The 288,358-nt window shown below is 35.8% G+C and overlaps 1 pseudogene; it reads right to left on the reverse strand.

Moving 5' to 3' along the window:
• Positions 1–143,903: 143,903 nt before the first annotated feature.
• On the reverse strand, positions 143,904–144,844 carry LOC142861948 (small ribosomal subunit protein uS5 pseudogene; annotated as a pseudogene).
• Between the last annotated feature and the right edge of the window lie 143,514 nt (positions 144,845–288,358).

A 288,358-nucleotide genomic window follows, 5' to 3' on the forward strand; every position in this document is an offset into this window, starting at 1 on the left:
GTGGTACCCATCTATCCAGCTTCTTTACTTTGTCCATTTGTTTCAAATGGTCCAATAATGTTGGAATAGTAATGTCAAACCTTGCTGCTAATTCATGCGTAGATTGAGATGGATTTGCTTCCACTACCTTGTCCACCTTGGTCTCAAGTCACCCACATGGCTCATTTTCAAGATTAAAATCACCAGAATGAGGCCAGGCGCGGTGGCTCACGCCTGTAATCCTAGCACTTTGGGAGGCCGAGGCAGGCGGATTGCTCAAGGTCAGGAGTTCGAAACCAGCCTGAGCGAGACCCCGTCTCTACCAAAAATAGAAAGAAATTAATTGACCAACTAAAACTATATATACAAAAAATTAGCCGGGCATGGTGGCGCATGCCTGTAGTCCCAGCTACTCGGGAGGCTGAGACAGTAGGATCGCTGAGCCCAGGAGATTGAGGTTGCTGTGAGCCAGGCTGACACCACGGCACTCACTCTAGCCTGGGCAACAAAGTGAGACTCTGTCTCAAAAAAAAAAAAAAAAAAATCACCAGAATGGAACTTCTCAAACCATCAATGGTTTGAGAAACCATAGTTGGTTCTCAAACCAACTATGTGTTCATTAGCCACATCCTTCCCAAACATTTCGTTGGTATTCTGAGATGTCTGGGCAGCATTGGTTCCAAAATGGGACTCATATTAAAAAATAACATAAATTTTAGACTTATCCATAGTTTCACAAAAATTGCTCTTAAAAAAATTGGAAAGTAATCACAAGCCAAACTGTGCATTTGAAAGAATGAGGAGGTACCTTCATGATAAAAATAAAACAGTTTCAGTCTCAATTATCTCCTAAAAAAAAACCCAAAAAACCAACAACAAAAAAAAACCAACAGTAATTGTCAATGTGAAATGTCAGAGATATCAACTGTCAAACTTAGTACTTAAGGAAATCGAACATTTCATACTTAATAGCCTAATAGAAGCAAAGGAACAAATAAAAGATTCTTTTCTAGATGTGAGATCATAAATGTAACCAGGACATTTACTGGCATTTGGTGATGATGTACTCCAAATGACTCTTAAACTGTTTTACTAATGAAAGATCGAATAATATGGCCTAGAGTTTAAAAAATATTTTCTACATATATTACCATTCAAACATTTTCTTTCATTCTATAAGACAGACACTGTTATTTTCCCCATTGTACAGTCAAGAAACCTGAAGTTAAGAGAAACATAATAACTTGTCTAATACCCCTACAGTTAAGAGGTGTTAGGATTTAGGAGTTGGACTCAGGTTCACTGACTTGAATCCTCTTCTACCTCTCAAACATGAACAGTTCGAAGAGCCTCACAGCAACCACAACTACACTAAATTGACTGACTGACTTTAAAAATGTATTTATGTGGTCATTAGTAGCAGTAGTATTCTTCAAACATAAAACCTTCATCTCAGACATCATTTTCTGTAATCCATACTGTCAGTACTTGTGCTTGCAGAAACATCAATATTAATTCCAGCTTTAAAGTAGGTGCTGGATAGGAACCTTCATTTCATACTCATTTGCTATAACTTTTTGACTTTGAAGTTGATGTAATTACCAAATACTCAGTTCCTCTTTTACTAGATTCTGTCATTATGGAAATCTGAAATTATAGGTAATATTATCCTGCCTTGAACTATACTGAAGGACCTGGGAGGGAAAAAAGCCTAAGCAATAATGTTTGCATCACCCTGGGTCACTAAAAGATGATGTTTTCACTATGAATATATTTTTTATAGCCTCTTCACTCACGGGAAAAAAATGTATTCAGGTTCAAGCACATTTTGAGGGGAGAGGGGGAATTGCCAAGGGTCCAAGTTGATATGACTTTGAAAAAAGTGACAGATTTTAGAAATAACATAACTTTCTTGGGGCAGACCCAATAGATAAAAACTTATATTTGTGCATCAAAAATTCTGCATAATGACTTTGCTATATTAAAAGATTGCCCTTTGGAAGAGATTACATTAAAATATCTTGATATCTTAAGTTTGTAAGATAATTAAAAATGTGATTAATCAGGATTTAGTTTATTCCCAAATTCTCAACAACTTGAGAACACTACCCAAACAATCCACACCTGTGCAGACCTAGTTTTTCTTTTTTTTTTTAAGTTTGAATTTTCTGTAACATTTTGGGCAAATCTAATATTTCTAAGAACCCACTGCTTTATACTCTTTCTGCCAAGTCATAGCCGTTGGCTCTCCCATCCCTACACCGTTCATATCACAGCAAACCAGAGCAGTGTTCATTAATTATACTAGGAGGGGCCGGGCGCTGTGGCTCACGCCTGTAATCCTAGCTCTTGGGAGGCCGAGGCGGGCGGATTGCTCAAGGTCAGGAGTTCAAAACCAGCCTGAGCAAGAGTGAGACCCCGTCTCTACTATAAATAGAAAGAAATTAATTGGCCAACTGATATATATATAAAAAAAAAATTATACTAGGAGGAAGGCTAGTTGCAATTTGTGAAAATTTGAATTGTGGAATATAGTGTTGCATTGTTTCATTTGCTTGCATAATCTACCCCCTTATTTTTCTCTATATTTGCCTTAAGATTCAAGATTAAGATGGAGCAAGAATATAGTTTGGGATTCTACTTTACCAGTCTCCTCTCTTCAATGACGGCTTTGTATAAATGGCTTTATCCTGAAGAGGATCTGTAGATTCTGATGTGAAAAATAGAACCAATTTGTTTAACAGATTTTAAAACCTAATTAACACCTTAGTTGATTATGCTTTCTCAGTGCTTTTTCTTCTAAAATATGAGACCATAACAAGTGCTTCCAAGTTCTCCAACAAAGGGGTTTATAACGAGAAAGTAGGGGAAAAAATGTTCTTTAATCTCCCTAATGTCCTACATGCACTATTGTTTCTAGGATGCAGAAAACAGAGGCCACTGAATAAACAAGATGCTGAGGTGGAAATAACAAAAGCACATTCCAGCCCAATTGGAATAGAGGGTCCAGAGGAAGTAAGGGTGATGAAAAACTCAGGACCAGATAATGAGGAAAATTGAATGTCAGAATATAGACTCTGTGTTGTCCAGAATGGAAAGCCATTAAAGAGTTTTTATTTCATTCAAGATAAGGATAATAATTGAAAGGAAGAAATGAATATGAAAGAAATTTTAAAGATTTATATGTTCAACAGAACTTGGCAACTAATTAGATACATGAATTGTAGGATATTAAGAGCACTAACATTGGTGAAATGGCTATGTCCCAAGTCCCTTTTTACCCAACAAGTACTTTAAAAAAATATTACCTGATTGAATTCTGCTTTTTAAATTTTTAATTGAAAATAATAATTATACATATATATTTTTTATGTGGTACAATGTGATGTCTGGTATATGTTTACATTGTGGAATGACTAAATCAAGCTTTTAAAGATATTCACAAAGGTGGAATAATTAGTGACAATTCATAGGTAATGAATCTGAAGTTTAGGGACTTGCTTGCCTGTGATTACACAGCATGAAAATGATGGAGGTAGATTTTAATTCATGTTGAGCCAGATAGTCCGACCCACATGATCTTTTCAGTAAGTACATTAAGCAATCTTCCACAGGTGACTTGCAGTTTTGAGAGACCATATATGGAATGGTCAAGAGGAGCCTGTGTGCGGAGTAAGACTGGCTAGGTCCATATCTCAGCTCCACCATTTAACACACGTTATTTTGCACATATTGTTTCACATTAAATGTCATTTGTAAAGTGGGGATAATAATAAATAATCCCTATTTCCAAGGGTTATGGTGAGAATTACACACAACAGTTTCTGGAAAAGCACATGCCATTTATTAAATACTTATTGTTCTCATTATTATTCATTGCTTTAGTTAAGGAAAGAATGGTGGTGCATAACCATGAAAAAGTGATGCAAAGGCATGATTTTGGGGAGAAAAATGGATAAATTGGACTTTGGATATGATGAGACTATAATATTAGCAATGTGTCTAGATTGGAAGGTTGCATACTACCTTTTCTAGTGTGTTGGACAAAATTCACATCCTTTTAGTTGCACTGGGAAAAAAAAGTTACAGATTTTTAACCTTTTAGATTGGCATGCCTTTTTATTCCTCATTAAGTACAGTGCAAAAACTGTATCATTCATTATTAAACACAATGTAAAAATATATTTTGCATTGCATTGACCTCCTGGCTGAAGTTGAAAATATCTATAGTCCTGGAGTACCTGTGTTCCAAGCTGGTAGAATATCAAAGAGATACCTCTGGCCCCTGTATCTGAGACTGTGCAGTAACTTCCAGGCCAGGACTCCAAGCAGTTGTCATAAACCTCTTTATAATTTTTCCAGGGGCCAAAAATGTGCATTTTAGATAAAGCTTCACCATATTAGACCCTAGATAAACCAATATATGAGCACCAGGGTCTCCAAATAAAATAATTTCAACCAGGTAATCTATGTTATCTTTATCCCTTGCAGTATAAACATGCAAACATGTAAACATCATACAGGAAAAGGGCCATACAATCTTTTTTACTATTTGGTTTAGGAATGATGTACATAATTTCAGTATCTGCCATTACTGTATAGCAAGAAGGAGGAAAAAATGTCATCTAGCTTATATTTGGTACCATGGAGGGACTTTAACAAAAAAAGTCCTCCCTAACAACAATCATGGAAATTTCCAGGAAATACAAATGAAGGAAGGTAGTGTATGCAAGCGAATAGTACTATAAATTAATACAGAAGGTTTGAAGTCCTTGAGATTTCCAAGGACAAGAGTAAAAGAGAATCAAGACTGACAGCCAAGGATAGAAACTTGAAGAATACTTAGCTAGTCTGTAAGAGAAAGAATAGAATCAACAAAAGCAGATATTGGAATGATAAAAGAATAGCAGCAACATGTTGGTTCCAACAGGTTAATATGGCAAAAACTTCAAGGACCCAGCGGAGAGATCCAGGAAAATAAGAATTGACAAAAAATTAATAAATGTGTAAATAAAGCAGCTGAGTGGTGGGAATAAAAACTACTTTTCAGGAGACTAAGAGGGAAATTGGTGGAGAAAAATTTAAGGCAGCAAAAATGTGTCTCTTGTTCAAAGAGACTGGCAATGCAACCAAGGTAAATGCCACAAAATTGCCAACACAATTAAAGAGAAATGTACTTAGATGTGTAAATACACAAGCATTTCCTGCCAAGTCATTTTCATCCATAGCCAAATACTGATTTCATCCCAGCTGTTCTCAGAATTTTCAAAAGGGTGAATTAGTGAAGTGTGAATTAATGAGTTTAAAAAATTTACATTTTTACTTCTAAAATCCAGAAGATTTCTATTTATTTAGGCAGATTTCAAAGAATCCTATAATGTGTTTTATGGAATCAAAGAGTATAATAATGTATTATTATTATTTTGGTTATGATGATTGGAACAAGTTTGATCCCTTTTTAAATTCTTAAATTTCAATACATTTTCTGATAATATTTAGTGTTGCTCTGGGTCTTAAATTTGTTGTTGGAAAAGCCAGTGCAAACTGAAGTTTCATAAATCTAATATTTATGTACCAAAAAGTTTTCCATTTAAGGTAGTTCTATTTTTCTAGCTTCAAAATTTAACATTAATTTTAAATAAATATATATTTTCCATGCATATTTAGAAGCAAGCAACTAGCTGCTAATATGTATACAGCATTTACAAATCCCAGTTGACTATTCCTCAAACAGCTGATTTTCCAAGTCAGCAATGTGTAAATACAAGCTAACCCATTTTGACCTCCTGTGCTTACCTTTCTCTCAAGTCATTAGGAACAGTAGCTTTCCTTGTGTTATGACTTTTACGAATGAGCAGTCCCATAATAAATTGGCTTCAAACCCTCCTGATACAGCTTATTAATTTTACGTTGCAGCCCTTTTCTCTTCAGAATCCATAGGCACCTCTATGAAGGTAGATCAGGATTGAGTCAATCATAAACAGTGGTTTCAAACTCAAATGCCAGCCATGGCAGGCATATTACGCAGGTCAGGGGTCACAAATTATAGCCTTCAGGCCTGTTTTTGAAAATAATTTTTTTTTAATACAGCAACACTCATTCATTTATGGATTGTCTATTGCTATTTTCATGCTACAACAGCAGAGTTGAGTAGTTGGGACAGTGACCTTATGGTTCTCAAAGCCGAAATATTAATATTTATTATTTGATCCCTGCTGTAAACGCACAGGCCAGATGGAAACAGCAGTGAACCGCAAGAACTGTGGTGAACCAATAAAGGTACACTGTATCTGAAGCACCTAACAATTATTACTGTGTAGAAAAGCAGGCTCTCTTTTACCAAATTCAATATTTGAAAAAAAAGCCAGAAATTCAGATTTTATATGAACTCTTCAATTTTTTAGTGTCCATTTTTTTTTTTTTAAGAATGAGTTGACACCATAAGCTCAACAAAATTGCTCTACTGCCTGGATTTACCAGTTTACAACCTCTGAAATAGCACTTAACAGCTCTGTGGCATTCAGTAAGTAAGTAAGTTTCTCAGTGTCTGTTTCTCATTTGCAAGCTATTGAGTGTCAACTCTCTGAAAATACCAACAAAATAAAACCTGTGGATTAAGCAAAGCTGGGTGTTTTGCTTACCCTCAGTAAAGGAAACAAAGATAGTCTTATTCATGTCTAGAAGGGAGAAGATCCAAGGCAAAATATTTATAAGATTTTGGATGGAAGGGTCTGCTTTAAGGTGGATCTTTCAGTGTGGGACCCTGATTGGAATTGAGCAAATTAATGACACAGCAGTTTGGGATTGGTAAACACAGCACAGACAGGCTTTGGAAGCAAGTCTTACAGGGTAAACAGTTGTTTGATGAGCCTAGTTGAACAAGCTGTTGTCCCCAAGAGGGGCTACATACTCTATGAGGGCTGGCTGAATAGTTTATTATTTGGATAAATGAATTTGCAGTAAGTTCCTGAAACAAAGTTATTCTCAACTTCATCTTCCCAGAGAAAAATTTTCTGGGTATTAAAGTCATATTACTCATATTTGTACAGTTAGCTCTATCGTTGTATGCAGTTTCAGTTCTTAGACCCCTCTTTTCCATAAATTGGATAATACACAATTAAATATCAGAATATGATTGATTCAAATTGTCACCACTACATGAGGTGTAGTGATTGTGCATGAAGCTTTAGGGAATGGCCATTTTAACTTCTAATAAATATCAGTTTTTCCTGCACTCATTTGGTTGGGGCAGTGGCCAGGGGATAGCTGACAGACATGAGCATTTAAGACTATGGAGATCCCGGAGCTGAGCACAGCAAACAAATACCATGAGAAGGATTATGAGCAGAGTTTATATGTAGCACAGTTCTCAGTCAGGAGCCAAGATTGTCCAAAGTAAGCCAAGATATCAGATCCCAGCCCCAATCTGAAGAAACCACAGAACCAGAAATGGGGTTATTAGCCATAGAGTATATAGCTTCTTGGGTCATTTTCAAAATATGGGCATACTTTGGAGATAGTGAGGGTTCAGTTCCAGACTATCACCATAAAGTGAATATCTCAATAAAGCAAGTCACATAAATATTTTGGTTTCCCAGTGCATATAAAAGTTTTGTTTATGTTATACTTCCATCTAGTCAGTGTGCAATAGCATTATGTCTAAAAAAAACCCCAATGTATACACCTTAATTAAAAATACTTTATTACTAAAACATGCTAAGAATCATCTGAGCCTTCAGCAAGTTGTAATCTTTTCTGATGGTTGAGGATCTTTCCTCGATTTTGATGGTTGCTGACTGATCACAGTGGTGGTTGCTGAAAATTAAGGTGGCTGTGGCAATTTTTGTAAAATAAGACAATGAAGTTTGCCAAATCAGTTGACTCTACCAATTTCTCAGTAGCATGTTATGCTGTTTGATAGCATTTTGTCCACAAAACTTCTTTCAAAATTAAATCAGTCATCTCAGACTTTGCCACTGCTTTATCAGTTTGATGTAATATTCTAAGTCCCTTGTTGTCATTTCAACAATGCTCATAGCATCTTCAACAGGAGTAGCTTCCATCTCAAGAAACCACTTTCTTTGCTCATCCATAAGAAGCAACTCCTCATCAGTTCAAGTTTTATCATGACATTGCGGCAATTCAGTCACATCTTCAGGCTCTACTTTTAATTCTAGTTCTCTTGCTGTTTTCACTACATCTTCAGTTACTTTCTCCATTGAAGTCTTGAGCCCCTCAAAGTCATCCAGGAGGGTTTGAATCACCTTCTTCCAAACTCATATTAATGTTTACATTTTGACCACTTCCCATCAATCAAGAATGTTCTTAATGGCATCTAAAATGGCAAATCCTTTCCAGAAAGTTTTTAATTTACTTTGACCAGATCCATGAAAGGAATCACTATCTATGGCAACTACAGCCTTAAAAAATGCATTTCTTAAGTAATATGACTTGAAAGTCAAAATCACTTTTTGATCCATGTGCTGCAGGATGGATGTTGTGTCAGAAGGCATGAAAACAACATTAATTTCCTTGTACATCTCCATCGGAGCTCTTGCTCCGGATCAGTTGCACTGTCAATAATATTTTGAAAGAAATATTTTCTGATCATTAAGTCTCAATGTTGCGCTTAAAATATTCAGTAAACCATGTTGTAAACAGACATGCTGCCATCCAGGCTTTGTTGTTCAATTTATAGAGCACAGACATAGTGGATTTAGCATAATTCTTTAGGGCCCTACATTATTTGGAATGCTAAGTGAGCACTGACTTCAGCTTAAAGTCACCAGCTGCATTTGCCCCTAACAAGGGAATCGGCCTGTCCTTTGAGGCTTTGGATCCAGGGATTTGCTTTTCTTCTCTAGCTATGAACGTCCCAGATGGCATCTTCTTCCAATAGACAGCTGTTTTTCTCCATTGAAAGTCTGTTGTTCAGTGTAGCCGCCTTTATCAATGATTTTAGTTAGATCTTCTGAATAACTCTCTGTAGCTTCTACATCAGCACTTGCTGCTTCACCTTGCACTTTTATGTTATGGAGATGTCTTCTTTCCTTAAAGCTCATGAACCAATCTCTGCTAGCTTCAGACTTTTTCCTAGCAGTTTCCTCTCCTCTCTCAGCCTTCATCGAATTGAAGAAATTTGGGGCCTTACTCTGGATTAAGCTTTGGCTTAAGAGAATGTTGTGGTTGGTCTGATCTTCCATCTAGACCACTCAAACTTTCTCCATATCAGCAATAAGTCTGTTTCACTTTCTCATCATTTATGTGTTCGCTGCAGTGGCACTTTTAATTTCCTTCAACAACCTTTCCTTTGCATTCAAACCCTGGCTAACTATTTGGCATGAGAGGCCTGGCTTTCAGCCTATCTCAACTTGGAACATGCCTTCCTCGCTAAGCTTGACCATTTCTATCTTTTGATTTAAAGTGAGAGATGTGCAACGCTTTCTTTCACTTGAGTACCTAGTGGCCTTTGGAGGCTTATTAATTGCCCTAATTTCAATATTATTATGTCTCAAGGAATAGGGAGACCCGAGGAGAGGGAGAGAGACAGGGGATTGGGCAGTTGATGGAGCAATCAGAACACACTCACTTATTGATTAAGTTTGGTGTCTTGTATGGGTGCAGTTTGTGGTGCCCCATAACAATTACAACAATATCATCAAAGTTCACTGGTCACAGATGACCATAACAGATATAATGATAATGAAGTTGTTCGAAATATTTCAAGAATTTCCAAAATGTGACACAGAAACAGGAAGTGAGCACACAGTGTTGGAAAAATGGCACTGATGGACTTGCTTGTCACAAGGTTGCATGAACCTCAAATTTGTAAAACACATAATATGTGTGAAGCACAATAAAGCAAGGTATGTCTGTATATTTTAACTCAATCTATCCAAAATGTTAAAATTATTATTTTAATGTGATCAACATACAAATATTAGTAATATATTTTACATTCTTTTGTATATTAAGTCTTTGAAATATGGCATATATTTTATACATAATAGCACATCTCAATTTGGACTAGTCACGTTTCAGTTGCTCAATAGGCACACGTCATTATGGATTATTGTATTGGGTAACACAGGTTTAGAGACTGGGAAAGAAGAGGTGTAGGGAGAACAGGGGAGATAGGAAAATAGACATTAGCATGAAAATTCCTGGATGCATTCTAGTCGAATGCTGAGGAAAGTCATCTAACCTTTCTTTTCTTTTTTTTTTTTTTTTTTTTTTTTTTTTTTTGAGACAGAGTCTCGCTTTCTTGCCTAGGCTAGAGTGAGTGCCGTGGCATCAGCCTAGCTCACAGCAACCTCAAACTCCTGGGCTCAAGTGATCCTCCTGCCTCAGCCTCCCGAGTAGCTGGGACTACAGGCACGAGCCACCATGCCCGGCTGATTTTTATATTATATATATTAGTTGGCCAATTAATTTCTTTCTATTTTTATGGTAGAGACGGGGTCTCGCTCAGGCTGGTTTTGAACTCCTGACCTTGAGCAATCCGCCCGCCTCGGCCTCCCAGAGTGCTAGGATTACAGGCGTGAGCCACCGTGCCCGGCCATCATCTAACCTTTCTGAACCTGAGTTTCCTCATCTATAAAATGAGGAGGACACATCATCGATGTATTTTAAGGATCATACAAAATTGGGTACATGGAAGTACCTAGTAAGGTACTTGAAATGTGTTCTCAGCGAATGAAATGTACATTCATTCTTTTATCAAGCAAGCATTTATTTAAAATCTAATACTGTGTGCCACTGTTGAGGGGACAGCGAGATGAGTGCCTGACTTGAGTGGGCTCTCTGCATTACAAGATAAAGTTGAACAGATAGAAAGGATATTGGGCAATTCAATTAGCTAATAAAGGAGATAAATATGGTTTGGGGACATGGATTCATGACCCTGGGTTTCAAGCATCAACTTTGCCATTTACAGGCTGTGTGGCATTCAGCAGGTCCCTTACACCATATACCTTTGCTTCCTAATCTATAAAATTTGAGATAGCAAGTAGCAATTTTAAAGGATTGTTCTAAGGTCTAAATGAGATCATATAGGGGAAAGCACTTTATAAACTGTGAAGAGTTGACATTCTAAGAGCTTTAGCATAAGGATTTAGATTTTGTTGGTTTTATTGCTTATCTGCAGTCCCAGCTAAATAGAAAAAATATTAGAGTTCCTGAATCATGGGGTTATCTTTTATCCTATGACTTGCCACGTGTGGTTTCTCTGAGGTCTGTTTTCTCCAGGCAATTAAAATGATGTTTGGGATAAGAAATAGTAACATTTGGATTGAGCTTAAATATTTTTTTTTTTTTTTTTTAGTTCTGGGGAGGGAATTAATTATATGGAAGCAATGTTAAATCTACCTTTGTAAAGGATGGTTCAATATATTTTTGTCCCCATTAAGACAAGTAAAGTACACGCTTCTCACTTGAAGCATATTCCCGAACTGAAAAGAAGTTCATCAAGGCTCTCTTTCTCTTCTTTGTCTGAATTGCACCTGTCGTTGCTCTCAGACTCAGCACCTTGCCAAAACTCCTTTAGAAAATTTTTTCTGATGAACTCAATTGTCCTCAACCCTCAATTTTCAACTTTTCTTTTATCAAAATTAAGAAGTAAAGTTGGTGCCTGTGATGACAACTCAAAAGCTCTAGGGGAAAAAAAGTATATTTTTTATGCTAGGTAACTTTTCTTCATCGTTCATCCTGAAAGCGATCCTTTCCTTTGTTCCCTAATTAAACAGTTAGGACAGCAGTGATTATTCAACTAAAAGAAGCACAGACCTGTCAAATTCTCCTCCCTTACTTTCCTTCAATATGGACTCTTGTGATTTCTGAGAACTAGTGTCAGTAGCAGATGTTTGCAGGGCTTGGGGATGGAGTTGGTTCTTCTGGATGGCTTCTTGGGGAGCCCTTCTACTTTGGTCGGCACCTCTGCTTGTTCAACAACTCTGTTGGGTCTAGATTGGAGCTGAGTTATTGCTGAATCAGAGGGAGGATTGTATTATTAAATCTGCCAAAAAGAGGACAGGATTAGTTCTTTTTTATGATTAACTCAGTTTAATGGAAGAAATGTTAATGTGACTTTGCCTCTTTTCTCTGAATGGAAACAGGGATCTAAAACTTGGGATGAAGAGGAATTAAGTACCCAACATTCGAAGGAGAGACCTAAGAAGGAGCCATACGACTGGGGCCACACATCCCTCAGGCTTTATTAAAAACCAGCTGAACTTGTTCTCTTCCCTTCCTGCCCTGAGCTCATGTAACAGAGAAGGAAAGAGCAAGAATGAGAGATATGTGTTGAGTAGGGATCTTGTGGGTGTGTACCTGGGTCTTCCTTTCTTTAAAATCAAATGATGGGAGAAACTTAACAAAGAGTCATTTATAGAGATTGGGTGGCACCTGTAATAAGCGAACGTTAGCATTACATTGGGGTGAGAGGAAGAAGGGAGGAACAGTAGAGCCTCCTCCTGCATGCCCACTGTTTGGATGGCAAAGGTGCATGAGCTTCTGAGGGCCAGACAAAGGTCAGGTAGCAGCACTGCACCTCTCTTGGTGAGGACCCACCTAAGAAGGCAGCGTCATTGGCCAAGATCGTCCAACCAGCAAAAGGTGTTGGGAGTAGTCTTGGTGGTAGAAACTGAGGCAGAGTAAAAAAGACTGAGCCAGAGTCATAGCTCTTAGGTCAAGGAGGATCGGAGACATAGAAACAGCAAAACAAATGGGATCATAATCATGGACTTGGTTAGGTGAAAATAACTTTGACTTTTTCCTCTATCCCTTCCATCCTGCTCCAACCCTGGAGGAGCTGGACCAACTGTGAGTCCTTGCACCACATGTCTAGCCTGAATGTGGAGATCGAAGTTTTAAATTGGATAGGAGTAGGTTGTTTTCATTGCAAATGACTGGGAAGCTATGGTATCCATCTGAGACGTCATGGTGGAACAGGAGAGGGAAGTTAGACAGAGCATGGTTGAAGGCAGTGATTAGAAAAAACAATATCACTGTTTATGTTTGTATGTACAGAATTCAGACTATTATACCAATTGCATTCAGTTTATATTCAGGGCCACTCTTCTTAGCCTTTTTATTTATTTATTTATTTATTTATTTCGGCATATTATGGGGGTACAGATTTTAAGGTTTCAATAAATGCCCATTTCCCCCACTCCCCCCAAAAGTCTGAGTCTCCATCATGACCATCCCCCAGATGGTGCACATCTCACTCATTATGTATGTATATACCTGCCCCCTCCCCCTCCCACCTGCCCAATACCCTATTACTGTAGTACCTATGTGTCCACTTAGGTGCTACTCAGTTAATACCAGTTTGCTGGAGAATATATCTGGTGCTTGTTTTTCCATTCTTGGGATACTTCACTTAGTAGTATGGGTTCCAGCTCTAACCAGGAAAATATAAGATGTGCTATATCACCATTGTTTCTTAGAGCTGAATAATACTCCATGGTATACATATACCACATTTTATTAATCCATTCTTGGATTGATGGGCACTTGGGCTGTTTCCACAGCCTTGCAATTATGAATTGTGCTGCTATAAACATTCGAGTGCAGGTGTCTTTTTTGTAGAGTGTCATTGGATCATTTGGGTAGATGCCCTTGCTGGATCAAATAGTAGATTCACTTGTATCGCTTTAAGGTATCTCCATATTGCTTTCCACAGAGGTTGAACTAGTTTGCAGTCCCACCAGCAGTGTAGGAGTGTTCCTCTCTCTCCACAACCATGCCAGCATTTAGTTTGGAGATTTTTTGATAAAGGCCATTCTCACTGGGGTTAAGTGATATCTCATTGTGGTTTTGATTTGCATTTCCCTGATGATTAGAGATGTTGAGCATTTTTTCATATGTTTGTTGGCCATTCTTCTGTCTTCTTTAGAAAAATTTCTGTTCAAGTCCTTTGCCCACTTTTTAATGGGGTTATTTGATTTTTTCTTCCTGATTTTCGTGAGTTCTAAGTATATTCTAGTTATCAGTCCCTTATCGGATGCATAGGATGCAAAAATTTTCTCCCATTCTGTAGGTTGTCTGTTTACTTTCATGACTATTTCTTTGGCTGTGCAGAAGCTTTGTAGTTTGATCATGTCCCATTTATTTATTTTTGTTGCTGCTGTGATTGCCTTTGGGGACTTCTTCATAAACTCTTTGCCCAGGCCAATGTCTAGGAGAGTGTTTCCAACTTTTTCCTCTAGAGTTCTAATAGTTTCATACCTTAGGTTTAAGTCTGTTATCCAGCGTGAGTTGGTTTTTGTGAGAGGTGAAAGGTGTGGGTCCTGTTTTAGCCTTCTACAGGTGGCTATCCAGTTTTCCCAGCACCATTTATTGAAGAGGGATTCTTTTCCCCAGCGTATGTTTTTGTCTGCTTTGTCAAAGATTAGATGTTCTTAGCCTTTTGATAGATAAAAAGGAAAGTTCTATAAATCGTAATATCCTTTTTATATGCCAAGTACTGTACCTATATACTTTTACAAACTCTACTTCATTGATTCTAAAACTCACTTATCCTCATACTTTAAAGTTTCTGAAAACATGATGATTTCTTACAACCAATGGTGTTTTACAATTGTAATTAGTAACCTTTTTCTTTCTTAGCTTTATGTAAAATAATTGTGCATCATGTTTTCAATAGTTTTTAGGATTGATAAAATAAGGTACAATATTTCTGAGGTAGCTTCCATTATCTCCAGTTTATAGATGTGAAACTGAAAAGTTCATGCACATTTCACCTGCCTCCATTTTGGGAGTAAATTTTCTGTGTTCAGTGGTTTCAAGCTTTCTTTCAGCCTTTTGAGGGACGCCTGTGAGGGCAAACCATGTTGGACTGATCTTCCACTGTTGTGGTCTGAGTGTTTGTCTCCTCCCAGAATTCACATGTTGAAATCCTCACCCCAAGGCAATGGTATTAGCATATTAGCAGGTGAGGCCTTTGAGAGGTGATTAAGTCATGAGGATAAAGCCCTCATGAATGAGATTAGTGCCCGTATAGAAAAAGTCCCAGAGAGACCATCATCATTTCACTATGTGAAGACACAGGAAGGAGGCACCATCTATGAACCAGAAAGTGAGCCTCACTGGACTACTGAGTCTGTTGGCACCTTGGTCTTTGACTTCTTGGTCTCTAGAACTGTGAGAAATACATTTCCGTTGTTTATAAGCTTCCTCATTGATAGTATTTTGTTATAGCAGTCTGAACAATCTATGATACCAGCTACAGTTCTGTGTACTCTAAACTTTTTGGTTTTAGGAACACTTTACATTTTAAGATTTATTGAAACCTCATGAGCTTTCTTTATATGTGGGATATCTATTAATATTTTCTGTATACTAAACTAAAGCTGAGGCATTTGAAAATGACAAGAATATCCAAGCATTTTAGCTGTTGAAACAATGATGCCATGGCCCTCCTGTACCTTCTGGAAAGCTCCACTGTACCCCTGTGAGAAAATGATACCTGGAAAAGGCAAATAACAACTTTGTTGTATTAACAAAATCATTTTCTCCTCAGAAAACTTGAATGAGTCTTGGGGACCCACCAGGGTCACTGGAGCACACTTTGGGAACTGCTGCTCTAGAACTTGCCTTCTCTATTCTTTAGTTGTGAAGAGGCTAGAGCTGAGTTTCTTTGGAAATGATCCCATGAGCAGAATGAGTATGTGTCACAACATGCTCATTGTACATTCCAGAACATTCTCTGTCAGTCAAAAACACAACCCCAATTAGCCTTTCATGGCTCAAACTTTTGGCCTGAAATTTCCAATAAGGTCATTCTCAAGGCTTAGAAAGAAAAACACCCAGTGTGTTATCTCTAAGATGCCATGATTAAAAATACACATACATACCCAGAATGGAACCATGGGGTTATCTCTCCACAAAGAGTCGCAGTCATGGTTATAAAGGATTTAAAAGTGAGAGAGACATTAGAATTCACTTAGTTTGACTCCTTCTACTTATGGAAAAGGGGCCCTGGAGGGGTGAAATATTTTGCCAATCATCACATGGCCAATAAGGGGCTGGGCTATTTTCTAACTTGCAGATGAATACCCCTGGTATTTTCCGTCAGTCATGGTATTTTAATAAATATTATAGTTACATTTTAGGAAGCAGAGAAGGATACTTAATCCTGCATGGTTGAGACATAAGAACCTTCTTCTCTGGGAGGAAAAATTGTGAGAATGATGGAGGAGGAGAAGAGAGTAGGGGAAGGATGGTTCCCCAGAGAGGTTTGCCTTGGAAGCTATTTCCCAGGCCTGACAGAGTTAGCGCTGACTGGTTCCATTGTGATAGATACACCAGATCAATAGGTCTAGAGATTCGTTACTTGAAGCAGAGCCTCCAGGAAAGCAAGGGAAGGGGCCAGTCTTTGAAAGGGAGATGGAAAGGCTGGCTCCGGGCAAACTGTGGCCTGGGCCAGGTTTTTCTTTGTATTATAGATCGCAGTTCTCCTTTTTCATTCTTTCATCTCATTCTCCCTGGTAGTTTCACATTTTACAACTGCTACTAATAGTTGCCATTTCTCCTGAATTTATGAGAAATGTCTGGTACTGTGCTAAGCAGTTTGCATACTTCATCTGATTTAATTCTCACAGCAACCCTATATGATAGGCACTTTCACTATCCTCATATTACAGACAGGGAAAATAACTTGAGAGGAATTGAGTAACTTGCCCTGAGTCACATGGCTAAAAAACTGTGGTGCCGGGACTTAAATTAAGGCTGGCATTCCCACCCCAGTACCCAGGCTTCTCACACCACGTTGCTTCTCCTGCCACACACTGACTGCCACTCCTGCCATCAATGTGGGCACATACTCTCTCATCCATTATATCTTTCAATTCCAGTAGCCGATTTTTAAAATAAATATTTTAACCTTCACGTTGCTAATGAGACTACTTGGTATCTGAGAAATTAAGTAAATTTGCACAAGGTCATAAAAGTAGCAGGACTGATGTTTAAAATCAAACAGATTTTGACATCAATATCCCAAAGTCCTCAAAAGGCCCTATCCTTTTCTGTGTAGAGAAGATTTTCTGAGAACATGCCAACATGAGAACCTATAAAATAAAGTCTTTCCAACAGGGAGCCCTCTCGGAAATCACAGTTCTTATGTCCACAGGGATGCTTGCAGAAACTACATTTGTTGCAGTGTGTGGAGGTGAAGAAAGACATAGGATTAAGGGAGATCAGAGGAGTAGGTAAACTTCACTTCAAGTGACTTGCTAACTCTGCCAAGACTTTCCCTGTATTTTCTTACATATATAGTGCATTTAGGAAACAGCAACTGCTTACCTTTGATGCTTGTCCATTTCAGAAGAACAATAGCATAAGCCAATGGCTTAAATGTAGGAAACATGAGAAAAGATTTGCTTACCCACTTTAGTAATCTGTATTAACCAGATTTCTTCCCCAAACTTGTTAAAACAAAATGTGTAAGGTTAGTTAATTGCAAAATCAATAAAGAGAAATTAAGTCAGAATAAAATAAAAATATTCTATTCAATGAGTCCACAAATAAAAGTCTAACTTTTTTTTAGGAAGGTTAAAAAACAGTTGCATTACAATACACAATGAACTCATCAGCTATTCACATTTTGTCCTAAGTACAAAAGTGTTATTGTCCTCTGAGTGGAGGTTCTTTCAGGTTCTTGGTGATTGTTAGGAAAAGAATCTCAGGAGGCACCATGTAAGCCAAGGAGGCAGCTTTTTATTGAAAGATTGAAAGTGAAAGTATATTTTCTCAAGAGAAAGGGGGCAGGCTCAAAAAGAGGAGCTGCATTGGGAGGATGTGATTTTTGGTCTTTCAAGGTCTTACTAATGGAGGGGAGGAATAGTCAAGGCTAAGGGGTTGACTTTTACTAAAAATTTGGGTAGTAATTCCTACAATTGGGTTCCCTCCTATTTTTATAGTTTATATGGTTGTTTTGGAACTGCCATGGTGATTTCAAGGGTGTAGAAATTTTCACATTGCAATATAAATTATATTGTAATTAGCCAAAGTTCATGTAAGGTGACCTAGATAGCTGGCAAGCAGCTGAAGCAGGTCCTTGTCTGTAGTTATCAATCCTCCTTAGTTACACTTTAACACTTGCACTGATTCTGCAAGCATCTGCATCTGATCTCAGACTTGTCTCCTCCTCTAACAAAAGCATATCAATGCTTATTGGTTGCTCCTCGCCACCTCCTCGTTTCCAAATCTGAAGGTCTGACAAGACTGGTCTACACATTTTGGCATATTGTTTTACACAATGTAAGAGCACTTTAAATCTCCCTTGCTCACTTCCTGATTCGTTGATTCATTGAGTACACAACTGACTGTCTCAGGAACATACTCAAGAGTTCATTCAGTTTCACCTTTGAGTATATTTAACATAATCACCAAAACTTCACCATCTTCTGAATGACAACATCTTTTAGAGCCAAAATAACAGAATCTCACCACTTTCTAGATGTGCCTTCTTGGAGAAGTTAATGACATTATCTGAGCCTCAGTTCCTCAACCATAAAATGTTGATCAAAATTCCTACCACAAGAATTGTTGTAAAGATAAATACATGAACAAAACAAATCATGGTTACTGGTACATGGATGAATTTCATAAAAATAATTCACTTCTCTTCTTTCACAAATTCCAACTCTGGTATATCCCAGAAGAATTAACTTGAATTGTATTTTCAGTAGGATGTCTTCAACCAGTTCCCCTTCTATCACTTTACTTATACAGGGTATTCAGATATTGCAAGAATCCTCATGTGCTAATATTCTTCTTATTTAAATGGATCGGGAATCTAAAGATTTGATTCTAGTCCCAGTTCTGCCACTACCTATATAGAGAATTGGACTAGCTGAGTCTGACTCTTTCTATGATACCCAGTATGTGTGTTTTATGTGTTGCATTTTCTTTGTGCTTAATTGTGCATATCATAGTTCCATTAAAAAATCAAAAAACAAACCAAACTAAAACAAAAACACCACCGTGATCGTATTATCTTCCAACTCTACTCCTCACACAAAAAGAGAAATAGAGAAGAGCAAAAAAATCTCCCCACGCTGCTGAGGATTCTTGAAGCAAACCATGCTAAATGTAAGAAGGCATTGCTAATCATCACACTCGGTAGTTTCTAATCAACAGCAAGTTTTTGACCTTGCCCCTCTTAGAGTGAAAAAAAATATCCCTGAAGCAATTCAAGACCATGTCACTTCAGTCTTGTCACAGAACTAATTCTGATTCTGGGATCAGACTCCTAAAGTGTTCAAGATCGTTGGCATTAAAAGCTTCAAGACTTGGAACTCTGGGATGCGTTTGTGCTTTCCAGTTGTGGACCTGCACTCCCTCTAATCATTCAGCTGGCTAATGATCCCCTTCCAGCAGGTGTAAATGAGTTTTCACACTCCAACCTGGCTTTTGTCAAGCCTTTAATGTAAGTAGCTAATGAGTGCTATTGCTCTGAGTTTTCTCCTGCGGAAGAAGGGTATGTCTAACTAGTGATATAATGACAAGTGCACGCTAATGTTATTCTGTTCCGTGGTGCTGAAGAGCACTGAGAATTTAAGAAAGATGAATCTCTCAAACAAAGGCAGACTAAAAACATATTAAGCAGAGCCGTGCTGACAGCCTAATTCCATTACTTCTACACGATCCTGAATCCACTCAAGCATAGCGAAGATACCTCGGAGGTAAGAGGGAAGGAGGCAATATCCTCATTAAAAATGCGAGCAGAGCCTGCAGGCAGGCCCAGCATGGTAAATTGGCCCGGCTGGCAAGAAGGAGAAAATTGATCAGACCAAACATTGTGACTTCAGCATTTCAGGGCATGGAAAAGCTCACAGATTTGACATCCTGCCAAATAGGACTGCAAATGAGTAATCTTCTCCAGGACTCTTGATGTTCTTGCTATTCACCTCTCCCTGAACAATGGGTTTTTATTTTGATGATAAACTCCCAGAGCTTTGGAAAGTGCTAAGCCCAACAAAACAGTTTTATTCTCTTTGCAGTTAGCGTGTGATAGACGTGTTTCAAATGCGATGGCATGCATTTTAAACAATACAGGTAATACTTTTGAAAAGAAACAGAAAAAGAGGCTCTGTTACAATTTCCTGTGATTGTTATAAATAACTTGCAGCACAAATTGTTCCCATCATTCAGTAATGGGTGGCAGGGATGGGATGCTATGGTATTTCGCTTTTTTTTTTGTTTGTTTGAAAGTAAAGTTCCCCATCTGACTTAGAGTTTTCCCTGTGTTTTTTAAAACTTCTCTAGCATTGGTTTTCTGTGTCCCCCAGACAAAGAATAAGCTTTGCTTATCCATGTAGACCCTGCACTGGCTGGCACAGAATAATTACTCACTGTTGTTAGTTTAATAAATGGTTGAATACATAATGAATGAATGAAATGTTTGGTTAATCCAAAAGTGAGTTAAAGCAGAGAATCTCATAAAATTATACATAGGTGCCGTAATTGTTTTATTTTAAACACAAGGATAGGTTTTCGTTCATTTATGAGTCCTTTGATATAAGGTCAAGGGCTTTTCTTTGAATATGTTCCACCCAATAGAGTTCTTTCTTTTCTTTCTTGCATAAACCACACCAATAATACATCTTTCACAATTTACAGTTTTTGTATCTTTAAAAGGGAGCAAGAACAATTAAAGACAAATGCAAAGCAATTTGAAGGAAGAATTATTTTAGATTTTCCTAATTTCCCCCCAAAACATTAAACAGCTTCCTTGGTATGCTAATTCAACAATAGTTTTTAAAGCTGTTTTATTAGTTTCCTATTGTTGTTGTAACAAATTATCACAAATTCAGTGGCTTATAGAAACATAAATCTATATCTTGTAGTTCTGGAGGCCAGAAATCTGAAACAGGTCTCGCTGGGCTGAAATCAAAGTGTTGGCAGGGATGTGTTCCTTTCCAGAAGCTCCAAGGGAGAATCCGTTTTTCTTTTTTTTTTTTTTTCCAGTTTCTAGAGGTGTCCTGCATTCTTTGGCTTGTTGCCCTTTTCATCATCAGTGCCAAAATGATCAGTTGAGTTTTTCTCACCTTATACCACTCTCACTGATGCTAAGCCCTTTCTCTTTCATTTTAAAGACTGGTTGTTATATTTCCACTACCCAGATAATCCAGGGTAACACCCCCATCATCAGGCCAACTGATTAGTAACTTTAATTCCACCTGTAATCTTATTACAAATTGGCATGTAATGTAACATATTCACAGGTTCTGGGGATTAGAGTGTGAACATCAACAGGGGAGCCTTTTTCTGCCTACTACAGCTATTTTAAGCTATTTTCAAACATATCATTTGTTTTTAATAAATAAAACAACTTTCTTTTCATAATCGTATTTTATTCATTTATATAAATTTAATTAAATATAACTACCACTACAAATACAGCTTTCATATATATATTTAGAAACCTAAATAAAAAATTTAGGAAAGCAAAATTTCCTCTGGTGGATGGGGTGTTCATAATTGGTTGCCTTACCCAATATCCTGTCTTACTAACAGAATCCCAAATTTGTTTGGGGTTACAATGTATTCTACTGTGGGCAATTAATTTTTAAGTTAAATTCTAATCCTGTTCTATAGCTTCCTTTGATGCTAAAGTTGGCCAAACAAAGATTCAGTTTTGGCCAATGAAACTAAGGGGAAATCTCTTGCAAAGGGTTTTGGAGAAGCTTTTGTTTTTCTGAGTTAAAAAAGAATCATTGTAATTGGCAATATTTTTACTCCTTTTTTTCTCTTGCTTTTTTCCTTCCATAATGCAAAGGACATGGAAATGATATTTGGAGCTTCAGCTGCTGTTTTGTGACATGAGGGAGAGGTCAGTGCAATCTTATGTTTTTGACCATGGCTTATTGAGTTACTGAACTGAAACTGCCTAATTCTGATTTCTTATAAAGTGAGAAAAAATAATTCCCTAGAGTTTTCGTTTCCTGGTAGCCAAATATATGACTAATTGATCTAATGGATATAGAAGGGCATGGACACACTAGAAAATCAACTACTAGCTATGAGTATTCAATGCAATATGAGCTTCAGTCAATAAACCTTACTTACAAAGGGAATGGAATGCAGGAATTAATCAGGAGAGTTGGTTAGGTGGAAGTCACTTAAGGGACAACCTACTGTTCACTGTAAATATGCTTACAAAGTGATATATAGCCCATTTGTCTTCAACATCAAGATTATACACATATGACGGGAAAATGTCATTTACTCTAGGAAACCCCAATATTCAAAACAGAATAGGTTGCATGTTTTGGTTAAATACAGCCTTGCTGAAACTTCTGGATGTCCTGAATTCTGCTTCAGGTCTACCTCTCTAATTTTATCTCCTGCCACTTCCCCACATCTCCCAATGGCCTGGCAATGCTGAACTGTGTGTTGTCTATAAAATACTTCACGCTGATTCATAATTATACAGCTTTGGAAACATTATAACCTTCTTCCCTTGACTACATGGAAAACACCTATTTTTCCTTTCAAACACTTTTCAAGTTTTAACTTTTCTGCGAAGCCCTTCTTTTTTCCTAAGACCCAGCACTCTCAGCCCTCCTCCCAATAGAGTGAATCTCTTAATCACTGCTAAGCTACCTTTGAATCTATTCCATACTTTTACCATGCACCTTGTACAAACCTCTTTACATGCCTGTTTGTTCTACTTCCCAAAAGTTGACATATCTAGTCCATTGATATTTGTAACTCTAGGATCTAACACAGATCCTCACATGTAATAGCCCCTTAATAATTTCTTGACCAAATTAAATTCTGATTAATCAAACATATTATTTGTAAAGTTAGATTTACAAATAAAATAAATTAAGTGGCAATCGCTAATTTAAAAATAGTTACTGTTTTACAGAAACATTTTCTTCCTTCTTTTATTTCTTCCTTTTTTCCTTTTCTAGTAGCACAGTATTACAGTATATCAGGGCTTGCTCTGAAGTTAATATACTTGATTTGAACCCTGCCTGGGCTACTCACAAGTTTAGCAAGCCTGGGGAAGTTATTTAAACTTTCCAACTTTAATTTCCTCTCCTACATAATGGAGATTAAAGTGATTCACTCCACAGAGTTATTAGGAGGTTATAAATGCTAATCCATGTGTAAATGTATATACATAGCACATTGACGGTCACACAATATAAACAGACTCAGTCTACTAATGTTAAATTCTCCTAAGCCCCTCCCAATAAACTTGTCCATTGAGAAGCCTCCCACATTACCCTACCTAGGTATGATCTCCCTCTTATCTCAGGCCTTATAATTTATCTCTGTTCTGACTGTTACGTTGTCTTAAAAGATTATTTACCTGTGCATATGTATTGTCTCCCTTAGCAATATAGAATGGTCAGCAAGAGCACGGACTCTGGGCCCAGACCACATGACTCCTAACTAGCCTTTTCTGCCACTCAACAGTTACACATGTTGGGAAAGTTGATTCACTTTTTTGTACCTTAGAGTTTTCATTTGTAAAATAACAATAATAATAATAATGCCTATTCATGATGCCCATTAAATGCCTATTCAGTAAGGATGTTGAGATTATGAAATGTGTTAATATATGTGTAGAGCATAGAGCATTATCTGGCATATCACAAGCACTCAATAAATGTTAACATTAATATGATTAATTATAATTATATATTATTAATAATAATGTAAATTATAACCTCCTTGATGGCATAACCCCTATGTAGTAGACATTTGTGTCTTCTGAAATTTCTATTGGTTGTTCAATAAATATTTGAATGTTAACACATAGATGAATGAATGAATGCACTGGCTGTTTCAGTAGAGGTCTACTTGCTTCAGTATCTGGGTAAGAGCTTTGGGCTCAGGAGCTTGTTCTTCTTAGATTTGGTTTCTTGCATTATGTGATATGGAAGATGCTGAACTATAAGAGAGGGTGAAATGATCACTGTAATTAAGAAGGAGATGTATTTTCAAGATTCATTTTTTTCCTCTGTGTTATTAATGCAGTAAGATTACATTTAAGTGGAATTCATAGGACTTAGAAAAGGAGACTAGCATGTGATTTCCCTGTGACAAATCTTTAGCAGGTACAATTCATTTATTAACTAAAAAGGGGGATAAGAAAGTTAAAGAGCTTAATTCCAGGTTCTTGGAATCTGGGGGTCAAGATGCTTAGTATTATAGCTGCACAGTATTTCCCTGCATGGCAGACGGAGTCTTTTTGACTCAACAGGCCTTTTTAGGTGGATATTCAGCTGCTCATCAATTGCCCATGCTCTGGTCATATTGATCCCTGACAATGTCATGTCCTTTCAACCTTTTTCTCTGCCTAATGACCCTCTACTCTTCTTTCAATAATAGACTCAGTATGCATCTCTTCTATCACTCCCCCCACACCCCTCACTCTCCAATCCAGGTATTCTCTCTCTTCCCTCCATGCAGTATATTAATGATCTACTAATGTATTGTCTTCCTCTAAGTGCTGAATTGTACTTGCCTTCTTTCCCTAGGACCTCTCCCTCATTCTCTGTTGGTCTCTGAGGGAGATATCAGTGTTTTCTCAAATTCACATAGCAAATGAATGTAAAAATAGTATTGGCAATTAGTGAGAATTTTCTATGACTCAGGGACATTGCTAAGAAATTTGTGTGGATTATTTCATTTAATTATTCTTCAGAAATAAAGGAAATGGGCTCAGAGCACTGTGCCAATTTCCCTGGTGTTGGTTACAGGGCACTGGGTGGTGTAGCTGGGATGGGAACCCAGAACTCAGGGCCCAGTCAGTTATAACTTCTCAGCACCACAGTGCTGCCCCCTCAATTCCCACTCACATCTCCTTCTCCTATTTCTGAATTTCTGTAGTACATCACTCTTTATGGCTCCTTGTTCATCATGAAATATATCAAAGATGCTAAATATGCACATGTTAACTGATTGAACAGCTAATGCCTCCATATCACTTAAAAGCCTTTATTAATACCTCATTTAACACTATATTTCTCCTAGGAGCTATGAAATTTGTGGTCTATTTGGAAACAACATAAATATCAGTAAGTGGACGTTACATGAAATAGATGATGGCATTTAAAATGATGTCAACAAAAGCCCTATGTTAACATGGGGAAAATATTAAGTAACATGGGAAAAATATATTTTCAGCAAAAACCCCCAAAACAGCAACAACAAAACACCTAGGATTTAAAGCTGTCTGTATAGTATGATCTGAATAATGTAAAATTATACTGTGAAATTAAAAGTTATTGATTATCAGTGGAGGAATTATAATGATAAACTCATATATATAATCTTATTATATATATATACATATATAATTTTATAACCAGTAGAAAACTTTATTTTAAAGAAGTATGTAGGAAGCAAATGTCCATATAAAATTCTAATGATGTCTTAAAAAGTGGAATGGATGACAGTCTTTTATCAATGCCTAATTGCACAGGAAAAATCTGATTAATTTTATTGATCTCTGGCTAAGTCAGAAAGATTTAAAACACTTTAAAGCTTTTATAATAGCATAACAACTGCAGCTTTTTAGGACACCTAGAATTAGGTCACATGGAAATGCATGATTCACAAATATGGTTTGTGACTATGCAAGATTAAAGTCTTCATTTACACTCTTAATAACTGATTTCTCTGACCAGTTTTTCAAAGAGTTGCTCACCCTTTTGCAGAGGAAAGATTACAGTTCTTGTTGATAGAGGAATAAACAAATATAGAGAATATTTTAGGATGTTGCCTGTATTTATGCAATTTTTAAGCCTCCGGGTTGGAATACGTACATAAAAGTGTTATGCCCATTTAGCAGATATGAGCTCTACTTATCTTTTCAAAGGAATTTAAATAATTTATACCAAAGCAGCATTTGTATCTTATTGATTTTCCTCCACGTTTTTAAGTACTGCTATACATATCAGAAAGAGCTTAGTTTCAGTTAGAACCAAACTGTCATACTACACTCTTCATGAAGCCCAGGCATTAAATGATGTCTACAGAACAAAACCCAAGCCCACGTTGCTTCAAATATCAGCAAGATGTGGTATCTTGTTTACCTTAGTTTCTAAAAATACTTACCTACTTTAATTAAGGTTCCAGATGTCTGAGGCAATCTTAACTCCTCAGGTACTGAAATTATTATTTTTTTTAATTTAAACAATTATGATTCCAAGTATTATCAACCTCCTTGCCTTACTGAATAAAAAAATATTGAATATAATTTATTCTTTCCCAATAATGTACAGTCAACATTATAGTCATTGAATACTATATGGTGTACTAACAGACTCAATCCCTCAGGGACTTCTGAAGTATCTACACCCCTTTGGTAAAATGGCCCCAACTGCTGCAGTTTTCATTTTATTTGTGTTTGATTTTGAGCATTCTCCTGCCTTATCACTCACCATCACTTACTGCTGACATTTTATCTCACAATAGCAGCCTCTACACATGTTAATCTGCTGTTGGCTGAGGAAGACAAAGTGAGAGTAATTGAGTTCTGAATGAGGAACTTGGCATTCTCTAGTAAACTGCTGGAGTTGAATGTATGATGGGCTTTAGGATGTCTGCACATGTGTGCATGTGTGTGGATGTGTATGTGCATATACCTAATATTTGGTTCTTGGTCATATCCCACTTAGATGAGATTATTCAGTAATGTGAGCTTCTGATAAATGATTACTAAGCATATATTTTCATGATAATAATAAGTTGAGGTCATTTAAAATTTTTGAAAGATGGTTTTGAAGGTAGTAAGATGCATTCCTAACACAATATCCCATATTTTGACTCTGGTGGAAGCAAGAACCTGTTTGTATTAATATATGTAAACACACACATGCACACACATGTGTATATGAGATTGTTATACATAAAATAGGACGGAGTAAAAATGCACTCATTTATTCACTTACTTATAGCTGGGGTGGAAATGTAATGAGGGACATGAGGACATTCCAAGACTAAGCAACCAAGAAAATCAAAGCTGAAAACATGGGTATTATTGATTCCATTTTTTAGGAAAGCTAATAATTTAAGAAGATTTGGGTTCAAAGTCTCTTCTTGCTGATAGATGTCACCTATGTGTTCAAGTGTGTTTTTGAAGTAAGCAGTTTCAATTAAACTTTCCAAATTAAACTTTCAAAAACATTTTTTCCCTAAACCTAAGTTTCTTTTGATAACTTAGAATTCAGACAATAGCCACTCTTGATATGGTTTGCAACATGTCTTAAAGAACAAAATTATCTTCAAGAAAGGTTTGCTATCCCTCATCATCCTCTGTTAGAGAGAGGCAGGCTCACTCAGTCAAAGTATTTAAGGTCACATGTTTGAACTTTCATTTCTTCCTAAGCAGCTGAGTGACTCCAGAGAACTCAGCCCTATCAGAGAGCATTGGCTACTCAGGAAACCAGTAGGACACATTCCTCAAAATGTAGATACTTCTTCCTCATGAGGACACACTACAGAGCAATATCATTCTTAAAAAGTCTTCAGCTGATTTAATGGTTCAAGATATTATCTATATCCTGCTCCCTTGAAATGGGAAAGAGCTTTCTAGTAATGAAAGTTCATCTATCTGTATTATGCCTTGTGCTCATTTTATTACTGCAAGACCCCACATAGTATTATGATATATATGTGCACCTGTTTATCTCATTATAGACTAAATGTTCGTGTTTCTCCCTCAATATAATTTTTAAATTTTTTGTTTAATTTTAAAATTTTAATTTCTATGGATATATAATAGGTACACATACTTCTGGGATACATGTGATATTTTGATATCATATAAGGCACAATGATTACATCAGGGAAATTAGAATATCCATCATCTTAAATATTTACCATTTCTTTGTGTTAGAAACATTCTAATTTCACTCTTCTAGTTATTTTTAAATATATGATAAATTACTGTTAGCTATAGTCACTCCATTGTGCTACTGAACACTAAACTTATCCAAAATTTAAATTTGAAACCCTAACCCCTAATGTGATGGTATTTAGAGATGGGGCTTTGGGGAGGTAATTATGGTTAGAAGGGGTCATGAGTGTGGGGTCTTCAGGATGGAATTAGTGCCCTTCTAAGAAGAGACACCAGGGAGCCTGTTCTCTTCCTTTCTGATTGCACACACAAAGAAGAGGTCACGTGAGCGAACAGTACAATGGTGGCACACTTACCAGCCAAAATATGTCTCAGAATTAAACCTACCTTGCCAGCACCTTGATCTTGGACTATCAGCATTCAGAAATGTAAGAAATCAATTTTTGTTGTTTAAGTCACCCAGTCTTAATGGTACTTTGTTACTTATGGTACTTTGTTATGGCAGCCCCAAGATGACTAAGAAAGCTCCCTTTTTAGATGGCCAGGTTCTTGAAAAGAGTAATTGGATCTTATTCCTTTCTTTATCTCTAGTGTGGTGGTCTAGAACTTTGGCTACATTCAGAGTGTATTTAAAATACAGCAACATCTTGATCCTACTCCAGACAAATCAAATCTGATTCATTCTCTGAGGTAGGGGTGTACCTCAAAGTATCAGATTTAATTTTATTTTAAATTCTATTCTACTTTTATATTCAATTACATTTACATTCAATTACATATGTTTTATTAGATTTATATTTTATTGAATATTAATTGCATTTATATTCAGTTATATTTTAATCAAACAAATCAGCAAGAAAAAAGCAACCCCATTAAAAAATGGGCAAAAGACATGAACAGAAGTTTTTCAAAAGAATATAGACAAATGGCCAACAAACATGAAAAAATGTTCAACATCACTAATCAGCAGGGAAATTCAAATTAAAATCACAACTAGATACCATTGTTGGGATGGTCATTATTAAAAAGTTAAAGAACAACAGATGATAGCATGGATGCAAAGAGAAAGGAATGCTTATACACTGTTGATGGAATGCAAATTCGTACAACCTCTATGGAAAATAGTATGGAAATTCCTCAAAGAACAACCCCAACCTACCATGTGATCCAGCAATCCCACTACAGGGTATCTACCCAGAGGATAACAAGTCATTTTATCAACAAGACATCTGCATTCAAATGTTTATTGCAGCACAATGCACAATTGCAAAGATGTGGAATCAACCTAAGTGCCCATAAATTCATGAGGGCATAAAGAAAATGTGGTACATATGTATACCAAGGAGTACTACTCAGCCATAAAAAGTAATATAATAATGTCCTTTATAGTAACTTGGATGGAACTGGAGAATATTATCCTAAGTGACGTATCTTAGGAATGGAAAACCAAACACCATATGTTCTCACTAATAAGTGACAGCTAAATGATGTGCACACATGGGAACAACAAGATGTAAAGTACATTGGAAAGAAGTGGGGAGGGTGGGAGGGCATGAAAAGTAAAAACTTACCTATGAGATACAGTGAACACTATTATGGTGACAGGTATGCTACAAGCCCCGACTTAACCATTATACTAGGTATCCACATAACAAAAACATTTGTACCCCCTTAATACTTTGAAATTTTTTACAAATTACCTATGAAATATTTTATATACTATAATTTAAAATTATAATATACATTGTAAAATTATATATTATAGTAAAATATATTCAATCATATTCTATTAATTGTATTTATATTCAATTCTATTTTAAAAATACTACCCTATTTATTCTGATGTGCGAAGATGAAAATAACTGCTCTAGCAACTGATGTACTACCCATCACACAGTTCATGCTTTGGGAATAAACTATTATTCACAAAAGAACAATATATAAAAGAGAATGGAGTACTACTCAGCTTTAAGAAACAATGGTGATATAGCACCTCTTGTATATTCCTGGATAGAGCTGGAACCCATTTTACTAAGTGAAGTATCTCAAGAATGGAAAAACAAGCACCACATGTACTCACCAGCAAATTGGTATTAACGGATCAACACCTAAGTGGTCATATAGAAGTAACATTTATCGGGGTGTCGGGAGGGGGTAGGGGGTAGAAGGGGATGGGTCTATACAACCACAACGAGTAAGAGGCGCAACGTTTGGGGGATGGACACACTTGAAGCTCTTACTCGAGGAAGGGGGGTATGGACAATATATGTAACCTTAACACTTGTACGCTCATAATACACTAAAATAAAAAAAATAAAAAAATAAAATCATTAAGTACTCAGATTTTTTTCAAAATAATGTACATTTTTAAGTATATCTAGTTGAAGTTTCTTGAATGCAGTCTTACTGTATTACAGTTAAATTAATGCAGCCTTCCAACATGAAAATATTCCCCACCTCTGAGTTAGGTAAGAAGAGGATGAATGAAGAGTATTGTTATATGATGATCTACTTATTTATTAATTCAGTCAACTAGTATTTATTAAATTTCTAGTTAGTACCAAATATTTCCCTAGGCTCTGGGATTAAAAAATATATAAATATATTTTATATAGTTGCTATAGTTTAAATGCCCCCTGCAAAACTCATTTTGCAACTTAATTAGCAATGTGGCAATATTGAGAGATGGAACCCTGAAGAGGTGACTGAATCATGAAGTCTCTGCCCTTAACAATAGGATTAATCCATTAATGGATTAATGGGTTATCATGGGAGGGGAACTAATGGCTTTATAAAAAGAGATGGAGAGCTGGTAAGTGTTTAACAACCAGCTCTCCAGAAAAAAAAAAAAATAAACGAACAAAACTTAAAAGAAAAAAAGAATGTAAAACAAAATATTTAATTGCTTTAGTTATAACTACTTTTCATCTTGAGAGCAAATGGCAAACTTTATTTTTATTACATTTATTTTATGTGGCATCTTATAATACTCATAAATCAGTTCTGCACATATGATCAAAATCAATATGATCAGAGAGTTCAGAAAGTCGAGATTTGTTTCTAATTAAAGAAGTCAAGATATAGAGGCTAGCAAGCACAGCAGGGCTACATACAGGGAATCTTTGTTATTAGGAAGCAAATCGTGTGCATATCTTTGGATGGGCTCAGATTCAAACTCCTTGAGAACACAGAACTTTTTTATTGCAAATAAAAATATCAGTCTCTGTGGTCCTGATCACATTTTACTTTATAATTCCCATAAAACTTGCAAATCTGCCATTCTGCCAATGTACCCCTTGGAATTTGCAGTTCCCATGATTTGAATGATTTGTGCCCTGAGCAATTAAAGTCAGGGAACAGATTCAACAAATTTTCACTGAGTGCCTCCTATTTCTCAGTTTTCTTAACGTATAATATTATATTTCTCACAACAATCCTCCAAGCTAAATGCCATTGTCTTCATTTTACAGTTGAGGAAAACTGGACACAGGAAGGTGTGCCAATGTGCTGAAAGTCTCACTGCAAGTAAGGAGGCAAGTATGATTTTAACTCGTGGTTTTGGCTTCTACCTCAGTCCTCTTGCTGCTGCCTGACAGCCTTCTTAGGCCAGAAGTCTGACAACAAAGAATCAAAGATGTATTAAGCCTCCATCCAGGCAACCCGTGTCACTGTATGTGGCAGTACCTGTGACATCTTTGATTAAAGACCCTCTGGGGAAAGTCACTGTTGGCTTATTTTTGGGAGGTTGGAAAGATGGTGGACAGCAAGTATAGGACAGTCCTGGAGTGGCTGCCTTAGGGACAGTTTATTGTAGACAACATGGTGTAGACAATGTAGGGTAGGCAATGCGGTGTAGGCAATGTAGTGTAGACATTTTAGAGAAGTCCAGGCCTGTCTGTGGTCGAGAATGTGGTGCTGAGGAGGGTTTTGTGGGGAACCTGCAGCCTCAAGGCCACATATGGCCCTCTGGATCCCCAAGTGTGGCCCCTCAATGGAATCCAAACTCAATCTTCACAGAACAAATCCCTTTATTAAAAGGATTTGTTCTGTAAAATTTGGATTTAGTGAAAAGGCCAAACTCAAGAATCCAGAAGGCCACATGTGGCCCCAAGGTCACAGGTTCCCCACTCCTGGTTGAAAGTCACTAAGTTCTACAAAGAATTGTGCTTCCTAGCTGTTTCTCACACTTCCATATGTGTAAGAATCATCTGGGTGGATAATGATGAACTTCCCCAAGTAATAAGACACAAAGGATACTAGAGGCCACATGGTGCAAAACATTGCTCTCTAGGATGGCCACCGTGACACTCATAATTTCAGTAAATTGCCATTGGCCCACTGAGATGCTGCTTATGAGTTCCTTATGTATTTAAATTATATGATTCATGGCACAGATGTAGAAAAGAGCTTGACACGTAGAAAGTTCTCCATGCATTTTAGCTATAAATTTAAAAGATGTGGAAACTAAACCCCACATATGAGAGCTGCATTAGCCAAGGTCACACTCCAAAGTCAAAGAGCTGGTATTAAAAAATGCTAATGAGCTTATATTTCACTCCTCTCAACTTCTCACAATTTTGTGCTCCCAAATTTGAATGTTGAAGTTTGTCCTGATGTTACTAATTACTAGAGAATGAATGAGAAATCTTTCATAGAGAATAATAATAAAATGCACCCTTTTTGAAATTCGTGTGTGCTATATTCTTTCTCTCAGACTCAATTATTTCATTGTTTTTATAGGCACCACAAGAAATACTGCCATATCAAATAATAATTTAAACTTAAGCTCTTTGACACACAAGTCAGCCACTGAGATAATGGTAAGCTATATGTAGATACTGAGTGCATCACCTGAATCTTCAAACCCAGGCAGAAGAAACTGTCTAGGAACCTGGAAAGATGGCTTTGAATATGTTCTCTGACAAGTTGTCTCTGAGCTGAAATAGGACAATTTACTGCTTACATGTAAAGCATCTTAGGAAGGAAACAGAACAGGGGCATAATCTTCCATAAAGAAGGAAGGCAATTTATTTCTTGAAGAATAGGCAGAGGGACAAACTACCTGGCTACTTCCAGGGCTTTTTTGCAATTCAGAGGATGTCTGTAGCTTGGTTTATAATGAGTTTTTCAGGGAAGCAGTGTAGAGCTACTCTCTGGAACTTTGTAATATTAGTCTAGCCCTCAACCAGCTTTAAAAATGATAAATCTTTGTCCCTGAAATAGCATCTTTTATGTTTAATTTATTTTCTTCAGCTTGAACAAAGCCTCCCTATTTATTTTTTCTGGCCCCAGGGGTTAATAATTTATTTTCTTCAGCCCTAGGAAGGTCATCTTCATTTTTTTCCCCCAGATCAAGGAGGAAACTTTTTTGATGCAGATCAAATGGTAGCACTGACCATATAAGCTAAGGGACAGAGCAAGTATGAAAGTTTATTCCTCAGTTCTTGTTATGTATTTTTCTATATTTGAGAGTACACATTAGGTTTAATTGTGTATAGTGATTTAGGCAGCTGTAGTTATAGATTTATGTGACAATATAATAAATTGCCACTTGTTTTGGAGATCCCATGGTGGTATGCTAGAACTGGCTAGCTGGCTTACACCGGCTTGTGAAGTTGACTGTGTACATCTCTTCCCACCTCCATATTCAGTGATATCAGGTTGGTACCTTGAAATTAGCCATTAAGGGAGCATTTACACCACAGAAATTGGCAAATGCCATGCATCAGATCTATCTTTCTTTTGTTTAGAAAGGTAACTATTAAACATGTACTAGCACACTGTCTCTACACACACATTTGTGCATATCTAATATAATTAAACACCTTTATTCAGTTTCTATATGCATCAGCGATTAAAGTGATATGTGTCTTCATAGAGATTTTGTTTTTTCCATTTAGTCAGTAACCCAGAAATGTTGAATTGGGAACTGATAGTTCAGTCATGAACTGTCTAGACTTTATTCCTTTAGGTTTTTAACTGGTCATTTTTATATTTGTTTTAGTTGCTGAGACTTAAAGAATTTCTGAATAATAGGCATACAATTTTTATTATTCTGTCTCAATATCCTTATTTGCTAAGTATAAATGTCTCCAAATATCCATTCAACAGAGAATTCCTAAATCAGTCTATTTTTCTGTCCTTTTATCTCCCCATCATGTCTCCCTTCTGACTACCACTCTAGTTTCCCCTGCAACCTCAGACAGGAAGATAAGATCTTCAGAGGCTGATAAACAATATTTGTATTCATTGCTAAAACAGAATAGTTTAAAGTGTATTCTTTATAAAAACCCAGGACAAAACCTTCAAACAATACTATTTGCCTTGAAGATGTATCTAGAATAATTTAAATTTTATTTCCAACTAACGTATTTAGAAGAGAGGGACCACGTTTGATAAGTGACTTATAACCATGCCACATGAGAGAGAGTTGAATGGGGTTGAATGGGTGAAAATACTTTCCCAGATGACATATAGTATCTGCTCAACCAGGGTCTCCACAGCCACAATAAGCTGGACATGAGAAACTTATCCAAAAGTGGTAGAGTGTGCTGAACTTCACTCCTTGACATGCTAACAAATTCTAAAGCAGTGCCCTGGGAGACTGAAAATATAGGTAGAAAGCCAAAGCTAAGAGAATGAGAAGCTAAGCAAGCATTAAACAACCTCATGAGTCTAGGAGGATTAAATAAATAAATAAATAAATAAATAAACAAACAAACAAACAGATTTAGGACCCCCAAGGAGAAGGAGTCAAGGTAAACACATGAAGTCTTCAGCTGATATCCCTAAAAGGCCACTGCTTAAAAGTGGAAATAAATAAATAAATAATAAATGAGGCCAGGCATCACAATGAATGAAACCTGCTCTGAATCCATTCAGTCCACTGCATTAAGGTGATCATTTCCTATCCTATTGCCTCTAGTAGTGAAAGTAAATGCTCACTGGAGAAAGTAGCATTATTCAGAACTTCCAACTGAACACACAGAACATCTAGCACTCTAAAAAAATGGTAGGCATGTAAAAGATAAGAAATAACTGAAAAATAAAGAGAAAAAAAACCCCAGAAAATTATAATCAATCCATAGGAAATTAAGATTTGGGTGGTATCAGACACAAGTTTTAATAGCCATGGTTAATATGGATAAGATATTAATGAAAACTTTGTAATTTCAGCAGAAAACTTGAAACTGTAATAATCAACTATAAATTGGGGAAATGGAAAATAAAATAAATACAATCAAGTATACAAAAGATGGGTTTAATAGCAGAAAAGACATAGACTAAGAGAGAATTAACAGTTTGGAAGAGGGCATAAGAGATGTTATCTAGGCTGAAGATAGGAAAGACCAAAAGACAGAAGATAAGACAAGAATATAAGAGATATTCAGAACATAGTGAAATGATCTAACATATATGTAATTGGAATTACAGAAGGAAAGGAGAGAGAATGGGACAAAACGTATTTTGTAGTAATTGAAAAGATAATGATCTAGAGTTTCCCAAAAATTAGAAAAAAGTATGCCCAATATTCACAAAGCTTTGTGAACCCCAAGCAAGATAAATATAAAGAAAGCCAAATAAAAATTAGAAAACTTCTGAAAACCTAAAAAAAAGATAATTTTTAAGATAGCCAGAATAAAAAAGATTACCTTCAAAGAACAATAAGACAGATGAAGAAGTAAACCAAGAAATAGAAAGACTTGGGATTCAAGAGAAATGTGATCCAACTCTTGAGATTGATAAAGAGTATCCTGAAGTTGTTACTGGAAGGAGAAACTCAGTGTATTGACTTACCTCTGACCTAGAAATTAACTTGCCCAGATTAGGGAGGAAGACAGTGGATATCCAACATGTTGAAAAGTTTCAATGTAGTTGTCTGCTATAGTTAACAGATGACAATAGGATAGGCTTCCACAGAATTGGTCTTTCTCATTTTAATGGAAAATAACATGATCCTTAAATGGTAGAGGTCAAATAAACGACAGTGAAAAACTATCAGAGACATGGTAGAGGCCATAATTACCACAATAAACACTGGGAACGCACTTATGATCAGAGTGTTTCCACCTGCACAGGTCTTAGCAATGGCTAATTGATCACAGAGTCTCTGGAAATTAAATAGATGGGCCTATTAAAGTGCTATTTGCCAAATTAAGCAAAATAAGTTTTAGTTCAAGTAAGCAGAAACCTGGCTTGAATCACTGCAGAGGAAATTAATAGCCTCTTATTCACAGTAAAGGTCCCTTTCTCAAGGAAACTGGTCTCCTTGTCAAATGAGGGGCTATGTTTTAGTGAACTGCTTAGTACTTGTACCATATGTCTTAGTTAGTCCGGCTGCTATAAGAGAATACTATAGAATGAGTGGCTCAACCATAAACATTTCTTTTTCCCAGTTCTGACAGCTACAAGTCCAGGATCAGAGTGCCTGCATGGTCTGGTGCTTAATGAGGGCCCTCTTTCTTGTTATGTTCTCAAGTAGACTTCCTTGGTGAGTGCATACAGACAGAGAGTGAGCTCTAGTCTTTTTCTCTTCTTACAAAGACAATAAGCCTAATGTGAGGGGCTCTATCCTCATAACCTAATTATGTTTTAAAGGCCCCATCTCCTAATGCAATCACATTTGGGATTAGGATTTACTATAGTTTGGTTGTTTGTCCCCTGTAAAGCTCATGTTGAAATTTGATCCCCAACATTGGAAATGGGGCCTAATGGGAGATATTTGGGTGATGGGGGCAGAGTCCTCATAAATCGATTAACACTTTCCCTTGGAGGTGTGTGAATGCTCACCCTATTACTGTGTTTCTCTGAAAATAAGACAGGGTCTTATATTTATTTTTCTTCAAGAAGACACCCTAGGGCTTATTTTCAGGGGATGTGTTATTTTTTTAAGTATGGTACAACAATCTACATTTATTCAAATATAGTTAAGTCGTCTTCTTCTGGAACATCATCATAACACTCCAAACCCCAAATTCCATCCTGAATTTCTTGCTGCTTTGTTTCCTTTAGAACCATTGCCCCCAATCTCTCATGTTGAGCGATAGAGCTCTCATGGGGCAGATGAGAAGGGCTGCTCATCTTCTTTACCGCTCCGTGACAAAATGCATGGGTTGTGCACATAAGCTGTGTAGCTACACCCATCACTAGGTCTTATTTTCAGGGTAGGGCTTACATTATGCAAATGCTTAGAAATCCTGCTAGGGCTTATTTTGTGGGTAGGTCTTATTTTCGGGGAAACACAGTAGTTTCCACAAGAGTTGGTTGTTAAAAAGAGCCTGGCTCCTCCCTCTGTCCCTTGCTTCCTCTCTTGCCATGTGATCTCTGCACACACTGGCTCCCCTTCACCTTCTGCCATGAGTGGAAGCAGCCTGAGGCCCTTACCAGATGCCCAGGCCTGAACATTCCAGCCAACAGAACTGTGAGCTAAATAAACCTCTTTTCTTTATAAATTACCCAGCCTGAGGTATTCTTTTATAGCAACACTAAACTGATTAAGATAGGGTTTCAACACATACATTTTGGAGGGGAAACAAACATGCAACCCATAACACCATATGTCACAGGTATAGATTGCAATTCTCCATCAAAGCCTTCTCTAGAGGAAAGCTCTGGAATGCTAAGAGACTTTGCCATCCAAACTGCCCATAGTGGACTGGGTGTTATCTAATTCACTGAATCATAAAATTAGAAATGCACAGGCGCATTCCATTGCAAAACAGAAACGGTATACAGGCTTGAACAGGTCTAGGCAAAGAATAAGAGGAGATGCTGAGAAGCAAAAGGGGTAGATGTAAATGGATCCCTTCTACTTGCTGCTACAGATCTTCATTCCACCATTATTGACTTCTTCTGTGCCCTGGACTGATCTGACTTTCAGCTGGGTTTGGCCAATAGGAAGCACCAGTAAGAGATCAGAGCACAGGAATAGACTGAGGTTTGGTTGATCCCTGGCTCCTTCCCTGCTGACCTGCTGGTTGGCAATGGCCGTTCTCTTCTGGAGGCCACACTTCCTGTCTGCATGTCCTCTCCTGCAGCTAGCTACCAATTGTATCCCCAGTTTTTATACTCCCTTCCCTTTGACCCTTGAAGCCTAGGGAGGTAAAGGATCTCCCTGTTTCTAGCAAAATGGTGTTTTCTAACCCTACTAATTCCCCTTGAACCTGCTCATACCCTTGAAAATAGTCCCTTTATTAAAATTTTTTCAATTAGCTCATTTGGCAGTGCCATCTGTTTCCTGTCAAGACCTTGCCTGATATAATTTCTAATTTAAAATGCAAACTTTATCATAGTATTTAATTATCATATATATGAGTCTATTTCTGGACTCTATTCTCTTCATTGACATGCTTAAGTGTTCTTGTACCAATAACACATTGTTTTAATCAATCTAGCATATAGTATAGTCTTATATGTGATAGGGCAGCAGTTTTTAAACTTTTTGGCTTCAGGACTCCGTTGAAGAGCTCTTGTCAACAAATATATCAAAATTTTCAATATTAGAATTAAACTGGATACATTTAAAAATATTTGGCGATTTACATAAAAATAATAATAAATCCATTATTTGTTAACATTTTGTGGAAAAAACTACATTTTGTTTTAATTTTTTTCAAATATTTTTAATATTTGGTTTAATATAAAACACTTATAATATGTGCATTTACATTGAATTGATTGCAATATTGCTTTGCTTTAGCTGTATGAACAAATTTTACCTCATACAGATATGTAGTTGGAAAAGGAGGAATATTTTAATAGCCATTACAAATAATTGAGGATTTTCTTTGACCCTATATCCAACTGTGACAAACAGGTTTTTTTATTGATACATGATATTTTACATATTTATGAGGCATATGCGATATTTTGCTACATGCATAGAACGTTCAATGATCAAGTCAGGGTATCTGAGGTTTCTATCACTATTTATCAATTCTATGTGTTGGAATAGTTCAAGTCCTCGCTTCTAGCTACTTTGAAATATATGGTTATTTGTAATGTGGAATCTGAGGCCACATCAATACAATTCTTATATTTTAAATCTATTTGTCTATCTTTCAAGTATGGACCTTAGATACAAACATGATTTTATAGCATCATGCATCGGTCATTCGGAAAATATTGATTTCCTGAAGTATGCAAATCTTTCAATGTCAAGATATTAAACAATGTCAAAAAAATCAGTTAATATCACTATGGATGTCAGTCATCAGAAAGGTCTCAGCTATTGAGAAGCTCTCAAGCTCATGATGGTAGATCCAGGTTTTCCGAAATTTTAATTTTCACTTGAAACTTCAAATTATATCATTGACAACAAATAATGGCAGTTGTTTTCCATGATGTAACAGTCTCACTTCATTTGTTTTTGATAAAATATCTGCCAAATATTCCAGGTCTGAATATTTTAGTTTGTTGGTCACTCTTTCAAGTAAAAGTGGCAGCTTGTTCTGCTTATAACTCAATCTCATAAATCCTGTTCCTTGAGAGTAATATTCTACTTCAACATGCAGTAGAAGTGCTTTAGATGTATTTTGTTTTGTCACACAGGATATTAAAAAACACATACTCAAAGATCAAGATTTAATAAAACTAATAGCATATACTGCTTTACCAAGGACATTCTTAAGTAAAACTGGCGGCTCCTTCTTTTTTTGGGTGTAATGTGAATGTGTGGCAGAATTTTGTTTCCTTGCCTTGCTTGATTCATATGAAGGTACCAGAAGTTTACCCACCACTGCTTCTGTACATCAGTATTACCATTGACAACACAATGAAAACGGCATATAACATCGTTGTATTGTCAGGAAAAGAGGTTTGACTTTATGGACCCCTTAAAAAATTTAAGAGAACCCCAGGGTCTGCAGAGCACAAATTAGAAAAGACTTTGATAGAGTAACTATTCAGTGCCTTACTGGAGGCTATAGATAGCACAATGGTTAGAATTTGGGGATGTTAAAGTGAGATTTTTTTTTTTTTGAACCAAATTCTGACTTGACCACTTATTTTGAACATCCTGGCCACTCCCACTCTATGAGACACAAACTCTGACATCCTGGACGCATATAAGCAGGTGCCCAATAAATTTTCATTGAGCTGACTGCACTAATGAATAAATAAGGGCAAAATGATCTTAGGTCTGTATAGTCAATCAACAGATCCCAGTATTCTTAAGAACAACATGAATTCTTCTTTTTTTTTCCATGTTGCACTTTTTTTTTAAATTTCAGCATATTTGGGGGTACAAATGTTTAGATTACATATATTGCCTTTGCCCCATCCGAGTCAGATCTTGAAGCGTGTCCATCCCCCAGACAGTGTGCACCACACTTATTAGGTGTGAATATACCACTCCCCTTCTGCCCCCCCACCTGCCCAACACCAGATGTTACTACTATATGTGCACATAAGTGTTGATCAATTAATACCAATCTGACGGTGAGGGCATGTGGTACTTATTTTTCCATTCTTGCGATACTTCATTTAGTAGAATGGGCTCCAGCTCCATCCAGGATAATACAAGAGGTGCAACCCAAGTGCCCATCAATACATGAGTGGATTAATAAAATGTGGTACATGTATACCATGGAGCTATTCATCTTATATGAAGGTTTTCTTGAGTCCTTCTCTCAATCTCAAGGTAAAATTATTTTCCAGCATTTCCAAGGTATTTTTTATATCTTTCTATGTAAACAATTTTTTGTTTTTTGTTTTGATTATAGTAATTCTTTCTCCAACTTAAGTTTAAGCTGCTTGTGAGCCAGGAAAGATTTTTTTGTTTTGTTTTGTTTTTGTTTGTTTTACTTTTTCTATTTTCAATTCCAACTCCAACTCTGACAAAGTAGGCATTCAGTAAATGGTGGTTGAATGTATGAATGAATGACAAAAGCAAAATTGACCCTGAAATCCTTTCTGATTCATTTTACGCAAATTGTAGTTAAATTTAGGCCATGAAGAAGATACAGTAGATTTCTTTGTTTCTTAAAGACAGACTTGAATGTGATGAAATAATTATAATAGTTATTTGTTCTCTTGTATGCAGAACCCTATCCATACATTAGTTTTTGGTTTCCTGGGTTTTTTAAATTGTATTTTTAAACTTTTGCCAGAAATAAATTAGACAACAGAGGATAGAGTACACAGCATCTTCCTGGAGACAGAGGGTCAGATATCTAGTGAGGAAATTAAATAACTTCTTCTCATTCTTATTTTTGCAAAAGAATAAAAGATTTTATTTGTTTTTCTCAAAAACACATTGGACATTTTAAGGGAAGAATTTGGAATTCTTCTCTAAGATTAGAAGAATAAGGGATGTCCTTTGTGCTATTTTGATTTCATAAGAAAAAAAAAAGCAATTGAAAACTAGTAATTTAAGGGACATATTTTATTTTTTTTGTATGGCCCATAGTGTCAATTGGATCACAATCGTAACCATTACAGTGATCCAAAAAGAAAAAAAACTTAGATTTTTAAGAGCCCATACAGATTTATGTATGTGTGTGTATATATATATATATATATATATATATATATATATACATACATATATATATATACAGGAAATTATGCTCAGTGGAGGTGGAAGTGAAGAGGTACATCCTCCTTGCTATTCCAGTGAAGGCATGTGGGGAGCTAAGCTCTGTAGTTTAATTCCTTTTTTCTCTTTCTATTCTTTTCTTTTGAGAATAAAATATCTATATGTTTTCAAGGGCAAGTACGTATGTAAGAAAGAAGGTAGTAAATATCACCTTTTTCTTATAAAATTAACACATGATGAGTCAAGCTGGGAAATACATTTCTTCGATTGGCTCCCTGTTTTCTGGGAGGCTTGATACTGCAGAATATAATGTATACCATCACTACTACTCCAGCTCTTTTAAATTTTGTAATCTTCCAGTGTAAGGCCAATGCCTATTGATATTCATTCTTCCAATTTAGAAAAAGCAATTTGAAAACTCCAGTAATTTAAAGGACATATTTCATTTTTTTTTTGCATGGCCCATCTCATTGAATTTATAGTATTCAAATCAAAATATAATAACTTCTCCAGTCTATGTCCCCTAAGTGTTCTTGAAAATCTCATTCAATCAAGAAACAGTCTCATATTTCAATCATACAAATCTACCTTTAAAAAAAATGAAGGCATGCTCTGAATTCTGAATAAAGGGGTAGAGCATGAAGTGTAAACATGAGTTAAACTTTTCAAATGTGAGAAACAGAAGGAATTTAGAGATTGTTAAGTTCAATTCCCTTAATTTGACAGATGAGAAACCTTTCTTAGGTGTATTATAGCAATTACTATTATGGTTTACTTATTGGGAGCTAAAGATTGTGTCAAGCACTGTGCATTCATTATCTGCTTTAATTCTAACAACGCCTTTACAGATAGGTAAACAATGTCTAGAAATAGAATCTAAGGCTCAAAGAAGCTAAACAATTTGCCATGTGTCTCATCTAGTCAGAAAGAGTCAGGGTCAGGATTTGAATCCAGGTCTGTCTGCTTGACGTTCTAGTCCATGTCGGAGCCCTGAGAGGATATGCTTTGAAAATTCAGAAGGAGAAGGTCATAAGCACAGGGGAGTCAGTGCTTTTAAAGTTATCTCTTAGTTGCTGGGAATTGGTAGAGATTTACGATGTCAGCTAGTGAGGTGATAATTGGATTTTTAGCTCAACTCAGAATGACTAGGAGAATGTGATTTATTTTTCAGTACCTGTGGGAATTAAAAAATTTGATATTGAGCTGCAACCCCAGCAGGTTCCTCTGACATAGTATAAACTGCACTTTGGGAGAAAGGAAAGATCATTGCTAGGCATTCCCATCCTAACGTGGGCATTGGGGATCACGTGTGCTCCCCAGATGCATTGGTTCCCTCACTGTTAGCTGTATGATTTTGGTATATAATTTCACCTTAATATCAGTTCTCTCATCCTTACATTAGAGACAATAAGAAGCACTTAACGACTTAGTGGGATTGTTTTGAAGACTTAGCAAAAATAATATATATATATATATAAGAGATTTTGCAAAGGCAGTACAGATTGACATATTATTACACTAAAAATTACCAGGTGTTTGTTAAGTGGGAGTGACTAGTGAAGTCAGCTCATGAATAAATCTATAGTAGTTGCTATAGCATGACACTTTTCACTTCTTTTTCTTTTAGTTCTTATTGTTATTATTTTATTTCAAAATATTAATTAAGGGGGATATAAGTGTTTTAGTTACATGGATACCTTCTATAACACTTAAGTCAGGGCTTTTAGTGTGTCTGTCACCAGAATAACATTCATTGTACGCAACAGGTAAGTTTTTATCCCACATCCTCCCTCTCCCCGTCTCCCCCTTCTTGGTTTTTCATGTCCTTTATATAGCTTTGTGCCCATGTGTGCCCATGTGCTCATAGCTGCAGGGTTTCAAATTCCCAGATCAAGCACCACACAAATAACCTGAATACTTTTATGTGTGCCCTAAAGGAGATCTTTATTTCTTGTAGCTGTAGGGTTGATATTGATAAATATCAAACCCAGAATCTCATTTTGTGACTGAACTATGATGCAAGTTGAACTTCCAGCCCCTCAATGTATCTACTGATAAAATGAGGGCATTAATTAGGAAGGAACAGGATCCTAAAAGTTGGAATAGGAACATGTAATGAAGTCTAGGACCCCTAAATTCTGATGAGTCAGTGGAAGCCTTTGCATCCAGGTGGAAGAGGCCTCTCCATTCCCGTCTGAGGGGATTAACACCTGCATTGCCTGAGAAAACTCTAGTGGCCTCTCCTGAGACAGTTGCTGCCAGACAGTAACGATTCTCCCCAGGGCCCATGCCCACCACCTCTCTTTGCTTCTAGACCTGTAACTGGACTCAACTCCCAACAGGCCCTAAAAGTGAGCTACAAAGTGTGAAGCATGAGAAGCTGTTCTCCACCCCAAAAAATCTACTTGAGTTTTCTAAATTATGTAGACTGAAACCTGAACACATGTGGGATACATATTATGGGTGTGGGATGATAGTGGAAGGAACATAACATTGGATCAGACATAATTTATTGCCATGGGTTCACTAAGCAGAAATTCTGCACTTAATAATATATTGTAGGGAATTAGAAAGGGCTCAAGCAGTTTATTTGTTTGGTTGGATGAAAATAGATGAGAAAGTGGCTCACAGTGAGGTGATTAGAAATGCTAGACATGCCTTGGTTTAATGTAGAGGTAGGGATTCAAAGGCTTGAGGAGACTGGAATGCCAGAGTAGATTTATCATTTAAGACCTAGTCGCCAACCCTGGGATGGTCCAGGAGACACACCTTTCACCATGACTGTGAGACATGAATTTGTGAGGGGTGTTCCAGTATCCTTGAAGAGAGATCTGTGCCTGCTCTTCTCTGTAGTAACTATGAACCTGAAATGTGAAACCTAAATGCAATGGGAGTAATTAGATTCCAGGGTAGTAGGGGCCAAGTGGCAGCACTCAAATGCCAAAGGCAAGGAGGATGTGATTACTGTAATGGACAGCAGGGTCTATGTCATGCAGACCTCATGCAGCTCTGTGCAGAACTCATGCAGATCTACGGCATTGGCTTGTTAATCACGGTGTTCCTAGAAGAGATTAACTAGGAAGCCTACTAAATTCTTTACTCGATCTATACAAGGAGAAAAGTTCTGTAAGATAAAAGGCAAACCTGAGTCATAAAAACCGACAGTGACATCCCTTCAATCAATTCCTAACCTTGAGCCAGTTTATAGACCTAGATCCCTTAAATGAAAGAGTTGCTGTGTTTTTGGTTATATGTAGGGTAGTTGTAACATATTAGGTGGAATTATGACCTTGTTCTAATCAATTGTCTTTATTTGGAGGTTAAGTATGGGTTAAGGAGATTTGTATGGGTGAAAAGTTAACAAGGGATAAACTTGTGATGGCGAATTTTATGTGACAGCTTGACTGGGCAATGAGGTACGCAGATATTTGGTCAAACATTATTCTGGGTGTTTCGGTGAAGGGTGAAGGTATTTCTGAAGGAGATTAACATTTAAATTAGTAGACTAGCTAATTGCCCTGATTGCCCTCCAAAATGTGGATGGGCCTCATCCAATCAGTTGAAGGCCTGAATATAATAAACAAACAGACTCTTTCCTGAATAAAAGAGAATTCTTCCTACCTGGCCACCTTTGAACTGGGATATCAGTTGGATATGAAGTTGTTTTTTGTTTTTTTTTTCCCCTGCCCTTGAACTGAAACATTAGCTCAAGCCCAGGGCTTGAGCCTGTTGGCCTTTAGACAGCAACTACTTCTCACTTCTTCATCTCCACCTTGCCCCTCCTTTCTGTCTTCACTCTCATAATCTCTCTTTTTTTTTTACTTTTAGATTCCTTGTCTTCATATGTTTTCTAGGCCTGCGGAGAGAAAGTTACACACCCCAAAGCTAGAATGAGACCCAACATAAGACAGTAAATGGGTAGTTTGGGACTGATATTATAGGCTTTTTTTCCTGACTCTTGCCTTTGAGATGGTTCTATATAAAGCTCAAAAATAGAGAGTGTGGGTCTTGAGTAAATATTTTCAAGAAGCCAAGATACCAGTTTTTGCTTTAGGCAAGTTGAACTTGTTTCTATTACAGGCAAATAAAATTTTAAGGAAAAATCTAATACATGGTTATTATGAATAGGAGCTTCCAAAAATGGGCTTAAGCTTTAAGTCAAAGCTGATAATAAAGGAGAAAGTGCATGAATAAAAGAATGAGAATATCATAAGTTGCAAAAGTAGAAAAATGGCAGTAATGTTCAAGAGAATGCCAGAAGCAGTGACACGATGTATTTTCATGAACATTCACTTGGTAAGGCACAATTATTATTAGGGTCAGCCCAATTACATAGTTAGGCCTCAGGCCCATGAGCTCATGCTAATTTGAACAGCTGTTCAAAAGAAGTTCATTGCTATTTGTTTGACAGATGGAGAAAATGATGCTCACTAATGGCCTAAGTTGCTTTGACACAAACTGATTTCTCTATTGTTAAAACTTACTTGCAATATCAATTGCAAATAGCTTTGACAATCTGAACCTATTCTTTAGTGCTGACATCCCAAGGAGGAACTTTTCAAAATCTGAGATCCTCATTTGAAAAGATATTATGGTTATTGTAACCAACTTCCTCTTATTCTCTTCTAAAGGAGAATTGAGAGTGGGAAATGTGGGTCATATACATATTCCCGTTGCTTGAAGGAGATTGTTAGTCACCTTTGTTGCTGATTGCCATTATTTGGAGCTCATCTCCTCTACCTTTGGAAATAAAAGGGATGATTGCATTTTATTCTCAAGAAGGGATTTATAAAACTTATAATGTTGGAAGAAACAGCTGTTTCTCTTTACTATGGCATTTGCTTTCTTTCATTGCATAGAATGTCAGCTGGGAGATGCTACTAAATGTTGGAATGAATGAAACACAAACTTAGTGTTTGTTACTATTTGGAAATAATATTTCCATAATTGTTTTTACAGAAGAGAGTAAAATGTCTTTAAAATAATTTCTCATTGGGACAAAGAAGACAGAAGACACAATTGAAATGAAGCCCATTCAGTTGGAAAATGTAGATAAAATGTATACAAATTAATTACACAATAATTGAAAAACACTTTGCATTTCTACAGTAGCTCTTAGAGAAGCTCAAAGACTCAGGTTTAGGGAGTAAATTTTTTTTACTGTCTTTCAAAATTATAGAGCAGAATACTTAGGATCCTCAGTCTTCTCAGATAACCTTTTCTAATGATCAACATTATTCAGATTAATGGGATTCAACATTCTCCTAAGTGGAGTTTGGGGATAGAATTATTTTGTTGCTGTTGTCATTGTAATTTTAAGAAACTGTTTTCTTTTCTTCTCACTTTCTTTACCTCAGTATTATTGTGTCTATTTTGAACTCAATGTCTCCCTCATTCTCATCAGTCTACTGATATTTCATCTGTTTCTGATATTGCCCCTCTTTCATTTACTTTAAACCCAGCAGCGAGAGTGGTCCTTTTAGAGCAAAAGGCTGATCATGTCACTCCTTTGATCAAAATCTTCCAATGGCTTCTCTCTCATTCGGGATAAAATCCAAAATTCTTACAATGGTCTTCAAAGCCCTACTTCCTCTCACCCCACATTATCTCTCTGACTTCTACAATTCTTTCTCCCTCTTGTCCTGCTCCAGTCACACTGGCCCCTTGCTGTTCTGGAAACACGCTAGGACCTAGTCACTTGCTATTTATTCCCTCTGACCAGAATGCTTTTCTTCCTCCCCTCTTTTAGGTCTCTATTCAAATGTGCCTTTCTACATGAAGACTCCCATAGCACAGTATCTATCAGTTTTGACACGCTGACACTCCCTGTCTCCTTCCTCCCTTATTTTTTTTCTCTAGCATAGATTGCCATCTAGCATACCATGTTACATTTATCCTTTTCATTATTTGTCCCCCTCAATGAGAACTTTGTACCCTGTTGACTGGCATATTCCCATTGCCTAACATGAAGCCTGATGCATGTTAGGTGCTCTCTGAATATTAATATTTGTTAAATGTTGAATGAATTACTATTTCTAAAACACACACACTGAAAACAAACCAAATGCACCAGTTCTGTATCATGTGCTCCCCCTTCAAAATTCTCCTCTGCATCCCTTCCTAGTAGAGTCTGGGTGAGATTTGTCAATAAAAGGCACCCAAGAAAAATTTGGGGAGCATAAGAAAAGCTATCATCCTCTTCCAGCAGCAGTGGACCAACATGTGGGGACATAACATAGCAGATGTGAGGTATGCATCCCTTCCTGGGCATTCTCCTGTGACTCATCTGCTTTAGAACCTATGTAGCCCAATCTCTCTTCTTCCTGAAAGTCAGTGGCTATTTTCTTTGACCCATAAGTAACCCTTCATTCTTTCTGGAGGTTTAGCACGCACCAATCGCCTTTTTGCCTGATTCACTTTTGTCTGCCTCACCAAGCTCTGATTAAAATGCACCAAAATTATGAATATATCAACACACAAACATAAAAAAATACACAAATCTTTTTAAATCTTCAGCTATAAGCATGACTTTCTGTCCCTAAGCTAAACTCCCCTTCTGATCTTTAGTTCTATCAACTAATTTCCCTACAGAAAGATTGCATCAATTATAGCAGTTTAAGGAGAATGCTCAAAACTTTACTAATTTAGGTGCTATAATTCTCTTTTATTTTAACCAATTTGGTAAATCAAAAATAGTATATATACATTTTTAATCTTATTTTATTTATGGTGTGTTTTTATTCAAAATATTAATATTTTCATGACATTTAAGTGTAATTTTTATGGTTTTTGTCCTGAGGATTATGCTGAGAAAGGCCTTTTTCTCTTGGGTTTATATAGAGTTTTTTTCTATATTTTATGCTATCATTTTCTTTCTTACTTGAAATTATTTGAAAACCATTATTTTTCTCTAAATATAGGATTTTTTGTGTTACTTTGGCCTTTCCATTCAATTTCATTGAACGAGGTATAAAATTTGTTGCTAATTCCTGTCTGTTTCAATTACTGTTGCATTATAGTTTATATTTATATCTTAAAATAAAGGATCTGCTTTATAATTCTTATTTTTTAATGTTTTAAAGCTCTTCTATCATGATTACTATTACATGGAGATTTAAGAAGCTTTTTTTTTGAAGTATCTAAAGTTTTTTCTCAAATGTGGATTAGAATATCAATGTTGGGAAATACATTTGGAAGAACTAAAACTATTAATAATTTTAGACTTTCTTAATAATGATTTTATTCCCTTTTGCCTTAATTGGACTAGATAATGTTTAATCTAGGTTATGTTTTTGAAGCACCGTAACTTGCTTTTATCAAATCTAGTTTCTTTTTTTTTTTAATTTACCATTCCTAGATTCAGATTTCCTAATCCATTCATCCTACTTTCTTTGTTTTGTTACTGTATTTTTTCCTAACTTCATTGTTGAATATGTCTAAATATATAATTCTTTTTTAGTAATAAAAGCATGTACCATTATGAATTACTTGGAAATAGCTTTGGATCATCTCTTGTAATTTGATATATAATTTCTACTGTTGCTTTACAAATATTTCATAATCACATCTTTAATATCATCTTCATCTCTAGAGCTATTAAAGAGAATGTTTTAAAATTTTAAATAGATTTTATTTTTTACATTGTGATCAATTTCTGGTTTTATTACAGTATGATCAACTGACTCCCTATATCATGGAAATTCTGGACGTTTGGTTGTGACATAGTATCTAGTCATGTTATTACTGCAAAGGCTTTCATTTTCAGGCATTTGTCTGTTAACTTTGTTCTTGGCATCTTTTGGCATGCAGATTTACTTTTTTGGGGGGAGGGGAGTTAAATCTGTCCAACCTTTTTGGCTTCTGGGTTTAATGACTTCATTAGTTAAGTACTGTTAAAAAAAAAAAAACTCATGAAATTATATAATATGTTTAACTTCTGCCAAACTTGACTATTTTTATTTCCTTAAACCAAAACTACACGTTCACGTCAACCAAATTTCTTCTACTGTTTTATTCTCCCTGAAATGGATTTTCTCTCATCTACATCTGTAGCAATCCTGCCAATTCCTTAATATTTATTTTAAAGCCTACCTCCTCTATAATATTTCCTTATTTGCTTGTATTGTATAATCAGATGTAGCTTTCCCTTTTCTGATTCTCCACTGCACATTATTTGTAACTTTTCCTGTGACATCTCATATCCTTCCTTGCACTGAAATTAATCCAGTGCTTACTTCTTCCTTATATAGATATGTACTTTCTTGAGCACAAGAACTGCTTTTTTTTAATGTTTATTTTCCCCTGACATAAATCTTGCACACAGTAGGTAAGAATACAATAAGAATACTTATTGTTCTTGAATGGTTTTAGTATAAGAGAGAGACTTTCTATGATTTAAATCAAAGCACTCGGTTCAGTTCATTCCAAGTTGCTGAGGATGAAAAGATGGTTACTTTTCCAACTTGAAGTATCCATTCTGATTAACCTGACAAGATGAACTACGGAGACCCAGGACGCTCAGAAATGCTAGACAGACTTTTAACTTAATAGTTCAGGAAATATGGTTGCTATCATTGTTTCTGTTTTATGTTACTGGGCTTGAAGAATAAATTTCTCAACTTCAGTTTCTAAGATATCTGAATAAAAATATATTGTTTGTCTGTAAAATATCACTAGGGAACTGGCTGTTTCAGATGTCAGGTTGATCTAAAACACACTTCCTTTTATCCACAGCTTTCTGTTTCCTTTAGCAATTTATTGGTGGAAAACAATCCTTGGGCTTGATATCATCACAAAAGTTCTCTGATAGGCTCCTTTTTTAAGAACCTGTTTGAGGCTTCCCAACTGAAGTCTTTTAGGTAAGGCCAGTCTGTTCTCAATACCTTACTGCCTCTATTTGGCTGTTAATAATTGTTTTTGAATGGAGTTCTTTTTAAAAATTTTAATTAAATTAATTAATGTATTTGTTTTTAATTTTTTAAAAATGTATTTACTTACTTGTATAAATTTAAGGAGTACAGGTGTAATTTTGTTACATGTGTGTATTGTATAGAGGTCAGGTCAGGGCTTCTAATGTATCCATCATTGGAATAATGTTCATTGTACCCATTAAGTGATTTCTCATCATCTACCCCCTCCCACTTTATCCTTGCCCTTCTGAGTCTCCATTCTCTATCATCCTATACTCTGTGTCCATGTGTACACATTATTTAGCTCCCACTTATAAGTGAGAACATGCAGAATTTGTCTTTCTGTGTCTGAATTGTTTCACTTAAGATAATGGCTTCCAGTTGTATACACATTGCTGCAAAAGACCTGGTTTCATTCTTTTTTGTGCCTGAATAGTATTCCATTGTGTATATGTACACCACATTTTCTTTAACCAATCATCTATTGGTGGTTACTTAAGTTAATTCCAAATCTTTGCTCTTGTGAACAGTGCTTCAACAAACATAGGAGCGCAGATATCTTCTTGATATAATGATTTCTTTTCCTTTGAGTACTTATGCAGTAGTAGGATTGTGGAATCCAATAGTAGTTCTATTTTTAAATCTTTGAGAAACTCTTGAATGAAATTCTTTATTTGAAGTATTTAATGAAAGAGTTGTCTTTTTTGCAAACTCGTTTGAGGATTTATTTCATCATTTACAAGTGGAAAATAGATTTTTCTATAAAAATTTAAGGGAAACTTTCTACTACTCCTGCTCATTCTCTCATTTACACACCATGGTTGCTTTCCATCCTTTATGGTATCTTTTGTTAAAGCTCTTATCTTCCATTTTACATGTTAGAGACCTCTCTAATAAGGTACTGATTTTGATTGGCAATGAATGTGGGCTCCTGTTTGATACCATTTTCATGGATTTAAGCACAGTTATTAGCTCTATATGTTCTAGGTGAATAAAGAAAATCTCTAATCCTATAGCCATTGCCCCAAAGCAGAAGAATCTATAGCACTAGAATTTCATGACTGATTTGTCAATTTCATTGATTTTTCATTTTTCTTGCTTTAAAACAATTCCAGTGGTGCAAGGTATTCTTATTGAAATTTATCATGTCATATATATATATATATATATATGACATATATATATACATATATATATTTTTTTTTTTTTGTGCTAGGGCTACCATAATAAATAGCACTGACAGCATGGCTTAAACAATAGAAATTTATTTTTCACAGTTCTGGAGTCTGGAAGTCAGATCAAGATGTTAGAAGGTTTGGTTTCTCCTGAGGCCTCCCTTCTCCTGTGTCCTTATATGGCCTTTTCTCTGTCCACCCTTATCCTTGGTATCTCTCCCTCTTATAAGAACACTAGTCATATTGGATTAAGACCCACTCATATGACTCCATTTAATCTTAATTATCTCTTTAAAGGCTCTATCTCCAAATTCAGTCATATTCTAAGGTACTTGGGGTTAGGATTTCAACATATGAATTTTGGGGGACACGGTGGTCCATACACCATGGCAAGTGAAATATCACATTGTTCTACTTAAAGGATTATGGAATCCAATAGTAGTTCTATTTTTAATTCTTTGAGAAACTCTTGAATGAAATTCTTTATTTGAAGTATTTAATGAAAGAGTTGTCTTTTTTGCAAACTCCTTTGAGGATTTATTTCATATTCACAAGTGGAAAATAGACTTTTCTATAAAAATTTCAGGGAAAACTTTCTACTACTCCTGCTCATTCTCTCATGTACACACCATGGTTGCTTTCCATCCTTTATGGTATCTTTTGTTAAAGCGCTTATCTTCCATTTTACATGTAACATGTAACACTACATGTAACATGTTCAGTACAGTTCCCAGCACATAATTTGGACTCAGTCATTGGTGATGGGAGTTACTTTTACTGTTAATGTGTGGCAGTTATTATTATTATTATGTATTACTACTATTTAGTGACGCAAGGCCATACTAATACCAGATATTTCTAAGGTAAAAATTATCTTACAACTATAGTGGTATTAATACCCAACCAATGGATCTCTTATTTTAGATGCAACTTGACATTATAAAAATTCCAGGCCAGTAGAGGGATTTGGACAAACAAAATAGAAGAGGTAGTTTAATAAACTGAGAGTAGTAGTAGGGGCTTTGGAATACAAAGACCTTCATTCAAATTCCAGCTCTGCTAAGTATTGGCTGAGTCCTTGAGGCAAGTCCATTAACTTGCCTGGACTCTCAGTTTCTAAATCTAAAAAACAAAATAACAAGTTCATATTTGTATTGTGAAGATCAAGTAAGATAACACATTTGGAAATTTGAAAGGGCAATGCTACATGTTTATGGGCTTTATTTCATGACTTCTTCTGAGGAAAAGGGTAAAGAAGCTCTGTGCTTTAATATTTTTAGAAGACTTAAAAAAGACAATAATTTCCAGTGAAAAAAGAGTTGTAGGGAGAGAGTAACTTTTATTATTTATTATGGCAATCTAGTTTCTTTTATTAAGTAATTCATGCACCTGATAAAAAATTCAAGCAATACAAATGAGTATACAGTGAGTGAAAAGAACAATCTTATTCTCACCTCTAACCTTCCGTTCCTCAGCTCCAATATGGAAACAACCATTGTTATGAGATTCTCATGTTTTGTTCTCTTCATATGGAAATATATGCTCCCCTTTTTCCATGCACCCACTTAAAAAAATCTATGAGATATATATATATATATATATATATATATATATATATATATTTTTTTTTTTTTTTTTTTTTTTTTTTACCTTGATCTTTTCATTCAACATTGTATCTTGGAAATTCCATCACATGATGTCTGTAGGCACTTAGTTCTCTTTTCTGGGCTTTTCCTCTTTATTACTTGGGGCTTGAAGCCTAACATCTGACATATATTTCCTTCCCAGCTGGTTGCTAGTCATAATCTTCCACAGGGAGGCACTGCTGGAGATTAGGAGACTGGAGAAAGAAAGAAGGTGTTTTTCTTCATATGGCTCTAGTACTGGCAGTGGTAATAACAGGTGGCAGCAAGTGGCTGCAGGTGTCTGTAGGCTCAAACACTATTGCTGATTCTAAAGTAACAGCAAGGCTGGCATGGCAATGATTCCAGTAGCCTCTGCAGCAGTCATGCTAATAAGGTTGGTAGCAACAGTAACAAGGGTGACTTTTGCTCACCTGTACTGAAAGTACCTTCAGCAGCTCAGTGGCAAGTAAAGGTATACAAGCTTCTGCCCAAAGCAGTAGCAGACTTTTGATGAGCAGGTAACACTCCCTTGTCCCTTTTTTCACTCCTGCCTTTTCAACCCCTAGCGGCTTTCTAATTTCTGGGAAATACCTCTTTATTCTTTTTGCCATCCCCAACCCTACCCAAGCCTTGTCTGGCTGTACTGTCTAGAGAGGTTTATGTTTTTTCTGACTAGATACCAATTAAAATAGCAATTATATATCTAAATCTATTTAATCTGTATTTTCTTTATCTGCCATTTGTAATGGCTAAATGGTATTCCATAGTATGAGTGCACTATTATTTATTTAATTGCTCCCTAGTGATACATATTTGGACTCTTTCTGGTCTCTTACTGTTACAGTTATCGCTTACCCATGTCAAATATATCTGCAGAGTAAATTCCTAGAAAAGGAATTGCTTCATCACAGGCTTTGTCAATTTTAAATGTTAATACATATTATCAAATTACCCTCCAAAAAGGGTGTACTAATTTATAGTCCCTTAAACAATGAAAGGGAATGACTACTTACCCATAGCCTGGCCAACAAAATGTAGTATCAAACTTTTTATTTTGACAACTTGATGGATTAAATGATATCATATTAATGTTTAAATATATATAGTACTTAAGCTAAAGTAAATGTGAAAATCTTTTCGAATGTCTGAAAGTCATTTGTATTTCCTTTTCTGTATGCTACCTATTTCATGGCTTTTAAAAAATTCTATTGTTATTTCATTTTAACTTATAATATTTCTTTATATACTGAGTATATTAGTTCTTTGTCATATATATTGCATAATTTCCTCTAGTTTGTCATTGTCTTTTGAATTTCTTCTTTGCAGAATTTTTAATATTTATATAGTCAAACTTTACACTATGACTATTTTATTTTATAATTCTGGGTTTTATGTTTATTGTAGGAAAGCCTTCTCAACTGTGAGATTCTAAAATATACTTTTTTCATAATTTTTACTAAGGTTTTCATGATAATTTTTTTCTATATTCATGTCTTTTATCCATCTGGGATTTATTTGGCTCCAGGGAAAGAGGTAGTGATCTGACTTTATTTCTTCCAAGTGGTTAGCAAGTTGTTTCAACATAATTTATTGAGTAATTTATATACTGTTTCACTGATCCGAAATTATATCTTTATCATAATGCTAAATTATTCTGTTCCATGGAATTACTGTCTATTCATGTGCCAGCACCAGGCAATTTCAACTATTATTTATATAGTCTTTTAAAATCTGATAGGATTATCATGCCCCCCTTTTATTATTCTGTTTAAACATTTTCTTTTATCTTTGGATGTTTATTTTTCCATATAACTTTAGAACCACTTTGACTAGTTAAACATCTTTTAATTGGTATGGCCTTCAACTGATAATCAGTTTAGGAATAATAGAACAACCTTTTATATATTTCAAAACAGAGACATTCTATATCTATAAAATAGCATAATGCCTGCTTCATCCTGGCCCATAATCCTAACCATTATGCAGTGCTGAAAACACTGCTGTTGGGCAGCTGAACATATACTTTTTAAAATTAGAAAAAAATATAATTGTGAAGGCATTGCCATTACCATCTTGACCCTTTTGGACATCCAAATTAGCACACGAGAGAGTTTTCTTTTTACTTACAATGTGTGTTTATGGGCACGGGTGTTTATTTTCCTTGAAAGGAAAATATTTTCGTCATAAGGAAGATGAACATAAAAGAGTAAAGCAAATGCCATCAGTGCTTAGAGCTGGAAGAGACTGTAATGTGTAGTTATCTAATTCCAGTGTTTCATTTTACAGACGGAGGAGTGAGGCCTGGAGAAAGGAAGAGACGTATCCAAAGTCACGCCATGCGTTTGTGGCAGAATTGAACGTAAAGTCCATTTCCTCTGGCACTCAATTTACATGTTCTGTAGAGTTCATTGCTTCTCTTTCTGATCCACCAGTTACATGCTTGAATCTTATGGCCAAGAAAATAATACAGCTAGGAGAACTGACTTTATGTGTATACATAAAGTCTGTTATGGCACTTGGTACAATTTGAGGTCTCAGTCATTTGTCATGGTAACAGAAAGCCTACGTTAAAGACTTAGTCCTATAAATTATGGGGTGTTCAAGAATCTCATTTTAAGATACGAATGGTCCTAGAAAGGCGGCATTTGGATACCTTTCCTAAAAGTCAGAGGGAGGGGTGGATGACCTTTAGGAAATTTAGGCATTAGATAGCATGGATCCACTCCCTCTACATAACAACTCATGTGACACTGGCTTTAAGGGACAGGGAAGAAGACCCAACAGAAAGATTTTTAAAAGCCTAAGAAAAAGGTTGATCATTCCCTCCATGGCTTGCTACATTTCTAAGAGTAAGGATGGGGGGCTGAATATATAAGATATCCCTATTTCTAGGTAGCTAGGATTTAATATTGAGACTTTTGACTCATACAGGGAGTTAGGAAGGGATGTAGCAGGGTCTCAGATAGAAGCTTCAAAAAGTTTTAAATTTAACCTGAGCCCACATCCAGTGGTTTCTTACAGGCATCCCTGGGCTCCTTGTTAAAACAGAGAGAGTTAGACTGCTAAGTATCTTTTTGCTTGGGTATTACTGTGAAGGTTCTTTTGATGTTTCTATGCACTAGCTATTCAGAGTTACAGACACTGTGAATATTTCACAAGATAGCCCCAGATATTAATAGCATTTGGAATGCTTACATAACATGACATTTTAGCAAAAAGAATTATTTTCTATGTGACACAATTGTTTGCAGATTTTCTTATTTTTTATATTTATGGAAAACGTGAAAATGAATGGCACCCAACAGAAACTGTCTTACCTGAGGAGCACTGAGACTCTTATACTAATTTCACTTCCTCTTAAGCATAAGCCTTTGAAGTATGAATGGCCAGAGAATCTAAGGCACAAAGGAGTGATGTCAGTAACTAAGGATGGATAATGGCCTGCTAGGTCCAACCATGGCTCCTGATGTTTATTCAAATTGACAAGCACTAAACAGGAAATTCTGAGGCTTGAATGAATATTAGAATTGCCTGGATATTGTTCAAATGCATGTTCTAGGGATCTTCCTTAAGAAAGCTTGAGTAGTATCCCTTGAATTGAGCAAAAATCTGCATTTTAAATAATTGCTTAAGGGGACTCTTATATTGGCAGCCAAGATCATATACTCCTTCTAACAGTGGAGTATCTCTAATTATTTCTCTCCAGCAAGAAATATTATCAAATCACACATCACAGAATCTCAAAAATACAAGATACCTTATGACCATTTCACTAGTCCAACAATTTTGTCTTTTTAAGATCCTTCCAGAACATCCCCAGTGGAAAGTGGCTACATTTTATATAGTCTCCCCTTATACTGAAACAAAATCTTTCTCCCTGTGCCATTCAGTCACTGTCCTACTTTCAGGGCTATGTTTAAAAGGTTAAGTTCCTGTTTCATACATTAAAAGGTAATCTTATAGAACCTCCACCCTCCAACACTTGCATTCTCTGTGGAAAACATCCCTAGTTGCAAAGCATTAAGGGTTTTCCCAATGATAGCAATTTTACAGTCATGAGAAATAGTTTAGCAGATGTTTTTTTCTGACGACTCCAGGTTTGAATGTCCATTTTTCAAATTCACTAGTTACTCAATTGTTGTGCCCATATTAATTGAACTGCCCCCGAACTACCTACCTATAGCCCAAGCCCTTCCCTGTAGTTCACATTGGGAAGTGCAATTACAAGGTGGCTTTTACCAACTTCTATTTTACTCATTTTACTAAAGATCTATTCTCCAGGTATTCCTGACCTATTTGGCTATGAGGTGCCAGGCACTCTGTTTGGTTTGCTGATGTGACGTCAACTATAGTGATAGGACAATTAGGGTGGCTCACTTTCTCATTTCACTGTGGAGTGGTCTCTTTCCTTTTAACTTCTTTCCTTTCCCTTTCTTTTAAGTTGGAAGGAGGGGTAGCAAGGACAGGAAGCATCTTTATCTGCACTAATCCTTCTAAACAGTACTTCTTTTACCTGCCTTTGTTCCAGAGAACTAGCTCTCCCATATTTTAAGAAATTCTGGAATTGTTATGAGATTTTTCTCTAAAGCAGAAGGACATGAAAAGAAGGGTAGAATGCAGATGGGGAGAGAAGAGGGGAGATCATTTTGGATAAAGGATGCAACAGTAGAAAAATCTACAGGGCCAGCCCATGTAATTGTGTGATGGGGAATAGATGTGTGTGTGTGTGTGTGTGTGTGTGTGTGTGTATGGTGGTGGTGGTGGTGGTGGTATCACAATTCAAGGATCTCAAGTGAGACTACAGAGTTCACTTTAGGGACCTATAGAAGGTAAAATTAAGCAAGCATAGTGAGGATAGTCAACTGTGGCTGGCAAAAATGATTAAACTTCATGCTTAGGCAATATGGACTCCATATGTTAATGTTTTGACTTGCCTACCCTACCTTATCTAATGTCCTAAGAATGAGCTCACTGCATTACTTCAAACACTGTAGGAAAAATAATCCAACTAGAAGTTGATTTGGTATTATTCAGTTAATTAGCCTGGTATTAGCCTCTGTCAAAGGAAGGTTAAGGGTTAGCTTCTTTAATAGAGTTCCTGTGGAAGAACACTGACAAGAAGACAAATGTGACTGATTTCCCACCTAAATTAGAATGTTCTATTTGGATGTGGGCATAGAGAGAAACAGAATCTGAGATACTGACATTTATATTAACAGAGCCATATGTAAAAGTATCACAAACATCACCAACAATTATGGTGAAACTAAACTCAGACTCAATATCTGTTATTCAGTCCTTACTGGTAGCATAAGTTCCCATGGCTTAACTTGCACATAAGTGAGTATAAGTATAAAAAACTTTATGTGCATACGTGTCTATTGCTCAAAATAGATTTGCTCCTAGAAAGCAGAATATTTTTATAGACTGATAGAATATTTAAATAGCATTTAAAGCAGTAAGGGAACTTTAATGATATTCTGTGAGCCAGCAAGATTAGTGGTACAAGTAAAAAAGAAAAAAGCTTTCAGAAACTGCATTAATTCAAGCAGAGTTTACAGATCAAGAGAAGAGATAGATGTAGTGAATTCTGCACTTATCTGATCACATACATCATACTGTGTTAAGTTCTAATCACCATCTTTAAAAAGGAAATAGATGAGCATGTGTTCCTATGTAAGACACTTATTATATGTTAAGAAAGATCTGAAAATAACTTTATAAATAGGATATTTAGGCCAAGAAGGTTTGGATGGGAAGGATAATTATTTTTAAATATTTAAGTAGCTGTAACATGAAAGGGAGAGTTTATTTTCATGTTTTCTTATGGCTAGACCTAAGGCTAATAAGTGACATGTATAGGCAGGGAGCTTTTAGCTCAATATAAAAAGAATTTTCTAAAAAATCAAAGCTTTATAGAAATAGAGGTATCTAAAATAATGGTTAGATGATTATATGTCTATGATATTACAGAAAAGATTCCTATGAAAATTTGATGTAAGGTAGAATTAAAAACCTTCTATATTCTTTTCTATCATACATTGTTATTATCCTAAAATATTCAGAGCATGGTAGCTTGAATTTTTTAATAAAAGTGATAAATTTTGTGGGTATAAAATGAATAAAATATATTTCCATTTTTACTAATTAAAGTTGTATGTAAATTTGATATTTATTTGTTTTTTATATGATATATAACCACAGAGAAATATATTTCTAAAACATGGTCATCAAATATTAATAGAGTTCAGTACCTGAGCAATGCTATTATGAAAAGAATATAATTTTACATTGCAAGACTAAACTTAGGCAGTATTTATCTACTTATTTGTGTGATTTAGCACTGATGTCTTTTCTGAGATACAAACAAAAAAAACAAAAAAGTTGAAGATTTAGAACAAAGCTTAAATCTTTAAAAGTTATAGTGCATTTTTTAGTACAATTAATCATAGGAGTTACAAGACAATTTTGGTTGGCTGAACAAGAACCAGATAAAATCTCCTCCCCCTTTGCCCAGTGTTTGTTCCTATCAGTTAATAACATGAGAACCTCAGGGCTCTGGGGAGACCCAGGAGAACAGCATGATATTCATCCTGCAACCAGCTACTCGCACTGTGTTTAAAACAGGAGACTGGTTAAATAGATGGGCCCTGAAGCCAGAATGCCTGACTCAAATGTGAGTTTAGTTTCTTCAAAACTAAGTGAAGTTGGGCCAGTAATTCACACTTTTATTGTCCCAGTTTTCTCATCTATAAAATAGAAAAAAAAATTTACTTTATAGGATTGTTGTGACAGTCATAATTAGAGTAATAGCTAATATTTGTTGAGTGCTCACTATGTACCTGGCACAATTCTAAATTCATTGGCCATATTGCTCATTTAACCCTTATAACACACTATAACATTGATCTTTTTTTTTTCTTTTTCAGTTGGGAAATGGAAGCACAAAAAATGTTGGCAAGTTATTCAAGGCAATGGTATTAACCCAAGCAATCCAGCTTCAGAGATCACATTCTTAATTAATACTCTCTAACATTACCAAGAAGTTCTTAGCACACAGTAAAAAACTCAATAAATTATGGCTAATATTATTAAAGACTTATGTTTTACATTGCTCAGGTACTGAACTTTACTATCTTTGGTTACTATCTTTCAGAAATAAAGGGGGATCTGAACAAAGAGATGATACTAGAAGACTATGGTCTTGCCATCCTGAATGTGCCCAATCTCATCTGGCAAAACAGATTAGATGAGATCCTTTGTGAGACTCTAAACACAAACAGAGCTACTTTGGATTCCAAGTAAAAAGGTAGAAAAGGCCATCCCTCTGTCTCTGTTCAGGACTCGTTTAGGGACAACATGGCAGGCAGGGGCACTAATGAGGCATCACTAAGAGACTTTGCAGTCAATGGGCATGTATGGGGGGCCAGGGTGAATACTGCATAGCAATGGTGCCCAACAGTCTGGCTTGTAAGCATGATTAAGGCTCCACGTTTAGGTCTTCTTATACTAGCCAAAGGATACATTGAAGTGAACAAATTTGTATCACATATGCCAGTGGGTTCTGAAGCTGCCATAATTTGATAATTAAGAATAAATCTGGGTTCCACTTCCGGTGATAGCTCAGAAAGCTCCTATCATACTCACCCTCTCTCAGATAACAAATATGAAATCTGGACCAAATATATGATACTTTATTTTATATTTTAAAAAATCTTCCTGAAGACACTGGAAAGTGAAAGAAAGCAGAAGGATGACGGGGGTCTAATGCGGGTAGAGACAAGAATCAATACTGGGAAGGGAATGGTGCTGGCTGAGTTTTCCACTTTCATTGTTTCCATCCTAAGGAGAGGCCCTAGTGTGCACAGGTGGGGTGGTAAACTAAAAGAAAATCTGCTGTCATCTTGGCTCAAAGAAGCAGTAGACAAAGTTCAGGGCAAACCACAGTTACAGAAAAACAGGGCAGGAATCCTGGGGAGACAGCTCTAGAGGAAAAGTTAAAAAAAAAATTAGTGTATAAATTCTTCCCTCTGAATCATGCTTGCGTGTGGTAGACTTCCAGTAGCACAGCAAGGCATAAAGAACAGATATGAGATCAGGACTGCTTCCCAAGAGACAGTGTGCAGTTTGAATTTAACAAAGCAATTTGCTAAAACAGATACATCAACACTATACAGGACAATGTAAGAGAATCTAGAGTTTCCACCACATTAAATGCATATGTCCAAGGCACAGTATAAAATTACATAGCATAAGAAGAAATGGGAAAATAGGAACTATTCTTTCAAGAGAAAATACCACTAAGACAAAATGTCTTGAAATGACCCAGATGTTGGAACTATGAGATAAAAGTTTTAAAGCAGATGTGATGATCATCTTCAATGACATAGGGAAATATACTTGTAATGAATGAAAAAAATAGAAATGGAAAATTGAGAAATGGAAATATTACAATGGAATTTTTTAGAACTGGGAAATACAATGTCTGAAATAAAAACAAAAACATCACTGGATAGATTTAACAGCAAAATGAAGATGACAAAGAAAAAGGCCAATAAATTTGAGAGAAATAAGATGGAATATTGAATCTGAAGATGGAGAGAAAAAAGATTGAAAAAAATGAAAAAAGCCTCAAAGACATAACATTTGTTTTAATGTATGCGAAATTTGAGTTCAAAGAGGAAGATAGAAAAAAATGGGGGAGAAAAACATTTGAAAAAATAATGTCCCCCAAATTCCTAAATTTGACAAGAGACACAGATTTATAGATTCAAAAAGCTAAAAAGCTCCAACCAGTGTGAATACAAACAAAACTATGTCTAGGCACATTATAATCAAAATTCAGACATCACAAGAGAAACACAAAAGAGTACATACTATAAGTTTTTATATGTGAAGTTTAAAAAGGAATGAAACTAACCAATAGTGATAGCAGATAAGTGATTGCCTAGGGCCAAGGGTGGGAACAACCTCAAAGGGACTTGAGGAACTTTTGTGAATTGCTGGACATATTTTGTATTTTTTTTTTTTTTTCTTTGTAGAGACAGGGTCTCTGTTGCTCAGGCTGCAGTGCAGTGGTGGGATCATAGCTCATTGCAACCTTGAACTCCTGAGCTCTAGCGATCCTCCCACTTGAGCCTCCCAAGCTGCTGGGACTACAGGTGTGTGGCTAATTTTTTGTTTTTTTGAAGAGACAGGATCTCATTTTGTTGCCCAGGCTAGTCTCGAACCTCCTGTTGCCCAGGCTAGTCTCAAACCTCCTGGCCTCAAGGGATCCTCCTGCCTTAGCCTCCCAAAGTGCTGGAATTACAGGTATGAGCTAGTATGCTCAGTCCATATTTTATATTTTGATTGTAGTGCTGTCAAAATTCAGTGAATCATATGCATATAAGGGGTGCATTTTAGCTTTTATATGCTATAGCTCAATAATGTTGATTTAAATAAATGAGAGCAGTGTCTGGAAAAGTATCCTCCTAAAATGCAGCTGCACAACAAAGATCTTGATGGTCAAACTACGCTATTGCTTTCTTAGGGGACATACAAGATAGGATGAGAAAATACACTTATTAGCCATGTTGGCTTAAACTTGGAAGCTCATAAGTCAAATGAAATGTTCATAGACATACAGAAACAGTTTCAGAAATCACAAGTTTGGTAGAGCAGCAAATTTTTTTTATTTGGTTCATATCAACTTGTTCAGATATTTAGAAATGTTTTGTTGTTATTGCTTTTCAGCTGTATACATCTGTATCAATGAAACCTTGAAATCATTTAGTATTGATTTACAAGTCTTTTTGAAACCTAATTTCTATAGCAGAATCTTCCCCCAAATACGAAATTCTGACATTTTATGTGCCAAATACATGGGATAATATTGTAAGTTTTGTAGTTGTTCAGTATCTTGCAGAATTAGTAACCTAAGAACTATAAGTAACACTTTAAATCTAATTTCCATGAGCATACCTATTGGATATTGTTTATTTTTTCTTACTTTTGTTAGGATGGTTATTTTAAGTATGTAATGACAAATTATGATGTGCATTAATGGGTTCAACTCTAAACTTACATGGTTTGGGAATGTGTGGTTATAATTCTGTGGAAGAAAGAATTTAGCAATGTTAAGAAGTTTTTAAAAACTAGTCAGCCTAAACATCTAAACAAGCATTGCAATTAATAAAGAAGAAAAAGTAAATAGATATGATCTTATTTCATGGACATTGTCTGATAATGTCTTGGATACTTTAACTAATGTCTGAGATAGAAAAAAGCATATATATTAATTCAATATAATAAGATATTAATATATATTCATAAATTAATTGTGATATCTGAGAACAGGGACCATTACTTTCTTATCTTTATATTTATAGCAGTAGTTAAGCCATCAGTTCTGTTTTAAAATCTAACTAGATCCATAGAAAATCATGTATCTGAAACTCATTAGCTTGGCTGCCCACACACATGCAAACTCTTCTTTATAAATTTTATTTTAATGCTATTCTCTTAGTTTTTTGGTTTATATTGCTAAAAGAAATGACTATATTTGAAAAGTTCTAACAGTTATTACAGAACAATTGTTGGAGGCATTGCCCATTTTGTTGTTCGGTGTACCTTATATAATGTCTGAGACAATAGATGGCTTCTGGACTTTAGTAGGAAAGTTTGTCCTGAAGAATTACACTTTTCTTTTATTAAAAAGTAAGAAGTAGAAACTAGATTTCCCATTATTTTATGTAAAATTACCTGCATAAAAACACTTATGCCTCCCTCCTACCTCTCATAACTTAAAGACCCTTCAGTGGCACCCCATTACTCGTATAATAAGATAAATCTCCTTAGCATGGCCTCCTCAAGGGCATTGCATGGTCTGGCTCCTGTCCACCTCTCCTGCCACATCTTACTCCTCAAAAGCTCTACATTCTCCTTCACTTCCATGGTCTCCCCCTGCCCCCTTCTGCCCTCTCAATATACACATTATCAATTACCTTAGAGACTTGGTACAATCATCATTTCCTTAGAAAAGCCTTCATAGTCCTTCCTGAATAGATCAGATCTAGTAAATGTTCCCATAGAACCAAATATTTATCCTCCAAAGCCATTATCATAGTTTGTAGCTAAATATATGCTTTGTGAGCATTTGGTTAATGTCCATGTCCCTGTTATCCTGTGAGCTCTATATGGACAGATAGGGACTATGTCCACCTCATCACCCCTCATAAACCAAACAGTAAGCACAATACCTGGGAAGACAAAGTGCTGAAATAAATATTTCTTAAATAATGAATAGCTTCAGGGAACTTTTTTCTGCAGACACCCTACATAATTATTTATATAGGATAAATTCTTAGAAGTGGAAATAAGTACATTTTTTTCAAGCACTCAGTATATGTGAGCCCCTGTAGTAGGTACTATAGTAAGAGGGTGTCTCTGACTTCAAGAGAGAGTTTTATAAGGAGAATAAAGGAAGCACTCAAGTGATCATAGTGCCAAGTAGGGTTTGATAAATGCCACACAGATGGTATTACATCGCTCAATATGCTTCCCAATGCTTACTTAGGTATCTGAATACATAATATGGTAGCAGAGTTTAGGACTTTGATTTCTGATATGAGCATCACTCTTACAGGTATTGTCAACCCAGAATTCTCTCTTAAGCCTTCAGGTTTGTCATAGTGCCCTTCTGTGTAAAACATATACAAAAAAAAGAAAAGAAAACAATAGACAGCTTTCCCATTAAACTTTTGAGTGAAGAAAAAGAAAGTGCTTTAAAATGGATAGCTCTTTAACATGGGCATGACCTAGCTCAAATTAGCTGCTCACCCAGAAATGCTTTATTGCTATTACTGCTGTTTGTTTAAGTTCCATCGAGCCAGCTTTTATAAATTATCCCTTAATACATTCTAGACAGTTTGGTTTGGGGAGGATGTTCACTTTCCCCAAGGAGCTAATGAAAATTCAGTGTTTGCCTATTTCCTGTACCTCATCGCAAAAATCAATGCCTGAAATACAATAGCTGCATAGTGATGATCTGTGGTTGTGGTGCCTTCACAGAGCTGAAAATTATAGCTCAAAAGGCAATCTTTCCCTCTCTCCTCTGAAAACTCTAGATTCACACATCTGCTGCCTTCTTGACCCTGAGCCTTCTATCTTTTTTATCAGACAAGAATGTTTTCTTCTTTCTTTTGTGGGAAGTGCTGACTCTTCCTGGAGGCAAGGCCCAGAAGGTAGCTGCTTACCGCACACCTGTAGCTAGACTTGAAATCTCCGCAGTAGCCCATCCCGAGGAACTGTGCAAAACTGAAAATTACAGAGTAGCTTTCCAGCTTTCTAGCAGTAAATTCTATTTGCTGGTGTGAAAACACAACAGGTGCAATGTTTACTAGGTCAACAAAACCAAAGGGATTTGTTTCTTTTATTGGAGTTTGTGGAGAAATAATCTGCCGAGAAAGAATGGAAAGTGAGATTGGGAGAAAGAGGCTACAATTTGGACCTCATATTGTCAATTCCTTTAAAATAGGAGTTTTAAACTTGAGGTCCAGGTAGGTCTGCTGAGGATCTGAGACCAAGAAAGGCTTTTAAGGGATGTTTAACCTAATGCGCAGGGTTATGAAAATTAGGTGAATTTAGGAAGACTTTGATTTTACCAGATTTCAAAGTGATACTTGCCTCCAGGCATAAGGTAACAGTCCTATTTTGTTTAAAAACATAGAAATAATTGTGTAACCTTGAGCAATCCAGCTATATGAGACTCAGTTTTAACAAACACAAAGATAATATAACAGAAATAATAGAACGAAAAAGGAATAACAGAACAAAATAGGAATAATGGAACAAAAGAAATAATAGAAATACTTCACAAAGTTCTGAAAAATGCTTGCAATACATGAGGACACTTATTGATATTAGTGACTAGGGTTTATTTTTATTTTGTATAGGATGGTCTTAAGGACAGCTAATAATAATTAGCTCAAAGAAAGGAAGATTGAAAAAGAACCCAGTATCTGTCTTCTAATATTTTAAGAACTATATTGATATAAAATTTGAATATCCCCAAGTAGGGGATATTGAACTAATGAATAAAATTGTATTAAGGTGCCCCTATAAAGAACTTCCCAGTACTCGAGTCCAAAGATAGGATAGCCTGTTTCCATTAAAAATGGGTCCTTGACGCAAGAAGTGCAAAAACAGTTATTGAGTAACTCAGAAAAGCTGAAAAACTTTCTCAAGTTCACATAGCTCACAAAAGTCAGAGCTAGGATTTAAACTTTGGTTTGCTCTAAAAGTCCTCGGCAAACTCTTGAGTGGTGCTAATTCTCTCCTGACCCACTTCGCATCACACCATTAAAGGGGCATGTGTTTGCCTACAGGTGGCACTGTTGAACAATTTGTTAAATTACTTAATTGTAAATTACGTAAATATGTGTATTCTCTTGACGTCGTTAAATTTGTCTTAGATTTTAAAAACTCTAAGTATAATTTATTTGAACCTGTTCAGGATAATGTATAATATTCCATAAAGGCAAGAACCAAACACTGTTCTTATTCCATTCATGGTTGTGGCTTGATTGGCTGGTTCAACTCCTGTGTTTTAAACAAATAGAAGCACAAATGACCCACTGCCAATCTCCTCATTAGCCAGTGAAGAAATGCTCCAGGTTCCCCTTGATAAAGGGCATCGTTCCTTTATCACATTCTTCTGTTTCTCCCTGTGGTATTTGAAAACAGATAGCAGAGTATCTAATCAACTGTTGCTTAGACAAAATTACCCTTAAGTCCTGGTTCCCTGCTTATCAGGTGACTGAAGAGAACTCTTTTGTTGTGTAGAGGTGGGTGGATTGCTTTCTTCTGTTTCTCAGGAAATCATTCACATTTGGGATGGTAGGCAATTAGAGCATCTAATTCTAATGTATGTAACAAACCTCCTGTTTCACCTCAGCACAGGCTCATTATGTCTTGCAAGAGTGCTGCATGTTGAATTTGCACCTTCGGTAATTAGTACAGCTTCTCTGCCAGCCCTCCTTCCTGCCTTTGCCAACATTTTCAGTGTTAGCAAACAAGCATCAATCACCAACCCGATGAGCAAAACTAAGGCCTCTCTGCGCAACTCAATTCACAGACTAGACTGAAATTCCAGGTTTAAGAGCTCATCTTTGCCAACATTGCAACTGTATATAACAGAAATAGCAATAGGGAACATAGTAATAGTGAGCAAATTTTATTGAGTACTTACTATGTGCCAGGCATGGTTCTAAATGCTTTACATGCATTATTTCACATAATCCCAACGGGAAGCCTAAGAGGCAATATTAATGTCTATGTACTTTATAAATAAAAAAAAAATTGAGGCACAGAGAAGACAAATAACATGCCCAAGGCCATGGAGCTATAAAATGCTGGAGCCAGAAGGGGATGGCAAGCATCACCTGCCAGTTCAACATGGAAAAATTCAGTGTAACCCTTTGGAATAAGTGCTCAGATTCTCTGACCCAAGGCTGACCAAGTCACCACTGAATCAGAGACTAGCAATTCCGAAAAGGAGTGTGATTATTACATTTGTTAAATAAGCCAAAATGGAATCTGTATTGGAAGACAGGAAAGCATGGGACATTTCCAAGGGTCTTGGAGACATTCTGAAAGTGGGTTCAGGTGAACAAAGAGGCATAGGGGAGTTGGAGAAAAGAAACAGAGATTTATTTTTTCAATTGATGTCATATTTTTTCAATTGATCTCTACACTGGAGCTGGGATAAACCTCTCTGGAGTGTGTGTGTGTGTGTGTGTGTGTGTGTGTGTGTGTGTGTGTGTGTTTTGAGGACTGAACTCTGATCTTTTTCTTTTGCTAAAAACTCCTTCCTAAGGAGGCCAGCTGGGTCAGGCTGTCAAACGGTAAATTCCCACTAAGCAGCTTCTGTTAACCAAATGAAGCGGTGGTTTACTTCCCAACCTGATTCTGGTATGGCATTAACATCACCTAAAAGATAAGAAGCCCCTGTCTTAAGTCAAGCATCCTAGCAGATGCCTATCATAAATTTAAAATATCTTAACTCAAGCATCCTAGTAGATGCCTATTCTTAAATATAAAGCATCTTAAAGCATCCTAGCAGGCGCCTATTGTAAATTTAAAATGTCCTCCTGTCTGGACCTCCCAGAGTGCTCACACCCTTATTTTAAAGTAAGTATATCCTTTCTGGTCTTCTAGATAAAGTCTAACTCTCTCAGCCAATTGCCAGCCAAAGAATCTTTAAACCTACCTATAACTTGTAAGTCCCTTCCACCCACCTACCCACTTCGAGATGTCCCACCTTTTTGGGCCAAACCAATGTATGCCTCTCATGTATTGATTTGTGACTTTGCCTGTAACCCTTGTCTCTCTGAAAATGTATCAAACTGAACTGTAACCCAGCCACAGTGAGCCCACTTGCTCAAGGCTTCTTGAGAGTGGCTCCAGGTCATGGTCCTCAAATTTGGCTCAAAATAAACTTCTTTCAAATATTTCAGGGCTTGGATTTTTCCCGTCCACATTGTGTAAGCACATATCTGTGTGCTATTGTTGCCATTGGGGTGGGGTGAATCTTAAGGAGACAATGTGAATGTTTTTCAGTCAATCTCAAATAAGTTTTGCCACTGAACTGATGCAGGAAGTGTCCTAATGAAGTCAGGGATGCCCCCTGAACACTCCAAATGGGTTCTTGGCTTCGTTCAGGAAAGAATTAAAAAGCGAGCCAACTAGCTACAGGAAGGTTTATTGAGAGAGACAGACAACAGAGTTTACCCTACGGACAGAGTAGAGATCCTATACCAAGCATCAGGGGAGCCCCTTATGGAGCAATGGTAACATTTTTAAATGTTTGAAAACCTGATTGGGAAACAGCTGTCCGTGACCTGCGTTGTCCTGTGGTCAGGCCATAAAGGTTAATTGTAAACTGCGGTCACAGGATAGTAAGTGCATGCAGTTCGTAAGGCCTAGTAATTAATCCATCCTTGGGTGTTTCTGGGCTGGCCAGTGACTCTATGGTGACTTCTTTTTTGGGGGTAGTGAGGATTGGGTTATCGGTCAAAATGGCACTCAGGATCTGCACCTTCCTTTTCTGCCTTATCCATACATCAGAGCTAGTCTCTGATCTCTGGCTCTACTTCTAGTGAAGGGGATTCTCTTCATTCTTGAGACCAAGTGCCACTGCTGTCCTAGTTCCAGTCACTTTGTACCTGACTTGTCATTTTGTGCCAAATTTGCTTTTCTGAACCATCATGACCTGGTTCTTGGAAAAAAAGATAAAAATAAGAACAGTGATTAGAGACATTTTGCTAAGGCTAATTTCATTAAATTAAAAAAAAAAAAAAAAAAAGACCTTCATTGTGAAATTATGTCCTCTTATTTTTTTTCCCTGACACCAAATCCTGACATTCCTGCCAACCTACTTGCTGAATGTTTTTAGATTCCCAATATCCATGTTTCTCGTGCTCATTTATTAAGAAATAGTGTCTTTTTGTTATTGAAGCACTCTAATGCCAATGACAACTACAGTCATTGCTGTTTACTAAGCAATTGTTAAAATTGGCAACGGAAGCCTCATGCCTAGAAAGACAATGTTTCCAGTGGTTAAAACTCTATAGTTGGACTATCTGGATTTAAACCTTTGATCCCAAACATGCTAGCTCTAGAAACTTGGGCAATGCAATTGATTTCTCTAACTCTAAACTTTAACATTTGTAAAATGTGAGTGCCCACTTCATGTGAGTAAAATGTAAAATGTGAGTGCCTATTTCATCAAGTTATCATGAAGATTAAATTAATGCATAATTAATTTAGCACAATATAGGATCATAGTAAACACTCTTAATTAAAAAGCACCTGTATTATTTTAAGATCAATAACATTGTTAACCTAGGACCAAAATAAGTTAAAAGTTTAAATAGTATTTATCACAAGTTTTTGCATGCAGATTTAGAAATCAGTGTGGTATATCTATTAATAAAGAAACAAAATTGGTCTTGCATTCAGTTTATTGGGGCCTGTATGACAATACAACATGTGAAATTCCCAGGATGTTCTGGAATCCAAGCCCTATTTTGTTGTGCTTTCTAAGCTACTTTTAAAGCAAACTGTGGGGAAAAAAATATTCACTACATAAATAATTTTTAAAAATCATTTACCAAAGTTGACTGAGTTTCTTTGTTGGAATTTCTCAGAGTCTCTAAAATTTAAGTGTGCTTTGTGAATAGACAAAGCAGGGGGTTGTATATGCAATATTGCACATGTGTTTTGGACCAGACTTTGTTTTCTCAAAGTAGCCATGGAAGCCAGGTTAGCAGGGCAGCTAGATTCCTGTGAGTCCTCATAGGTGTGTCCATTTCCAAATTCGGCTCTCTTAGCCTGGGCTAATTTATAGCACCTAAATTTATTGTTCCAGGCTATTTCACAAAACATGAATATGTGGACTACATTAAGATCTTAACATTTATTTAACTGATTTGGAAAATGAATGTTAGGAAGTATAGTTCTTTGATCCTTTATGGGCCAGGAGTAATGGTGTGGGTCACTGAATTCATCCATGTGCTGATAGGATTTAAAATAATCCCCCAAAGATCCTTATTTGGAAGGGGTAGACCATGAGAGCCAGAAGATACCATGTCCTGTTCTCTTTTTCCTCCTAATTAAACTTCTGTAAAAAGCATCCATCTACCTGTAGGTTCCCTTGTATATATTCAAAACAATTCATCCCAGACAGTCAGGTAGCAGCATCTCTTAACTCAGTAGCTTGTCTTCCTGTTTGGCCCCGATCTGACTGTGTATCTCAGGAAGCTGGGCTTTCATTACTATGAGGAAAGCTCTATCTTGAACCCAACTTTACCATCACCACATGGGTGATGTTCTCTGCTTCACTCTGTGCCAGAGAACCAGAAATTAGTAATAATAATGTTAACACAAATATTTTAAAGGTCCCTAACTAAGAATCTATTATTAGCCAAAAACATTTTCTAACTTTACCAGGAATCAGAGAAATGAAAAAAATATATATCAATTTGGCAAAAGTTAAAAAAGATTGATTATATCCAATGTTGATCAATTTGTGGTAAAAGGATTAACTTTATATCTTGCTGACAGGAATGTAAATTGCTGTAAAATGATCTGGGGTATAAGTTTTATATGTATTAATATTTACCTTTTGACCAATAATTCAGGAAGCCTTAGTACATAAGAATATTTGTAGTAGGATATTTTTGGCGGTGTTATTTGTACTTGCTGTCGCCCCTGCCTGGAAAGGTCTTGCACAGATGCAGATAGATGCATGGCTGGGGCTCTGTCATATTCTTCAGTTCTTAGCTCACACGGCTTCTCTGGCCACTTGTGGAAAACCACAACTCTCCCTTACTTTTTGTTTTCACAGCATTCAACATGACATGCTGTTAGTTTACTTGTTTTTGTTTTTATTTTCTGTCTTCTGCATTAAAATGTAAATTCCCTGAAAGCAAGAATTCTGTCTGTTCACCTGAGTGCCTAAAGCAGATACCTGGAGACAGTCATAATAAATACAAGTTGAATGAATATATAAATTTCAAAGAATGATTTATGTCTACATGTAATGACCCAGAGGGAAGAATAAGATATACTGTTGAGAGAAAGCAACTTTTAAAGAAAAGTGAATGAGATGACCCAATTTTTGTAACAATATGAACTGCATATGTATCTATATCCCCTCTATCTCTACCTATCTTTCTCTCTATTCATCTCTCTATCAATAGCTCTAAGAGCACAGAAGTAACAGAGGATATTTGCCAAATTGCAAATTAATATGGGTTGCCTCAGGATATTGGAGTTAGACTGCAGAGTTATGGAATATACCTTCATATTGTTTGCCTTGTGACAATAAGCATTGTATTACTTTCCTAATAAAAAAAACCCAATAAAATAAATGCAATCACACCCACAGAAAATGACTCTGGGATGTTTCTTTAAATGTAATATGGCAAAAAATAGTCTTTTACTCTTGCACAGTTGGGCTTCTTCTCATCTTCATAAGACCAATGTCTGCAGGCTTGTAGGAAATAGATAATTAGCTTCATTTGTGGTTTACCAGCGTCTCAGGTTCAGATGAGCATGTAATTGTTTGCTAAGGCTTAGCCAAGAGGACTCCTCTACCTTGAGCCTCAGCTCTTAATTGTCTGAGGCTTTGATAGGAGAGGACGATAGTCATGCAGCAGAATTTTTGCACTTCTCACAAACAGTGGTGTACCTAAGGCAAGACAGTGACAGTGATCAGCGTTCAGTGCAGGCACTAAGGGGCTACATTGTCTGTAGACAATTTAAAATCAATAATAAACCTAACTAAGAGTTTGTCTACTTTTTGTTATCACTATGTGCCAGCAATTCTAAATAATATCCCTCTTAAAATTTACCTCCTAAAAAATGCTGGCCCCAATTTTTAAAATTAAGCTGAGATTACTGACAAGTGAGGGCAATCTGCCCCATCCTTGGTTTGTTACTATTCACTAATTTGATTTTCATAATGAAAGGTAGAATTTTAGTTTTATTAAGCACCTGTCATATATTTAGCACAGTGCTAGGGAATAGAAATAGAGAGATGAATAAGATGTACTTCCCACCTTCAAGTTGCTCACAGTCTAGCGCAGAAGCAGGCACAGATGCAATGGAATAAAATATGGGAGATGTATTTTAATCGAGCAATCTCCAAGTGCTTTGAGGAAACAGAAGAAGAAGTGATTAGTTCTGCCTGGGGAATTCATTCAATACTATTCACAAATGTTTATTGAGTGAGTCGCCTACACCGGGCCAGGTATGTTGGAAAAAACACAAGGTGCCTGTGTCATTGGAGCTTGCTTTCTGGCAGGACAGTGCAGGTCACAGCATGAGTAAGCGAGTAGAGGAAAAGCGCTTCAGGAGAGGTCCTGGGAAGGGTGGTCAGAGATAGCCTTCTGAGGAGGTGATGTTTGGGTTGAATGATGACATGGAGACTGCAAAGATCAGAACTAAGTGCTATGAAACTGAGAGGTGGCACAGGCCTGACCCTGTGGAATGTAGGCTCACACTTGGCGGTGCTGAGAATCACCAGGCAAGGGTGGTGCATCCTGCATAATTGGCCTGGCTTGAGGCCCAGCGTTGCTATGTTGTAAAACCTCTCCAGGAGATTCTCATGTGCAGCCAGGGCTGGGATGTTACAAAATGAATTGAGAGAAGTACGATGAAGACCACGGGAGGGTTTTTAGCAGGAAAGTAGCATGATCTAATTCATGTTTTAAACCTATCCTTGTGCTTACTATATACAGGAGCTACGGCATGGAAGGCAAGGGTTAAAGGAGAGAAAAGAATTAGAAGGCCCTTGCAGCAGTCCATTAGAGAGGTTTGGGCAGCTTGGACCAAGGGGGAGGCAGTGGAGATGGAGAGACATGGAATTGGGAACAGCCCCAAGGCTTTCTGCTGGGCCGTGAAGAAAATGAAATAAGATTTTTACTTTTGATGGAAGAGTAGGAACAAGAGCATGGAAGAGGAATGAAACCAGTGTGGGTTGTGGTAGGCAAAGGAGTGATGGAATTCTGGGAGACACAGGTGTAGACAGACACAGATGGACAGCATAAGGAAGCTTCTAAGCTGATAAACCTCTTTAAAGTTAACCAATGACAGAAAAGGTAAGACTTTGTTATAGGTAAATTGCTAAGTAGCAATTTACAGTAATAAACAGTAATCAATTGATTAAGTCAGTAATTGATTAAATCAAGCAGTAATCAAAGTAATCTTTGATATCTCAAGGTCTTCCCCTTGAGCGGTCTCTATCACTTTTTAGGGTCTTTCTTTCAGTGTCCATATTAGGAGGTTTTCCAACCTGGGGAGCTATTTTCCTTGGGAGGCTTAGAGATTTGCTAAGGTTTTCTCCTGTCTTTGTCATACAGAGTTTTAATGCTTGCTCTTTTTTCCACCCAAAGTACCCACTGCTGTAGAGTAGCAGCGATCAAACACAAATGGGTCATGGAGCCTTTTGAAGGGGGCTCTCACACAAGCCTCATTGTGCTAATACACCATAGAGGCCCTTTGCTGTAGGAGACTCCCAGAGTGGCGCCTAATGCTCAGCCTCTCAATTTCCAGGTTCAGGGCCTAGTTAAATACCTTCCCTGGGCTTTGATCGCCTGCAGTGCAGCTGTGTATCATGGAGAATGTGCTGTGTTGACTCCAAATGATGATTGCATGTGTTATGAAATCTTTCTTTTATTATCTCTCTTCAAGTGGGGCAATGGTGGAACTTTATGAACTGGAGCCATGAAAACAGATACCGTTCTATAAGGCTGAAATTGGCTGATTTCAAGGTTTCTGAGCTTAAGACATCTATTTACCAAAGTGAGTGATCACTAATATGTCAGTTTTCCCCCCTAGGTTAGTGATGCACTGTCTTCATGCTGTTATCTTTCTTCTCAGAGAATGGCCAGTCTGTACCTATCTCTATAGGGCATCATTACATTATTGACCAAGAACACAGCCTGTGGAGTCAGACAGCCTTGCCCTCTAATCATAGTTTTACCACTTACTAAGTGTGGTTCCTGTGCAAGTGACTTAACTACTCTGATGTCCTTGGTACTTAATGGGTTGGCCTTGGATCAACAGTATCAGTACCATGTAGGAAATTGTGAGAAATACAGAATCTCAAGCCCAATTCCAGACCTATAGTATAAGAATCTGCATTTTAGCAATATCCTCTAGTGATCCATATGCATATAAAGGCTTAAGATGCAATTATCTAGAAATAGTCTTGCTTTGTATTCAACTCTACCTGTGGGTAGAAATATCTAATCCGCAAGCATGTGAACAGAGGAAAACATGAGAGTTGCAATTTTCAGTATAGAAGTATTGTTTTTGGTTTTGTTTTTTTAAAAAACCTCATTTGTAAGAAATAGAAATAATGGATAAAGAAGGGTAAAACACTTTGTATTTGAGAAGGCAGATAAGTCTTCAGTTACTCCCTCAAATTACAATATTTAGGTGGCCATTCAATTTGTCTATGCTGCGAGTTAGCATTGGAAAATACGGTGAAGGCAAAACTCTATCATGAAGCTTCAAATCACATTTTTGAGGCTTCTTACTTTATTTAGAAATGCTACCACCCACCTCATCATGGAAAGCTCACTATTCTTAATGGAACTCACAGGAAAAACAGCTTTATAACCAGCCCTGAATTGTGTGCAAATATAGCCAGCTTAGACATTTCACAAACTCCTGATTTCATTGGCTTGGTAACTGTCCCTATTTTTATCAAGTCAGGAGAAGGGGCAAAGAAGGAAGAATACTGAAGTTTCTGGAGTCATCCTTAGTCACACCCACACTTGCCCTATCATCTCCTACTTGTGGCTGTCTTATTAATCTCTCAACTTTTGCTGTTCCATTCCCAGCACAGCTTGGATTTCTAGAGAAAATGTCTTTCTATTTCTTTAATCACCACTATTAATCTTTTCCTCTGCTTTCATTTTTCAGCATTAACACCACATTTCTTTTCTTACTCTTCTCTTGTTCCTTACTGCCCTCACCACTCAGGAAGTGACCTGAAAATGCTTTGGCACCAATTTTGGATATAACTCTCTGCAGTGGTGAATCATAGGTGACCTTCAGTTACCTTGCATTATGTTGTATTTCCCATTGGCAGGTGGTGAACAGAAGTTTGTACTCTTTTGTGTTAGGGAAGAACTAATTACTGTAAATAAAGAGCACTACAATTCTCTGTATTAACTAGAGCTACTAGTAATAGCAAGTGCAACAACATGGAGACACTAGGCCCAGGTCCATCATCCAATTGCTCTCTGACTATTTGTTTCTTTTCTTTTTTTTTTTTTTTTTTTTGAGAAAGAGTCTCACTTGTTGCCCAGGTTATAGTGAGTGCCGTGGCGTCAGCCTAGCTCAGAACAACCTCAAACTCCTGGGCTCAAGCAATCCTTCTGCCTCAGCCTTCCGAGTAGCTGGGACTACAGGCATGCGCCACCATGCCCGGCTAATTTTATATATATATATATATTAGTTGGCCAATTAATTTCTTTCTATTTATAGTAGAGACGGGGTCTCGCTCTTGCTCAGGCTGGTTTTGAACTCCTGACCTCGAGCAATCCACCCGCCTCAGCCTCCCAGAGTGCTAGGATTACAGGCGTGAGCCACCACGCCCGGCCTCTCTGACTATTTGAACACACTGTATGAAGAATCTACGTGAGAAGAAGAAAGAGTGGAAGTCAAAGGCATATAACTCAGGATAGGACTGGTTACGCTGTGGCAACTAGCGGCTCCCACATCACAGTATTTTAACCTCACAAAATGTCATAAAAATTCTAAATTACATGTCCAGTGCTAGTTTACAGTGATGCTCTTCTCACTGTAGACACTCAGGGGTGAGACTAACCAGGGCTCCATTTTGACACATGCTTCCTGCATCCCCATGGCAGATGGAAAGGAAGGAGGAGAATCCATGATGGCTCTCAGAAGTTTCTGCCCAGATGTGATACATCATGTTTACCCATGTTGCATTGGCCAAAGCAAGTCACACAGCTTATCTTCAAATGAGGTGAGAAAGTGCAAGCTGGCGATATTTAGTGATGAGCACTAATCACTATCAGAGACTATCACACCCTGAGACATCATGGGTTTGAGTTTTCCCACTTTACCACATACAAATTTTGTGAACTTAGTAATAAACCTTGAGTTTCTTAATGTGTAAAATAGATATAATACTATCTACCCTACTTAGCTCACTGGGTTATTTTGAGGACTGAATTCCCTAATATGTGTAAAAGTACTCTGAATGTGCGAAGGATTCTCTCCAGCAAAATTTTGAGCTCCTAATATGTGGACTTTATTTCTATCTGTGTTCTATCTCTAGGCTGGGCAGTAGATGATGGGTCATTATTAAATCTGAATGCTCTTATATAAAATCCTAGTATGAGTTAATTAAAACATCAGGAAGAAAGCTTGCATATTATCAAAAGCCAGGCAGAGAACCTGAAAGGGCAAATTTGGTTTTGCTTTCAGCTGTGAGATAAGAAGGTGGAGCACTTTTCTGTTTCTTTGAAGGCCAGAATCAATTCCACCACTGCTGCTATTCCTATGACTTTATATCTCCCCGAAAGATTTGTTTTGTAGGTTAATAATTTAGTTTGGAAAGAAGTCCCCCAGAAACACTAAGTCCCCAAGATCATGATTGCATATCCATGGAAGTGCTTTCTGAGAAGTTTCTGGACAATAGTAGAGATTTGAAAGGCTGTGAGAAGAAGGGAAAAGAGAAAGACGAGAAACTGAATAAATATCTAAAAGCTGGAGAGGAACTTTGGGAGAATAATAAATAAGTTCAATCAGAAATTTTAAGTTTTTTGTATTACTTAACATTAGAATCTTCTTCCATTTCTCTCCTTACCTTGTACAGAATATCTGTAACATTCACTGACGTTTTGTGGAAGTGAAGCTTTTGTTTGTTTTGTTGACTTTTTTTTCCCCCGAGGGGATGGTTTACAAAATACTGAATATGGCCTCAAGTAGGATAGAGGATGAGAACCAGGCTGATCTGTGAGAAGTCTACTAAAATAGGTGATATTAAGCATGACAGGAATGGGTAGAGCAGTCCTTCAGGCAAGACTCAAAAACAACTAACCAAGCAGATAGTTTTATAATCCAAAAAGATAATTCAGTCATTGATGTATGCTGTAGGTTACTCTACTTATTAATTTTTATTGGAGGCCAGGCACGGTGGCTCACACCTGTAATCCTAGCACTTTGGGAGGCCTAGGTGGGCAGATTGCTCGAGGTCAGGAGTTCAAAACGAGCCTGAGCAAGAGCGAGACCCTGTCTCTACTATAAAATAGAAAGAAATTAATTGGCCAACTAATATATATAGAAAAAATTAGCCAGGCATGGCGGCGCATGCCTATAGTCCCAGCTACTTGGGAGGCTGAGGCAGGAGGATCGCCTGAGCCCAGGAGTTTGAGGTTGCTGTGAGCTAGGCTGATGCCACGGCACTCACTCTAGCCTGGGCAACAAAGCAAGACTCTGTCTCAAAAAAAAATTTTTTTATTGGATTCTATGAATAACATCTTTGATGACTCTCCCCTAGAAGAAATTATACTTAGTCATTTAGTTCCCAAGGGTCAGAGCAATGGTCATTGTGCAAGAGGCCAAAGGACCAATGCTAGAATTGAAGAGAGACTCCAAGTTCAAGACCCAAAGTGAGTAGATAATAGATCTTCAGAGGCATTAGAGGAAAGGACAAAGACCAAGCACAGACACAAAGAGTAATCAAATCACCACATAGATTGGAATGGGTAAAATGGGAGCTGGTATAAATTTATTCTGAAAATTCAGGCTCATTGCATCTGTGTTGGCCAACCCAGTCCTCCTAAAGTTTGCTGGAACAGAACAGACACTAGATATATATTGGTCTTTTGGATTTCACTCATCATTAACTTTTCAACAGGTTTTTAATTCACGAAGCATCTGGGTTGTATAATTGCTTACCTAATAGTGTCCATTACATGGTTGGATGGTAATTAGGACAGAGATAAACTAGGGAAACATAGAGTGCTCTTCAAGCCATCTTAAGTACTCCAGTAGAAAATGTGGCTTAGTAAAAGATATTCAGTAAAATAGCAATCTCACTGTCACTTCATACTTGTGTGACCCAAGCTAAGTCACTTAACTTCTTTGAGTAGCAGTTTCCCCATATGAAGGGATAAAAACAATAAACTCTTCACCTTTATCGCATAATTGTTGGATAATGTACCAAATAAAATTATTTAAGTTCTTCTTTGTAAAATACATAAACTATTAGGCACACAGCTTGCTCTTCTCCTTCTATATCGTTGCATAGGTGTTTCCTTTCCACAGCCTTCACCCCAACCCTGTGCTACACGGAGTGCTAAGTCCTACTGGCCTTCATGCCTATACTTCAGTGGTCTTTTCTAGCCATCACCTTCCTCTCCAGTTTGGTAAGATGTCCCTCCTTTATCCATTACAGCACAAATCACATCATATCATCGTTTCCTAATGTCATTTTTCATGATGGCAAATCAGTCTCATCTATTAAAAAGCTAGTCCTATTCTCTAAAAATGTCTTTTAATTATGAATTATTCTTACAAAAGAATATGATGCTTATTATTGCTTTAAAAGTCAACATGAAGACAAAGATGGATATAGACTGATTATTGGCATTTTGACACCAGATATGCCTCCCTAAAATCAGCTAATTGCTTACTAACCCAGTCAAAGCCAAACTAGAGCCCCACCCCTTTAGGTTGATCATAAACACAAAATAAGACATGGATACATAAATTGTGGATCTATATGTGATGATAAATTTATTACATAAACAATCAAGACTATGCTTATATTTAATATTTTAAAAGATAATTATCAAAGTGAACATACTTAATTTTTATAGAGATTTTTCCTAACCCATAGAATATGTCTTTGGTCCCCCAAAGGTCTAAATATCCCACTTTGAGAAACACTGTCCTGGAGATTGGATGAAACAGAAAATAAGAAAAATAAGAGCAGGAAGCTAACTAATTCACCTACAGCATAATACTTTCACAGAATTCTGAACTAACCATATGAAGAAATGATGGCTGACAGATAATTTGCAGAAAACCTCAAAATATACTGGACATAAAAAGATTTATTCTGGATTACAAGTAAATGCCAAGCAGACAATCGAGACAGATGTAATTAACACAAACTGAAGAAGACAGAGAGAGTAAAGCAATTTTTTTGGCAAAGGATTATTGCTTGAAATCTTCTTCCTGCTAGGCAACACTGGACACTGATTTGATTTTTATTGCAATGCAGTGATAACAAAGTCACATATCATTAAGTTTCCACAGAGGACATTGAAAAGAAAAGCCTCATTCTTTTAGATGCTGTTACTTAAACATTGGTCTTTAGCCTGGGTCAAGAGATTTCTCAGCCAGTTGACCGGCTTTCCAGAAGTATTCAGAGTGGGCTCTCTAGGAAGTGCATTTGGAGAAGGGAAAGGCACGGCTTGGCAAAACTAGGCCTGTGTGACTTCGCTAACTATAGAACACTTCCAGTTTCAAGAAATTCACAGAACTGGATTCAGAGAGAGAACAGTGTAGATACATCCAAGCATGGGCATGTTTGTTCCTCTAATCCTTTGCCTTTTGCGTGTTTAATAATTTTTTAATATACCACACATGCAGTACTTTGTAAGTAAAACAAAAACATAAAGGATCTCTGCAGAGCAATTCTAAACCCCCTGATAGCCTTCCACTATTTTCTTCTGGGATGGTAGCAATCATTCAAATGGAAAAAATGACCTTGTTTAATACCTCATTGAACAAGAAGACCCCTTGCCTATAAAAAGCCATAGTTCTATTACCTCAAAATCAGCTACTGCTTGACCACTGGGGCAGATTATTTTGAATACTTTTCCCAAGAGGGCTTCTCATTAAAATGACTTTGCCTCAAGAGCTAATGTAAAAACCTATTTCACTCATTAATTACTTCATGGGTAGAAATTGCTTCCTGAGCTTTACTTGGAACCAATTTTTCCCCTTTAACTTAATTTCCTTTCCTTCACCAGGTTCAATTGCCTGTGATAAATACAAAAAAGAAGAAAAAAAAAGTCAGCCTGTCATCCAATGCTCTCTAGCAACAAAAATTGCATTTCTCAATGAGGTCTGTTATTAACCATCTTTTCTACTCTATCTAAAGATTTGCAGCCCATCTTGAAACTGCAGACCTTTTATTTTCTCTCTGAGCGTGGACTTTGTTGGGCCTATTTTAACACAAGGGATGTTAATGTCTCAGTTTTCAATAAAGCACTGAGCAAAAATAATCTATGAGAGGTGAAATCTAAATGTATTCAGGCTGACCTGCACCTATCAAATCTGATCATCATAAATAGCATGACACTATAGCTCATCATCCCTCGTTTTTACTCTAGAGAAATTTATGTTGAATTGGTAGCTCAATTCTGTTACCTTGCATTAAGAAAAGTCAGTTGGAGCTCAGATAAAGCAACCTAAGTTGGCAGAGTTCCACATCTACCAATTGCCTCCCTCTTTGAGGAGGAATAGATGCTGCCTTTCAGAATAGTGATGGGCATGGATTCTTGACTCAAGATCTCCAAACCTCTTCTCCACCTTTAATTTTGACTTAGCTCCAACAAGATGAAACAAGCTGTATTACTCTGAGTTCTTCAGAAAAACTGAACAAATAGGATGTAATGCACAAATACACACTCACACATACATACGGGCACAACTAGGAGATATTGCAGTTTTGGTTTCAGACCACCACAATAAAGTCAATATTACAATAAAGTGGCACACAAATTTTTTCGTTTCTCAGTGCATATAAAAGTTATGTTTACTCTATACTGTAGTCTATTAAGTGTGCAATAGCATTTTGTCTAAGAAAGCAATATATATGACTTAATTTAAAAGTACTTTATTGATGAACAATGCTAATGGTCATCTGAGCCTTGAGCAAGTTATAAATTTTTTTGCTGGCGGAAGATCTTGCCTTGATATTAATGGCTGCTGAGCTGACTCATCAAGGTGGTGGTTGCTGAGGGTTGGGGGCGGCTGTGGCGATTTCTTAAAATGAAAAACAATAAAGTTTGTCACACTGATTGACTCTTTCCTTCATGAAATATTTCTGTGTAGCATGTGATCCTGTTTGATTGCATTCTGCCCACAGTAGAACTCCTTTCAAAACTGAAGTCAATCCTCTCAAACACTGCCAATGCTTTATCAACTAAGTTGAGGTAATATTCTAAATCCTTTGTTGTCATTTCAACAATGTTCACAGCATCTTCACCAGGAGTAGATTGCATCTCAAAAAACCATTTCTTTGCTCATTCATAAGAAGCAACTCCTGTTCCATTCAAGTTTTATCATGAGATTGCAGCAATTTATTCACATCTTCAGGCTCCACTTCTAATTCTAGCTCTCTTGCTATTTCCACCACATCTGTAGTTACCTCCTCCACTGAAGCCTTGAGCCCCTCAAAGTCATCCATGAGGGTTGGAATCAACTTTTTCCAACTGCTGTTAATGTTTATATTTTGACCTTCTTCCATGAATCACAAATGTTCTTAATGGCATCTAAAATGGAAAATCCTAAAATGGAATATCCAAAAGGTTTTTAATTTGCTTTGCCCATATCCATCAGGGGAATCACTATGTATTGCAGCTATAGCCTTATTAAATGTATTTCTTAAATAATGAGACTTGAAAGTCAAAATTACTCCTTGATCCATGGGCTGCAGAGTGGATGTTGTGTGAGCAGGTATGAAAACAACATTAATCTCCTTGTATGTCTCCATCAGAGCTGTTGGATGACCAGGTACATTGACAATGAGTATTAATATTTTAAAAGGAATCTTATTTTCTAAGCAGTAGGTCTCAAAGTGAGCTTTAAATATTCAGTAAACCATGGTATAAACAGATGTTCTGCCATTCAGGCTTTGTTGTTTAATTTATAGGATGTGGGCAAATTAGATTTAGCATAATTCTTTTTTTTTTTTTTTTTTTTTTAGGTTTGATGATTTTTTTTTTAGCATAATTCTTAAGGGTCCTAGGATTTTCAAAATAGTAAATGAGCATTGGCTTCTACTTAAAGTCACTTAAAGCAACTTAAAATTGTATTAGCCCCAAACAAGAGGGCCTGTCCCTTGAATCTTTGAAGCCAGGCATTGACTTCTCCTCTCCAGCTATGAAAGTCCTAGATGGCATCTTTTTCAAATAGAAGGCTGTTTTGTCAACATTTAAAATTCATTGTTTAATGTAGCCACCTTTATAAATTATCTCAGGTAGATCTTCTGGATAACTTACTGTTGCTTCTACATTAGCATTTGCTGTTTCACCTTGTACTTTTATGTTATAGAAATGGTTTCTTTCTTGAAACCTCATGAACCCTCTGCTAGTTTCAAATTTTTCTTCTGCAGTTTCTTCATCTTTCTTAGCCTTCACACAATTGAAGAGAGTTAGGGCCTTGATCTAGATTACACTTTGTCTTAAGGAAATGTTATGGCTGGTTTGATCTTCCATCCAGACCACTAAAACTTTCTTCATATCAGAAACAAGGCTGTTTCACATTCTTATCATTTACGTGTTCATCGGAGTAGCACTATTAATTTCCTTCAAGGACTTTTTCTTTGTATTCACAACTTTGCTAATTGTCTGGTGCAAGAGGTCTAGCTTTCAGTGTTTCAGCTTTCAACACACCTTCCTCACTAAGCTTAATTATTTCTAGCTTTTGATTTAAAGTGAGAGATGCATGACTCTTCCTTTCACTTGAACACTTAGAGGCCATTGTGGGGTTATTAGTTGGCCTAATTTCAATATTCTTTTGTATCAGGGAAGAGGGAGAACTGAGGAAAGGAAGAGAGATGGGAGACTGGTCCATGGAGCAGTCAGAACACACATGACATTTATCACTTAAATTCTTCATCTTTTGTTTTTGAGACAGAGTCTCACTCTCTTGCCTGTGCTAGAGTGCCATGGCGTCAGCCTAGCTCACAGCAACCTCAAACTCCTGGGCTCAAGTGATCCTCTACCTCAGCCTCCCAGGTAGCTGGGACTCCAGACACATGCCAGCATGCCCAGCTAATTTTTCTATTTTTTTTTTTTTAATAGAGATGAGGTATTGCTCTTGCTCAGGCTGGTCTCAAACTCCTGAGCTCAAGCGATCCTCCTACCTCAGCCTCCCAGAGTGCTAGGATTACAGGCATGAGCCACTGTGTTCAGTCAAGTTCTTCCTCTTATATGGGTGTAGTTTGTGGTGTCCCCAAACTATTACAACAGTAACATCAAAGATCAATGATCACGACTCACCATACATTTATCACAATAAAAAAGTTTGAAATATTGTGAGAATTAAAAAAAAAAATGTGACACAGAGACACAAAGTGAACACACACTATTGGGAAAAAAATGGGGCCAATAGACTTGCTTGACATAAGGTTACCACAGATTTTCAATTTATGAAAAACTCATTATCTGTGAAGTGCAGTAGAGTGAAGCACTATAAAATGAGGTATGCCTGTGTGTATATATAATACATATACAAGAGGACTGTCCGGAGAGTACCAGCCATTGTTAATATAACAATAACATATTACATGGCTGGATACTTCCCAGATAGCTCTCTCTCTCTCTCTCTCTCTCTCTCTCTCTATATATATATATATATATATATATGTGTGTGTATATATATATATATATATACACACACACACACACACAGACACACACACACATATATATAGAGGCGGGGCAGGGGAGAGAATGATTCATCATAAGGAATTGACTTATGCAGTTATGGAAGCTGATAAGTCTCATTCTCTGCAGTCAGCAAGCTGGAGACTCAGGAAAGCTGATAGTTCCAGTATAAATCTAAAGGCCTGAGAACCATGGGAGTTGATAGTGTAAGCTCCAGTCTGAGTTCAAGTCTGAAGGCAGGATAAGACCAATGTCTCAGCTCAAAGAAAGGCAAACAGAGGGAGTTCTAGCTTGCTTAGACCTTTTGTTCTCTTCGGGCCTCCATTAGGTTGGATCAGGGCCATCCACAGTGGGAAGGGCAGTGGGCTTTACTCAAGTCTACCAATACAAATGGTAATATCATCTAGAAACACCTTTATGGGCACTCAGAATAATGCTTAACCAAATATCTGGGCACCCTGGGTCCCAATCAAATTGACACATAAGTTAAACTGTCACAGAAGACTTGATCTCAAAAACTGATCTTACAGGATGAAGAAAGACTAACTTATTAATACAAAAGGAAAGAACCAAGCAATAGAAAGAGTTGGAGGTCTCTTTAAGAAATGTTTCTATTGATGAATAGTGTCCTTTCTAATCAATTTCCTAATATACATTCATATTAATTGAAACAAGCAAAAGCTTATTACCTAAAAACTTTATTAAGTCCAAAATTTATGTACAAATCAGGATACTTACCACATAGTAATACCACTAAATTTGAGTGTATATTTTGGTACAAAACATTAACTTTTGTAAATAGTATGTTGATAACAGTTGAATTATGAATGTTATCTTTCCAATAAATTTTCTGCCTTTGAAGCTCATTAAATTCATTTCATTAGCTTGATGTGTAATATTGCTATGAATTGCTAGATTATAAAATTTCTAATTTTATATCTATAAACAAAATAATAAATTCCTTGGGAAAAATATATGTCTGATACATATATTTAAAATGTTTGACTTCTTTAGTAATCAAAGACATAAGAATTAAATCAACACTAGACATTCTCTACTTTATTGACTCACCTGACTATAACCCCATCTTAAATGATTTGCTAATAGGAAGGACAACTGAAGACTATGGCAAGTTATAGTGCATTTCTGCTCTTACTAGTTAAGTCCCATACTTATGAACCCAATGCTATGAATCAGTATGTGTGTTCTCAAACTATTTAATAATAGCTATACTTGTCATTATAATCACATAATTTAAATACATGCAACTAAAGAAAAAAAGTATTACTTCTGTGAAAGCTAAGTTAAATGTTTAGCAAGTTTCATAAAAACTGAATTAGGAAAAAAAATGATTGTTTGAGTTAGATATAGGTGAGATAAACTGCAGCAGAAAGGGAAACAATAAGAATCTAGAAGGATTGTATATTCAAAGTACTTTATTTCTTTCTCTCCACTTTCAAAGATGGGAAAATGGAAATCATAGAAGATGACTTATAGGAGTGTTTTGTGCAAGAAAATCATCATGTTCCTGAAAAAGAAAAAAAAAGTTCCAATCCTGATAGAAGTCAAAATCATGCCATCTAGCATTTCTAATAACATACTTCAGCAATTTATGTTTAGCTGTTTTGAAGCAGCACTTTGTTGTTTGATGTTTGTATTAATTTGCAGTATATTTCAATAATTGGCCCATCTTTGATGATAGTATTTAATTTTCACAGCTGATAATGAGTGTGAGTGATTATGCTATGTTCAGCAACTATTCACTCACTCCACTTCCCATCTACAGAAGAGTGTATTTCCCCACCCCACTGACAGCGGACTTGCCCATGTGACTTATTTTAGCCACTGGAAAGTGGGTAAAAGTGTGTCCATTCTTAGCTAAGGACTTAAGAGGCTTGGACCATTTTTACAAGCCCTCTTGAGCCTCTGACATCTACCAGGAGAAGATCATGCCCCAGGTTGAAGCTTTTCCTTCATCCTGAGTCTCAAAATGAGAGACACATGGAGGAAACCTGAATCTGACCAGCAATCTGGAATCCAGTGATGGGTCCATCTTAACTAAGCTGGTCCAAGTTGAAGCTGAGTTGCAGCTAACCCACAAACTGTGATGAGTGAAAATTAACTAGGGGTTTTGGAAGCCATTGAGTTTGTTTGTTACATATTATTATTGGTGTTATAGCCATTGGTGTTGTTTGTTACATATTATTATTACAGCAAAAGCTAATCTGGTGTTTAACCAATTTTGTGACTAGCCTTGAACTTTTAAATAGATATTTTTTTAATACTTAATCTAGGACATATATCTCTCTAGTATTCCATTTCCACCCCCTAAGATAACCTTCACTTCTAAATAAATATTTGAACTGATATTATTTGGAGCTACATCTTTTTGTCACAAGTCCAAAATAACACTATGAAATGTGTTTGTAATTCACCTGAGAAGTTTGCAGACACATGCAAACAGCCTTAGAAAAGTCTCTGGCTATACGCAAAGATATTAGAAATAAAGTCACCTTAATATATTTAAATAGATTTAAATGTCTAAGTGACTCATGTGTTATTTTTATGATCTCTTGTTTTATCTCAACTTTTTAAGTTAATCTACAACTACTAGTCACATTAGCATTTCATAAAAATATTATTGTATTAAAATTGCAAAGAATGTATACCCATTAATAGGGAGAGTGTGAGGAAGTGGGCAGTCACCATGTACTCTAACAGCTGAAGTACATATCTTTTGGAAGTGGTAATTTAAGTCGCAGTGTAAAACATTTGGAAGAAGCCATCCTGTCCTCATACACAGAATAGAGCTTGGTACATATTTGGCATTGGTAAATATTTAGTCATTGAAAGAATCTGGATGCCTAAATTCTGGCATGGATACATCTAAGACTGGTTTTATTGATGTTTCTCCCTCCCTCTTGCTTGCTTCCTCATTGGAGTATAATTATAATCTATAAATATGCTAGAGGCAGAAAAAGGTATTAGGAATAATGAAGAGAGCTGAATGATTCACTGATTGACAAGTTTTTTCAGTCTATTGATTAAATATTTAATAATATGTATAAAATTGTAAATGTGCATGCAATTTTCCCTAGTACAATCACAAAACTTCCAAAAATATTGGCATTTCTCTAGTGTGTCTGAACACATCAGCTTTTATCAGATGAGTTGTAGGCTTACAGGGATATTCATTGTAGGCTTGATTATACTACTGAATGATTATAAACAACATAAAATGCCTGACTATAGGGAATTGGTTAAATCTATCACAGGGTATACATGTGATGAAATACAGCATGTCTGGCATTTAGTAAGAACTCAATAAAACTGTTGACTCACTGACTTCAGTCATTAAAAACAAGGTTGTAAATATATAAGTACTGACAATTGAAAAAATCCACAACATATTAAGTAAAACTAACAGGTCATCAAGCAGCATATATTATATGATATAATTCTATTTCTGTGTAAGTTAAAACAACATGCATATCTATATATTTATCTGTATACATAAAGAAAGTTAACAGATTTTTACCTAAATGTTAAGAGTTGTTATTTCAGGGGTAACCATTTGTGTTATTTTCTCTTTTCAAGTTGATGTTCTTCCATTATTTTCTGATTTATTTTACAATGATCATATATAATTTTATAATTATAAAAAAGATAATATATTTTTGGAAAAAAATAGTTATATATTTAATGTATTTAAAGATGGACTATGTGTAAAGCCAAATCAGCTACTAGTGAGTAGCTTACAGATGAGAAAAGAGAATGTTCCCCAGTGTCTGATTTGCCATGGTATATATGGAAAAATTTACAAGTGTCATAGATAGAAAAGGGGCTGGAAAACTTAGGTTTTTCTACCAGATCTACATTCTGTATTGAACTCTACCTGCATACGTAGTAATGTTTGATCACTTATTCTATAGAACATGGCAAATAAAGTACTTTTGTACATTATTCCTTAGGCCACTAACCAGAAAATAAGTATCAGAAAGAGACAGATAAATTTTGATTTAAAACTAAATCAGTTCTCCATTCCCCAAATCCTTGCCCTAGAAGTCTCAAGGCCTGGAGAATGCATAGTATGCCTGGTGTATGGGATGCACTTATAATAAAATGTTATTTGTTGTTTATCTGAAATTCAAATTTAACTGGGCATCCTGTATTTTTATTAGCTAAATCTGGCAACCCTACTGACCAACTATATGTCTGGCCTCATTTTCTCATTTAATAGGAAGTAATAAAATCTGCCTGCAGGGTTACTCTGAGTATCAGAAGTAGTATCTCTCACAATTACTTCCCCTCTCAACCCCTGGCTTTTACCCCAACACTGACTCTGCCGTGGCTCACCCAGCCTTAGCACTGACAGCTTATAGTGACTTTGCTTACCTAAACGACAATGTAAGGGCTATGAGGGCCATTTTCATTTTATACCCAATAGACAAGGATAAATACTGGTACTTTTGCTAGGTGGAACAAAAAAATTTCTCCATTTTTTTTCTCTTTCTCTATACCCTGCCCCCCCAGCCAAGAAGGCACTAATGATGTGGTTCTAATAATCCCCCATTATTATGTCCTAGTATGAAATGGTGCTTATTAGAGCATGATTAAGTTTTCTACTGCCACAACTATATTGCATAACCAACCATCTCAAAACATTGTGACTTAAAACAGTAAGATTTATTTAGCTCACAAGTCTACAGGTGGTGATTAAGACTGACCTTGGTTAGGCCATTCTTTTGGTCTCTGCTGGGATCATGCACATGTCTGGCATTTGGTTGGCTGTTGGCTAGAGCAACAGGGGCCACTGGGCCATACATTTCTCTTCTTACAGCAAGCCATCCTAGTCATATTCTCATGGCAGTGATAAAGGTGCAAAAACATAAATGGAAATATTTGCGTACTTTTTTAAAAGTCTCAGTTTGCATATCATATGCTAGCTTATCTTGATCAGTTCTAGTCATGCGGCCAACTCAAAATCAAGGGGCAGGAAAACTGATTCTACCTATTGGTGGGAGAAAGTGCAACAAACCATGACAAAAGGGCATGATATCAGAAAAGGTTGAAGATATCACTAATGCAATCAATATGCTACACATAATTCATATGATAATTAAAATTAATAATGATAACTAGCCTTTATTAAGTACTTAAACCTACCTTGGTCTCTGGCACTATATTAAATCAGTGAGCTCTCTTTACTAATGCTGAAAGAACCACTTGGCTCAATATAAGATTGTTGGAATTTATATTCTAGGAACAACCTATTCTTCTTGGGCATCCTAGAGGCACCTACTGAGAAGAGTAGCCAGCACCTCCCCAAGGACAGACTAGCAGTAGTTCTGCGTCAAACCGAATGCAGTTGGCATTTTAATACTCGTAAATTGATTTTCAGTCTGACCAGGCAACTGTGGCACTGTTTCTTACTAAGCACATCAAAATTATAAATCTATTTAACCTTTTTTTCTAGACTTCTATTAAATACACAATATGTACTGCATAGATAATGCAACACAGAATGAAATGGAAAATAAGGTCTTCATCCATCCCTAATCTAATTGTAACAACTTGCTGATAACTAATGAAAAGACCAGAAGGTAATCATTTCCTCTTTTGAATGAAGAAGAGCTTTGCAGCTTGACTGTAACTGTCTGTGAATTTCAAGCTCTATTTGTTGAAACTAACATGAAAACAGTGTATTTGACTCTTTTGGAATCACTATGCAAAATTGTTTGGAGACTATTACAGAAATTTATATTCATCTTCACCTTCTCATAATAATTATCTTATATCATGCTTTATAACAAAACAAATATCCTGGATCTTATGAAATTAAAGCAGAATAAAATTGAATTATAAAGGACTTTCCTTCATGTTACTAGCAATTAATATTTAGATGAAGATTTAAATTATCCATAGCACAAAATTGAGGAAAACAATTACATTTAATTAAATTTATAACTCACAGTGATCAAAATAGAAACTTAAAAAGGATTGGCTACTAATTTTATTCTTATAGATCAAAAGAAAATTTTAATATTTTAATTTTTTTCATATATTATATAATATTCTTTGAACACTATAAATATAAATTTTTAAAAATAGGGTAAATTCTCCTTAATATGTTATTCTGGTATGTGAGCATATGTATATCCCATATTACCAAATATATATAAGATGTAGAGTTTTAATGTAGTAAACTGAAGTGCAATGTTTTAAACGGAAAAGTATATTTTTGAAGATTTACCTTGAATTCTGTGAATTACCTGTTTTATACCAACTGAACATTGTAGTATAGTCAGAAAAGCTTTTTTTTCTCCCAGTATGAGCATATAGATTACACTCTAAATACTCGTTGCAAAAAAAAAAGTTAGTTGTGGCAGAGTAAAAAGAATCCTGGACTTAGTGGCAAGCGTCCTGCTTTGTTAGCTGTATGACCTTGAGCAAATCTCACCAGAGCTTTACATTTGTCTCCAAAGTTTCATGAAACAATTTAAATAAAACAATGGCACGCTGCAAGAACTCAATAAGTTCTTATTGAACAACTGAAATAAGAAGTACAAAGAAAGAAAATAAAAGATAAGTTTCCTACCTACGTTTTGCTATGGAAATGCCCTCTGGTTTTCGGTGTCAATTGACTTTTTCTGGATTCAGGCATAAAGAAGGTCGATAATCTCTGTTGTTCAATAATATGAATAAGCAACAAATATTATGAAGGTTAACTGCAAAAATGCAGCTGTGAAACTATGTCTTTAAATATAATGAGATTATACCATTAGTGCTTTCTCTAAGACCTAGATGAGAGATTTTTCTTAAAGCAGTTTATATGAACAGCCTGAATTATTAGAACCAGTCATTGTTACTCGTGAATCTAAACTTTTAGGGGGTTATGGACAATTTCAGAATCTTCCAAAAGCTTTGAGTTTACTTTACAGAAAATAAAAATCTATATATGAAGATTTAGAAATCTTTCCTACAATTTCAGTAGGATTCACTGGACCATCTGAAGCTACCTAGATCTCTGATTTGACAATCTCTGCATTTAAAGCAATTTGCTCATTTGACTTTAGGATTACTTTAAATGTTAATTTTTCTTCCCTCCCCTATTTATGCTATGAGAATGTCGAAAATCAATAAAAAATTCATTCAAAAACAATATTAAGGTTCACAATATTTATATAAAATGGATGAATAAAAATGCACCCTTTAAAAATCAAGAACATTTTTCTAAATCTAATGGAACCGAGACAAGAATGGATCTAATGTCAAATAAATGTAAAATGTACAATGTATAGTTCTCTAAACAAAGACTATTGGTTCATACAAGAAAAAAAAAAGCATGTCCTTTGCTTCTTCCTGTGGCTGATACTCTCAGATACTTGACAGTCAGGTATTTTTTTCCTTGTAAGCAGAGCCCACCTACTATTTTGGAGGCTAAAAAATACTTAGATACTTTGTTTCCCAGTCTTCCTTGTAGCTAGGACACAGGCAGGAGATAGAATGCTGGCCAGTGAAACAACCAGCATTGTGAGCTTTTAGGAAATATTTATTTTTCCTTGAATAGAAAGCATTAGTGAAGAAGAAATTGCTGCCACTTCCTTCCTACTTTTGGATGTTGTCCTATGGGGATGATACTTGAGCTACTGCAGCCATCTTGTGACCATGAGTTCAAGACCAAGAGATACTGACACAGTATCCTTAAGACTGATATTGCTAAGCCACTTAACAACACTGATTTGCATAGCTCTAGACTGTTTATTATGTGGGAAAAAATTAACCCATACTATTTATAAACTCAATATTAGGTGGATATACTATTCCTTGAGGCCAAAAGCACCTAATTGAATCCCCTAGCTTTCAAAGTTCTATAATTAGCTAACTGCTGTACACATTGAGAGACAAAATATATTTTTATTTCATGGAAGACACTGAATAACAATATTTCTGAAATCACAAATACCATGGTGGAGATTCTTGTCTTGAATTGTAAGTAGTGAGAGAGAGCGCCTATGATGCCACTGTGTTGATTCCAACACAGAGCTTTTTATCTTTCTGTTTCAGAGCCCTCCAATCCCATCCCTTGGCACAGGATGAGTTAGAAAGCAGGCCTGATCATTCAGGCCTATGGTGGGAGTGGCCAAGGGAGTATCACATTTGTGAGAGGGAAGGAGAGGAGGGAAAGAGGGAGTAAATAAATTATATATAATTCATGGGTATGGCCAGGCACAGTGGCTCGTGCCTGTAATCCAAGCAGTTAGGGACATTAAGGTGGGAAGATGGTTTGAGGTCAGGAGTTTGAGATCAGCCTGGGGAATGTAGCAAGACCCCCATCTCTACAAAAAATAGAAAAAGGAGCCAGGCATGGTGGCGCACACCTGTAGTTGCAGCTACTCAGGAGGCTGAGGCAGGAGGATCACTTGAGCTCAGGAGTTTCAAGTTGCAGTAGCTATGATGATGTCATTACACTTTAGCTGGGGCAACAGTGCAAGACTCTGTCTCCAAAATAAAAATTAAAAGGCATGTTGTTGCCTAGGAGTAAGTGAGAACAGACTGTATTTTCTTTTCCATTCCATATATCACTTAGAACTTACTGCAGTGATTCCACAAAGTGAGTAGGCTTTAAAACTTTAAAAAGTTAATAAGAAATATATAAGAAAAACCTGTAGTGTGTTATTTTGGAATACCCTGTAATGTCTAAGGGTTGTTATACAGGGAAGCAAGGTAATTTTAATGGCTTTCACTTTTATTGCACCAGATTTGCAAAAAGCACCCTAAACCTTCTAAGTTAATAAATAAAAATATTGTCACCTTTGCTTGGTTGGCAAACAACATTGTTTCAGCACTGTAATTTTTAAACCTTATTCTTCTGATTTTGACCTTCAAGACTTTACATTCATTGTTGCAAATTCATAATGCTAATTAAATTAAACTCTGGCATACATTTTGATATTCTGGTGCCATGTTCCACTTGATCACAAAGGACTAGGTAATCAATTTAACCCTTAATCATGACTTCTTGTGACTTCTTTTGTGTCAGTTTCTTGTATAGCAAGTGGAATTGTATATTCCAGTTTAACTTAAGGTGAATATATTTTTCTCTCCAACTGTATTAAAAAAATCCCTTGAAGATAAAGACTCCATATTATTAATGTGTTTTTCAATTTTATCCAGAGCAGAGTTACTTAAAGAATGTCCCATGGAAAACCACTTCCTTGGAGTGTCAGTAGATATTTTTTAAAAAAAGGTTTATCTTCTCAAATAAGGTACAACAACTTTGGCTTAGGAAAAAAAAAATCTTCACTATATAACACTTTAAAACATTTAGAATTCTAACATATCCCATGTCCCCAAGCTGGAAGCATATATGTAGGAATTCTCTTAATATATTTGAACATAACCTTTTAGATGGGGGTGGTAGAGTGATAAGCTATCTCTTAAGAGAAAATACACATTGAGAAATGCTGTTCCACTATACATAGTCTATTCTAGTGTTATGAATATGGCATATGTCACATCCAGACAAAAAGATTCTTTTATTGGTTTTAGCAAAACTCTTTCATGAGTGATGATGCTTACTTATTTTTCCAATGTGGAAAAAATAATTTTAGCACTATAACCAAGAAAGTCATCTTTACATAACTTATGTAAAACTTTACATATCTTAATTTAAGTATTGAGAGAAATATTTAAATTTGTAGCTTTATAAAGGCAAGAAACAAATTTGTTAAAAATAGGTGAATCCACATATAACCAGGCATTATTTAAAATTTATGTAAAGTATTTATATGCTAATCTCTATAATGGATAGCCAGTTAATCTTGAGACATCAACTTCCAGTATGGCAACTAGTTTATGTTATTTAAACTTCTTGCTGCAAAAAACATAAAAAAATAAATAAATAATCTATAAAAGACAAATAGGGTATTGAAAGCTGACTGAAAGCATGTGAGTGATACCAGGGCAGAAAACATTTAGAGAGCTAAAATCCTGAGGAAAAGTGGAGTGCAGATAGATGAACCCAATATTTAATTCTGTTTTCCCCAGCAAGGTGTTTGAGAGGTTGAATAACTGAAAAGGACTTTTGGCCATCTTATGGTGGAGACCAAAAATTGGAGCTCAGGACTTGCCAAAGAGGAAGGGCACTAAGAAATGCCCCAGTCTTTCAGCTGGGACCTTGAAAGCCTCTATCTCCAAGTAATGGGAAAATCCAGAAAAAAACAAGCCCTCATAAAGACTGAAGCTGAACTTTGAATTCGTTCATTGCTGAATGAATTAAAATGTCCTGCCTCATCTACCTGTTGCCAAGGGCAAATGTAAATCTTTTCTGGAGGAAGGTAACATCATCCAGTGCCTCTGGATCATCATCAAATTGCCTCTGCTATATTTTCATTAAAAAGGTCAGGTATGTAATAAAAAATAACAGGGCATACAGAGAAAGAACAGGAATGTCTGTAATAATAGACAATAGAAACAGACCCACAGGAGATCCAGATACTGGAGTTACCAAACATTTGTTTGGGAAACTGTGAACAATATGTTCCCAAGAACTAGAATATATAAAAAGAGTCAAATTAAAATTATGAAAAATTTCAGGAGAAAATGTTTAAGTCTTATCCACTAATTCAACAATATTTATTGACCACCTAATGCAAACAAAGAAGAAGAAAGGAGAACAAAAGAGAAAGAAATCTTGCCCTCGTGGCACTTATATTTTGATAGATGGAGACAAAAAATAAACAATATAAGTAAATAAATAATATGCTGGAATGTTGTAAGTCCAATGAGGAAAATAAATAGATAAGGTACTTCAGGTGTTTCAACATATGAATTTTGGTAATAAAAAGCAATGAAAAAAATTTCAGGTGGGACTAGTACAGTTGGGGTACATGGGTACAATTTAAATAGGGTTGACAGGCAAGCCTTATTTAGAAGGTGACATACATACAAACCCTTGAAGCTGATGTCCTAAGTCCAATAAGCCAAGCTGATACTTGTGAGGAAAGCATTTCAGGCGGAGAAGAGAGCCAGTGCTGAGGTCCTAAAACAGGAAATTAACTGGTAACTTCAAAGAATAGAAAAGCTATCAGTATAGATGGTCAGATGGTGGTAAAGAAACAGGAAGGAAGGGGTTAAATCATATTGAACCTTATTGACCAAAAAAACTTTGACTTTTACCGCTGAGATACAGGATGCCCTTAGTTCTGAACAGAAAGGGCTACAATCTGATGTAAAAGCATTTTTCTGGCTACTCTGTTGCAAAGACAAAAACCCAACCAGTTAGAGACTATAGCAGAAAACCAGAAGAGAGCTTCACATGTTCAGACATATTTATAGGTTCAGACAAAGTTAAAATCAGGATAGATATGGAAAAGTGATCGGATTAGATTCTGTATACATTTTTAATTTGGAGCCAATACCAATTCTTCATGGATTGATGTTGGATATGAGAGAATAATTATTAATATTAATAGTTTCACTCTCAAAAAGGTTCTAGTTTAGACAATAAATTATATGATCATCTTAGTTAAATAAGAATGGATCTCTCTAGGTCATAGAGTATGATTATTTAACTGTCTCCTTGATTATGAATTCTAATAATTTATATAGGATCATCTCATCATTTATAACAGTGATTTGTCTTAATAATTTGGAAAAATTGAAACACCGTAGGAATGATCTATAAAGATTTTAAAGAATTCACTTCTGAATTCGTCTTGGTCCTAGTCTTTCAAGAAATAGTTTTCTTAATTTGGCGGGCTTGGTCAACTTTCTCCATTTCTTTGTCTCCTTTTAATCATCTGGTTCCCAACTTTTTTGGCACCAGCAACATTTTCATGGAAGACAATTTTTCTATGGACTGGGAACAGGGGGATTGTTTTAGAATGATTCAAGTGCATAACATTTATTGTGCACTGTATTTCTATTATTATTACTTTGTAATATATAATGAAAAAAAATTATACAACTCATCATAGGTTGGCAACCCCTGATTTAGGTATTGTATGAAGATTTCATTCAAATATTTGTGCTTATTAGCTATTTTTTTCATCAAGGTATTCTTTTATAATGCTTTAAATTTTATTATATTTATTTTTTGTTTAATTGGAGAAATCAGTGATTTTTTTATTATTCTATTATCATTATTTTCTTTCTGGGGCGTCATATAACCAGCTCTGAATTTATTTCTATATTTTCCTAACTTTTAATTTACTCACTTATGTTTACTAAGTAATTTTTCTTGCTTTCCTTACATCTTTTTGTAAGAGTTCCATATATTTTGTAGAAATGTTTATTTTCAAAATCGATGTTATTTGATACATAAAGAGTCTTGAGAGTTATAGCTATGTAAGTTGATTGTATTTTATTTAATGCTTTTGCCTCGAATTCATCCTTGTCTAATATAAATATCAGGGCTCTTGTATAACATTGCTTATGCTTTCGCTTTTAAACATTCTGAGTTCTTTTATTTTAAAACTGCCTCTTATAGATAATACATAGTTGAGTTTTGTTTTTTGATTCAATTTTAGAATCAATTCTTTCTAACAGCTTATTCTAGCTACAAAGTGTTATAACACATGCTTTTTTCTCTAGTCTTACTTTGTATTTTTAATGCTGTCTTGCAGTTTCCTTTTATTCCTACCTTTTGCTCCTTTGTATGTATGTGTGTATTTAACTCTCTTAATTTGGAAAGTATGTAATCTGTTTTGAGTTCTATTTGGGGATGACCTTTGTAATTTCTACTAATATTTCTCAAATTATCCATTCAGAAATGAAACTATTTCTATTGAAATTATTCCACTTATACTGTCTCTCTCAATAGCTTCCTGCTACCCATGTTGGAACTATTATTATTTTTAAATTTTGCCCCAGTTCATTACAAGGGGATTTTCTTTTCAAGCGTATTATAGTTTTATATAAAATATGTAATAGTTTTATGACTATAGTTACATATTTATTTAATCTTATATTTGTGTTCAAATAGATTAAATCCTTACATTCACTAATGTATTTTTACCAATTGAAAGTATTCATTGAGGGCTTTTCATGTGCTAGGCATTGTATTTGACAGTGAAGATACAGTAGAGAACATGCAGAGATGATCTTAGCTCTCACCAAGACAGACAACAATAAACAAATGTGTGGATAGATCAATAAAATAACTGTAGTCCATAGGAAAAAACAAGATGCTTTATGGAGAATAAGGGAAAAGAGGCTATTTTACATAAAGTGGTTAAAGAAGAATTTTCAGAAGAGGTGCCACTTAACTTAAAGTATGAGAAAAATCCCACCAGAAAAAGAGCCAGGATAATAACATTCCAGGCAGAGAACAGCATACACAGAGGACCTGAGCATGCAAAAGAGCTTGCCATGTTTAAGAAACTCAAAAACGGCCAGTGTGGCTGAAGCTGAGTGAGAAACATCAAACGAAGCTACAACTCAACATGCCTCCCTCATCCTAAATTTCTTGTTTTTCTTGAATTCAGGAAAATTTTTATCTAATGCCTTATCATGTATTGTATCTTACCCATTCTTTCTATTATCTCCTTCAGAGAAACTAATCAGTCTTATGTTAGAATTTCACACGAAGCCAGTAGTATAAGTTCAGGCTCCAGGATGAGGCATGATGCTTTAATTTTCTTCTTACATGAGTAGACAGCAAGCTTCCTTAGCACTTCCAAAGACAATTAATTTTAATTTCTAAGTCTCTTTTCAACAGTGAGGGCAGATGAGGGGCTGTTTTCTACATAAGAAAGGACTACAACATTATCCTGGTTTTTAGTGGTATTTGTTAAAAGTATGAGTATTGGGTATTTATTAATACCAATTAGTGTTAAGAACCATCAAGGATCTAAGATTTTCACCCTGCTTGAAAGCTAACAAACTTGCCATAGTTTTATGGATGCTAACAGAAGACATGAGATTCCTTGGTCAGAGATGAGGAGCTTTCGTACTCAGCAAAGAAAGTACCATGAGCTTCATGTTTGTGTCAGTTCTTTTTGTTACCCCAAGTCCCACAGGGGCGATGCTGAGAGGCTTAAGTGATTTTTTTTAAATGAACAGTTATGCAGTAACTTTTGTCTCACAGTTGAGGATCCCTAAGCTTAGGTAACTTCAATCTTTCATAATTGGCAGTAAGAAAACCTGCCTGATGTTCCTTTCAGAAGGAGAAATTATCTTTATTATGTTGAACACGGACAAACCTGCACCCTGTTCCAGAGAGAAACACTATCTCTAACTTTCAAAACTGTTTGCTATACAAACATCCTTGAAAAGATAGTGAAGAGTAAATGGGAAGTTAGTGTCCCTGCTCACTCGACATACAGAAGTGCAAGAGTCTTCTAGAGAACTATCTCCCAACAACTAATTCCAATGAAATTAGGGATTTCCTATGCTTTCCTATAATGCAGTGCACGAATACTGGCTTTTTGTTTTCCTTATGACCTTCTGGGATGGCTGTATACTGCTAAAAACTCTATGTACGCTTTTCTCTTGGAAACCATACCAGAATTCTCCATGGACTATTACTTTATGCTTAATATCATGTCAATTACTATAGAATTGAGGCTCAATAAATATTTGCTTACTAGATCAATTCCTATCTGTTCTAAAATAACATTCTGTGTTCAACCCTGCTTACAAGATTTTATGCCACCTATTTCAAAAGATCATTATGATGAAAATAAGAGTATTAATATGTATTTGGCTACTCACTGCAGTATTGGAAAATAACATTTAGCAATTAGTGAACAGTTCTGAGAAAGCTTCCAAGACAGATTTCTTCAAAGTAAGAAAAATTTTAATTTTGTTTCAGTGGATAGCCAAGTAGGAACTTAGTTCACACAGTGGACTGGCTTATTGATTTAAAAAGACATAGAATAAAAATCCAAAACCAAACAAGAACAAAAAAAGAACTCATGGATTTACTTTTCATCTCAAGTGATTTGAATCATTTTGCATTTTCTATAGTCTTAGGGGCCCTAACTACATAGAGATGTCCAGCTCTGGGAATATAGGCAAGTAAGAGTGAAGTTTAGTACTATAGATCATTCAATAAAGTTTAAGAATGTTCCCCCTTGAAGATTAAGAAAAGATATGTTCTGTTTTCCCAGGAAAAGAGGCAACAGATGGTGTAGAAATATAGCAGTATCATAAACCACAAAAGAAACTCACATTTAGTCTTTTAACAGTCATCTACATTGGCATGTCCTAGAGAGGTTGATGCTCAGTTCTATTGGTCTATGATAATAAAATAGTTGATAGACTTTGGTAGGTTTTGTAAGTCATTTTAAAGAATAGAAAGTAATAGAATTTAGACTAAAGTTACATTATACTTTTATCAATTTATGAGATTTTTTTCATGGTAAAGTTGATTTATTTTCAAAACACATATCTATAAAGGGTGAAGGCAAGGAAGTGAGATATTTATATGCTTTAGAGTGGATAATATATGTACTATATGCTAAATGGTATCTAGGAACTAGAAATCAAACATGAAAATAAAACACACAAAGCTTCTTCCATATTCAAAAAATTGTAACCTTGAGTGTAAAAAATGTTAACAAATAATAATGTAATACACATTTGATTGATTGAGGCATGAAATTATCACATTTTCTGTTTTCTTATCAGCGGGCAAGAAACTTGTGATGAGTTATCACAATTAAGGATACTAGCTACAGAATCCCCTTTATGGCAACTCATCCTAGAAGTTATTAGGGTCATTTGCAGGAACATGAAGATTTTGGTTGATGAGAATATAAGTAGATAGGGTTCCTATATTATATTTCCAAATATTAATTTATAAAATATTATTACATATCTTTTAAAAGTTATTTTCAAACCACATAATAACAACATATTGTCTGGATAGTATATGGCAAGGATTTTTTTTAAACAGATGTCAAAAATTTTAACTTTCTTTCCTAATTTGGACTCTTTCTTCCCTATCTATGAATACTGTACAAAGCATATATAGCATGGACTGGTCTTTTCGTCCTTCACTCCTTCCTTCCCTCTCTTCCTTCCTTCCTTTCTTCTTTCCTTCTCTTTTCTCTCCCTTCCTCCTCCTCTCTCTCTCTCTCTCTCAAATTTATTTCCATAAAGTAAACTACTACTAAAATAAACTACTACTGTTACTACACTATGAGTTTCTTGACAAAAGTAATTATAAATTATCTACATATGCTTGCCTAGTATGGGCCCATGGAACCCTCTTTGTGCCTGGTACACAGATGATACTCAACAAAAGTTCGCTATATTTAAGAATACCATCAACTGAAAAATTTGAATATCTCCTACTGTCCAGCTATTTAGTTGGAGTTTAAGTAGTTCTGACATTGAGTTTGATGTGCTGCAAAAGAAATTTGAGTTTAGATACTAACTGGCTGGTTGCATCCTGATTCACTCTCGACATCCTCCCATTTAAATGTCTACAACACCTTGTCAGAAATGAAAATATAATAGCCCAGGAAACTAAGGACATCACTCACTAATTCATTCATGTGTTTAATGTATATTTATTGAGTTTTTACTATGTGAAGGCATTATTCTAGGTATTGTGAATACAGCAGTCACTAGCAAGTTTGCTGACTTTAAGGAGTTTATTTCCTAGGGTAGAATATTAAAAATACAGTGCAATGCTAGGTGGTAATAGGTATTATAAAAATGTACAAATAATTTAATGACATAAAAATTTGGGGGAAGGCCTCTTTGGTGAGATGATATTGAGCAGAGACTTGAATAATATGAGGGGGAGAGCTATGGAAATACTTAAGGGAGAGTGTTTCAGGCACAGAGAAGAGGGAAAACAAAGACTTGGAAGTGGGATAGTACCCAGTAGGTCAGTAAACCTGATGCAGAGTGGGCATGGTGTGGGGGTTGGAAAAGTATTAGAGAGGCAGCTAGATCTTGTTGTGGAATCCCATGGGTCAGTCATGGTGAGACATTTGGACTCTACTCTAACTGGAATGGGAAGTGCTTGAAAGATTTGGGGCAAGTGGTTGATATGTTTAGATTTGCTTTACAAGGATCACTTTGGTTGAGGTATGATAAATAGACTGTAAGGGATAAGACAAGAGTAGACACATGGAGAGAAGACTCTGGAAGAAGTTTCCATGAACTGTGGCTGGGAGGGATTGAATTGAAAATTTGATGGCCCTAGAGAAAGAAGGTAGAAAAGACTTCCACTTAGTCCCTTTGTGTGCTTTTCTCTTGGAGGTGCCAGACATGATCTAAAGGTGTTTCTTGATACAGAACCTCTAAATGATTCGGGAATATGTTCATCTGTGATCATTCAGAAAATTAGCCCACCCAGTATCAGAATACTCCTCACATAAAGATCCATAAACAAACAAACACAAACCAACAGGAGGCAATGGCAATATTCACATAGAAAAGAATATATTTTGAAAGGACTTTACTCCAGCAAACAGAAGGCAATTTGAGAAAGCACATGCTTTCTGTTCTCCACAAAGTACCAGAAACATAGAATGGGAGGTGAGATAGTATAAGTTTCCTATAGTCGTGTGGTCATGTGGACGGGTGATTTCTTTGATAATGTGGGTGTTTGCCATTTTGCTTGTTTTGTTTTTAGATTGAGGAAGACTTTATAATTTTGGCATTTGTGAACTGGGGACTGATTTGCATTCAACATGGGGTATTGAAATCAGAAATACCAGAATATAAGTTCCCCCAGCACCTGCATTTACTGTTTATGGAATCCTGGATAAGTCATTTGACTTTTCTGGTCTTCATGTACTCAACTGTAAAATAGTGACAACTCTGACCACTCTACTGGCCCATGGAATTTTGTGAAGGTTATATGGGATAATGTGACTAAAAGCTTTCTCTAGTGTAAAGAAGCATTTGATGCCAGTCATTATTACTACCTCCATCATTATAAATAATGCTAGGATCAATCATGTTAATGAGTAGGATAATAATAAGGTACATTGATGCAGATCATTCAGATGATCAGCCAAGGTAACCAAAGACACTTTAAAATTTTGTTTCTTTCGGAAATGTATTTTAAAAAGCATATTTTTAGCAAAACACTTCACAAATGAACAAACTTAGATGAAAATCATTTATGCATTCCATAAACACTATTGAATCAATACTGGGTGCTGGATACCATGCTAAAAACATTAGTAGCCACCAAGAAAAAATAAGTAAGGATTCTGCTTTCTGGGCAGATGCAGTCTAGTAAAGAGGTTGAGATATATACATTAAACAAATAAGGGAAATTGGTGAGTGCCCTGAGTGAGGTAGAGATATGAGATATGCATTCAAGTCCCATTGAATTGTGGCTAATTATAGAAACTTGTACACACAGTGGATCTAATAGTAGTCCTTGAAATATGTTACCTTTGTAATTTATTTTAAATTATCAAGATTCATTAATTCTGTCTCATGATACCTGCAGTTTATTAAACAATTGACATGTATGAGGTAGTAAAGATAGGTATTTTAACCTATGCCATGCTCCCTAATGCCATAAATTAGTGAAGACCCATTAGAATACACTTAGGAAAAAAAGAGTAATAAAAGAACCAAAAGAAAAAAGATACCATGTAGAAATAGAAAGTGACTTTGATGACATATATTTTTGAATGAATATATCTAAAAATTTACAGATTTTTTTGCTTTCCTCCAACTTCCTAACATTTTATAAAAGTTATCACTTGTTTCCACTCTAACTGAAATTCAGATCTTATGTTCTTACTGACTTTGGCATTTAATGTGAGAAAAGGGAACACTCGGCTAAAACAAGGGATCAATTGGAGGCTCTTTGTTTCTTAAAACATAAAATAATGATAATGGCTCCTAAAGTTGCAAACTTTCTTTATTTGGAAGCTCTTAATTTTCTACTAAAATGATCTTTAGATAGGAGAGTCAAGAGGAGACACTGAGCACTTTCCTTCCATTATGTTTTTGAACGGGTAGGCACATACAGAGCATCCTAGTCTCAGCAGAAATCTCATTGAACAGGGCATCTACTTTAAAATGTCAACAATTTCTCTCAGATCCTTTTCTTTTCTTGGATACGAAGACATACCAGGAATACTGAACTATGCTTTTTTGCTTTGATGGGCAGATTAGCTTGTTTAAGGTAGCAATACTTCATTCACTCAGTTAGCTTTCTTCTTCTAGTTTCCAGGCTGTGGCTGTGTTATGCTTTTGTCTCAAGTCATATAAGGTAAAAATCATCATAAGTCTTCTCAAGGCTACAGATTAATTGTCATCTTGCAGAGAGAGCTAAAACCTAATTCTTAGAGATCATTCAGATGCACTTTTGTGCAACATTAAATAGAACAATGGCATGTTTGAGACGTGTTTCGTACGTTTGACCTTTTGTTCATCAGTTCCAGGTTCTTGAACCATTGTAATTAAAGTTAGCTATAAACAAATTCAGAACACCAACATCACAAAGAGGGGGTGACTCCTCTTATTTTATAATTGCTTGTCACAGTTTGGCTTTGACTACAAATCTCTAGAGCTCTTTGACAGAACACAAAGGAACAAAAGCTGTGTCTTACAGAGAGAAATCTTGCATGACTATGTTTTTATTCTGATGACAGAACTCAATGCAGTTTTCTCTTTTCCTTTCCTAGCCACTAAACTTTGTTTCGGCTTTAAGAATTGGAATTTTCTGCTGCCTGAAAATATACAATTTTGATAATGTGCTGATATTACCGCCCAACTGGATTCTATTGCCCGCCGCATAGAAGGAAGTCAATATTCTGAGTCAGCAGGTGTTAGAGAAAGAGTTTAGTATTGTAGGGCACTGACAGAATAGACAGGAGGAATTTTTCAAATACATCTCTCTGAGAATTTGGGGGCCAGGGTTTTTAAATGTAGTCTGGTGGACAAAGTAATGTAGGGATAAGGCAGAAAAGGAAGATCGAGAGAGCCTAAGTACAGCCATTTTGACTGATACCAGACCCTAACTACCCTAAGCAAGGAAGTTACCAACAAGTTGCTGGCCCATGACCACCTGAGGATTACTAATTACTAAGCTGTGTGCCTTGCAAATGGTGCTTACCTTTCTATGACAGCAGTTTATGATTAACTTTTATGGCCTGACCTCAAGACAATGTACAGGGTTTTTGAACATTAAAAAGTATTACCATTGCCCCATAAGGGGCACCCCTCCTGCTCAGAAAAGGACCTCTACCTACACAGTCTGTGGAGTAGGATCTATCTACTTAACCTGGCAGGACTTATAGATATTATTGTCTACCTAGTGTACTGTAGAGGAAAAAGAGAGAATCCTAGGCACTGCCCGTGAACATAGAGATGGGATGGCCACTCAAAATCAAGGCCGTGCCATCGACCGTGTAGGGGGAGATGCCATTCCTGACTTATACCCTGAGTAGAATTATCAGAGAGCATCTATAGACTGTGGACACTGAAACTATATACCTTATCTAAAAGAAGGCATGAGAAAATGCATAGTGAAGCCAGTAAACTATGACAAGGTTACAGAGGTAACCCAGAGAAAAGATGAGAACCTCACCCTATTTCAGGGTCACCTGATTGAGGCTCTTAGAAAATACACTAACACAGACACAGATTCCCTGGAAAGATGGGCCCTCTTAAGAGTGCATTTTATCTCCCAATCCACCCCTGATATCAGAAGGAAGCTGCAAAAAGCAGCAATGGGCCCTCAGACCTTGTGAATCAGTGTCTAGGTATGGCCCTTGGAGTTTATATTAATAACAATAGGGACAGGGTGGAGGAGGTAAAAAAAAAAAAAAAAAAAAAAAGAAATAATCAGAAGGCCCTTGGAAAAAAGGACTGCCCCAAGCTCTGAAGGGAAGCTGGGCCACCCAATCTATAATGGCCAAGAAAACACAGGATTGATGGTGTCTGAGGCCCCCTATGGCTCCCACCAGACATCTCACAATCTCTACAGAGGAGCCTCAGGTAACCCTGGACATGGCAAGTAGGAATATTAAGTTCTTATTAGATATGGGGGCTGCCTTCTCAGTCCTGACCCATTTTTCAGAGCCATTATCTACTTATACCTGTAGGGTAACTAGAATTGATGGACAACCAAAGATTAAAAGGTTTATCCACCCTTTAGATGGCTCCTTTGGGGACCATTTGTTTTCCCATAGATTTCTGCTTATGCCTGAATGTCCAGTTCCTTTGATGGGGAGAGATTTACTTTCCCAGTTGCAGGCTGCAGTTCAATTTGGTGAGTATTATGAAACAGCTATCCCAAAGGGAACTTTGCTTTTGACTTTGAATACTTGTCCACAGGGTGGGCCCTTCCATTTGCAACAGCGAAGTTCCTGGCAGGGCTGTTAACATACCCTCAGTTTGGGTTGCTTTAAAACCTAATGTTAAATATCCCTGGAAAAGGCAATACCCTTTGAGATCTGAGGCTCAAAGGGTATTTAGCCCTTTATAACCAAATTTTTAAAGCATTGGCTATAATGGCCTAGCTAGTCCCCATGTAATACCCCTATCTTGCCAATAAAAAAACCCAAATGTAGAATATAGGTTTGTCCAAGACTTAAGGGCAGTAAATAATGCCATGATTTCAGTCCATCCAATAGTTCCTAACCTTTATATTGACCCAAGTACCTGAAGATGCTAGATGGTTTACAGTCTTAGATTTGTAGGATGCCTTCTTTTGCATTCCTTTACACCTGGATTCTCAACACATTTTTTCTTTATAACAGACTAATCTTGATACTCATGTGACATCACAGTTTACTTGAACAGTCTCACCACAACAGTTTAGAAAGAGTCCTCATTTGTTTGGAAATCTTTTGCAAAGAATTAAGAGAGTTACAATTAGATAAGGAGACTTTCACAGTATGTAGATTGTTTATTGATATCCAGCCCTTCTAAGGAGGACTCTGATGAAAACACTATCCAGGTCCTAAATTCTGGGGGACAGTGAGGATATCCAGTGTCTCCCAACAAGGCACCGATCTCTATTCAAGAGGTTAAATATCTAGGATATGTGCTCATTCCTGGAGTCAGGACTTTGGTTTGGGATAGGATGGAGACTATATTGGCACATCAGTCCCTCCAGACTACAAAGCAGCTAAGAAACTTCTTAGGAATGGCAGGATTCTGTCAAATCTGGATTCTCAGGTTTGGCCTTATAGTAAAACCTCTGTATGAGACTTTAAAACTGATTGTGAGCCTCTAAACTGAGATGAGACCTGACAACAGGCCTTCCTAAACTTGAAGGAGAAAGTAGGAACCAACCCTGCTTTAGAACTGCCGGACTTATAAAAGCCTTTCACCCTCTATGTGGCTGAAGGGCAAGGGACAGCCTTGGGGGCCCTTACTCAAAGACTCAGAAATAATCCTAGGCCTGTGGTTTATTTTTCTAAACAGCTAGACCAGGTGGTGGCTAGATGGCTGGGGCACTTGCAAGCCAAGCCATAGCTGCCACTGCACTATTGGTAGAGGAAGCCTGTAAGTTACCTTAGGGCATCAGCTGGAAATAAGGACTCCTCACCAGGAAGAGGGTGTTTTAGAAGCTAAGGGACATCAGTGGTTAACAGGGGGATGTCTGCTTAGGTATAAGGCTCTTTGGCTCAACACTCCAGATGTCACCCATAAAGTATGTCAGGTTCTGAGCTCTGCCACTTTCCTACCTGATTCTACTTTTCAGGAGAAAGGGCCCCAATCCGTTCATTCTTGTATTGAAATCATACAACAGACTTATTCCAGTAGGCCTGATCTTAAAGATGAATCCCCGCTTAACCCCAATATTGAGTGGTTTATGGATGGAAGTAGCTTTGTCCATGAAGGAAAGAGAAAAGTAGGATATGCCGTAGTTAGTCAGCAAGAAGTTACTGAAGCTAGGACTTTACCTCCCCAGACTTCTTCCCAGAAGGCAGAGCTAATTGCTTTAATCAGAGCTCTCCAATTGGGAAAGTCAGTATCTTTACTACCTCTAACTATGGGTTTTTGGTGCTCCATGCCCATGTGGCTATATGGAAGGAAAGGGGATTATTGACTGCCATAAAGCACCATTCTGAAATCTTAGAACTTCTAGCAGCAGTTCAACTCCCTAAAGAAATAGCTGTCATTCATTGTAGAGGATACCAAAAGGCAGATACTTCCAGTGTTAAAGAACATGCCCTGGTGGATAGGACAGCTAAAACCATAGCAAAAGGGGAATCAATTTTGCAGGCTCCAGCGTTAATATTAGAGAAGCTGCATATGCCAGCTCTGCCATGTCCAATTGAAGAAATCAAATAAGCTGAACAAAAGAGTTTGTGAATCAGGATGGTTAATGGGAGAAATCAAACTTCTCCTTCTGGGAGTGGAACAATGGAAGATAATTAAACACTTCCATGACTCATCACACCTGGGAGGAGACTCTTTAGATAGGCTTATCTTCCAACTATCTCTAGGAAAAAGTTTGTTTCAGATTAAGAGGGTCACCAGGGCCTGTGAACTCTGTGCTTGTAACAACCCTGGAAACCATCCTACACCCCGTCTTTACTCCAACCCATCCAACATTGGGGGACATATTCTGGGGAGGACTGGCAGATGGATTTCACCCAAATGCTGCCCTGCAAGGGACTGAAGTATTTGCCAGTGTTTATGGATACCTTTACAGGTGGGATAGAGGCTTTTCCTATCAGGACAGAAAAGACCTTAGAAGTGTCAAAAGATATCACCCCACAATTTGGATTACCAAAAAGTTTACAAAGTAATAACAGGCCTTCCTTCACAGACAAAGTGACCCAGGAGGTTTCCTCAGCATTAGGCATTATTTATCATCTCCACTCCTCCTGGAGGCCTCAATCAATCCTCAGGTAGAATGGAAAGGCCAATCATGTCTTAAAAAGGACATTAGCAAAACTTCATCAAGAGACCTCGGAAAACTGGGTTTCCCTTTTACCTATAGCCTTCCTATGAACCAGGATGGCTCTAAAAGGGACTTTGAAGCTTAGCCCATTTGGAATGACTTACAGGAGAACCCTTACCTCAGATCTCTTATTTGATGAAGAAGCACATAATAATACCCTTACTCATGTTGTCAACTTAGGCCAAGTTTCAAATGGCCCTCTAAGAATATGGAAATAAAACATTATCTTCCCTGTGAAGAAAGAGGTTAGTTTTCCTGTATAACCAGGAGATGACCTCATCTTATTGAAAACCTGGAAAGAAGGATCTCCTAAGAACCGGTTATTAACACAACCAAAATGGAAGGGCCCCTCTCCCATATTACTAAGTGCTCCCACTGCTTCAAACTCTAAGGAATTACTAGCTGGGGACACCTGTCTAGAATAAAACCTGTCTCTTATAAGCCGTCCCCTCTCACACACAGGCACCAGCTGAAGGCACCACAACCTACATGTGTGAAGCTGTAGAAGACCTCAAATATCTGTTCAAGAAATCCCTGTCTGAAGATAGCCAAAAGGCTAAGTAACATCCTCATACTAATATGAGATGTTTCTGGTGTTTGTTGGTACTTTCCTGATAGTCTACTGGTTAAGCTGACTTTATGTACTTCCCAATGGCTGAAACCAAGTCTCTTGTTGACAAGTATAGTGTATCTCAAAGCTTTAGTCTTACTGTTTCTAATTCTATGGATTCCACCTACTCTGGCTAACTACTTGATAAGTACTTCAAACTTATTAGCAAAAGGACAAAACCTTTCACGTGGCTGGGTATGTTATGAGGGACCACTAAAAGATAGGTTTCATTGTGTGCAGTACCAGCACATCTTCCTGCCTCTTATAATTTTACCAATGTGACCAGGGAACCACATGCTGCCCCTTTTTTCTTCACCTGGGGAACACTTCCAAATTGGAACACTTCCAAATACCATGTTTCAATCTTACTTGGCCACTTCCTGCTATCCATAATCACACTATAAAGAAATATTCCTGTAAACAGATGACTGGGGCTTATACTCGGTGCTTCAATGACACTCAGAGATTTTATATAGATAATAATTGTATCATCACTTACAAACTGCTCACACACCTCAGTAATACTCACAGAGCTGCGTCTTTTAACAAGGGCACTTGTAAGCTTAACTCCACCCATAGATGTCCTAACTCTCCAGGATCTTACGATGCATCTTTGTCAAACTGGAGAGGTCTAATCCCCACCCAAGTTGGAACTATTTTTCCTCCTGTTGTCAACCTTTCCAAATGCCAACTCGCTCCTGGATTATCCTGTCAATTTCCCCCAGGTTTTCTCATTTGCTCTTGTCTACAGCTAAATGCTTCAAGCATCACAGCAAACTTTGTGGCTGCTCAATCAAACATTGCCTATAGAAATTTGTGCACCACGAGGCTATATATGGTTATGTGGGCACCCTTTAAATAAGGCTATACATAATCTTCCTCTCCATAAGCATGACGTTCATGGTTACTATTGCCTTGACAACGTCTGTTTTAAAAGTCAGTGTTTTAAAAGTCAGTGGGGTGAATAAAATCCTCTAATATATGCCTGTATATTACCACCCATGCCACTCCTTGAAAGAAGCATGGAATTGGCCTCATGTTGGCCAGACCTGGAGCTTCTGTTGGGCCCCTAACCCCCTGGACTGGGTTTGCCTAACTTGAAGTAACTCTCCAGAATTTTACTGCATCACTTAATACTATTTCACAAAAAACTGGGGATGCTTTGAACAACCTAAATACTTCCCTTGATTTACTAGTGAATGTTTTTATGGATCATAGGTTAGCATTGGATTATCTGCTGGTGGAGCAGGGAGGAGTCTATGCTGTGCTAAATACTACCTGCTGCATGTATACTTCTGGGCAAGTAGAAGAGAACATGAGGGAAATCTACAAATAAGCCATGTGGTTACACAATCTTAATATTATCAACCCTACCCCCCAAAACATATGGGTTTCTATTAAGGGGTATCTACCATCAGTCACCTGCTTTTTTACCTTTCTTGGGACCCCTAGTAGCTATTCTTTTTCATTGATCTTTGGTCTTTGTTTGTTTAACCTCCTCATAAAGGTTGTGTCTTCTAGGTTACAACAGTTTCACCTCAGAATGATGCTGGCACAAGGCTTTCGACCCGCACCACCTCTCAACCCAGAGAATGGAGATATTCTGCCTTCGGGCCCCTTGGATCAGGTTTCCAGTTCCCCAGCAAGCAGGGACTACAACCCCTCTTCAGCCTTAAAGAAGTTACAGAAAACGGATCTTCGTCCCTCAACAACCCCTAAAGATTCAAAGAATAAAATCTCTGATGGGGGAATAATGTAGGGATAAGGCAGAAAAGGAAGGACAAGAGAACCTTCATGCAGCCATTTTGGCCGATACCAAACTCTAAACATCCTGAACAAGGACATTACCAGCAAGTCACCAGCCACCGACCACCTGAGGACGGGTGCTTTGCTAAGCCTTACAAACTGCACTTACCTTTCTGTGACAGCAGTTTATGATTTTATGGACTGACCATAAGACAATGCTGGTCCTGTATTGCTGTTTCCTAATGGGGTTTTTGAATATTTAAAAACATTACCATTGCCTCATAAGGGGCCTCCCCTTTTGCTTGAGTTAGGACCCCTACTCTATGTCTGTCTCTGTCTTAAAACTTTCCTGTAGTTAGTTGGTCCAGTGCAAAGCCAAGAACCCACTTGGTGAATTCAGGGGGCTTTCCTCCCTTCCTTGGGGCACCCATTGCATCAGTGTGGAATAATAAGTACATTCAAATGAGAATCTTCTTAGAGGGCAATCATAAGTAAAAATCACTTTAATTTATAGAATCGCTACAATTCATTTTAAACCAAAGTTTCTGTAAAAAAATATATTTTAAATATTTTTTAAATTTATTTTTTTATTTTAAATTTATTATTTTTAAATTATTTTATTTAAAATAACATTTTAAATATTTTACACCATGAGAACTTGTTATTAAATTGACTACTTTTCTAAGATAGTGGGAAAAAATCCCATATTTATTTCATTTACATCTTTAGAACTTCTTTTTTCAATATAGTAAAGAAAGACATTTCCTCAACTTTCTCTCAAAAATCACCTGAATTCAACAAGGAGAATGATAAATAGAAACAGACCATCTTCAGTAAAATTAGGCAATATTTATAAATTTGAAGCCAGTATATATGAAGATGAAAGTACTTAGAGGAATAATAAATGATTTAAGAGAAGAAAAAGATTAAAATGTAATGCTTGTAGTGATGAGAAATTCACATTGTAATGCCCTAGGAAAAAATTAATAATTGGAGGTATAAGGTACGTCTGAAGACTTAGATGTAGTTGTAACTGGACCTAAAATTCCCCTTCTGGAACCTAGGCTGCCAAATTCAGTCCCACCAGAACAGACCTCTCACAGGGATTTCAGACTGAACAAGAAAGGTTGAGACACTGTGCTTAAACAAAGGCGCGAAGGAAAATGTGTATTCTGAAAGAGACATCCAGCATAAATCTTAATTTATGGAGACAGGGTGCTTTTCCTAAATAGTTTGATAGGATAATATAGTGAGAAGAAGATATTGACATGTGTTCTCCTTTAGGAAGTTGCTTTCATGGCCTAGAAAAAATAGGATTCTTTGCATCGAATTGATTTAGTGGTTGTTATAGCAACTACTTTGCATTGAATGACAAGGCAGTAAGCACAGGTATCTAGCTTTGGGCAGATGAACCCACATTTTTTTCCCCAAATGAATGACTAACTTTTTAAGTGATTAAGTACATTTTCAGTAGGAACCATGCAAAATACACAAATAAAATCCATGTTCAGTTCAAAACTTTTCAGCAGGCTGGGTCTGTCTGAAAGTCTCCCAGAAGGGACTATTTGGTGAAATTTGGTTTAAGTAAAAATAAAATGTTCACAATATAATAAATGTAATACTTGCTGATATTCACCAATGGCCAGCGACTTTTTAAATGGTACTGTTTGCCTCATGTACTCCATAAACACTTTCTAAGTGCTTTTTCTGTATGAGACACAGCATAGACATACATATTCAGAAAAAATTTGAGGCTAGGGGAAGGAGAGAGACAAATTCCTTTCTGCAATATTTAGACTATAGCTGTATATGTCAGATAAATCTGCATATAATTGTCTTCTTTTAATCAGCTCTTCATTACAAATTTCAGACTGATGTTTTCTAAGTTAGTAACTAGAGCTTTTTATTAATTTATTTGAAATGCTTTCTCTATTTAACATTTAATGAGATTTCAAGCAATTGTACAAGCTAGATAATATTTTTCAGTTTATTGCTTTATCAAAGAAACAAAATCTTCGATCCTTTGTGTACACTTCTGTGTTTTCATAACCTTCAGGATAAGAAGAATGTTTTATGGACCAGATGTAATTTGACCATAAAAGTTCCTCTTAAAGGAAACCACAAGATACTACACTGGAGATATCTTAATGGTATGATGAATCCTTAAATATTTTCTTTAGTATTCTCTCTGAATTTTTCTGACTGTGATAAATTCTGGTGACTTATTTATCTATTTATTTCATAAAGAGACAGTTCTGTCATGAGAAATATAAGCAAGAAGAAAGATAACTGATGTGAAGAGCAAATCTTTTATCAAAACCTGGAAATGCATTCTGGTAAGAATAACTCAGAAAAACTGACATGCCACAGCAAAGAGGTTATATCGTGGCTTCGAAATGCAAAACAAATGTCAAACATTATTGTAAGCCAAAATGTTAAATTGTCAAAAGAATTGTTTTGCTCTGTGTATTTTAATCATGGGGAAAGGAAATGTAAAATGTGTAAACAATCATTGCTTGTTAACATCATCATAACCTATTAATTATAAGCTATAAGAGAGATAGAAGATTTTTAGCAATTGATGGCTAGAAAATTTGTTACAGTTTTGTAGTGGGCACTGAATGATAATGGATATAGTTGGATTAGAGTAATTTCAGTCCCCAGTTTATTCTAAAATGCTTATCATATGACAGTTACTAAACCATGTCAAATTTCTACCCTTTCTTCCTACCTCCCCTCACACACAAAAATAAAAAAAAAAAAAACCACTGTCAATATTCAGTGGAAATTTAGCTTGCCTGAATCCAAAGAACACTTGAAGCCTTTTTCAAAGTCAGTGGTTAGCTTAGAGTCTTCTGCAAGCAGCACCAGTACCATCTGGTAATTTGTTAGAAAGTCCCAGAAGTCTCTTGGAACTCAGGCTGTGCACCAGACTTTCTGAATCAGAATATATGGGGATGAGGCTCAGCAACCTGTGTTTTTTATAAGCCTTCCAGGTGATTCTAGTGTTAAAGTCACTATAAAAATTTCTAAAATCATCCTGTAAGTTGAAACCTCAGGTGTAATACTTATCCTTAAATACCCATTAGGAAGATGCAGCAATGGAGTTCATTAGTCTGTATCAAAATATGCCCAGCACAGCCAGTTTTTCCTCCAGCACTAGAGAAAAAAGTTTTTGTCTGATTGGACAGTGATGATGCATTTAACTGGGGCAATGTTTTATAAAAAATACATATATTTAAATACAATTTAATGCAGCGATATGCTTAGACTATGAGGGTATAGGTAAATTGACAATAGCAAATAACAGACTAGGACATTAATATATACCATTGTTTTTTTCAGGGAATATATTTATTGAATAGTCTAGTGGGAAGAATTTCCCATGTAATTCAAAATGTTATTTTCTTTCTGTCTTCCCCATTTATACTGTGTGTGTGTAGTTTAATTCAGATAAGTGAATTGCCCATATGATGTAGTATTTTGGCCATCTCACTTGAGTATATGCTATATTAGAATAAATTCTCTTATTAAGAACTATTAAAAGAAAAGCTTTAGACAAATTAAATTTAGCAGAGTTTATTTGAGCAAAGAACAATTCATTAATTGGGCAGCCATCATAACCAGAAGTTCAGAGGGCTCCATCCAGCAATGTGGGCAGCCAGTATTTATAGACAGAAAAAGGAACCGATGTAAAGAAATAGCTTGATAGGTTACAGATGAGTGTTTGCCTTATTTAGGCATGACATGATGAGGAATTTGCTTTTATATAAACATGTTCTGATCAGTTGGCAGCCTATGAGTGCCTGGCGCTCAGCTGTTGTGATTGAGACTCAGCTATTTTTTATAAGAATATACTCTTCTTAGGTTGCAGTTTGCTTATATACTAAGTTAGGTTGCAGTTCACTATGTAGGGCTTCAAAGTATGAGGGCAGCTTTCAGCCAAATTTAATGTAATTTAAAAAGCCAGATCCAAAATTTTGTAAGTACTTGAGATTCAGAGAAACTAATGTTATTCCCATTTTAAACAATGTCACTAGTTCCATGATTTTGGACAACACTAAGCCTCAGTTTTCTCAGTTATATTCTTCTACAAATAGATCTTGAAAGCTGGTTTGGTGTTTATTGCAGTGTGTGTGTGTGTGTGTGTGTGTGTGTGTGTGTGTGTGTGTGTGTGCGCGCGCATGCACACGTTCAAACATTATTGTAAGCCAAAATGTTAAATTGTCAAAAGAATTGTTTGTGTGTGCACGTACTAATAAAAAATATCCCCTGAAAAGATACATCTCCAAAATATAAAGATCATTGAATTTTAGAAAATCTACTTTCATATTAGCATCACATTAACAGTAGGAAGTACATAGATAATTTGCTTAACTATTTAGATGCAGAAAAATTATTCAATAAAAATTCGTAGCAAACTGGGAATAGAAAAAAATCCTTTTAGTTTTTAATCTGATAGAGGGTTTCTGTGAGGGGAAAATGATAACAAACATAAACAAAATGGTGAAACTTTGAAAGACTTCCCTTAATTCTGAAATAAGACAAATATATGTGCCATTATTCTAATATTCAATATTGTACTAAAGGTTTAGTCAATGCAAAAGACATGGAAATAATGGAAAGAAAGTCATGCCACTCTTTTTATTTTCAAATTATGAACTTGTCTACATAAAAATGCAAGAGAATTTGTAAACAAATTATTACAAATAATACTAAGGTTCTTAGATACTAGATCCACATACAAAAACTAAGAGTATTGTGAGTGCTTCTAATTCTGCTAAAGTGTAGAAATTTAAAAAATTCTCATGCACAATAATATCAAAAATTTTTTAAATCCCTAAAAATCCTGTAAAGAGATTTTATAAATTATTTAAATGTGGAAAAAATTTTAAAATATTGCTGAAAGATATAAGAAAGAATTAAATTGAGATATACTATGTTCATGTATGGGAAGCCTCAATATTTCAGTGATACCAACTATGTAAAATTAATCTGTAATTTTAATCCATAACAACATTTTGTTGAGATTTTGAGAAAGTCATGAAAATTCTGAAGAAGGAAAATGTATAGAAAATTGATATGGCAGCTATGAAAGTTATAAATCTGTAGTAATTATAAAAGTGTGAGAAGTGACAAACAATGGGCAATGAGACAAGCAGAACAAAATAGAAAGCCCAGAAAAGACTGTAACATATATGGAATTTGATATATCAGAGCAATAGTATTATATTTAGTGGAAAAATATAGGGTACTCAAAAATGATCTTAGAATAATCTGTTATTCACATAGAAAAACATTTTAAAATTAGATTGATACTGCATATCACATACAAAAATCTAAACTATACATTTGGAAAAATACAGAAAAATTTCTTTTTTTTTTTCTTTTCTTTTTACCTTACTCAATGCAGAGTGAAGAAAAATTTCTTAAGACAGTTTGAACAAACATTTTGTAGTAAAAAGAGAATAAGTTATAAATAAAAAGGATGAAATTTTTTAATACATTAACATTTTAAATTTCCATATGAGAAATATCATAAGTAATATGAAAATATAAGTCAAAGACTAAAAAAAGATATTTATAATGTCTATAGTCTTCAAAACATAAGTACAAAGAATATACAGTACAAAGGCTTCCTAAAACTTAGTAAGAAAAGGTCAAATCAATAGACAAAAAGGCAAAAGATATGAAGACAAATGTGATTTCTGTCCTCCTCACACACAAAAAAGAAAAAAATAAGAGAAATTGACAAGTTATTTGCACAATAATGACAAAATAAATGTTTTACTATAGCAAGTATCAATCAGGATGTGGCATAACAAGAAGTCTCCACACATTGCTGATTGAGATAAACACTGTTAAAATGACTTTAAATAAAAATTTGGCAATATTCAGTAAATTTTAAAATGTACATATATTGAATAATCCTATAATGGATTATCACACAGAAGTGAAACTTAGTGTCTGAGAACTATCTGTGCTAATAAGGATGACTCTCCAAATATTAAATGAAAACAAAACTATATTTTATGTAGGAATACATACCCATGTAATAAAAATATAAGCAAATGCATGAGAATAGGACACAATAAAAAAAGAAAACTATAGGCCAATATCCCTTATGAATACACATACAAAAATCCTCAATAAAATACTATCAAATCTAATTTAACAGCATATCAAAATAATAATAATAATCCACCATGATCAAGTGGGCTTCATTCCAGAGATGCAAGGATGGTTCAACATACATAAATCAATAAATGTGATCCAACACATAAACAGAAGCAAAAAAAAAAGACCATATGATCATCTAGATAGATGTAGAAAAAGCATTCAACAAAATTCAGCACCCTTTCATGTTAAAAATCCTCAAAAAGTAGGCATTGAAGGAAAATATCTCAAGATTATAAATGCCATATATGACACACCCACAGCCAACATCATCCTGAATGGGGAAAAATTGAAAGCATTCCCGCTAAGAACTGAAACAATCCAAAGGTGCCCATTGTCACAACTTCTATTCAACATTGTGCTGGAAATCCTAGCCAGAGTAATCAGGCAAGAAAGAAAGAAATAGTATCCAAATCAGGAAAGAGGATGTCAAATTGTCACTTTTTGCTGACGATATGATCTTATATCTAGAAAACCCTAAAGACTCCACAAAGCGACTCCTAGATTGGTAAATAAATTCAGCAAAGTCTCAGGTTACAAAATCATTGTGCACAAATCAGTAGCATTTCTATACACCAATAATAGCCAAGCTGAAAGTCAGATCAAAGACTTAATACCATTCACAGTAGCTACAAAGAAAACAAAATACCTGGGAATATATTTAACCAAGGAGGTGAAAGATCTCTACAAGGAGAACTATGAAACACTGAGGAAAGAAATTGCACAGAACATAAACAAATGGAAAAATACATTATGCTCATTAATCAGTAGAATCAACATTGTGAAAATGTCCATACTACCCAAAGTGATTTACAGATTCAATGGAATCCCCATCAAAATACCAATGTCATATTTCACAGATTTAGAAAAATAATTCTACATTTTGTTTGGAACCTGAGAAGAGCCCAAATAGAAAACAACAATCTTAATCAAGAAGAACACATCTGGAGACATCACATTACCAGACTTCAAACTATACTACAAAGCTATAGTTACCAAAACAGTATTTTTTGGCACAAATAAATAGAAATATAGACCAATGGAATAGAACAGAGAACCCAGCTATAAAGCCATCTACATACAGCCAACTGATTTTTGACAAAGCAGATAACAGTATACACTGGGGAAAAGAAAGCCTATTCAACAAATGGTGTTGGGAAAATTGGATAATCACATGCAGAAGAATGAAATAGGATCCATACCACTCATAAAAATTAATTCAAGATGGATAAAATACTTAAATGTAAGGCATGAAGTCATAAAAATTCTAGAAGAAAATTTAGGAAAAATTCTTCTAGCTATCAGCCTAGACAAATAATTTATGAAGAAGACCTCATTGGCAATCACAGAAACAACAAAAATAAATAAATGAGACTTGATTAAATTAAAAAGCTTCTGCACAGCTAAGGAAATAATCAACAGAGCAAATAGGCAACCTATGGAATGGGAGAAAATATTTTCAATCTACACATCTGATAAAGAGCTAATAAGAATCTACAAAGAACACAAACAAATCAAGGAAAAAACAAAAAATCCCACTAAAAAGTGCCCAAAAGATATGAACAGAAGCTTTTCAAAACAAGGTAGACAAATGGCCAATAAACATATGAAAAAATATTCAACATCACTAATTATCAGAGAAACACAAATTAAAACTACAATGAGCTAACACCTTACCCCAGTTAGAATAGCTTATTATTAATATTAAAAAGTCCAAAAACCATAGATGCTGGCACAGATGCAGGGGGAAAGCAACACTTATATACCATTGGTGGAACTGCTAAGTAGTACAATCTCTATGGAAAACAGTATGAAAATTCCTCAAAGAAATAAAAGTAGACCTACCATTTGATTGAGTAATCCCACTACTGGGTATTTACCGAAAGGAAAGTAAGTAATTTTATCAAAAAAGACACCTACACTCCAACACAAAATACACAGTTGCAAAGATGTGGAAACAACCCAAGTATGCATCAATCAATCATGAGTGGATTAACAAAATGTGGTATATGTATACCATATAATACTACTCAGCCATAAAAAAGGATGAATTAAGCCCTTTCACAACAATTTGGATGGGACTGGATACCATTTTCCTAAGTGAAGTATCTAAAGAATGGAAAAACAAACACCAAATGTACTCACTATTCAATTGGATTTTACATGTGCACAAAGGGATGTAAAACACAGGGAAACCAAGCAAAGTTAGAAAGGAGGAATGGATGGGTGAAAACCTACCTAATGGGTACAATAAACACTATTTAGGTGATGGACACACTTACAGCCCTGACACAAGCATTACAAAACTGATGCATGTAACCAAAAACATTTGTATCTCTCTAATATTTTGAAATAATAAAAAAACTCTAGATGAAATAAAGTCACCTTTATGTCATCATTATACTCCTCTGCCTTCAATCTCATGGCTATCAAAATAATTCTAAACAACATAGTGAAACAAATCTTTCCGTAACATGCTCTCTTTCCTCCATAATTTCCCTCAGAATCACAATAATGCCCACCTAAGTCCATTCTGGCTGCTATGACAAAATACCATAAACCGAGTAGCTTATAAACAACAGAAATTTACTTCTCACAACCTGGATGCTGGAAAGTTCAAAATCAAGGTACCAGCAGATCGGGGGTCTGGTGTGGCCTCACTTTCTAGTTTATGGATGGAGCCTTCTAACTGTATCTGCAAGTGGTGGAAGAGATAAGGCAGCTCTCGGGGACCTCTTTTAACAAGGGCACTAATCACTTTCTTGAGGGCTCTGCTGTCATGATCTAATCATCTCCCAATGACCCAACCTTGTACTATACCATCGCACTGGTGATTAGGTTTTCAACATATGAATTCTAGGGATACACAAAAATTCAGATAATAACAATGTCCAATTTACTGGACTGTAAGCTCATTGTGGGCAGAGATGGTCAACACGTCTCTGTATTCCCAACCTCCAGAACAGTTCTTTACATATAGTCATACCGCAAATGCACCATGATTGAGATAGCCCTGCAATGATTGGGATTTGCTCATATTATTTAGTTTATAAGTTCTCATAACAATAAATCTAACCTTGAATTGTTTTAGAAATAATGTCAAATACTTTGGAGAAAAATTATGATTATACCTTAAATTTAGAAAATTAGATACAGAACATGCAGTAAAGCTAAAATATAACACAAAAAATTCTATGTTTATATGAGTATGTTGTCTTATTATACAATGTACCTTACCAATAATGTACAAAAGAGTAGTCATAGAATTGCCACAGGGAAATGAATAGAATGAAATAACATTTGAATAGCTACAGCAGACAGAATACATTAATTATAACATCAAGAAAAATGCTCTCTCCTGAAAAGAATATTTTATGAACTTGATAGAAAAGTGCTTTTCTCCTCCAACAGTGCAACATAACCTAAATTTCATTAATAGATGACAAAACTTTGGATTCTTTTTCAGAATCAGACAGACTTGTGGAGAAGTGGCCTTGGTCTTCCAGGTAAGTGGGAGTTCCAGGCCCAAAGCCATGGTAGGTCTCCTTTCTTCTTATGGTTTTGCAAGTCAGATATTTTCAGATTGTGGATCTAATGTTCTTCCATTATCTGTCTATGAATTTCTTCGAATAAACATCAATATCTGTAGCATCTAGGGATAAAATGGCTTCAATATCTCAGCTGTCATTTAGAAGTTATGCATTGACTCATAATAATGTTTCTTTATATTTCATAGTACTTCATAGTATAAGTTGCTCTATATATTACCTCATTTAAGCTTCAATGTATCAATGAATAGATGATGAAACACAGGTTTTGAGAATCTAGTGACTCAGGTTCACTAAGACCCTGTAGAACCATGATTCTAAACCTAATTACAGGGCTTTTAGCTCCCTGATATACCAAGATGTTTTTGAGTTTGACTAACTTCAGTTGATTCCTCATATCTTTCCCTCTTTTTTTATGAAATGTAAAAGTCTTAAGTAGAGTAAACAGTCTTAGGCTATGGTGCTCACACAAAATACAGATTTTTAGTGAAGATTTGCTTGATGAAGTCAGTAAAAGTAAGTACACTTTCATAATATGAATAGCTCTGAACAAAGCCAAATTTTTTGTTGTTTTGTTTTGTTTTGTTTTGAGGATGATGGGAGGTTTGAGAAAGAAATAGTTTGTTAGAAAAAGAGGAAGGAGCAACGTAAAATAAACTGTCAATATGATTTATACCCTGGAAGTATCTTAAAATTGGCATGGAGACTGGGACACAAACATGTGGAAAGAAGACCTGAAAATATTTTAGGCAGAATATTAAACAGTGCCAATTAATACTATAGAGCAGTACCACTAAGATATAACTGTTGATAGGACAATAAGAGGACCTGGAGGGGTTCCCCAACAGTATTAAGCACTCCCATAAAAGCTGTTTTTTGAGGTATAAAAAATATCCAGGTCTGTACACACCCATGAGCAGAAAAAAATAAGAAAAATATATTGCCAGGTTGGGAAGTTATTATAATACCATTTGCTAAACTAGTTCATATAAATTTTTAACTTTAGGGCACAGCTTTGAGGTTTTTCCACACTGAATATTATGTGTTCAATTTTGTTTTTCAATGCATTCATTTCAATTATATATTCCTTTTCTTTTTAAATTCACTGCCTTTTGACAACTTTATATATCATTTGATTATTAAACTATCATAGAGTATGCAATAGAAAGAGATTGTGCTGTGTATCACTTGTTAATTTCTACTATGCAGCTTGAGTAAATTTAAATCCTTTTAGCCTGAAGGATCTTCTTGGTTCTCAGTGTTACCTGAGCACTTCAATAAAAATATAAACCTTTTAGGCTTTCAGAAAGCAGGTGTGTCAGAAGATAATATGCTGTCCAAAAGTGCCTTAAATCACCCATCAGCTTAGCTTTTTAAAATGTGCTATACTTTTATATACACTAGAATGTTTTATGATCTAAGACAGCAACTTTAATATTTAAAATGTTACTGTTACTCTAATCTAGTGTGATGTGTTACTTCTCATAGCAGTGTTTCAAATTGTGTATGCTTAGAGGACTAAATTTTCAGTTTTGATTTATCATCTTGTGAGTCAAGTACTTTTAATTGCTTTCCTATAAGATAAAAGTTTACTCGTTTCAATTTCACAAATAATTCATGAGGGCTCATGAATATGCATATTCTATCTTATGTAGCATAACATTATTAATCAGTTTTTCCTCAAAGTAAAGTAATAGATTAAATGAAATGGGATTTAAAATGAAAAATAGATTATAAACAAAAGGATTTATAGAAAATAATTTTTATCTTTCTTGGTTGATTTAGAAAATACATTCTAATTGTCAAAAGTTAAGGTCAATTCATTAACATTTGACATACTATGTTATTATTCATCATTTTTGCCCACGATATGTGTTGATTTGTATACATGATAGGACTAAAGATATGAAATGGACATATATGTGAGCCTCGTGGAAAATGAGCACATTTTTAAAGTATGATATTGTTTACAGATATGGTTATGTTATCTAAAATAGTCTACTACCCTCCAAGGCAACTGCATCCATTATAAAATTAACATAATACATTTTTAGGATTCAAATTTACTTTTCACAGTTGAAAATGAGATTTATAAAGACAGCTGTAATGATAGCATAGAACTCTTACTTAGGGTAAAATATGAATAACTGTTAGTGGAAACAAAAGTAATTTGATTTTTTTCTTGCACCCACATTAACCGTTCAAAGGTAGGTAGCAGTGGAACTCATTGTAGTTATTTTGCTTAATATTAGTCTTAGATATACCAACCTAAATGCACACAGTAGCATACAAACAGGTTATGTTTAATGGCACTGTTATGTTATGCTTTAATAATCAAGAGTTTAAAAAATATTTTCATCTAACTTTCTGAGTTGATTATTATATGAAGTTTCTTTTGTTTACACATGACCTTAATTTATTATCCTCTTTTAAGAACACTGCATTAATATCCTCTATTCTGCGGTAGGATAATATAGTTGTGTTATTTAGAAGAAAATCCAATACCAGTTTGCTTCTTAGTTTGCCTATCTTATTAATTGGCCAAAATAGAATTATATGGCTCAACGGTGTTATCTCCTGTGTGTTTGTTGCATCAATGAGAGAAATTTACCAACTAACTTCAGCCATATGGCCCCTTCACTCATTTTCACTGCACAAAGGAAATTCGCACAGTGTATAACCCCTCCTCCTGCAATGGTTAATAAGAAGTTTGAATTGTTGCCATAGGATTTGTACAGAGCTAGAATTCTCAGGATTTATCAGAGTAAGATAAATAGGAAGATATATTACAAATTTTGTTTACATAACTGGTGAAATAAGGGTCATTTGGAGATAAATGCACACATAGAGCTTCCTTTTGCTTTTTCCTTTCAATCTTTTTTTTTGGTAAATTTCTTAAGAAATTGTCGCAGAGTTACACAAAAAAGTCATTGCTTAGTAAAGTTTGTTAGGATTTCTTTTTTCCCCCCTGAACTTCTCTGGAATCCTCCATATTCTAGGATACAAGTAATGATTAGGCAAGTCGCTACCATTTTTAGAAACCCATAAATACTAAATGGCCTGTCCTAGAATTTAAAAAATCTGTGGAGATTCCCTAATAACTGCATGTGTTAAGGAGTCAGTCAAGGGTTGAGGGGAAGCAAAGTCACCATTGAACTGAGAGATACACAAAAGTATAAATGAATCATTTTTAAAGAAAATAACGATGTTATTAAATGCACATAATAGAATTTTAGAGGTAAAAGGAAAATTAAAAATTATTTGGCTCTTAATTCTGTTGCTTGGAACAAAAATTCTGCTTTGTTCCAAGGGTTTTGGAATTTAATTTGAAAAATATTGGCTTGAGAAAAAGCGAGTGTGTTTTCATTTTGTTTTATTTCACTTAAACTGCAGGACTCCTCAGCACCTATAATTTGCTCACAAACGTTGTGAATTGGCAGAATAAATACCACGTTAATTGAGGGTAAACAAACACTTTTGGAAATATCTCATATGTCTTTTAAGTTTACCTCCAACATAACACAGTTTTGGTTAGCATTAATCAAGTCTGAATTTTTCTTTTTCTATATAATGTGGAGATAATAAAATAACATCCTGACCAACATGGTTTTAATGTGCCCTTCAGGTTGACTAAATTTGGGCAAGTTTCTGTGTAACTGTTGGTCCCTGATCTCCCTTTTCTTAGAGCATTTACTTTAGAACATTCACAAATTGCAAATTCTTTCTCTGCCCCTTCCAGATGTAATTCTTCTCCCAGCCTCTTGCCAGTTTCATAACCCAGGAAATTCTTTCCAAAGGACCTGGGAGCCATCCCTTTGAAACATAATCATCTAGGTAGACAGTGCCCCTATCTCTCAGTCTCTGTGCCAAAGTAGGAGTCTCACTTCCATCAGACAAATTAGCAAACGCAGATAGTCTAGTTACTTTCATCAACCTTCTCCCTCACTTCTTCCACTAGCTCGCTCCAGCACTTAAATATTTCCCCACATTTTGTTTCAGTGAAGTTGAGTTCAATCTCTCCTACTGCAATCGTTTTGATTAAAATCTCCCTAGCCTGTTTAACTTGTCCAGTGTGATTTTTTTTCTTTGACAATTCCCAGATCACACAGAAACGTACATAGCCAAGACTAGATATTAATAATTCTGTGTACCAACTGCATGCCCATCTCATTAAATGGGTTAATATGTGTGGTATGAGTTTGCTAAGAAATATGAAAGATGGTTGATCAAATTTTTGGTTTGAGGACATTTGCTCTATTCATTTGTTTCTTATCATGATTACGAGAGAGAGAGATGGAGAGAGAGAGAGACAGGGAGAGAGAGAGAAAGACAGAGAGAGAGAGAAAGGTATACTATAGGATACTATCCGCATGCTTTATTCTCATGATTACATCCATTAGAACTATTTTAAAACTCAGCTCTAAACAGGTTCTCTCATGCCTATTTAGAAGGGAAAGGTTTGTTTCATTTTGCTTCCTAGTATGTGGTCTGTTAAGAAATAAAAATAATTTTAATGTAACACTCCAATTAAAATCAGAAACGAACCCTAAAGGCATACATCCATACGTTAGATTTCAATAAATGGTTTTCTCCAGTTTAATAAGCAACTTCAAGTTTCCTGTGGCTATTTTCTTTTTATGACCTAATTTGTGTTGGGCTATCTATTCAGATTCATTCTCCCTAAATAAGAGTTTAATTCTAAGCCCTATTCGAAGCATTCTAGCAACTTATATACAAAGACATTCGATTATTCTAGAACTTCTGCAATGCTCAGAAAACTAAGTATTGGTGATCACTAGGTGCTCGTAGTAAGTTGAAGGTACTTAAAATTAATAAACTGTGCTTTACTTTTTTCATTATGCTTTCACAAAACTGTGTTGGTATTTTGCCCGTGATACTAAACACTAAATTCTAGGAATTTAAAATTGATCATTCACAGAGGAAAAATTAGAAATCGGTCTTGTCTCCTTTATCACACACTAAACACCTAGTTGATGAGTAGGTACTGTGTGAAATTTGATTATCCTATTATTCTATTTACTAAAGGATGGTTTGCTTGGTGCTTTTCACTTCATGAAACCTTGAAGCACTCATAATCTGTAAGATGGGGCAGAAGTTTACTTCCATTTTGTAGTTGAAGAAACTAAGTCTTTATAGAGTTGAAATTCCTAGGATTATTTAGTCAGTGGCATAATTGGGATGCAACCCTCCAACTGTTGAGTTCTTTCAATGTTTAACTACCTCTATTTGAAGCTCAATGGCAATTTAATACTGCAGTTCTATAAATTTTTAAAATTTCTGAGGTGAACCTTTTTCAAATTATAGAACTGGGAAAAATAGCAGAATGATTTGTCTCATCCTTATCACTTTGGTATTAATACATTTGCTATTTATATATTCACTTAATAAGCCTTTGCCACCACTTAAGCATTTCAGACATAAGTAGAATGGGAATATAATGCATGAGGTAAAAATAAATTGGAAGTGGAAAACTTTTGATGTTTAAATAGGGGAGGATGAATAAACTTCTATCTTCTGCGGTTTTATGCTTCAAAATAAACAGATTTAAAACCAAGACATTGAATAAAACGGGGAGAACTTCTGTTCCTGTCCATGGTAAAGTAATGGCTGATGGAAGTCCCTCAAATCTGTGGTCAAATCCCCATCCATGCCAGCAAAGGCAGTATGGAGAACCCAGACTTCTAACCATGTAAGACTGTGAGGGGTTACTTATCCCAACCCACCTGAAGCAATTGTGTCAGAGAAGATCAAGTAGAGATTTGGAACTTTCATCTCTACAGGCATATAATGAGGGTCTCTGCTTATGGTTTCAATGAAGACCTCATTAGGAGCCTGAACTTTCACCCCCAATCTGCAGTAACAAGGTGCCTCTCTCCCTTTCTGTTGGACTGATGTTGGAGGAGGCCAAGTGGAGAGACAGGTCATTACCATTGTCTAGCGGTAACAAGACCACCTCTACAATAATGTCATTGGAGACCACGTGGAGAACCAAGACTCCCATCTCCACCCAGCAGTAATAAGGAATGGTCAAACTTCAGGTGTCAGCAGAGGCCAAATGGGGAATCTGAACTTCTATTCCCACCTAATAGTAACAAAGTAGCGTCCTCTTTCCCTGATGGAGTGATGTCAGGGAAAGTCACCTAAAACAGAAGGTTTAAATAAAATCCAGAATCTCATAACATAATGCAAATATGACTAGGTTTCATTGAAATCACTCATCATACCAAAAACCAGGAAGATCTTAAATTGAATGAATAAAGATAGTCATTGGATGACAACAGCAAGGTGAACGAGATATTAAGGATTGTCTGACTTAGACTTTAGGGCAGTTATCATGACAATGCCACAATAAGTAATTACAAATGCAGTTGAGAGAAATAAAAAAAAAAATAGAATGTCTCAGGAAAAAATACAGAATATAAAGAAGAACTAAATAGAAATTTGGAACCAAAAAATAAAATGGCTAAAATAAAAAGCTAAATGGATAGACACAAGAGCAGAAAGGAGGAATCAGAGAAAAGAATTAGTGAACTGGGAAATGGAACAATTGTAATCACTAATATGAACAACAGAAAAAAGAAAAGACTGAAAAAAAAAAAAGAGACTAGCACCTCAGAGACCTGAGAGACTATAACAATAGGTCTAACATATCAGAGTCCAGGAATAAGAGGAAAAGGAGGCAAACCTGAAAAAGTACCCCCCAAAATAATAGCTGAATCTCTTTCTAAATTGGAAACCAGAGCTAGAACAAGTGATTTTAATTAAGGATATCAATGAGGGCTTCAATGTGAAGGTAACATTCAACCTCATTTTAAAGGAAAAGAAGTATTTCATCAAAAAGAGATAGGAGTAGGCGAATGGATTCTTAGAATAGATAAACTCTTATGAACAATCTTATTTAGTAAGTGATACCATGTAAAATGTGAAAAAATAATCACTTGGGTTAATTTTTCACTATATAAAGATAATCTGGGGTTGGGTGTAGTGGTGTGCATGTTTAGTCCTAGCTACTTAGAAGGCTGAGGCAGGAGGATTATTTGAGCCCAGGAGTTTGATGTTGTAGTGAGCTATGATGATGGTGCTGCATTCTAGCCCAGGTGACAGAGTAAGACCCTGTCTCAAAAAATAAAATAAATAATAAAAAAGACAATTTTGTGTATCTAAGGCTTTCTATATGGATTAAAATTTTATTTTCAGAAAATTCTCAGTATTCTTGTGCAGATTATGGATACAGCAGATTCTAGGAAGGACATTTGATTTTTCAGGGTGGCTTCACCTGTCCAGTACCTGGTCCAAAAATGTCAAATGCTCAATCAAATAAATGCTTTGGAACTACCAGCAACCTGCACATAGTTTATGTTAGAACAGCAATTCTGAATTGAGATGTGAAATCAAAGGAGGATAACAAATTATTGGAAATAAGAAGGTACATGTGCAGCCTGGAAGAGAATATTCAATATTGTAACATAATTTTAGTATTTGAAAAATGGAAAAGAAAGATCTTGCTTTTATAATGCAAATTACAAAGAGCAAATCTCTCTCTGAGTAATCACAGCCTGGTGGGCATACTTAGAATGAGAAAGAATTCAGGGTGAGAAGTGTAAGGTACATGTTAGTTAACCTGAAATGCTTTCCAGTGTGTTCTGTGTAATTTTTACTGTCAGATTGTCATTTCTATTGCATATCTTGAATATATAAATATGTTATTTCTGCAACTGTACATTTATTTTATCGAGACATAAAGTTTAAGTGTTGGCTAAGAGTAAAATGGAGTAAGCACAGCCCATGCTGTCTTTACCAGTGAATCCAGATATAAAACCAGGTCAGAAGGTATGGGACAGCTATTTGATGATTTTAGGATGGCTATTTTATGAATCTGAGAAGTAGCAGTAGTAGTAGTAGGTGGATTGGGGAAGAGTACCAGAATTCAAAGTACCACCACACCAGAGGTGAAGGCGAGTGAATACTTTTTTTTCCTTCAGGTCTCCTGCTGTTTATTCCCAGACCTGGCTGCAGCTGCAGATGTGCATGGCAGAGCAGGGTAATGAAAGCCTCACTTAGGACTTGAAATGAAATCCCTCACTTAGGGATTTCTCAGGTACATGGAGAGTATTAAGAAGATTACAGAGAGGAAGAAATGCGGGAAAGTGATCCCAGAAAATTGTTTATGAACCTTTGGGCTTATTTGAAGCTGCACATGCATGGGTATAATTCTGACAAGCAAACCGAAGGCATTGGAAACTGAAACAGACAGGACTACTTTCCAGGTCCCAGAGTGAATCACACACATGGGACAGATCTAAATAGCAACAGAAAGGATTTGAAGAGGTTTGAAACCAAACTGATATTAGAACCATAGCGCACAGAAGAATTTGGAACCTGAGCTCAAATTTGCCCAAACAATTGCTTGCTAAAACAAAAATTATCAATATTTGCACAGGATATAAATAAGACACAGAATCTCATAACATAATCATCAAAATATCTAGAATACTATCCAAAATTGCTTGGCATGTGAAGAACCACAAAAACTTCAACTTGCAGCAGAGAAAACAATCAGTCAATTAATAGACACCAAAGCTTGGATGTTGAAGATGTTAGAATTGTCAGACAAAAATTTTCAACACCTATTTTAACAGTGCTCCAACAAGTAAGTCCCAAAACTCTTGAAAAAAAATGGAAAGAAAGTAAATGTCTGTAAAGAGATAGAAGAAAAGAAGAACCAAATGGAAATTTCAGAAATGAAAAAAAGTATTTACAAAAAAAAAATCACTGGACAAATTCTATAGCAGAATGGAAAGGAGAGACGATAGAGTCAGTGAACATACATAAAAGATCAATATCCTAGGCCGGACGCGGTGGCTCACGCCTGTAATCCTAGCTCTCTGGGAGGCCGAGGCGGGCGGATTGCTCGAGGTCAGGAGTTTGAAACCAGCCTGAGCAAGAGCGAGACCCCGTCTCTACTATAAATAGAAAGAAATTAATTGGCCAACTAATATATATATAGAAAAAATTAGCCGGGCATGGTGGCGCATGCCTGTAGTCCCAGCCACTTGGGAGGCTGAGGCAGAAGGATTGCTTGAGCCCAGGTGATTGAGGTTGCTGTGAGCTAGGCTGATGCCACGGCACTCATTCTAGCTTAGGCAACAAAGCGAGACTCTGTCTCAAAAAAAAAAAAAAAAAAAAAAAAAAAAGATCAATATCCTTACTGAATAATAGAAAGATAAATAATTTTTTAAAAAAGGGAAAGATCCTCATATACCTGTGGGATAATATAAAAAGTTCTAAGAGTTGAGTTATTAAAGTCCCAGAAGAGGAGAAAGAGTGTGGTGCTGAAAAAATATTTGAAGAAATATGGCCAAAAACTTCCCAAATTTGACAAAAGTTCCCAAATTTGCAAGACTCACACTGAGACTCAATGGGGTAGGAGTTGTGGGGTGGAGAGAGGGAGAAGAAAATAAAAAGAAAAGAAATTCATGCCTAGATAATCAAACTGCAAAAAAAAATTTTTTTTTTTTATTTTTACAATCTAGAAAGCAAGAGTATTACTTATAGGGAAGCAATGATTTGAATGACTGCAGTTTTTGCATTAGAAATCATGGAGACCAGAAGGACTCTGACATAAAGGGGAGAAGGTAACATTTCTACAATCCACTGAAAGTGGTGAAATAAGTATTCTAAGCAGATTGTGAAAAGTTCAATGTATATTGTATTCCCTAGGACAGCCATTTAAAAAATACAGACAGATTTGTAAAACACAATGGATAAATGGGAATAGTTTCTAAAACATATTCAAATAACACAAAAGAAGGCAAGACATGGGAAATGGGAAGAGAAAAAAATGAACAAAGAACTAAAAAAGTGGTAGACTTGAATTCAAACATATCAATAATTACATTAAATGTGTATAGCCTAAAAACACCCTAACAACAACAAAACACATACACACATATTACAAGAAAATTAGAGCCTAATACAGATGCAAAATTCCTTAACAAAATATTTAAAAATTAAATCTAGAAGTACTATGTAAAACTGATAATTTGTCATGACCAACAGGGGTTTATAGAGGAATGCCAAGTGTAATGAAATTCAATTTATATAATTCGTGATATTAAGAGACAAAAAAAAGTCAGTGTAATAGTCAAAAAAAAAAAAAAAACTGTTCAAGGCATATAGTTTTGGAAGGAAGAAATTGTAAGGCTGGTGGCAGGGGCCCCCTCCCCTCCTTAGATGGAAAAAGAAAACGCTTAGTGACCTGACCTGCCAAGGACAAACTGCCAGGCTCCACTGAGAGGAACCACACCCAGATCTCCACCTGGATTTGCTCCTGGATTCCACAAATACCTCCAGCCCCTCCTATTTCTCAATGACCATCCAAGGTCACAATAGAGAATCCTAGCTCTTCCCGCCACAAGTCCCTAGCCCCACCCAAAGGGTATAAAAGGCCTTAGCCCCTTCAAACTGCGGCGACTTCCGGCCCTCCCCCCTTGGGGCCCCAGAACCTTGTCCACAAGTGTATAATAAAGCCACGTGGTTTGGCCCCCACTCTTTCTCTCTCTGTGTCTGTTCTTTTTGCCGCCGCCGAAAAACCTTACAGAAATAATATTTTTTCTACATACAGGTGACTTGATTATGTATGTAGAAAAATCACAACTAATCTACAAAGCAGCTATCAGAACTAATAAGTGAATTTAACAAGCTCACAGGATATGAGATCAATTTATAAACATCACTTTTATTTATAAATAAATATTGTACTTATATATAGTAGCAATGACCAATTGGAGTTTCAAATTATTTTCAAATACTATATAAAATAACAATAACAAAAGTAAATAGTTATAAATCTAACAAAATACATACAAGCTCTATAAGCTGAAAACTGTGGAACACTAATGAAAGAAATAAAAACAACTAAACAAGTGGAGAAAGATAATGTGTTCATGGATTGGAAAACTAAATTTGTTAAGATGTCAATGCTTCAAAATTTACCTATAAAGTTGTGAACTAAAATAAAATAAATCTTAAGGTTCACCACTCCTTCCCGCCATCCAGTTGACTGAATGGACCCCCTGTTGGCCAAGGGGATATCCTAAAACTAAATTGCCTGCCAGGAGAAGGGAGGTCAGACATGCCTCTTCATGCCTCCCTCCCTCCTTGGAGATATCCTTTGTAATCCATTTACAGGCCTAAGGGTATGCAAGACAAACCTGCAGGTTCTCAATTTACACAACAAATATATGTCCTACCCAGTGGCTAGTCTCTGATTACCAGACCTCCTCATCTTAAAACATTCCAAGCCTTTAGACAAAGCTTTATCTCTTTAACCAATTACAAGTCAAAGAATCTTTAAACTCACCTATAACCTGTAAGTCTCAGCTTCTAGATGTCCCACCTTTTGGGGCCAAACCAATGTATGCCTTCCATGTATTGATTTATGACTTTACCTGTAACCCCTGTCTTCCTGAAATGTATAAAACCAAACTGTAACCCAACCAAAATCCACTTGCCCAAGGCTTCTTGGGAGTGCCTCCAGGTCATAGTCTTCAAATTTGGCTCAGAATAAATCTTTTTAAAGTTATTTTACAGAGTTTGGCTTTTTTTCCATTGACAAACTAAAATAGCCAAAGTAATTTTGAAAATCATTAACAAAGTTTGAGGGCTCATATTGCTTGAGCCCTCATATCATATTATAAAGCTTCATAGATCAAGAGAGTGTGCTATTGGCAAAAGGATGGATATATAAATAAAAGAAGCAGACAGTTCAGAAATAGACCCACACGAATTTGGTCAATTAACTGTTGACAAAGGTGCAAAGCTAACTCAGTGGAGGAAGAATAGTCCTTCATCAAATGATGTTGAGACAATTGGATATCCTGATAAAGCGAGAAAAATATTAACCTATAGACTGACTTCACACTATATATGAAAATAAAAGTAATTCAAAATGGATCATAGATCTGAATATAAAACCTACATCCATAAAACTTCTAGAAGAAAACATAGGAGAAAATCTTGTGACCTTGGATTAAGTATAGATTTTCTAGACATGAGATCAAAAGCACAATTTATAAAAGAAAAAATTGGTAAATTTTTCCTCATCAAAATTAAAAATATTGGCTCTTTGAAAGATATTCCTTTGAGAATAAACAGACAAGCTGCAGCCTGGCCCCAAAATATCTGCAAAACGCGTATATGACAAAGGATTTGCTTTCAGCATATAGAAATGTCTCACAAAACTCAGTAATAAAAAAACAACTTGATTTAAAAATGAGAAAAGACTTGAACAGACACGTTAACAAAAAAGATATACGAATAGCAAATAAGCACATGGAAACATGATGAATATCCTAGTCTTTGAGGAAACAAAATTTAAGCCATGATGATAAGATGTGGCAATACCAAGTGCTGGCAAGGATATGAAACAACTAGAATGTTCATACATTAAAGATGGGTACATAAAATACCATAGCCACTTTGTAAAACAGTTCTGCACATGCTTATGAAGTTAAAATTACACTTATCATATGACAAATTCGTAAGTATTTACAAAAGGGAAATGAAAACATATGTTCACATGAATGCCTTTACACAAATATTTATAGCATCTTTATTTATAATTGCCCAAAACTGGAAGCAGCCCAAACGTCCTTCAACAACTGAATGGATGCATGCATGTTGATATATCCTTACAATGGGTTATTGCTCAGTAATAAAAATGAGCAAAGTACTGAAGTACAGAATAACATAGATGATTATCAAATGTATTACACTAAGTGAAAGAGGCCTGACTCTAAAGTTCACTTGCTACATATGATTCAATTTATATGACATTCTCAAAAAAGCATAACAACAGGAACACAAAACAGCTCAGTGGTTAAGTGGTGCTGGGGTGATGGGTTGACTACAATGGAGCCAGAGAAAATTTAGGAGGATAATGGAATTGTTTTGTATTTGGTTTTGGTGGTAGTTACACAACTGTATGTGTTCGTCAAACCTCAATGAATCACATCATAAAGAAGGTGAATTTTGCCAAATGTAAATTATGCCTCAATAAAGTTGTCTAAAACATTTTTTAAAAACTGGTGCTTCATCTGAAGTTGCATCAAACTCCTTAAAATCTGAGTTGGACTGAGGAAACTATTTATAAATGTATCAATAATAATGAACCAAGGTTAGGCTTATGAATATCATTTTTGGCAAAAAGAAAAATGCTTAATGGACAGAGGAAGCAGGAGACTGTCTTGTATCATTTGCCTATAAGTGTTGGCTTCCCAAACAGTACACTAATCTACAAGAAGATATTATCACATTATAAGGGAGTAAACTAGGTGAAAATGTTTGTTACACACCAGATATTTGTCTTGCTTTATGAAGATTTGACTCAGATGACAATTTCACAGGCTAGTTTGGTTACAATTCTTTGCTAACTAACTTTCCATGTAAAGAAACTGACACATAAAGAGGCATAGGGTTAATAAATTGAGGAGGTTTTGTTTTGTTTTGTTTTGTTGCCAAACAAACATACATTTCTTCACAAGTAACAATATAATTTTATTAATATTTATTATTTTGGCTTTAAATGGTTCCACATGATTGTGATTTGAAAAATCATAAAAAAAATAAAATACAACCAATACCAATAACTGGTTGAGTTGGAAACGGGACAGAGTGGTCTAGAAATCTCTGGGGAAAAAAGGAGGCTGGAAAATTTCTAATACAAACAAACATATTTTCTATATATTTAACTCAGTATACAATTTTGTTCAGAAGTCTTTTTCAAAAATAGCTATGAGTTAATGAGTTATAATATAACATTCTCTGGAATAAAGAGTATTAATATAAATAATATACTCTATTAATATTTTAAATTGAAAAAGGACATAGTATTGACAACCAAATTTTTAATAACAGTAATTACATATTGAATTGTCCATTGAAATCTAAAAACACCTACTTCAATTCTGTACAGTATAAAAAGTAGGAGGGGGATTTCCATTTGCACACAGTATATTAAAAAGTAGAAGACTTAAAGCAGCATATTATCTCAAAAAATTTTCGAATATTCTCAGTTATTCTGTCTCATACTCCTTTGTCAAAAGGTGATAGCCTGGCTGGATTTAAAAGTCGAAGCAGCCTTTTCCCCTAATTTCCTAAAACCAGGCATAAGACTAAGTGCTTCAAACTATCAAAAAAGTATAACTTTTAACAAAGCTGGGAACATTTGGCTGATATATTGAAGTTTTGGATACATTGACTCTGAAACATTGGCATTATTTCTCTTTATGATTTACTTCTAACATGCAGAAGCAGAATCCAGCTATGGATTCAGTAAATTGTCTCTTAAGATGCCTCATCATTTTCTTGTCTTAATGAGGCTTATATAGACAAGACTCTTAAAAATTATTTCAAAGAAAATAGCCAAATCCAATCTCTGCGGATGAATTCAGACAATATTTTCCTGATGTAGCTCCTGAAAATGCTATTTAGAAGGTTATGAGGAAGACCATTTTTTACTAACATTGAGTTGTTGCCAGATTTTAAGAAGGATTTTAGAATTCAAATTTGATGTAGCTGTCAGAAAGACTATATGGAATGTCACTTTTGAGATTTGGGGGCAAAATATCTGTTTGTCACAAGAGAAGAGGATTTGCCTGTCATCTATTTTCATCAGGATGCATTTGCAAAGATATATTTTTTTCCTGTACTTCTGCCTTTGAAAGCAAAGTAATACAGTGGGCTCATTGTAGTCATTAGTACTGTTGCCAAATATTTCTGGTTCTCTGCTTTTTGGCACATGGTAGGATTGCACCTCCTGACTCCCTTTTGGTCGTGTGGGGCTGGGAAGGTGTTTGGCTAATGAGGGATGAGTGAAAGGAAGCGGGGGCACTTCCAGGCTGAGTATTTAATGCCAAAGTGAAACACTCAGGAACTCCATTTCCCACTGCCTAAGTCACCAGCTGCATTAGTTTCCTGGGGCTGCCATAACAAATTAGACTACTTTAAACAATAGAAATTTATTCTCTCACAATTTAGGAGGCCAGGAATACAAAGTGAAGGAGTTAGAAAGGGGTTAGAAAGGTTGGTCCTTTCTGGAGGCTCTGAGGGAGAAGCCATCTCATGCCTTTCTACTAGTTTCTGGTGGTTGTTAGCAATGCTTGGCATTCTTTGGCTTTGAAGTTGCATCACTTCAATCTCTACCTCCATCTTCACATCACTTTGTGTCTCTGTGTCCTCTCCTCTTTTTATAAGGATACCAGTCATTGGATTTAGGACCCACCTTAAGTCCAGGATTATCTCAATATCCTTAACTAATTATATCTGCAAAGACCCTATTTCCAACTATGGTCACATTCTGAGGTTCTAAGTGGATATGCAATTTTGGAGGACACTATTCAACCTTCTATACCAGGCATGGTCCAGATTCTTGATGCTCTATCAACCTGGGATCCAGAGGGAAAATAGCATGATGCCTCAGCCAAGCTACAATGAACCTTTAGCATGAGTGAGGAAGAAACCTGTGTCACTGAAAGCCACTGAGTTTTGGGAGGTTTGCTACCACAGCATAGTTAGTCTATGTAGATAGACACAGGTGCGATGTTGAAAATGACCCTTGTAGTGTTCAACTTTCCATTCTACCTGGTGTGAAAAAAATCTGTTGGAAGCAGACTCAATGATCTTGTTAACATCAAATGATTATGGTAAAAATGTGTATTTAAGCTTAAACTTCACTTTAAAATATGTTGGTTTATCCAAGGAGACTTGGGTTTTTTAAAAAAAAAAAAAACTTGAGTAGTACTAATTGGAAGAAGATAATGTTTTAGCATCAGGTAAATGAATTTGTTATCCAAAAATCAAGCTATCAATTTAACAAAATATTAACCAAAAACAAAGTAAGTTTTTTTTAATGTAGGAAAATGACACACAAGTCCATTAAACAAAACGTAGAATAGTCTTAACAGTTTATTCTTTTTGAATTTAATATACAAATGTTGTATTTAACGATTTTTGAATCTGGACCTCAGATTAGTTTGTAGTTTTCTGCATTCTCTTTTTAGAATTTGGGTTTTTCTTTTCCCATCAATTAAATTGAATATTCTTTTCAGTGCCCTAAAATCACAGAAATTTTTTCAAAAGTATATGGAAATATTCCAGACTTCACCTGGGTATGGTATTTATTATAGGTGGACTTACTTTGTAAATTTCTTAATTTATATTGTATTATCAATCTTTTGGGATTTCTTTACTTTCTTAAACCAATTATCATAATACAGTGCTTTTTTCTTCTTCTTTTTAAAAAAATATCAAAATATTAAGGGGGTACAAATGCTTTTGTTGCATGGCTTGAGTAAGGGCTATAAATGTGCCCATAACCCAAATAGTGTTCACTGTACCCATTAGGTGTGTTTTTGCCCCTCTTCTCCTCTCTCCTCCCCGCTGTTTGATTTCCAATGATTTTACTTCACTGTGTGTACTTGTGTGCCCATTGATTACTTTCAATTTATTGGAGAGTACATGTGGTGTTTGTTTTTCTATTCTGGAGATATCTTGCTTAGGATAATGATCTCCAATTCTTTCCAAATTGCTGGAAAGGCATTAATTCATCCTTTTTATGACTAAGTAGTATTCCATGGTATACATCTACCACATTTTGTTACTCTACTCATGAATTCATAGGCACTTGGATTAATTCCACATCTTTGCAATTGTGAATTGTGTTGCAATAAACATTTGAGTGCAGGCATCTTTTTATAAAATGACTTCCTTTCCTCTGGGTAGATAACCAATAGTGGGATTGCTAGATTGAATGGTAGGTCTACTTTTAGTTCTTTGAGAAATCCCCATACTGTTTTCCATAGGGTTGTACTAATTTGCAGTCCCACCAACAGTGTATAAATGATCCTTTCTCCCTGCATTCATGCCAGCATCTATTGTTTTTGGACTTTTTAATAAACACCATTCTAACTGAGGAAAGTTGGTATTTCATTGTGGTTTTAATTCACATTTCCCTGATGAATAGTGATGTTGAACATTTTTTCATATGTTTGTTGGCCATTTGTCTATCTTCTTGTAAAAAACTTTTGTTCGTGTCTTTTGCCCTCTTTTTAATGGGGTTCTTTGTTTTTTCTTGCTGATTTGTTTGAGTTCTTTATAGATTCTGAATATTAGCCCTTTATCGGATGTATAGCTTGCAAATATTTTCTCCCATTCTGTAGGCTGTTTGCTTTGTTGATCATTTTCCTTGGAAAATAGAGCTTTTCGGTAAGATATCATGAGAATAAATTTATATATAATGTGCATATTTCAATATGTACATATTGTTATAGAATTATGATGAATATAACTAAAATATTTTACTCATTATGATTATATTCTTTCTCATAAGACTAATGATGTAAATTCTTGTTTCAATTATTTCTTATCTTTTGATTCTATTATGGCTATGGTCCTCTACTGTTCTCTATTTTCTTCTTCATATGTTTATATGTGTATATGTGTATATATATGTGTGTGTGTATATAATCGTCTATCTATTCTTCACACCCCTTTGCCTCTTTTATTTTTGATCATTTTGTGTGTCTCTTCATCATTTGCCTCTGAGTTCTAGGACATTCTAGGGATTCTCTAGATGGCCATGTAATTCAACATAGTGTCTATACCATCCAATAGACTAACTCTGTACCTTCATTTCTCTTTTTAGTTGAACAATTATATATCTAACCTTCAGGCAATGTTTCTAATCTCAGTTTGTTAAGTGTTTATTGCTTGACTCTACTACCTTGGGAGGGAGGGAGACTTACAGCCTTACCTCCAGCCCATGCCACTCTGACTTAGATTGCTTTTCTGACTTCCTATTGGAGTCTTTTTTGCCTACAATCCCCAGGCAGTTTATCTGTGGGCATCCAGTGACTTGAAAGTTGGAAACCTTTCCTTTCAACCTGTTTTTTATTTGCACTAAAATTTTGTAGCTTTGTAACATTTTCTGCTTCCTCATGTTCATAAACTTTATTCATTGGAAGGGGCTGTGGGAAAGAGGACAAAAGAGAATTAAACACATAGGCTTAATTCAGTCTTCTGAATCAGAACTCTCTCATTGATTTGGAATGATTTCTTTATGTTTGTCATAGTCCCAGCCAAATGCCTGATGTATAGTAAGCCCTTAAGAAATAAGTATTGATTGATTTTTAGCAGCTGGAAAACAATCACTTTGCATAAGAGATTGAATCAATTAAAATGTTAACAATGGGCCGGCCTGGCACTCACACCTGTAATCCTAGCACTCTGGGAGGCTGAGGAGGGAGGATCGCTCAAGGTCTGAGGTTTGAGACCAGCCGGAGCAACAGCAAGATCCCATCTCTACTAAAAAAATAGAAAGAAATTAGCTGGCCAACTAAAAATATATAGAAAAAATTAGCTGGGCATGGTGGTGCATGCCTGTAGTCCCAGCTACCCTGGAGGCTGAGGCAGAAGGGTTGCTTAAGCCCAGGAGTTTGAGATTACTGTGAGCTAGGCTGACGCCATGGCACTCTAGCCTGGGCAACAAGGCGAGACTCTGTTTCAAAAAAAAAAAAAAAATGAGACCTGAAATTTAAAGATTCTTTTTATGGCTTAAAATTTTTTTTCTCATTTAGCAAACATTTATGAGATGCACCTCATTTCAGCTAACATGTGGAGTGCAGAATAATACAGTGAAATGACTTCTGTCACTGAGGTCTTTATAAGCTTGTAAGTCTCTGCTTTGTGTTCAGTTCCTGATGCTAGGCTTCTTAACATAGTAAATAGTATTGTACATCCTTGTACTTTACAATTATAAATCTCTCAATGATTTACAAGGCATTTTCTCAGATTAGGATATCTCATTTGTTCCACACAGCCACCCTCACAGGTTATTTTGGTTTTACTGGTAATGAAAAGGAGACTCAGAAAAAATAAGCACCAAAGTTTATACAGACAACAACATGTGATGATAAGGAACATTCTTGGTAGCCTGGAGGGCCAAATACATTATCATCTCTCTCTTTAATCAAGATCAAAAGCACCAAAGATTTATTAATTTGGGAAATATACTGAGTATTCAGGGCTTTGCACACATTTTTATCTGTCGGGCAACTACATTTACACCCCAAACTCACGTGAATATCCCTGGATGAATGCCAACATCAATTATCGGTGGGGAAGCATAGTACGGCTTATCAGTTGCTTGGCTCCTCCACTAGCATAAGTCCTACAGAGAGAGGAGGACAAGATGCTGGCAGAAAAGGAAGGGGAGTTGTTATTCTGGAAGAAAATTCTGTACATCCAATGGCTGTTATTATCGATGAATAAGAAGGGAAATCAGAGCAGTGAAAGGGACAAAATCTGGAGAAAAGATATAAAAACTGGAAGAAAAGTGAAAATTCAGTCACTCATTCAGCTTTTTGTGTATTCCCAGATGATTGGCATTTAGTAACTATCCAGATGGCTAGCTGAGGTGCTCACCTGTCACTGGATATTTTGGCATCCTGTAGACCATGGGCTACAAGCCATTTTGCAGGAAAGTTAAATTAGAGCTGAACCATTCCTAACTGCCAGCATAATCAAGCAATATTTGCCATGAGGCAAAAAATGGAGTCCTTGCAGATTTTTTATTTAGTGACTTTTTTTTTTAATACTAAAGGATTTGCTAAGGAGATGCTAAGTTTATCTGCAACTCTCTAAAAACTCCATCACCTTCCACAAAGGGATGATGAAAAGATTAATTCCTGGTTAATCTGAGAAGCTGGAAAACCTGAGCGCTAGGTAACAAGGATGCTTCCTTTGAATTCAGAGGGATCTCTTATAACCTATCGGTAGCAATCTGAGCCTAATTTAAAAAATAATAATAATGTGGAATAGGGAATAATATGCAGGATTAGAGAACATTTTAATCTTCACTCCTTCTGCACTGTGGGAAGTAGAGAATACTGTTGTCTGATTGTGTAGGTTTTAAAGAGAACCCATGTGAGCAAAATGAAAGGTGGGAAAGAGCCACCTGTTCCTCATCACCTTTTGACCAATGATTTTCAAATCCCCACTCTAATGCTTTGTCACCAATGCATAACAGAGGTTAAAAACAAATCAATATCTGTTCTGAATCTTCACAAAAACTAAGATATGTCTAGATTTCAAATCGACACATTTTTTTCAAAGTTCCAACAACTCACATAAAAAAAGCTAACATTATTAATGAAATATTATGCACTCAAGTACTATTTGAAGCAATTTAAATGAAATATCTCATGTAATCATTACCATACAACCTACTATACAACCTCTCAGGTCCAGCTGCATTCTGCATCCTTCATGCTTTTTGCTGTGCAGGATCAGTATAAACAAATAGATGAACAAATATTCCTTCAGTGCCTTTTATTTTTTTTTCAAGCACTTTCACATAAACTATTTTGTTTAATCTTCACATCAAGCCTGGATGAAATATGGAATGTGGAGTTTTTGCAGATAAGGAAACTGAGGCTCAGAGAGATGGAATGACTTGGGTATGGCCTCCCAGCAAGGAACTGGTGATCACAGGATTTGAGCCCAGGCACTCTGAATCCAGAGCTGGTACTCTTGAGACAACACTAAATTGGTTATGTGCTGCCAGAAGGATTATTGCCAATATTCATTCTCAAAATTATCCACCATCAGATCAAAGTAAGACGAGTAGGATACTTGGCCTAATAATTCCATTGAGCTCAAAATCAGTCACAAAATCACTGAAACAGCACCTCTGTTCTTACACCTCATCTGCTTAACTGCCCCCGAGGTTCCAAACGCCTGCTTTCTAGCAGAGGTGATCTTTCACAGGGTGCTATGTATGTAGCTGAGCTTTTTAAGTCACTTCAATTGGCTTATTCAAAAGGCTAAAATAGCATTGCATTTTTAAAGACAAAATACTAACATATTTCACCAGCATGAATGTAGCCACTGCCTTATTATATGTTCAAAATGTTTCTCAAAAGTGTTATTATTAGTCAGCCATGTCAAAATTGACAGAAATACCTGGTAACAAAGGTAAGGCCATAGAGGAAAATGATTATTCCTAATAAATCATTTATCTGGACAAACACCGTCTGGAGGGGAAAGAGCAACAAAACTTACAGTTTGACAGTTTGTTTCCCTTCATTCCTCCTCATTGTGTCTTCAGCACAATCTTCCATCCAGACCAAGGGGCAACTTCACTGCTTAAAAACCTAGAAACAACACCCAAAACATGCATGCTCTGCTGAACATAGAACACAGAATAATGTAGTGCATTATTGCTGAAATGAGGAACATCTCATAAATGTTTGCTTAATGAATTACAGTGAAGCACCTTATTTAAAGAATATGGAAAAATAGCATAGCACCCAAACTAGTGTATGTTATCAGTTTCAAATATATTAATTTTGAGATTTTTTTATTTTGAAAAACTTGATATTTTATTTTTATATTTTTCTTTTTAGTTAGATATAACTTATATCCAATAAAGTGCACAAATCTGAGTTGTACAAATTGATGACATTTTATATTTGTATATATCCCTGAAACTACTACTCAGGTCAAAATGATTAGAATTATTCCTTACTATGTCTTAGGGCAGCATATGTTTAACTTTAGTAGTAGATAATGCTAAAACACTTTCCAAAGTGGCTTAATTAACCAATTAATACTCCTAATAATATATGCAGATTCCAGTTGCTCTATATTCTTGCAAAAGTTGCTGTTGTTATTCTTTTATGTAGGTGCAGGGGTGAGGGGAAACTTGCCCTTTCCTCCAAAAGTTTGCTGAAAGATCAACTCATAATTAAGGCAGAATTAATAAGAGAGGGGTTTATTTACCATGTGTATGTGGCAAATCAAAGAATCAATGAGATCCAGATATTTTTATACACACTTTTTAGAGAGGAGGGGGGAAGATGAGGAGTACAGGTAATTCTGTTTAGGAGCATAAATGGTTTCTGGGGAGGATTAATGAATGGGGGAAACAGATTGACTTGTACATTAACCAAAGAGACAGATATTATATTTAAAATGATTTGGACCAGTTCTGGTTGCATTCTTGATTGTTTTCTCTGCATTATATTGAGATAACAGGGAGAGGAAGGGAAGCCTATTTTTCTTTTTGATGGATTTGTGCAGATAGAGGGAAAGCCCTTTCCAGTGCTTTTTGATCTCAAAGGGCCTATGATTCAAAATACTCTTTATACTAATACTAAGGAATCATATTTTGGGGTTAAAATTTCCCGAGCTCCTTCAGAGGCATTGAATTAAGGTCTTACAATGCATTTCCATGATGACCAATGATGTTGCACATTTGTTCATGTGCTTATAGATTCTTTAAATGGAGCCAACACCTCCAATTAAAAGTCAAATTTGCTCAGATCAGATTTTTAAAACACCCAACTATATGCTGTCAAAAGAAACATACTGTAAATAAAAATACATATAAGTTAAAAATAGGATTCTTATGGCCTACAGTCAAACAAGGTGGGTCAGATAATTTCTTTATGGCCAGTTTTTACACAGAATAATTTTAGGTTTCATGGCTGGCTTTGGGGAGAAAAGGTTCTGGTTTCTATGATCCACCTTGGGGAATTGGGGCTCTAGTTCAACAGTCTGCCTCAGGAAAGAATGGGAGAGACAGAAGGACAGAAAGTCAGAGAAAAAACTTTTGCTTCTGAGGCCTTCACTTTGGGTACTGTTTTCTGAGCCCCAGTAATAACAAGGAATGCAAAGCAACAGAGTCTCTCATATTCTTCTAGTGGGAGTATAAATTGGTATTAGTATTTTGAAAATAGGTTGGCATGCCCTAAGGAAGTTAAATATATGAATATATTACTCCTAGGTATACAATTTTAATACATGTACATCAGGCATTATTGGAAAAATATCTATAGCAGCACTGTTCATCAAATTGAAGAAATGGAAGCAATTCAAATATTCTTCAACAGGAATTGGCTAAAAAGTGTTGGCATATTTATAATGTGGATTATTGTCTATCAGTGAAAAGTGAATTGTAGCTACATAAAAACATCATCAAGGTCAAAACTTATAAATATATTATGGAGTGAATGAAGCAAATCACAAAAGAATATATACAGTATGACTATATGTATATCAAGCTCAAAAAGTAGCAAAACCAAATAATATTTATAATTGGGATCATAGGTGATAAACTATTTTCCTAAAAAGTAAGAAAATAAATGACAATCATCAAATTAATTTAGTGGTTACTTCTAGAGTTAAAAAAAGTTGTTATCCAGGAGAGGAATTCTAAGGTACTAGCAATGTTCTATTCTTAGCTGAAGACATGGTTACATGAATTATTAGCTTATAATTACTCTTAAATTGAGTTTGTACATTTCATAATTCTATTTATATAAAAAATGTATTCCTATCATTTTCCCAGGACTTTGTCCATATTACTTCAGTTTTTCTCCTGGCATTCCATATTTTCAGATGCCCTGAGTGCCAGAGCCAGCGTGGCTAGTTTGCAGTTCTTTAATTAATTACTTGCTGAATTCCCTACTTCTGGTTCTTGCTCCTATTTCCTGTGGCCTCTTATCTTTTCTATTCCAAGATTTTATAAGGGAAACCTTATTTTTTCATTAGTCATATCTTAAGCATGCATTGAGTCTCCGTTTCTTTTTTTTTTTTTTTTTTTTTTTTAACAGACTTAATTTCACTTTATTTTTCTCATATAAAAATGCTATGTGGTAGCCACAGCTGGAGCCTGGGTCCTCTGCACAGAGACTCTGGTGTGGGTCTTGACAAGATGGTCGGTGAATTCCTGGTAGGGAGACTTGGTGAATACTGTCTCTTTCCAAAGGTCAGGAGTCAGATAGCTATAGGTCTTGGAGATGGCATCGAAGGTGGCCTTTGCGAAGTTGCCCAGGGTGGCAGTGCAGCCCCTGGCAGAAGTGTAGCAGTCATCAATACCAGCCATCATCAGCAGCTTCTTGGGCACAGGGGCCGAGACCTTGCCAGTTCCTCTAGGGGCAGGGATGAGACGCACCAGCACAGAGCCACAGCGGCCTGTCACCTTGCAAGGAACAGTGTGGGGCTTGCCGATCTTGTTCCCCCAGTAACCTCTCCGCACGGGGACTATGGAGAGCTTGGCCAGGATGATGGCCCCTCGGATGGCAGTGGCTACCTCCTTGGAGCACTTGACACCTAGACCAACGTGGCCATTGTAGTCCCCGATGGCAACAAACGCCTTGAACCTGGTCCGCTGGCCAGCGCGGGTCTGCTTTTGCACTGGCATGATCTTCAAAACCTCATCTTTGAGAGAGGCTCCCAGGAAAAAATCAATGATCTCAGACTCCTTGATAGGCAAGGAGAACAGATAGATCTCCTCCAGGGATTTGATCTTCATGTCCTTAACCAGGCGGCCCAGCTTGGTCACGGGCATCCACTCCTTGTCCTCGGCCTTGCCTCCGCGAGCTCCGCGACCTCGGCCCCGGCCCCGACCACGGCCGCGACCACGGCCAGGAATGCCGCTGCCGAAGCCTCCACGGAAGCCGCCGCGGCCTCCCATTCCAGGGCCCCCGGGGCCTCCGGGCCCTCCCGCTGCACCGGCGTCATCAGCCATTTGGTGTTTTCCCGGAGAAGAAGCGAGTCTCCGTTTCTTTATCATATCTACTTTTTATCTTCCAGAAATTCCTCATTATTTTGGTATTCAGACAGGATGCTTCTCATTTTCTTGTACTGCTATGTATTTATAAATCTCGGTTTTTTTTTGGATTTTTGAGGAAAAAGAAAGGTAATGATTATTCTCAGATATTTTGATTCAGAAGCCTCCTATTGCCCTAGAGGTATATTTTAGAACATTTTAGAATGTTTTTACTTTCATTCCTAAGTAATCTATAACAAGCAATTTAACATGTTAAATTTTAACTTTGGATTTTTCTACCAACTCAAACAATCCATTTGGGGCTCTGTTTAGTAGCTAATGATATTTTAATGTGCTGTGGAAATTGCAACTTGAAATGCATATTAAAATTAGCTGGAAAAGTTTACTAGTATCCAGGGTCCAACCCAGAACAGTTAAATCAGAATTTATGTAGATAGAACACTAAAATATCTATTTTTTAAAAAAAGATCCAGGTTATTTAATGTACATTGATGATTAAAAACCACTAATTTGGTGGAAAAGATAAAATTTTATTCAATAATTATAAGATAAGATAAAATTATAAAATAAGATAAAATGACATTGGATTATATTTAGGGTCCTCACTACCTACACCAACATGAGTGGATATTAATGCTTATGCCAACAACAGCCATGCCAATATTTCTGTAACAAAATAAGGACCCATTTTTCTGCCCTATATTTTCAGGGAACAAGTTTCTCCTGGCTTCACTTACTTGGACAACTCCAATATCCTGGGCCTCACCTGCCTTGCCTGTGACTACAAAATAAGATCTTAATTCTTTTTTATACTCAAATTATAATGGCCCAAGATAAAATTGCTTTATCTTAACCCCTCTCACTCCCTCTCTGTCTCTCTCTCTCATTCTTTCTTTTTTCTTTGTACGTAGCTGTCCTCTGCTAGTGACAGCTACTATCTGCCTCCACCCCTCTCTACTGGAAGAAGAAGGAGAACAACTCAAGAAAGAGGAAACTGGTCTCCTCTGTATCATTTTACCCACAGATGGGCATAGCACTTTTCTAATTTTCTGCATGTCACTGAGACCAGGAGTAACCATTAGTAACATCTTATTGAATAGTCAGGGATAATGGAAGGGCATACAGCACAGAATAATTACTAAACAAGTACAGAGCCATCCTAGAAAACCTTGTAGGCTGGTTTGCTATGTCTTTCATGTGTGCATTTTCCTCCAAGGCTCAACCCCACTACTTGATCTGGTCTAGAACTCCCTTGGGTTCAGAATCAAGGTCATATGGAGCCCCATATCAATGAAGCTGGAGAAGTGGAAGTGAGGAAATCTTTCCTGAACTCACATCTAAGGCTTATTTACCTTTACCTTCATTTCTGACCCAAGATTAACTTTTCTTCAAAATAAAATGTTCAGTCATTTGATAAACATTATACATAGTGTCTGCTCCTAATATGTGCCAGATGGTGAATTAAACAGACGTCAGAGGGTTCTCAAATTCTACCAAAGAGGCACAACAAAGATAAGTCCTAAGTTGCTGTTAGTCAGAAGGTTAGAATAAAACTGAGACTGTTTCCTTTGGTATGTAGGATACAGCCACTTAGGTTAGTTATAAGAAAAGAAAAAGGAAGAAGAAACAGAAATATGAGGGGGAATGAGGCCAGAATTAGTTAACAGTTCTCAGAAGTAGATGACCTATGGGTAAGCAAATTGGGACAAATTCACTCTGTGAGTTCTAGTTTAACAAGGAAAAAAAAAGAGTTTAAACAAGTCTGGGAGACTACATTCCAAAGTTTCAGGTTTAGCATGCACGTGTGTGCAGACATACACACACACCACGGTGTGCTTTATTTAGGCTTGCAACTCTTGGTATAGAGCTCCAAAAAAAGACCCTAACTCTTTACACAGACTAACTCTGTATTCTCATGAGCTCACATTCTATTGATGATTAACAATGAGAATTTTAATACTTAGCAAGACCCACAAAGTTATGGTCCCAGAAAAAAAAATTCAAAATATTGTCACCTTCACGTATTTCTCAAAGTCTACATTATCCAGTCATACCCTCCTCACTTCAGTATACAAAGGAAGTGACAAGTGCTGTAATAGATGTTTGTAAAAGGGTCATTAGCATTCAGAGAGAGAGAGAGAGAGGGAGAGACTAAATCTACCTGGAGAAATCCAGAAAGGATGAAGAGAAAATGGAACTGCTGACTTTGATCTTGAAAGATGAGAAGGAATTCACTGGGCAAAGAAGGGGTGAGAGGCTATTGAGGAAGAGAAAAAAATGAGATTAGAAATCTATTTCAGAAACACTGTGTGAGGAATGATTTGGGAAAGGAAGTCATAGGATATGAGAAGATAAATGAAACAGTTACTGGATCAGTCCAAGAAAAAAGACAGGGAGAGTTTTAAGAGAACCCTTAGCAGCAGAGATAGAGAGAAGCAAGAAATTTGAATGGCATGCCTGGGATAGACTTGTCAGTTTCTAGTTTGAGAGGGGCTTTACAAAACAGGAAAGAACCAAAGACATCTCTGAAATTTTTGGGGGGAGAAAAATTGGGAAGAAAAGCAAATTTGTATGTGTTGAGAGAAAGTATCTCTGTTTTTAACATTAAGGTACTTGCAGATCCCTAGGTGAACAGATTCAGTGGGCATATATCAAACAGCTGGGATCTCGGGAGGAAAGTGGATGTTAAAGATTTGGAGGTCACTGGCATGGAGGTAGTTGATGCCACATCAGTAAATGATGTTGCTGTAGGATAAATTGTCGACTGAAAAATAAGGAGGATAAAGTGTAACTAAAGAAGAAAATTGAAGTGCATAAGTGATTAAAGAAACAAACAAATGACAATAGTGAGGAAGAGATCCTTTGGACCAAGATTAGTCACATAGTTCTTTCATCTCCAGTGGGATAATTCCTGAGGAGCAGATTTGAAATCAGAATGCATTAGCTACTTCTCACTCTTACAGGAGGCTGGATCAGACTGTCTGCGTTCTTTATATGGGACATATCTGTGTTTGTCAATTAGCAGCAGCCCATCACCATATAATGGAGCTTAATAGCCCTGCATTGATGTTATTAGTCTTTCTGATGATGCTGTCTCGGTTTTAAGTGCTAAATCTAATACACAAATGATTGCCAGTTAACAACAGACCTGCATGTCACTCCAGCATTTAACACACTTGAAAGAAAGAAAAATACCTCCCCATAAAATGTAGAAAGATGCAGTGGGGTCTATTAATACACAGTGAACCAAAAGTGTGTTATTGAAGTCCAGGGCAATCAACACATTCTTATTTCATAGAAAATCACCAATTCTTGTCAGAGAAGATCACACATGCTACTCAGTTAATACAAAATGAAAGGAAAGTCATAGGAGATGAGGCTATGTGCAGTCATAGGTGATCCCAAAGTCCATATGAAATCTACATACCAGCACATCTTTACAAATGCCTATGATACTCTTTTTGAAACATTTTTTCCTTATTTAGTATTTAAGTATTTCCAGAGAAGTAACGTGGTATAAGAAAAATAGCAAATAAATAGATGAGCACTAGTGTTTTTCTCAAAAGATCTGAGGGTGTGAATTTAGGCATTTTGATCTTGGTAACTGCTTCTGAACCAGAATGCCGCAAATCCCTCACCAGTGTGCCAGCACAGTTTGATCCATATTAAAATTAATGTTTCTCAGTGTGATGAGCTTGGGCCTTTGTTGTTAACTGTCAAATGAAGTGTTGAGCTGAGTGGATTGTGCAATGCTCATGCAGACAGGGTCCAACATGCAGGAGAACAGTGGTATGAGAGAATATCTATCCAACACCAAAAGGGTGGTGAATTTTCTCACTGCAGTCAGAGTGTAGGTTGGGTTGTATTCCACCTGTTGTCTGCACATTTATGAATACCTATGCCTGCCTTAGCTGTGGTATGGTAGATAAATACTGAACTTGGGGTCAGATGGTTTGAGTTTTTATCCTGTTTCTGTTGTATGACCTGGGGAAATAATGTAACTGCTCTCAGGCCAGTTTCTCCATACGCAGCATAAATGGTGAGAATTAAATGAATTTTTTTCCTGGTGAAAGTTTGCAGTACAAAAGCACTCTGAAATGAAAAAGGCTACCATTGTGGTGTTGTCATAAAACCACATTTTTGGATACATCTAATGATCCATATGATAATAATAACAAAAGGTATCATAAACATGGTAGCTACTGTGTGTTTGGCACTTTTGTGAGAGACTTACGTAAATTGACTAATTTAATCCTTGCAATAATCTTATGATCTGTGTATTATTTTTTCCCCACTTTATAGGTAAGCAGACTAATCATGGTAGTTAGGATTTAAACACCCAAAAAATCTAGCTGTTCTGCCTGTCATAAATTCACGTGTGAGTAGCTGTAAAGATTTCCACTGATAATATGTTGCTTCTATACTTGGTGTACATACAACTCTGACATGAGTGAAAAACAATAAGGTTTTGAGTTTGCCAATTAAAAAAGCAATGCATTTTAAAGCCACAGAATAGTTTTCAAGTGTAATTTCAGGTGAAGCAAAGTTAATTCTGGACTGGTCTAGAATGCATGGAAGAAAATAGGTCTTTCAACTGCAGTGCAAACTAAAAAACAATGGGTCACTATTATTTAAAGTTAGTTTGCTTCACAGTGTTGTAAATGATTTAGGAGAAGATTTCAAAAGCAAACAGAACTGCAGGCAAATATTTCAACAAGAAATGATTGAGGTTTAGGAGAATACTGATATGAAAAGTAGGGAAAGAACTCACATGTGTTGAATAAATACAAAATGCCAGGCTCTGTGATGAGTTAGTTCTTGACACAAATCGTATAACTGAGACCTCAACAGGAAAGTGAAATATTTTATAGATCAAGAAAATGAGAATTAGATTAAGTTTGGAAGGGTGGCTTCCAAATTTTCCAAATTGCTTGTTACAGTTACAGAGGAGTGAAAGAAAATGAAAACATTTTAAATGACAAAAAAACAAAAGACACCCTACCTGAGTTCACATTCACCTACTTATTCTTCATTTAACAAATATTTATTAAACACTTTCTAGGCAGCCTTATACTAAAGGAAGCACTGTGCCCGTAACCATAATAAAAGCACAGAGATTCCTTCTCTTCAGGAAGAGACAGAAGTAAAAAGGCCGTTCTGTCCTTTTATTTAAAAGGCCATTAGCTATATGGATAAACTAATAATATGCTGGAGGATGTGTAGGAGGAAGTCTTTATCCAGCTTTGGATGATGGGAAAATTTTTTTGGAGGGTATAATGCTTAACTTGGGGAGAAAGGCACTGGCTAGCATGAGATTAAAGGTGTCTGCCGTTTTTTCCTTTCTCTGATAAGAATTTCTTTTGAATCTGGTGAAACCTTATGCCAATGCAGAAAGGAAATGGAAGTGAAAGGTTTTGAGTAAATCACAACATACATTTGGAAAGCTCTGACTTTTAAATAATATTTCTGGGAATTGATGCTGAGAGTCCCTTTGGTGTCAGTCCTTTTTATTTTTTGTCTCTCTCTCTCTAAATACACATTGTCTTATTCCTCCCCACCCATCTTGCATACCCTTTTCTTGTTCACCATGAACTAATTGGGTTTCCACTGTGCTTTCTATCGTAGATGATGGACTCCCAATTAGATAGTCCCATGCTGGCAATAATAATATAGCCTATTCTTTTAAATCCACTAAACTCTGCTCAGAATATTAGGTTACTCATTTTAAAAATGAAAACGCCTACACTTTTATGTGGTATCTTTCTCCATGGAATTTATTTAGACAATATATTTTCCAAATTTTCCCTGGAGACCTTTTGTCCCACTTTGAAAGTGCTTCAAAATGTTTGAGCCAAATTCACTTATGCAATTTTCCTATTTTCTTTGGTAATATGTGGAAAGGAAGGGGATTACAATTTACTGAGTGGCTGATCTATACTGGTTCACTTTACCTATATGTTTCATTAACTCTAGAAGGTAGGGATTTGGTCAGAAAAGATAAGCAACTTGTCCCAGGCCACTCTGTTAAATGTCAGAGCTGAGATGGAGACCCATATCTGTCTGCTTTGAAGTCGTTGCTCTTTCCTTTGATCAATAAATGCAGGGACCAGCCAGTTGCCTGGTTTTGTAAACAAAGTTTTATTGGAACACAGCCATGCACTTTTATTTATGGCTGCTTTCAGGTTAATAGCAGAGTAGTTATAACAGACACTATATGGCTCGTCAAGCTGATAGTATTTATGATCTGGCTTTTTACATGAAATGTTTGTCAAACCCTGAATATATAAAAATAATTTAATAACTTCAAATAATCAATGAGTGATTTATGACATTGGAATAGTTTTGCTTTTTAAAAGCACACTTCAAGGAACTGTTTAGCTGCATTAGTGTTCCCCAAAATTTTGTTAAATTAGGTTATTTTCCCAGATTCTGATTGGTGAGTGTTCTTGCACACACAAAAATTTGAGATTTACTTATTATCACTCTTGGATGAACACCAGTTTGGTTTACATAGTCTAACTCAGTGTTTATTCATTGTTGAATCCTCATGTTTAGGGTAATTTTTAGGTCAAATGCACCAAACACTTCAAATGGAATGTTATCTCTTAAAATGTTGCAACTTTGCCAGCCACAGTGAATATAATGTAATATGTGTAAACTGTGGGTATATTGAACCTAACAATATATACAATTAAGTGGAAATAACTCATTAATTTTAAATATTTTTGATCAATTTATTTGTATAACCATCTATATTTTCCCTCTGTAACACACTCCTTCAATGATTTTGAAATTTTGTAACTTTAATATTTTTATAATTATGAATTAGTTTGCCTATAATTATTTTATGTGTGAAAAATTAAGGGACTGTAAGTAGAAAAATAATAATTGCTACAGACTTTTTCTGTTAGTTACATTTTTGTTTCTTTTGTTTGTAGAGTTTGCTTAGAATATTCTTCCCCTCTTTTTCACCTGACAAATTTTTTCTTCTTGTTTTCTTATAAAATGCATTCAGACTTACAGAAAAATTGCAAATGAAATAAAAAAAAATTCCTGAAGCATTTTTGTACATGATGTCCTAAAACTCTTAAATTTGAATACTTTTGTATATATTTCATAAAACAGAGATATTTTCCTACATATTCACAATTCAATTATAAAATCAAAAAATTTACAATGATACATTATATCCAATCCTCCAAACCCATTCAAGTTTGTCCAGTTGTCTCAACAATGGCCTTTATAGAAAAAGAATCCAATCTGGACTCACAGGTTGCCTTTAGTGGTCATGTCCCTTTGATCTCCTTCACTCTATAATAATTTCTCAGTCTTTCCTTGACTTTTGTGAACTTGACAATTTTGAAGAGCACAGATGAGTTATTTTGTAGACTCTCCCTCCAGTTGGACTTATCTGATGTTTTCTCATCATTATATTAAAGTTAAGCATCTTTGATAGAAATATCATTGAAGCAATGCTTTGTTCTTCTCATTACATAGTTGACACATAATTTCAATGGCTGATAATATTAACATTGATCACTTAAGGTGACATCTGCCATACTTCTCTACTATATAACTACTCTTTTATACTTTGTAATTAATTAGCATTTTTGTGGGGAAATTTTTGAGATTGTATAATTATCCCATTCCTCATCATACTTTCAATTTACTCATTAATTTATATCAGTATTAATTTATGGATTTCTAGTTTATTTAATGGGTGTATAAAAACACATGCACATTTATTATTATTAATTTAATTTTTTTCTAGGAATCACATTAAAAGCATACAAAGAAACTAGTGAAATTAATTTTATTAATATATTTTATTTAACCTACTATATCGAAAATATTATCATTTCATCATATAATCATATATAAAATATAAAATAGCATTTAATGGGAGATTTTATTCCTTTTTCACACTAAGTTGTTGAAATGCAGTGTGCACATCTTAGCTCAGACTAGATACATTTCAAGTACTCAATTGCCACATTTGGCTAGTGGCTATCATATTGCACAGCATGTTTCTAGATGAAGTAGTGAATTAGGTGAGTGCTGGGAAAAATGAGGTGGGGAAAATAAACATTAATTATCATCGCCTATGTTTTAGGCATCATGACAATTGCTTCCACATTTTGTTATTTCAATATCCACTTGTGATTATTATGTTTGGGCTTGTCAATGTATATTATCTCCCATATTAGTCTTGGTGGCTTCAACATTTATCACTCTTGTTACATGTTAGCACCCGTGGGCCACTTGTCATGTCCCTGATCCCTGTGTCTTCTCATTCTAGGACCAGGCTGAAGGAGAAGACCTTAGTTTGAATATACTATTCTTTCTTTTTTTTTTCAGCATATTATGGGAGTTCAAATGTTTAGGTTACATATATTGTCTTTGTCCCTCAGAGCTTGAAGTCAGAGCTTCAAGTGTGTTCTTATGACAGAAACAAAAGAACAAGAGAATGAGCAGAAACATGCAATGGCATTTTAAGGTTTCTGCTCAGGCATGCTTTCTGCCTCCCATTCCACTGGCGCAAGTGAGTCACATCAACATCAACAGGGCAGGGAAGTACCCTCCACGTCTTGGGTACACTGCAGTGGGTGGAAATATACATCCTCTTAAAAGAAAGGGGGCAGCAAATCCTTGGAAACAATAAAATAAATGGCTTGCCACATTCCCTTATTTCAGATGAGGAAATCATGATGGATATGGTTATGTAACCTACTCATTGTCAACTAGCTAGGCAGTGCCAGAAATAGTAATTAAGCTCAAGTTTGTCTTACTCCAAAGTCCACGTTCTTCCATTGCATATTTTGTAGGGTTCCCAAGGTATTTTGGCTGATAAAGGGGAAAAAAGTGTGCTGGAAATTTTCTGTTTGCTCTGCAGAGCCATGTTCCATCATTCCTCATTCTGCCTTTGCCCCAGAAGGCTGATCTGTACCAACTTCAGCAAGAGCTTCTCTTGTTCCAGATAAATTTGGCTTGTGAAAACCCTGGCAACAGATTGGAGGGAGGCAGAGGAGTGAGTCTGGGCATTTTCTTATTTCATCTCTCTTCTAGCAGGGTCACCATGGGTTGGCTGTGCCTCTTAATTAACAAAAGGTCTCAGCTTCTAGCAGGCAGCCCTCTGCGTGACCCACTCTGTGGGTTCCGGTGATACCACCTCCTCACCTTTTCAGGATTAAGAGTATAAAGGAGCTGAGCTATTACCTAACTGGGGCACTGTATTATCCTTATGGCTCCCCTATATTTTCCCAATACCTTTAACACACTAACTACCATGTGAGTTGTATTTAACTCATGCTAGTTTTGAGCCAGGTGCCTTGTGAAACATATGTAACTCATGTCTCTTCACCTTGGAGCCACAAGAACTATTTTTCAAGTTGCACATAACTTACACACAGAAAACAATAAAAAATAACAAATTTTTCATTGAATTAGAAAGAATCATTTTGTTTTCGAAGCTTTTATCCTATTTTCATAATAAAACACCATGGCCTCAAGGGAAAAAAATTTTTTTCTAGTGTGGCAGTCAATGTGTTAAAAACAATCCTTGTATTAGATTCTACTTGAACTATTCTAATTTGAGTGTGCATTCAGCTTCCTGCTGGGACTCAGTTCACAAACTGCTCATAGCCATAAACCAAGGCAGAACTAAAGACACTGTTTGTACCACTTTTTCCCTCTGTTTTCTCCTTAAAGAAGATATGACTTGAGAAATTTTAGACACAGATAAAATGGATGTAGAAGCAGGGAAGAAAGTTTAAGGGGCCTTGAATCTAAGAAAGTAAGACTTTCTTGGCTTCTCTTTCTTGCCATTATGATTTACTGGTAAGAACATTCAGATTCTCTGGGCTATCTATTTCCATGACTAGAAAGATAACTCAAAATACAAGATGCACTGAGATGATAATGATTCATTCACTTGCCTAAGAAATATTTATTATGCATTTACTTTAAACAAGAATAAAAATTTAGATTCACAATAAATTTGGTGATGGAATTACTGTTTTTATTAAAAAACATTTTTTATTATTTTCTACCTGTAGTCTAAACCCCCTTAAAAAGGAATTCTTAAAAGAAAAAATTTGAGGCTCTGTTATTGTGAAGAAATCAACAATTGTCTTTCTTCTCACTTCTCTCCTCAAATAGTCATATTCATGAGGATGTCTTCAGAAAATATGTGCTTCTATATTAAAATGAAACCCAGAATTTCTAAGGGATAACTCAAAAAGGAAAGTGTTCTGGTAACAGTGATGATCAAAGTGAGAGAATCACAAGGAAATGTGGAGCTTAGGACAATGGAGCAGTGGCCTTTCCCCATAAAGGGGGGCACTCCTTCCACAGAGAAACCGTCAACGTGATGGGGTTTATCTCAACAGAGGAAAGAATGTTACCTCACAGATGGCAGAGGCCTTTTTACAGGTGGGGCGAATAGCTTCCAGATAAATTGGGCATGTGAAAGCCCTGGTTTCTAATGAAACCTTAGGCACAGAAAGAATCTCTGAGATGCTGTAGTGAAATGGTGATAAGCATGGATTCTGGACCCAGGCTGACTGGCTTCAAAGCCTCTACTACTTTCTTCTAGTGTGGATTTAGGCAAATTACTAACTGTGGTATATAGGGAGGTTCACCATCCAAATCTCCATTTGAGGAAGACACATGGTTTGAAGATAGCCTCTAGCTCTTAGCTCCTTCAAAGTCCATCTCAATCTATGGGGAACATTTGGCCTGAAGTCATACCTTTCCTGGGTTAGCCTACACCTGGTGACTAAGCAAGTCAGAGTGATAAAGGTTTGGCTACTTTTGCCCAACATGGGACACTGTGACGAGCAGTATTAGCTTTAAAACTCCTTGCTGAGTTGACCCAATTTTTGTCAAGCCTGCATCATAAGTCAACTTCTACTTCTGTTCACTTTTGCTTCCTCTTTCTTTTTCCCACTGGTATTCACCTGACCTCTACTATACATCTGACCCTTCAAACTCTATCTCAATTTCTGCTTCCAGACAACCTAGCCTGTGACAACACTGGAAGTGGTCTGAGAAAGCAAGTGAGATGATAATGGGGTTCGGGAACTAGATGATTCAGCATCTGGCTGATGATGAGGATTTCATCACTGGAGATAGATGGAACACTAGGCTCAAGGCAGTGGTCTAACTGTTGACTTTTAGCAGTGAACTGGAAGGGAGTATAGTGGAGAGAAGTATTAGCAGGTGCAATACGTTAGAAGGTTGAGATATGTGGAAAAAATAGTAGATATACAGATGCTAGGATTAGATTGTTATTGCAAAGCAGAAATGATCCACTATTGTAGTAGTTCCCAAACTATAGTGTGCATCAAAATCACTAGAAGAGTTTATCAAAACACATATTGCTATGCCCGAATACCAGAATATCTGATTTAATAGGTCTGAAATGGGGCTCAAAATTTGCTTTTCTAATGACTTTCCAGGTGATGCTAATTCTGCTGGTCCACAAACAAACTTTAAGAATCTCTTTACATAAAGGTAATAAATAGCTGAGAACAAGTTATAGGCAATGGAAAGCCAACCATGAAAGCCAGAAGGTCTCTTTGGTTACATACAAAGAAATTCTCATCTCTGAGTCAGAGGGCAGTAAAGCCAAAGACCAAGCCCAGGTCTTAATAGTCAGAGTAGGTGAATTTCAAAGATGGTTAAAAACCCAACCAAGGCAGGTCTTTATGCCAAGGTCAAGTCCCTCACTGGAAAAACCTATAATGCTTGCACTTGGAATGGGGCTATCTGATGGGTTCCCTGGAAGACTTTGGATATCCAGACCCCTCTGAACCTTCTGAGCTTGTAGATATATCCCAAATACATTCTTTTAAGAGTCAGCTCTTCACACTCTCATTTTTTTTTTTTTTTTTTTTGAGACAGAGTCTCACTTTGTTGCCCAGGCTAGAGTGAGTGCCGTGGCGTCAGCCTGGCTCACAGCAACCTCAATCTCCTGGGCTCAGCGATCCTACTGCCTCAGCCTCCCGAGTAGCTGGGACTACAGGCATGCGCCACCATGCCCAGCTAATTTTTTGTATATATATTTTTAGTTGGTCAATTAATTTATTTCTATTTTTGGTAGAGACGGGGTCTCGCTCAGGCTGGTTTCGAACTCCTGACCTTGAGCAATCCGCCGGCCTCAGCCTCCCAAAGTGCTAGGATTACAGGCGTGAGCCACCACGCCCGGCCACACTCTCATTTTTACTGCCATTGAAATACAGCTGCAGAAGTCCCTCCCATCAAGTAATATGTGGCCCCTTTGTGATTTTCACCTTGTATATACACCTCACCATTTCACGTTATCTGATTACAGCCCTGATTATTCTCTTGGAGCTACTTCGTCCCTTTTGTAAATTGTAGATAATTAAGGATATGCAAACTCTATCTGATAGAGATTTAATTTATTCCCCTCCCCCAAGAAAATCAAAAACAATTTTGGTACCTAGCTGGTAAATTCTATTACTTTGTCAAAATTATCTATCCTTTCCAAGTTTATAGTTCCTTGAGTTTTCCTCGAGTTCCTTGAGTTTTCTTCAATATCTAGCTATAATCTCCAAATTCACTTTTTCTAATAATTCACTTTCCTGCTTCACTCAGACTCACTGAAAATAAAACCTGACTGCCTGGGTTCCTACTGGGACACTAGGTTGCCTTTTGGCTGTCTCCTTTTCCCCAGGATTTAAAGAAGCTCTTCAGGCTAAAGCTCTATAACTTGGTAAAACTTTGAAGGACTCATCCCGACAATAGACCATGCCTAAGCTGCTTTCTCCCTGGATAATCCACTGTCTGGATTACAAAGGCAGTTGGGTGAATTGTTCAGGTCATGCCTGCCCCTAGAGGAAAGGTAACCAGGACTGTGAACAATATCACCAAGAGCATTAATATACTAGCACAAGTACTTTAAGAAACCCGATGAGTACTGCTGCAAAATCAATTTCTCTCTACAGATTTCTTGACATCCACCGGACTGGTTACTCTCAGGGTTTACCTCCTGGCTTTGTAATACAACTCTTTATATTAATATTTCTCTTTATCACCTTAGATATCCCTCTTTTGAAATACCTGATCTTTGGGACCCTAAAACAACTAACTTTGCCACCACCTCCCAACAGCTGATTCAATTGGTTTTGCTAACAAGAGTCTTCAAGAGACTGGTTTAGACTCTGCTTCATCCACTCAAGAAGTTTATTATCACCTCTGATATGTTAAACAATGAATGATTTTCATTCCTCTTGAACAAAAGTGGAGACTAACAATGTTGAAGTTTTCCTGAGTCTCACAGAAAACTGCTATGGTTAAGAAATTGGACCAACCACAAAGGAACAGAGTGCTCACTCATATTCTGAGATAAGACTCACCTCCACCCTTCCTCAATGAAACTCTTTTTTTATCAAACCAAGTTTTCTCCCTCTTGTTTGAGACATCTCTCATTAATGAATGTCCTTCTTATTAGAATAGTCTGAATAAAGTTACCTCCTTAATTGTCTGGGGTATTTTGTCTTTGTACCTGCTTCTTTCCTTGTGCCAATGTTGAGCCCCAATAAACATTTTGCAGTCTGAATTCTGTCTCAGTGTCTGCTTTTGAGGAAGTCAAAATATAACACTAATTTCTGTGCCTTAATACCCTCACCTATAAATAGGCATAACAGTAGTACCTGCCCCTACCGAATTGATTTTTTACGAGGATTTCTTAAGTTAATATATGTAAAGTACTTAAAATTATGCCTAGCAAATGGTAAGTACTAAATAAGTACTTACCATTATTACACTGTAATGTAGGTGCTGTATATACTTTTATATACATAGTTGAACATATACATCATAGACCTTGTGATTCTTTTATTATTCCAAGACTACGATGGTGAGTTCAAGAGCACATGCATACACATGCGCATACATCTGTATATACACACACATATGCACATATACCATTATTCTTTTGAGAATCAGAACCATTAGCCAGACCATGAAGAAATGCTATCACTTTCATATTATTTATTTTCAAGGATATTTCTTGCATTTTTGTTAAAAATCCAGGTACAAAAATGCTCTATGAGTCTAAACATTCTCTTTAGTAATACATAGTGTCTCAAACTTAAACATTTTTAGCACTTTAGAGATTTTTAAATGTTGAAAGAATGGTGTGAAGAAGGTTTAATTTTAATGATTACATTAGTTTAATCTGAAAATTTGATGAAAATGTATTAATGGATTGAGGAAAAAGGAAAGATTGCTTCCTTTACCATATGCCATGGAATTTCAGAGGCCAAATATTACTGAAAATTTTTTAAAAATAAAATGTTGATATCCTAAGGGGATCCACCCTTAAACCATATACCAAAATTTTATCTATTTTTTTTTATTTCGGCATATTATGGGGGGTACAGATTTTAAGGTTTCAATAAATGCCCATTTCCCCCCTCCCCCCAAAAGTCTGAGTCTCCATCATGACCATCCCCCAGATGGTGCACATCTCACTCATTATGTATGTATATACCCGCCCCCCTCCCCCCTCCCACCTGCCCAATACCCTATTACTGTAGTACCTATGACCTTCACAATAAATAAAATTCATGAAACAAGCAACATCTATTTCCTTATTCAACTTCTCGTGATTGAGTTTTCACTCCATGCCAGGGAATACATAGAGGGGTGCGTTATAGCTATAAATCAGATAGGGAGCTTAAAGCTCAGTGGAGAAGACAGGCAAGTAAACATTAATTAGAGTTCAAGGTGACAAGTGCTAAGAGATAAAGTATGAGGTGCTATCAGCGCATATTAGAAGGCTACTTCTCTTGCTGATGGGGCTGGCTGGGAATGGAGAAGTATGGGCTGGAGGATGACATTTTCATAGAGCTCTTTCTTTGCCTCAGCTGTCACTTGTCCTTACTGTTAAATTGCCTTCTCTTAGTTCCTCATTCACTTTCTGTTCACAAGCACATGTTCTAACCCTTCAATTAGTTTGCAAATTCCCCAAGGTTATGGGACAAATTTTCCCTACAATTGCTGGCAATACTAAAGTCTCTGCACACAATGGGTGCTCAATAAATGCCATCCACCAGTGCTAACCAGTAATTGCCTCTTGCCCATGCTTTCCCTGAGCCTTGTGACACAACTAACCAGGTGGCATCCCTCTGGTTTACATTCAGAGCTGACTAGGAGGGCATTCCTGGCAGATTAGCAGTGTGACTCCTACCATTGTTAATAAGATTTACAGAGGTAATCTTCCTGGGATGGTAGAGAAACCCTGCTATTAAAATAAAAAGGGCAATACCTTTAGAATAGAAAAAAGTCAACTGTTTTACCTTCTAAGACATTAACGTGATAATGTCACTGTTCCTCCAAGGGTGCCTGGCTTGCTAATAAATATGCCAATGCCATTCAGAAAGACACAAAGGGCAGACTATTAGATGAAATGTTTATATTCTGTTGCTTGAGGAAAAAATAGGTTTTTTCTCCCTTGTCCCTTTTTCCAGGGCTACGTTCTCATTGAGATAATTAAGGACAGTTCTCCCTAAATTCAATAGGCATGGAAGAAAAAATAAATAAATAAATAGATACATAAATAAATAAATAAAATAAAATAAAAATTGAGGCTTCTATCCAGATAATAGTGAGGAGTTTCAGATAGATCTAAAACTAGGATCCCAGAAAAGGGGCAGTGAAATACTGTTGGAAATGAGAGTTATGGCCAGATCACTGAGGAACTTGCAATGTTTGCCCCCAAATTTTGATTTTATCATAGGTAGTATGGAGAGTTTCTAAAGGATTTTTTAAGCAGAGGAGAGTCATGTGTTTCAGGAATGTTAAACTGGAATGAACGTATAGGAATAACTATAGATACTTATCATTGTAATACAGCTGGCCCTCCATATCCATGGGTTCCCCATATGTGGATTCAGCCAACCATGGATCAAAAAATTAATTTTATCTTGTAATTATTTCCTAAACAATAGAGTATAACAACTATTTACACAGCTCTTACGTTGTATTAGGTATTATAATAATCTAGAGATGATTTAAAGTAAATGGGAGGATGTGCATGAGTTATATGCAAATATTATACTATTGTATATAAAGGTACATCTGTGAATTTTGGTATCCAAAGAGCATCATGGAACCAACCCACCATGGATACAGAGGGGTGGCTGTAATTTTTTATTTGAACTTTCCTTTAAAAAGTATTTTTTCCTACACACTATAACAAGTCAGACCATATTAACCTCAAAGTTCTTCATTACTCTATCAGAGAAGTGTGGTGGCCAGCCTTATAAAGTGATTCTGGCTAACATTGGCTATAACAATGTATCAAAAGAAAAGCTGAAAGAGAGGATGAGAGTAAAGGCAATTATAGAGACCAGAGAATCAGGACTTCCCTAGAACTCTACCTGTGAATAAATCAGCCCCAATCATAATCAGTTCTCCTAAGGCTCTACTCAAAATGCAAATTTCTAGGCCAGGACACCTGATTTTAGCTTAAGTTATATGACCATTCCTGGACTTAGCAGATGTTTTCTCATGATTAAAAAAATCCCACCAGAAGTACATGGCATAACGGAAGGACACTGAGAAGACAAACCTTGAACAGAAAACAGTGAAAAACACAAGACAAAACAGACACGGGTCCACTGCAAGAACTTCCCTACAAATGAAAGTTCATACTCTCTACACAACAATCAAGGCTCTGTATGAGAGGGCCCTACCCTATCTTTCAAATCTTATTTCTTAGTATAGCTATCCTTGTATAAAATATTTCAGACCCATCTGTCTACTTAACTCTCTCTTATATAAACCATATATTTTCCTATAGTCTTGCATTGGTTTATAATACCCTCTTATTTGTTAATAATCTCTTTATAATGTTCTCTCCATTGCCCATCTTCACCTTTTTCATGATCACAATATTAATAATTACTCATCCTTACCAACTTAGCTTAAATATTATTTCCACAAACCATCAACTGCATTCAAAAAACACTTTACTTGTATCTATCTCTATTATGTCACTTATTTTCTTTTGTCTTGTGATAATTTATTCATAGACTATTATCAACAATTAAGAAACTGTAGAGAAGTTTACAATTTAAATGAATTTTATATGTATGTGTGTGTGCATGTGTGTGTGCATATATATATGTAAAATTTCATTTGACCCTGGTAGTGCTGTTACATTATACTCTATCTTTTATAGGTCAAGAAATGTTAGACAGAAAGATAGCCTAAGTTTAGTGACCTAGTTAACAGGCAAGGTTGAATTAATGCCTCCCTAGTTATTTGAATGTATGCCTCCTCAACTAGATTTCAAGTTCCAAAGGTAGAGAGACCTTTTGCTGTGTGTGTCTCCCATGGTGCCTACCAATGGTTTGCAATTGTAGGTAGTCAACACATGTGTTTTGAATAAAAGAATGAAAGGATAAGATCTTAAAATTCATTGTTAAATTACAAGTAGCTTGGGATTTATAAAAAGAGAAATCAGTAAAAGCTAGATAGTAAAATGAGTTTTCTCTTGAAGGTAAGATTAGACTTAAAGCTTGAAAGTTAATATTTGGAGAAACAGGTAGTTGACAAAGAGATTCCATGGTAGCAGAAGTCTGTAAGCTGAGCCTTTGAATCCATCTGAATTGGTACATCTTCTTTGATGTTTAGTTTATAAAGACAAAAATATCCTTTCAAATGGATGCTGAGCTGTTTAGGGTAAGGATGCATCAAGCAGTGATTTAATCATCCACTCCACTACTCTCCTTATCAGATTGATTCATAAGGCAGCGGCCAGGCCTAGCTCTGTGATCTGTGATAGACTTTGAACTTCAGGCTTCCTCAGTCAAATTAAATTTGACATTCAATTTAAAATCTGGGATATAGTATGGCCAACTCTAACTGTAGGAATGATGTAGCAAGGGGCATTCTGTTTAACCTGGGTGTTTCTACAGCTCCCTGGGTCTTCTCCATAACAATAGTAGCTTTAATTCATTTCACCAATCATACCCTTTTAGCACTAAGAGACGTCTTATGAGTGCTTGAGGGCAATTCTTGTATCATTCATAGCAACTAACAACTTACCTTCCTGTGGGAGATCATGTGCATAACAGCCAGAGTCTAGGATTTTGAGTCAGACAGGTTTGTGTTTCATTCATAACTTTGCTACTGACTTCCTGGGTGAGATTGGGCAGGATACCTAATCTATTTAAGTTTCAGGTTCCTAATGTCTAAACTGAGAATAATACCTACCTCAGAAGTTATCATAAAGATTCACCAAGCTAGCATATGTAATTTGCTGTGTACACAGTCAGCCCTTAAAACATCTTGGACCCACTTCATTTATAAATAAGTGCTCAATGAACACTTGGTGCACTGGATTAAAATGACTTCCCCAATGACACAGAATAGTAGTCCTGTACTGTCCTGCCATTTGAGTCCTTCTGGGAGCAGACATTGAAATGGCCTTCAGAGTGCAAGAGGTTTATTGATCTGGGAAAGCCTTATGATCCTGAAGCAAACCTGAAACCTATGAAAGCAAAGGAAAGAGCAAGTGAGATTGAGCAGGCAGAGCTTCAGCTTCAAATGCAGATCTGACAGCGTCTGCCAACACTCTGGACAGTTCTGGAGCAAAGATGGCTTGTTAGGGAATTCCAACTTGGGGAGAAATGGTGCTCAATTGTTGGTTCAAAGCTGCCTGGGAAGAGAGTGGGCTTGATTCAAAGTCTGAGGCAGCTCCTGGAGATGCCAGTAGCTGAAGGCTGCCAGCCAACTCCATTCCTTGCAACTGAATTTCTTGCAAGTTCTTTCTTGAAGGGAGATCTGAGTGGCACATCCCAAGCCTGCCACAACTAGTAACACAGTGTTCTGTTAGATCAAAAAGCAGTTGTGACCTCTAAAGGTTCATATAATTCAAAGCTAAGAAAGACTTCATAACTAAAAGATAAAATTTTAAAAATGGAATGAAAACTTTGATGTATGTGTTCAAACTGTGTTCAGAATTCTATAGGACTGAAGAGGCAACGATTTCTATATTTCAAGACTCAAATAGATCAGAAATATCGCAGAAAAAACACAGATGAATGTTGACAGAAATAGAATAAGGAAAATGAGAACATGGGAGACAAAGAGGAAAAAAATCAATTTTCTTCTTGCAATGGTGATGTAGTATAAAGAAGACAGCATGATTAGGGGAGTCAGATAAATTGTGAGTCTATTCCCTGTTCTGGTAATTGCTAGATCATCTACCTTGGGCAAACTTTTTAGCCTCTCTGAGAAAGTTAGTTATTCAGCCAATCGAGCCAGTAGATTATCAAACATTTATTGAATGTCTGTTATATTATTTGGCACTAAAGATACTAGAATCTGCTGTGTTAAACATAGCAGATATGATTCCTCATGTTAAACACACAATCACACAAAGAAAAGTCTGACTATAAGCTTTGTTAACTATAAAGATGAAAAAGAACAGTATAGGATATTATGAGAGATTAGAATTGAGATGAGATACTAGGAAGGACTGTGAGGTTAGGGAAGATTTTGTTTGTGGAAATAGTATTTAATTTGAGACCTGCAGGATAGAAATATTTAAGTCAAATAAAAAATGCAAAGAATTTACATTTCTGGACAGGGGCAACAGCATGTTTGATGATCTTAAGGAAGAAGAAGCTGTGCTCCAGGAATTGACAGTAGATAATTAGGACTAGGAGTCAGGTGACGAGAGATGAGACATAGCTCATGAGGGTGAGAAAATGGCAGAGTTCCTGTCTGAGAGGTTATATTTTCTCTGTGAAGAGAAGAAATGAAATTAGTAACAATGTGAGAATAAGCTTACTGGAGAAACAGAGGAAGAATGCTAGGAGGGATTTTGTGGCCATCAGACTGGACAACTATAAATTTATAGTGATGTCAAGCTGCTTAGTTGTGTGATATCCTTCCCTGGTACTGAGCTGTTTAGCTGAAGCATAAAGAAATCCAGCAGTTAATCCTATCAAGTAAGAATTAAAATCAACAGACTGTTCTATTTCTATGTTAAATCAATTCTAGTATAAAGAATACTCTGCAGTTTCTGTGCTGAACAATACTGGAACTAACAAAGAAACTAACTTAGCTCCTTGGTCCAAGAAATACTTGTTCTTAGAGGATTGTAAAACAACTAAATAACTTACTTATCAAAACTAGCAACTTGCTTATAATACTTCAAGTTCTTCATTTCACTGTGTCCACCAATTCAAAACTAGTGTGTCATAAATTCTGCCATCCCCAGTTATTTCCCCATCTTTTAACACTTGTCTTAAAATCGCTCATCCAAGCAGAAAACTCCATGAATATCTCTTCCTGACTTCTCTTTTCTAGAGACACTATAAATACACCGTCAAGATGGTATTCTTCTTTCCTTCAGCAATCTAAAAAAAGTTAGCTTTGTTTAACCAATAAGTGTTCCTGGTGGTCCTTTTTTTTTTCTTTCCATTTTTTAAGAGATGGGGTCTCACTCTGTTGCCCAGGATGGAGTGCAGTGGCAGGACCAGAGCTCATTGCAGCCTCTAGTTCCCACACTCAAATGATGCTCCCACCTCAGCCTTCTGAGAAGCAGAGACTACAAGCATGTGCCACCATGCCCAACTAATTTTTTATTTTTTTAAATTTTTGTATAGACGGGGTCTCACTATATTGCCCAGGCTGGTCTCCCAACTCCTGGTCTCAAGCAGTCCTTCCACCTCAGCTTCCCAAAATGCTGGAATTACAGGCATGAACCACTGCTTCCAGCCTCTGGTGGTTTTTTTAGGCAGTCAACAACCAACACAAGACTGGGAGTTTTCCAAAGCTATTGGAAAATCCAGCTGCTCTTGGCATAGTGGTGATGGAAGGTGATAAGGTGCAAAAGCATTGAGGATATTTGCAATAAAATGATGTGATGGACTGTGGAGCTTAAAATGGAAGAAGAAAGTGAAGATGATTAGGGGACCAAATGTAGGGTTTCTCACTTTCGACACTATTGATATTTGAGGCTGGATAATTCTTTGTTGTGGGAGATGTCCTGTGTGGAATATTTAGCAGCATCACTGGCCTTTACCCACTGGATAACAATATTATATTCCCAGTGGTGACTACCAAAAACGTCTCCTGATATCACCATGCTTCCTAGAGGGCAAAATTTCTCCCAGTTAAGAACCACAGGGCTAGAGAGAGAATGCAGGAATCAATCAATATTGATTCCCTAAAGTATGTCAAATAACTATTTTGGTTGGATTGCTTGAGTAAATAAGTGGGCAGCATAGGGGAGTGTGGTTGGGGAGGACAGTGATTGAGTTAATGATTTCTAAGACAATGTAATTTCAGGCTTTATTATCTCTCAGGATATTACCATGGAGATGGATGAATATATGCAGGAGAGTAGAAGAATGGTACATATGAGGAGCACAGATTTGATGGGAATGTTAAATGTGCTAATGCATGTATAGGAATTAGTTCAGAGGCTTCCACAAGATGAATATTTAAGAAGTCTTACTGTCTTCCCAATTTTATTTTTGGCAAAGGTGGTTAAAAAATAGAAAAGAAGCTGAAACTTTACATGTAAACATGTTCTTGTTTGAGTAAAAAACAATGGAAGTGAGATTGATAAAATGAGTCTCCAATTAATAACAGCAGGATGTTATTTTAACAGTGCTGACATGTTCCTGTTTCTAAAATAAATATTTAATAGGGGCAAGTTGACTTCAATACTAAGGCATGTTGAAAGAAAAGAGCTCTTTTACTTTTTACATTGAGCCAATTACAGTGAGAGCATACAGAGCTTAAACATTTATTTGACTGTACAGAATGATATTCAGGAATGGACCTAACAAGTCTTACATATTCAGCAAATTTTATCATATATCATAAATTATCTTAAATTAATCAATAATTAAATAAAGCAAAGATAAGAACAGTGCAGCTGAACAGAAGAATAAGCAGTGTGGATTTCTGAGTGAAATATAATTAGTATACAACCGCCATCTAGGAGCAAATTTTATTTCATCAACCATTATTCTATTCTTATAACATACATTAACATTAATCCGCAACAAAGAATGGAATCAAAGATCATACCAGGCTTATGACTGTATTACATCACCACTAGGCACAAATCTGTTTTTTGTAAATTCAACTGAAGCTATTGGAAAATCCAGATGCTCTTGGCATCTGCAAAAAGTCTGCCATCTCTTTATCCAAGAGTCACCTCTGATTTGAATCCTTCTTTCTTTCATTCCCAGACTTAAAGTTCTAGACCACAGTATGCTGAGTAGGTCACTGGGGCATTTTGGCCTTTTAGAAATACTTTTGAATAAATCCTCACTACCATTTTAAAGGCACAATTTTAATTACAAAAGCAAATTTGAATAGAGGCAGTCTGGGATTAGGCCATGGTGATTGAAAGCAATGCTTTTAACCCTCAATACTTCCCTAGTGACTAATGCTTTATTGGAAGGGATCAAGCAAGCCATTTAATCCAGGCTTTGTCACTGTACCTACTGGTGACTGCATTTTTGTAGCTGGGGTGGGAGTCTTGGTGAGGAATGTGCATTGTAAACCATAACAGGTATTTTTTTCTTAATTATAGGGAATGCTTTCTTCTGAGCTTGAGCCCTCAATAATGCCAGTAGAATTACACCACCTAGGTTGTGGCTCCACAGAGATAGGCAACTATTTTCTCCCAAAATATCTGCATTGTGTTTCAGAGAAAAAAATGGCAGAGGGACACTAATGGCACTTTTCCTTATACAGAATTAAGAAAAAATGGTTTTGGAAAAAAGATTTTTTGACCTTATCTTGCTTTGCCTAGTACTGTACCTCTTCTGAAATGTACTTTCGTCTTTTCTCCAAAACTACCTACTTACAAAGTGTTTTTCTTCCTTCCTTCCTTTTTTTATTGATGAAGAAAAGGAGGGTAAGGACTTGAAAATAGGCCCAACTTACTAGGCATCTGTCAAATATATTCAGATCCTCATCTTAGGGCCTGGAGATTTGGAGAAAGCAAATTCATTACGAATTCCTGCTTGAAATGGATTTCTGGGTCATAGTCATAGCTTTTCTCAGAATTTAAAGATAATAGAATAAAATAGACACATTCTCCATACTTGAATCCCAATCTGAAATATCCTGACTCTCAAATTTCTTCATCTACCTTTTTTCTCTTTTTACTTCAGTTTTACAGGAAAAAATCAAAGGAAAGGGATAAAGGAAATATAAAGGACATAATGCTTCGTTCAAACAGTGACACAACTACTAGACCACAAGCTCAGGTGGGCAAGTGATATGACTTGCCTTATTTTTCTGTTTCTACTTGAAGTCACTATGTGATCAAGTGCTGGAAACTTAATCTCAATTGATTTAGAGTAATCTCAATTATGTCAGCATTCTTGTTTCTCTCCTAGAACTTGTGTTCAAGGTCTCGTGGGACTTGGGGAATGCGAAAGTATGAATATTGCCACTAATCTTATGTCATTATGGTCCATAATGGCCTCAGGGGACATGCCCTTTTTCCTACCTGTCCTTCAGTTATGAGAGGTTTCGGCCACTGTGGTGCCTGCTTTATACATGACTTCCAGGCCTCTACAGGTCAGTTATCTCTTAGCTAGTCCTTTATTAGTTTTGGGTACACCGAGAGCAACTGGAAACTCTGGGGCTGCTCAGGTCAATCTGCCCAGAAATCCACTGTGAACATCTTTATTTTGTGCCTCTTGTGCCATATTGAACAAAGTGTAAGAGGCTCCCAATCTCTACAGGTTCTCCCTGGGAAATGAGGCACAGGTCGACTCTGCTCTTTGATCCCCAAACTTGCATATACCTCCATGTTCATTCCAATAGGTCTCTTTTGGAGTATAGTTCTATAAAATTTTATCATATGTCTAGATTTGTGTAACTACCACTGTTGTAGCCAGGGTACTCCAGATAAACAGAATCAATAGGGTATGTACGTGTGTGTGTGTGTGTGTGTGTGTGTTGGCTATCCTGGAGTGCAATGGCATGATCATAGCTCACTATGACCTCGAACTCCTGGGCTCAAGTGATCCTCCTGCCTCATCCTCCCAGAGTGGTGGGATTGTAGGCATAAGCCACTGTGCCCAGCTGTGCTTTTATTTTTGAACAGCTAGTGAGCAAATGCAAGGCTTTGGAAATACCATGTGGAAAGTCTTCTTACTTCCACTTCTACCCTGTAGAAGGCAGCCTCTGAGATGGTTCCCAATGATCCATACCTCATGGCATTCACACCCTTATGTAATTACTTTCCTTTAAATGTGAGCTAGGCTTGTTGGCTGGTTTTTAATGAGTGGCACGCAACAAAAGTGAAGGGATTTCATTTCTGAGAGTAGGTTAGAAGAAGCCTGTAGACTTTGCCTTAGAAAGTGCCTCTTAAGCTCTTTTGCATTACTCACTCTGGATGAAGTCAGCTATTATGTCGTGAGGCAGCCCTGTGGAAAGGTCCTAGTGGTGAAGGGCTAATATTTTGGCCACATTAGTAAGACTGGAAGCAGATGTCTTCCCCACTCCCCACTGATCGGGTCTTCTGATGAGACCACAGCCCAGCCAACTAGCATGACTGCAACCTCTTCAGCCAGAGGCACACAGCTAAGCCATACCCAGATTTCTGACACATATAAATGTTGCAATAATAGATATTTGCTGATTTAAGCTGCACATTTGTATACTTTCAAAATATCTTTGTTTCTTCCTCTATTAGAACCCTTAACAGAAATTTATTATGCTGACCATATGGCAGGCATTACTCTAAGCACTTTACATGTATTAATTTACTTAATTCTCTCACCACATCTTTAAGATAGTGTATTAGTTTCTCGTGGCTGCCCTAACAAAGCCCCAAAAACTGAGTGGCTTAAAACAACAGATATATTGTCTTGTGGTTTTGGCGGTTAGAATCTGAAATCAAGATGTTACAGGGCCATGCCACCTTGCCACAGAAAGTCTGGGACTCCGGGTAGAATCCTTCTTTACCTGTTCCTGTCCTCTAGTGGTGGTTGGTAGCCCTTGGTGTTCCTTGGCTTGAATCACTTCAATCTCTGCCTCTGTATTCTCATAGTGTTCTCCTGTCTTCCTTGTGTGTGCCCTTATCTGTGTATCTAAATTTCCCCTTTTTTATAAGGATCAGTCATGTTGGATTAGGGCCCACCCTAATGACCTCATTTGTATTTGTATATCTAAACATAGAAGAGATACAGTAAAAACACAGTATTTTAATCTTATGGGACCACCGTCATACATGTGGTCTGTCATTGACCAAACGTCCTTGTGCAGTGCATGACCATATTTATTATTTATATTTTTTCTTCCTCAAGAAGCATCTAGTTGGGGCCAGGTGTGGTGGCTCATGCCTGTAATCCTAGCACTCAAGGAGGCTGAGGTGGGAGGATTGCTGAAGGTCAGGAGTTTGAAACCAGCCTGAGCAAGAGCAAGACCCCGTCTCTACTAAAAATAAAAAGAAATTAATTGGCCAACTAAAAATATATAGAAAAAATTAGCCGGGCATGGTGGCGCATGCCTGTAGTCCCAGCTACTCGGGAGGCTGAGGCAGGAGGATCACTTGAGCCCAGGAGTTTGAGGTTGCTGTGAGCTAGGCTGACGCCACTTTAGCCTGGGCAACATAGTGAGACTCTATCACAAAAAAAAAAAAAAAAAAGCATCTAGTTAGCCACTAGCACATAGCACCTGGTGCTGAAGAAATATTTGTTGAATTTAAACTTCAGTGGTCTTTTAAATGGATTTTAAATCATACTTGTTTTTTGTCAGGTAAAAAGGGTAGACAAAGTGTCTTTACTCAAGTTTTTACTCAAGTTGCATTTGATTAAAAACTGACATTATACATATTATAACAAATACACATTCAATAGGTTATGAAGAGCATCTTATATTGCCTAAAGCACTTTTGGTCATCACATAATATAAAATAGTTCCCTTCAAGAGTATCTGACTGACAAACAAATAAAAATGTAGAACAAGTTTAAAAGGGTCAAAAGAAAATAACTATAATAGAAGAACATTTTGAAATCTATAATTCCTAGATTAGCTCTTCTTCTGAGCCTCAGCAGGGTACTACTGCATCAGATGATCATGCCTGTGATGAGTGATGAGAGCTAAAATGGAACTTTACAAGTTTACCCAAATGATGACCTCAGTACATAAAAGGTAAGTCAATTCATGTTTCCCTGAAACAGCATTGTTGTTTCTCAATTGTAGGTGCATTAGCAAGTTCCCTTTACAGCTTGAGTTATTAAACAATTAAATAAATGTTGCCCATCTGTGCAACAGCGATTTAAATGACTTACTGTACAGTTAATCAGTCATGCTTAATCAGCATGCCAATGGTTACCCACTTGCCTTAGAAGCACAGGCATTTTATTTGTGCTGGGAATTACAGAAAGGAAGTTGGATGAAATAATTTCACCATGGGAGCAAAGAAAGCCAGAGATTAAGGCATTTTGTTGTCTTTGTTAATGTGAAGAATATGTAGTTTTGGGTTTTACCCCCCTCCCCCCAACATTTGCCTCAACCTACACAATAGCATTAGAAATGTACATGACAGACCTCTGGTCATCTTCTCCAGTGTGTTGTCAGATTCTCTCAGCATCCCATTTGATTCTGTCTGTAAAAACACTTTGCATTTACATTATACCTTTATATAAAGATATCAAAGAAGTAAAAATAATAATAAATATGTAAAAGCTGGGAAGAATAAAAATTCTTATTCACAGCTCTAAGACTGAAAGGAATGCTGCATTAATGTTGAATGGTTCTCTAAAATTCCATTTTCCTTGCACTAATAACTTAAGGAATTTACCAGCAGTAATAACATCTTGTAGCCCTGTTCTTCTCAAAGGTGACAAAATGTTAGTTCTTAAGTACACTGATGATATCTTAAAAGGTAACATACTTGCCTCCCTTGACTCCATGGATGCATGGGACAATAAGCTAGGAAATCTGTCCATATGATGAAGCTATTTAACCAGAGCAATCATTGACCATCACCCAGGACCTCATCACCAAGAGACTGATGTTAAAAATACACATATTTAAAGGAACACAAGAAGAGGGAGTGTGAAGATTGAGAAAATAAAAAAGAAGTAAAATGGATGGAGGAACATGAGTTTGTTTTTAACAAAAGTAATCTATATGGATTAGAATAAATTTTGAATGCATGTGTAGAAAACTCAAAATAACTCTGATTTAAACCAAAGAAAAGACCTTTTTTTTTTTTTTTTTTCTGTCTCACATTTGGAGCTAGGCAGTCTAGAGCTAATAAACCACTTTCTTTCCACTAAGTTTTCAAAGACCCTGGCTACTTCCTGAGTCTGTTTTCTCTCCTATGTGACTTTCATTCTTATGTTCCAAGGCAGGATCCATGTTTCAGGTAACAGAAAAAAGGAGTTTGCATAGTATTAATGAAAAGGGACAGACAGTGTAAACCAGATACCTCATTGTGAGAGTTTCTGAAAGTTGCTACACATTTCTGGGCATACCCCCTTTCTCAGGACCTAGTAACATGACCATATCTCAATGTTAAGAAAACTGAAAATCATGGTCTATTTTAGATGGCCATGTGCTCTACTAAATAGCTGAGAATCTATGTTCATGGAAGTATTATTTTTAAAATATAGTAGGGTCAAACATTCCTATACTCCATGATTTTCATTCCACTCCAAAAAGGTAATTATTTTTGACTATTTCTGTTTGGCTATTATAAAGGTTATATATATAAAATATGTGTTAATAATTTTATTTCTTGATTTATCAATCATAAACTCTTCTCTGATCCTTATAAATTATAATTCTATATTATCTGGTGTGGCCCAAACCCCCAGCTAAACAAAAATGCTCTTATCAAACAGGATATTCCAAGGGCTAAGAGGTTACCTCCCAGGAGCTGAGGGCAAAGGGACAAACTTTTCTTGGGCAAGGTTAACCCTTTACTGCACAGAACCATAACAACAGGAGACAGATCACTCGACCTCTTTAAAGAGTGATTCTTTAGTTTATCCTGGGGACAAACCATGCACTTATGCATGCGAGAATCACATCACCAAGGGCATCACCATTCAGTCTCTGCTATCCTTCTTGCTCCTACTTTCTTTAACTTTTATGAACCTGGGGTCTCTCTGCAGACTCCACCTACACCATTCCTTTTGCACATGCTTCACTGATCTATTTCTGTTCAGTTTTTCTATCAATATGGTGCTATACACCTTCCATATTTCAGTGAATCAACTTATCTGCTCCTTTAAGGATCTTTATTTCTTCTCTGCACTTTTATGAATGTATTCCCTTTTGAACTTCTTTACTGTCATTTCAACTGGATTTTGGAAGGATATAAGATAAATAAGAGATATAAGATAAATACTCAGAGTTCAATTCACTGCGCCAAAGTGGAAGCTCAAACATAAATTTGTGCTCATTAAAAAAGGTTTTAAAAAGGTTTGAAAAAGGTTTTAAAAATAACCTGTGCCAAAATTACATTGCATTTTTGACTCCTTTGGAGGGATGAAGTGCTGTATAAAAGTGATAGCTTATATGGAGTCAAGTCACAGAATCCTGCTAAAATCTTCCAGTTTCTGGTAAACTATCATGGTGAAAATGAGGTTCTTTAGCAGATTAAAGATGGCCACAAATTCTTTGACACTCCTCCCATTGAGAGACGGGGGACTATGTCCCTTTTCTTTGAATCCTGGCATATTTTGACCAATAAAATATGGTGAACTTGTTGCTGTGCTGGTTGCCTGATCCAGGCCTTAAAAGACTGGCCACTTCTCTATTTTTCTCTTGGAAATATTTGCTCTGGGAGAAGCAAGCCACTATGCAAGATTATTGCCCTAAGATTATCATGCTATGTGGAAGCCCAAGCTAGCCACAGGAGAGGATGTGTGAAAAAGAGAGAGAGAGAGAGATGCCCAATCAACTCCAACTATTCCAACCATCCTAGCCGACATGCAAAGCTAGGAGTCAAGAAGTTGACTTAGACATTCCATTTCCAGCATATGCAACATGGAGAAAAACCAAAGAAACTAGTTGGCAGCCAGAACTGAAGCCCCAGATAGATGGTGCTAGTCAAACTGTCCAAGCAACCTCCTACCATTTAAATTATCTCAACCGAAGTCCTAGTCACCTTGGAGTAGACACACACTATCCTCTTTGTGCTCCTCTCAAATTCCTGACAAAATTGTGAGCATAATAAAATACTTGTCTTTTTGCTACAAAAAATTTGGGGTGCTTTGTTATGCAGCAATAGATAACTAAAACAGGTTCTACAAGCTATAATTTTTCTTTTTTGATAAGCACCTTGACTATAATGTTAGTGACATAGAGCTAAATGTATTTTTTTTTCTTTCTTATCTTTCTAGAGAAAAAAATACAGGACATTAGAACTAAGGAGGGCATTTTCCAAATGTAGGTCTTTATTCCTTTTCATCTACTGAAACTTATTATATTTGTAGTGGAACAGATAGTTTATGTTATAAGGTTTATGTTTACTTTATCAATCAATGGAATAGAATATTACTTCATTTATAACATGTTAAATGATGCATAAATGTAATACAATGCAAATGAAACATGATAAACTGTAGAAATATATATACAAATTTGATTCAATATGTTCGCAGTTTCTTTTGCCCTCTGTCGGTGTGATTGCCTTTGCATAATCCATGTCTCTAATTATCCTTTCCTCTGCTTTGCATATAAATAGCTAATTAGATAGTGTCCCTGTCAGCTATGAAGTATATAATATCCAAAGACACACTCCTTTAGAAATTTAATTTGGGATAACAGATTGTACTAACCAACTGAAAAACCTCAAGATTCGAAGTGTGGCAAATCATTTGATGTTTTAATTTGAAGTCAGAAATGTCACATGTGAATCAAAATATTGGTCCAAGTAATTTACTTATTTTGAAAAATTCCACTTTGTGCCAAAGACTTTCTTCTTCTTGCTTTATATCAACTCAATGGGTGGTAATAAAAACAATGAAAATGAAAGCTAAAATTTTTCTTTAAGGGAATGTGAGTTCAGAAAACTACTGTGTTGGGGCGGGGGTAAGGAATAACTATGACTACATCTCAGGTGTGAGAACCACCAGGCCTGTTTATTAACAGTTGAATAAACACTCATAACATGTGGAGTTTTTACTAAATGCTGTTTGTTTATAAGCACAACTCAATCCAAGAATTGCTAGTTTAAGACATAGTTGCTGACCATGAATGGTGTAATCGATGTTTGAGGTTGAAGAGAATGTCAGCCTATCAGTGAACTCTGTTCAGTAACACTGCCATGGGAAAGCCTCAAGGCAAAAATGAGAAAGCCCACTGTATTACTTCATGTTCTACTGCTTATAACAGAGTAATAAATTGGGTAATTTATAAAGAATAGAAATCTATTTCTTGTAGTTATGGAGGCTAAGTCCCAGGTCAAGAGGCTGTATCTGGTGGGAGCCTTCTTTCTGGTGGGCACTCTCTGAATAGTCTAGAGGTGGTGCAGGCTGTCACATGGAGAGGGGGCTGAGCGTACTAATGTGCTTGCTCAGGTCTCTCCTGTCCTTCTTATAAAGTCACCAGATTAGTCCCATGATAACCCATTAATCTATGAGTGGATTAATTTATTTATAAGGGCTCTGTTCTTATGATCCAATCAACTCTTAAAGGCCCTACCTTTCAATACTGCCACATTCAGGATTAAGGTTCCAACACATGAAACTTGGGGGACACATTCAAACCATAGCACACATTGCCCTTCCTTAGGGAAAGGACTAGAGTGAGTTTCTTTAATAGAAGCACACAAGCTTGGAAGGCAGCTAGATCTTGTTCATATCCAGAGCTACTAATTGCATTCTTGACTGCAAATACCAGAAGCTTAGTTTGGTTTATTTAAGAAGAAAAGGGATTTATGAGAAGGGTTTGTGGGAAGTACTCATATTGGAAGTTTGGTGAATACATCTTAAGTAGGAGCCAAGAGGGGACAAGCACAGCCAAACTCAAAAGGTCTACTCAAGAAACTGCTATAAGAAACTGTCATTCCTCCTGGGCCTCTGTCAAAATTGACTGCCCTCATTTCCCCACTCTTGATTTTGTGGATGAACTCCATTTGACCCTGAGCATTTACATCACTACCCCAATATTCAAAGTGAGAATGTTTAAACTGCTGCACTTAGGTCACTCTAAGATCAAACTCTACGTACCAGGCAGTAAAGCAATATCTACCTCTGCATCTTCAGACTCCTTAGTAGAAGTCAAGGCATTCACAGCCCTTAGGAGTCCTCAACTCTATCCACAGAGCTCAAGCAGTGGTCCTGGGCACTCAGATTTAAGAAACTCATACTCCATTAAGAGTAAACCCCAAAAATGAGACCTCAAGTTCCCCTCTATTGATTGGGATCACCAGTAAAACCTGGCTTCCTCCAGGGGAATTCAGTTTCCTCATCTTGGTGAGAGGGAGTGACAAGCTCCATGTAAACTTTGCTCATCCCATACAGGAAATGGGCTTAACATCACTGCCCCTTAACCTCAACTCTGGAAAGCTTTCTATTGTGACCAATGTAATTCACTGTTCATTACCAGTGAACTCCTCTATGTCTTTAATGTCTTCCTTGATCATTTCCCTTCTTGTTCTAACCTAAACCTGGATCTCTCTAGGGATATTGCTTTCCCTGAAGCTCTTTTAAGTAGTGTTATTATTTCCATCTCTATACCTTTTAGCATCAGTGTTACCCCTAACATTTTCTAACATTTCTAGAGGCTTCTCCCTCCCTCTTTCCTAAAAACCATTAGCTTAAAATTTCAAACCCTTTAGACTATATCATCCATTATGTCTCCTTATTGGTATAATTTACCAACCCTATCTCAATCCCCTTTCCATATTTTAGCTTTTCCCCAATGTCTTAATTCTTATTGACTTCAGTATGTACATAGATGACATTTGCAATATTGATGCCTGTCTGTTACTTGATCTCTTATTTTCTGATCATCTTGTCCACTTCTCTACCTAAATCACTACTCCATAGTCACACCCTGGTTCTTGTCATTACATATAATTGGAACCTAAACATATTTCAATTTTGTGCTCAACTTCGCTTTTCAGCTCAATCCTGTAATACTCCAATTCCAACAATACCACTACTTTGCCCTTCAGAGAACCTCTGGATGTCCTTTCTTCCCTCTTTATTCAGCTTCAGTTCCCTGGCCAATCATTTTGTTCACTCCCTTGAATATATTCTTCACTCCATTGTTCTCTCAGTTTTGGAATTTACTTAATAAAATCACAACGCTGGTGAATCCAACTTTCTGCCAACTCTGCACCTATACCAATGCAAATAAATGTGATTGCTAGTCAATTTCTTCTGAGAAGAAACTTTTGATTTTGCACCCAAAGTCAGAGTTAGAACAGAGACTGAGGTAAGGAGGGTCGCCCTGTGTTGTATATTGGCTTTTAAATGAGTTCCCTTAATTTCAGCTAATTTCAGCAATTTCTTCTATATAGAATTTCTGAATTCTAAAAATTGAGGATTTTGCATGGCTACTACTGTAAATTCTTTTCTTTGCATATCTTCTACAACATGTACTTCAGTCTGTGGCTTCCTCCTACCATTGTAAATCAGTTTCTGTTTCTCCATTTGCTTTAAGTCTTAAAAAAAAACAACTGTTAAAATTTCCAATATGTAGATGTTCCTTTTCTGGTCCTCTTTTCCTTGTACATTGATGCCTTTTATATTTACATATTATCATTTTAGTGAGATCTCTGGAGAAATAAGTGGTAAAGTGTGTTTGGTCAATCTGCCATTTTAAACTGAAGTTGCTTTTATTTTATGAATTTCATAAATGAATTATTCATATAGTTTAGAGTTAATTATGTGTTTTACTATTTATATGGTCTTCTGCCTACTTTTTTCTTGGATTCAGTTTTTGTTTTGCTGGAGAGCATACTTTAATAATTAATCAAGGGGAAGGAATTAGTTTTCAGCTTCCTAATTTCTTGATTTTCTCAGAATGTATTTCTCTTGCATTCATATTTGAATATAATTTAGATGAGTTTAAATATTTTCCATAGGCACAATTTAATGTTTTATAGAATACTGGAAATTTTTATTTCTTTTTCTCTTTCTTTGTCTATTAATCTGTGAAATTTTCTATTTGTTCTTGGGCACTAACAAATTTCAACACAATGTTTCCAGGTATCTTTTCCAACAATAATTTTAGCACTCATTGACCCTTTCCATGTGAAGACTTAAAGTTCAGATTATGGGTTTTAAATATTATTTTTTCCTATTTTTTTTTCTATTTCCTATCCCTTCATTTCTTCACATCTCAACTTTTTTTTTTTTTTTTTTCATATGTAATTTTCTTCTTATTTTTCTTTTGCCTTATATTTTGAGAAAACTCCGTGTCTTGACCTTCTGGTTCATTAGTTTGATTTTTTTTTTTTTTCCAAAGCCATTCTATTTGACTTTTAATCAAGTTTCCAACAGCCTGCTCCCTTCCCCTACACCCACCTACATGAGTTATCTGCTGCTTCATAACAAATTGTTGCAAAACCTAATGGCTTAAAAAAGCAAACAATTATTATCTCATAGTCTCAGTACATCTGGAACACAGGCATGGCTTAACTGGGTTCCTCTCCCTTAAGTTCTCCCACAAGACTACAATCAAGATATTGACCAGGGCTGAAGTTTCAACAAAAGGCTCAATTGAGAGAGTATCTACTTTCAAACACACTCACATTGTTGTTGGCAAGATTCAGTTGTTCATATGCTGTTGGACAGAGGTCCTCAGTTCCTCAGTAACTGTTGGCTGGAGGACTCCATCAGTTCCTCGCTGTGCTGGCTTCTTCACAGGACAACTCACAACATGGCAGCTGGCTTCCCTCCGAGTAGGTAAGTGAGAGAGCAAAAGAAGGAGCACGTGATGGGAGCCAGGGTCTCTTTGTAACCTAATCTTGGAAGTGCAATCCATCACTGTTGCCCTATTCTATGTGTTGGAAGATAATTGCTAAATCCAGACAATACTCAGAGCTAAGGAATTATACAAAGGCATGAATACCAAGGGGTGTGGATCACTGACAGCTATCTTAGAGGTTATCTACCATATACTCCCTACCCGTTATGTTGATTTTAGTAGCTAAAGATCCTGATTGATTTTTTTTATTTTAATGAAAAACATTTAAATAAAATTAGAGTTTTATTGAATAAGCAGGGAAGAGGAGACATTATATTTAAATATAGATAAGTTTCTCACTGGTCCATAATTGTTTTCAGTTACTTCTTTTTATCTAGAATATTATGGGGGGTAAAAATACTTTGGTCAGATAAATTGCCTTTGTACCACCTTTGTCTAAACCACAAGCAGGCCCATCCTCCAGGCAGTGTGCACCGCACCCATTAGGTGTGAATTTACCTATCGGAATAAAAGACATTCTATCCAAAAGACATCTGCACTAGAATGTTTATAGCAGCACAATTCATAATTGCAAAGATGTGGAAGCAACCCAAATGCCCATCAATATATGAGTGGATTAATAAAATGTGCTATATGTATACCATGAAGTTACTACTCAGCCATAAAAAAATGATGAACTAATACCTGCTGTATTATCCTGGATGGAGCTGTAGCCCATTCTTCTAAGTGAAATATCACAAAAATCGAAAAACAAACACCATATGTGCTCACCATTAAATTGGTACTAATCGATCAACACTTATGTGCACATATGCAAGAAACTAACATTCATTGGATGTTGGGCAGGTGGGAGGGGGTGGAGGGGATAGGATTGATTTTTTTTAATAGTGATCAATTAATTTTTAATAAATATGAATTCATTCTGAATCTCTCAGAGGATACTAATTATCATGAATTTGAACATCTGATTCCTGCAATAACTACTTTTGTTCAGTGGTCAATTCTGATTGTTTAACATGGCTGTTTAACAATCATTATATAGATTTTCACATTTATAATTAAAAGACTAGTTTGATCAGTATTGCATGTACACAACCTGAGAAAAATCTATGTTGTGCAGGCCGTGAATACAGATTCTGATTTTATGACTCTGGCTACTGAGGTCATGCAGAGAGGGGTTGAGCTAAGATGGAGCCTGGCAGGTCCACACAGCATTTGTTTCCTGAGTGCAGTCGAAAAGTTATTTGAAAAACTCTTCTTTTTCTCTCTAGAATCAAAGCTCATGCCTGGTATTTTCTGACTTTAAATAGAGAAGACTATTGGAGATTTAACCTGAGGGCAGCTGCTCAGAGAGGAGCCCCATGCAGCTGTTCCTGTGGTCTTTAATTAATTATACCAGTACCTGCCCCTTGGCTCACTGCATTTTTTCCAACCCAGGCTGGCTTTGATTTGAGGTTAGGCCATGGCTTTTTCAAGAAAAACTTTCTTGTTGAGGTCCACACTCTCTTTCCTATAGAGATTCTCAGGCTGCTCTGTCCATTGAGTTTTCTGGCAAATATCAATGTATCTCCTTTTGTTATCCAGAAATTCTTTAAATCTTGGTCTTTTAATGAAACACATTCTGGTTTTCCAGTGACCAAGATGGTGTTAACGTTCCTTTCAGCTTAATTAAACTTTAGACAGGCTCCCTCCTGACTTTAGGCTCCCTCTTCGTAGAGCATTTACTTTAGAAAACTTGAAATTACAAATTCTTGCTCTGTCATTTTGAGATGTAAATCTTCCCAACCCTCTAGCCAGTTTTAAAACCCAGGACTGTCTTTCTTAAGTACTTGGGAGCCATTTCCTGAAAATATAATCATGGAAGGAAAGACATAGTGATTCTATCTCCCAGTCTCTGAGGGAGGGGAGGAGTCTAACTTTAACAAAGGCCTGTTAGCAAACACAGGTGGCCTAATCACATTGACCAACCTCCTCCCTAATGCCTTCCAGTGCTTTTTCCACCAGCTCACCCCAGCACTTATAAACTCTCCTGACTGGATATAGTGGCTCCTGCCTGTAATCCCAGCACTTTGGGAGGCTGAGGTGGGAGGATCTCTTCAGGTCAAGAGTTCAAGACCAGCCTGGACAACACAGTGAAACCCTGTCTCTACAAAAATAAAAATAAAAAATTAGCCGGGAACAGTAGCATGCAGTGGTGGTACCAGCTATACAGGAGGCTGAGGCAGGAGGATCACTTGAGCCCAGGAATTCAAGGTTACAGTGAGCTATACCACTATACTCCAGCCTGGGTGACAAGGGGTGACCCTGTTTCTAAAAAACAAACAAAAAAACCCTCTCTTGTTTTTTGTTTAAGAAGAGTTGAATTCAGTCTCTCTCCCTTATTGCAATAGTTTTTGCCTGTTTAACTCCCTCCAGTGTAATTTCTCTTTGACATCAGAGATGCTCCAGATTTACACCTATTTTGATAATTCATCTATCATTTCAATGAATTTTTGTCCAAGTCAGAGGTAAGTGTATAAGTGTGTGCTTGGTGAGCCTTCTGGAATTGGCAGTGCTAATCCAATTATTTTATTTTAAAAATTCATTTGTCACTAATTACTAAATTGCTAATGTTTCCATTTTATTAATATATAAAACCTAGTTTCTCTCAATGTACTCCTTCTTTAATTATAGTACTTTATTTTTTCAAAGCAAGTTTATAATACATTATTTATAAATAAAGTGTATATTTTATAAATAAAGTATATATTTTGTAAAATATTAATATTTTCTAGTTTAACTTCAGAATTTAGAAACATCAACCCATAAAATTGAGAATATCTAAAACTATGTGTTATATGAAATACTTCTTTATGAGTCTACACTTTCTGTCCAAAATATCTGAATATAAGACAGATGAAAATTATGGACATATGAAGACTTCTACTTAAAATTTTCTAATAATGCTGTAGGTCTTTATGCCAATTTGAAATTGGGTCCTCTTAATTTAATGGTGTTAGGTCTATTTGTAGTTTAACACTATTATAAATTTGGCCTAAGTCCTCTATCTGACATGAACTCAAATTTTCTTGCTTAAATATTTCCTGGGGATTTCTCATGAGAAATTTAGTTGTAGGTGTCAACTTCTTTGCGCCCACCCCCACCAATGCTCTCCCTCCACTACCCATGAACCCAGATGTAGAACTCAATGACTTTGTCTTGGCTATCTCCCCAACCCCAATCCCCCACAGTACACACACCTGATATTTGTGTGTATGGTAAGCATCATTAAAGATCTCTGGCAATAGAAAGGTTTTACATTAAAGCAAAACAAATACATTAAACTTTATTGTCAGACATTTATTTCCCTAAAAGTCTATAGACTGTTCAAAAACAAGAATCTTTCATCAGATACCTTTATTTTCAGACTCCAACTTTCTGTTATTTTGTTTCACTCTGCTATTTCTCAATGCCCTTCCTATAATTTGGGTTTTTGTTTTTTTTTTTAGGTTTTGTGTTGTTTCTAGTCAGGGTCCTCCTCAACATCTTTTCCAGTGAAATTTAGCTCTCAATTCATTGTGCAGTACCAGGACCAATTTTTATAGCCAAGACTCTTTATGTTCTTTTAACAGAGGACTGTCAGCTCAAAGTCTCACCCTTTAGTTAGTACAGAAAAATTGATAAAAGATTTGAAATTATGGCTTTCCATTCTACTTTTGAAAATAAGCAGCTATGATCAGTTTGGATTATAAATGTTATTTTAATATACTACAATTAAAATTGTCTAAACAGTTTCATAAAATCATTTTTTAAATGTCTATAATTAGGCACTAGAGAATATTTTAGCTTAATTTTCCTGCCAGCCATTGTGTTATTGAATATGTTGGGTTGTCATAGGATCACTATAATATAACAGTATACTAAGTCTCCTTTTTATTATTATGAATTTCTTTGTTTTCATCTTATATGGATATGTCCACTTAGCATGGCCAAGTTATTTTCATATATTTTCAAATGAAAAAGTATATTAAATGTATTATTAGTTCATTAATTTCTGTTATATATTAAGTAAATGCAGAAGAAATCAGTACTTAAAATACAAAAAAACCCATCATTTAAAAAGTAAAAGATTAGAAATAAATTAATGAAGTATTTATTTCAAAAGAAACCTAAAGAAAGAGAAGACAGTAAAGATAAAAACTGAAAGTTGTAAAATAGATATAGCAGCCAGAAAAAGTAGAAACAAAGATATTCAAGGCAAGAGAAGTAAGTAGAAATAAAACCTGAAACTAGTAAAAAAGAAAAAAGAAAAAACAAATAAATTAATAAATAAACTCCTGAACTAGTTCTCTTGAAAAAATATAATTGACATGTGGTGAATTATTTTAATTAAGAAAAAAAGTGGGAGAGAAAACACATAAACGAAATGAGAAATAGTGATGAGAATTTAACTATAGATTATAAAACACTGTTTTACTCAAATATATGCAAATGAATTGAAAATCTGCCTAAAATAGATGATTTTCTAGAAAAAATATAAGTTATTTTAAACTTTTGCAATGGGAGAATTTTTTTCAGCAAGAAATAAGCCTCAAAAGTTGAAAGGACAAATATTGATGTACTTATCTATTTATAAATTTTTAAACAGTAGAAAAACAGGATAAAGAAATTCAAAAAGCTAATGACCAATTGGAATAAAAATCCTTGCTACCAATAGCAAAAATCAAAACAAAACAAAATACTACTTCTGTTAATATGTGAATAATTCATATAATCAATGAAGAAAAGAATATCAACCTAATAACAAACTGGCAGTACTCAGTACATACAAAATAAATGGCTAAAAAAAAATCTCACTATGAATCAAATATGAACTAAATAAATGCAATCCATTTTCATCTATCAGATTGAAAAATTTAAAAAAAAATTACCTGACAATCACATTTGGAGAGAGTTTGGGAAACAGAAACTTTAGTGAAATGTACATATGAATTCTCAACATTTGATACAATTTTTAATATTTGTCGAAATTGAAAAAACATAGCCTTTGACCCAAGCAACTCTACTTCAAATGAACTAACTGATCTTCAGAGATACTGACACATTTGAGCAAAAGTACTTGTAGGAAATAGTTCATCACCGCATAGAAACAAAATGCTAGTTGTTAAATTAATTAAAGAATGGTATTTTCATAGGATGAAACATTGTAAGGTGACTTATGGAAAATGCAAATTAGTGTTTATCTAAGTTTCCCATGTGTGTGGAAAAATATGCCTACAACAACATATATGGTTGTATAAAGAGAATATATCTGAAAAAATACAAAAGAAATTAACAGCACCAATTACCTCTAGCAAGGGAGATGGAGGGGGATTTAATGGTGAAAGTGAGTTTGAATTTTCACTATAATCCTTTTGGTTCTGTTTGAATGTTTCCCATTTGTATAGTTTGCTTTTAAATACAAATTGATTAATAAGGCAAAAACAAAATAAATAACATAGTAATGAAATGCATGAAGCATATTTTACACTGAAGTCCTGTGCAATATTTAACACTATTGACTAAATTTTTCCCAAAAACTTTAGCTAAAGACTTGTTTTTCCGCTTCTATTCCTGTATCAACCAGCTCTACTCAATAGAAATCCAATTAAATTCCTCTTAACCTAGTTCAGGGAGTCAAATATCTGGAATGTTTCAAAAGAGAAATCCTGTCATTTGTCATTTACTTCTATCACTTAGGGTTTATCTTAGACGTTTATTATTCCCGGGCAATGTGCTACGGCTGATGTGTCATTATATTTTAAATTAAGTTCAATTTATATGGTCATGTTTGTTAACTCAAATGAAATTGTAGATCTGTTAAATCCAAAATTTATGAAAATATTTTAGTTCATGTGAAACTTTCTACTAAGAGAGACATCTGAGGCTTGAATATGTGGCTTCACCAATTTGACAAATGATGTTTATATCCTTGTGCCAAACATGTTAATAATTTCAGTACATATGAGTTCTAAGTATACTCTGAACTGATCTCAGGCAAAATTGTGCAGTATAGAGTTTGTTCTCATCACATTGCTTATTTGAGTTTCACATTCTCACTTGTGCATTTAATGAAACTTACCCAACTTCCCTAGCTATTCCTCCAAATTCTATCCTCCCATCAAGTAAAACTACCACAAAATAGTTCACTTATAGCACAGTGTAGTAGTAATATCTAACATTGTTGAGCACTTTAACATATGCAAAGGGATGTACTAGGTACTTTACCCACACAACCTTATTTAATAATAGCAAATATTTCACTGCTGAGGGAAGTATAAATCGGCGTGGTCATTTTGGCATTCTCTCTTAAAAATAAAAATGTCATTACCTTATGTTGCATTAACTCTTTTCTTTGTTTTTACTCTAGGAAAAACACTTTTATATGTACATATTAAGACATTTTCAAAGTTCATTCAAGCATTATTTATTTTAGTTAAAAATAAAAAGAATCTAAGTTTCCACAATTGAGCAATTGTGGACATGGAAAGAAATATTGTGGGACAGTTAAAAAAAATAATATTACCCTATATCTATAAAACTGGATATAACTCCAGGAAATATGATGAATGAAAAATCAAGGAGCATTATGTAGAGTATAATACTATCTATGTACCTATCTATCTATGTATGTATAGAAACATACATAAGATAAAATGATCTATAAAATTAGTTATAATTGCATGGTAAAAGTTCTGAAATAATATATTTTAAAAATTAATACAAGTAGTTATCAGTCATATCAGAACTAGGACTGGGAAGGAATTTCTATCTGTGCTGTTTGAATTTTTACAAAAATAATACATTTACGTATTTTAAATGTCAAAAAAGATATTTTTTGAGAGCTGCTCTCACTGACTTATGCAAGAGTCATCATAGAAAGACTATTTTCTTATAAATACTATTGTTAAAGACACATAGTTTACCCCTTTTGTATTGGCTGCTTAAGACCTCACCGGTCAATTTAGTGCATTACATTTCCTTTGCAGGAGGAAGTGGTACAGGGCAAAGAACAAGGAGTGACTCTAAAACCAGCTCCTTTTCACCTTTAAGGCTACTTAATCTAGATAGCAAAACTAACACTAAGGTATGATTATTATTCATTTTACGGATCAATAGTCAGAAGTTCTATAATTTGCCTAAGATCCCATTGCATATTAGTGTGACACATAGCAACAAAACATGGGTGCAGAATAAAGCTTCTAGCATATTGATCAGACTTTGTGCCCTCAGCAGAAAGATCTAGATTACAGGAAAATTAGATAAGCCTGTAACTTGCCTCTCTTCCTCAAATGTTCTTGCTGTCTATTGTCCCAAGTGACTATTTGGGAGATTTTATACATACACACACACACACACACACACAACTTTAATCCTTCGATTCATGTTTAAAAGCATGGAAAATGTATTACTTAAAGACATGATCTTTATGTGGTAGACAGACAGACTTTAAGGTGGTCCCTTTAGAGTCTGGGGAGTGACTCCCACTCTTCCTAGAGTTCATGAATTCTTGGAATTCCATTCCCTTGAGTATGAATGGGACCTGTGACTTGCTTCTGTCCTATAGAATATGGGAAGGGGGAGGGGGATATCACTTCCATGATCACAGTATCTTACATAGGACTCCATGTTGCTAGCAGACGCACTCTACAAATTCTCCTTTCTGGGCTGATAAGAGGAGCCATGTTAGAGAAATGTACATGACAAGAAACTGTGTGTAGATGACCACCAGGAGCTAGGGGCAGCCTCTGGTCAATAGCCAAGCAAAAAAACCCCAAAGCTCTTAATCCTATGGCTAAAAGGAAATACATTCTACTTAACTCAGTGAGCTTGAAAGGTGATTCTTCCCCGAACAAGAATGTAGCTCAGTCCATACATTCTTGGCAACCTTAGAGAGACACTAAGCAGAGAACCCACCAAAGCCTGGTATCCAGAAACTGAGATGGTAAGTGTGTATTGTCTTAAGTCACCAAACTTGTGGTAATTTACTACACAGAAATAGACAACTAATACAATCAATCATCCATGGATTATCATGAATTAGATTCAAATCTCCTGAGAGTTAGACTTAGCAATTTTATATTATTTATTTATATTTTAGAGACAGGGTCTCGCTCTGTCATCCAGGCTGAAATGCTATGGCAAGATCACAGCCAATGCTCCTGCCTTGGTCTCCCAAGTAGCTAGGACTACAGGTGAACAACACCAGGATCAGCTAATTAAAAAAAAAAAAAAAAAAATATATATATATATATATATATATATATATATATATATACATACATTTAGGGATGGGGTCTTGCTATGTTGTCCAGGCTGGTCTTGAACTCCTGGCCTCAAGCAATACATCTTGCCTTAGCCTCCCAAAGTGCTGGGACTTCAGGCTTGAGCCACAATGCTGCGCCCAGCCTTAGTGATTTTAAAGGGTAAGAGAAGAGAGAAACTAATGCTTTCATAAGCAGAGCTGCCCCTAAGAAGATAAAATGTGTGGAAAGAGGATTTTGACTGAAGATTTCTCATGATAATCTTTGTTAGCTTCACAATTTTACCCAAGGTCAGGTAGCAAATACTGATTGGATGTTCTGATTCTATTTTTCAATATGAATAAAAGCCTCCAGGAAATGGTTTTTCTAGGTAAGGATTAAGCCTCTGACTAGTTCAGGTCATCCGAGTAAGGATGTGCAGCTGAAGGTTATAGAAGCATTTGCTTTTGAATCTGTTGTCAAGATGTTACAAATCTAATGTAAGTTATAATCACCAAGAGATACGACGGCCTATTGGTCCAAAACTTTAATTATTTTCTGGTATCACACTGACCCTGACCATTTTGCTCCATTCCTCCTAAGGTGATATCTTTGCTCTGGGATAATTATCTGCCACTGTGGGTTTTCAGAACTGCTTCATTGAATTTCTTTTTCAGTGATGACAGGCAAATTATATTTATCTTAAGCAGTCCCCTCTTTCATTACACAGTGTACTACTACTGGCAAATTTTTCTAGATTCTCTTAAATATCAAATAATCAACTCTCTCATCTTACAAGTTATCTTAAGGTTTAGGCTCTCAGATTCTACTTTCCTGCTCTGTTCCATCATTTTTGAAGAAACATGAAAAGAATTACTCTTGGATCTAGTGTAAGAGATGTTTGTGTATCATTTGTACTTGGTAAATACATGAAGTACAAAATGAACAATTCTTGCCTATCGAAGTCTTCGTCCATTAGACTAGCGTAGTGAAAACGTGGAATTTGAAATAAGGTAGACCAGGAATTGAATGTTGGTTCTGCCACTTGTTTTCTGCCTCTGCTTTCCTTCAGCCTCAGTTTCCTCATCTGTAAATGATGATAGTACCATCTAGCTCAGATATTGTGATTGAAGATTGATTCACGCAATGGTATTAACATGGTAGATGACTAGTCTTAATTCAAAAGAAGCCCGAGAGTCAAATAGAATTGAATTGGATGGCATTGAAAGGTGGAAGCTTCTTAAATTTCTGTCCTTTCTCCCTCTCTCTTAATCCTAAACTGGAATTTACATAAAGAGTTAATTTTACTGAAAGAAATGGCCACTATTGCCTTCTGGCATCCATGTAAAATCCTTTGTGATACGGAATAACTTCCTTTATATGCTACATTTTTCTTTATCTCAAAGAGAAAGTCTGACAATCTTCCCTATTGGGTTGGATCTTGTAACTGATAGAAAACACAAGGGTGAAAAGTGTCTGTTTCTTCCATGTTATATATAAATCTGTGCAACTTCATATTTTTGATGTAAATGTGCTAGGTGGTGGGAGAATTCAAAGACTTAAAATATTATGATGGTGAGCAGTGAGGAATCTGTACTAGCTTGAGATTATAATGTAGTTGGAGGTGTTTTATATCATGGAGTAAAATGTCAGGAGAACAAAGAAAGGAAAAAACTAATAAATCCTTGGAAAGCAAATGTGACAAACAGCTCTTCCTGTCTCTTGTTGAAGGCATAGTTGTTCCACATACAATGTGGAATGGTGTAGTGACTGGGGCATTGGGGAGGATATGCATGAAATTGAAGGAGATGCTAGATTAAATGGGCACATTCTGATCTATAAAATCTCTATCAGTTATTTTTCCTTTGCTCCCAAATATATTATCTGCCCTGCCTTGCTCTTTCTGTGCACTAGAAGCTAATGGCTAAGCATTGTGTCACCTGGGGTCCCCAGTGCATGGGATGCTTAATAAGTACTAGGATTTTTTTTTTCCCTTCTCTTTGGCCTAATTTTTCCACTGTCAAGAAATAGTATATTTTTTCTAATAAGTCAATAATCTCCTGAGAAAGGGTTCTTAAAGACTTAAAAATGAGAATCCAAAATATGTCTATAACTCATTTATACACCAGCTTTCACATCTGTGGTATCACATACACATTTCAGGTTGAGCAAATGCTTATTTTGTGAATTAATAAATAGCCTGTCATTTGGACTTTAATGGGGTCAGCTGTGTTTTAGTGATAGGAGAATCTGACCAGTCTCTCTCTAGAAAAAAGTTAACAGGATGTAACTGACCATATCTAGAGCCATATGGCAAAACAAAACATTCTTTCATAAAAGCTTGTCAAGATGTGAATTGTCTTGTTACCATGTGAAGCTACATTCTAGCTATTTTTTCCCCAAAACTTTACATCTTTCAGGTATATCAGTTTAACTATATTCATTCAATAATGAGAGATGATGCTTTAATACAAACAGAGATAGAGACCCAGACAAGCACATTCATATACACATATTCATGGACATATGAATACAATCAAATAAAGGCTAGAGATATACTGTAAAAGTGTACCTTGGTGTTCAGGACATCATTTCAGTTGTGTTGACTAAGCCCTAGGCAGAGAGAAAAACAAAGATGACTTCATGCTGCATCATACTGAGCAGCTGAAAAAATATTTCTTGTCTGATATGGACCAGGTAGTTTCAAATATGTATTATTTAATTCTCATGACAATCCTCAAAAATAATCATCATTTTCTGCATTTCCAGATAAAGGGACAAAGTTCAGGGAGATTAAATGATTTGGCCAAGGGCACACAGTGTGTAGAACTTGCACCTGAGTTGGTGCCCATGGATTTTAACACAGCACTCATCTGCTTTCAGAGCATTAAACAGTCATCCATCTGCAGCCCCCATGACTCAAACTAGGTTTGGGAGTAGTTCATTGATTTCCTTGCTCTGATAATATTTTTGAAAGGTAGTATCTTCATCAATTCTTGCTGCTCTGACAAAATACCATAAACTGGGTAATTTATAAATAATGGAAATTTATTTTTTATGGTTCTGGAGGCTGGGAAGTCCAAGATGATGGCACCAGCAGATTTAGTGTCTGGTGAGGGCCTGTCCTATCAATGGCATCTGCTCACACTGTCTTACATGGAGGAAGGCAAAAGGGCAAAAGGGGTGTAAAGGGGATGGACTGTCTTCCTCAAGACCTTTTATATGGGCACTGATACTCTCCATGAGGTCAGAGCCCTGGTGGTAATCACCTCCCAAGGGCCCTCCTTCTTGATATTATCACCTTGGGGGTTAAGTTCCAACATATGAATTTTGGAGGAACAAATATATTCAAGCCATAGCAGGCAGTAATTACCCTATCTCATAGAGTCCTCATAACTCCTGCAGTCAGGAAGTAGGTAGAGATAAGTCTGATGAGAATGAGGAGGTTGATTGAAAACTGTGTTATGGGGCGACAGGAAGGAACCGATCTGCTTGCCAGAAAATTATTCAATTTTGTCACCAAAGATGATAGAAAGAATCGGAAGATCTGGGTTCAATTTCTGGCTTAGTTATGGTTATCACTTCTTTTTTAAAATTTTTAATTATTATGGATACAGAGTAGTGGTACATTTTTATGGGGTACATGTGATATTTTGATACAAGCCTACAATGTGTAATGATCAAACCAGAGTAATTGGAATATCCATCACCTTAAGCATTTATCATTTCTTTGGGTTAGGAACATTCCAATTCCACTCTTTTAGTTATTTTGAAATAAACAATAAATTATTATTAACCGTAATCACCCTATTGTGGTACCAAACACTAGACTTCATTCCTTCTATCTAAATGTATTTTTGTACCCATCAACCATCCTCTCTTTATCCTCTCCACCTCCCCGCTACCATTCCCAGCCTCTGGTAATCATCATCCTACTCTCTATATCCACGAGTTCAATTGTTATTTTTAGCTCCCACATATGTATGAGAACATATGGGCCAGAATGAGACTCCCCAGAACATAAACATATGGTAAATATGATTGTACTGCAAGTTCAAACTGCAAAACAAACATAGAATCTATGAAAGTGAGAATATATAAATTTAACTTATAAGACCCAAAATGGCTTCCATAATTGAGATTTGGTGGTAACCTGCTTCTTGTTGGGCATTAATCAGCCATGGAATGTTGAAAAACTCAAGTCAGAGGGCATGTATTAGATATCTATGCACTTAGGTATCTTCCTCTTATTTTTAAGAGTTCTTTCCATATCTTTATAGCTATTCCCCTGTTATAATTACTAATTCTTCATATTAAACGTTTTCTGTTCAAATTACTGTGTAATTCCTATCCACTGATTGAACTTTAACGGATTCACTAGGTAACATGACCCAACATCACCATGGGACAAAATAGGAATATAAACTTATTTGAACCTTGCTCTTTGAGGCTAAACCTTAATTTTCTTATCTTCAAAATGGAAAAAAATAATATCTAACTCGTTGCTGTGAGAATTAAAGGAGATGATGTATACGAAAGCTTTATAAATTTCAAAGTACTCTATTATAGTCTGAAGGAAGCTTTTAATGGAAATGAGATCTTTTAATGGAATGACCTTTTAATGGAAATGAGATTCTCTACTCTTTATCCAGTTATCTCTTTCCTAACCCTCAGGGCTCTGCTTGGATATCTCATGATCCAGGAATCTCTTCCTATTCCTTCCTGTGTCACCAGAGGGCTTATCCATATCATAGTACTAAGGACCTCCTTCCATCAGAGCCTCATTCATTTGCATTACAATTGCCTATTTAATAAAGGTGGTATTATATTGAGGTCAGAAGGTCTGTTCTTTTCACTGTTGTGTCTCCAACTTTTAATGCCCAACAAATAGGAGGCATCTTGTAAATATATGTTGGGTGAATAAAATACATCTGACAGGGCAAGTCAATATGTTACTGGGGGAAAAAAAGCTAATTTAAAAGAATTAATATAATTTTCCCAAGACAAAAAAAAAATTCAGAATGCTAATTTAAGTGCTGAGACTATTGTCAGTGAAAGTACAGAGCATCAAAGTGTATGACGTTTCTGAGAAATATGGAGTAGTCCATTATGGTTAGATTTTACTGTGCCAGGGAGGTGATGAGTATGTGTCAGAAGTGATGTTGAAAAAAATAAACTGGCTGAATGCTGAGCTAATCAGCTAAGACATAATCATTAGGCCTTGGAGAACCATCGTAGATTTAAAGCAAGATGTAGCATGGCAAAAAAAGTAAAAAAAAAAAAAAAAAGAAAACTATGGTCCAATTGGTAACTCATACAATGAGCAGCAATTTTGTTGTTGTTGTTGTTTCCAGAGTGTAGAAGCAGAGGGTTTTAAAGGAAATATGATTGATATATTTTTGGGGGCACATAATCCAAGGGTTGCCATCCTCTGCTATACACTAAGTAAAGAAAACATAAGAAATAGTGACATCCCTCAAGACCTCAGAGGCAGACAAAAAAGACTGAAGTCATGAAATGAATGAGCTGCCCTTCAGTGATAGAATCCTGGCTGAAATAGTCATAATCATATCAGATTTTCCCTGAAGATGCCTGGGTACAGAATACAATATGAGTGGTGTCTTGTGGAGTTGCACAACTTAGTATCCCTGGGCCTCACAGAGGCAGGATTCTAAGATTTAATTAGTTTTCTTTAGGATGTGTCACTATAACATAAATATTAACCAGACCTAATCTTTTTGTTTGTTGCTTGCCAGCTACTATGAAAAATTTATGGTTTTTTGGCAACTGCACAGCACTAAGACAAATTCTGATGACAAGGCTGCATGCAAGAGAGAGCCATTTGGAAATTCTAATAAAGTCAGATTGTCTCTATTTAAGGAACTAATCTGCAATTTTTAGAATGAACTATTTTGGGGTGTCCTATATATGAGATGGGAAGAATAAATTTGTGAAAACGACTATAGATTTTAATCTATTGAAATTTAATTTTGAAAGAGTCCATTTCATGGTCTGTTTAACTGTATCACAGGAACAATCTAACAAGATGGGAAGTGAAAAGAATTGCTATGTTCACATCTTGCATTATACCCTAAAATGTGACATTTAAAGCTAAAAGACATTCAAGATTTTGCAATTAATATTAAATACAGGCATTGGGACAAGGACATCTGTTCTTAATCAGCATTTTGGATTTTGTGTGTGTGTATTTGTGCATAAGGAAAAAGTGGATCTTTGCACTTGTAAAAATGTTGATGATATTATAGCAATAAATAGACAACAGTATGAATTACTAGGTCATTAATGCAGGCTTCTTGATTAAAGTCAATTTGATTCTATCATTATGACTTATCACATGCCTGAGGCATGCATTAAAGACTTCAAAGCACACATGCCTACACTCTTTTTATTGTTTAATTATTTATAACTATTATTGCTTGTTGTAACAAAGCTATCTTAATAAAACTTAATAGAATTTATTATTTTCTCTATATAAAGTTGTCCTTCTCAAACTCAACCTGGGAAGCTGCCTACTCTGCCACTCACCAACTTACATTCTCACAAACAAACCACACTAGATATGAAAAATGACGATACAACTACTCACATGTATATACTCACTCTGAGTCTCAAAGCAATTTACAAACATTGATTAATTATGTTTCAATACATCCCCTTGGGTTACACAACTGCTAATTTTTTCATCTGTCAAACAGGATGTATGAAACTTGTTTACACAACCTTCTTTATTCTCAATTTTGCTCTCAGCTACTTAGAGTCTGCAATCCTGTAGAGTTAAAAGGGGTTAAGAAGAATATTTACCAAGAGAGCAGGAAGAATCTGAATTACACAACTAGGGTAGAGTGAGTTGATTCTCCATAAATATATGTGTGTGTGTGTGTGTGTGTGTGTGTCTGTATTTCCAAGTCCTTGGGACATCCATCCCTAAATACCATGCTTTAATAAAGAAGAAATCTACCTAACTTTCTACTTGCTATTTTCTCTGCCTAGGATGTCTTTTTGGTTCTTCTTCCTTCCTCACTCCAATTCCCTATTAACTAAGCTCTTTAGACCCAAAGTGAAGATGTTAACTGAAAAATGATGAGATTCATAAATTTGGAAAGGAGACCTTTATTTCTCATAAAGGGCTGCAGCCTGTGGGTGGCTATTCCAACAGGCTGGAAAGCAGACACCTGGCCAGAAGCCAGGAACACGTGCTTCAAGGCAGGGACAATGGGAATAGGAATTTATACCAAGTGGGATGGCCAAATATACACATTTAACAAGCTATAGGTGGAGTCATGAATGTTTATGAAAGGAGAAACACGTGCCTGCACAATTGGACTTTATATTCCTTTATGGGGTCCATTTTCACCTCCAGTGTCAAAAGGTGACGCAGAAGACAGGAAAACTCTATCTATGCATGCTCCATAGACTGGTTAAAACCACTGCATGGTTGGTGGTCTCTTACCGGGCAAGAATGCTGGTCTGGGTCATGAGATTGGTTTCTGTTTAGCTCTCTGGAAAAAAGCCTGATGGCCCTTAGAAAGGAGGGGATCTAATGAAGCATGTGCAATCGCCCATCTATTATGACTCGGAACTCAGTTTTCAGGTTTCTCCGGGGTCCCATTGGCCGAGATAGGCTCTGCCCAGGCTTAGGATTTTATTTTAGTTCACAAAGCTTTCTATCATTGCTGCCCCCATAAACAGAATAATGATTTTTTCTGCCAATTATATAAACTGAATTATAGCATTTACCTCAGTCTACCACATATATGTTGTGTCAATCAATGTCCAGTCTTGAAAACAGAAATAGAGAGTAATTTAATATAAGGAATTAGAGTTGGAAGAGCAAAAGGGAGAAGAGGATTTCTCCCAAGATCAGTATGCTGCCCCAGTTCCTACTGTCGCCCATAGGTCTGCCTTTGCTGTAGGATTGCTAGTGCATCTGGAGTCACTGTTGTGGATGCTGCAGCAAGCAGTGCCACAGTCACTGAGCAGGAGCTACTTGTGTTGATGACACTGGAATCACCAGTGATGCTGGAATCACCAGTGATGTGGAGGCCATAGTTACCTCAAGTCTCTTTCTGCTGCTGCTATAGGAACCAGTGCCAAAATACTAAAATCTCACCAGTGCCTTTTACTGGCAGAACCCAACAAAAAGACAATTAGCAAAAGAGATTTGGAAATGTAGCTTTCATGTTTTCAGCCAAGCAGCAGAATGGAGAATATAGGATAATAAGTCCAAGGCTAAGAGCCAACAGATAAACCACTGGTTGATATTTTAGACACATCCATATCTGTTGATATTTTAGACACATCCTCCTGATTCTTGCTACTGTAGTTGGTAATTTACTCTAAGATGGCCAGTCAAGGGAAGAATTTATGGCCATAATTTAGGTGAAGAATTTTGGTGACTTGAAAGTAGTGGAGATTTCTGAGGAGTGGTCAGATCTTGGATACATTTGAAGATAGGATGGAGATTTCTGATTGACTGAATGTAGATATGAGAGATAAAGATGGTAGAAGATATATCTGCCTTCACCTGAGGTGGTGTATGTTAAAGGAGGTTGATCATGAACTCAGTTTTGGATTTGGTTGTGCTTGAGATGCCTCTTAGATATCCAAATGAAGATATTGAGTTTGCCATATGAATTTGAAAATTAAGAGGGAAATCCATGCCAAATTAAAGTCATAAAATGGGTTTAGATCACAAAGTAAGTAAGAGTAGAGAGAAAAGAAAAAAGAATCAAGGACTGATCTCTGGGGCACCTTAGCATTATAAGGTCAAAGAGATGAGGAAGCACCCATGAAAGAGACTAAAAGGGAGATGCCAGTGAGTCAGGAAAAAAGTAGATGGTGGTATCCTGAAAGGCAAAAGAAAGAAAGAACACTTGAAGAAAGCTTTTCAAAGAGGAGAAGTGATAAACTGAGTCAAAGGCTACCAGTAGTTTAAGTAAGATGGCATTTAAGAATTTATAATTGATCAGAGATGAGGGATGGTAGAGCCAGGATCTGAACCTAAGAACTACGACTCTAGTGCTGTGCACTTAACCATGACACTGAAATGTTAAAATTCCTGGAAGATGGATAGCTACAGGAACTTCTCCCTAGTATATATATCGTAAAAAGTATATGTAGCAGAAGAAAGTTAAGGGATGAAAATTTTTTTCTAACTATTTTTACCTACTGTATCTAGGGCACAAGACAGAGAACAATGATAAATTTTGTCTTTGATAGTTTAGGTGACTAGGAAATGGATATCTAAGAACCAGGATACACAGTGGTTTGAAAACTTAAAAAGATAGAAACTTCCTGTTAATTAAATCGTGGGAAGGTTACCTCTCTTATGAACATCTTGAGTGATTGCATTATACACTAGCTCGTCTGTTTAAACATGGCTTATTCAACCTGCAACTGACTTTGCAGAGACTCAGGATTGGTATCTTACGCTGACAGAGTGTCAGGCAATTTTGACAGCCAACTGCTATTTCCAAAGGAAATCTTTCACTTACTTCCAAGAGCAAGATTATAAAAAAATGTGATTTAAAACCTGAATTGAGTGTAGTCACTTCTACTTTCTGATGTGGGGATGTAGCAGAGAGTTGAACCTCATCACTGCAACCTTCCACTCAGAGTGAGTTATGTGGGAGGGAGGAAGGAGAGATACATTTCAAAGCTTTTGACAGCTCTTCTGTCTTACCAAAGGGGGAACCTGGATTACATGCCTTTATTTTGGCAAAGCATATTAATGAATCTTTGGATATGCAAAGATAGGCAGAATAATAGATGGAAAGCAAAATTATTCTGCAGATTCATTATGAAAATTTAGTTACAAGGACAGAGCATGGGGCCCAAAAGAAATATGATCAATTAAGTGACCAAAATGAGAAATTCTCTAGTGTGGGATGATTAAAAAACTTTTCTTAATAGGCATTGCCAATATTTTGAGTAACATGCTTTTCTGAGATATAAATCCTTTCCATCACACAAAGCCTTCAGTAGGTTTGCTTCTCATAAATGTTTTGCATAGTGTTATTTTTTTTTTCTTTTTGAAAATTAAAGACAAAAGGGTGGAGAATGCCATCTGGGTTGGTGCAGGACAAAAGATAATGGATGCTGAGTGATAAGGGAATCAAACCCATTGTCAGAGAGAGCAGAAAATCAAGCCAAGAAAACTAAGCCCCTGGCAATTTACAGAAGGGTTGGGGAATGCTGGAAATTTCCAGAGAGTGGAGAATGGTGGCCAAAACAATTGTGTTCAAGTTATAAGGAACAGGGTGGCACATATATACAGATGGCACATATATACAGATATATAGATACATACAGAATCTTAAAGGTGTGTGTGTGTGTGTGTGTGTGTGTGTGTGTGTGTGTGTGTGTGTGTGTGTGTATGTGTGTGTGGTTTGCCTGTGTTGGTTGTTGGTTGGAGCTGGGACTAAGATAAAGTGATCCTTGTCTAGCATTGAGGCAGCACAATATGAATACTTATAATTGTGTGATATCTGACCTGGGAGTTAGAATAACAGGTCTTGAATCTCAGTTAATTATGTGAATGAGTTATTCTTGGTAAGTCTTTCACTGCTGGGGGCATATATTTCCTCAATTGAATAATCATGAAATTAGAGCTTGTTAAGTGATATATAAGAATTTATGTACCTCAAATCCTATGACTTTCTATTAAGCTATTTTGACACAAATCCTACCCTTGAGGAAGTAAATAACAGAGTTCAAATCAATAATTTAAATTTTTGGTTTTGAAAGTATTTTGTAAACTCTGAGGCATTTTATCAATGTAATGTCTCCTTCGAGTTCACTGAATAATCACTTGCTCCCATCCTGCTAGAAGCCCTCTTTTGATCTCATTAGATTGGACCTGTGACAATAGTGTTAGGTAGGAAAATGCCCCAGAATAAGACAGGTGGTCTTACATCCTAGCTAGGGTACAAGTCTGGCTCTGAGAGCTCATACAAAACAAGCATGATTGTTTTGAGATTCTTTCAGTTAGTGTCTGGAGGCTTGGCCAGAGAGTCAAAAGACCTGTCTTGAGTCCTGCCTTAGTCGTTGATAAGTGTTGAGACCTTAGGAAAGTTTTTCCTAAATGTTCTGAGCCTTGGCTTTCTCTTCTATAGAGGAAGTTGGAAAATATTCACACTGCCTAACTCAAATTTGTAGTGACTTTAAGAAAGTGATCAGGAAAAGTGCTTTGTAAACTAGACAGTACTATATAAATATAAGAAATTATTACAGCATTTCTGTTTTAATCACTAGCTTATCTCCCTCTAGCAACTATTGCCTCTCTGTTTTGATTGGTGATATAGCAATATTGCTAAATATGAAGACGGCTTGAGATAAGAGGGGCGTATCTATATGTAAACGAGATTTATAGCATTCCTTGATTTTTGTGATGCTAATAAGTACAGCCCTTGACAGTGTGGTTTTCCTAGTGGCATCTTTATAAGGCTTGACTGAATCTTTTTACCAAGATTTATATCTGCTGGAGCAGGCTCCCTGAACCACAATCATAGTCCCCATAAATCTCCAGGATATTTGCTATGACAGTAGCCACGTCTTCTGCCTCCGTAAGAGACTGCTGAAGGGTCTCTTATTAGATGCTGTGTTTCTTGTGGTTGGCAAAGATTTCTTTGAGTTTTGCTGTGTTTGCAGGGACAGCCAAAGTTTTTGGGGGAAACTGAATGACACTAAATTAAGGTCAATCCCAGTGCAAATGCTATTAAAAGCCAAATGGTCCTTTCATGATGATTCCTTGCATGGTTGGGACCCAAAAAGTCAGAGGGATGTCAGACTGCTGCTTCCTCTCCTTTCCTATGTCTTATGGTCCCTAATGCCAAATTAAAGAAGAAAAGTCATTCAGCATTTGTTGTATGAAGGTTTTGGTCCTAAAAGCAAGGGTTGAACCAAGAAGCCATTCCTCTGTGCAGAGAGATAAGGGGTAAATCAGTTAAATATTCAACCTTGGGTCTGTGCTTTGAAAAAAAATGTGAGTGGGCCTTTTAACTTTTATGATTGACAGGTTAGCACAGAGTAATTGTGATATTTCATTCCCTAAAAGTATCTATTCATTACTGAGGGGACAATGGGAATATAGGAAATGCAATCTATTGCAATGTAATCTTAACCAACGTCTCCAGTCTAATTTTAAGCCACTCACTACAGGTATGCAACATATTGGCAACATCTAATTACTTGGTACTTTATAAACGTATCATCCAATTTCTCACCTCCATCCTATTTTTCACATGCTGCTTTATCTACCTGGAATATCTTTCCTTCTTGCCCCCCTTGAAAATGCTTATGCATCTTTTAAAATCCAGCTTACATATTATATTAGTCAGCTTTTAAAACAACCCCCAAACTCAGTAGTTTGCAATACAAACATTTATTCTCATGTTTACAGGTCTGCAATTTAACTGTAGTTTGAGTGGTTCAGACTGGGCTTAGTTTAGCGGCTCTGCTTCAGGCAGTAAGCCACCTGGGCTTGGTTCTAGACTGCCAGTTCTATCTGGGACTCCTGCTAAAGTGACAGCAATTCTCCAGGGTATATTCTTCTGGAGTGCAAGGGCAAGTCCAAATTTGCCAACAAGTTTTTTTTTTTTCTTATTGAAAAACAGATATTTATTTTCTCATAGTTCCAGGTGCTGGAAGTCCAAGATCAAGGTGTTGGCACTCTTGGTTTCTTCTGAGGCCTAGAGTTCCCTTGGCTTACAGATGCTGCCTTCTCACTGCATCTTCACACAGCCTTTTCTCTGTGTGTTGTATGTGCCTGGTGTCTCTCTCTTCTTTTAATGACAGTAATCTTACTGTTTTAGGGTCCCATTCTTATGATCTTACTTAACCTTAACTGTTTCTTTAAAGGCATTATTTCTAAGTACAGACACTGTGGGGTTAGGGCCTCAACATATGAATTTTGAGGAAGCACAATTCAGTCCGTAATTCTGAATTTCTTATGTAGGAGAACTTATCAGAAAATCAAACTATGAACCACTTTTAGATGCTAATTATGTGTATGGACACAAAGAGGTCACATATAGATAGATATTTTTTCCAGATGCAAGCCAGGATTTGCTTATTAAAATATAGAAAAAATGGTTGAAACACTGGAATGTAAAGGACCACCACTAGATTTCTGATAATTTTAGCGGATTTATCCATGAATGATCTTTCTTGCTCTGACTTACTATTTCTGTGGATTTCTTACTCTCCGATATGTATATTGTATTTTCATATTTCATATTGTCTGGAGTCAACACATCTCAGAGTTTTAGTTTTTTTCTTAAATCAATTAATTTCCATAAGCTTGTGTTTTGCTTAATATTTTATTAAATTATGAATAGACAATCACGGTTTTGTATTGTTAAAGTATTTAAAGTAATTAATAAATTTATCAAAGTTGCTAGATACCCAGTCAGTATTAAGTAAATTTATGTATAGTAAGACCAAACAATTGAAATGTAAAATTTTCAAATAACATTAATTAAAGCCTCAAAAAAAAAATCAGAAGAATCCATTCAACAGAGTATTTCAATGCCTATACACCAATAAGTTTTAAGCTTCTGTCAGTCTTATGCCCATTAACGTCTGCTAGTCCAAAGCAAGTGACATGGCCAAGGCCAACATTAAGGGACAGGGGCTACACGCCAACCATCATGAGGCATGTCACAGTGTTGATGTATACTTCTATCACAGTGGGGTTGGCTTGAGTACAGTTATTTAATCTAATGCAAATGTGAGGCTTTTCTTAGCCCTCATAGGCAGAGTTAGCAATCCTGCCTTCAGTGTTCTTTAAATACATTTCATGATGTTTACCACACTGAATTGTTCTTATTTAATCATGGTTGTCTTTCCCAAATATGTGAAAAATTGTAGAGTCTTATTATTATTTTTTCAGTATTTAACACTGAACTTTGCTTATCATAGAGGGTCAGTAAATGCTTGTTTGAATAGATAAATGACTGATCCATAACCCAACCCGCATATGAATCCTCCCCACAGAGCCCTTCTATTGATTTCAAAGAGATTTCACTCTTCATAGGCAATACAAAAGAAGGAAAATGTGAAAATTTCATAACATATTGGTTTTCTTTTTATTCAATAGGTCCCTGATCTCACAAGGAACAATTCTGGGATCACTTCAAGTTGAGTTAGTCAACATCATTTTTCAAGTCCATGCTTAAGTATTTTAACTGAGCAATAAGTTATTTCATTGCTTTTAGTCCACTAGATGTGTGGTTCTGCCTTTAAGTATTATTGATAAATTAATATTTAGCCATATACTTCATGTCTGAGTCCATAAAATATAATATTCAGTAGTTGGTTTTAAGCCAATTATAAATACTAGCATAAAATGGGGATCTTCTTGCTATGGCAATTTCAAGCAAATTAACAGTGATGCTAATGCCATTTTGGTTGGCAAAACACTTCTTCATTCTTTCTGTCAACAGTGTTCTAACATTTTGAAGTTTAAACTGATTTTGAGTCTTTTATGTGGAGAGGGAGGCAGATAAACACATTTTTCTTCCTTACATTTTCATCTTTAGTAAAAGAATAAAAGAAACATTTACATTTTATTTAAAAGCTCAACTTTTATAAAACTGTCAATGAAAAATGACAGTATATATATTATATTTATATTAAAGCTAGAACTATTTACCTTCAATAAAGCAAGGAAACTAATTTACAATGCAAACTTGCCTTTAATCCCTTTGGAAGATGAAGCTTGAAATAAAAGACTCCAATTCATGGTTTTCTAAAAAGATTAGAAGAAGCTAAAAAGCAAAGCAGCTGCTATATTAATAAATCAGATGTTGGGAATTACTGTTACAATATGGGTTTTATGAAAGCACGTGTCTAATGTAATTTTCAAGTACCAAGTGATCTTAGCTTTTGCTTAAAAGAGCAAAGAGTTTATATTCTGAATAAGATGTTCTTGTTTTTTCCCTATTCTCCCCTTTTTTACTCTACTCATTCTTCCTCAGGCATACTGCAACCCAACTACACTATATTCTTCCCCATCTAAAGCACAGCCACATCCAATCATTTGCTGGTTCTAAAACATGTCTCTATGACTTTACAAATAAGAGGGTCTTTGTTCTGTTTTGGTGTTTTTTTGTTTTGGATTTGTTTTTTTTTTTTTTTTTTTTTTTTTTGCCTAAAAACCCATTCTCCACTCCTGCTGTCATGCTTTTGGCTACATTTCCAACTTTCCTGATTAGATTTACACACCTTGCTTTCTGCTCTCATTGGTCTCAATAGGTACCTTCACTACATCTCTCATGGCACAGTATTATAATGTCCTTTCTACATGGCTATCACCCCATATAGATCTTGTTATCCCTTGTGCCTCATGCAATGTCTGGCACACAGAAGCACTCAACCAAATATTTTTGAATAAATAAAGATTTACTGAAAAACATTATACATTATTCCTAGGATGAATTTTCTACTGTTTTATGGTTACAATAGCCTAAAAAGAAAAGCCTGTGATCTCAGCCAGCTGTTTTTTATTCTCCTAATTCTCTCTCAGTGCTCTTCAAAATGGTGAATTTTCTCAATCCTATTTACCAACCTTAAAAATAGATCTGTGCTGTAGCCTTTGCTTGTCTTAGTTAAGCATGGTGATATTCTTAGTAATTAGTGCTTGTAAAACACTGCAAGGTTCTCAGATGAATTAAAGTGTGAAATCTTATTACAAGCTGTATATTGCTGGAGTAACAAACAAGCATGGCAAATTACACCATTTCCTAGTCTCTATTGCTTTTTAAGGAACAACGCAATTCATAATTATACACAAGTATTGACTCAATTGCCTCCTGCTATCTTGACTGCCAGATTAGCTCTCCTCCCTCCACTTGGTTGGTTTGAGGGTATGTAGGAAAGTTTCTTTTATCAAATGATGTTTTATTTGGCAGCCTCAGATGCTCATGTCTATAGAAAAGGCTTTCTGCATAAGCACAATGAAATTATTATGCCCATCAGAGATAAAATAGTTTGAAATTATACAGAATTTCTCTAATTGCTGTCAGTGAGTAGTTGCAGGTTCACAACAGCAATAGATATTTTAGGCTGCCTCCTCACCTCCAGAGGGAGGGAGTCTAGTAATTTTTGCCTCCAATAAACAATTTGCCATATTAAAACTATACACTATCCAAATACTCTGCAAGACAGCAACAGAAAAATTAACTATGAGCTGAGTTTTGCTATTAGACTAGGTTGGGGGTGGGTGGATACAAGAATGTCTAGCAAATCAACTTGACCTTGCATGACAACCTACTCAAATGCTGAAGCTGTAGCTACATAAAGATTTAATTTGCATTTCATGCTGTGGGGGAAAAAATACAAAAAAAGAGAAATACCTAAAACCCAGCAATAATGGATAAATTAATTTAGTAATTACTGTAAAGCACAGCAAGTTTTAATGATTAATAGTCATAAAGGGTTTTGTTTCCCTTTGTGCAAATAACCACCTATGTCAACAAATCTGGTAACAGCTATTTTATCAAAGAGCAAAGTTTCTTGGATTTCTTCTGCTTTTTTTTTTACTCCCAGTAGTCATAATTAATATAATAAAATCCCCATTATAAAATCATTAGTGTAAATGCAAACAAGGTCTTGCATTGTTAATGCCCCCACCAGGCCCTTAATCACTTGAAATGTCACGCTGCATTAAGTATAACATCGATTACATATGATAAAAACAGGCAATACAAAAAATATTAAAGTGGCATTTTCAAGCTGTTATCTGGAGCAGAAAAGGCTTTAAAAATTAATTTCTTTTTGGAGCTGTGAACATTTTAGAGGCTAAAGACCTCATTAATTTATCAGTAAAAGCCTTGCGTCTCAAGAAAACCTTTTGGCCTTTTCTCATTTTCTTAGTTGTGTCTACCACCCCCACTCATTCACTCTTCTTTTCTTTTTAAAAGTTTTCCTCATTGAATGATGAATGTTTGGAAGGACCTTTCTACAACATATTAAAGATATTAAATGTACTAAAATAGTTTAATCTTGAAGATGTATTCTAAATACTTTAATATTCTTTTCTCGAGGTGGTGGATGAAAGTGTGTTTTCAGATGTGGGAAAAGTGAAAATGTGATGGCAATAGTTCTCTCAGAGTGAGGGCTTTCCTAATTATGATTAAACAATAAATATGCTGCACTAAAACCAAGAATTTACATTATAAAACATATTAGAATTTATACTGCATTGCCTTCTACATTATTTGATTTGACCATGGGTGAAGTAAATTAAAACACTGGTCATTTAAGATTTAACAAACTTTCCTTAAGCTCATTGAAAGTTATTTACTTTGTCAAGAAAAAAATTGTAAAAAAATTTAACGTGCAAGAAAAAAAGAAAGAGAGAAAAGAAAAATGATCATCAAGTGTCCTGTATTGCGCAGCCTTCTAGGTTATAGTCACCTTTTATTGTGTTTGAGCTAATTTGTAACTCTGTAAGTGGTAGAAAACTGAAAGTAATACAAATGATTCTGGTTCACAGAAATGCAATTAGTTGTGTCTGGTGAAATGCAATTGATTATTGCCCTGTGGACAGATCCATTTTAATTCTATTTGTAAATTCATTTCAGCATGCCTTATATGTCTATGTGTTTGTGGTACTTTGAATTCTCCCTCAAACCTTTTCTAACACCTGACTGGCTCCCTTATTAATTAAAGAGTTAAATGAAATACTTGATACTATTTCATTTTATGTTTGTATGAGAGTCATGCTTATAACTTTAGAAAAGTAATCCTTTAACACTATACTCATAGTGAAGAATACCTATGAAACATTCTAAAGAAATTAAAAAGGGAATTTAAATTCCATCCTATACCCTACTCTGGCCCCATATTCCTTTTCTTTCCATCAGTGCCTTTGTAGAAAGCCTCAGTCAGCAATGGATCTCATTGCCCTCAACCCCCCACCTTCCATATTTTTTATGTCTATAAAAGTCACAAGACACCTGATAACCCAAAGAAATAGTTAGAATATCATGGTGGGGCTACTGTCAGGAATTCAAGATTTGCTGTCAGGGATTTAAAGATTCTGTCTCACCAAAAAGCCTGTGCTTGCCTTTCCACATCTTTAGTAATCAGTGTTGTATCTATGCTCTTTCAGGGCTCAATGACTTTGACAGCAGTGATAACAGAATGCCAAAAGGTAGATTCTGATGGCTTTCTGCTTGACACTCCTTTTCATGTCCTTGGTTTTATAAAACTTAAGTCTATCATTTGACCTGGTATTATCGAAAATTCTTGCAGCTCTTCTGTTGAAGTCACAAAGGCAGGAGCAGAGAATAGATAAAAACTCACTTCCTTCAAAAATGGGAAGAGGCGATTTTCAAGGAACTTTTTAGAGAAAGTAAAAAAACGTGAGTATGGGAGCCCTCAACTTCTTTTCAGGAAATATTCCTAGATTATTAGCCTTTTGTACATGAAGACGTCCATCCTTTTTTATATAAGGTGTTTGTAAGGAATGAGCAAACATTCTATGACATAGGTAAAATGTTTCTTATACAAATATGAGGCTGAATTCAGATCTTGCTATACTATAGGTCCTAACTGGGAACAAGATCATACTTCTGTATCTAGTAGATAAGAACCAACTCAAAGAAGATATCATTCCTAGTGTTCATTTCACAAAGATGTTTGACTTTTAGACTGAAATTCAGAACTGAAAGTGCTAGATGGATAAAAAGCAACCTCTTATCTTGTTTTTGATTCTTGACCTATAAGGGGCCCAGAATGTTTAAGAGTGCCTTTGTAAGAGGTGAGTTGCAAGCCACTGATGAAGCTGAACAATAACTAGATAAGTTCTTGTATGACTTTCTTTCCTAGAAACTAGTTGCCTAATAGAAGAGAAGAATCCTATAATTTGTAAGCCAAGTGGTTTAGAGTTCTTAGAGTCATTGTGTTTTTTTCACTTTTGTTATCCCTTCATGTTTAGAGAAGTCTTTTAGATGGTTCCAGCATGTATTAGCTGTACTAAGTGGAATCAAGAAAAAAGATTTAGTTGAGGTTCAATCAATGTATTCAAGCAATTGAAGTAAATTCAAGGACCAATTTGCAATGGCAGCAGGAGAGTGAAATAGAAAAAAACCTCAGGAGAAATAGAAAGACAAGACGATAGCCTACGTGCCTAATTGTTAGTCATTTCTTTCTACTAAGATTTTGTCCTACTAGTTAGAATATCTGAATTCATTGCAATAAGAAAGTTCTTATAACTATAGAATCTCTATTAGAATAAAAAGTGGGGATTGGTGGGAAGAGAAATATGTAATGATCTAGAATGTATAGCATGTTAAAAATACATTTTTGCCCACATTGAACAGAACATTTTCTCTTTGCAATATACATTATTAGTCAGAGAGCAGATAAATTACCCATGATGCTGTTCCTGGCCAGTAATGTTAGTGTTACAACACAGGAGATGAAATATTGCTGTGAAATATTGATGAAAATATTGCTGTGAGGGAGAAAGATGCAAATAAAGTGAAAGTTACTTCAATTTCTTTAGTTCACCTCTAGGATTTTATGATGAGGATCAGTTTGCACAGTAATCTGGAAAACAAAGGACACAACTGAAAATATGCCTGAGTGACAGTGTTCACTGTGAGTGCTAAAAAATGTTACAAATGGAGTGTTTCACCAAACTCTCAAAAAGCAGAGTTTGAAATATATCTCAACTTTTCAGCACCACAAGCAATGTGAAGGAAATTCAAAAGTCTGCAACATGGTGGCCCAGAAATTCCCAGCTTTTATGTTCCTTCTAACAAGTTATTTCTTTTATTTCCCATACTTTTCAATAATGTTGCATTTATTCTAACCAAATGATTTGAACAAACATGCCTATATCATGTATCAAATATTCCTTGTTTCCATTTTTCTGAGGATCACATTCACAAACTGCTGGGGCTGTCTAATTTCTGAAAGCATTTGTATTTTACATTTTTTCCAGCTTTCTAATTGTTTAAAGTGGGTAATAAGTTCATTTCTTAGTATTCCACCATGGATAGACACATTTTATTATTCATAGAAAGGAAGTATGATAATTAATTAAGAATATTATTAGATAGTAGTCCTTAATACATTAATTTTCCTACTCCAAATATGGCTTGAATGGTCTTTAACTAGTAAACTGATAGTATAAGAAGAATTCCTCTAAGAAGCTAGGACCATATTTGTCTATTTTTCAGCAGAATTTTAGTTTACACTAGCAAAATTAAACTAGCTTTCTAGTTTGGGGGTGGGGTTAGTAGTGGAGATGGGGCAGTAATACCTTAATTCCTAAATATTAGGTATAATTAAGGCATCAGGGCAGGGAGGAAAGGCAAAAGCAGCTTTGATGACAGATAGAAATAATTTAGAACTCAACTTAATTGTTTATTAGCCACAAAATTGCACTCAATTTCTCTAAAGTTAAGTTTAATTCTGTGTAATGTGGATACAATAATACTTGCATTATGAAGTACTTATAAGGTTTACTGGAGAAGTTCTACAAATTAGAGTTCTTGGAAGTGCTATGAAAATGCTAGTTTCCTTCCACTGGGCTGATTGAAGAGATTTATTGAAATTTATTAAAGATTTATTAAACTTTGTAGTGGTGGTTTCTTTCAAGGCAGAGAGACTGAAATTTAGGAAAGAGTAACATGTTTTCATACAGTGTTTCAAAGCATCACAGACTGTTAGAATTAAATTAATTCCTGGAAATGGGTCTCCAGAGATTTTATGCTATTCTTTTTCCCAATAGATTCCTTTTATAAAACTAAATCTCTATTAGACACTTCTGCAGGCTTTTCTCCATTTAACCTCTCCCATCCATTCTCCAACCTGCTCTGTCCTCAGGGGGCTGCATTCTAGGGGACAGAACCCACCTGCTCCTTGCTTTCTGCCTCTGGTTGGATTTGGACAATGAGGAAAACCACCAAGAGACTGGAGGACAAAGAGAAGAAAGAGCTCAGTGTATTTTCTACATTTCAGTCCTAGCTCCTGTCCTGCTTTGGCCCTGCCTCTCTATATGGCTATTGCACCTCTACAGCCCCTTCTGGGCTGTTCCTCATTCAAGGCCCCAGCTCTCCTTTAGCTCCCTTAAAGAAAAGGCTGTTTCTGCCTTTCATTTTTGGGGGCCTAGAGGCAGCCAAGCTTACTCCTTGCTGTTGTTCCTCTCAGAGTGCTTATTTGGATATCTCAATCTTGCCCATACCTCTTCAAAACATCTTTATGAAAGTCTCTTTAGATATCTGTGGGAATCTGAATGTATTCATTTCATGTGGCCATAGCAATAGATTGCCATAAATGTGGTGGTTAAAACCACAGAAATGTATTCTCTTATAATTCTGGAGGTCAGAAGTCTGAAGTCAAGATATTGTCAGGGCTATGCTCTCTCCAAAGGCTCTCGGGAAGAATCCTTCCTTGCCTCTTACTAGCCCCTAGTGGTTCCAGCCATTCATTGGCTTGTGGCTACATAACTCCAATCTCAGCCTCCAACTTCACATGGTATTCTCCTCTGTGTTTTCCTGTTCTCTGTCTCCTATAATGACATTGGTTGTTGGATTTAAGGTTCACTTAGGTGATCCAAGATGATCTCATCTCAAGATCCTTAACTTAATTGCACCTGCTAAGACACTTTTTTCCCAAATAAGGTCACATTTACACTTTTCAAGACACAAAAATATCTTCTTTGGTAACCACCATCCAACCCAATAGAATGATACACATAAGCTTTTAATATTGAAAACAAGCAGATAATATAACCTGCTCTGTTAGGAAGGGAGGGTAATTAGACCACACCAGCTGGGCTTTCCCTCACTTATGTTACGTGTAAGAAAACACAAGTCCAGGAATAAGAAGTTATTTACCTAGTTACTAGGAAACCAAACCTAGTTACTAGGAATTCTAGACAGAGCTTCTCTCATGAAACCATTTCACTCCTGGTATTTAGGTCGCTGGGAAACTAATCATAGGTCAATATCATTTACTATGCTAGTAAGAATGCCTAATTGGCATTCATGACAGGTTAATTCTTGCCTTCCAGGTGTTTTATGTTTAGCAGGGTAAAATATTATGATTAATGCCTTTCAATTTCATGATTCTTTAAAGCCATGACTAAGGTAAAGAAATATGGAAGATGCTTTTGAGCTGAATTACTGTCAAATTAAGACTGTTCAACACATTACTTTCCCCTCATAGTTCTGTAAATTAAGGAAATTGAAGTAAACAATGTCAAAGCAGCTTCTAAATTTGTTTTGGCAACAGACATAAGGGCTTCTAAAGTTATATGAAAGGAATACCCTTTAGTTGTTTAATGGAGTGATTCTTAACATATGGTGTTTGCTATTTCCAATGGGATTTCCAAAACTTAAAATCAGACAAAACAGCAGTTTGTAGACTGTCAAGTTGGCTCAGGTATGAAAAAGAATTGTTTCCACATCTGGCATAATGTGTCTGAAATAGGGAGGTGAGGGAAGGTGGGAAATTCTTATTAGTCTTTCTTTAGTTTGGATCTCAGCAGTGTCACTTGTGGTTTATCTATCCCAAAATGTTTGAACCAACTTTCTGCATCATGGTTTACTAATTTGAGAAAAAATAAATATGTTTGTTTACCATAGGAATTGTGAAATAGCTTGGACTACACTCCTAGGATTTCATATCCTTTATGTTATGTTTCAAAGTCTGCCAGCCTAGCATCTCTTGATCCTCAGTGGCCTGGTTTTGGGTTTTTTGATGTGCTTTGGCTCAATTGCACATTCTATCAGGTAATGCAGATGGAAGCTCCTTAGTTAAAATATTTAGCAAAGAAAAGAGAATTAAGCCCAAAGTAGCATTTTCTAAGCAGGCTAGAAAATGAAAAGTATTTCCTTGTATTTTTGCTCCTTGTAATTTTATTTGGGGTTTATGGGGGGAAACACTAACTTTATTGAATGCACTGATTAATCGTTTTTCTTAGGTATTCCCCTTCATTCATTCACTTCACAAAGGATTGTTGAGAGCCTGTAGTATACCAAACCACGTTCTTGGTTCTGGGGTTACTGTGGTAATCTAGTGAGACATAATCCTTGCTCTTGTGGAAATTACTTTCTAGAAATAATAAAAAGAAAATGATTAAGAGAAATATAAAACAAAACAAGTTATGAGGTTATTGCTTTTTCTAATGAAATTTCCAAAACTTAAAATCAGACAAAGCAGCAATTTTTATGAAAAAGAATTATTTCTATACCTAGTATAATGTATCTGAAACAGGGAGGTGTGGGAAGGATGGGAAATTCTTGAGTGGTATGAGTGAGGAGTATACCAGGTGGTATCTTAAAAGTAGGAATTCAAAGTTCTTTGATGCAGGCTGAGAAAATAGGCCAGCCTCTTAATGCTGCTTCTTTTTTGCTTTATTCCACCTTATAACCAAATCCTAATCCTTCCTCAACTACAGAAGGAAGAATCTCTGGGATCTGGCAGGCTGTTGGAACAAAAGACTGTATGACATGCATCATATTGCATAAATGGGGAAAATGATATCTCTTTATCCTATATTTTACCCTTCTCTTCCTCACTAGGTCTTAGGAATATGGAAAGTGGCATTAAAGCTTGGTATTGGAGACAGAGGGTCTCTGCAGAAAAGACCGATTCTAGCAGAAACTAGAGAAAACAAGCAAGAAGACGAGCATACAGCGGACAAGGGCCGGAAGGAGGGGTACCTGAGACCCCGGGAGACTCCACGGGAGGAGGCTGCGGAGGAGAACTGGAGGCTGAGACCACCGGAGCAGCCCGGAGACCAGCGGCAAGGGCACCACCTAACGCCTCAGAAACTAAACAAGGTGTGTGAATACCCAAACAATAACCTAAGGAAAGAAACAACAACTGATCGACATGGGAAGAAATCAGCGAAAGAACTCAGGAAATATGAAGAACCAAACGGAAAACACACCCCCAAGGAGGAGCACCAGCCCCCTAGAAACGGACACCGACCAAAATCAGGCAACCAATATGACAGAAAAGGAATTTCGTATGTGGATCATAAGAACACTCACCCAGCTGCAACAACAACTCAATAACCAACACCAAGAAAACACAAAAAACCTCCAAGAAATGGAACAAAGGTTCAACAAAGAGATTGACACAGTGAAGAAAACTTTAACCGAAGTCCTGGAGATGAAGAATCAACTCAGAGAACTACAAAATACTGTGGAAAGTCTCAAGAACAGGGTGGATCAAGCAGAAGAAAGAATCTCAGAGCTTGAAGATAACACCTTCCAATTAAATAAATCAGTCACAGAAATACAGCAGAGAAACAAGAGAAAAGATCAAAGTCTACAAGAGCTGTGGGATTATGTGAAAAAACCTAACGTGAGGGTCATAGGTTTAGCCGAAGGGGAGGAAGACAGCACTCAAGGGCTGGACAAGCTTTTTGAAGATATAATAGAGGAAAATTTCCCAGGTCTTGCTCAAAATCTCGATATACAAGTTCAAGAAGCCCAGAGGACCCCTGGGAGATTCAATGCAAACAGGAAGACGTCACGTCATGCAGTCATCAGACTGACCAAAGTATCAACTAAAGAGACCCTTCTAAGAGCTGTAAGACAAAAGAAGCAAGTGACATACAAGGGAAAGCCAATTCGAATAACATCAGACTTCTCTAATGAGACTTTACAAGCAAGGAGAGACTGGGGCCCCATTCTCACTCTTTTGAAACAAAACAATGCCCAGCCTAGAATATTATTCCCTGCAAAACTAAGCTTCATATATGAAGGAGAAATAAAAACATTCGCAGACAAGCAAAGGCTCAGAGAATTCACCAAGACAAGACCAGCCCTACAAGAAGTACTTAAAACAGCGTTATGCACGGAACATCATAATAATAATCCACGGATATAAAAACAACCAAAACCCAAAGATATTAAAGGCCAGATATTACAATGGCTCAAGACACAAATCATAGCAACAACATCCAACCCAACAGAATGATCAGTAATCTACCTTACCTATCAGTTCTCTCAATAAATGTGAATGGCTTAAACTCTCCACTCAAGAGACATAGGCTGGCTGAATGGATAAGAAAATACAGGCCAAGTATATGCTGTCTTCAGGAAACACATTTAACCTGCAAGGATGCACATAGACTAAAAATAAAAGGGTGGAGATCAATATTCCAAGCAAACAGAAGCCAAAAGAAGGCTGGTGTGGCAGTTCTAATTTCAGACGATTTAGTTTTTAAACCAACAAAAGTAGTAAAAGACAAAGAGGGTCATTATATAATGGTGAAGGGCACAGTCCAACAAGAAGAGATAACAATTTTAAATATATATGCACCCAACTTAGGTGCACCCAGATTCATAAAGCAAACCTTACTGGAGCTAAGCAAATGGATTAATAGCAACTCCATAATCGCCGGGGATTTCAACACCCCACTGACGGCACGAGACAGATCCTCCAAACAGAAAATTAATAAAGAAATAATGGACTTAAACAAAACTCTAGAACAATTGGGTCTGACAGACATCTACAGAACATTCTACCCAAAATCCACTGAATATACGTTCTTCTCATCAGCTCACGGGACATTCTCTAAGATTGACCATATCCTAGGACACAAAGAAAATCTCAAGAAATTTAAAAAAATAGAAATCATACCATGTACCTTCTCAGATCACAGTGGAATAAAACTAGAAATCAACCCTAACAGAAACTCACATTTCTACACAAAAACGTGGAAATTAAACAACCTCCTACTAAATGATTACTTCGTAAATGAAGAAATCAAGACGGAAATAAAAAACTTCTATGAAGAAAACGACAATGGAGAGACAAGTTATCAACTCCTCTGGGACACAGCTAAAGCAGTTCTGAGAGGAAAGTTTATCTCCATAAATGCCTATAACCAAAAGGCAAGAAGATCACAAATAGACAATCTAATGAAACGACTCAAAGAGCTGGAAAAAGAAGAACAGACCAACCCCAAACCCAGCAGAAGAAGTGAAATCAACAAGATCAAAACAGAACTAAACGAAATTGAAAACAGGAAAGCTATTCAGGAGATTAATAAAACAAAAAGTTGGTTCTTTGAAAAAATAAACAAGATTGACACGCCGTTGGCTAAGCTAACGAAAAGCAGAAAAGAGAAATCTCTAATAAGCTCCATCAGGAATAAAAAAGGAGATATCACAACTGATCCCAAAGAGATACAAGATACAATTTATGAATACTACAAAAATCTTTATGCACACAAACTGGAAAATGTCGAGGAAATGGACAAATTTCTAGAAACACACAGCCTCCCTAGGCTCAACCAGGAAGAAATAGATTCCCTGAACAGACCAATCTCAACAGCTGAAATAGAAACAGCAATTAAAAATCTCCCTAAAAAGAAAAGTCCCGGTCCAGATGGCTTCACACCTGAATTTTACCATACTTACAAAGAAGAACTAGTACCTATCTTGCAGAAACTATTCCACAACATCGAGAAGAACGGAAACCTCCCCGACACCTTTTATGAAGCGAATATTACTCTGATACCAAAACCAGGAAAGGATGCAACAAAAAAAGAAAACTACAGACCAATATCCCTAATGAATATAGATGCAAAAATTTTCAACAAAATCTTAGCTAACCGAATACAGACACTTATCAAAAAAATAATCCACCACGACCAAGTGGGCTTCATCCCAGGGATGCAGGGATGGTTCAACATACGTAAATCTATAAATGCAATTCACCACATAAACAGAAGCAAAAACAAAGACCACATGATCCTTTCAATAGATGCAGAAAAAGCTTTTGACAAAATTCAACACCCTTTCATGATACGAACACTTAAGAAAATAGGCATAGAAGGGACATACCTAAAAATGATACAAGCCATATATGACAGACCCATAGCCAACATCATACTGAATGGGGAAAGATTGAAATCATTCCCACTTAGAACTGGAACCAGACAAGGCTGCCCACTATCTCCACTTCTGTTCAACATAGTGCTGGAAGTCTTGGCTACAGCAATCAGACAAGAAAATGGAATCAAAGGTATCCAAATAGGGGCAGAAGAGATCAAACTTTCACTGTTTGCTGATGATATGATATTGTATCTAGAAAACCCCAAGGATTCAACCAAGAAACTCCTGGAACTGATCAATGAATTTAGTAAAGTCTCAGGATACAAAATTAATACACAGAAATCAGAGGCATTCATATACGCCAACAACAATCTAATTGAGAACCAAATCAAAGACTCAATTCCCTTCACAATAGCAACAAAGAAATTAAAGTACCTAGGAATATATTTAACCAAAGAGGTAAAAGACCTCTACAGGGAGAACTATGAAACACTGAGGAAGGAAATAGCAGAGGATGTAAACAGATGGAAATCCATACCATGCTCATGGATCGGCAGACTCAATATCATCAAAATGTCTATACTACCCAAACTGATCTACAGATTCAATGCAATACCTATTAAAATCCCATCAGCATTCTTCACAGATATAGAAAAAATAATTTTACGCTTCGTATGGAACCAAAGAAGACCCCGAATATCAAGAGCAATTCTAGGCAACAAAAACAAAATGGGAGGCATTAATATGCCAGATATCAAACTATACTACAAAGCTGTAGTAATTAAAACAATATGGTATTGGCACAAAAACAGGAATATTGACCAGTGGAACAGATGTGAGAATCCTGATATAAAACCATCCTCATATAGCCATCTCATCTTTGACAAAGCAGACAAAAACATACGCTGGGGAAAAGAATCCCTCTTCAATAAATGGTGCTGGGAAAACTGGATAGCCACCTGTAGAAGGCTAAAACAGGACCCACACCTTTCACCTCTCACAAAAACCAACTCACGCTGGATAACAGACTTAAACCTAAGATATGAAACTATTAGAACTCTAGAGGAAAAAGTTGGAAACACTCTCCTAGACATCGGCCTGGGCAAAGAGTTTATGAAGAAGTCCCCAAAGGCAATCACAGCAGCAACAAAAATAAATAAATGGGACATGATCAAACTACAAAGCTTCTGCACAGCCAAAGAAATAGTCATGAAAGTAAACAGACAGCCTACAGAATGGGAGAAAATTTTTGCATCCTATGCATCCGATAAGGGACTGATAACTAGAATATACTTAGAACTCACGAAAATTAGGAAGAAAAAATCAAATAACCCCATTAAAAAGTGGGCAAAGGACTTGAACAGAAATTTTTCTAAAGAAGACAGAAGAATGGCCAACAAACATATGAAGAAATGCTCAACATCTCTAATCATCAGGGAAATGCAAATCAAAACCACAATGAGATATCACTTAACCCCAGTGAGAATGGCCTTTATCAAAAAATCTCCAAACAATAAATGCTGGCGTGGTTGCGGAGAGAGAGGAACACTCCTACACTGCTGGTGGGACTGCAAACTAGTTCAACCTCTGTGGAAAGCAATATGGAGATACCTTAAAGCGATACAAGTGAATCTACCATTTGATCCAGCAATCCCATTGCTGGGCATCTACCCAAATGATCCAGTGACACTCTACAAAAAAGACACCTGCACTCGAATGTTTATAGCAGCACAATTCATAATTGCAAGGCTGTGGAAACAGCCCAAGTGCCCATCAATCAAAGAATGGATTAATAAAATGTGGTATATGTCCACCATGGAGTACTATTCAGCTCTAAGAAACAATGATGATATAGCACACCTTATATTTTCCTGGTTAGAGCTGGAACCCATACTACTAAGTGAAGTATCCCAAGAATGGAAAAACAAGCACCAGATATATTCTCCAGCAAACTGGTATTAACTGAGTAGCACCTAAGTAGACACATAGGTGCTACAGTAATAGGGTATTGGGCAGGTGGGAGGGGGGAGGGGGGCGGGTATATACATACATAGTGAGTGAGATGTGCACCATCTGGGGGATGGTCATGATGGAGACTCAGACTTTTGGGGGGAGGGGGGAATGGGCATTTATTGAAACCTTAAAATCTGTACCCCCATAATATGCCAAAATAAAATAAAAAAAAAAAAAAAAAAAAAAAAAAAATAAAGCTTGGTATTGTTTCATCCATAGGCTGTCAATCTATATTTGTCCTCTCAGCAAATAAGTCTTGCTACATGCTTGCTACATGTAGTGCTTGCTACAGGTTTGCTTACCTCTTTGCGTAGGCAGATTTTTTTTCTCATTGCAGTTTGAAAATAGAAAGTTATCCCTTAATAAGACTAATATGTTCATGCATCTTAACAAGAACCAATCTAAAACAATTATAACATTTGAGCTGATGCAATCAGCCCAATCTTGTAAATGTGCATCTCCATGTTGATGAATGCTTTCTATTTAATTAAATATATTGATCATGGCACATTTGTCTTTATCGGAATGACCATGCATGGTCTTTCGAGGAATTATTGTCTATTGGTTTGAGAAACTAATAGGCAGCTTTAAAAGCATATGTAGGCTTTTAAATTTATGTTCTGTCTCCTAAGTAGTTACATATTGCTTTTAGTTAAAATATGCTGTTTTGCCTACTTAAAGCTTCCCTTGGAAGATATGTAGGTTGTTATAAACACTAATTAGTTTGTGTGACCATTCAGCAAACTGCTTTGGAAGAATCCAATGATTTGCTTTGCAAATATCAGCTCTTTAATAGAATGTCTTGATGCAAAGTGATTACAGATTTATAAAGGATGTAGACTTAAACCAAAGTTATTAAGTCTCTTGTGATCAATTTACCTGATGCCATGGGGAAACAATTTAAGGGGAAGCTGTCCTAAATTAATATGTTAGCAGAGGTCACACTTACTAGAATTTGCAGTTGTACTTGGGAGTATAGTTCATTCTTTAAGTGGATACTGGCTAATAAAAAGAAAATTATAATTCACTTTTAGAAATAATTCTGAAAGAAAAAAGTAGCTTATTTTCTGAACAAATTAGCATCTTATTTGAATGTTCAACAATCAAATGAAACATCCTCTAAATGCAACATCTAAACTATATAGAATAAACAGCATTTTAGGGCACACTGAACATGCATAGAGAGCTGTAAAAAGCTCAAATCCTTAAATCATGACCAATTCTTAGTGCCTTCCCCCAAAACACTATCTGAGTAATATCCCAAAGTTTTAAGATGCCCTTCCTAAATAAGTATAAATTATAAGCTGTGATAAGGGCTATGGAAAGTTATCTGGAATGCTGCTTGAACAGAGGATAGGGAGATCTGAGAGGTTAAGGGAACATTGATTTGAGAGATGAAGCATTCTAATACCCCTGCCAGTAACTCTCCACCTTAGGATTATGTATCATGTACTGTTTATTGGCTATGTAAAAGTCATATGGAAGTCCTCCCTTATTACTCTCTTTCAGTGTGAGGTGGACATATACTTCAGATCTGGCCTCTAAGACAAGAACAGACATCTGGAAAGATTTGCTTTTTGTGATTAAAAATAAAAAGAAAAAAGGTGCAAGTGGCAAAGCTCTCCCTCTTCTTCTGTCTTCCAACATTTTACATGACAGTTAGGGTAGCTATCTTGGTGCCCTGAGGTAACATGTAGGAGGAAATAGCCAAAGTTATCACAGAGATATTCTCTAGAAGATTGCCAACCCATTGAAACAATAGCCAAAAATGCCTACCTCCAAATTTTATGTTATTGATGTTTGTTTTTCTATTTATTTAAGCTCTGGTGTTGAGTTTTCTGTTACTTGCATCAGAAAACACACCTAAATGTTACAATTACAAACCGTATAAAAGTTACAGCATGATTAGCTGTAACAATGCAATCTTAGGCCACATTAGTAGAAATAGAAATATCTAGATGACAGATATTAATATGCTAATAGATACCAGTTTCCAACTCAACATTGCAGAAAAGAAAAAAGCCAATAGAATGGAAGTTTGGGGAAAGGAGGGGCAATAAAAGGGAGGTGATTGTACTATGAAGTCATTTTAACTTTAGAATGTTTCCTTCATATAAAAAATTCTCAATAAAATACTAACAAACTGAATCCAATAGCACATCAAAAATCAAACCATTACAATTAAGTGAGTTTCATCCAAGGGCTGCTAGACAGTTCAACATTCACAAATCAATAAATGTGATTCATCACATAATATAATTAAAAACAAAACCATAGGATCATCTCAATAAATGCAGCAAAAGCATTTGATAAAACCCAGCACCCCTTCATAATAAAAACCCTTAACAAAGTAGGAATGTAAGGAACACACCTCAAAAATATAAAAGTTATGTATAACAAACCCACAGCCAACATCATACTGAATGGGGAAATTTTAAAATGTTCATGAATTCAACAATTCTACAATGGAATATCACACAGAAGTAAAACTTAGTGTCTGAGAACTATCTATACTAACAAGGATGACTCTCACAAACATTAAATGAGAACAAAGCTATATTGTGTGTAGGAATACATACCCATGTGGTAAAAATATAAGGAAATGAGTGAGAATAGGACACAACAAAAAAGATAACTATAGACAATATCCCTTGTGAACATAGATGTGAAAACCCTCAATAAAATACCAGCAAACCAAATTCAACTTCATATCAAACAAATAATCCACCATGACCAAGTGGGCTTTATTCCAGGGATGCAAAGATGGTTCAACATACATAAACCAATAAATGTGATTCTCAACATAAATAGAAGAAAAACAAAGACCATATGATAATCTCAATAGATACATAAAAAGCATTCAACAGATTTCAGCACACAAACTAGGCATGGTAGGAATATATCTTAACAAATCCACAGCCAATAACCTACTGAATAAGAAAAAGTTGAAAGCATTGCACCTAAGAACTGGACAAGACAAGGGTGCCCACTGTCACCACTTCTATTGAACATTGTTCTGGAAGTCCTAGCCAGAGCAATCAGGCAAAAGAAAGATATAAAGAGTATCCAAATTGGGAAAGAAGTCAAGCTCTCCATGTTTGTTGATGATATGATCTTGTATCTAGAAAACCCTAAATATTGTACCAGAAGGTTCCTAGAATTGATAAATAAATTCAGCAAATTCTTAGGTTACAAAATCAATGTACATAAATCAGTAGCATTTCTATATACTAATAACAAACTGAGAGTCAAATCAGAGGTTTAATACAATTCACCATAGCTACAAAGAAAATAAAATACCTAGAAATATATTTAGCCAAGGAGGTGAAAGATCTCTACAAAGATCTCATCAAAACACTGATGAAAGAAATTGCAGATGACATAAACAGATGGAAAAACACCCCTTGCTCATGAATTACCAGAATAAGCATTGTTAAAATGTCCATATTGCTAAAAGTGATTTACAGATTCAACACAATTCCCATTAAAATACGAACACTTTATTTCACAGACCTAGAAAAAACAATCCTATGCTTCATTTGGAACCAACAAAGATCCCAAATTGTAGAAGCAATCCATAGCAAAAAGAAAAAATCTGGTGGCATCACATTACCTGGCTTTCATTTATACTACAGGGCTATAGCAACCAAAACAGCATATCACTGGTATAAAGGTAGACACATAGACCAATGGGACAGAATAGAGAACAGAGAAATTAACCAATATGGCTACAACCAAGTGATTTTCAACAAAGCAGGCAATATATGTTGGTGAAAGGAAGCCATATTCAATAAATGGTGTGGGGAAAATTTGATAACCACATACAGAAGAATGAAAGTACACCTATCTATTGCCATATACAAAATTAATTCAAGATGAATAAAAAACTTAAACATAAGGCATGAAACCATTAAAATTCTAGAAGAAAACAAGGAAAAACTCTTCTAGACATTGGACTAGGCAAAGAATTTATGACTAAGACCCCAAAGGCAAATATAGCAACAATAAAAATAAAATAAATGGGACTTAATTAAGTTTAAAACCTTCTACGCAACAAAGGAAATAACAGAGTGAATAGAAAACTTACAGAATGGAAGAAAATACTTGCAAACTCTACATCCAACAAAGGTCTAACATCCACAATCTACAAAGAACTCAAGGAAATCAGCAAGGAAAACAAACAAACAATTCCATCAATAACTGGGCAAAAGACTGAACAGAAGTTTTTCAAAAGAAGATAAATGGCCTATAAACATATGAAAAAACGCTCAATGTCACTAATCATCAGGGAAATGCAAATTAAAACTACAGTGAGATACCACCTTACCTCTATCAGAACGGTCATTATTACAAAGTCAAAAAACAATAGAAACTAGCCTTGGATGCAGAGAGAAAGGAACTCTTCTACACTGTTGGTGGGACTGAAAATTAGTACAGCCTTTATATAAAATAGCGTGGAGATTCCTCAAAGAAATAAATGTAGACTCACCAATTTGATCCAGCAATCCCACTGGTGGGGATCTACTCAAAGGAAAATAAGTCATTATATCAAAAAGACACATGCACTCATATGCGTATGTCAATACCATTTGCAATAGAAAAGATATGGAATCAGAAATGATATGGAATCAACCTAAGTGCTCACTAAATGATGAGTAGATAAAAAAATGTGATATATATGTGTGCATGTGTTTATATATCATGTATACACACAGTATATATACTCCATGTATATATATTATGGAGTACTACTCAGCCATAAAGAAGAATGAAATAATTTCTTTCACAGCAACTTAGAGGGAACTGGGGAACATTATCCCAGGTGAAGTATCTAAGGAATGGAAAACCAAACAACACATGTACTCACTAATAATTGGGAGCTAAATGGTGGGTATGCAAGGTCATACAGAGTGATATAGTAGATGTTGGAGACCCAGAAAGGGGTGTAAGTTTGGAGTTGGGTGATGGATGAAAAACTACCTATTGGGTACAATGTACACTATTCAGGTCCAATGTACACTATTCAGTGTACTATTCAACGTACACTAAAAGCCCTGACTTCATCACAATATAATTCATCCATGTAATATAAAACCACTCAGACCCTCTAAATCTATTGAAATATAAAAAATATTTTTAGAATCACATTTTCATATGAATTACATTTTAGAATTACAAATATGTTTTTAAAATACAAAACAAAAGTTTACGTTTTATGTCTCTAAATCTTAGGCATTACAGTATTTCTGAAGTCAGTTCAATCTGGATTTGATTGCTGGTTTCATCATTAGTTCTGTAGCCTAGGAAAAAAATTTCTAATCTCTTCAAGACTTAAGCATTCTCATTTGTAAAACTGAAAGATTAAGAGTGTCTCCCTCTGACCATCATTGGAAGGATCACTTGAGATTTATTTAGCAGACTGTCTTCTACACTGTCAGGGCTCAAGTGGTGTCAGCTGTGAGGATGTGGATGCTGCTAATGACTGGCAGCTGCTCAGATACCTGTGCAGGGAGCAAAATATTGTGATGACTTTTTTTATTCCATGGTCAATTTCAGTAACTGAATAAGAAATATTCTTATATATCTATTTTTCATGATGTGTGACTTTTTGTAAAAGAAGGAGATCAATGTCCAACTGTTCAACCTATGAAAAGAGTAATAAGACTCAAAATAGCCACGAATCATCTGTGCTCTATTCTACCCCCTTTCCCAACAAAGTAATTCAATGTTCATTAATCTTTCCTCACAATGTTTTTTTTCCTCCGAATTCTTTCATCCTATTTACTGAATACACATTATGTAAATGTATCTTTTAGACATTCTGAGAAGTAAATGTATAACAGATGTGCCTTGCTTCCTAAAGCTTGCAGGTTACTAACAGACATAAAGTAGCTATAATAATGATTCCAGTATAAATAAGGACAAACACGAAGCTTGACCCTGATGAAATGCTATAGGAAGTCAGAAGGAAGAGAGAATTATACCAGCGGTGCTGGTCTTGGTGAGCTTCACAGAGAAGTTATATTACAATAGAATCACACATGGTAATTAGGGTTTCAATAGACACACATGGAATTGGTAAAGATTTTTGGCAGACTATAGAGGGAAAGGTGAGGAGTGGAATAAAGAGAAAAAGAAATCAATGCAATATTGGGGATCAATATTCACCCTTGGGACTTCCTAAAAACTTATTAGGTATGTGCAGGAGAGCAGATACGTGTTTCCCCCTCAAGACATCTGAGATTTTTTTGAACAGATGAATCTTTCAAAGAGCTTGCCACATATTAATACTTATTTACCTCTTTTCCTAGTCAGAATTTCCCTGCCCCCCCCCCCATTGCAGTTTGCCATTTTAAAGCAAGAAAAAGTTGAAGAGGCCATTTGGCTTGTCAAAAATCTATCTAAAAAGTAGACATTGAAAACACATCTGCAAAAAATGCAAATTTTGGAAAGAGTTTAATTAAAGCAAATTACTGTGAGATGAATCCTTTACAGTTTGGGGGAGAGAGATTCTAATATTGAGCTTGGCTGTATCTCAACATGATTTACTTACAGATGTAATTTCTGAGAGTGTATCTATAAAGAAAAGTCAAATCAATTATTTTATGTCATAATATTTTTTACAATGTCTATTTTTTCCTGAGAGTATTCATCCATTTATTACCTAATATGTTGGACACAAGGCATTGTTGATACATGAATAATTAAAATTAAATGTTCCAACTTCAAAAACTCACTATCAAGTGGAAAAGATAAGGTAAAATAACATTGTGTTATATTTTCAACAACAACAAAAAAATTTTTTTTTTTTTGAGACAGTCTCACTTTGTTGCCCCAGGCTAGAGTGAGTGCCATGGCGTCAGCCTAGCTCACAGCAACCTCAAACTCCTGGGCTCAGCGATCCTACTGCCTCAGCCTCCCAAGTGGCTGGGACTACAGGCATGCGCCACCATGCCCGGCTAATTTTTTTTTTTTTGTATATATATTTTTAGTTGGTCAATTAATTTCTTTCTATTTTTGGTAGAGACGGGGGGGTCTCGCTCAGGCTGGTTTCGAACTCCTGACCTTGAGCAATCCGCCCGCCTCGGCCTCCCAAAGTGCTAGGATTACAGGCGTGAGCCACCTCGCCCGGCAACAAAAAATTTTTGAAGGAGGAAAAGATAGCATACTTTTAGAGTAAAATCTTCTTTGAAGATAGGGAGAGGTGATATATTTGGGGATCTTTAAACCTGTCTTGTGGGAGGTGCCAGCTGAACAAAGTTTTGAAAGGTAAATACACGTTTTCCAGACAATGAAAGTTGTGAGAAGGGCATTCAATGGGCATATACAAATTTAGGAAAGAGACAAATTGCAGCACATATTTAGGAAACTATAAGTAGTTTGGAGCTGAGGGAAAAAAGAAAAAAATAATAAGAAGAGAGATTTCCAACAAACGAGGCTAAAATGAAAGATGGAAGCCTCAAGAACAAATGGACAGTTTTGTTTCTGTTTTCCCCTTTTATTTTTAGTTGGCAGGTAATAATTGCATATATTTATGGGATACAGAGTGATATTTTGATACCTGTGTAGAATGTGTATAGGATCCAATTAGGGTAATTAATGTATTCATTAAACATTTATTATTTCTTTGTAGCACATTGGTTAACACATTGTAGTTAACCATCACATGGACAGTCTTGTGGGCAGATTCTTCAATATGCTTAAAATAAATAGGTTGATTAAGTCAGCTGTCTTGAGTTCTGGCTCAAAGTGAGATGATAAGAGTGTCCTCATCTGGCGCATAACCTCCCAGCCACAGGATAGACTGCAAAATTTCACTCTATGGTACCACGTACAAATAACAAGTAACTGGACAATTCAGTTAATAAAAATTAATAATAATAACAATACCAATAGAAACATTTGTCAATTCATTGAAAGAAAAAAATCTACAAAACAAGTTATTGCAAATAGACAAAATGCTTAGCTAATTGTCACCTTAATCTAATTACTAATGAAGGCAGTCCCAATATAGTAGCTTTTGTTGACAGAAAGGAGGCTTACACATGCCTTTGTGCTGATGAATAAATAAGCTCTATATCTTTGCTTCCATCCTAAATACCTTTTCTTTTCTATCGACATTCAAATTTCTGTTGTTATCAAGGAAAGACAAATATATTCATCTCTGGTATGAGCCTTTGATTGCCCCCTATTGTGATATTCTCTTTACTAAATTTCTGTAGTTTTTAGATTACATATTCATTACAACACTTACCACAATTCTGCTTTGCATTAAAAACATAAATGTATGACACTCTTCCATACAGAGGACAATGATAATGTTTTACTTATTTTAATAGTTTCTTACATATCTTTTCTACTACTTACTTTTAGGCAAGTTAAATTAATATCAAATAAACAAATAAGTGAAAAAAAGATGAAAGTCAAATTAAATGATGAGATTTAAAATTTTATATTTAAATTATTTTATCTTAAATAGATAATACTTGCCCATGGCAGAATAATTTAAAAGGGAGAAGTGTGTAAAAACGATGCATGTCTCCCTTACTCTTATCATTCCTCTACCTAGGGGCAGTAGCATTAATGAATATAACTAATGCATTCTTCCAGAAATTGTTTTTACCAATATAAAAATGTTACGTGTGTATGTGTGTGTGCATCGATATTATATATATATATATATATATATATATATATATTTAAAAAATATATATGCCACACTTTGAAGCCCACATTGTAGTAGCATATTACAAACACTGTTCTATCCCTTACTTTATTAAAAATATATATTGGGGATCTTTCCATGGCACTATCCAAATGCTTCCTTATTATTTTCTGAACCAGTAGTATGCTGATAGGCCTTTAAAATATTCTGAATCTTTAGCTATTACAAAAAATATTGCAATTACTAACACTATAGATATATCTTTCTACATATGTACTGGTGTATTGATAAGATTCCAAGAAATGGAATTTCTGGGTCAAAAGGTATGTGCCAAATTGCCTTTCACAAGACCTCTAACAATATATAACCCCTAACCCTTCAGTAGAACAAAATGCCTACTTCCCACCTCTCCTCAATTCTTTTTTATTTTTGCCGTTTTCAAAGGTGAAAAATGTTATCTTGATATTCTTTTGATTTGCATTAAGAATTAATGCATTTTGCAACAATTTAGATGGAACTGGAGACCATCATTCTAAGTGAAGTTTCTAAACAATGGAAAAACAAATACCACATAAACTCACTATTAAATTGGAACTAACCAATGAGCACACATGTGCATAGAGGGAAATAAATCTCAATGGAAATCAAGCGTGGGCGGGGAAAAAGGGTATAGGAGATACCCTACCAACAGGTACAGTGAACGCTATCTGGCTGACAGGCATACTTTTAACCATGACTCAAGCATTACAAAAGTGATCCATGTAACCAAAAACATCTGTACCCCCGTAATACTTTGAAATTAAAAAAAAAGAGTGAAGCTGAGCATCTTCCCATATGTTTCAGAACAATTTCTATTTTATTTTCTCTTAGCTTTCTATTTAGATACTCTGCCCATTTATATATTTGGTTGGTGGTCTTTTCATACTGACTTAAAAGAGCAAGCATTATATATTAAAGAAAATATCCTTTGTGATATAAGTTTCAAATATTTTTTTCTCAGCTTGTCATTCGCCTTTGTGCTGTTTATGTCAAAAATTTACTTTATGTAGTTTATTGACATCACAAAAAAATTTTAAATTCTTATTTTCTCCTTTTGCCATGAATAGCATATATAAAAAAATAAGCATGACTTACAAATGCAAGAGATGTGAATTATAATAGATATAAAGAAAGGTTTTAAGGAAAGGGATTGTCATTTGAGCTGATTTTGCAGAAGGTTATTGACTATCCTTCTCCAAATATATTTTAGGGTATGGGTAAAATAATGGCCATAGTTTTTGAGTATATTCTACTTGAAATCAGCCATATTGAGTGACATTTTGAGATCACATTGGCCCTATAGATATGAATGCCATTCAAATAAGTTGTCATATATGTTGAATTATATGGCATCTTCCCAAAGTTCCACAGAGATTGTTTGGGTTATTTTTCCCAATATACCAATTAGGAAATGGGGACTAAAAGACAAAATAACTGCCGTATCTCTCACAGTGAAGAAAGGGCAGCATTAGGACAAAGGGTATCCGAAGAAATGGATATACTGCCATTTCATCAGTGATGTTTTTTGCTGTCTCCCCCAATACAGAGTGCTTTCTCTTGAGCTGAAACCAGCACTCAACTCAGTGATGGTGAATTGAACAATATCACATCTGCTGAAGCCAAGCTGATTGGAAAATGTTTCATGTGATTTGGCATTTTACAACTTTCAAATCAACAACAAAAAGCATATATAAATGGACTTTAACAGTATGCTTTTGAAATGAAGTTCTCTAAGCTATGCATTAGTGTTTACACAGCATTGATCTGTCCTTTTTTAACTAATTAGCTGACATAGCTAATAAGGCACTTCTAAGAAAAATTTGTGATTTCTAAGAAAAATGTATATGAATGGAAAATAAAGGGACAGAAAAGAAAATCAAAACACTTCAGAGCCTCATTCATCTCTGGAAATATGAATCAAATTAATGTCTTAAAAACTCCTTGGATTGAAAGTCCTAAAATGAACATGCACAGGTATACATGCACTTATATAAGCTTGTACATATCTTTTTTAAATATCCATAAAAATTATAGACTTGATCTGAATTAGAACAAAGCCACTAACACTCCTTTTTCAGATTAGTAGCTATTTTAAAGCAGCAAACATTCAGACTTTGACATTTATTTTAAACTCAAAAATATCTAAGAAATAAGATATAATGAATATGAAGATATAGTAACTAATAATCTCAGTATTGATTTTATACCAGAGTCCTAGCCACTCCAAGAATTTTGCAACAAACATTAAAGAAAAACATTATTTGTTATATAGTTTATTTCATCACTGAGAAATTATGAAGAATGTACAAGAAACTTTAGCACTAGGTCAAGGCTGCCAGACTTTTGAAAAATATTAAGTCAAAAATAGATAAATATTGTGATTCAGTGGACAAAAGGAGGAATGGCAGACATCATAATAGAAAGAAGCCAAAATAGATGTTTAGTAAGAGATGTTTTGGTAAAGGAATTGGAATAATTATAATTGGGAGTTGATGGGGAGTAAGTAGTATGTAGGAGTTTTTGTTTTTTTTTTTAATTAGGAATTCTTTGTAAAGCACAAACCAAAAGAGGGTTTATTGCCATGGCTGTACAAACTTGGAAAAGCCCAGGGAAGAGAAGATGTGCCAAGGGTTGGGATACATGTGCCTGCGTGAGAGTAACTGAGAGGGACATACAGGGTTACACAGTCTGCTTTTCTTTCTTCATGGACAAATACCACTAGTGTAATTTTCCAAATGCCAGCTGTGTTCTTTATTGCCTGTAATATACTGTTTTATCCTACTATTGTGTTTTTATTTTCTTACAATCCTTTTAAAATTTAATGTAGTCTCTTATCTCTTGGATGGTACATTCCATCTAGATTTATCTTCATATTTGATGAATAGTAAATCATAATTAAACCATTTTGTTTAGGGAAAAAAATTTTTATCATTAAAAATCCTATTAAGGCATATTCTCTACCTCTGGTTTTTAAGAGTGAGTGGTTTTCTTTTTTCCACAGTAATTTTTCTCACAAGCCTAATGCTGAATGTTTGCTTACTCATCATCAGATAAGAAGTGAGTTCATGGTCAACATTTGAAAGAATGCATGGATTAATGTTTAACTTCCTAAGTAATCAAGGGAAAGCAAATTAAAAGCACAGCAAAGTGTCATTACACACCCATCAAACTGACAAAAATTCAAAAGCCTCACAATGACAAATGTGGATGAAGATATGGAAGAATGGGAGCCCTATTATTTCTGGTGGTAGTATAAATTGGTACAATTGAATTTTAAAACATATTTTTTGATAATGTTGAATTTAAAATCAAATATCCAGTAATTACACTTTAAAATATAGAGAAACTTATATATATGGGCATCAGGATATGAGCAAAATAATGTTTGTAGTCACATTCTTCATAATAGCCCCAAATTTGAAACAACTCACTTATCCTTTAAGAGGAGAATACGTAAATACATCAAAGTGTGTTCATACAATAAAATATTTTACATCAATGAAATAGACTACACTTACAAACAACATATATGAATCATACAAGTAATGTTGAAAGAAAGAAGCAAGGAAAAAAAGCATACATACACTATGATTCCATTAACATAAAGCTCAAAAATGGCAAGCCAACTGAATTTTTCACTGATGCATACCTTGGCGATAAACCTCTGAAGAAAATAAGGAAATGATCCACCATTGTCTGGATAATGTTTACTTCTACAGTGATGGGGAGTGGGGAGTCTGGAGTTGGGAGGAGTCTTGAGTGGGGGGAGTCTGGAGACCTCAGAAATATGAGGAATATTCTCTTAATTTCAGTAATGGAAACACTGTCATTTATAATTGTTCATTAAATTGACATTTATATTTTATGTACTTTTCCATACATATGGTATATTCAAAAACAAAAGGAGAACATAAACTTCTTTGGCCCCATTCATTGTCAACTTAGGAGACTGGAAAAAAATTGACAAATCAAAAGAGAAAAAGCAATCAGCAAAGCAATAGATTGTAATTGTTTGTTGATATATTCATCTCTGCCACTAAACCTCACCAGACACTGACCTGAAGATTAGTCCAATTTATCTGTTCAACTCCAGTGCCTAGCCTGGGCCTCATAATGACCAACACTCAAAAATATGGTTAAAAGTATAGATGAATGAATAAATGAGTTATAAAGAATTATCTACAGTCAGCTACTATGATCCTTAGAAAGTGTGCGTGTGTGTATGTGCATGTGTGTGTGTGTGTGTGTGTGTGTGTGTGTGTGTGTGGCTATGGTGAGAAAGAGGCTTGTTATCTCTGTGATAGACCAACAAGATCTAGTTTAGAGAGCAATAATAGCCAGCAAAGTAAGAGACTGCAAAAGTATCTGCAAGCCCTATGTAACATGTAATGGCAGGGTTTATAAGCATCAGTCAACAAGTTCTATTGTACATATGTTGAGACAGGATGGATGGAAATACTGAAATTAGGTAAATGGACACATTCAGAGACAAGCTAAAAATGGAAGCATAAAGTCATTTCTGAACAAAGAGCATTTTGGGGGTCATCTGCAGAACTGGGAGTGGGGATGGGAAAAGCAATAGGGAACTTAAGCTCAGCTGAGGCAAATTCAGAATCTCTTTCTGCTAAGAACTTACATATCCCAAGTAGATGTCTTTGGACGGATGCACAGGAATGTGTAATCTAGCCTTCTTTCTTAGGAGACGCAGAGTGTGGTGGCAATTGTTCTGATTTCCCAGGCTTCTGGACAGCATATGACATGATAATTGGTTCTATTTATAAGTAATATGAAGATAACTCTGTATTATAATAATTTACTTGAAGTACTTTGAGACATTCTGGAATGATATTCAAAATATTGATCACATTCCTCTTGTCCTTTTCTGAACATTTTTCTCTTCTCCTTTCTTACTGAACAATTGCCTTTGAAAGTCAGTAGATGGAGAAGAGCACAGTAGACATCCATTTTGAATAAGGAGGAGTAGCCCAGAAATAGAGCAACAGGGGCATCTACACAGGAGGGCTGCTTGGCATGGATACCAGAACCCCAGTGGCATGAGAAGGGCATGCCCCCTAGAGAACAATTTGGTGTTGGGGATCAGAGTGCCAACAAGGTGAGGAAAGCAGTCCCTTGGACCTCTCACCAACCAGGGCGAGGAGAGTGTCCATGTGGGAGGGTATACAAGCTTGAGACTGTTGAGTTGGAGGAGGATGTCTGAATCAAGTCATGAGAAAACTGACAAGCTGAGATTGAGGGACATACTACAAAATAACCGGTTTGTCTATTTAAGAACGTCAAGAACAAGACTTCAAGAAAGTCAAGGAAAGGCCGAGGAACTCCTCCAAATGGAAAGATTCTAAATGATATGACAACTAAGTGGAATAGGTTATTTTGAACAGTACACTATTATTATAAAGGACATTATTAGGACATTTTTTAAAAACTTGAATAGAATTGGGAAATGTCTGTGTGGGAAGGAGCAAGACAAATCAAATGAATACTAAAATCAACACTGCATTTCTGGGAAAACCAATTCTTATTTGTGTAGATAAATAATTTGATATACTCTTAAGTTCTCATGCATTTTTAAGAAAAATACATAAACTTATACAAACAGGAAAATAGTGTATCTATTAAGTGTTTACATAGTAGTGTTCAGGTATTTTATCTGTATAGAGTTTTTGTTCTCTGATTGCACTTCGAAGATAGGATCTACTCTTATAGAGGATAGAAATTTTCAAACTCTTGAAATGGCAAAAATTGGAAGGGCAATGATGAAGCTAAACATTCAGCAACATCTCAGGCTTTTCAAAAATTCAGAAAGGACAGATGGATAACTTAGCTTCTGGAAGGCCAGTGTTATGGTAGGAAGAACACAGGACAGGAACATGGAGAAACCTGCTAACATTAAGCCTTGACTCCACAACTAATTCTTAATCTTTTGCTTACTCAAGTATTTTATTTTATATTTTTGTATTTATTTCATTAATAAAACTGGTTTTTAGATTTCTTCAAAAAAACTTGAATGGAGTCCGAGGATAAAATAATAATATATCAATACTAATTTCCTGCTTTGGATGGCTATATCAGGGTCATGTTAGAGAATTTTTTTACTTATAAGAAATACACACTATAGTATTGGTGGCTGATAGGATGTCAGGTCAGGAAAAGACTGCTGATGAAACCCAAGTTCAGGTAAGTTAATTATATAACTAGTGGTTGAGCTGGAATTTGTACCTACAGTTGATATGCTTTCCATTAGGTCTTTCCCTTGCTTCTCTAAGTATTCAGTAACTGGGTACACTGTAGTCACTCTGCATCTCAGTTTCTGCTGTTGGGTATAATCACCATAGACAAAAATGCTGAAGATAAAATATGAGATTACTATGGGGATATTTACAAAATGGTACTCCTCATTGGGTATAGCAAGGCTCAGCTCCAACGCGACCACCTTAGAGAGACCTTCCCTGGGGTCTGTTTCTCTCTGTTACATGTAAGCTCCATGGTAACTGACACCCTGTCAGTCTGTTTAATTATATCTCATATGGCCAGCACAGTGACAGGTACAGGGGAAGGTCTCAATTAAATTTTAATGAATTAAAAAGAGAGTACAGGCCGGGCGCTGTGGCTCACGCCTGTAATCCTAGCTCTTGGGAGGCCGAGGCGGGCGGATTGCTCAAGGTCAGGAGTTCAAAACCAGCCTGAGCAAGAGCGAGACCCCGTCTCTACTATAAATAGAAAGAAATTAATTGGCCAACTGATATATATATATATAAAAAATTAGCCGGGCATGGTGGCGCATGCCTGTAGTCCCAGCTACCCGGGAGGCTGAGGCAGAAGGATCACTCGAGCCCAGGAGTTTGAGGTTGCTGTGAGCTAGGCTGACGCCACGGCACTCACTCTAGCCTGGGCAACAAAGCGAGACTCTGTCTCAAAAAAAAAAAAAAAGAGAGTACAGTTTGCTTCAAGTGCTACTCCATAATTCTCCAGGCATTCCCATTTTGAAGTCCAGTGAAACATCCAATATCAAATGATCATCTACCAGCAGTCTTCCTGGAGTGACTTGAGCTTTTCTGCACCTTCCTAGTCAGAAACTCCCAATAAACCACCCATTGACCCTGTCATTTCAGAGCCTCGAACCAGTGAAATTGTCTTGCCCTGGCTTCTCCTCAAACTGATACAAAAATAAAGCTAAATATGTTATCGCATGCATTTTTAGTAATAGCCTCAACTTTCTTTGGTCCTGGCTGACCTACATTATGCTTCGACACGGAGATGGGAAGTGTAGAGGTGAAAGTCAGACAGATAGGGGAGCCCGGCTATTAACTTTTCTTCTTTGCAAGGTTAACAGTGTTCTCGTTTGCAGACTGAAGAAAAAGAGACAGAATTTTGTCTCTCATTTAGCTGGGTTCACAGAGAAGACACTGCATTACTGGATTTCATGAGAGCAGAGTTGTCCCCATGGCAACGGAACTCTATCTATGATGGTGATTTCACTATTGCATCAAAAAGACACATACGGTTTTTATTTGTTTTTTTTGTGTGTGGAACATTCAGGTCCTTATTCTAATATTCCATACTTTCATCAAATAAAAGGAAAAAAGCATAAGTTAATGGTGAGGTAACAGACCTTTTAAACTCAATGTTCTCTCTTGTTAGTCAGACCCAGGGAAAAAGTCCCTCTCTTTTAAGGTTTAATTTTGGAGCTTTCGTTTTCTCACATTCAGATGTGGTAAATGGCTGCCTTCTATTTCTATCAGACTGACACAATCAGTCAGCCTTCAGATCCCAAACATGTTTGCAAACCATCTGTTACATTTACTAACAGAGTGAAACAAAAGATCTGGCACTTGACAGTGTTTCAGATACTAACTCTGAAACCTCATGAATTTGCTCAAATCTTCTGGTATGCTGTGCTCAACTACTTATATTCCAGAAACTTGCATAGGACCCCTACCCAGAGCTTGTTATTACTTTCCTAAATGCTGTCATTAGAATGCAGAAGGCAATCCACAACCAACCCATCACCTTTAACACAGAATGCTATATTACTCTTGGAAAAGGGGGGTGGGTTTGTAAATGTTTTATTATATTCTTCTTGAACATAAACATGCAATTATTCAAATCCACCCACTATACTTGTACCCTTGAACTGTTATTTGCCAGAGATCCATAAAGTGATGTCAGATGAATAGAATTAGGGGATTAGAGGGTAAACAGCATTTAGCAGTAATTTGAGGGTAGATGATACTTTGTGCTTAGCTAATGAGTTCTCTAGAGTATGGCAGAAAATATTGTACTGGTTGAAAAGAGATGAGCTATTGGGAAAACTTTTCATCACTTTATGACTGTTTCTTTGCCACAGAGTCCAATGGAGTAAAAGCATTAGACAAATATAAGTATTGTTAGCATGGTACAGCCTTGAGTTATGATGGTACCAAACTTATATATTTGTGTAGTGCTCTACTGTTTACAAAGTATTCCATTCACATTATCCTACTTATTCCTATCAATGACCCTGTGAGGGGATAGAGCAATTACTCTCTGCTTTCTACAGATGAGGAGCAAGACTCAGACAAGTGATAGGTTTCACTTGAAATCCCAAAGTTGGTAAGAGGTGGCCAACCATCCTAGTTTTCCTGGGACCGACAGAGATTCCTGAGACATGGGGAACCCTGTTTTAAAACTAGGACTGAGGGGTTTCCTGGGACATGAGACTTGCATTGTTAAAACCAGGAAAGTTCTGGAAAAAACAGGACAAATTGGTCAACCTGGCTGGAGAACCACAAACTAAAGAATTCTGACTAATCCCCTTGCCTTACTATAGTACTTCAAAGTACAGGTATATGCATACATAATGAGTGAAATGTGCACGATCTGGGTGATGGTCACGCTTGGAGCTCAGACTTGTGGGAGGAGGAGGGGCAAGGGCATTGTATGTGACCTTAAAATTGGTACCCCCATGATATGCTAAAATAAAAAAAAAAAAGAAAAACAAATAGCAAACAAACAAACAAAAAACAAGGTTAAGTTTCACTGATCAGTTTCAATGATTCAGTTTACTCAATATACCTTTGTTAGCTCAGGCTGGGAAACTAAGGCTTATAAGGTTGAAGTATATTACCCTGGGATTTACAGGGTTACTTGTTTTTTTTAAACTGTGCACAACAAACCAACAATCATCCTCAGTCTTACAAGTTGCATTCTTCTGTCACACAAAACCTCTGGAGATATGCCAAGAGGAACATTGCACCTCAAAATCTACAGTAAAATTCTGCAATTAATCAGGGAAAGAAGTGATTTGTAATGTACACCTTTTGTTTGGAAACAAAACACATTAACTACATGTTACTAGGTCTCAATGTAATATTTGTACTGCTGCAAGGCCATTGTATGTTTATAGTTCACACTGTAAACTACGAATTATCCAGTAGCAGCTCTAATGTTCAGATTCTCATTTTTCACTGTCATGCATACTTCTGGTGTCAAAAGTTTTGCATCCAAACCCATACAATCCATCCAAATGCCATGCTAACAAAAAGTGACATAATGAGAAATCTTTTAAAAATACTGATATCTAGCCTCACCTATAGTGTTGGGCTCAAAAAATTACATATTATAAGACTTTGAACCTTCCTCATGCTGCTAGAAGGCACCTTCTGTTAAAAAACAACAGAAAGGGAAAGGGATAAACCTTGCCAAACTCAGTTAATTAGCAGCCTTATATTTCTCTGATTTTGTCAGTAATATGGGCAATTTTTTACATATTCTGTTAGAAAGTTATTTTAAACAATAAATAGGTGATTTTTAACATTATAAATAAATAATCCAACTAATAAATACTGAATATATAGAAGCACTGAGATAAGAGTGATAAAAGTGATGTCTCCTCAATAAAGAAAAAGTTTTATTCCATCCTGTTCTTTTAAAAGCCAAGATGTATATCTAGCAAAACATTTACAAAAATTGTATGCTGAATTGTAAATAATGCTGATGAGAGAAATCAAAGGTCTAAATAAGTGAAAAGAAAAACTGTTGTGTGTGTGGAATAGAAGACTCAACATAATAATAAATTATCAATTCTCTCCAAATTGATATACATGCTTAGAAGAATTTCTATCAAAATATCAGTAAGATTTTTGTAGGTACAGACAAGATTATTCTAAATTTTATATGGAAATGCAAAGCAACTAGAATAGCTAAAATAATTTTGAGAAATATGAATAAAGTGAGAGACATTACGCTCCTGATTTCAAGACTTATTGTTGTAGCTACAGTAATCAAGAGTGGTATTAACAAAGAGATAGACACATCGATCAATGGAACAGAATAGGGAATATAAAAATAGATCCTTACCAATGTATCCAATTGATTTTTGACAAAGGGGCAAAAGCAACCCAATGGAAGAAAGATAGCTTTTTTATCAAATGGTACTAGAGCAACTGAACATCCATAGGCAAAACAAAACAAAAGGAAACAAAACAATAAACCTTAAACATAATGACAACAAACATTTGCTCTGAGAATGACTCTGTTAAGAAGACAAAAGATAAAGTACAGACGAGGTGAAAATATCTGCAAATCACATATCAAAAAAAGGATTAGTACATAAAAACTCTCAAAACTCAACGGGAAAAAAAATCAATGGATGCAATTACAACATGGGCAAAAAGATTTGAGGAGGTATTTAAACAAAGATATCAATACAGCACATGAAAAGATTTTTAACATCATTAGCCAATAGAGCAATGCAAATTAAAACCACAACAAGATGTTACCATACTCCCTATCAGAATTGCTAAAATAAAGACTAGTGATAACACCAAATGCTGCCAAAAATGCAGAGAAACCGAATCTCTCATACTTTGATATAGGGAGTATAAAATAATGTAGTCACTCTGGAAAACAGTTTCCTAGCAAGCTAAATATGAAACTATCACATGGCCCAGCAATTGCACTTCTTGGCATTTATCCCAGAGAATTAAAAACTTATATTCACACAAAAACCTGTACACAAATGCTTGTATCAGTTATATTTGTCATAACAGATCTGAAAACAACTCAGATATTCTTCAACAGGTGAATGGTTAAACAAGCTGTAGTACAATGATCCCATGGAATATTACTCAGCAATAAAAAAAATCAATATAAACAGTGACTTAGATAAATCTCTAGAGAATCATGCTGCATGAGAAACTTCAATCCAAAAAAAGTTATATAACACATGATTCCATTTATATAACATCCTAAAATGACAAAATTGTAGAAATAGAGAACAGATTAGTATTTTCTACAGATTATGTAGGGGTTGGGAGCAGGAGGGAAGTAGGTATGGTTATAAAAGGAAAATATGATTAATCCTTGTGGTGATGAAAATGTTCTGTATCTTGACTGTATCAATATCAATATCCTATTTGTTATATAATACTATGGTTTTGCAAGATATTTTCCTTGGGAGAAACTGGGTAAAGGGTATATAGAATTTATCTGCATTATTTTTTACAACTACATGTGAATCTATGATTACCTCAAAATAAAAAATGTAATTGTAAAGAAAAACATAGAAGTTCATTCATAATCTTATTACATGTTCCATAGGATAACCAGTGCAATTGATACCTCAGGTGATTTTAGTCACCCAGAACATCTCAGATAGTTGCTTGGTCTTCTATCTGGGATTGTGCTTACTTCCAGGTGACCATGAGAGAAGAGGGTCAGAGCTGACTAGGAAGCTATAATATTTAATGTTATGTGTCAATTTGGCTAGGCTGGTGGTGCCCAGGTGTTTGGCTAAACACCAGCCTACATGTTGCTGTGAGGTATTTTTTAGACATAATTGACATTTATATCTGTCGATTTTGAGAAAAGCAGATTATCTTCTGTGATATGGGTGGGCCTCAGCCAATCAGTTGAAAGTCTTAAGAGAAAAGACTGAGGTCCACTAAAGAAGGAATTTTGCTTCAAATTGCCTTTTGCCTTTGGAATCAACACTAAAACATTAATTTTTCTCCTTGTTTCCAGCCTGCTGACCTACCCTGCAGATGTTGGACTTGCCAGCCCTCACAATCACATGAACCAATTCCTTGAAATAAATCAATGTCTCTCTCTCCAATTCTCTCTCTCTCTCTCTCTCTCTCTCTCTCTCTCTCTCTCTCTCTCTCTCTCTCTCTCTCTCTCTCTCTCTCCACAGCCAAGCCTTCCATAATGGAGATATAGAGAAGGCCAGTTATTCTCAGGACTTATTGATCTTTTTGTCAGCTATGTCTAACAGCTTTCTGAATTCAGTGAATTTTCTTTAGGAGGGAATAAATCTTCCCTCCAAATAGTCGAAGTTGCACAAATGATTACTTTGCTAGAATGCATACCAGAGAGATATTATGGAGAAAAACTACTGCAAACCAACAGGCAGAGAAAATCCACCATGCATGTGTTCCTTTGAAGACATGCACATGTATATTCTCCTGAGCTTGTGTTCTTACGTGTGTACACAGACACAGTTTTGAAGACCCCGGGGGAGATGCTATACAGTTAGCTATAGCCCCAAAGAAGAACTCCTGTTAAAGTGAAGGACACTCTCTTCCTGAAAGAAAGAAAAACACATAGGACTATATAGAAATTAAAAACCAAGAGCTTCAATAAGTATATATCATTTAAATGCTGAGGATCTCTCTTCTCTAGTAGGTAGCAGTAAAGGTTATGTTTTTATCTATATAAACAAAATGTTGCTAAGAAACATCTTGTTTCCAGAACATCTTGCCAGTTGATTCTGAAAGAAGAAAGTCAGGCAACTCTGGAAGAGTGGGGAAGAGAACAAAAACAATAGGAATTTTATCCATGAAATAATGAGAATTTTATAAATACATGTTGTAGAACTTATGCATCTATATTAATACTGTCCTACAAGTTGGCTGCCTTGTGTGTATCTATGAGGGGTGGAGGAATAAATTGTTATACAAAATATGTTTTTACTCCTCTTTAGGAATTACAGCTAGAGTCAGTCTGCACACAACACAAGGATGATAGTCATATTATTTATTCCATGCATACTACAAAGAACACAGCTTTTGTGAATTATTTAACCTCCATGGGTCTTTTTTCATTCATCTGCAAAATGGGTCTAATACCTAACTTCGAGATATTATTGTGATAGTCATGGATAATAATAGTAGCTACCATTTTTGAGGACTTAAATCAGGCATTATTCTCAGTACATTATACATATCTTGTTGAACCTCACAATGACACTATGAAGCAGGGACTATTAATATTCTCAATTTAACAGCCTAGGAGACTGAGACTTTTAGAGGGCAAGTAAGTTATTCAAGGTCACAATTTAGCAACTGGCAGAGCCAAGAGTTGATTCCAGATATTTCTAACTCCTAAATCCTTGTTCTTGGCCACTTTATCATAATATCTCTCAATAATTAAGCTGACCGAAAGAGGTGTCTGTTATGCTGCATGCATTATGGCAGAAATTCAAAGTTAATACAACAGATAGTAGATATTCAAAGTTGATACATACTGTACTCTCATCTCTACTCTTTTTTTTTATAAGACCATGTAAGGTTAATTTGATTTAGAATTGTTCTTTTTAAGTGAGAGAATGACTGGAAGCAATGATCAACGTTAGGTAAATTTCTAGGTGATTGCTCTGAAAACATGATACTCAGGCAATTAAGGCAATCCAAATAGCACACAAGTAAACACGGGCAAGCGAGTCCACTTGGCTTTCTACCTACTGTGTTTTCCTGAAAATAAGACAGGGTCTTATATTTATTTTTCCTCAAGAAGACACCCTAGGGCTTATTTTCAGGGGATGTGTTATTTTCCCCTCAAAGCTTCAGCTTGCAGCACGCACAGAATGGCTGAGACCTGACACAGGAAGCCAACCTTGTTAGTGGGGCTGCCCGCACCTTTCTGGTCATCTCTGGGATAGTAGCTCTCATGATGGGGCAGATGAGAAGGGCTGCTCATCTTCTTTACTGCTCCACCAAAAAATGCATGGGTTGTGCAGATACGCTCCCATAGCCACACCCATCAAGAGGTCTTATTTTTGGGGTAGGGCTCATATTGCGCAAATGCTTAGAAATGATATTATACCTAGAAAACCCCATGGATTCATCCAAGAGATTCCTAGATTTGACATATGAATTTGGTAAAATTTCAGGTTACAAAATCAATATACACAAATGAGAAGCATTCATATATGCCAAGAACCATCAAATAGAAACACAAATCCTTTACTATAGCTCCAAAGAAAAATAAATATCTAGAAGTATATTTAATGAAAGATATGAAAGATTTATACAAGGAGAACTACAAAACACTAAAAAAAAAAATTGCAGATGTTGTAAACAGATGGAAAAATCTACCTTGTTCATGGATTGGTAGAATCAATATTATGAAAATGTCAATATTACCAAAAGTTATCTACAAAATTAATGCAGTCCCCATCAAAGTACCACCAGCATTCTTTACAGATCTAGAAAAAAATAATTCTTCACTTTGTTTGGAACCAGAAAAAAACCTCATATAGCCAAAGCAATCTTAAGTAAAAAAAACAAACTGAGAGGCATCAATCTTCCTGACTTCAAGCTGTACTATAAAGCAATACTAGTTAAATCAGCCTGGAACTGGCACAAGAACAGAAGCATCGATGTTTGGAATAGAACTGAGATACCAGAGATGAAACCATTAGCATATGGTAACCTAATCTTTGATAAAGCAGACAAAAATATACAATGGGGAAAAGAATCTCTCTCAATATGCAATGGGGAAAAGAATCTCTGTAAATGGTGCTGGCAAAACTGGATAGCTACATGTAGAAGATTAAATCAAGATCCCAACCTCACACCTCTCACAAAAATTCACTCAAGATGGATAATAGATTTAAACCTAAGGCATGAAACCTTAAGAATCCTAGAAGAAAATGTTGGGAAAACCCTATCAGACATTGGTCTAGGCAAAGAAGTTTTGAGGAAGACCCCCAAGGCAATCACCATAGCATCAAAAATAAACAAATGGGATCTGATCAAATTAAAAAGTTTCTACACAGCCAAGGAAACTATCATTAGAGCAAATAGACAACTCACAGAATGGGATAAAATATTTTCTCTCTACACTTCTGATAAAGGTCTAATAACAAGAATTTATCTAGAACTCAAAAGAATTAACAAGAAAAAATCAAACAACCCCATCAAAAAATGGGCAATGGAAATGAACAGAAAACATCTCCAAAGAATAATGGCCTGCAAACATATAAAAAATGCTCCACATCTCTAATCATCAGAGAAATTCAAATTAAAACCACAATGAGATACCACCTAACCCCAGTGAGAATGGCCTGTATCAAAAAATCCCAAAACAACAAATGCTGGCGAGGATGTGGAGAGACAGGAACACTTTTACACTGCTGGTGGGACTGCAAATTAGTGCAATCTTTGTGGAAAAGAATTTGGAGATACCTCAAACAGCTAGAAATAGAAATACCATTCGACCCAGCAATAGCATTGCTAGGCATCTACCCAAAAAAGCATAAGACATTCTATTGTAAAGACCTCTGTACACGAATATTTATGGCAGCACAATTCACTATTGCAAGGACATGGAAACAACCCAAGTGCCCATCAATTCATGAGTGGATAATCAAAATTTGGTATTTGCTCACAATGGAATATTTCTCAATTCTAAGAAACGACAGCGAGCTAGCATCATTTATGCTATTCTGGATTAAGTTTAAGCCCGTTATCCAAAGTGAGGCGACACAAGATCAGGAAAATGGGCTCCACATGTACTCGCCACCAAATTGGTACTGACTGATTAAAACTATGGTGCTCAAATGGTGGCAGTGCTCACCAGGGATTCAGGGGTGGGGGAGACCCACATCTTAGGGATGTGGTGAGCACTGTGGAGGGGAAGGGCAAAACTCTAACCCTTCTTAGTGAGAGGCAAAGATATAAAATGTAACTAAAATGTCAAAAACCAAAAACCAAACAAACAAAACGTTTATCGGGTGTCGGGCAGGTGGGAAGGGGTGGAGGGGATGGGTGTATACTTACATAATGAGTGCCATGCGCACCACCTGGAGGATGGACGCGCTTGAAGCTCTGACGTGGCGGGTCGGGGAGAGGGGATGGATGGCGAGGGCAATATAAGTAACCTTAACAGTATTTGTACCCCCATAATATGATGAAATAAAAAAAAATTAAAAAAAAAAAAGCAATCCTGCTAGGGCTTATTTTATGGGTAGGTCTTATTTTCAGGGAAACAAGGTACTTGCCTTTGTAAACAAAGATGGAAAGGTCCTCTTTCCTTTCAGCTGCTCTCACAGGACTTTGTCAAGTATAATAGGTCTTTACCCTCAGGGGGTCAGTCTATCCACTAGAGCATGTAATTGGTTCCCCTTATGCATTGGACTGGTCCCTCATGTGATGCATGTGTAAACTTAGTTAGCTGGAAATGACTGCTGTGTCTCTCTGGGTAAAGAGAAAGAATATCTTGAAGTCACATCTTTCAGAAACTGAAGGCACCACTTCATCTGTGATAGGAGACAGTGGTGAGAGGTATTTATATTTTAGGATCTGGATTGAACATTATTATTCAAAGTCATTGCAAGACTAAATTCTGGGATAGTTAAGTGAGTTGCATAGGAAATAAGGATTACTTCCTAGGGGAATTGATGGTTCATCACTTGGAAAGACATCAGCCTAGGGCAAGACCCTATTCATCTTACACGAAGGGCTGACAGTCAACAGGTAACTTGGAAATGGTTGTACCTGCTGTTTACGGCCAGTAGCCTTCTGACTGATCAGTAACTGAGCCTTACCAGTTGTGGCATGTTTTAAATATGAATGTATATTGATGGTGCTTCTATAGTCTAAGGCAGAATTAAGCCCAGATGAGAGTGTATTACTCACTATGAGGAGATTGTTAAAGTGTAGAATATGAGGACTTACAAGAGAATGATAATTCCATCAGATCTTTTATTGTACATCTATTCTGCTAAAGGAGATATCGTCTCTACTTACAAAAGGAAAACAACTACTAAAGTTTATTTTTTCTCACCTATAGCTCAGAGAAAAAGCTGTTTCTACTTTTGGTCAAGTGAAAGAAAAAGACACCAGTTCAGGAAACAGTGGCACTAGCACAGCTGATGACCAGCAGGGTGGGAGCCCTACCAGGGGAGGAAGGGAGGCAGCACACATTGTATGAAACACTAGGAAAGCAGAAGAATCATGTCATTGTGATCCATGCAAACAGTGATCCCCATCATTTTTCTCCAACCCAAACCATAAAGTGACACTGAGGAGTTTTAGTTCAAGGTCACTTAGGGACTTTAGAATGTATATGCTACCAAATAATATTTAAAACTTTTTCATTTCTTTACATTTTAAACCAATATAGTTCAAATCAGGAATGCTGTAGTCAGCATTCTGGGTTGTCCACTAGGGTTATTTTATAGAGTATCTGGCTAGGTGTTCAAACTCAATAAAATGTGTGATCTCAGAAAGTAACTTGGGCCATGCTTATCTGTTACTCACAATATATGATATGTGTTTTAACAGAATCTTGCAACATAAAGCCAGTCCAACCACTTAAAAGCCATAAGTTATGTGGCCAGGATAAACTAATATTGGTATATCAGCCTTCATCTCAGCATCACCCAGGACATTACCTGTTTCCTCTCATGAATCTGTCCTCCCTCTTTTCAGTTTTCCCCTTTTTCAATCCCACTGCTATCTTTGTGTTTATCTGTTGATCATTGTCCTCTTTTGTCACCATAATAGAAATCTAAAATCTCATTGGGAGTAACATTAAATCATTTATAATATATGGAGACCTCCTACATACTGCAAATTGTGCTAAATGTGGTGGAACTGAAAAAAATATCTTTAGTAGTAGTGCCTAGCAGAGGCAGTCTAGAAGAATGGAGGAGTATTAGCTTTGGAGTCAGGTAGACCTGGCTCTGTCAGATAGACTTCATGTTGTTACGTTTGTAAAATTGTAAAGAAAATTATAAGGCTGTTGTGAAGATGAAATAAGACCACACAGGCATAGCAGCCTCAGGGAACAGGGTCTGTCATCTGTAGGGGGTCAAAAAATGAGATCCACTTAAACATGATCTAGTGTTGCTTATTGAAAAATCATGAAACATTCCTTCTATTTTAGTTCTTCAAAGACTACTACTGAAACTTTAGCACGTCACTTTATGTCCCTGAGTATCAAGTTTTTCATCCGTAAAAATGTAGTTCAATTAGCCAGTTCCAGAATATATTATTCTAATGCCTATAACTAGGAACTATTTCCATCTGGAAATATACAATCAATGTCAGAGGGGGCTTGGCACAAAAGAGAATTCTGAGATGATTGACCGAATCTAGAAATGGGATCCACAAGTGTTAGTTTCTGAGGTATTTTGAAGCCCAATAATATAAATCATTGGCACAAATGTGCTGTGATTGAAAAGCTGAACCAAGAAGACAATGATGAATAACAGGCTGGCATGCAAGATCAGTCTTTTACTACTTTCCTAACTCTCTGCTTTCTACTTGTAATCTTTTGATTTGGATGTTATGATTTTTAGCTATGATCCTAAATAAACTCCTTAATAAGGTATCATCACAGCAAAAGCAAACAAAATCAAAACTTCCACAAACAAACAAAAATGATAGAGAAAAAAATAAGTTCTTAGAAGACTTCCATTGCTAACTGCTACCCCACAAGAGAAAAGGCATGATATTCATTCATTCAAAAAATATATATTGATTAATTATTATGTGCTAGGCACTGTTCCAGGTGCTGAGGACATTAGAATAAAATAGATAACCATTGCTCCTGATACATGGATCTTGATTTGGTGTGGGTGAGAGAGGAGCCCATAAACAACTACAATACAATGTAATTAATAAATGCTGTGAAAAGAGAAATCAAGGATGGCCTGAGAGCATAGAGGAGAATCTATGTCTGGTTCAGTAATTCTCAATCAGGGGTGATTTTGCCTCCCCAGGGACATTTGATAATACATGGAGACATATCTGGTTGCCACAACTGGGCAACAGGGGTGCCACTGGCATCTAGTGGCTACCACCTGCAGCATAGCCCCTTACTTCAAAGAATTGTCCATTCCAAAATGTTAATAGTACCAAAGTGGAAAAACCCTGACCTAGTTATAAGGGGTTGAAGAAGACTCCTAGAGGAAGTGATGTTTCACCTGAGAGTTGAAGGATGAGCAGGTGTTAACAGTCTATTAAAGTTAGTAAGAAGGAGCTTGTTAGAAATCTTGGTAAGGCATAGTGGGAAATGGTTTGAGGAGTGAGTGGGAAATGAGAACTTCAAGAGCCAGAAACAATCCTTTTTAAAAATCTAGTCCAGGAAGGAAATGGCTAGTGCAAAAGCTAGAGTAGGGTGGGGTGACGCTTATGGTATATCGTATTTCTACTATAGCACCTGTAATCAAAATGGTTCATATTTAAATTATGCATTACAATTGCAGAACATGTTTGCATACTTTATTTTGTCTTACCTAATATAGTGTCTTAGTCTGTTTGGGCTGCTATAACAAAATAAACTGTGGGGGTTATAAATAACATAAATTTATTTCTCACTGTTCTTTCTAGAGGCTGGGAAATTCAAGATCAAGGTGCTGGCAGATTTGGTGTCGGGTGAGGGCCTGTTTCCTGATTCATAGACGATGACTTCTCACTGTACCCTCACATAGTGGAAGTGGCAAGACAGATTTTGGGGGCCTCTTTTATGATGACAATAATCTTATTTATGAGTGTTCTGCCCTCATGATCTAATCATCCCCTAATGGCCCCACCTCCTAATAAAACCACATTGATAATCAGATTTCAACATATGAATTTTGGGTGGACACAAACATTCAGACCATAGCAGTGATGCCTATTATATTTTATGTATGTCTTTGTTTATGTATATAATTATCATAAAATACAGAAAAGTGCTCTGTCTTTTTACCCTTGTGTATTCACTTTCTTAACACATACCTGCACAATCTTATGCATATTAGGCATTTAATAAATAAAACACAACAGTTTTGCTGAGCAGAGATGACTTAAATAAGCTCAAATTTTGGTATCAAATTATCTCCAAGTAAGTTGTAGTTATATATCTCTGCAAGTTGTATGGACTAGGGCAAGTTATTTAATCACTAAATCTTGATTTCTTACTCTTTAAAACAAGTTTGTCACCTTTTCTGACTTCTGTTTATTCATAGGTGTTTTTTAGAAGGATTGCTATTCAGAAGACGATGATATTCTTCTGTCATTCTCTCTAGCTGCTGCCCTACCATGTGGTCCAGTCCCTCTGCTTCAGGACATAGTATTTGACCCTCGTTTCTTTCCCATGTTTTCTTTTTAAGCAAAAGTAATTATCCTATCACCTGTTATTTAAATTAAAGGAAATGTATTATTTTTAACTGAAAGGAATTGCTGTACAGAATTAAGATACACATCAAGTGAACAAGTTCCAGCCGAGCACTTGTTAGATCATCAGGTTCCCTGCAAAGTCTTGCTTTCTCTGTGGTAATTGACGCACAGCTGTCATTGGCCCAGGACCAGGCTTCCAGCATGGATCCAAGAAAAGGAAATCACAATCTGGTGCTCTGCTGGTGATATGCTAAGCTATACACCCTGATCCCTATTTTTCTCACCTGTATCTTTATCTATTGACATGGAAAAAAACTCATTTAACATAAACAAAGGTTTTCATTGGTGAGTCTAAGCATGTACTGCCATTGTTCTTTTAATCAAGGGAAAACAAGATAAGGGTGGTAAATTCAGCTATGGGCAGGATTTTGGAAACAAGGGAAGGAGGGGGTTAGCTTCAGCCATGAGGACACTGATTGGCATTCCAAGCAGGCCAGTGTGGGCTCTAATAGGGAGCCAAGAGGATGTGTAGCAACCAAAAGGAGCAGAGTGAACAAGAATAAAATGTCACCATTTATTGTCTTTTATTGAGGTTGCTTTTCACTAAAAACTAGAGTTATTTCTCTGGTTATAAAAGCCTACTTTTTGGGCAATAGGATAGATATGTCTTCCTAAGCATTTAAGATGACTAATGACCACCTTTTGTGTCTGCCTGTGGGTGTGTGTGTGTGTGTGTGTGCACTAGTAAGTTGAAAGAGTCCTCATGGAATAAAGTATGTGAAAGCACTTTGTAAGGTAACATTATAAACTTGTAAGGGATTATCATTTTTTTAATTGAATTGAATCTTCCACGTGTATACTTTACTCTCTATATGCCATCCTCCCTGTCCCTATGCTTAGCTAATTGTCATAATCTTCTCTGATGTGTTAACTAATAATGGCTAAAGGTATGATCTCTTCCTGGGGTATTATATATATTCTCATATTTAATTATAGTTATTATTCTTTTGAAATAATGAAAGTAGTATATGTTCATTATCAAAATTGAAAAACTACATAAAATAATGAAGAAAATAAAATTATCTGTAATCTCTCTACATCAAGATAACTTATATGGCATTGCTTTCTGCTCTTTTACTATAGACACCAGGATATAAAACATATATACTTCACACATTGTGATCATCCTGCATATTAGTTTTGTAGATTGCTTTTTCATTTAAGATTATATGGAGATAATTTTATCTTGTGATTAAATGTTCTTCAAAAACAATGGCTTCATAAGAGTTCATTATGTGAACATAATTTTAAAACTAATTCTCAGAAAGAATTTTTTTGTTCTCAATTTTCATCATTATTTTTAAAGCTAATTAACATATCTTATAAATTTTGTTTTATTTCCTTAAATTTCTACTTATCTTTTTGGGATCATGCCTCAAAAAGGTATTATAAATTGATGAATTGTCAATATGTCTGCATATTTAGTAGAACACTCTTGAAAGTACAGATGACTTAGTAAGGAATGTAAAATTTTAGACATTTTGTCAAAAGCAGCAGTGAGGAAGATGTGTGGTAATGAAGGTTTCTCATATTGATCAAGCCACATCCTATCCGCCAAAGAAAGCCCATTATGGTTCCTTAGTATAATCTGAGTGTACCTGACTTAATTGAAAATTTTATATGTGGTCTTCAATAACCCTGTATTTACTTGTTATGGCTTCGAGCCTTCTCAACTTACTAGTTCACTTTGGATAAATTATTATGAGAACCTGGCTATATATCAACATACAAATTGCACCATCTTCTCCTTTCTAAGACATTGAATCCTTCCACTACTGGGAGCATATGAACTTGCATTATTTACTATTTTTAGCTTGCGCTATATAGTTTCAGACTTATGGCTCCTAAAGGTGATAGAATGTGTTATTTGTTTATTATAATTGCCTGTTGCTTGGTTTAGAAGCTACATATCAACAGAATAAACACTATTTTTGAAAGTATCTCTTTGAATCTGGATTTTGATATTCTGCTGACAATTTTCAGTTGTCCAAGGTTAAAGAATTTAACCATTCCCCCATGCACTCCTGAATCACCCATCTCTCCCACACATACATTGGTTCATACAGCACAAACCTAAGTAAATGAAGTTGTGAGAAAATGAGAATATTGGCATTCTTGACCTATTATTTATTTAAGATGACTCTTCCCAGGTTAACTGTTGGAGTTGGCTGATATTTTTCCTTCTTCCAGGCTGGTTCTGCTCCTGAACTCAGCAGGCTAATCATGTTTTACTTATCTATACACAGGTAAAATATGATTAAAATGATGGAGGAAGTGGGGTTATATGTACCTCGAACATGACAGTAGTGATGGTCTCTCCATGAGATATCTTGCAGCTAAATAATAATTTTGATATTGTTTTCCTATTGCCTCAAATATAACTCTGTCATATGTTTCACAATTTTGTTAGCTCATTACACATACTTTTGACAATTCTATCTTATAGTCTGTTACAATGCCTTTTCTAAGATGGGCCATTGTATTTCTGCATAAGGATGTAATTATATGAAATTGAGACAGCAAAGGGCCCAAATGGGCCAGTAGCTCATTCTATTTTTATAGGTAGAGAGCAGCTTCTTTTATGTTTTCCTGGCCATTTGAATTCTACTGTTTGCTCGTCTCTCCAAATTTGATTCTGTGATCCAGGGTGTTTATCCCTGCTCTGGTTTTGATTACTCAACACCTGCTGATCCTTGCCCTGTCCTTAGAATATGGCAGGATCACAAAGAGCAGTCAAGCTGATATGTCAGGGTTTGAATCCAGGTTAGTAACGGAAGGACTTTAGAGAAGCACTAAAGTCTCATCCATGGCATGAAAAAGAATTGGAATTGGGCCACAGTCAGACATTGAATCAAAGTGCAAGACATGACCAATCTGAGCAAGGATATGCCTGAGAGGTTGAGAGTTCTTGGGTAAAACTGAAGTCTAAATCTGTAGGGTTGACAAAGAAGTAAATATGTTGAAACAAGGGAGAGCCCAAGGGCAGGTTTAAATCACTATTATTGGACTATATCTTGCTGTGGTGCAACAATCTGTGAATTTTAACTTCCCTGGCTCGGTGGAAATCCTCAGCTGGTCTTTAAAGTGCATCATTTTGAAACCAGTGTCTGTTAATCCTAAGCCTTCTATTTCTAGTTTGATTTAACAGCAGGATCAAACCAGCCACATGGTTTGAGTAGAAGACAGAAGGATATGGTGCCTTTTCTCCATGCTTCAAACTGGTCTGACTAAAGCTTGACCAATGTTTTAGCTAAGTTTAAAAGAAAAATCTGGAGGCAGTTATGGAACTACATGAGGACAACACAAATGAGAGCAAACAGAGGCTGTTTTAAGTTAAAGGCTATTCCTGGGCTGGTAGCTACAGATGTCATGGGTCAGAGTTCTATTGTTCTATGATCTGGCCATTGTTCGTTTGTTTATTCAGACTCTAAAGTATACATGCTCTAAACTCTTATCAATTTTGGTGGTTTCATTTCTTAATATGAATCAATCTCAGTTAAACTAACTCAATGCTAGGGGCAATATCTCCCTTCAAAGAATGTATAATCTAGTGGGGGGAATAAATAAGCATGACATGGTAAGTATCACAAACAAAATATTCTAGGAATCCAAGTATGGGTTATCATATCTATTAATAGTTTTGTTGAGTGGACAAATCAAAAAGGCCTTCACAGGAAAGTAACATGTTGATCTAAGTCTTTAAGAATATGAGAACAGCTCTTTAAAATGGAGTGAGGAAAGAGAGCTGGAGAGATAGCCCCAGGATTGAGAGCATTTGAGTGGAGAAATAGGAGCCCAAAGAAGAATTTAGTGACTTCACTAATTTGTATTTATCTGAGAGACTCTTTGTTTTAAATCATGTTATTGATTCTTAACTCCTACACTACAAGTTTTTGTTTTAGATTCCATTTCCTCTTCATGTTGTTCAGCTCTGTCCTCAGCCATTACCTGTCACTTTTTCTATGAAAGCATGCTAAATGGTAAGGCTTCAATATATCTAATATTGCTTGGGTATATATTCTTACCAAACTGTTCCCAGAAAGAACCTAAAGAAAAAGTTTTTAAAGCATTCCACTAGTGTGAGTGCCTGAACCGCTAAAGGTTCAGATGGCGAATATTTTTAGCTTTGCAGGTTAAGCAGTCTCTGTTGCAATTACTCAACTTTGCCATGGTACCGCAAAAGCTACAAAGAATGGATGCAGACAGATTTGACCTCACAGTGAGCTGAATTTGGCTCACAGCCTGGCCTGCAGTTTGCTGACCCCTCTATTAGTGTATGGATATTTCTGAAGAAAGGTTGGCTTTGCTAAAGCAGATGTGGGAATTGACAATGTCACAGCATTGATGACATTCTGGAAAGATTCCAAATATATATACCAAATGCCTTCATTGAATCCTATCTCTATAATTCTTTTTTTTTTTTTTTGAGACAGAGTCTCACTTTGTTGTCCAGGCTAGAGTGAGTGCCGTGGCATCAGCCTAGCTCACAGCAACCTCAATCTCCTGGGCTTGAGTGATCCTTCTGCCTCAGCCTCCCGAGTAGCTGGGACTACAGGCATGCGCCACCATGCCCGGCTAATTTTTTTATATATATATCAGTTGGCTAATTAATTTCTTTCTATTTATAGTAGAGACAGGGTCTCGCTCTTGCTCAGGCTGGTTTTGAACTCCTGACCTTGAGCAATCAGCCCGCCTCGGCCTCCCAAGAGCTAGGATTACAGGCGTGAGCCACAGCGCCCGGCCTATAATTCTTTTTTATTAACAAAATATACGGTTCCTTATTAAGAGTAACAAAAGGTTAGAATAGTCTTCTCCCATGAAACATACACCTAACTTAATTACATTTAACACATGTTTACTGGGCCTCTACTGCTATTGTGGATACCAAGAAGATTAAGTTATAGTCCCACCATTATAGATCTTAGAGATTAATACTAGAATAAGGTTAGAACCAGGATAGAAGAACAAACACAATTTATAAACATTTATGGTATGGAGAGGTTGTATAAATGGACCACATCATCCTTTTCCTTCATGAGTATTTGCAATGGAATTCAAAGTCTAGGTAAAATTAATAAGTGAAAACATGAAAATGTTAAAGACTTAAACAAGAAATTTAAGACGTAGAAAATAGTGCATGGTCTGCTTTAAATTCCTCTCAGATCTCTAAATCTATCATGTCCCAAACTTCCTCTTGATTTTTCCCTAAATCTGAGTTCTCCTTTTTTGTCAATATGCCTAAGATTTCTTAGGTATATTCTTATCAAATTGTTCCCCAAAAAGGACCCAAAGAAAATATCTTTGCTGAAGCTAGAAGCCTAATATGTCTCTTTCCTTCAACTCATCAACTTGTCTTCCCTGCATTTACCATGTGTTTTTAATCCTTCTGTCCTTCTCCATCTGCATTTCCAGACTATTGTTCTGAAGTACACCACCCTCATGCTTGCACTTTTGAACTCATGTCCTGATGATTTTTATTGCCTCCATTCGTGCCCTGTTCTTTCTCTTTCTCACACAGTGGTTGAAATAATATTGTTTAAATCATAAAAGGGACTATTTTAATGCTCTACTTCAAACTCTTTAGGAGCTTCCTGTTAAGAGTTAAGGAAAACTCTTAATTCTGCAAATCTGCACTATGTTCCCTACGTGGGGGGGGGGGGTCTTCCAATGTGATCTTCCCTCTCATTGGACCACTTTTATTCTCAATCTTTGCATGGTTAATTCTTTCGCTTCTTTCAGGTCTCAACTTAATTTTTAGCTTTTTAGGGACTCCTCCTCTGATTACCTATCACAGAATCTTGTTTTTTCATGGATTTTATAACAATATGTATTGCCTAACTCTTCTATTAGCCTGAGTCTCTGAAGGCAGAAATGGGCTCTTTGGTTCACTGTAGATATTCAGCACCTAATGCAGTGCCTACCACTTATGGGTATTTATTCCAACAGTTATTCTATAACTACTTCTTAAGAACATCCAAGACAGTTACAAATACAATTTGGGAGTGTGAGATATTGAGGAGTGATAGATGTAAATTTGGCAGTCACTTGCATACAGGTGATTGATAGTTGAAGTTATGAAAGTGAATGAGATCATCAAAGGAGATAAGGGAAAGATTAAGAAAGAATTTAGGATGCTTCAGGTAGCTTTGTGCAAATTATTTAACCACTTTTTCTTTCTGTTTCTTTGTCTCTAATGTAGGTATAATATTATATCCCTTTCAGACTTGAACTAAAGGTAACTTCATAGAACCTGACATACAGTAGAGTCTCAATAAACATCACTTTCTTTTCCTTTCTCATTCTAAACTACTACATTCCCATGAAATATAAAATAAACAAACTGTAAGGTTGCATGTGTGTTATTTAAGGAAAACAGAATCCCTTTCAACAAACCTTTATTCAACTAACATTAATTTACTTTCTACTATGAATATCAGGTTTTATGCCAACTGATGAGAATATTTTTAAAAAGGAGTTTATGGTTTGGAGAAGCTTAAAGACTTTAGGGAGAAATAAAACAGGTGACTAAAATATAATATGATAGATTTAAGGAAAAGAGAGCAAAATAAACATGCAGAAAAGTGTTTTGCTCTTTTTAAGAACTTGGATATTCAAGTGCAATCCAGAATGATGTTGGTGAGAACTTGACTCTCTCCTTAGGTATTTACTGGGATGTAGCGTGGGGCAATTTACTTAACTCCTCTGAACTTCATTTCCTTACCTGCAGAGGGAAGATAATAAGAATCACATCTGTCAAAGTTGTTGCGTATCAAACAGGTTAAGGCAAATGACTTGATATGTTCTAAAGGGCTTTAGGTAAAGATTTACCATAGTGAGTCAAAGGAAATTTTCTGAAATAAAGCAACTGCAATTGGTAGAGGACTTATCGAATAGTGTGAGCTCAACAGAGAATTTGAATTATAGAACTATCCTTGCATACCCATATTACCTAAATTTCCACCATGGAAACTTATTACCACCATGGGAATACTTATTTATAAATTTATAAATATTTATAAATAAAATCATAACCTTGATTAACTGAAACTCTCCATTAAATGGAATCTCTAAAGCATGCTACTCTTTAGAGAAAGAAGAAAGTGGTAAGAAAGTAAACTGATAACAGGGAATCAGCAGGAAAAATAACTCTAGGCTACATCTTGGAGATCGTATACATTTAGATCAATCTTTTGAATCATTTTTATTTACTTTTTATGCTTCACACAGAGAGAATATTTAGAGAGATGACCCTTAGGCAACATGAAGGCATCATCAAAGAATGTTTCTTTCATGTTCACTATACATACACTACAGAAAAGGCAGGAAAATGAGTAGCTATCTTTAGCTCAGATGTTTGAACAATACAGTCTAGAAATAAATCATGCCAATCACCTTTTACTAAAAGTTTAAATTTATCAGCATTCACAATTAAAGGTAGTAAGTTTTAAAGATAATAAAAGAAAAATATCTATATCACTTGATCACAAATTAGACCTTCTGTTCTTCCACTAATGCTAGCAGTTTGTTTTTTCAGAAAGACATTCTAATGTTGAAGAAAATATTATCATTTAAACAAGTTACTATTTTAGCATTGGGTAAAATAATTGTTAGGCTGAATATCCTTGAAAAAATTAAAGATAAAATAATCTTGAGGTAATGTGACTGGAACTTCTCTGTTAACTCTTGTATTTTCACATTTCAATCACATATTATTAATAATGTTCATTGAATATTTCTTACCCTATTGCACACTTCTGCCTTCTATTGTAATAACACTCTGTCATTACCAAGTCTAGTTTGAAAGTTTTTGTGAAAGATAGATATTTAAAGTAAAGGATCTTGCATTTGACAAGCTCATAATTGAATTAATATTAAGCGAATTTATATTTTGTAAAAACAAGGCAGCGAAGTCCAGCCAGTTATGCCAGCAGGTGGCTCCCTAGTACTTCCTACTGATTTATGACTTTGTGTTTAAAGGATTGTCAGCATAAGTAATAAAAATTCAAATGTAGAATTTATATGTGCTTGAGTTCCCCTGCCTCTCAGATTCTAATGAACTGCAGCCCCAATGCCAGTTTGCCACATAGTTTCACTGTCAATACAGTCTCTTCCTTTAAGAAGCAAATGACACAAAGAAGTCTGCTAACAATTCAACAAAATTATAACTAAATAGCTACCTTTGTGATGTTTGGGAGGACTTGACATTACATTTTGCATAAATAGGGATAATAAAAGACCTCGGGATTATGTCCCTCCTGGTTGCTTACTCAAGGAGCCAAAGATTCTTTCAGTACTTTGCATTGTTATGAATCATTAAGAGGAAGAGAGAAGTGAGAGAACCGAGATTGGAGACTGCATGTTTTTTTCTGCTACAACAGAGGAATAGTCTTCTGTCTCCACCTCAAATCCTTTAATAAAGAAATTTGTAGATAATAGAACGTACTTGTACTTTGGTAATTTCCTGGTTGTTTCATGAGAGACAATGTGGAAGGGTGGAAAGAGTCAGAGGGATGAAGAATAAGGATGTCATTTCAGGTCCAGCAAATATTAGCTGTATAACCTGGGACAACCTATGGAACTTGGTTTTTCATCTGCAAGGTGGAGTTTGTAAATATCTACCTAGTGAATTGTTGGAAAAAAATCAGAGACAATTTCTGTAAAATGCTTGGGATATGTTAGATGCTCAGTACATTCTACTTACTATTCTCATAAGCAATCATATTTGAACCTCACTACAATCACATTTGCCTGTAACTTATTTTTGTTATTTCTACTAGTTATTAATTCCATTTACTGATGAGAAAAACAAAATTCAGAGAGTTTGAAAGACTCATTTCAGCTAGTTTGTCTATGGTCCATTATTACATTGCTGTTAAACAGAAATCAGCAAATCTGGAGATAAATACTGGGTTGATGCCTATGTTTTCAACCTAAGAAATTGTTTATTTTTTCATCTTGATAGTTGCTAGCAATCGTAGAGATATTTAAGAAAATAAACTTTAGCTTTGGAGGGAGACAAAGAAATTGACACAATTTATCAGATTGACAAGTTTTTAAAACTCTGATTTTTTATTTGCTACTATTTTATTGAGGACAACAACCATTGATGAAACAATTTAGGCCTAAGTTAAATAGGAAACTTTAGCCACAACATTATAACAGCTTAGGTAGATTTTGTCCTATAAATTTTATCTTAAGTAGCAGTTTCTCCATAAGAAAATAAAGTAGTATGTAACCCAGAACCTCTACTTTCTTTTAGTTTGATATTCATGTGTCTGAACAGAATTGTTTCAATCACCCTTTTGGCAACTGAAGTATTTTAATTTCTATTCTTTTTCTCTTCAACATGTTTGCTTTTAAAATGAGTTTTTAACTAATAAGTTTAAGATTGGAAAATTAAAGCAAATGAACTATGGGAAGTCCAGAGAATATTTCTTTTTATTTTATAAAACTTTTTTATTATGGAAAATTTCAAATGTATACAAAACTATAAAGAATAGCAAAATGAACCCACATGTACCCTTCATATGTTAACACTCAACATTTTATCAATCTTCTATTTTTTTATAATTTTTTTCATTGTTTCTTTTTTTCCTTTTTTTAAATTTAAGCATATTATGGGAGTACAAATGTTTAGGTGACATATATTGCCTTTGCCCCACCAGTGGTTTTTTTTTTTTTTTTTTACATGGATGAATTGTGTAATGCTGAAGTCAGGTTTTTTAGTGTGTTTGTTACCAGAATAGTGTATATTGCATCCAATATGTAAGTTTTTATCCTTCATCCCCCTTTCACCCTCCCCTCTTCTTAGTTTCCAATGTCTTTTATACCATTTTATGACTATGTGTACCCATTGGTTTAGCTTCCAGTTATTAGTGAGTACATGTGGTGTTTGTTTTTACATTCCTGAGATACTTTACTTAGGATAATGTTCTCCAGTTCCATCCAAGTTGCTGCAAATGACATTACTTCACCCTTTTTATGGCTGAGTAGTACTCCATAGTGTGTGTGTGTGTGTGTGTGTGTGTGTGTGTCTGTGTAAATACCACATTTTCTTTATCCAATCATCAGTTGACAGGCTCTTCGATCGATTCCTTATCTTTTCAATTGTTAATTGTTCTGCAATAAACATTCAGGCACAAGTATGTTTCTGATAGAATGACTCCTTTTCCTTTGAGTAGATACCCCAGTAGTGGGATTGCTGGATCGAATGGTAGGTCTACTTGTCTACTTTTAGTTCTTTGAGGCATCTGTATACTGTTTTCCATAGAGGTTGTACTAATTTTCAGTTCCACAGATAGTGTATAAATGTCCCTTTTTAACCACATCCATGCCAACATCCATTGTTTTTTGATTTTTTAATAATGGTCATTCTGATAGGAGTAAGATGGTATCTCACTGGGGTTTTAATTTGCATTTCCCTGATGATTAGCGATATTGAGCTTTTTTCATGTCTGTTGGTCATTTGCATATCTTCTCTTAAAAAAACTCTGTTCATGTCTTTTGTCCACTTTTTAATGAAGTTATTTGTTTCTTTCATGCTGATTTGTTTGAGTTCTTTGTAGATTCTAGACATTAGCTCCTTGTTGGATCAATCTTCTTTCTTTATTGATGATGATTTAATTGGATCTTATGTATATTTCTTACATGATAGAGTATTTCAATGTACAAGTTAGCATATAGTCAATGGTCATCACAAATAGAAAGTAAAGTCTTATATTCTCAGATTATTCTTGCTAAATACTTTGAATCCACTATGAATCTTCTTCATAGTATTTTGCTTCCAGCTTTAGACTCAGCTGGAATAGATAATCAGACACTATATCTTTCATTAAAATGACCAAGCTGTGCCTCATACAATTAAACGTAATGTGTACTTCTTCAAATATTACATGCTTCATAGATCAAGTTCAGTTTTAAGTAGAATTGTATTGTTAATTCAGAGAAATACTATGTGTTTTCAGAAGGTAGCATATTTTTCCAGGAAATGTCTCAGAGCCATTAGTCTATACTGGATAAAAGCTGCTTCTTTATGCATGGAGCTAATGCTAAATGTATGTGAATAATTTATATTTTTGCTGCTCTTAACAGCAACAGGTTTCTTTTATAACTGAGGATGAAATAATGTATGAATGTACATTATGTATGAATGCATAAATGTATGATGAAATAAATATATGGAAACATTTATTTTTCCTGCTTCTTGGTACATTAGGGGAAAAAAAGGAGTTGTTATCCCGTTGTATTACTAGCTGAGATAATCTTTCTTACTTATATTGAGGCAAAGTAGTATTGTGAGTTATATTTGGTTTAGTTAGACCTACATTTCAAGCTAAGCTCTGATACTTATTTACTGCTTTATTTAAGGTCTTCAGTCTTCTGTGTCTCATTTTGACTCTCTGTATATGATGATATACCCATTACCTTATGTACTTCACATACATAGTAAGCTAGTCTACAAAGGAAAAAATAAAATATAATGAATGTGAAAATTGTTAGGTACAAGCTGATGTAGGGAATTTTCAGAATGGAACTTGGGGGGATTTAGGAATGGGAAATTAGGAAGGAAGTAGCAAAAGGGTTATACCTGCTGCTTATGAATAAAAAAATGATCTAACTCTGGATCTAACAGGAAGAACCAGGACAAACTACCCATACCAAAACAAAAAAGCACTAAACTCATATGCAGGAAGGGAATAGGAATTTCTTTGTATGAATTCTGTGGAATTTTCCAAGTAAGATTTGCTTTACTAGAAGATAACCTATCTGAAACAAAATAATTTTATTTGGGTAAAAATGGTTGCAGCTGTCTAGTAGTAGCTGGGACCTTTTCCTAAACTGATCAGAGTATTTGGCATCAAATTTTCCACTGATGTCTTGAAGGAAGTGATGATGGATCATTAACTTACTTTCTAAATTTCATACTAAGTCACCACAAGGGCTAGTCCTTGATGTTATTTTTTTTTTCAGGGGAATACCTAGAATTAAATAACTTCTGACAGATTGTTCACAAGAAACTATGAGCAAATTGAATCACTGGATCCAAAGCATCTCAGTTGCTCAGTATGTACCAATTCACAAATTTAGGTTGCTCCACATCAGAAACAATGAAGATTGTACCCAGAGATTGCCTTATGTGTGAAGAAAACCAGAAAAACAGGAAAGAAGTAAGCCACATTAGCTATGCACTTGCTTGAAAGTATACAACATCATTGATACGAGGGGAATAGTTCACTTTTCTAGAAGGTATTCAATATCTGTATTCTTCAGGTCAAACTAATTAATAGTACATTTACTGTAACTTTTGTTTTTCAACTTCATACATCATGCAAATCAATCAGTTAATTCACTCTCTTAATATTTTTATTCATTTAAGAAATATTTATTTAGCACTATTATGAATCAAGCAATGTGTTAAGGGTTAGAAAATTATTACTTTGATACAGTCACCAAGACTTGGGTTTGAATGTCATACAATAATGAAATGATAAAATCTGTAGCTATGTAATTGAATGCCAGTGACAACATTTCTGAGAGTTTCTTCATGCAAAATATTGATATTATAGTATCCATTTTAAAAGACTGTTGTAAGGATTAAATGAGATAATTTATTTAAAAAAATGTTCATATGATGACAACCAAATCTTAATGATTTGGTTCCTTTTGCTACTTCTTGGAAGCATAAAACCTAACATAGGTTACCTGCTTTTGAGGTTTTGACAGATTTTCTAGGGAAACAGATATATAGTCACAGATAATTAGGATACAATGTGCTAAATATTGCGATAGAGATATAAGTGCAATGTGCTATGGATAAGATAAAGAGATAGATCTGTTCCTTTTTGAAGGAACAGTGAGATGCAGACATTTGTTCCAGGTCTTGAAAAATCAAAGGTCTTCTAAGTAAAAAAATACCAAAAAAATATTTCAAGTCGAGGATACGGAAGGTTATCTGGTATTTTGAATTTGTCATTATTACATTTTCTGCATAACTCTATTGTAGCACTTGTCCATACCGTATGGTGTATTTTTAAATATATTTGTCCTTCGTTATATCTGTTCACTTCCTTAAAGTAATGATTCTGACTATTTATTTTTATATTTCCAGTACCTGGCATAGCATATGGCACATAGCATATACTGTTGAATATTTTTCTGTAGTAATAATTAACTATCCAAGAACACCAAGGTCAGAAGATGCAGGTCATGTTCAAGAAACAGTGATGGTCCTCTCAGCCAAGTGCTTGGGGTAGAGGGCAAACTGGGGAGGGTCATGAACATAATGCTAGGAATTGAAAATCAGTCTCATAGGTATTAATTAGCCATTGACAATTTTAAACCAGGGGGAGGGGGGATAAAAAGCTTTATAAGCAAAATAGAAAATACGATCTTCTATTTTATTAAATTGCTGTTTTATTGAATTTAAAGATATATGGGATCAATTTACAAAACTCTGCTTTTGAGGGTTTTTTTATCAACTCATTGTTAAGGTAACTAAATTATGTTTAGTTGTTTTAATTTGCATCAAAATCTAGCATGGCTTTCTTAGACTAAATTGTGGGTATACAAATGTGACATTATTTTTTTTTATACGGGACAAGTATAACTGACAAAGGAGGACAAATTCAAATTGCAATCTAATTAGGAGGCAAGGAGGAAGAAACAAAACGTACATTTGCAATTATATCCAAAATGTACTTTAATTACAACCTTTGCTCATGTCAGACGACAGTAGTGATTATTTGCCCCCTGCACCCTAAATTCATCATGTGTCCTCAGGGTGCACATAAACAACAAAATAAAACACACCTGTGAAAGATCTATTACTGTCCTTTTGAGTCTAGAAGAGAATTTTAACAACATATCTTTTTGCTTTCATTTGTTCCTTAAAGAGCAAAAAATTGGTAAAATTCTTCCTTCCTGAAAGAAATTGTATTTTTTATTCTATTATGACAGAAAGAATGCTGATCTATATGTAGTGATTATTCTTATTTTGTTAGTACTATCTTTGTATCTGCTTAGTATCTTTGACATTTTTAAACATCTATGCATTCACATTGTATAGGACAGTTTTATAGGTGTTAGGGTTCATAATTAGAAAAAGTCTCATATTAAACTGAGTATGGTTATTTATTTATAACCAAACCAGTTACAAAGAACAACTCAGTGTCTTTCAAAATAATTGGAAAGGGATAATTAGTCATGCTGTAACGTTTTTTCCCTATGACTAGTCACTTTTAGAATTTTAAAAGAATGAGACTCTCAAGAGATGGTATAAGATAATACCGAGAACTTGATGTTGCCAAATATAGATTTTTTTTAAATTTAAGTAAAATCTAAAGTCCTGAGAGTTTGGGTTCTAACTAATTGTGCCAACGTAAGAATGTTAAAATGGGCAAAATATGCATATTTGTAGGTTTTAAAAAAATGCAGTTATATAATCACTGACTCAGAAGCAACACTGAAACCAGGTTCATATTCATAACTAATACTAATATGTTCTAGAATCTTTATGAATCTACATTTAGCTATCCAGTCTCTGATAATGATGGAGAAACTCACCTTTACCATTGCATGGGGACGCTTATTCCATTTTTGGAAAAGTTGAGCTGTAAGGAAAGTTAATTTATGGTCTTGAAGGATACACATCAACCCCACAGCAGTGGTTACCTCTGGGCAAAGGTAATGTAAGTAAGGGCAGAGAATAGCTGTAGTATTTAAAAGGGACTTTTGTTTTAACTGTACTGTTTAATCTTTTCAATTTACTGCATTTGTGTATTAACTATGTGATTAAAACTAATTTTAAATAGGCTATTTCTTCTGCTGATCAAAACTATTCCCCATTTATTTTCTATAATTTTATTTAAAAATACACAAAATAAGTATTTGCCCATTTTAAGATGAGAGCTTTTCAAATAGGTAAAAACAGCTGTATCTCCCTTGTAAATCATTCAAGGAGAAACATTTTCTTCTCATTTAATGATTCTTTGTATTTTCTACAACAAATATTTGTTAAGTAAGAATAACACAATTGCTTTAATAAGGAATTTATGTCCAATAAGATGGATATAAAAACAAAAAGTTTCAGTACTATTCAAAATCTGTCACAGAAAAACTGTCAAAAGACAAAGACCAAAGACCAAGGCAATCATCTGTGTAAAAGGATCAGAGAAAACTTCACCAAAAGGTGACATTTACAAAAGTCAATGAATTGAGAGAAGAGCAGTAGTATCAGAGACATGATGGATTCACATAAGGGCTCTAAGATAGAATTTTGTGATTAATTAGAGAAAGGCGGATCAAGAGAAGAGAGAGGCATTGGTGTCGACTGCTACAAAGGTAACTATATTGTGTACTGGAACTTGGGCAGAAAATTTTAATTAATTACACTTTGAATAGGAAAATCATTTACATGATTCAAATACAAAAGTTTTAAACTGGAGTACAGTAAAAATCTCCCTGTCTTCCAGCTCCTTAGTTCTCATTTCCGTAGGCAGGGGAAAGTTTTCACATTTGTTTTTTAATCAACTTCATGGAGGTAATTGGTATATAATAGACTGCACAGTTTAACCAGTTTTGACATATGCAAACACCTGTGAGATCATCACCACAACCAAGATAACAAACAAGTAAATCACCCCCAAAAGTTTCTTTGGTCAGCTTTATAGTCCCTTGTTGCTCCACATCCCTGCAACCTCCCATACTCAGGCAAGCCCTGATCTGCTGTCTATAACTATAGTATTTATTTTAAATAATTTTATATAAATGGAATCATATACAAAGTATACTTTTACATCTGGCTTCTTTCATTCAGCATAGTAATGTTAAGATTCATCCATATTGTTACGAGCATCAGTATTTTATACTACTTATTCCTGTGTAGTATCTTATTGTATGAATATACCACAATTTCTTTACCCATTGACCTGTTGATAGACATATGGATTGTTTGTAAGTTTGGACATTAAAGATACAAGGTGCCATAAACAGCCTTGCATGCATTTTTTATTAATGTTTGCTTTAATTTCTCATAAGTAAATAATTAGGAGTAGAATGACTGGGTTTGATAGTAGGTATATGTATAATTTCTAAAAAAAATTTCAAATTTTTTCAAAGTAATTGTGCCATGTTACATTTTCAGTTACTTCACATCTTTGCTAAAGTGGCATTGTTAATCTTTTTAATTTTAGCCATTTTCATAGCTATTTAGTGCTATCTTATTGTGGTTTCAGTTTTCATTTTCCCAATGAATAATGTTGGTATATAACTCTTCACACACTTATTTGCCAACTTTATTTTTTATTTATTTTTATTTTATTTTATTTTTTTGAGACAGAGTCTTGCTTTGTTGTCCAGGCTAGAGTGAGTGCCATGGCGTCAGCCTAACTCACAGCAACCTCAAACTCCTGGGCTCAAGCAATCCTCCTGCCTCAGCCTCCCAAATAGCTGGGACCACAGGCATGTGCCACCATGCCCAGCTAATTTTTTCTATATATATTAGTTGGCCAATTAATTTCTTTCTATTTATAGTAGAGATGGGGTCTTGCTCTTGCTCAGGCTGGTTTTGAAGTCCTGACCTCAAGCAATCCGCCCGCCTTGGCCTCCCAGAGTACTAGGATTACAGGTGTGAGACACTGCGCCCAGCCTATTTGCCAACTTTATATCTTCTTTGTTGAAGTTGCTGTTCATGTATTGTGTACAATTTATTATTGAGTTTTGAGAGTTTTCTTTCCTTTTAAAAACTATTCTGAATAGAAAGCCTTTCTCAGATATTTTTAAATATTTTCTTCAAGTCTGTGGCTTCTCTTTAAATTCTCTTAAGTGTCTTTTGAAGAGTAGATAGTCTAAATTTAGTTGAAGTGCAATTTATTAATTTTAAATAGATCTTGCTTTTAGTATCCTAAGAAATCATTGCCTAAAAGATTTTTCTCCTGTTTTTTTCTAGAAATTGTATAGTTTTAGTTCTTGAATGAGGCATATGATACACTGTAAGTTAATTTTTGCAAATCATGCAAAGTTTAGATTAAAATTAACTTTTTTGAATGTGGGTTTCTAATACATATAGCAATATTTATTGAAAAGGCTATTTCTTCTCCACCGAATGGCCTTTGCATGTTGTTGAAAAACAATTGACCATATAAGTATGGGATTCTTTCTGAACTCACCATGTGTTTTTGTATTCATTTGTCTCTTTTGATGCCAATACTACACTGTTGTATTTACTTAAGCTTTAAAATAACTCCTGAAGTCAGGTAGTATAAGTCTTCTGATATTTTTCTTCTATATCAAATTTGTTTTGGCTGTTCTAGATCCATTTGCATTTCAATATGCATTTTAGAATTAGCTTTTCAATTTTTTACAAAAAAGCCTGCTGGGATTTTGGTTGGAATAGCATAGATCAATTTGAGAAAAATAACATCTTAAAAACACTGAATTTTCTAAAAGGTGAATAATTATGTCTCCTCTACATTTATTTACATCTCCTTTAATTTCTCTCAGTGATTTTTTTTTTTTTTTAGTTTTTGGTGTATAGGTATAGCATATTTTTTTATAAGATTTACCTCAAAGTGTTATACATTTCTGAGATTATTTAATATGAGACTTTCCACCTTTAGTTACTATTTATAGAAATGTGGTCTGTGTTATCTTGTACTTTGTGACCAGAAGTCCTATAATTACTGGTTTTTTGTTTTTCCTTTTCCTACTTAACCTCTCAGCAATATTTTACTGAGCTGATCATCTTTTCATTCTTGAAACAATTTTTTTTTTTGACCTCTGCAGCATCATACTCTCCTGGCTTTATTCACTCATTCCTCCTTTCCAAACTGCTTTGCTGGCCTTTACTGGTCTGCTTTACCTCAAAATATCAAAGTACCATAGGCATTGGTCCCGTTTCCTCCATTTTTCCACTTCTACAGTTTCTCATTATGTTTTCTCAATGGCATTAAACATCATCCATTTGTTGGCATCTCCAAAATCTATATCTGTAGAGTTGACCTCTTTAGAGAGGTAATTTGTAGTGAGTACATTAATATTGAGTGATCTACTTAAAATCTACCCTTGAATATCCAATTAAACTTGACCTATCCCTTTCCTAGACCTCTTTAATTTCAATAAATTCTACCAAAATTTACCCTGTTCTTTAATATCTATAACCAAACATCACTCTTAACTCTTTTCTGTATTCCTGTCTAATTCCTTATTCCTGTTTGGTTCACCCCCAGATTATATTTTAAATCTTTCCACTTCTCCTTTTTTTTATTGATACAATCCTAATTCAAGCCACAAGTATCTTTCACCAGGATTACTTGACAAGTTTTCTCTGATTCAGTGCTTGGCCTCTTACATTCCTTTTTCTGCACAAAAACTGGAATGATCTTTTAAAAATACAAAAATGGATCCAGTCTAATCATACTACCTTCCTATTCAAAATGCTCCAAAAACTTCTCATTACCCTTGAGATAAAATTAATTTTTCTTTATGACCTGCAAAATCCTTGCATGATCTGACTGCAGGAAACCATTATAATCTCTTTAATTCTACTACTTGCTCCCTTGCTTACACTGGTCTCCCCATTCCTTGACTTGGCCAAGCTCATCCTCCCCCTTTGGATCTTTGCACCTGATATTTTCTCTGCTTTAAAATTTCACCCCTGATTTTCCTATATTGAATCCTTCTTCTTTTAAATTCTATCACAAATACCATCCCTTCAGTGCCCATTTCCTATCTAGCCTAAATTAATTCCCCCATCTTTCTCCATCTAATTAACATATTTTGAATCTTATTTCTGTTTTAAATTATCTTGTTTATTTATTGACGTATTAATCTTCTGCCTAAGTCTACCAAAACAAACTATAGAAGAGTTTTTCATTTGTCCAATTTACCACTGTATTTCCACCATCTAGAATTCAGGACCTAGTGCATAGCACATTTTGGATAGACATTTATTAAATGAACGGATGAATGAATAAAAATAAAGCCTCAAGATCTTTTTTACATAGTACCTACTACCAAAACAGATTTTCTGCAACCTACTATGTAAGATTTCTTGGATTATTTGCATATATCTTTAATTGTTACCTTGTTGATTTTGGTTGGGAGGACTTTAATCACTCCAGAATTCACTCTAACAAATCTTTCCAGCATTTGATATCTAACTTGATATTAAAAGTTGATATCTTATTTAAAATTTATTTTTCTCATCAAATCAATGATTAAGTGGTGCTAAACAGAGGGAGAAAACTGCAGTGCTATAATAGAAATTTTATTCAGGATGATAGACAGTCATTAATCTATATTTAAGTAATCTTCTTAAGAGTACCATTACTCAGTTAATATTTATCACTTTTTTCCCAAGGGTATCATACAGTCCGTTTCTTTGTTGAAACCAATACATCACATTGGCAATATTTTACTGATCAGTAAAATTAAAAACTTATCAGAGAAAGGACATCATGTTACTTTGGAATCGTTTCCTCCCAGGGAACTCATACTCATATTGGTTCTCAATAATAAATCCTCACTATTTATCCCACATAGTCATTGCCCATTGCTTTAATAATCAGTTTTTGAATTTATTAAAGATCTAAATTTCTGGAATCTGCTGCTTGGAATGGAATCTGCAATCTGCTTGGAAATGGAATTATATTACTGTCTTTAGTCATAACATGATCTATATTTTCATTATTTCTCCAAAAAATAATGAAAGCGGCCATGAAATGATACCTTTAAATTCTTTCATCATTTTAAAATGGAGTTTGTCAAGACTGTAATGTGTGGACTCATTTAAAGCCGGCAGGTAATTTCTTATGAATTCTCAACTTACTTTGAGCTAGAATCCCCTCTTTCTGATGTTTACTCTTTTCATTCCTGTTAAAAAAGCTAGACTGTAGCATGTCATAAATCTTCAAAGTGAAACTACTGACTTGGATGCTGTACAGATCTTATTTTGAACTTTGTTTTAAATTAGATTTCAGATTTCAATGGAGGCAAAGGATTTGAAGAAATGGTACACATTAAAGACAAGCATATGTGAATTATCTGCAACTTTAAATATCACAAGACAATTATGAAAGATGTTGAGAGCAATGAAATAGGATAAGCTGTTTGTTTTGATAAGTGGTTGTGAAATCAGGAAAGAGACACTAAGAACACAGAAATAGATAATAATGTTAAAGAATTATCATGGATTCATTGATCAGGGAACAAATTGACTAAGTTGGCAAGAATAATCAAGAAAGAATTATCTGAATAGAATTTCTCCAAATATTAAAGCTTTCCTTTGAACTTTGGAAAATGTTTTTATAAACAAGAGTTTTAAACTATGCATGGGAAATTTGTGTTGACAAATAAACTGCATATGAACAAATCAGTTAACAGTGAATATAACCCTCACCTTCAAACAAACAAAAGCCCAATGACTGTAGATAATCCCAGATTATGATTGGTTAATGCACAGTAAACAATTGAAAAGTGTTTTCTTTTTTAAAAAAAATTATGATATTTATTCATATTACTATTCTTTACCCTAGAAATATTGAATGTGCTAAAACCTTTTTTTTAGTTGTTTGGACACTAACTATAATATCATAGTAACTCCTTTCTTTGTGGTTATAAACAATATTCATTCATTAAGAGTAGAGTACACACTAGAGTTGACCTAGGTATAAACATGATGCCTGGAAGGGTAGGACCAAACATGATATATGTGTAAAGAATTTTCTAAAAAAGATCTTATGAAACATTTCTATTTTTTATATATTTTAAGAAGAGTTTTTCCCTTGCATGTGCTTTTGATATCATGCATAAGAAATTTATGCAAGGTTTAAGAATTATTATATTACTTGTTTATAACATTTTTCATGCTTATCTGTAAGTGAATTTGGCAAAGCTGAAGATATACATAATAAAGCTGCCATATCAATCACAGATTATTAAGAAATGTGTTGAGAGGGAAGTAAATGTACTAAAACCTAAGCAGTAATTGAGGATTCAAGTAAGTTACTGGTCTCCTAGAAGTCTTATGGAACATCTCTCCAGCCTAAAGTCAGTTCTCACACAAGATAATTTAAGACATTTGGATGTCTAGTGTTGAGACTAGGTTTATGTTGACCAAAGAAAATAAACTGATACAAGTATTCCTCCTATTATAAACATAACGGGGCTCTTTTGCTTAAAATAATCTGCATTGATTATGTACACTGATTTACTTCATGAGATAATTACCTTCCTACTTTGCCAAGGTTGAAAGAGTCTTACTTTTTCTATTCTTATTATTAAGCCTTCCAGCTGAGAAGGCTTATTCTGCAGCCTCTGGCCCTTGGGTTGCCACTTAATGGAAAGGTTGACAAGGCTAAATCTCTTAAACAGAAACAGAAGGAGGAGAACTTCTTGAATTCAATATTGAAAATTCAATCTGGAGCTTCAGAGAATAATTTGACAAGGTCCATGAGGGGAAAAAAAATACTTGTTCACATTGGAAAAAAACAAAAACAAAAACAAATGTGGTCCTGAATTTTCCAATTTTATTCATAACAGAGATCCAGATAAGGACATGCAAGCGAGAATGGAAGCTTGCACTATGACTGCCAGCATTCTAATGTTTTTCTGAGCTGCCCTATAAAGCTTGTCACATCATGACAGATTTTTATTATAGAGTGAACAATAAATGCTATCAATAGGGAAAGATAAGGAAAATCAGAAGACACGGCAGGTTGGCTGGTTCTGCATGTTAATATCTTCCACTTGCATAGCATTCTATTTACATAAAAATTTTCACTGTTATTCATCCTGCAAGGAGGCTTATATAGCATCTTCTATACCTGAACCACAACTGTGAGTAAGGTCTAACAGCTACAGCTCTGAGCAGCCACTTACAAGTTGTAACTACTTTGTTTACCTAAGACATTTTTTAAAATGTTTACTTCCTATTCTTTAGTTTGAATCATTTTGTCATGTGTCAATGGGAAGACATTATGAGATTTTAGGGTAAGGTAGCAACAAGATCTGGCTCAGAGTGCCTACAAGATGACAGATATAATTCAAAGTGCTGAGATATGATAGGCAGAATTCTAAAAGGAATCTCCAAGATTCCATGAATAGTACCTGGTACATAACAACTGGAATGAATGAGTAGATGGATGAATGGATTGATATTCTTGCCTTAATCTGTTTTCTGATTTCCATCACATGGGTTTGTATCTCAATTGTTTCCTTCTTTGGGGGAGGCATTTGGATGATCCTTTTGGACCAAGATATTACCTCAACTTCTGCTGAAAATATCTTTTCTCTCTTGCCTTCTGCTTATTGGCATACGAGTCTTTCCTAAGCCCTTCCTAAGCCCAGTTCAGGATTTCCCATATCATCACTCAATATAGACATAGAGCCTTTCTTCCACTTTTCTGGGAGGAGTATCTGGTAACCTTTCAGTACAACTGATTTTGTAAAGAGGACAAAGAATAAAGAACCATGTTGTGGGGATGGCAAAAATGGAAGTCTAATTAATGTCCCTGGAGAAGCTGTATAGGAAATAGCAGTTTGGGATGGGAGGACTAGAGGGGTAAACCATGAAAAATGGACAATTTGAGTAGATCTAAGGAGACACAAGGTGACAGATTGAGAATAGAATTGTTAGCAAGAAATAAGTCATAAGTGGGAAAAAGTGAGATTAACATTCATGTTAGCCAGAAATATGTAGTAATGTAAGCAAGTGAAGGTGTAGCCAATATGCATAGAATCAAACGTCTGTTATGTGAGCATGCTCTGCCTGCAGACTCCTGCTCCCCAGTTCCCAGCTGAAATGGATATAGCTTCTGCCATCTATGTAGGACGCACATTAGAAAATTCACCATTTCTCTTTGCAGGTGAAGTTTAAAGTCTTGTTTAGAGTGAGCTCACTTCAATTTAACCTTGTACAGATCTTATTTTTCTAATACACAATAAGAATAGCACAATACCACCTCTTAAAAGAGTACACTGTGTATGCGTGTTAGACAATCCTGACACATTTTGTCTTAAAGAGTTCTCCTGGTACTTAGGAAAGTTTTAAGTGAAATTAGGTAAAGCTATTTATAGGGGATTTCTTAATTTCCATAAAATGAAAACTTCTCTAAGATAATCTTCTATTTCTTCAAAATCCACTAAATATTCTATCTAGAAACATTATCATAATACATTAAATATTTCCCTACCTCTCCAGTATAGAACAGCTTTTCTAATGCTCTTAAATGTGACATTAAAACAATTATCTAGAATGCCTTTTCTTCTTTTTTCCCTTCATTCTTCCCTTTTCACTCAAAACTTCCTTCCTGCTGAAAGCAGGCTCTGTTTAATCCCATCAAAATTACATCTTTAATTACTTTGCCTTTCGTTTGTTTTGATGTCATTACTAGGTGCTATATTAACCTATATGTTTTACTGAGTGTGCTATAAATATACGGTATATAAATGGTGCCATAAATAAATTATTTCATATGTTTATTTTGTGCTGTCTGTGGAACTGAATGCTATAGTGAAAAGAGAGCTGTTTTAGATCTACAATTATCTGAATTGAGCCTTCACTGTAACTGACTTATGGTAAGTGACTTATGCTCCCTGATCCCCTGTATTCTCATCTGCATGAAGCCCAGGGCATGCAAGTGCTTTTAAGAGTCAAGATGGCTTATCCAAATCCCAGTTCTCACCCTTAATAGTTGTGTTAGTTTGACTAACTAACTTAATTTGTCTGATCCCAATTTTTCATCTGTAAATTGGGAATGATTATATAATAATGGCTTGCTTACAGGAATTGTTGTGAGGCTTACAGGAAATACTGCATGTTAAAGCATAACACATTTCTAACATTTATTAAGATTGTTATTATCTGTAAAGTGAAGAAATCTAATAACTGTCTTGAAAGGTTTTTAGAGTAAGAAACTGTGGTAGGATATCTAAACCACAAAGTTTGAATGCTCCTTTTTAAACTGATCCTTCCCTCCTAATCCATAACACACACACACACACACTCACACACACACACACACACACACACACACGTTACTTTTAAACCACAACACAACAAAATTGACTCAGCAGGGTATTTCACCTCTGCAATGGAATTCTATTATGGAATAGCATATGAACATAGCAGCAGCCTTCCTTTCTTTGTTCTCATAATAAAAACATAAGGTTTGTTGTTTTTTTTTTTTTATCATTAGTGTGCACTTGTTGAAATCTATGGCAGAAAGTTTTATTTTCATACTTTTTGCCCCCCCCTCCCCGCTTTTGCTTTTTAACTCCAAACCTTCATATAAAATAGTATTATTCATGGTATGTGCCCAATAGTTTCATTCATATCAGCTTTGTAATTACCACCATAGATTTCTTAAACGGATACAGGTAATTTGTTCATAAGAAACTCTGGAATCAGATGCAATAAGCAGTCTCCTCCTGGGAACTTGTTCCTTGGTAGCAGGAAAGTCCGGGTGTGGTCCTACCTCTGGAAGCTGGAGAGGGACCTATGGGCAGACAACTTGTTGTCTTAGGAGCCGAAAATTTCACTTTTGGAGATGTGACCATAAACAACCCTTTCTGATCAGTTTGAGGGGATTGTTTAATTTTTCTAGAACCTGATGAAATGAGGGAAATCAATCTCTGTTATGGTCAGATTGTGGCTACCCATTTTCACATTGTGTAGCAGACGAACCCATAACATCTACCCAGTTTAAGTGCTTAGTGCTATAATTGAAGTACAGTACTTTAAATATTCATCATTTCTGCTGAAACACACTTTAAAATAGAATTTAAAGGTAAATATTATTGTGTCATCCCCAAAACCTTAAAACCAATGAAATCTTCTGCATTCAAACAATTCCTGGCAACACAAAATTCAAACTTTACTTTTAACATAAAACGTAAAAGTAGGATTTATAAAATTACTAATTGCATTTAAAACCACAGCCTGGAAGAATATTATGAAGTTTCCTCTCGTGAGCCTATCAGAATACCAGAGTGGGTTTCTAATATTGGGTAGGGAACATAAGTCAAACAACTCATGTGATCCCACAAGCTAAATTTTATTGACTCTGCCCAGGTCTGGCCTGCCTGTTACACTTGCATATATAATTAGACAGCATGTGTGAAACAATAGACCACAAGGCCTTAATCATTTATGTACCACTTACATCCTCTAAGTGCCACCAAGATTCTAGCTAAGAAGCTTGGCTTAGTTAATAACTGCAACAGAAGGTGAATATTATTAATTAAATAGGCACCATAGTATAATCATTAATAATTGGTTAACTCTGTAGATTTCAGTCAGACAAATCAGTGACCAAGATCCCCTTTAATAATTATGTTACCTTGTGTAAATTACTCAACCTCTCTGAGCTTTAAATATTTCATCTATATAATGAGAAAAAATAGTAATTTTGCATAGAATTGTTGTAAAGTTTAAATAATATTACAAGGTAAATTCTCAGTAAATGTTCATTGTTATTTTTGTTCATTATAGAATTTAGAGCCAACCAAATCCGTTCCACTAAAATTGCATTAAGAAACTATTACTTTGTAAAGGGTTATTTGCAGAAGTAAAATAGGTCTAGATTCCCCCATTCCCAGGAACATTGGAAATTTAAATTTCTTAACAGAAAAGGGAAATAGAGAAATATATATCCAATAAAAGAGGTTAAGTTCTGAATTTGATATGAAAATATCAGTATGAATATGTATTTTTGGCATATTTTATGCTTATGAGGGAAAACATACGTCTTAACTCTGTGCATCAAAAAGGTTTAGAGCATTATAAATGAGCAATCCTAGTACATATGCTGCAGTTTCCAAATACTGTTTCCCACTAAAATGAACCAGAAATCATTGAAGGCTGGCACAGGAAATGCATGAGGTGAGCCTGGATTATTTTTTAATGGCCATGATGCACAGAGGCTATCATACTATGGTAAGATAGTATTAAAAGGGCTTATGAACCCTGGGGAGGATTCCACAGATCAACAATGGAACAAGGTGACCATCAATAACTATAATAAACCTAGAAGATAAAGCACATCAAATGTATTAAAACCTACAAGATCATAATGATAAATGATTTCACTTGTTATTTTAAAATAGGCAAATGAAGTAAAAATGTCAATCATTTTTTCTGACTTTTAATAGCAGTTTTCAGGGAGAAAGAAAAGAATAGATGAGAAGATTTTTCTCTTTATAGAAATATTCTAGCTAATAAAGAAAGAAGGAATGGTAAAATTAAAATATCACCACTTCATAATCCTAATGAATGAACAGATCTAGACATTTATCAACAACAGCTACTATTACAAAAGAGAAACAAGCAGACATGTACACTTGCTGCTGAAGGGACATAGCACCACCTATGAGAGTCCTTGCCAAAAAAAATATAAATAAATAAGAGAGAGAGAGAGGATAAATAAATAAATAAAATAAAACTTGAATATGATAAATCTTCTAGATCCAATTTACAGGGAATATAGAATACAGAGAACAAAGACTAATGTTAAACACCACCACAGGGATGTATTACATTAAGCAAAATCCAGAGTGTGGGAAACTATAAATGGCAAAAATCTGGTTTCTTCAACAAATAAATGACAGAGAAAGAGAGAGAAAAAGAGCCAGAGCGAGAAGAAGGAGGACATCTGTAGGCTGAATAGTTATAGCAACCAGTCAAAATATATGTGCTTTATTTGGATTCTGATTTTAAACAACAAACTGTAAAACAGAATGACATTCATGGGGCAATTAGGAATTGTCTGAGTAGCATAAGTAGCTGAGTATGCTGAGTAGCCACTGTATGATATTAAGAAACAAATGTTAATATTTTTAAATGTGACAATGGTATTGCAGTTATTTTACCAAAAAAGGGTAATTATCTTTTGAAATACATGTTGACACATTTATGAGTAAAGTGATAAAAAAATTAAAGTATTCCTATAGAAAAGTATTTGGCATTTGTGTTTTTAGTTACTTTTTTTTTTTTTACTTAAATCTGTTTTTATTTTTTTTATTTTTTTTTATTTTTTATTTTTTTTGAGACAGAGTCTCGCTTTGTTGTCCAGGCTAGAGTGAGTGCCGTGGCGTCAGCCTAGCTCACAGCAACCTCAAACTCCTGGGCTCGAGTGATCCTTCTGCCTCAGCCTCCCAAGTAGCTGGGACTACAGGCATGCGCCACCATGCCCGGCTAATTTTTTTTTTATATATATATATATCAGTTGGCCAATTGATTTCTTTCTATTTATAGTAGAGACGGGGTCTCGCTCTTGCTCAGGCTGGTTTTGAACTCCTGACCTTGAGCAATCCGCCCGCCTCGGCCTCCCAAGAGCTAGGATTACAGGCGTGAGCCACAGCGCCCGGCCCTAAATCTGTTTTTAAAATAATAAAATATATTACTAAGCTTTTTAAAAACATAAGACTAGCCTTCAGATCATGTGGCTATTGTTGAAATAGTGATTCGACATTTCTACCTTACACTTTTCCTCAGAAATACTGTGAGTTCACCTAGGGCAAGGACTGTGACTATTAGCTCTATATTCAAAGTGCCTAGAATAATGCTGGTCTATAGTAGGTGTTGAAGAAATATTTATTTGAACTGGTGTTGAACTTATATATTAATCATGTTCCCATAGACTTCAAAGATTTTCCCAAATGAATGAAGTACACATTGAACTTTTCTTATTCATTTGATCACAGGAAGATGTATTAAACTACTGATCATCATCATTTATTTCTCTCTAGCTACTTCTTTGATATATAGGATTTCTGTATAATATTCTCCTTTTGCAATAATCGCAAAATAGCAACCTGGGACCCACTACCCATGTACCCACAGAAGACAAATGCTTTATTTAAATAGAGTAGGGCATGGCTTCATTAGATACATGATTCTTATACTTATGAAGAAATAATAAATTTTATTTTCTTATTTTTTTTCTGATTTTGGCTAACATTTAGTAGAGAAGGCATCTTAACATATCATTCTCATTAAGATCCTCTGAGCTTCTAGAGAGCTATAACCTGTACCAAATTTATGAACATATTCCTATGTTGCTTGGCTTAGCTATAGACAAAGTTTGAACATCATAGAAGTAGAAAAACCTTCATTTGTTGTATGCTTGTGAAATAAATTGTGACATTTTTCATTTCAGATAGTACAAAATTTAAAAACTATTTGTTGATTTCTTTTTTACAAATCAATCATTTCCTTTTTTTTTTTTTAATTTTGGAAGTTCTCCCATAGAAAATAAAACCAAACATATAAGATTTGCTGCAAAAAATTATTTCAACAATGTGGCTAGATCAGACTTAATTTCATAATGTATAGTTTTAAAGACAAGAGAAGAAAAGAAAAAGAAAATTCACTGAGTACTTTCCACCTGGAGACCCTTTGTATGTTATCTTTTAATTCTCATAGCAGCCAGGAGTGGTGGATGGCATTTAATCTATTTCACAGGTGGAGGAAATAGTGGTAGTAGGGTGCGTATTAGTGAAGATAATAGATTTATTCAACTTAGCTCAAAAGTGGTAAGGTAAGATGATTTGCCTGCTCCAGTAGCTATATATGTTTCTTGCCATTATAGTAAACTATATCCCTTAAAATGGAAAGATTAGATTATTATTCTTGTTTTGTGGGAAGCCAAAAGGATCTGTTTACAGAGTCCTTCACGCCAAATTATTAATAGGTATCTAAGCATGACATAGAACCCAGAAAGACTTGGGCTGTGTTTCAAAGAAAACTTCCTCATAAGAAGACAAAGGTGATTCTAAATTCATATAATTTATAGCCATGGTAGATCATAATATCATATTTTCTGAAGTATTTTTAAAAATTACAAATGCAAACAAGATTAGAAAAATGTATGTAATGTCCTTCATGAAAAAAGGAAGTGGGTTTATTATTCTCTTAAAGTCAACCATGTCATGAGTGAGTTGAAAATATATTCCAACAGAGAAGTCTATATTTATAATCTTATGTTTTCTAACAAATATCTGACTACCTATTCAGAGCATAGTCAATATTATTTTTTGAACACAATTCTCTAACTAACCATATCATAATTTATTAGTTTAACTAACTTCTACTTTTCCTTGCTTGCAAAGAATTTTGGAATACATTTATTAAATTCTATAGTACTCTCTCTATGGCAGATGAAACAGCTTGTGGTGTTATCTTCCTAAGGCAATGTTGATTATTATAAAGATGTCGGTATGTTAAATTCCTTTTGTACTCGATAGTTCTATGGTTTATCTAAAAATTTTATCTGTACTTATTTTTGTCCTGTGTCCATTTCTCTATGGTGCCATTATGAAATGTAATATGATTACAATATATTCTCCATTTTGGTATTTCGACACAAAGAAACATCCTGGTTTCTTTTTAACATGTGCTTAACAGTAGCATTGTTAGTTGCTGAATGTCTCAGCTTGAGCAAGAAAATATAGTTCATAGTGCAATAAAAGCAATATTCTTAATTTAAATTTGGTGTCCCTGGGGCTATGCACTATTGTTAGCAGTTCTGGATACAACTTTAAAAGCTATGCTTTTTTTTTTTTTTTTTTTTAAGCAGTACTCCTTTGGTATAATCCAAAGATTTGATCTTTCTGAACAAAACAATCCCACATCATGGTTCAAATAAGATAATGCATGCTGTGAAAAGTTTCACAATGAATAATTTGTAATCTCAAGTGTCTATTTCATCTTTAGAAAAGCTTCTATATCTCAATCTGTGGATTGACCTGTGGTTCAGATAGAATGATAAAGAAATTCCATACCAAGTTGTTAAAGGTAACAATGTCTTAGAACTGGAGCAAAGCAAGCCAGTCCTGAGGGTTACTTATTTAATTTTAAATAATGGTTAATTGAAAAGGATTAATTACTTGCTATGTAAAAGGGGTTAACTACTTAATTGGATGGACTTGTTTGACATCAAATTAAAAATGTGATTATCTGTATCTTCTCTTGAAAACAGCAGTCTTCTTCATGAAGATGATATATTCTATTCCTACACTGTAATTACTTCTCAAGACCAGTGCTATCAGGGCTACATTTGAGGGACACCAACTTATAAGATTTCTCTAGTGATTCTGACAACTTGACTCACTTGAAAGATGATGTAATTATTATATATCTCTATCTACATTTTAGTGCTCCCAAGAAATTTGCTATCAAAAGCATCCCCACAATTCCCTGTACTACTAGTTTTTACTTGTGTGGCAAAGCAAGTCTTATATCTTAAATAGCTTGCACCAGAATTCCTTTTATGGTTAAGGACATAGCCTTGACCAGTCTTTGTAATTGTGGAAACCATAACATTGAAATCATGATCTGAAGAAAGATAGCGCTAAAAGAGATAGTTAAAAGACTCTGCATAAGAATTTAACAGGATTTTACACTGCATTTATTTGTCATGTCTCCTTCATTTTCTCTAATCTGGGAAGTTCCTCAGTCTTTCGCTGTCTTTCATGACCTTAATATATTTGATGAATTAATTGCATATAGGCTGTCTCTCAGCTTGGGTTTACTCAATCGTTCTTTAGTATAATTCCAGTTGTGCACTTTTGGCAAGAATATATGAGCAGTGGTAGTATATCCTCAGTGCATCCTATCAGAAGGTATATGATGTTAATGTGACTAATTTTTAGTGCTATTCAATTTCTTTATTTGGTTAAGATGATGTCTGCTGGGTTTCTCCTCTGTAATTATTTTTTCATTTGTAATTGATAAGTATCTTAGAAGATAATAATTTGAGGTTATACAGATATCCTGTTTTACATCACCTTTCTTCCCTAATGCTAGCATTATTTATGATTCTTGTCTGCAACAATTAGGACTGTGATGTTTGTCTTTGAAGTGAGATCACAAATCTGTTCCTGATGGATTGCATGAAGGGTATGAGAAAGAGAAAACTCAAAATCACCCTAAGATTTATGTTTTGAAAGAATAGAAGGTTTGAATTATCATTAAGTGAGATATGAGAGAATAAGAGGATAGCAGGTTTGAGGCTGAAGTTTATGAATAGAATCTTAGCTATGTTAACTTTGAGATAACTATTAGGTATTCAAGCAGAAAGAAATGTCAACTAGACATTGGATAAATGAGCTTGGAGTTCGGAGAGAGGAGTGAGATAGAGATATATATTGAGGAGCATGGATATGCAGTTGGTAATTAAAGATCCTTAGGGAGTGTTTGAAATCCTAAGGGAGTGTAAACAGAGAAAGAGGAAATCCAATGACTGAGTCCTGGAGAAGCCCAAGGTTAAGAGATCAAGAATTTTATAAAGTCAGACAGTATGAATAAGAAATGGTCACAAGAATTTAAGACCCTGACAAAGAAAGCTTGACAAGAGCATTGGAATTCAAGAAAAATAGGATGGAAGTTTTGAGCCAAATCTCATAGACATGGTGACCTTATTTGATCTCTTGGCCCTATGAGAATGTGAATTCATTGCAGTTTCTTTTCACACAAACCATTTGAATTCAACATCAGTGGGATGAATACAGATTGTTTGTGTTAGTAATCCCTCCTGAAAGGCAGGGTTATGTGAACATGTCAAAGTAGCAATGGTAAAATCCCCAAATGCCAGACAAATGCCAATTTCCTAGAATTTTTTTGTGTTTTTTATCAGAAGAATCAAAGGATATAATTTACTCAAGAAACAGGGAATATAGCTTGCTCTTGATCTGGAATAAGAATAGATAGTTTTCACTGATTTGATATTATATCAACTTCTCAGATTAAAATAGCAAGGAAAGAGAAGGTCTAGACCTGTTGTTTCAAATAACATAGGAGACTTTCTAGGTCTCAAATGCTATAGAAATAATGAGGCATTGCTGATTATATCAAAATTTTTGCCCTTATTTTAGCATTAATTCAAAAGTTTTCAGTTTATGATTCTTAGGGAGAAAAGAAATGACTGTGATTTATTTAACTTGGGTGAGTTAATCAACAATCCAACAATTATTCAACTCTCACAATTACATAATTTTCATCTCAAATTTTGTTTTATTACTTTATTAATAATTCATCTACAAGATCTTATTACACATCAGTCTAAGGAAGATAGAATACCATATTTTGGAACAAGTCAAGTTTCTGGATTAAATATGCAATATGAAATAAAAAAAATCTCTAGTGTTGGGGATCAATATTCTTCTTTCAGGCAGAGGTATAAGTTAAAACTATCCTGGGGAGATCATAACTGAATCAATAAGACAGATAAAATCATTGTTTTTTTGTGCACCACACACCTTAAATTGCTTATATTTTCCCCTAATTGCCCAAAGGAAACCTAGGGCCATGACCAATATTAGTTTATAATATTATGACACTGAAAATAAATATTTTTTACTGTTTTATATTTCCTTAGGTATTATACCTATTTGATTCTACATTTTAAACTATACTATCTTATGTAGACTTTCGCATGGAATTGTTTTCTACTAACATAGTTTGATATATATTCATACACACATCCTTCCTCTGATTACTTAATTTTTTAAAAGTAGCGTGTTGGGCAGATTGGGTCGGAAGATGGAAATCTCACTTGAAATATTTACCCAACATTATTTTATCCAAATATCCCCTTTTTAGATTACTAGACTGATTCCACAAGATTTAGGTAAGTAGGATGAATTTGGGCTCTAAAGAATTAATTAGTGCAGAGTATCCTTCTAAAGATACTTCAAATTGGGACAAAGCAGGAGAGGGAACTAAAAGTCATTTGTTCTTAGACTAAAACCAAGGTCACATACAAGGTGCCTTGAAAACTGTAAAAGACAATGCTAATTCTTTAAAACTCAATTTTCTGATGTTTGGCACCTACTATGTAGTTAATAAATATTTAATATTTGCTGATGAATAAATAAGTTAATAAACAAATACAATTACACTAAACCCAAGAAATAGTAAATGAATCTTCTATAGAATTTGGAGACGAGTCATAAGCTAAACATATAGAATCAAATTTTGATCACATTTCAAAAGAATTTTCAAAGAGACTTTGAAAGACTTGATATGATTATGACATTACCAGACATACTGATATTCCAAGTAGTTCAGCATTGAAAAGCAAAATGCTCATTGGAGTATAAATACTGCTGTGGATTCAAAAATATGCTCCTTTAAAGAATTATAACTTTTGAATGTATTTTTACATTTTTTATTATAAAATAATATAAGATATACAGAAAAGTCACAAAATTTGTACAAAGAATTCCCATATACACTTAACCTAGATTACCCAAATATTTTATCACAATCTCTTTTTCTTTCTCTTTCTTTCAGATATAATGCTTCTTTACCTCTAAGTACTAAGTACCTCTAAGTACCTCTAAGTACATTTATCCTAAACACAATTATCAAAATCAGGACATTAACACTGACAGAATGCTATCTTCATAGGACTCCATTAAATTTCTCCAGTTGTCCCACCAGTGTCCTAAATAGTATTGTTTTTCCTCCTGGCCCATGAAGAAATCCAGACCACACTTAGCATTTTCTTGTCATGTGTCTGTAATCTCCTTTACCTGAATAGTTCAACATTTTCATAAACTTGACATTTTAAAATTTGTAAATTATTATAGTTATTTCGTAGGATGATTCTCAATTTGGGTTATATATTTTTTTCCTCAGAATTCGATTTAGGTAATAAATTTTGGCAGGAACACCATAGATGGGATGTTGTATCCTTTTGGTTGCATCATATCAAGATAATACAAGATAAAAGATGTTGCCTTGTCCATTACTAAATAAAAAGTGACTTGAGTAGGGTCCTTACCTTGTTTCCTTTGGTGTGGTTATGCTGTAACCACTGTATTCATTTGAAATATAGTTAAATTAATTTGGTTTTTTTTTTATTGTATTTCATTTTGTGTACCCTTCCATTCTTCTTCTTGTTTTTGTATATAATATATTAGAGAACTTTGCTAAAGTCAGAACTACATAAGAATCTACAAGTCAAGAAACCAATGGGTAGATTCTGCCAATGAGTCATGAGCTAGACTTTACATATCATCTGACCTGATACTCCTGCATTCCTTCTCTAACTGTACTAGCGTCACCTTGAACCCTGTACTCAACAACACTGAAAAAATATGATATTCCCCTTACTTTGTAATATGGCTACCTGAGTAAAAAGTCATAGATCCTTTTTAGGGAAATCACTCGTGTACATTCTTGTCATAGTTTTGTAGGGTCTTTCTTTGTTGGGATGCAGCTACATCTTCAGCTGATTTGCTGTGGGTCTGAGGACTGCTTTTGTCTAGAAATTGGGCAGAGGATTGTGACTTTCTACTGGGCAGCTAATGTCAGCTTTCTCCCAGCTATTTTTGATTTATTTTGATTCTTTCTATTAAACAATGTCCTTGGTGGCTTTTTATCTACCATGCCCCTAAGAACAACATGTTCTATTAACCATCTCCACACATATCTGTGGGTTAGGCCTTCCAGCTGCTATTCCAATCTTACCAATTTTAATTTTGTCCCCTCAACTCTGTTGTATTAATATGCCCATCTTGTTTCTGTTGGCTAAGTGCTACCACCTGGCTTTTGTTCCCAGTATCCTATCATACCATTGCTACTAGAGAGCCCAGTTTGTAATAGTATCTGTTATAGTTAGTATTGCATATAGGGACCAGCCATTCTGGGTCTCTAAAGGATGCTATGATACTAGCTACTTCCCTTTCTTCAGTGCATTCTTTGTTACTTTGTAAATAAAATATAATATATTCTGGACCATCCTGAGAAATATTGTTAATTGTTAGGTGATGTTTTTTGGTTTTGTTTTGTTTGTTTAGTTGGTTAGTTTTTGGTCTACTATAAAAGTAGATTTATATTAACAAGCCCACTTTCTGAGTCCTGGCATCTGTACTTCTATTGTTTCCCAGTTTCTAAGATTCATTCCAGAAACATTAGAATCATTTCCTGGGGCTCTTGCCAGAGTATTAAATCCTGTGCCACAATAGTGGCCTCATATTAACAAACTTTTCTTTATTCTGTTATATATTTTGATCCCCTTGATCTCAGGATCTACTCCTAGATATAATTTCTCAGATCCTCACAGTATATTAGCCAAGCTCTGAAGCTGACTATTATCACTGTCATTCTTAGCAGACCAAGATAATGTTGGGATTTGACCCTAGTCATAGGTGTGGTAGCTAGGAGGGGAGCTAGAGACATCCTGAGGAAGGAAAACATTATGCTGTAAAGAACCTGTCTCATTTGACACTTCTGCATAGTCCTTTAGCAAGAGTAGTGCTCCATCTTCCAATGAAGGGGAATGAGCCACTTATATATACACAGAAGTATCAGGGTAATCAGGGGATTCACATTTAAGTGCAACTCCCCATATATCCCCATCCCAACATCGATGCCCTAAGAACTCTTCCGTATCATGGCCCTGACTTTGGCATAGGAAACTTACCTAGTCCTTTCATTCAGCATTTTCTGAGGTTTTGCCAGTCTTAAATGATGCCTAGTCTTCACCTCTGTCTGTTTCCCAACTGCAGAAGATAGGGAGTCTCTACAATGAAGCCAAAGAAGACCTTCTGACACTCACACTTTGTTTTTACATTGTTGATTACTAGATCTGAGATTGTCATTTACACTTTAAATGAATCATTATACTTAGTAATATACACCCAGTTCCACAATCTCTCTACTCTTTTCTTTACACCTCTCAAATGTAAGAGATATTCTGCAGATACTAAATTTCCTTCCACCTTTATCAAGTGCCTTTTCAACAGAGGAGTTTTAAAAATACACTGTTACAGCATTTGATGGCCCATCAGTACTTCACCTACAAGCAGTGATGGGGTTCTCCTTACTAGAGATCCAACTCATCTTCAGAGTCTATTCCCTAAAATCAGTCCTGGTCCCAATTATATTAGGTCAAGTTCTTAGAAGCAGAGCCTAAGACAGGAATTCTCATGCAACTGATTTATTGAGAGAGTGCTCTTAGTAAAAGATGAGTCAGAGAAGCAGGATAGAAACAGGGAAGAAAAGAACTAAGCAACCGTGTGGCTTCAACTGGACAGAATCTTCAAACTGATTCCGCGGGGAGCTCTGCAGTACTAATTACCCCCATAGAATTGATTCTGCCTTGTGAGAAAAGGGAAAGTTTTGTATTACAATGTCAGTCAGTCATTGCCTTTTGACTATGCCTGGGAACATAAGCATATGTTCCTTGCCAAGGTGATTCTTTGTTTGACTGAGGGCAATTGTGTAGACAAGAGGTAACTGTTAGCAGCCAATAATTAAAGCAATGGGGGGATCAATGCATTATTTCAGTAAGGGTAACTAAGAGGTACACTTATAAGCACCACTACTTAGATGGGTACATCCAACACATGGTGAGCAGGAGAAAGAGGCCTGGGGAAAAGTTGGCTTAATATTACTCCCACCATCCCAGCTTCTACCAGAGCCTACCATTAGCTAATTGCAGCTGCATGCATATGAAGAGGGTTCTTGTTGATGTAGTTCATGAAGCTGAGCATCCCAGGGCACAGAACAGAGAGGTAAAGGTAAAGTAAAGGTAAAGAGTGATTCTAGAGGGGTAAAGGAAAAATGTCTACCACTCAAATAACATTACAATCAATAATCATTTGAACATGTGTTTTATCCTAGTAATCAAATATATGAAAATTAAAAACAAAATATAAGTACCACTTTTCAGCCTTCAAATTGCCAACAGGATTAGTAAGAGTGTGAGTAATTAAGCCTTCTTATACATTGTTGATGGAAGAGTAAATTAAAATGATTTTTTTTCTTCTGGAAGAAAATTTGGCAATCCATTACAAATGTTTTAAAATTACATAAACAGTTTAACTCAGAAATTATATAAACAAGTATTTAACCTACAAAAATATGGAATTCCAAAAATATTTATAAAATTTTAACCTCAGAAAAATATCATAGAAGTTAGTTGACAAAGATTTAACTCTAAGAGAGTTTGTAATATTATTTTTTATAATGGGAAAATAATTCATAGTATATGTTTAAGGGAACAAAGTAGTTTTTAGACAGTGTTCACAGAATTACACATCTTATTAATTTTTTTAAATGACAATTTTTCTTAGAAAGCTGTTTAGCTTATCTTTACAAATGAAGAAGATAAATTAGGCTTCAGAATACAAACTTCAAAATTCTTCAGGAATTAAAAGGAACAAAGATAAATGGTACTGATATAAAATAAACTGAAAAACAGTTTTTGAAGCCAACTGTGCTCAAATTTGAACTTTTGGTCAATTCCCTCATACAACATATAAATTAAAAATAAGCCTGTAGGAGGCGACATGTATAGGAGCATCCTCATAAGAAGATATGCAGGCAGTACATTCTAATCTCAGAAGCCTGCAAAATGCCTTTATCTCTTTCAAGTTTCCAAGGTATTACAAGGGCAATGATATTTATATTTTACCCAGGACTATTTTTCCAGCTTTGCTCAGAAAGCACTTACACATGTGTTCCGAATCCCCTGACCTCTTTGATCCTGCCATTTGTCTAGTGGAGCCTGCTTGACAACAATCATGTGACCTTTACCCAGAAGTTTTTAACAAGTGATATACCAAAATCATAGTATGGAAAACTTCAGATCCACCTGCTCTCCATTCATCCAGTTTCACATATATTTCATAAATGTCAGCTATGTTCAAGGCACTGTTGAAAATATTACAAAAGCTTGGAAATGACATAGGAGATTATTTGGTGTTCTTTCAATGCAGTGCTACATTTGCCTTTTTGATTGACTTTTTATTGACTGAGCTATTTTACAGCTCAGAAGGGTCAGAGATTAACTTGTAGATTTATGTCTGGTAGAGATACAAACAATTTCTTTACAGAAGAATAAATAACTGCAAAAGTTACGGTTTATTAACCTACTGGATGTTAACTAGTTTTGTATCTCATTTGGCAATCTTATCCTAACATTTCTCTTTAAATTTTCTATAAATAGCTAGCTCCTTAAATTATCATTTGAACCAGTTTTAACATTGCTTCATTAACTAATGAAAATAGTTAAATAATATCATTGACATGTTCATTTGATATTTTTATGAGAAGCATGTTATTACTTTTTAGAAAATTATATGTTAGCAAACTGTTTTAGGTGGTATACTTATTAAAATCGAGAAAAAGTTAAAAGCTGTGAGTGATAATGAAAAACTATGATTATGCTTGAAATGGTACTCATAGTGGTGGGGGTATTTGCACATAAGAGGAAGAAAAAGGGAAAAAGTGATAATTTTTATAGGTTTAGAGAAAATATTCCAGGTTGGAAAAAGTACTGCATTTCTCTCATTAAAAATTTTAATGAATATTATTTAATTGTATATATGAATAGCATTTCATAGTTATCATTGAATTTTTATAATTCTTGTCTCATGTTTATTCTTATAAATTTTCCTTGGTGCTGCTTTTCTCAAAAACTTTTAAGAGATGTAGGAAGAATAATTACATTGACATATGGGTGAACAAACTAATGAAATGATATTGAAACCACCCTTTATAAATGTAATAAAGGTCTACAAGATGGTAGGGGCCTGAACTCTGCAAAGGTATAGCCATAGTTAAGAAAAATAAGCAGCCATCATTTCCTAGCTTGCTTTTCTATAATTACATACTACCTAGGATTCATGTAACTAAGGTCATAAGATTTGTAGCTTTCTTAATTGCTCCTGTAGATAACATCACCATTGTGAAACCCAAAGCTGTTTTTTGAGATAACTTCTAGACCTTGTATTCTGGTGGACCACCTGACCCAACCAGTCCAATGGCCCATACCAAGGAACTGACTCAACTGGTCTTACAACCTCCACCCAGGAACTGACTCAGCACAAGAGGACAATTTCTACACCATGTTTTTATATCCCAACCCAACCAACAGTACTAATTCTTTAGGCCCCTGCCTGCCTAATCATCCTTTAAAAGCCTAAACTCCAAATTCACAGGTGACAAATTCAAGCAATTTCTTTGATCTCCTCAATCAGCCACCCCACTATAAATGAACTCTTTCTCCTCTCTGCTGCAACCCCTGCTGTCTCAGTGTATCAGCTTCCCTCTCGATGTTAGGAAATAGAACTCAGTTGGGCAGTAACAAGATAAGGGGTTTCTCCCACCCACTTGTAAACTAAAATAAAATCTTAAGCCTACAGGTGACTGAATGGACCCCCTCTTGGCCAAAGGGACCCCAGAAATACCCTAAAGCTAAATTGCTGGCCATGAGAAGGGAGTTCAGACATGCCTTGTCATGCCCCTTCCCTTCTTGGAGATAACGTTTATAACTCATTCACAGGCCTAAAGCTATACAAGACAAAGTTTAAACCATATCTGCAGGTTATCAATTTACTTAACAGATCACTTGAGTCTGAGTATGTCTGTTATATGTCTGGTGGCTTGTCTCTAATTAACAGACTTCTTTATCTTAACTTAAAATATCCCAAGCCTTTAGACAAGCTTCATTTCTTTAACAAGTTGCAAATCAAAGAATCTTTAAACCCACCTGTAACCTGTAATCCCCTGTTTTCAGATGTCCTATCTTTTCAGGACAAATTAATGTAAACCTTCCATGAATTGATTTATGACTTTACATGTAATTCCTGTCTTCCTGAAATGTATAAAACCACACTGTAACCCAACCACTATGAGATCACTTGCTCAAGGCCTCTTGGTCATGGCTCTCTAGGCCATGGCCACACATACTTGGCTTTGAATAAACATCTTGAAATTATTTTACAGAGTTTGGATTCTTTTCCATGGACACATTCAAAGGGAATTCCTATAAAAAGACAATGTTCTCTTTAAGTCAACAAATTCATAGTGAAAACAAAAGTCTTCCCAATCAAATTGCTCAATGGAAAGCTATTAAATTACTAGGTAACTTTTAAAGCAGCAACCCGAGTTAAAATTGTAACCATTGAAACCATTTGTGAGAAATAAATGCATAGCTCTCTATCTAATGCAACATAACAGAAATGTGCACCAAAATCTAATATCTAATCTCCATCAAAGGTAACAGACTGAATTTAATGCAAAAGATTTTACCACATCATCAGCCTGTCCATTTTGTCAAGTGTTTAATACCAGAGATTTTTCCATAGCATGATTACAGCTGTTTCAGATTTATATTTCTGTTTCTGAATAGTTAACTGTCAAAATTGCTTTTAATTTAATGACCTGCCAGTGGCAGGATATTACATTTGTTCTTCTCCTAGAGGAATAAGTAGGGTACATCTATATAGACTCATGTTTTTATTTTAATAATTCTTTCAGCATAAAAAGATCTGCAAACATTTGCCTGAAGATGTGCTTCATTAGATTATTTAAAAATTCTTATTCTGCAAAAACAGTGTGTGTGTGGGGGGGGGGGGTTGGTAATTTTTCCACCTCTTCCTACTTTACAACTCTTTAAGTAGCAGCCTTATATTTTAAAAGCTCCTAATGTGATATGATCAACCAGGACATTTTGATATAAATGTTTAATAATTTTCTTCTCTGTATAGAGTTTAGGTTCAGAGTCTACAGATTTAGTTTCATGACTAATCTCACAGATCATAATATTATGCACTAAGGAGGATACTGCCCTATTTTGTGAGACCTTTTCCCTTATCTGCCATTTCAGGCATTTAGCAAAGGTAGATGTTGACTGACTGACAATTAAAATGGTGAAAAGAAAACGTCATTGATGAAACCTTGATGCTTTCTAAAGAATCACGGATGAATAAGAGACATCTAGGAGACAACAGTTACCAGATGCATTTCTGGAAGTTGTTCTAGTAACAAGAAACTCTGTCAGAGGGGGGCGGGGAACCCAGACTATTTAGTGCTTTACATTTAAATTTCAGAAGAACAATCCAGAAACAATTTTTGCCTTTTGCAAAACATCAGGAATTAATTCATCCTGCCCTCTGGTTACACTGAATAATTAACATTGATAAGTAGAAAGGAGTGGTAAATGATTGGAATCCCTGTCCTTTTTTAAATTTTTGTTTTTGTTTTTGGCACTCACACTACAAATTGTAGTCTTGGATAAAATGCCAGCATTTAAGCTTATATGAAAGTCGAATAATATTGCAACTATTTTGGGTGATTCCAATATAATCTGAAATACATAAAAAATAAAAATTTCAAGGTTAAATATGAAGGTCCCATCCTAAGCCATGTCTGGATTTTATGTAAAACATCCCCAATAGTACTTTTTTCCAGACAGTCAATTCCTTTAAACCAAAATCTATCTCCTTATAAATTCTATCCACTGTTTTCTGATTCTGACTTGTGAATCCCAGTGCTTTCTCAGATTACAGGACCTTCTAAAGAATGTTATATTACCTATATTCTTACTAAGAAGGTTATCTTGATGATCATGTCTTGAAGTTTTAAATGTTTGCACACTTGATCACTGGATACCCAATCATAACCTGAAATATTAATTTTGATGTGGCTTTATATCAAAAGATAAATTGGGTTGATGAAATTCTCACTCTTGGATACTTCAATTGTGAATTATAAAGTAACTGAAGTAGTTGGTAGTGGAAATAAACATGAAAGTATCTACAGAGCAAGGGTGAAACTTAGACTGGACATCATAAGAAGTCTAAATTATGAAAAGGAAGATAGTCTGAGTAAGCAGAAATTTGAAGATAGAGAAACACAGGTATAGAATAGATGTCAATAGAGCTGGCTAATGGTGAAAGAAGCACCAAGAAGACCACTAAAGGGACAGGGAAGCAGAGGAAATAGTGATCAACAGTAGTAAAGCATAGATTGAAAGGCAATGAAATCATGTCCCAATTTCTAGCTTTAGTCTGAATTTCAGTGAAACAAATAATATGTGAATATATTTTCTTGGATGATTCCTGCTTTTCACACTGATTGTTGTAATAACCACCGTCCTTATTTTACTCTAGTTAACTTAAGAAAGGCTCCGTTCTTTATAATCACAAAAAAATAGCTAAATCAACCTGAGAGTGACTATATTGTACTCCAGCTTTTTTATGCCTCCATGGACTTTCTCTGTCCATACTATTTCCTACTACTCTAAGCATTAAAGACAGTTTGATATTCATTGAAATGGTCCCTCATGAGCACTATTTGAAAATACCAATGAAAACATTGTAACAAACTAATTAAGACATGGCATTTTATACAACACACCACAGACCTTTTTGTTCCCTGAAGGCCAAATTCTTGCTTGCAATTATGATACAAAAATAGAAGACATTTCAAAGCAAAAGAAAAATAATATTATTTTAAAATTATAGGATAGGGAACGATAAGGCACATTACAAATTAGACCAAGAAATTCCAGTAGTAAAACAAATCCAATAATCCAGCATCGTAATTCATGTATCTAGAGAAGATGGAGTAATGGAGACCAAATTTATCCTCCCATCAAACAATCAAAAAGCTGTACAAAATACATGAACCAATGGTTTTCTGATATGGGATATCAGGTCCTACAAGGCAGTGACAGAGAGGAACAAATGAGGTGAGTCATACAATTGACCAAGTTACTTCTTGGAGTTTCCAGGTAGCAACACAGGGAAGGGAAATGTGGGCAGAATGTGGGTCTCTTTCAGTTGAGGGGACAGAGTTTCGTATTCAGAGAGTCCAAAGCAGCTCAAGGTCATAGGGTAGGGTACCGAAGACAAGAGAGCTGCACAAAGAAAGGGTAGATGTCTTCAAAGATCTACAATATGTTCCATTAGAGTCCTCAGCCAAATGTTGCTCAGTTCCTGTATCTGATAACACTAGCCAAGATAAAGGAAAGAACCACACACAAAGGAGAATTAGGAACAATTTTCAATTCACACAGTATCAGTATTCCCATTAGCTAGACTGAAAAATCCCATTAATCCAAGGCATTGGGTGGAGTACTTTGGAGGTTATTACCTCAGTTGTGGAGCAAAACTGGGCCTACACTAAATCTTCTCTTCTCTAATGTCACCTTAAAAAGCTTAAAAGCAAGTCTTAGAATAATCAAATTCATTCTATGTAACTTAACCATGCCTCAGAACAAAGCTAAAAAGATATAGAGAAATACAAAATATCCAGCATACAAAAAGTGAAAATCACAATGTTTGCATCTAGTCAAAACTGTCCAGGCATGCAAAGAAACAAGAAAATATGATACAGAAGGTGGAAACTCAGTAAGTAGAAATAGATTTTAAAAAATGACAAATGATAGAATCAATAGACAAAGATATTAAAATAGTTATTATAATTTTATTTAATATATTCAAAAAAGTAAAATAAAAAATGAGCTTATTAAATAGAGACATAGAACATGTAAAAAAATCCAAATCAAACTT

Source organism: Microcebus murinus, chromosome 18, assembly GCF_040939455.1.
Source record: "Microcebus murinus isolate Inina chromosome 18, M.murinus_Inina_mat1.0, whole genome shotgun sequence".
NCBI lineage: Eukaryota > Metazoa > Chordata > Mammalia > Primates > Cheirogaleidae > Microcebus > Microcebus murinus.